Source organism: Amphibalanus amphitrite, unplaced genomic scaffold, assembly GCF_019059575.1.
Source record: "Amphibalanus amphitrite isolate SeventyFive unplaced genomic scaffold, NRLGWU_Aamphi_draft 000024F_arrow, whole genome shotgun sequence".
Taxonomy (NCBI): Eukaryota; Metazoa; Arthropoda; class Thecostraca; order Balanomorpha; family Balanidae; genus Amphibalanus; species Amphibalanus amphitrite.
In genome coordinates, this window is record NW_024881520.1 from 19,748 (window position 1) to 305,133 (window position 285,386).

Below are 285,386 nucleotides of genomic sequence, written 5' to 3' on the forward strand. Positions count from 1 at the left end.
GGACGCTTGTTGCACACTGGAAGTTATAATTGTGTGATATAATAAGAAAATGCCAGGTAAATAAATAATAATTTCTTATAGGTAACAGGCCGTTGTGTCGGTTGAAAGTGTAATTTGTGTGACTAAAAATTCGCGTTGCTATTCTACAGCAGTAAAGTCCACGTAGCGTGCTTTAACGTGCGTAATTGCACGTTTTCGGCATTACCCCAGCCAGCCATGCTTTCATTTGCAGGCCCATAACTTTTCAACGTGCCGTATAAATTTCAAATAGGCAGCACACTTATGCAAAGACATGCTGAAGATTACTTGACCGAATTGGCCAGACAAACGGTAGCATAATGAGTAAGAAATGCAGCGTCAAAGGCGCATGTAGTACAAGGAACGCGTACCTTGAAAACGCTCTTGGCGCCCTCACAGCCGAAGTATTCCGAATGACGACTCGTAACAAACATGCGATAATTGTAGTCACTTAAGCTTCAGAGCATCACTGACAGGTGGCATCCATGTCTTACGGTTTTCGAAATATCTCGAATTTCGGCTTTGCCCCAACTCCGGCATTGCCCCAACTTCCCCTAACTCGCGCAAAAAGCTGGTCGATCGCGGCGAACTTTTCAATACCCTCGAGTTGATCAATTTAACATACATATACCTACACAAAAACATTCATTACCCTGATCCGAATGACCTTTAACCTATGAACTGTATTCGGGGCCCATGATAAGCTTGGAAACATTTCCAAGCATTCTGGAATGATAAAAAAATGCCTACCCCGAAGCGCAAAATTTCAGGTCAATTTTGACCATGACCTTGAGCTTTACCTTCAAAACATAATCGGAAACCGATTCTTCAGAATGTCTCCTAACCTTATAAATACTGCAATGCACGCTAAGGTAGCGTATATAGTCACAGTGAGCTCACCCATTAACGCCCAGCGGTACCAAAAGGTACCAACGCACATTTTGGCTTGCTGCGTTGAGACCGTACGTTTTTTCGGCAGATAGGTTCTGTTATTGGATAATCGTCTCCTTTCCGGATATGCTGTTGGTAAAAATAACGTGCTGCTAAGAAGAACTTCGTGTGAGGTGCAGAAAAGCGAGGAGTGTTTTGGGGCGACACAGTCAATGGCTGACGTGGGGAGAAGGAAACGTTTGTATTTGCTTGTCTGTTAATATTTTTCTAGCCAAAGTGTGTTTACAATAAAGATGAAGAACTCGCAGCTGCAATTAAGCACAAAATCCGATGTTTGGTCATGAATCCTGGCGTTCCTAGGGACAGAATTATTGTTGGTACCTTTTGGTACCACTGGGCGTTAGGCTAAGCGTTTTTTTCGCAATTTCATGCGTGTGCGGTCTGTGCAGACGCGTAGCAATGCATTGCTCAACGGAGTGATGCGGACAAATTGCCATTTGGGGCGCCATCCCTCAAGGGGACGCTATCGCCTAAAGAAATTGGGTGCGTAAGAGGGGCGCCTATGAGGCCATAGGGGCCCCCATACGCAAAACAGGGGCGCCTATAAAGTTCATAGGGGCGCTTCAATGCAAATGAGGATGTCCATAGGAGCGACTTTGATGCCCATAGGAGCAATGCATGCGAAAGAGGAGCACCGTGAAGCCTCTGATGTCCATGAGGCCCATAGTATATGTAGGGGCACCAACATGCAAAAGGGGCGCCGCCATGCAAAAGGGGCGCCTATAAAGGTCAAAGTCGAACTTCCATACGAAAGCTTGGCCATTGCATCCCAAAGATGAACGCCCTTGAGGCCTATAGAAAGAGGTGCGCTTGTGAAGACCATAGGGGCGTCTCAGTGGGAACGAGGGGCGCCTGCTAGGTCTAAAGAGGCGCCCCTCTTTCGCCCACATGCGAAAGAGGGGCGAAAGAGGGCCTATTATCCCGCGCACCGACGGGGGTCTGCGCCAACTTAGTACCGACGGGGGGGGGCGGATGACCGCCCCCCCCTGAGATCTCGAGAACGAAGCAAGATAGCGACAAGCGGTAAACGGCATCGGATACGCACGGACAAGGTCTACAATTTTTACTAAGGTCATTTTCAGGTCAGGTCAAAGATGACGTCACAGGGGTCGAAAAAGTCAAAATGGCGGCGCTAGATATGGAGAGGGTTTTTCTCGAATAACTTTCGAAGTAGTCAAGATAGGAACAAACTAAGGGCATCATCGTGATCCTCTCGTCAATCCGCATCGAATGATATATATGTTGACCTCGAAAGGTCAAGGTCAAAGGATGACCTCAGGTCACGTGACCTCGAGGTCATCATGTATATCATTCGATGCGTCTTGACGAGCTGAACACAATGAGACCATCCGCGCGGCTGTATCTTGTTCCTGTAAGGAGTTATTGGCAAAAAACCTTTGGTGACCTTTGATGACGTCACATGACCTTACAGCTGCCCAACAGCAAAACAGACCTCAAGGTAGTGAAGGTTGATCGTATGTGAAGTCATGTATGGTATATGGGGCCATTCCGACCCGTTTTAGTGGTAAAAACAGGGAGTTGATTTTTCCCCCATTGACTTATAATGGGGAGGTCGCGAAATTGACCTGACCTTAGGTCACCGACATCAAAATTCCGAGATATACAAATTGTAGCTACTAATGACCTAATAACATCCTGCGACTTTCAAAGGCCTCCGACATCTACTGTAGCTCTGGCACGGTGACAAAGTTGCAAAAAAGTGACTTGAGGTTGGGTCATTCAAAGTGACCTGGTGACCTGACCTTAAAAGTTAGGAGGTTCAAACTTGCACACCATGTGTAAAATTGATGAGAGAATAGTCATACCAAATTTCGCGGCGCTACGCGCCGCGGTTTTCCCGCTATCCGCGAAAAACCTCAGGGGGGGGCGGATATCCGCCCCCCCCCGTCGGTGCGCGGGTTATGAAACCCATGGTGGCGTCTCTATGCGAAAAGGGTCGCCTGTGTAGGCTGAGAGTCGTTCGTGTAACGTTTCTCAGAGACGGTGTGCAGTTTACGGCGAATGAAATCTAAAAAGAGGTCGAAGAGGGAAGTGCCTTCGTCGCCCTCGCCGCTTGAAACTAGTGCATTCATTGCTGCCTGGTCATTCACCGCTGACGTGACGCATTGATGTTGGATAGGATGTTTGCCCTATAATCGCTGGTATTATTGCGGGTACCCCTGCGGAGCAGATATATGGTCAAGGCCCTAAATGAATATTGCTTGGGGGAGGGGAAGGGGCACGGTTTTGAGATCATCCTGTTGTTTAGGAAGGCTGTTGCTGTTATTCAGGAAGATGTGGGTAACGACGTCACATCCCAGTGCAGTTTGTGCGGTAGTACCTATACGGAGGAAATATTGATGCGGATTGTAGTGACAGATGAGTTCCTGCAGACCTGCTGCTTGGTACGTACACTTGATAATGCTGCATACGCCGCGACTGATGCAGACACTGGATTAGAGTAGGCTCCGCCATGAAGACGTATGCATTGTACTTACGTGGCTGTCACTAGAGTCATCTGTGGCAAGTGGCGCGTGGCGCTCTGCCCGGAGACGTACATGGAGAAGTATAACGGCTAGAGCCTAGAAACATGACGTGTTGACTGCTGTAACGTGTGCCTCAGCGCAAGCAGCACTGCACCATCCGGCTGAAGTCCATTTTGGAGATCTGGCTCGTTGGTTGCTGGATTAGATTTGGTAGGTATAGCGCGTGTCTTGCAGTGCATGAACTGTAACTACAGACTGTGCTGGATCTTGAACGATGGGCTACATGTATATTTTCATAATTTTGAGACATTTTAACACAGATTGTAGAGTGGGTGCTGGCAATAGCTTTAGGAAAACCGTTAGTTTTGTCATTTGTATAAATATATTTGTGCATCTTAGGAAAATAAACAACCCTACAAGCCGTGAAACTTGGGCTGCAAAATCGGAGTCGGGAGTCGGTCGGAGTCGATATGTCTAACTGAAGTCGGAGTCAGAGTCGGAGTCGATTGTGGAAGCCGGAGCTGGAGTTCGAGTCGCCGAAAATCCCGCGACTCCGCAGACATGCCAGGACTGCGGAGATGGAGTAGGAGTTAGAGTCGGTCGGAGTCGAGAATCATGCCTGGAGTCTGAGTCGGAGTCAGAGTTGAAATGTCAAAGTCTGAATTGGAGTCAGAGTCAGTCACTGAAAATCCATCGACTCCGCAGCCTTGCTTGAAACAGTACAGTTCTTCACTAGATTGACCCACCACCAGGTGAATAATAGCATTGACGTTTATGGCAATTATGCATAGCATGCAGTAATGACGTCATAATCAGACAACTTGATAAACATCAGCGGCGAGCGTTTGCCATAATGTTGCCGATCAGTATGTCGTCTAATATTCTAATTTTCACGAATGAGCTGCAAGGTCTTCTTGGCAAACATATCTTGTATGCTGCTAAAATGCATGTTTTTGCGAAAAAATGATGTCATTAACGCCCAGTGGTACCAAAAGGTACCACTTCAAAAAAGGATATTTCTAGATTTCGCACATTTACCAAACTCATATGGTACCCTTAGGGGACCATTACCTCTAAATCGGCAAATGGGCATTCGTGTGCGTTCGCTGGGGAATTACGGGCGTTAACCCGCGCCGTGCTGGGGGGGGGGGCGTTTTTACGCCCCCCCCCTCAGGTTTTTCGCGAATATCTCAAAAACGGCGGCGCGCAGCGCCGCCGTTTTTGGTACACGTGTTCCTACATCATTTCCGCACATGTTGTGAAAATTTCAGACCTAGGCCGTTCAAGGTCAGGTCACCAGGTCACGTCAAGTGACCTTACCTCAGAAAAAGTTCAAAGGCTCGCTATAGCTACACCGACTGAACGATCACTTTGAAACTTTCAGCGATTGATATGAGTAACAGTATGTATAAAATGTATATCTCGGATTTTTGATATCTGTGACCTAAGGTCAGGTCAATTTTGCGACCTCTCCATTATAAGTCAATGGGAGAAAATTGAAATGCGCCTCTTTTGGACGAATATCGTTCAAAACGCTCTCAAACATCGGTTCATAGGTAAACATGACACACTGAATAGGAAAAATGCACCTGTGACCCCTCTGTGTGCCCCTGAGGTCATCTCAGGTCATGAACGGTCGCCAGCAGTTTTTTGGCTATAACTTTTGATAGAGACGTGCTAGAGCGGTGAAAACACGTCAGATGTGTTCAGCTCGACGATACGGATCGACTGATATGCAACATGACCCTTTTCGGTCAGGTCATGACCTTGACCTGAGGTCAAATTTTCAAAATGACCTTTCAAGGTCAACGAATAGTTCATTCGACGCGTCTCGACGAGAGGAACATGATGCTGGCAAAAGTAATGTCATGGCGCTTATGAGTCAAAAGTTATTGACGAAAAAACGTTTTTCGTAAAAACGGCTATTTTTGGAGTTTTTGCCCTCTGGAGGCTAAACCGTTGACCTGAGGTCAAATCTGAGAACATTACTCAGAAAGGTCTGTAAAAGGGCTATCGAATGCGCTTTTCCGCGGCGCTGTAGCTCTATCGGTTCCCGAGATAGCCGTTGGCAGTTTCCAAAATGTTGAAATAGTCAACATTTTACCTTTGGTGACCTCTGGTGACCTGACCTTTGACCTGACCCAAAAAATGACCGAAGTGTTTTCGTCTTTATTTTTGACGCTCTTTCGATTGCCGCTTACCGCGTGTCGCTACGTGGCCCAGGAGCCGAGTTAGACGGGGGGGCGTGAAAACGCCCCCCCCCCCCCCCAGCACTCGGCGGAAAGTTCAGGCCACCAGCACGGCGCGGGTTAATGGGTTAAAAGATGTTCAACTAAGAGATGTCGGCATTCGTTTCAAACTTTTTTCTAGCCGCTAGCCACAATAAGCAAACAATAGACGCCACCATCTCGCACCATCTTACCTTTTCAACTAAGATGTACCTACTCTTCTTGAGCTGATGATGTATCAGCTTCCACTTGATTAGACAACTAAGCGACCTATCGCAAGAAACAATTCACAAACACGCTGTCGCGTTTTTTTTTAACAGGAAATCTTCATCGCCGTCAATTCCACTGCCACAAGTAAGCTTCACAGGCACCTCACACAGCCAATCCACAGCCGGGCGTGCGAAGAGTGCCAGCCAGCCGCCGCCACAACCACCACGCTCGCTGGCCCTGTCTGAACCCAGGCCGAGAGACGTAACGCTGTAACTGTGCCGCCGGCGGTGGTCGGCCGGCCGTTGACCTTTATCTCCGGAGAGGGCCTTGAAGTTCGGGCGCCGTCTATAGAGGACCGGCCACGACGGTGAGCACACGACAGCGTGACAGGGATGAGAGAGTTTTGTCGGATGATAGGAAAAGAAATATGCTGGTGGATGGTGCTGCCGCTGGCGCTGTTTATGGCTGTTGCCGGCGCTGTAAATGGATATAGGAAAGCCGACAATAGCCGTTTTCACGACGGCCATCTGGTACACATTTGGTGCACGTCTGGTGCAGATCAGGTGCAGATTTGGTCAAATCAGGTTCAGTGTGTCTCTTAGTAGCTATCAGCTAGGGTAACACTAATTGCTTATATGCCTGCTTTGTCGTAATATCAGAGAGCATCATCGATTAAAACACTGAAATTAATTCATAAAATGAAGATATTTGCTGTAAAAGAGATTAGGTGCAGATTTGGTCAAATCAGGTGCACTCGCCGGATAGCCCGTCGTGAAAACGGCTAATATTTAGATGAGCAGGAACAATGAAAAATGACCATGAAGCAGTCAATCAGACGCGTTCCCCACACACACGACCAACATGTGAGCTGTCTGTCCCGCCAATAATCATTTTACCTCTGAGTGAATAAACATGTACCTACATCGCACAATACTCGTATGTATGTGCATAGTAGCGGGGCATATGCATGGTATTACAATTTGTTTGAATACCTTCTGCTGTGCATAATCGGAGAGCAAGAATAGCTGCCAGTTTGTCCTGCTTCACTGACACGACTGAGTAAACGCTCATTTAACCCTCGAGTTGCTGGGGGCCGGGGCGTTAAACGCCCCCACTTTTTTCGCCGGGCCATAGCATAAAAACGGCGCGCTGCAGGCGCGCCAAATTTTAGGTACCTGTAGGGAATTGATTGAAGTTTATTGTGACAAAGTTTCAAAAAAATCGGTCGGAAATTTTTTCGAGATATCGAGGTTTTAGTGACGTCACGATTTCTGACTTTTCGACCAAAAACGGCATATGTTCAAAAAATCATATAAAATCACAAATCAGACATACAGACATGCCGTAAACGCCATTAGACTGCCAATACCATGAACAATCAAATGGCTATCTTCGATTATTGATTATCGCTCCGCATTTTCCAAAATCTGGAACTGAATCTTGGCATTTTCTCGTGACTACTTCACGACCATGATACCTGCATTTCTTAAATTGAACTTTTTTAGCCAAACACGTACACATATGATAAAATGAATGTTACCATCGTGTTCTACGCCCCAAATTACCCATAAAACATGTGTCACAGGCTGCGAATATCAGTTTTGATTTTCGAGGATATGTGCCTACCGGGTTGACCTGACCTTGACCCTGCTGACCTATGCTTGACTGACCCCTACATGAGCAGACACTCTTGTAGGCCTTATATGATGGATTGTGCACCATTTTGACAGAGTTTATGACGAGAGGCGCCCATTGCGAAGTCCTGAAGTCCACGCTACTGAAAGCCCGATTTCAGGTGTTTGACCTGACCTTGACCCGACCTGTGACCTCAAAATTCAACTTTAAAGTACTCATCTGAAGCGTCTCGTCGCGTTCTTTCGTTTGCCGCCTCGTGCGTTTCGCTGCGCCTATTGGTTCTCGAGTTATCGGCTGGGGGCGTTTAACGCCCCCCCCCCCCCAGCAAACGGTGGGTGGCGAAATACCCCAGCAACTGCCGGGTTAAAGCCGCTTGGGAACTTGCCTCCTGAATATAATATTTATTAGTGGTCAGTGCATGGCAGTGGCATCTCCGCATAATCAGCCGTTGAGTCTGGAGTGGGCACCGGACAGATTTTTTTCCGGTGGTTGGGTTACGCTGTCTGTTTCGTGCAAACCTGCTCGCTCAATTTTGTTGAATCATTCCGCCATCGTTCCGATTTTGCCCATTAAGTTGTAGATATTGTCATGAGCTTAGGAAATTCATAATTTAGAACATGCTTTAGTTCTTCTAAATCGTTCTGATGCCAAAATCCAGAAACAAATTGCCCGAGATCTTTCACAGAAAACCACAGTGAGCGCACCACGAGATCTTTCATGCATCACCAAACTGCTACTTCTTGTGATACTTTGAAATATGGCACCATAGATGGGTTTCTAAATTTAGTATTAAGGTAAACTTGAATACAGCGTAATGCTTAAAAGTTGTAAGATGCATATGTATCTATTAATATATATATATAACTGTTCTTCAGGTAGTTACGAGAAAGCATTAATGGAGTACGTAATATACCAAGCGGACGACAGTAATGCTTATCTGATCTGATCTGATCGACAGTAATGCTTATCTGCTTATCTGATTATCTGAAATGGTCCGATGGTTCCATAAGAGCTAGTGTTAAAAAAAAAAAACTGGACGTGATCACAGAAAACCAGACACTGCAAATCGTAGCAAGTGTTTCTTGAAGGTGAAAATTAGTTACATGTCGGTGATGTGTTGACGAAAATCGATTACATATACCTCAGGATTAATCATTAAATGTGTATGTAAAACAAAAAATAAGGTATGTGGAGACAATGATCGAGCCATCTGCTGCGAAAAAATCAGTCAAACAAAAAAAGATTATCCGTATACTAAAACTGAATGGTGTCGGTGTATTCATAATCCCAGAATACAATAAAAAAGTGTGTATACTCTGTGATCCCAATGGCCTTTCGATAAAGTGAAAGAGCGGAGCTGTGATCACATCTCACCTGAGACCGTCATCCTTGTGATTAGATCTCAGATCCACTATCTCATATCCACACCATGCACATCCAACAATCTGCATACAGGAAAAAGGAGCCCATGAAAATGCCATAGCATTCAGCTGCAGCGTAGGTGTTTACCGATTACACACGTCTTCGTGACCTACACCACCGACATGATATCCAGCCACGCTAGTTGGTCGCAGCTGCCTGTAGGTGACGCCGTACACTTCACATAGATGGCAGCACGACTGCCTCAGTCTCCCCATGTGATCAGCGAGAAGGTGGAAGACCTGACTGGTTTTGTGATCGCTGTGAAATGGCTAGGCAAGTAGGCAGATAGGATATGGTTAAAAAAAATCCCTCAGTTCCTCTTGTGTTTACGATGCAGCATATCATACAGTGACCAGGCAATCATAGGTGAGGGCTCGGAGAAAGCGATCGATAACTCGCTGAACGATCTTATTGCAATTTGTCGGCTGATTTGACATCATTTCAAGTGTATGGCCAACGGATGGCAATAATAGCTCGAAAATACGGTTTGTGTACTTTTCCTTCTAACAACATATAACAGTGACACTGAGCATGCACCTATGTTGCAGAATACAGAATGCAGATGGAATTTGTTGTTATTTCATAACCGTTTCTTGCGACCAATATCTACGAAAGTGCAAATAAAGGTAAGGTAGGTGCTTGACCCTAGTTTACCCATAAGTAACGCAAAAAGTTTTTGCGTTACTTATGCCACAATTCATTGTTCGTTTATGGCTTATGTAAAGATCTTTTGTCTGATTCTTACGCATTACATTTATTGCATGAAATTGACAACACATAGAAAACGATTGGCGAATAGTATCGAAGGATCTAAATAACAATAGCGGTAGACGGCACCACCATTCCGACTTCCAATAATGCGAATCGCTTATGAAACAATTTGTATTATACCACGCATTTTTCATGCTAGTTGACCTAATAAATAATTTGTATACCAAAGCTTTTGCGACATCTTTATGGTATTGTATGCTCTCGTCAAGTCCCTACAAATGAACTATAATTTGACCCTAAAATTAACACTAAATACTTTTGAGCTTATAGTGGGAAAGAGCCCTTAGTCGGTGACGTATACGCGCCCAATCTGTTAAAACATCCATGCAAAATAAAACGTCAAAACAGCACCTAATTAGTCAGTTGGTACAGAGCCGCATGTATACATTACACAATGAACAGTTTTTTTTTTAACAAAAGAAGGCTAGCTGTAAACCCGTGGCTTAGGTACCTATACCCAGGAGAAGTCACCCATCGGCATTTCCGACGGAGTGCGAAAGCCAGCTAAAAACGTGTCCTTGTGATTAGGACCGCTGAGGTCGTGCTCACGCTTACCGGTACGCGACAAAGGCCGATGTCACGGCACAGCCCTCAATGAACGCTGACGCCCAGCTTACATTTGGCAATGGTCACGAAACAAAATGTCTACCCAGGAAAGCTATTAGCTAGTTGTCTGGTTTCCAGTTTTGTTTGTGGTCCGTCGCATGCCTCCTGCCGTAGCCCTGCGTCTCATTCATGTGGTTTGTTCTGCTTCTTCTGAGCTGTGGCCCGTCTTGTCTTCTGTGGTCTGTCCTATATAAATATGCCTCATGTGTTCTACTTCTGTCCGTTATATACATATGTGGTCTGTCTGTGTCTCCTGTGCAGGTCCGACCCGTGTAGTCCGTCCCGGCGCTCACCATCTCTCCTGTGGTCCGTCCGTCCCCAACCTCTCTCCAATCGTCACGTTCTGGTTCCCGGGGCACGGCGCCAGGTGCTGTAGCCGGCATCTCTGCCACGCGGATGTCAGTTCAATGGTGCGTGAGCAAGCTCCTTCCACGTGGCGCGGGTATACGGGTTTAGACGCTCATCAGTGCAAGCTCACCGAGCATTGCTGACGATCCTGAGAGGAATAACATGTTGCTTATATAATGATGCTATCTTGTACATTGCAGTGGCACACTCATTGATTCCCTGATCAAGGAATAAGGCGGTCACTAATAATGTAATGTGATGTGCGCCAGGCTGACCAGAACAAAGAGGGACCAGAAAGGCATTGCAAATTTGATATATTTCTTACAACATGCGGACCGAGTTGCAAGTAATAAGATGGCAATTGTTGTCAAAGTGGGACAACTTTTTTAATCAATGACTTTCAGATGGCTGAAGAAGTCAGGAGCCTGCCTGCAGCTCAGAAACAGAAAACAAGCGTGACTGAGCCAAAAACCGACTGCTACAAAATAAATCATTTGTGAGTTATATAAGCTATGCGGTGTGAGCACTGTGGTAGCTCTTTTTAAGGTCGTGCTTTGTCAGCTACATTTATGAAAGGTGCTTAGCTGTAGGATTACTGCTTATGTCGTAGCAGTAGCAGCTAAACCAGCATTTACATACGTACGATATTGATTATCTGTTCGTCACATTGTCCATCGAAAGTCGAAAGTGTGTTCGTGTTCAGCTTCACATCCGATAGCATCCATTCCCATATCCGGTGTCGTGTGTACGTGGCTTCCCCTACCTTTGCGTGTGTGGCGAACTGAGGCTCGCCCGAAGACGGCCACCCGCCGCCTGCGAATGCGGCCGGCTACTGCTCTCTCCCCTCCCTCCCCTCCTCTGCCGAGCTCTGCTGACAAAGGACAGAGGGGCCGACGATGACCCTGCGTTTACCGACCCCCAGCGGCCAGCACATAGACCGTGACCGCGTCCTCCGCGACCGACTCGCACTGAGGGGCACACTAGAGAACGCAGAAGGAACAGGGAAACAGCGCAGATTGCCAAATGCGGCACAACATTTGTTCAAGTTATATCAATCATAATGGAATGTAGTGCAGAGAAAAACGTGAGATAACTCTTGGTAAATGTGGCTGCGTGATACAGCAATTTTGTGAGTCGAATTATCAAAGATGTTTCAAATACCCTAACTACATACCTTTTACTATTCGTCCACTTCACCCGGCATTGTTCACCTTTTCCCTTGAATGTTGTTAATCTTCACAAAGAGAAAATAGCTTTACGAACCTTCTGTCATCCCAGACAATTGAGCGGATTTTAGAGCAAATCTCGTCAAAATGATCTCCGCTGGCTGTGAGATTTCACTGACCTGAAATTTGTGTGTGAAGCAATAAAACTGCGCTTCTGATGAGTCCAGCTTCAGATTAAGTCATAAAATAAATGTGATCCGGAAAAGCGAAAGCAGGAGAATGGGTTGTTCGTTAGATGAAGGCGGAGAAACCCAATGATACTCTGCCAGAGATGTTTGATATCGGTGCAGGGAGTCTGCTTTTTCTGATTGTTTTGTCCACAGGGCGCCTCAGTAAACTGATGCTTCGATACAAAAATCCAGGGGCAGGCACGATTGCATTGTTTGCTTTTTTAGCTTCAGCACTCAATGCTATTATCAGAATCCACGGGAGGGTGCAGTAGGCTGAGATGTTATAAACATGGAGCGGCCATCCAACGTTGGGATGATACAATTTGGATAAGGTATAAATGTTGTCGCCTTATCAAATCTTCGCGGTTTTGAACTAATCGTGTTTATTTTGATACTACGCAGGGTAATATACATTACATATTTTTCATTGAACATTCCCCTTATATTGTCTTCTCCTCTCACTTCATCTCTCTCTCTCTCTCTCACTCTCTTCCTCTCTCTCACTCTCACTCTCTCTCTCTCTCTTTCTCTCTCTCTCTCTCTCTCTCTCTCTCTCTCTCTCTCTCTCTCTCTCTCTCTCTCTCTCTCTCTCTCTCTCTCTCTCTCTCTCTCTCTCTCTCTCTCTCTCTCTCTCTCTCTCTCTCTCTCTCTCTCTCTCTCTCTCTCTCTCTCCCTCCCTCCTTCCTCTCCTTCACATGTAATTCATTGTCCTGGAGGAGCCCGGATATGCTCCAGTTTTCCTCTGACAAGGGGTGTGTAAGTGCGCTCTTCTGCGTCTCCCGTCGTCCGCGGCGGAAGGGGCTCACTCACTCCGACAGACGCCGTTATTCGACGGGTGGTTGGCTCCAATTTACCGGGGACCCCGGGAGGCGTCGCTCTCCCCAGCAGCCATTGTCCCTCGGCCATTCATCGTTCTGTCCTTCTCAGTGAGGCAGGTGACACATAGTTCCCAGAGCACTGCTGTACTGGATATCCGGGATGGGGATTGTGGGTCTGGGTTGTGCAGGACACGATCAGTACAGCTGGGAACAGGCGATCCAACACTTGAACCGCGAAAATGGCTGTCAAACAGGGGGCTGTTACTAGGCTATAGCTGATTCTGCGGCAACTGATTTGTGCTGTCCTTTGATAAGCTTCGTCGTACATGCATAGCTACACCGTCGACACTCGAAGCGATATTTTATCTTATTTTGCTGAAAAATATATGATTTACCGGCAAATTACACAAGGGAAGCGTTAAAAGGGTTATGGTTCAAATGACTGCGTTCCTTTTAATTGGATCAAGTTGTATCTTACTGGCTGCCTCACACAAGACTTTATCTTCACTATGTTGATTGTTCAGAGAGCTTAGTTTTCCATGGGCAATGCAATTATTTTTTCCAAGTTGGTTGCATAATGAAAGCTTGTGATCAAGCAATTTTGATTACCTACTTCAAACACAGTCGAGCGTTCTATCATTGGATCATGGTTCCATTAACTATTATTTAATGAAGCGCTATCTTGCTTTCCATCACCTTCGTGGTTAAGTTAATTGCATGACATTCAGAATTTTACCTCATCTAGAACGCTACATTCGTCGTGATTTGTTTGCAGCTCAATGAATACACGACTGTATAACCGCAGTAGTGAATCATGCAGCCTAATTGGCACACTTCTAAATCATGTATCGACTCATGACTGGACTGCCGGCAACACACTCACAGGAGAAATGGGGAGAGCGGAGAAACCATCAATGTATTGAAAGTTGAATCATTTTATAAAGAAACAATTTAGCTTTTGATTATTTCTTGGCGTGTCGATGAATCTCGCACAAATCATACCATAAGAATACAATATTCATATGAAGCTTAACCCTATTCCTGGCGGGCTCCGCCGGGACAAGAAACTGGCGGGGGGGGGCCGATTCGGCCCCCCCCTGAGATCTCGAGAACGAAGCAAGATAGCGACAAACAGTAAACGGCATCGGATACGCACGGTCAAGATCTACAATTTTTACAAAGGTCATTTTCAGGTCAGGTCAAAGATGACGTCACAGGGGTCGAAAAAGTCAAAATGGCGGCGCTAGATATGGAGAGAGTTTTTCTCGAATAACTTTCGAATTAGTGAAGATAGGAACAAACTAAGGGCATCATCGTGATCCTCTCGTCAATCCGCATCGAATGATATATATGTTGACCTCGCAAGGTCAAGGTCAAAGGTTGACCTCAGGTCACGTGACCTCGAGGTCATCATGTATATCATTCGATGCGTCTTGCCGAGCTGAACACAATGAGACCATCCACGCGTCTGTATCTTGTTCCTGTACGGAGTTATTGGCCAAAAACCTTTGGTGACCTTTGATGACGTCACATGACCTCACAGCTGCCCAACAGCAAAACAGACCTCAAGGTAGTGAAGGTTGATCGTATATGAAGTCATGTATGGTATATGGGGCCATTCCAACCCGTTTTAGTGGTAAAAACAGGGAGTTGATTTTTCCCCCATTGACTTATAATGGGGAGGTCGCGAAACTGACCTGACCTTAGGTCACCGATATCAAAATTCCGAGATATACAAATTGCACATACTGGTACCCTAACTAAAGCCTGAAGAGAAGAAATTGATTGGTCAAAAACTCTAGCTCTGGCGTGATTGCAAACTTTTCTGAGGTAGGGTCACCAAACCACCTCTGGTGACCTGACCTGAGGTCAGATCAACTCAAAATTTTCAGACATGTTGCGTAGAAGCCTTTTAGGAAAATTCAGAAAATGTGAGCTTCCTAGCTCAACGCGTTTGGGAGAAATAACCAAAAAACCTCAGGGGGGGCTCCTGAGGCCCCCCCCCGCCAGGAATAGGGTTAATAGAAACTTTGCAGTTTGCATCAGAAAATATCATGCCTTCGTTCTGAAGCCATGCCTTGAAAGAAGCCATGACTACAAATTCAACCCTCAGGAGGCACCGTTTACATGGATGCATTTGTTCTCTGTTCGAACGCAGCTGCCGGAAAAGCACAAGCTGCCAGCGCAGATGTTATTCCCCAAAACACCCACTCTTAGTAGGACAATTCTGACGCAAAATGCTATCACCAACCACAACATTTCATTGCATCGTTTACTTCGGTTTTCATTGGGCTTTGAGATGGAGATGGGCGTATCGCCAACCATTACGCTGCTGTACCGGCTCTTTCGATCTACCCTCGTTGCCGCGAGTCTCAAATTATCAGAGAGCGTTGTCCCCTCGCCCACTGGTCGAGCTGCGCGCGTCAGTGACCGCGTGCGCCACTTTTCGTCTACCTGCGTCAGCCGTGCGCAGCGGCCTTTGTTTTGGCCAGGCGATGATCGTCTAATCCTGTCAGCAGCAGCTGGACCATCAAACGGTAGAGACGAAGGAAGAGTGACACTGAAACTGGCCAATTAGGGTCACCCCCACGCCGCCCGTCGAGGGCTGAAAGCCGACAACAGTGAGTAGGTCAGAGGCGAGAATCAAATTAGAACAATCACAGCTCGACACTTCAGGCAACCCAGACCCGGACCTAGCACGCTTATACGAGGGTGACCGCTGGTCCTGTCGCACTGGCTATTTGTCAGTGTTTCAGGTCAGGACGCGAGATCTTGGGCGGCTGGACACAGTGCGGGGCGGCAGACAGACCTACCAAAACTGTGGCATTGTGCCCCAACGACTGACATTTTTACCGTTTTTGGGCTCGTGACTGTCCAGTCTTCTGTGGGGTGAGAACTGATGATATGGAAAGATGAAGGTGGATATGGGGAGACAATGAACCATTGGATGGTGAGGTTTTTGCGGCGGTCGATCGAGCACGAGCAGCTTTGAGCTTACCCACCTGTGGACTTACCCCAGCACGTAACACATGCATTTGATGGTGACCTGTTTTCGAAATGCACCCAGTAAAAATATTGTCATTGTGTTGCAGTAGGACATTGCTCATCTGACCATGATGCCGGTTATAAAATCATATTGCATTATTTACGTGGCGTATTTGTTGCATAAAAATGTTCCTACTCCTGAAACATTGCCTCGAGGCTTGAAAAACATTCCTGAGTATATGAAATATATTATAAACTTTAAATGAATCTTATAGAGACCCATGAAGCAACAAGTGCCTTGGCAACAAATATGTGTAAAAATGCGCAAGCCAGCACATCTCTCTCACAGATCCACCATGAGAGCTGCAGGGGTGAACGCAGACAGTCACTGTTGCACAGTGACGAAACGTTGCAAAACCATAAGCACTAACTATTTAACACAAAAGTGTCGGAGCATTTTAACGGATTAGCTTCTTGTGACCATCAGCGTGCAGCCGCAGTGCAGCTGCAGGTGGTCGTGTAATGCTCATAGGAGCTTATACTTTTACCATTACTTTTACAGGACAGCAAGTGTCAGTAATTCTACTGCCCCTCTCGCAACGCCGACAGGCGAGCAATATTATGGGTCCTGCTTATTGCTAGCTTTGGCGGGCAGATGGTAATAATTCTTTTCAGCATTTCCCAACGGATCGATAACACGATTGAACACTTCTGCAACCTGTCAGCTTCGCTCCTGGCCTTCGGTGAAGACGCGCTTCACTCTGGCCCCCTGACATGTCTCAGTCCTTTCCCTCTGCCATGCACATTGCACATTGCACATTGTATTGCACAGAGTGGAGCTGGGAGCCACTGGCCTAGCGGCAGGATCACCAGTGGCCCGGGTGGGGGTAGGTGTGGGGGTTTTAGGATGGGGATTAGGACAGCCCTGAGCCACAGGTACAGAGGCGGCTGGATTAATCGCAATCGAAACCTCATTTTACCCTCGAGTTGACAGAGTACAGACCCACACTTGGTCATTATTGACAATGCCTTACTTTTGTGGACCCTGAGAACAGAACAATATGATTGGCTTTGGAAACTACCAGTGAAGCATGAAGTAGGTATCACAACTTATATCAAATACCAGCCCCGCCATGCCTAATGCAGCCAGCTATCTAATAACCAATCACTCTCACTCTCACATCGTGCATTCAGACCTACTTTGATAACTAAACCCCACTCAGCCAGGCGCGTAACCACAAGTCTGAAGTTACTGGGGACCACATGGAGGGCCGTGAAGACCAAACATTAAGTTTCAGGATCAGTCTTCGCCCGATTGGGGGGGGGGGAGAGGGTGGGAGACGTTTTTGGCCACGCCTGCCAGTTGTTTGCGCTTTAAGGAAAACCGCGGCGCGCACCGCCGCGAAACTTGGTATAGCTTATGATACCTCATTTTCGCATCGTGTGTGAAAATTTGGACACCAGGTCACCTAAGGTCAGGTCAACAGGTCAAGTAAAGTAACCATGCCTCTCTAAAAACTTTGTGACTCTGCCATTCCTACAGTTTACATCTCAGAAGTTTGAAACTCGAGCTTTTGCATGAGGAAATCAGTATGAACAATTCGTATGCCTTTAAGTTTTCACCTCGGTGACCTAATGTCAGGTCAGTTTTGCGACTTCTCCATTATAAGTCGTTGGGAGAAAATTGAAATGCTCTTCTTTTGGCCGAAAACAAATTCAAACACCGCGACACAGGTAAACATGATACACTGAACTGGAAAATTGCACCAGTAACCCCTTTAATTCCCCAATTCCCCTGAGGTCATCTCAGGTCAGAAACATCCAACAGTTTTTTACCATACTTTAGGTATAAACATGCTAGGGCACTGAAAACACCATGGATGTGTTCAGCTCAACAATACCAATCGAATGGCATGCAACGTGACCTTTTCCGTGACCTTGACTAGGGATCAAATTTTCCAGTTGACCTTTTCAGGTCAACTTATAGACGCGTCTCGACGACTGACGAGACAAACGCGATGACGGTCAAACCAGCGTCATACAAGTTTTGAGTCAAAAGTTTTTATACAAAAACCTTTTTCGCAAAAACGCCAACCTGGAAGCCAAACCGTTGACCTCAGGTCAAATCTGAGAACATTACTCAGAAAGGCCTTTGAAAGAGCTATCGAATGCACTTTCCCGCAGGCAGCACTGCATCTCTATTGGTTCCTGACTCATGCGCCGATTTGTAAAAAGCTGTTGAAATTGAGGACAAAAGTTTGTGAAAGTTTTACCTTTGGTGACCTCCAGTGACCTCAGCGATGACCTGATCAAAAATGACATCGATAATTTTTTAAAGATACTGTAGCGAGCTATCTGTTGCTTTTTACCGCATCTTTCTAGCTTGCTTACTTTCCGAGATAATCTGATGTGGCCAAAAAGTTGACCCACCATGGCGAAGTTGACTGAAAGGCCCACCCGGACGCTGGCTAAACAAAACATCCGTAGTGTTGTCTTTCGTTGACTACATAGGTATTACTATTCACGTCGCTTTAGAGACAATATTTGGCTATTTAAGCAAATTGAGGAGTTCGTCGGTGTTACTGGGGACGGTCCCCAGTAACCCAAAAGTTACTGGGGACCGGTCCCCAGTGTCCCCAGTGGTGGTTACGCGCCTGCACTCAGCCAAAACAGGCCGGCCACTGCTTACTCCATATCACCCCATCCCTCTTCCCTCCAATGGAGGCGACACAGATCTGTTTACTACCATCTCGATACGCTTGACTAGCACGATATCACCGGGTCCAGACCTTGAGCTATTCCCGGTCGGACGCGGGGAAAAGCTGGCCCCCGCACGACCAGAGAGCGAGAGTGAGCCCGGGCTGACTTTCGAGCGGCGGTGGGCCGGGCGGGCGCAGCGCACAAACATGGTTCGGGGGCGGGGTGGGCCGGCCGCCCCGACTGGGCACCGTTTCACTCTCAGTGATTAGCACCCGGTGCTGTGTGTGAGTGTATGTAGGTAGGGGGAGGGTGAATGGAGATTGGGAAGATGCAAGGAGCACTTCATTAGGGAAAGGGAGATAATGGACTGACCGAGGAGCTCTAACGATCAGACAGCAGGCGTACAAAGGTCTGATAATCATAAATTTGTAGCTTAGCTTCCCTTTGCTCCACAATTGAGGACGGGAATACAGCGGTGTTAGTGCTCCCGGATACCATGTAAAGGCGAACACAATGTCTGGTCATATGATCAGCGATCAAGCTCCAGGACCATAGACATCTCTGAAATGTATATTAGAGACGATTATGCATAGCCTCCACATTCCACAATGACATAGGTAGTCTCGACATTCGACTATAACGTATGATACGATTATGCCCCTTTGAAATGTCTCATTCCTCTGGGTATAAACGTGCCGTACCTGTCGTCTAGCTACGCATTATATGGTTTGATCGACCACCAGCTCCGTCATGAAGCACTAACATTCCATCAAGCCACAAAGTCCATGAGTCACAAGGCCTCGGTGTGCCTCGGCGGCATGAAATGAGCCACTTCCGCCATTTTATATATCTGTGGGAGACTACCATACGGGGTGGGACGAGGAGGGTCTGTACCGAGCAGCGTGGAGCGGACATAGAGAGCCCTGCCCTGCCCTCGGGCGACAGGTAGTAAAGTTTGCACCGCGGAGGACAGGCTACATGTGGAGCCCTCCCTCTGACGACTCCTTGCATCGTGTTTGACAGTGCGGTGGTGACCTCAGCGAATCATATTTCACAGGAAATCCACTCAGTTTCATCTGGCGTTAGCGATTTGCCCACGCTCGAGTACGTTTGCAGTTCGCATGCTCTTTGATTTCAATCAACAGTAAATATCATGACTGAAACATACAAATGCCTAACTCAGAGGTGAAAATCTTGCTACTCGCCTGCATGCGTAGGTGACAGACACAGGAATAAAGAAACAGCTTCGACTAAGAGGTTACAAATAGTAAGGCCTGATTTTTTGCGGCATTCAATCTTCTTTATTCACCAAGCTTCACTGTCGATTTGCCCGATGGCTGTCGGCACACACCTGTATCTCACCGTCTGAGGTCTGAACACTGCGGGGCGTGGCGGCGGCGTGGCCGACGTGGCCGAGATACCTCGGGCACTTCCCACAGCGACGGTCTCGTACCCACCCGATTCTACTGCGTCGGACAGCGCCTCGGACACTCGGACATCGCACACACAATGGCGGCATTGTGTCCGAACGCGACGCGGACGCGCTCTCAGGCACGAGCACCGCTGGGCCATAACCCCTGGCCGCGCGTGCGGCTAGAAACCCGGCGCGTCATCCCTAATCGAGGTAATTCATAATGGGGCGGTGTTGCGTCGGGAGGGGTGTGGGTGGCCCCCCGTGGTGTGGTGTCATTGTGACGCGATTTCTATGGGAGAAAAGGTGACAGAGTGGGTGCGCGTGGGACCCGTCTTGTTTGAGATGAGCGAGAGTGACGACTCGTCAGGTGCCGTTTTAGAGAGCGCCTCAAAATATCCAGCTGCAAGTGACATTACGTGGCATAAGTGATCACTGATCTCTCCTTTTGTTGGGAAGTGTCAAGGAGCACACCTTTTCAACATTAACGATAATCGTCGTGATATTCTTATATTTTCATAATATATTTCAGTCTCTGTTTGTTTGTTTTTTTTTTATTGAAAGGGCCAGTTCTGAAACATTTTGTTCTGAAATCAACCTATTTCTAGTAAGCTTATTGCTACACTACACAACTTCGCTTTTGAATGAACAAAGTATCTTTGTAGCACATAGGTATATATGTTATCGGAGCGCTTTTTTGTTTATTTAAATGCATGCTCTTTTTACTATTGCCGGTAACATAGGACTTTTCGTTCATATGACAACAAGCACGTCCTCAGCACCTAATGTATGCAGCTGCTGATGGATGGGGAAATTACCGTCGTACTGGCTCGTGTCTCACATAACCTGCACCCACGGCTCGTGCTGCCCGCGGCCCAACAGACAAAACTGATCTCTCTGCGTGGGAGCCTACGAGATGCCTATTATCGATAGGCAAGTGAGATTTCCCTCACGAGATTAGTGGCGAGGGGCATTTTAATTATAATCGTATTATGCATGCTCGATCCAAAGCCAGAAGCGAAAGTGCACTCGCTGATCGGTTGAAAGGAAGCGTGACATAAGTGGGCACCGAATTAGTTTTGTGACTAGCAGTGGCAGCCAAAGGCATTGTTGCGAAGATGAGTTGGGAGGCGATTTGCATTTGTAGGTACTCGGTTAGGGATTTGCTCTGCATTCAATCTCTGTGCATTATTTGAATTAGTAGAACTCTTGCAGCATCATTTCGGGATTTCAGATGACATGTTCTCGGATAAACGTCTTAAGTAACTTGTCAGGTTTGACAGTCAGCCATGAAATCCGCATTCCGACAAGGTCGTTCGAACGACCTTGCCGAGCGTTATCTCTGGAATAATCGGCCTCAACTCTCGTGAGCGTGAACGGGATCAGTCACAGGTCGTCCACCTCATTACCAAAAGACTCATATAGGAGTCAATTTTTCAGAGCCGTAGATCGGTCTTTCAGAGTAAAAGGAGTACGTACAGGTCTCGCGGGTTTTAACGGTAGGTTTTGCACCTAGAAAATTTAGTGTACTTCAGGCTATATCTTCGTCGTCTTAAGCTTTTAAGTGTTGAAGATGCGATCGACTTGTTGGGTAACAAGCCGGCCATGATCGTGTAAAATGGCTTCATCGTAGATCGATTAGTTTCTGAGATATAAGCGGAAATGTAAAAGTGCAAAACCTACCGCTTAATCTCGCGAGACCTGTACCTATAGCTCTAACCAGTTTTGCCATGCGTTTCGTCACCCCTCTGTCAAGTTGACCATGTGACTCCAGAGTCCAATCACGCCATCTTTTATCATATCGCTGAATCCCTTGTGGTGCCATTTTGTCTCTTAACTTTTCACACAAGATAACATGACGAACTGTTCCACAGTCAAATGTAATGCCAGAGCATCCCTCAATAAGTCGCCAGTTCTGGCCAGCCAGCGCAGTCCTCAATAACCAGCCGCGTTATATGTCGCCAGATGTGGCGATGGGAACGCGGCCTTAAAAGGAAGGCACGCGGCTCGCTCGCGAACAATGGCCGATTATTGGCAGGCTGGTCGTCCAATGTGGGCCGTTACACGCACCATTGATTTCTAAATTACCGCCTTGTCTCTGCTGGCTCGGATCGATGGGTGAGACAGATCGTAGAAGTGGGACTGCGTCGGCCGAACGGTGTCGTCTCGGCGCTCGGAGTGCCCGAGTAACGAACACCTTCGCGCATGGTTTATCGTTCCTTTATGGCCGAGCTCAGCCCGGTTGTTCCTGACCATCTCGCTGGTTGGGTCTGTGATGTAGCTTTCCAGAGCCTTGGCTGTCACGTCACACGTGAGGGCGCCTGTTCGGGAGCTCATTGCTCACACAGTTCACACCAACTAGTGACCTCGGCTCGTCCGTCTGTCAAACTTTCTCCCACAAACGGTTAACTCCGCGGCAAACGTGTGCGACAAACACGCAGATAAATCGCCCTCACTCGATCCTCTTCTGAGAGTGGAGACCGGCAGGCGTCAACTGGAAGTTACTCAACGCGGGCATGTCTCGCAGGCCGGCCCGTGAGCTATCGTGTTGCCCAATATTAGAGCCTAGTAAGCTGGTTAGCTTGCTACCCCTGTCCTGCTTTCGTCATCATTTGACACCGGGGTGGCCAGTAAACTTGAGTGATGCTAGCGCGGTCATGTAGAAGGTAAACCTCGCAACAGGGATCTGAGTACTTGCATGCATGCTCTAAGGTTTATTAACAGGCTTAAACACACCGCTGTGCGTGTGCTAGCTTTCTAAAAAAAAAAACGTGTAAGAATATCGCCGCGTAGTATGGAGGCGACATTGATTTGTTTCGCAGTGGGGGAGGAACGCGCTATGTGTGTCACTAGGCACAGAAGCTTGTGTGGTCTTCTCGCCTGAGTTGGTCGGTATGCCCTACCGCGGGAAGCACGGCATACACCAGTGCCAGTCATCCCCGCAATGCATTACATGCCGCGTAGAGACGTGTGAAACCTGTCGGGAATTGTTCGACAAGCTCTGTAAGCCAAGTCATGCATGCTGATAAAGTTTTAGATGTCAGGATAATGCACCGGATTTGTTTTCTCCCTGCCGTTTGCTGCGGCGGTGGCCGATGGCTTTCACCAGTGTTTGATGGCGCACGAGCTACAAGGAATTCTATTCCTGCGTGATCACTGAGCTTTCAAGCTATACATGAGCTTACAGTAGGTGTAGTTTTTTGAAAGTGCATGCAAGCGTGGGCCTGTCATATTTGATACAACTACATACATGGATGTATACGAAGCTGCCATAAATATTATTCCAAACTAGGCAGTGGGAAGTTTCGCCGGCGCTAAAAAAAAACTCGGCGCCCTTCCATTCTATTCCATTCTCGGCAGTCTCGGCAAGACCCTCCCATTCTCGGCTCTATTTCGTGTGTGCTTCCCCACGGGGACAGGATGTGGCTGAAACCAGAGAACAGCTCTCCGTGGTTTCCTGGTCCGGACAGGATGTAACTGAAACCAGAGCACGACACTGCGGTCCGCGGTCTGTCGGGGTGGGGGGTGGTTTCATGTTCGCGCCTCGCGGTGCCGGTGTATGGTGGCTGAGAAGAACTGATGACGCCTCAGCTCTGTTTGATGGAGTCACGTCAGCAATGTAGAATGTTAGCATTTAGCAAGGGACAGATTGAAAGCAAGTATGACTTGTTTTCAAGCCACATCTCCAATGTGACTTGTGACCCCAATGTCACTCCAACGTGACTCCAATTAAATGTCAAAACTAAAAACGATGTTACGCACCTAGTTGTCCTGCAAATTTCCAAACACAATTATCTATGAGTCACATGGAAGAGAAATATTACGAGGAAGAACAGACATTAAGAACCAGCATATGCCCTGAAATGAGTATCAGAGCCGAAAGAAAAATCCGTTATTACTGCTATAATATGCCATTCTGTCGATAAATCTCAGCTCGTTTACGAGAGACCAATACCCTTCTGTTAGCCAAGGTCGCTGAACTCCAATAACAATGAAATCACGAGCCAGATCCAACGACCATAAAACGATGACACTGACACTGACAAAGCTAAATTGGCGGTACTCGAATGTCTAGCTGAAAATGAATGTGACATGGTCGCCACTCGCATGCCGGATTTAAAGATCCAATCCCAGCGCGGCTAATTAATAACGGGTTAAATGCCAGGCCTGGACTCGACGCCTGCCGTGAATTTTAGGTGTCCAGCAGAGTCACCGTCTTCCGAATGGCCGGATGACCTTCGTCAAGGTTGTTGCCTTTATGGTGACTCTTTATTACCCTATACAGGAGGCATGCACGTTGCCAAAACGAGTTTCTCCTGCCCTGGCAATAAACGCTAACTCTGCTCCTTAACCCGCGCCCCGTAGGGCTACCGGCGGACCCTACCACCCGTAGGGGGGGGGGGGGGGGGCGTTTCGGCCCCCCCTAAGATCTCGGAAAGTTACCGTCCGATTTTCAAAATTTAAACGGCGTTCGATAGCCCCACCCGGGAACTACCTTGTGACCAAATTTCATTGACCTAGGTCAAACCGATGACGTCACAGGTCAGGTCAAAGGTCAGATTTTCACTGTTCACAGGCATTTCAAGAAATGTGTTGTGAAATCGAGTAAATTGGTAATTTATTGATAACCATTGATGGTACATTGTTCGTCAAACACATACTTTGCTATCTGAGGTCACTGATACCAGGTCAGGTCACAGCGAGGTCAGATCACCGGGGGTCACAATATGAAAGTGTCATGTGATACATGTTTTATGGTCCATTTTACATGAAAAATGCGATTATGTGGGTTGGGCAGCCTTTGGGGCCAGCCTAGGTCACGTTTTGGTGAAGGTCAGGTCAAGGTCAGGTCAAATTAGGTCAAATTTCAAAGTTGATATTTTTGCATAAAATGGGTATCGATTCGATGCAGCTCGTCACGGGGAGTCTAATGGTGGTCTTTGTTTTGCTCTACGAGGTCTAGAATTGCCAAAACTTGAGTTTGAAAATTTGACGTCATCATTTTTGAACAGTTTTTCCGCTATAACTTGGCCAAAAAACGAGGTATCGATCTGAAATTTGGTATGTAGATAGAAGACGGTAATTGCTATCACATATATTCCGGGTTTTTTTCGAAACTCAAAAAACTTTTTGGATTTTTTGGCTAATATATAAAAAAAAATGCTTTTTTGATTTTTGGGGGTCAAAACTCCAAAATTTCAAAAATCCGAGATAGCAGTTTTGTAACCCTGTCAATTCTACACCTTTTATGTCTTGATCATTTTTCTGTATCTTCTAAGCTGTAGGCGTGACAGGTCTTCTCGCGAAGGTCTTTTTTCGGTCGAAAATGACAGAATATGACGTCACTCTGACGTCATTTGTGGCCAACCTATCATAGCCTCTGGAAAAATTTTTGGTCACAATGTGTAAAATTGATGCCCGGAGGGGTCCTGAAAGTTTGGTGGCGATATCTCCAGCCGTTTAGGAGATATCGACCGAAAAGGACAGGGGGGCCGTTTCGGCCCCCCCCCCTACGGGGCGCGGGTTAAAAGCGTCCTCTTGGTCTGATACAAGGTCTCAAGCTTTCACAGGATGCAAGATTAATTGGCGAAGTTCATGAAATGCTTGACACTTTCGGTGTCCAATAGTAATTTACTGAAAGGGATGCTCACAAACAGCATCCAATTGATAATAAATCGCAGCCAATGCTTATTTATCTATTTCACATCTCGAAAATAGTCATTATAAAATTGGTTATTTCATATTCATTTGATAGGTACCTACCTATATTTTCACAGTTTTTATTGTTTGATATTTGTAAGGAGTAACACATTGCTATCTGTATAGCAAAATTGAATAACTTTCCTCGATTTTTTTCCACGGAGGGACTGAAGCTAATTCTGGAAGTTAAGGAACATCACAAGTCTGTTTGCTGATGAACACTCCGAATCATTTCGGTTTCTTTGTTTCTCTTGTTCTCATCCCATTTTATAGTCCATTGTGTGGTTCTTCCATCTTTTGCCGAGACATGCATTGCAAGTCGTGAACCTTGCTAGCCCCCCCCCCCCCTGACCCCACTCTTCACGAAACCCATCGCCTCTGTTCCTGATCGCATGTCACCCCCTCCCTTCGTCCCCCCCCCCGGTCTCCTGTGAGCCAGCTGACGGCTGTCGGGCCGTGACGTCAGCAGGTCGGCCGGCTCAGCTGACGGCCGCGCCGCGTGACGTCAAACCGGCCGTCAGTCGGTTAGCGGCCGTGCCGGCGTTCGGGTCTCCGGGGGCGCGCGTGACGATCTGGGGCGTGCCTGTGACTGTGACTGACGAGTGTGACGGGATCGGAGACGAGCGCGAGCCCAGGGAGTGCCGAGCGGAGCTGGATATCGCATTACAGGTGAGTTACCTGACTCGGGGAAAATACTATGGATGATCTAGCGGTCTTGAAGGGAATTATCAGCCTCAGCCTGTCGGTTTATTGGACTGTTCTTCAGTCTAAGAAATATTGAAGCGATTTACCAGAAAGTATTCTTTTAGTTTTCCAATCATGTCCTCAAATGAAAAGATACCAACACACTTCCAAGCCGAGCGCCAAATGGCCGTCGTTTCGTAGAGTTGGTGGGTGATTTGTTGATTACCAGTTCCGAGCCTTAGCTGGCTCTGCAAAAGTGAGCTAAACGGAGACCATTCGAAGCACCCGATTTGGATTGAAACGAAACTGTGATGAAAAGAAGAGCGATCTGACTTGCGACGCTTTTTTGTGATTCTACATTTAACCCTATTAGTGGCAGGCTCCTGGCTACCCCATATTAGTGGCAGGGGGGGGGGGCTGTTTACGACCCCCCCTTGATATCTCGAGATCTAACCGGTCGATTTTCAAAATTCAAACGGCATTCGATTTGGCTCAACGAGATCTACATTTCTAAAAAAAAATAAAAGTAAAAAATGTCAATAGAGGGGTAGAGGGGGGTAAAAACGGGCAAATTGCAGATACATTTTAGACTGTTTATCACGGCCAGGTTTCTGAACCAATCTTAACGCAACTTTTGCCGATCGATAGAGAATGAACCAGGAATTCACATGGATCCTAAAAATATGCATTTTCAAAAATCATAGGCGGATACAGATCATTGAGATTGGGGGTACACAAAAAGTATAGTAAATAAGGTTTTTGTTGGTACTGTTTCTAAAAAGGGTGGCAATGGTCTTGTTATGTTACAATTTTCTTATGAGAGAACGACTAAAATTGTATTGGTCTTGCATAGGCGGTGTCAGGGCACCTATGTTGGGAGGTAAAAAATAACCCCCCTTTTTGGACGCCTGGATCCGCCTATTATAGCAAAAACGTGTCAAAAGAGGATGCACAATAACTTTGTATATGTTATCACATGATACCTTTCATTCACTGTTCGTAAAACTGGTGCAGCATCGTGATCTTCGCCCAAATGACTCGCTTCACGAATAGGACCCCCAATTCCCAGTGCTCTGGAGCCGCCCCTGGTAAGGTTATGAACTTGAAATTTTCAGGGAATGTGCTTAATTTAGTTTTAGGAAAAGTCAGAAAATTTCAGCATCGTAGCTTCAGCGGTTTCGGAGATATTCCCGAAAAACCTGAGGGGTGGATAAAAACAACCCCCCCCCCCCTGCCACTAATAGGGTTAACCTATATCTATGGATGTTAACTGAAAATTCATTTTTTGAGTTGTTACGCAAAACCTGAAAGGATAAAAATACGAATATTTTGTATGTGGCAATTTTATATGTGAATAATATTTATTCAATTACTGCGTGTTTTCTTAATTGTAGGGTATTCTTTGACGGCATGTTTTAGATTCCTTTGAATGAGATGTCAAGATTCATTGTTATTTAGAATATTAACTATACTACCTATCATATTATTTCAGGAATGCTCTTGCAAAGAAAACCCCTACTTTTTCCCCATAAATATGTTTTCACTCCGAACGAACGCCTTCTGAAGGATTCAAAAGCAAAAGGTAAAATAACGGCGTTTGTTATCATCGTAGGCATCAATTTCAGCTATATTATTCGGCTAAGCTAACCTTACTGATGTCCTTCTTTGATAATATGTTTTGGAAAGTCCATTGTCAATAGTTTCCCTTTCACAAAACATCGCATGACTTGTTTTTGTGTCCTCATTTGAAAGTTTCAGTTGTGCGATGATCACGGAATACACTACACTGTAAACCAAATTGACAAGTCTTGTGTAATATAACCAATCATCTCTTGGTATGTTTACCAACTGATACTTTTCAAACAAGCCGTTGTCTGGTGCATTGCTTGTCAGATGACAACTACGAGTCAATAGTTACTATGCACACCAACTTCTCAGTATCCAGACCAACTCTACATTTGTTTCAACGTTTGTTTCTTAACCAGTTTTGGAAACTTGTTGCCGCATGGTTATTTAACCGGCGCACAGTGGCCCTTTTTCAGAATTAGCACGCATAAATTCAAAATATTTTTTTTCTTCTTTTGAGTAACAAGCAGTCTAATCGTGTGCAAAACATTCCAAACTATCCGATGGTGCCATTTTTACCTCCTAAAAAATAATTATCTTTGGTTAAACTGACCGCAAAATCGAAGTTTGTCGAGAGGCGCGCGGACACCACCGGCGGACCCTAAAAAGTAGGGTGAGATGAACATCAATTTGTAAGGCTTTCGGTGAGAAAATATTAAAAATTAGTGGCATGGCTGTGAAGCTGAGTTTACGTAGAAGCCCTAGAAACCACAATTTTCATTGTATAAACTTAAATAGACCACTTTTGCCGAATATTGTGGACACAATAACAGGACAATTATTAACTGGAGATGGCGGCATACATATGAAGCTTTATGTTAAGTAACACACTCTGGGACATATCGTATTATACATCGTTCGAATCGCCGATCTCTTCTGACCATGTCCACCAAAGGGCATCGCGCCATTTTGCGCCATTTTGCTTCTACGGTGAATAACGTGAGCCAGTTCAGTCCGCGAGCGGCTGTGGCTCCTATTCGATACGACTAAGCTCATTGACCTGGCTCGAAGCTGGTGTCACCTGGTGGGCGCCTAAATGTGGCTTGACTTTTGCCATAAGATGTGCTTATTGAAATGTCATATAGGCATAACGCTGTGCTCAAGAAAAACTGTCCGATTTCTTGTCGCGTTTGATGTCCAAGCCGCACAAGTCCCGTGGTCGGCTTAAGATCTAACGTCAAAAGCGCCTATGTGTTTGTATTGTTCGCGTCGCGCTGACCTTAGTTGCTGCCCGGCCGGGGCCGATTAACGGTGGCTGGCAACAGCTGCAGATGCGGTCACGTGACGCCCTGAGGCGTCCTGGCGGTCAGTGCAGCGCGGTCGGCTGGCGGGCTCGCCACACTTGCGTTCGGAGCGGCCTGGGCCGGCGGGCGAGCCGTGCGAACGTGCGCCAAATCTTGGGCCGAGCGGCCTGTCGCTGTTGGGCCGAATCTCCTTGGGCAGTTCGTTTCTTTTCTTGTCTTTGCATTGGCAGGGAATACGTCCTTGATCACGTGGTGATGTCTTGCACCACTTTCAGGTAATGTGGGAATTAATGCGTGCTAATTCTGAAAAAGGGCCACTGTGCGGCGCCTAACTTGTACTGGTCAGCTGGTCAGCATACACATGGTCAGCTGCGCCCGTGACGTCAGACTTGGCGGACCAATCAGCGGTCGCCGTCCGGCCCCGGCGCGGCGGTTTCAAACCGTTCAAACCAGCAGTTGTCGCGCGGCCGCCGTGCAGCATGGATCAGCGACGAGGGCTGTTCCAGTATTTGTGCAGTAAAAAGTGAAATCTGTGAACTGTGGTGTTCGTGCTGTGAGTGAGGCCCGCTCTGGCCTGCGGGACGCACTAATCGTGCCTATACCCGCGGTCGAGACGCCTCCCTTCCCCTGCGCGCGCAATGTAAGTGGGCCAGACCTTTGCATGCACATGTGAGCAGATGTTTTGCGGTCGGTGTTTTTTTTTTATATATAAATACATTTATTTGCCTTTAATTCAACTCTTTGTATTTTTAACTTAACTGATGGACATATATGGGCTGTAAAAGCTAATCTGGTTGGCGATCATGCTTTATTCGAATTATCTGCGTGATCGTGCAACTGCCATGATTGTTATGGTCAATGTGGAAATATTCGTCATACGGGCATGTTATACTTCTGGCTTGATGCGATGCACAAAACCATGTTCTTCCACATACGCAGCAGTTCTTGCTTCAAAGACTTATATGCTGACGGTGCACGATAGGTATACCTTATACCTCATCCATTTACCACATCCATTCGAAAATATGCACTTGGAATTGTCTCCAGTCAATAGTAATAATTACATACCTACTACAGGGTGGGGCAGCATAATCGGGAATGCTTTTTGGGCTCTGGTCATGAGTAGGCATGGCATTATTTTGATAAATTATATCATGGCAATGAAACGCCCAAAAGTTGTGCATCATCTGACATGACTACATCCATGAGCATGCAACTTCCTGGAAAAGAGCAGCAAAATAGTTCGACGGTGCTCCAAGTGCTTTGCGCGCGCCCATAGACACTAATGTTAAACGAGTAAAACAATAACATTTTGTTTAAAACAATGCCATTCCACGTAAAGGTTGCTGGACAGATCAACGTGTTATCACGGACGATAAGGATTGTGTGGGGATACTTAGGACAAAAAGTTAACGTAATCGTCGTAAAATAACTCTTAGCAGAGGACATACAAGATGACTCACTTGAATATAAGGAAGAAGCTCTTGAGCATATTAAAAAGAAACAATGTTCAAAACTTCAGCGACCAAAAATCTTATCACCGACTGGAATACGATAAAAAAGAATGGCATGCCATATAGGGGATTGTATCGAGAATATTGCAGCGGTCATGCAAAGTAAACATCCTGTTGAGGTGATGGACCTATGGGTGGTCTTCAAGGGAGGTGCACGTGGTGCACCCTACTTCATCGAGCCCGGATAAAACGAGCACCTCTGGTAAATACATCCACACTCTGGCAGACTCACGTGGAGTCGTCGGAAGAGAGGATCACTGACGGTCCAGATCACGTCTTACGAGGACTCTGTCCGTGCTGGTACTGCAGTGAGGACGACATGTTATTGTGTAGGGCACCTCCACCTGAGATGAACCAAAAACTTCTGGTCCTTCAACTCCGCCGATTTAAATCCGACCAAATTCTTTATATGGAGCGTTTTTTGGTAGAAGTTTAATGAACAACTTATCATCAGTAAAAACGGTCTTCAGTGCAAGGTACGAAGCTGATGGGCGATCATGGACAAGCAGGAGGTTGCACGTGCATGCGCGTGCTTTTGGACCCGCCTTGAGAAGGTCATCGGCGCGAAGGGCGGTCAAATAGGATGAGGGATAGGTAAAAGGTGACCGATTGATGGGATGTTGTTAAAATAGTGCTTGGAGCTATATTTTTAAATTCATGACCAAATAATCCCGTTTGATATTTATTCCCGATTATGCTGCCCCACCCTGTACGTGATGTAGGTACGTGACCGTAATAAATACTAATGATTCCAGAAACTTCCGAATGGATGTGGTGTATGCATTCATCGATTATATAACCCATCAGTATTTCGTTTCTTGTCAGCGCAAGCCTTTGAGCAATAACTGATGCCAGTCATGATTTTGTGCACCACTTCCAGCCAAAAAATGACCTGTCCGTATAGAAAATATTTCCTGAATCAGTATCGTGGCAATTGAAAACGAACGCGAATCGTAAGTTCTTAAGGTTATCAACGCAAACAAAGCGATTGTAAGGAAGAACAAGTTCGAACTGAGCGTTAGTACACTTACTTGTTGACAATTTGTAAACTAGCAATGCCCAGTCAAAGGCTAGTTCATCAACAAACCAGGGGTTGTTGAACCGACAAGGAAACGGCTATGCCTATCCAGAAGTTGGTAGGTTCACAAGGCCCAGACTAGTACTCAACAAGGTGACGCCTATGCGAATTGGAACCAAACTTGTAGACAAACTGTTAGTTTGTTGGCCAACACGCCTGGGGTTGGTGAATCGACAAGGTGACGCCTATGCGAATTGGAACCAAACTTGTAGACAAACTGTTAGTTTGTTGGCCAACAAGCCTGGGGCTGGTGAATCGACAAGGTGACGCCTATGCGAATTGGAACCAAACTTGTAGACAAACTGTTAGTTTGTTAGCCAACAAGCCTGGGGCTGGTGAATCGACAAGGTGACGCCTATGCGAATTGGAACCAAACTTGTAACAAGGAGCCAACTTGTAGATTTGGTTTACAGTGTAGTCAAACCAGTTCATGGCCTCGTATGTAACCATTAAAAATCATCCACCATTCATCAGAACAATGACCTATCTTTGCTGTCCAGTGTCACGCACTGTCCAAAGCTAGGACCCTCTCTTTCCCACGGTCTCCTCCAAAGCTGCACGACGGCCACAACGCCTCTCATCTCCACAAATCTCCAGCACCTCTGCAATGAACCGACCCTCGGATCAGAGTAGCGCTCTGCAACACAGCACCCTACTGCATTCCATCAGCAGCCGTGGGAGGTTCCCTAGCGAATCCCTCTCACGAGCGGCCCACTGTGCTGCAATGAGACTGTGACGAGCTCATGGCGCCGACCGTGGGACCGCCACCGTGCTGCGCTCACCCCCTCCGGTCAGCCGGCCCGGTGATTGCACACTTAGCCGGCTGATTGATGTGCTGGTAGTTCACTGTAGAATGTCGTATCAGTGGACAACGGGACACTGGCCTGCAATGGGCCGAGCGCAGAGACACGGTGCAAGAGCAGCCCCGGGGCAAAAACGGACCAACCAAATAGCAGTGGTTTGGCCAGGTGTTAGATGACATGGCAGAAGGTGATGGATTGTATCATCGTGTCTCTGGCATGCTAACTGGTGCGACTTCTAAGCTGAAGGCAGAATAGGACTATATGTACATCGTGCCAAATTGGCAGTGACACATTATGGTGACCTGATAGGTTGGTTATCTTGTTCCACTTTATACTCGCGGCATTATCCAAGCATATCACAGCACGTCTGTCCCATATTCGTGCTGAATCTCTTTATTTTTCGTGTTCCCACCTGACCTGTGCTCGAAACTATTCCTATCAGCTCCGATCTTTTGGCTAGACGTCAGTCGTCGGTGACTCGGTTTACCTGTTTCCCCCATTCCACCCCATCCCCATGTTCCTGTTTCCTTTACTCCTTTTTCCGTGTTCCTGTTCCCTCATTCCCTCCCTCCTCATTGCCCCTATAATGTGTTCCATCGCTGCTCGGTCGAACCCTTCGATCGGTGGGCCAAACCCACAGTGGTTACCGTTACTGGCGCGCTGAGTGGCGACCGGGTAGTGGCAGCGCCGCTCGGACCGTTACCGGCTCACGACTGGCGCAGTGTCGACGGACGGTCGGCACTGCAGCCGACAGACGGGTCTAGTCACTGTCGCTGAACTGCAGAGTATGTAATGCAGACTGCGGACTTCAGACTACAGACTACAGACTACAGACTACAGAGTTCAGACTACAGACCACAGAGCGGGTAGCGCCAGTGCAACCGACCGTCGAGTACAGTCACTGTCGCTTGACTGCAGAGTATAGACTGCAGACTAAAGACCAAAGACTACAGACTACAGACTACAGACTACAAACTTCAGACTACAGACTGCATACTGAAGACTACTTAGCGGGTAGCGCCAGTGCAACCGACAATCGAGTACAGTCACTGCTGCTGGCCTGCAGACTACAGACTCCAGACTACAGACTGCAGACTAAACAGTGGGCAGCGGGAGTGTCGCTGACAACCAAGGAGTGACACGCGGTTTTGAGACTGATAGCGGAGCGGGTCATCCCGCCTTGAATGCGCCGGAAGGGTGCAGTGTACGGTACAGTTTAGGCGACTTATGCCGCTCCCCGCGGATGTCCATTACCCGCGCAGCGCGCTTTGGATGTTTGGTCTCCCCGCACTAGGTGCAGCTTGGCACGGCTGTAAAATGCTGCAGTTTTGACGCCCACGCGGTATGCTCGACCTGATACGATGCCTGACGACTGGGGCTTACCGAAAAGGTCTGTGGAGACTGCATCCAGTGTTTGGAATTCATGTGTGAGTTTTACTGATGGTAGCTATTCTAAGTCAACCCCTTATTTTGCTTGTTTTTGAATGAAGTAAAATAATTGAAAACGGGCACTAATAAAAAGGGTGGTCACTCATCATTATGTCCCACAAAAGTTTGCATACAATAATTCAGACAGCGTCACTTCTCAATGAGCCCCGCCCGAGCTTGCCACACTGGTTCCTTATACGTGCTGGGTGTGTCACGACTCACAAGCAACGCTGGTGCTCCATACACGGACCGGCACGTGCAGGGTGCTGTATTCAGGGGCCTCTGCTCTCTGATAGATAAGGCTGCACCGACCCAGTTTGTCGAACGATCTGACAGAGACACGTTGATCATCCAGAATTCTGTTAGATATCGCAAATCTCGTAAACCAATACGTCTGTTTCCTACATCAGTGCATCGCTCACATCAAATGTGCAGCAAAAGAAATACAAAAGTCAAAATCAGGGAAAGCGTACTTCCTGACCCATCTCATCTACAGTGCATTCACGTGTCTGTCTGTTATTTTTACCCGATTGACGCACGGTCCCTGTCATAAAGTCATTGACGTCAGAACGCCCTATGACGTCAGAGCGTTTCCGTTCGATGTCCTGCCATTAGAAGTGACCATGAGGTGGGCAGAAAGTCGCCCGCGGCTTCCAACACCGCTCTGCTCGGCTAGGATGACCTTCAGTCCTAGCGCAGTCATTCACACGGTCTGGCGACGCCGCGAGGGGAAGCATGGGCCCCACCTGGCCTCCAGGAAGGGAGGTTTTATTGACACCGACTCATTCGATAGCCTGGCACTACCTGGCACCTGGCGGAACCGGTAGGGTGAGAGACCCTGGGCACAGGGCTTGACGATGGTCGGGCGGTGGATAAGGAACAGCTCTCTGGGCTCCAGTTGAATCCGTGCTGGGTAGCCTGGTGCCACGTAAATTAAACTCATTAGTTGGTGACCTCCAAACGACCGACATCGAGGTAGCCTCGTGTGCAGCTTCCTCTGTACAGCCGAGTGTAAATACATGCCACACACAAAACTGCGGCTGCACAGAGCGGTATACTTTGAGAGTTGTCTAAGGCTTTCTACACACAGCACGAATGATGCAGCCCGGCTGGTTGTTGAGGTGAATTGATCTTGCTCCGTCCGGTCAGACCCGTTATAAGAGGCCTGAATTGTGGTCATGCGGTGCGGACAATCCAGCTCGTTTGACCCATGACTGGCGCGGTACAGTCCATCATCTAGGAGTGACCTGTGATTTGCGAGGGTCGCTCAATGACTCTATTGTGGCTTTCGTCATAAGTAGAACAGCATTATCTTCATTAAATAAAACAGGAATGGACTATGTTTCACAGGTCTGACATGAGACATAACGAGACCATACCTATAAGTTTCTTTGCATAGTAAATTATTCAGTGAAATATTTGTAGTTCAGTCATTATTTTTGACAAATCCGTTCTACGTGCACTATGTGATTCTTCAAATTACAGCGGCTGCTGCCGCGCCTGACACAGAACAGACACCCGGTCTGTGTTTTGTGCAGTCACGGTGGTTGGGTCAGCTGCCCACGTCGACACTCATGGTCAACCACAAAACCTTGACACAGCTCAGTTTTAGGACAGGCCTGACCGGGCTTCAGACGTGCTAACTGCCGAATCTTACTGAGTGCAGCTGCAGTGAGCTGAACTTGGAAACAGACCACTCCGGTTGTTTCCAGGTTGAAAGCATGTTTAAGTCATGCTCTCATTCATCATGCTTTAACGGTTAACAGCGACCTGCATACCGGCAACAGCAACAACTGCCGACCTGCAGCGGCCTGAACTCTGCATGCCGGCAACTACTGTTCTTGCTGCCACCAGCCTGAACTTCTAAAAAGCATCACCTCAAACAATGTGCCCAGTTCTCCTGCTTATGCTGACAATGGTGCTGCTGTAATCGTCAGGATCTGTGCTCAGCTCATATGTATGAGGGCAGCTCGTGACTCGGGGCGGCGGTGTCGATCTCCAGGTGACCCGACCTCGATCCTGTCTGACGACAACACCCTCGACGACCCCATTGGACTATCACGTGCCTCGCCGGGGGTGGGTGGGGGTTACTAAATCATGTGAGCGCTATGCTCATGATAGTTGATTGGCTAAGTCCTGCAGCCGCCTGAACTATCTTTGCGGCTTTGAGAAGTTGTGCTGAACTGAAGTATCACCACAAAACCAAGTCTTAGCGCAAGGGCAATTCCTGCAAAGCATTTTACCAAACTAATGAAAAATCGAGAGTGAGATGTTATTGCAGCCACAGCCTCGGTGATTTTTTATTTACGAAGAATGCGATGAGCGTGGTTTAGAGATCGTTGCAGTCATTGTTTTCTGGCAACCGCAGCTGCAGCGTTTTTTTTTCAGCTCATGACAATGGCATGGCAGCGCTGAAGGATGCCAGGCCGAGCAGTGCGTGGCAGATGAAGTTAATTATATCTCGGTGAAAAGATTTACTTTCGCTGCAGCTGTTCAGTGTGCTGCGTAGTGCGCTTCATCGCTTCACTTGTCATGACTTCATACACTTCTTCGTGTGATTCCTCTTGAGATGGTGTTTCTCACAGTCAATCAAAGAGGCTTTACGCAATGGCCTTAACAAGCAGCATATGGTCAGGCGTTGAGATCTTCAAACAGCCTATTAGACGTACGTATACATATCTGTGCGTACTTTGTAGTAGTTCATTGTCCGCCTTTCAAGCTCACTGCCCCTCTCTTCTGTTCATCGGATTTCCCGGTGCTGACCGGTGAGCCCTCCATCTTATTTCCTGTTTGTCATTGGAAAACAAAAGAAGAGCATGTGTTTCGTGCTTCTGAAGCTCGTCTGTATATTAGAGAGATAAGCAATCTACAACGGTACTCAGCTTACGTTTCAGACCATCACACTCTCCCGGCAGCCATGGTGTGTCGTTTCGGGAACTAGCGACCCGCGGCCGGGCGCCGCTGAGAGGTGTCCGCCATAGGGTTTTGGGGCTATTTTTTCACGTTTCGGTCTGAATCGTGAAAAGTACTGGTCGTAGCAAATATGTTCCCTGGTTTCTGAATTTTCAGCCCACGTGGAATGCGATAGGACAAGAGTCATTTTCGTACTGACAAAACTGTGCCCGCGTTTTTTGGTCAAAGTAAAAATGTTCAGCAGCTTTTAACACGTGGGCCGCCGCAAAACAGGGTACACCGGAGGACTTACGATTCGATATCTCCTAAGCCATTATAGATAGCAAATATGTTCCCTGGATCTATGTAGATAATACTTTAGAGAACACTTCAGGCCAAAAATTGTTTCTCGACAACTTACACCCAGCCCGCGTTTTTGGCTTAAATGCAATGCAACACGGCAGCCGACCTTTAGGGCTCAGTTAGCGAGTTCATTTTTTAGCGAGCACTTCGAGCATTTCAGCGTTCGATGAAATGACATATTTTTTCAACGCAGTCGTTACTTCATTTGCATCTAAACGCGACCTATATGATAATGTGCCGGTATCGTCACACTAGAAGGTGTAATTCATCGTAATTTATAGGGCTAATTATCGGCGCACAGCAGCAGACGGACACCGACTGCCCCACCATCTAAAGGCAGTTTGGCGAAGCAGTATCGTGAATCACAGCCGCGAGATGCCCCTAGCGTAGAACACCGTCTGTTTGCCCAGTTTAAATACGTGATGTTTGCCCTCTGTCAACCCCTCAGTCATGGCGCTGGGGTCGCGGATGAATGGGCGACCGCCCGCCGCGCGGGGAGGGGGCTGCTCCCCTGACCCGGACCACACCCGGACCACCACGGCATGGGGACGGTCCCGCACTCGCGTGCCTCACGTCGCCGCCTCACACCGATCAATTACGCTGGTTTTGAGGAACCGCCCATTGTGATGGTGGGTGATCCAACTCACACCTAGCCAGAACCCCACTGAGGGGGTGTCACCCGTGTCAGCTGGCTCAGATCCATGATATCCCCATACCGAAAGCGACGTTCCAAAGAGCAATATGCCTTTAAGTTTAGTGGGTATTATTGATGTTTAATTCGAGAATGTATGCATGCATGTAAGCACATACCTACATGATGTGTTTAAGTACCTGCTCCAACTGTACAACTTTGGCCTCTCAGCTCGAGGAATAACCTTTTTTACTTTAACCCGCGCACCGACGGGGGTCTGCGCCAACTTAGTACCGACGGGGGGGGGGGCGGATGACCACCCCCCCCCCCTGAGATCTCGAGAACGAAGCAAGATAGCGACAAGCGGTAAACGGCATCGGATACGCACGGTCAAGATCTACAATTTTTACTAAGGTCATTTTCAGGTCAGGTCAAAGATGACGTCACAGGGGTCGAAAAAGTCAAAATGGCGGCGCTAAATATGGAGAGAGTTTTTCTCGAATAACTTTCGAATTAGTCAAGATAGGAACAAACTAAGGGCATCATCGTGATCCTCTCGTCAATCCGCATCGAATGATATATATGTTGACCTCGAAAGGTCAAGGTCAAAGGTTGACCTCAGGTCACGTGACCTCGAGGTCATCATGTATATCATTCGATGTGTCTTGACGAGCTGAACACAATGAGACCATCCACGCGTCTGTATCTTGTTCCTGTACGGAGTTATTGGCCAAAAACCTTTGGTGACCTTTGATGACGTCACATGACCTCACAGCTGCCCAACAGCAAAACAGACCTCAAGGTAGTGAAGGTTGATCGTATATGAAGTCATGTATGGTATATGGGGCCATTCCGACCCGTTTTAGTGGTAAAAACAGGGAGTTGATTTTTCCCCCATTGACTTATAATGGGGAGGTCGCGAAATTGACCTGACCTTAGGTCACCGATATCAAAATTCCGAGATATACAAATTGTAGCTACTAATGACCTAATAACACCCTGCGACTTTCAAAGGCCTCCGACATCTACTGTAGCTCTGGCACGGTGACAAAGTTGCAAAAAAGTGACTTGAGGTTGGGTCATTCAAAGTGACCTGGTGACCTGACCTTGAAAGGTAGGAGGTTCAAACTTGCACACCATGTGTAAAATTGATAAGGGAATAGTCATACCAAATTTCGCGGCGCTACGCGCCGCGGTTTTCCCGATATTCGCGAAAAACCTCAGGGGGGGGCGGATATCCGCCCCCCCGTCGGTGCGCGGGTTAAAGACAGCTTTTTAGTGACTAAACACTCGCACTTATACATATAGCGGGGTCGAACGAACCCCCTCCCGTTTTTTCGCCAATAATTCGCGCAAAAAGTGGCCGATCGCGACGAAACTTTCAGTACCCTCAAGTTAATCAATTTTACACATACTCTTAAAATTTAATGGCCCTGACCTCAATAACCTTTGACCTGTGGTCTGATTCTCGAGACCATGTTCGACCGGAATCGTAATTGGCGTATGTCGGCTGAGGCTCACATTATCCGCGCAATTTCCAATCTTTTTTGGTGTGGGTTTCAAGGTCTCGTGAAGGTCAGGTCAAGGTCATTGACCTTTGATGACCTTGCTTCACTATTTCGAGTTTTGCATGTTTCTAGGGTAGTTTCTGGAGTTGATTTCGAATTCCCATTTGGAGATTTATGAAGTACCTAGTTTTGGTGCCCTTGTATGCTACGAAGCTGTCAATAGTGGTCAACACCTGCTATGGATGGCCGGCAGGTAACCTACTGGTTGACCTGACCTGACCTGACCCGACCTGGCCTAAATACATTAAGACATCAAAGGTATGTGATCAAAGCTAACATAAACTACGTGTTCAGCACCCCGCAAAATCCCTTTTTCAACCTCACTTTACGAACTTCCAGCAAGTCCCGATTTTTCCGATTTTTGGGTCATTGACCTGACCTGGAAGGTCAACCAGTGACATAAATAAGACCATAAAATTGGGTATCATCGGCTTACTTTCGTCGCGGGCAACGCGCTCGTTTTTTTCTGCGAAGCTCTAGCTCCATCACAGGCCAAACGGCAAGGAGAGTCCAACGGACCCCCCCCCCCCCCATATACGTTAGACGCTGGCAAACACGAAAACGGGCGAGGGTTGAAACGAAGGAGAAATATACGAGCGAACGAACCGCGCAAGCGAAGCGAAATCTTTTTAACCCTTGCCAGCACAGGCCATTTTGCGTCCTTCGACGGCACACGACCCCCCGACCCCCCTCGCGTTTCGCCCCTGATCGAGCTAGAGCTTCGCGAAAAAAAACGAGCGTGTTGCCCGTGACGAGAGGAAGCCGATGATCCCAATTTTAGGGTCCTAGGTCATCGGTTGACCTTCCAGGTCAGGTTAATGACCCAAAAGTCGGGAAAATCGGGACCTGTTAGAAAGTCGTAAAGCGTGGCTGCTACGAGGGTTTTCGGGGTGCTGATTACGAATATCATGTTAGTTTTGATCACAGATGATGTCTTCATGCATTTAGGCCAGGTCGGGTCAGGTCAGGTCAGGTCAACAAGTAAGGGTATTCGTAGTAGGTAGGTGGCAACCGCCTCTGACAGCTTCGTACCATCTTACGAAGGTGCCAAAACTACTTCGTAAATGTTCATATGGTTGCTATTAAATTCGAATTCAGTTCCATCCAAAACTGTCCTAGAAACATGTTAAACTCGAAAAAGTGAACCGAGGTCATCAAAGGTCAATGACCTGACCTGACCTTCCGGTGACATTGACACCCACCCTAATGCATGGGAGCAACATCATGTCCCATGTTTGAACGCCTAAAACCACGAAAAGACTGCAAACGCGCGGCTAATGCGAGCCGACATACGCCGAATCGCGATTCCGGCCAAAAATGGTTTTGAAAAGTAGGTCACAGGTCAAAGGTCATTAAGGTCAGGGTCATGAAAATTTGAGGGGAGGTGTAACATTGATTAACGCGAGAGTACTGAAAGTTTCGTCGCGATCGGCCGCTTTTTACGCGAGTTATTCGCGAAAAACCTTAGTGGATGGTTGCATACACCCCCCCCCCCCCCCTCCTTGTGGCGGCGTCCGTCGAGGGTTAAGCAGTCGAAAAAAGCACTTTTGGACAACTGACATGCGCAAGAGACGTGGAAGAACAGTAAAAACAGCTGCAATGCGTTCAGTTTTACATTAGGCAATCGATTGGGATGCCACATGAGTTTTACCGGTCAGGTCATGAGCTCGACCTTAAAAAATGTTCATCTTTGGAGGTCAAATTACACACCATTCTACACCATTGGACGAGAGAGACATGATGCTAGCAGAGCTGATTGTTTTTAATGCCTATGTACCCACAACAATGACAACAATGCACCGCTGGGCTACGCTTCGCTTGCGTTCCAGGACCGTAGTGACGTCACAGGAAGGGACGCGGGCGGACCGCTGATGACCCGCCCGCTGTCAAAGGGCGGGCTGGGTTTGACGGGCGCACAATAGCGGCCGCGCGCGTGTTCCTGAAAGCGATAGCGAAGGCACGGGCGCCGGAAGGGTTGGACGCTTTGACCCTCTCCCAGACCTCCCGCTGTTACTGCCAAGGTTACTGCTACTGAGGAGGAAAATAAGTGACGGTGGTATTCACACAGGCTTTTCACTAATTTCTGAGGTTTCACACGTGAAGTCAATAATTCTCGTCTCCTACATAGAGATACTTGCACGAACACTAAGGTAACCGGCCTGTTAGCTTGAAACGCCGCCAGGGAAAAACATACTGCTCCATGGTATAATCTCTTCCACGTGTGACCGGTCTGGAGCCTTTTCGCATTAGATCGATGCGTGTTTTTATCGATATAGGATCTCCATCGATCTTAGAATTTGCGATCTGAATGATGGGGTGGAGCAAGATTAGAATGGGTCTGAGGCCAGGACAGTAGAATCGGAGTTGAACCCAGAGTCACCAAAATCTTACTAACTCCGACTCCGGAGTAGAATCGACATCGCTAACTGAATGGCTCAAAGTTATACCCGAAGCGGAAGCCAGTCTGCCGAAAAATAGCCGTTTTCACGACGGGCTTTCTGGCGAGTGGACTTATATGGCAGTGTATCATGGGCTGGGCTAGGTCACGGGCTGGGCTGGGCCCTCAAATATAAATAATCGATGGGCTGTGGTGAGTGTGGATGGGCTGGGACAAGGACTGTAAAGGAGGTTCGCGGCTGAGCTAAAAACAAAAACTAGCTTATTACTGCGCAAGACTAAAAAAACGAATGAAAGCATATATGTGCAATGTGCATTGTGCATGCTGCTCCCAAAAGATTGTTTCTTTGCGCCTATTGGTGACATATGTAATACCTGTTTGGTGTCCATGATCCATTCATTTTTGACGGGCTAGTCCGGGCTGGACGGGCTAGACCGGGCTGGGCTTCAACAATTTTACTATGCATGGGTTCGCGCTGGGCCGGGCTGTCAACCCATGGGCCTGGGTCGGGCTGGACTGGGATTTTGCGGCCCGTGGCGAACACTGTTATATGGACTAAATCTACAAAAATCTCTTTAACAGCAAATATGTTCATATCATGACTTTATTTTAGTGTTTTAACCCTATTCCTGGCGGGCTCCGCCGGGACAAGAAACTGGCGCGGGGGGGGGGCCGATTCGGCCCCCCTTCAGATCACAAAAACTACACATCGCAGCGACAAACGGCGAACAGCGTTTGATAGGTCGTTTAAAGATCTACAACTTTTACATTAACTATTCTCAGGTCAGGTCAATATTGAGGTCACCAGAGGTCATCAACGATAAAATGTTTTGGAATTAGTTACCTATATAACTTTTAAACTAAGAAACATAGAGACATAAAACCAATACATTTTTGTTGCTCTCGCCGAGGCGATGCGAAATAAGTATGTGATGACCTTCACAGGTCAATTTGAAATTTGACCTGAGGTCAAGGTCAGGTCATTCATCAATGAGGTTGTGGGGTATGGTCATGCTGCATACCAAACGACGCGCCTTGACCAGGCGAGCAGTTTGGTACCACTTACAAGTCTTTAGCACCATCATGTCGTGATTTATTGACAGAAAAACGATTTATGACGCCACATGACCTCAGATGACCTTTGCCGGTGCCCCTGTCAATTAGCGGCACCAGGATTATCACCGATGAGATCATCTTCCATAATACTGAAAGAAGTGGGTGGTTTTGACTCGTTTACACGAAACAGGAGGCGTTTCAATATTTTCCCATAGGCTTGCAACGTAAAGGTCACGAGTCTGGCCTGGCCTCAGGTCACAGATATGAAAATTCTGAGATATACAAATTGCACATACTGGTACCCTAACTTAAGCCTGAAGAGAAGAAATTGATCGGTCAAAAACTCTAGCTCTGGCGTGGTTGCAAACTTTTATGAGGTAGGGTCACCAAACCGCCTCTAGTGACCTGACCTGAGGTCAGATCAACTCAAAATTTTCAGAAATGTTGCGTAAAAGCCTTTTAGGAAAAGTCAGAAAATTTGAGCTTCCTAGCTCAAAGCGTTTGGGAGAAATAACCAAAAAACCTCAGGGGGGCTCCTGAGCCCCCCGCCAGGAATAGGGTTAACCCGCGCCCCGCTGGAGGGGGGGGGGGGTAGAATCTGCCCCCTCCAGTTTTTCGCCAATAACTTCTAAACACGGTACGCCAGCGACGTCAAACTTTCAGCACCTTATCAAACATCAATTTGACACGTTCCCTGAAAATTTGAGCGAAATCCGTCGGAAAAATTGAGAAATTGACGTTTTAGTGACATTATATTCGCCATTTTCGCCTCAAAAACCGCAAAATTTCAAACGCCGCCAACATCTTCATTTTTAAAGGAATCAAGACGTAACAAAAAGGTTATACGTGATTCTACTTTGTCTATCAAATGACTATCTCGGTTTTTTGAAAATTTCGGATTTTGGCCCAATTTTTTCCAAAAAGCTGACTTTTTGGGAAAATAATTACAAAATCCAAAAATTTGAGTGCATCAAAAAAAACGGAATATATGTCAGAGAAGTGGTCTATGTGCACCTACATACCAATTTTTAGAAAAATCGGTTCATAAATGTGGGAGTTATTCAAAATTTTATGACGTCACGAAACACACAATTTTTGAAAAAAAATGTTTTTTTTAAAGTTCTAGACCTCGTACGGAAGCAAAAATAGCACCATTCGATTTGCCGTGAAAAACTGCATCAGATAGACACCTTTTTAGACCTAAACAACCAACTTCAAAATTTGACCTCACTTGACCTGACCTTGACCTGACCTCGACCTGAAATTCATCCAGAGGTGGTCCATATCACTTATTGAGTGTGCCTATTGAATTCTATGAGTAAAATGACCCATAAACATGTGTCGCACATGCCCTTTTCTATATTTTGTTTTTGGTGACCTGACCTGACCTCACCTTGACCTTGACCTTTGAATGACATTGTATGCAACAAATATTGTCTTCGTAGTCTAAGAACACGTTTTGGGCAATCAGTCTCAGTCCATTCTTCGGCAACTACGTTGCAAGGCCGATACTGTAAAAACTTGCATTTTGTACCCCTGACCTGACCTTGACCTGACCTCTGACCTACTTAAGCCAAAAAATTTGGGCTCTTAAGATCCGCCTTGTTGAGAGCTTTCGATTGCCGTTTTCCCCGCCTTTCTTCAGGGGTAGTTGGATGGACCCGCGTCCCGCCCCCTCGGTTTTTCGCAAATAATCTCGCTCAAAAAGCGGACGATCGCGACGAAACTTTCAGTACCTAAGAGTTGATCAATTTTACACATACTCTTTTTCTTTCATGAACTTGACCCAAATGACCTTTGACCCCTGGCCTTTTTCTCGAGACCATGTTTGACCGAAATCGCGATTCAGCGTACCTATGTCAGATCATATTATCCGCGCGTTTCCAGTCTTTTTTGTGTTGTAAACGTCCAAACATGTCAAATGATGTTCGTCCCATGCGGCATGCATTACGGTGGGTGCCAAGGTCACGTAAAGGTCAGGTAAGGGTCATTGATCTTTGAGGACCTTGATTCACTGTTTCGAGTTTTACATGTTCCTGGCATCCGTTTGAACATTTACTTAGTAGTTACGAGCGAGCGAGCGCAGCGAGCGAAGTGAGTTTTTTCAATATAACGGAAAAATCTCAGTATGAGCGGCCCAGCCCGGCCCGGCCCGGCCTGTAACGCTTTTGAGAGGCTTATATCTCAGCAACCGCTAGACCGATTGGCTTGCGGTCTTTCTTTTTTTTTTTTGCTGGGTAGCCCCATCCCTTCTACCCCGTAATTGACTACTTTTGATACATCTCAGTGACCGTCGTGGCACGTGCCACGTGAAAAGTCAAGGGTGTTCAAGCTGTCTTGCAAAAGTAGTGATTTTGAGAGGCTCGTATCTCAGCAGCCGCTTGGGCGATTGTCTTGCGGTAATTTTTGTAGGGTAGCTGCATCCCTTCTACCAAAGGTCGGATACTCTTGATCTATGTGAGTGACCCCCACTGCACGTGCAAAATACAAAAAGAAGAGGTGCCAAATTTGTTCCCATTTGCATTCCCAATTTGCAGGATCTAGTATCCATTTTGAGTCTCACAACTTGTATATCTCGGATTTTTCCTAAAGGTCATATGAGGTCAGGTCATTTTCGTGACCCCACCATCATAAGTCAATGGGGAAAAATGAAAACTGCTATTCTGGCGCCGGGAACGATCTCCAACTATCTCAAGCACAGAATCGTGCTTTGATGCACTCCTTGCACGGTAACATGCGTCAGTTTTGCAATGTTGCCTTGCGCGACGTCATTTATGACGTCATTAGGGTCATATTAGTTTTTCGTCAATAAGTCCCGATCAATTTGAGCTAGCGAGTCGGGAAAGCAACAAATGGACTCAGGAAAACCTGCCGAATCGAATGATATGCGATATGACCTACTTCGACCAATGTCGTGACCTGGGGGCGCTGACCTGACCGTGACCTGAGGTCAACACCTTAAGTTGACCTCACCGAAACAAAAAGTATACCATTCGACGCGCCTGAGCGAGCGCGAACACGATGCTGCCAAAATCGCGACTCTGCGGCCGGTTTTTGATAAGTTATTCACCAAAAAACGGAACCGTACCTTGGGGCACTTGACGGTTTCTCATCAATATATTATTCATTCTGAGGGATTACATATTTTTGTTAGTCTACGACAACTGCCAATAGGAATCCGCGCGTCTGAATCTTTTGTCATTTTTCTTCTGATCGTCGACATATTTAACGATATTTATCAGCGTGTTGGGGTGGGCCATCACCGGCCATGTAATAAAATGAATACTGTGTAGGAAGGGGTACCTAATGATAAAAATGTTGCCCTCTGTGACGCCACTGTAGCTCTCGGGCGAACAGTACAGTATGGCCACAGAGAAAGTCACTCAAAACCCCCTGCCAGACCAACACCATCCATATGATATTCAGGTCGACGGCGAAATAAAATTGACCGGGTAGGTACATCGTTGATGTCCTCGATAGCATGCAACTCGGCATCAATCTGCCTCAGGGGCCAGGGCAGCCACCAGGTCCGGGGTCTCGACGTCCTCAGCTCCCCTGACGCAGGCTAAAATAGTGGATGAGCGTTTGGCTAGAAGGGGGCGGATAAGCTCAACTGTCAAGTTAACCCGCGCCGTGCTGATGGTTATAGTTTTCCTGTATGTTTGATGCAGTCTTGCAATGCAATCCAGCCATCCAAGAAACTTTGCGCGAGACGTTTTCTTGGATGGTTTTCTTGGATAGCTTGATTTCACCGAGGGCTTCTGTTTTAAAGAAAATTTGTAAGCTTTGCTGAACTGTTAAGTAATTAGAACTGCCAGTATTTCAGTATTTAACGTGTAGTTAATGTTACTGTATTTTATTTATGCATATTTCGGCCTTTTTTAAGCAAATAGCGAACGATATTAAGAAACATACAGGAAATAATAGATATCTAGGACTCCAAGGCCGTATAAGTTTTAGGACTCTACCATGACGAAATCTAGTAATCTTGTTCTATCTTGTATGTTCTAGTAATCTTGGACGAAATATTTCTATCTCGAGTTTTCAAAGAATTTCATGCACTCGGCCAAGGCCTCGTGCATGAAATCCTTTGAAAACTCTCGATAGAAATATTTCGTTTTCGCGGTATCGTCCAAGAATGTATATTCCGTGTCGTGCTGAAGGGGAGGGGGCGTTTTCACACGTCTAACTCGGCTCCTGGGCCACGTGGTGACACGCGGTAAGTGGCATTCAAAGCAGCGTCAAAAATAATGAAGAAAATGGTTCATCGTTTTTTAAGTCAGGTGAAAGGTCAAGTCGCCAAAGGTCAAATTTTGCCTATTTCAACATTTTTTCTTCAAAAAGCGGCGCATAACTCGGGAACCAATTGAGCTACCCGACTCAAGAACCAATAGACGCAGCAAAACGGACGATGAGGCAAACGAAAGAACGCGACGAGACACTTACGATGAGCACCTGAAAGTTGAATTCAAGTTCAAGGTCACAGGTCGGGTCAAGGTCAGATCAAACACATGAAATTGGGCTTTCAGTAGCATGGGCCCAAAACACCTCTGGTGACCTGACCTTTGACCTGACCGAAAAAGTGACCTAAGTACAAATTTCGCCATTATTCCTTACGCTTTTTTCGAACGTCGCTTTCCCCGTATCGCTACATGGCCCAGGAGCCGAGCTAAAAGGAGGGTGTTCAAACTCCCCCGCCCACCAGCAGGGCGTGTACCTAATTCCAGGACCCCCAGCGGGGTGTGGGTTATGAAATGCATGCATCATGGTCGTGAAGTAGTCACAAGACATTGCCAAGATTCCATTCAAGATTTTGGAAACCGTAGAACCAGTATAACGCCTTTTGGGGCGACTAACGGAGTGAGCGAGAGGATGACCCTTGCACGTGCGAAATTTCGAGGGGGTACCTCCAGCTGACTTGTGCACGGCACCCTACTAACCGGTCTCTAGCGATGTGCCAAATTTGAGCACAATCGGCCCAGCCGTTCTCGAGATCTGGAAGCGGCACCCTGCACGTGCGCACGTGCAAAATGGGTCCCAACTGACTTGTGCACGGCACCCTACTAACCGGTCCCTATCTGTGTACCAAATTTGAGCGCAATCGGTCGAGCCGTTCTCGAGATCTGGAAACGACCCCTGCACGTGCGCACGTGCAGCAGCACCCCAATTCTGGCACATGGATGTGCATTGCCTAGTGGGTGCCTACCTACATGCCAACTTTCAGCGCAATCGGCCAAGTAGTTACCGAGATATTGCAACAATTACAAAAGTGACACCTCTTCGTTTTGCATGTGGCACGTGCATAAGGGGTCACCCACATGCATCGGGAATAGTGCAATACTTGGTAGAAGGAATGAAGCTACCCTACAAAAATTACCGCATGTAAATCGGTCAAGTGGTTGCTGAGATATAAGCCTCGCAAAAGCGTGACCACGGCCGGCCGGCCGGCCGGCCGCTCATACTCAGAAATTTCCGTTAATCTAAGGAAAGACTACGCTCGCTTCGCTCGCTCCGTAATCAAAAATCGAAGATGGCAGATGGCAATTTCATTGTTCATGGTAGGTATTGGCAGTCCAATGATGTTTACGGCATGTCTGTATGTCTATTCTGTGATTTTATACCCATGATTTTTTTTTTAACATGTGTCGTTTTTTGTCGAAAACTCAAATCATGACGTCACTAAAAGCTCGATATCTTAAAAAATTGGACCGATTTTTTGGAAACTTTGTCACAATAAATTTCTACAAATTCCCTACATGTACCTACCTACACAAAATTTGGCACAAAAAAAAACATCGTCCCTATGCTAAAATTCTGCACCAGCAACATTCCAAGTGTTCGTGCTTACAAACGAGCCAATTGTCTATATGGACTCTCAGCTGCTCCCGGGTCATGCGCAGCGCCTCGCCGACTGAGCGTAGCCAGCCAGGCTGAGGCGACAAGCCAGCCCGTCACCGCAAGAACGGCGCTGCCTCCCTCCCCCTTCTCCCGACTCCGTCCCCCGACCGGCGCGGCATTCCTCAGGCCACAATAGTGACTCCCCTCCCTCAGCTGACCCGTCCTCAGGTGCGGTGTACACTGGACAAATACCTCTGCGGGGCTGACGGGGTCCATGTTTGAACAAGGGATTAAGGGAAGCCTTCAAACATCTCAGACGGAGTTTTCGCCGAAACTACCAGCTAGCGCCATCCACTGGTGAACGGCGGTACTAAACTTCATTCGCTAGTTCCCGAAACGACACACCATGTGTTACACATGACTGACTTCACTGGCTAGATGGCCATAGTCTGGAGCGAAATGCATGTCATTGACCATGCGATGGATGAAACCATCGACCGAAAAACCAGACAGAGCATTTACAACCACCGGCCTAACCCTAAGCAAAATATTCTCTATAGCCATGGACCACAGCATAAGCAAGATAAAATGATATTGAATCCGACAGAAATGTCATCTAGAACCAGCCAGCACACTGACCAGCGCCCGTAGACCAGACCAAGGGACCAGACCATCAGTCAGACCACATGCCAGACCATCGACCAGACCCGCATCGAGCCGAGGCGGGGCCAGCGACCTGTGTCGCGGACCGGACCGACAGGTGGTCTTCCTCGCTACCGCTGCACGGTAGGCTGCACACCCAGCCAACAAAGTCACCGCGGTGTCCACTGAAATCTGGACCGGTCCCAGTGACGACGTCGAGCGACTGCGTGGACAGAGAGACTCAAGGAAAGCGAAAATAAGGAAGGTGTATCCATACATCAATGAAGAATATGTAAAATACCCTTAAATCAAAGGGTTACTTTGGTTTACTTGGTTGCGAGAAAGTGTCATGTGTGGGCAGGAACTTTCAAACATTATCAAAGTAAACAAGGCGATTAAAATGCTGGAAGTCTAGAATCACATGTAATCACAAAACTTGTCCTTTTGTAGCTACATTCCAACTCTGTCCCAAAACTGAAAATAATATGAAATGTCATCTCGCATTTGTCTTCGGCCGGCCTTCTTTTAGATGACAGCGCCAGTCCACGCTTGTTTACATCAGAAAACACCGTCTTATCGACATTCCAACGCCCACCTATCAGATGGGATGACATCAGAGTCCTATCTGCTGACATCACTAGAGTCTGCAGTCACTGGGGTCAATGAGAGGGAGTGACGCATCACACCACATCACATTAACATCACCAGCACATCACATCACATTACATCACATCACGCCACCGACATCAGTACACACCAGTGTGCGGTCGTCAGCCGCGCATGTGTCATGTTCCCGGACCTACCGTCCCCTGTCGGAGGGTGTGAGGGTCGCGTGGGACGCATGATTCACCTGAAAACCGGTCCTACTGCCACCCCAGAGCTGACCGGCGTCGCGGGCAGCCAGACATGTAAACAAGGGAGCCGCCGAGCCGTCGGCGCTCGAGAGCAGGTAGAGACACGCAGCCGGCTGGTGCCCTGAAGGTCGGTGATGGGAGCTGGATGCTCGGCGAGAGGGTGTGAATGCGTTTAGTATGGCATATTTCGTGCTAAAATAGAGTCCTGAACAATGAACATGCATTGTACCTACCGGCTAAGAAGTAGGTACTCGAAATGATTTTTGCCGGTGCAGCGCATAGGCGCACCACTTTCTGACAATGCGGGTTCCGCTAAGCCTCAATTCGGATTGGTGTTATTTGCCTATGCTCCGCTGCAGTCTTCTAGTAAACCGCCTGAATACTATGCCGTCCCGCAATGCACTTCTCCATATTTGGTGCTAGCGTTATGTGCGAGACTGCAGTCTCCATCCGCCGCCCAATTGGCCCGATGCCACACGTGGTGCTACTGCCATGTGGTGCGTCGCAGTCTCCGCCTGGCACGATCCGATGACGGCATTGTGGCTTATACAATAACGACCTCCGTCCTCCAGTGAAGAAATTGTCGTGATAATGTAATGCAGTTGAGTATCTCTTTGCTAGCTATCTGATAACCTCACTGCATATAATGCACTGTTGGCCAGCTTTTAAGCATAACTTCACTTTCCACACAGTGTTTCTTTTTTACATTCGTCGTTAGAGTGGTCCAACCGAAAACGGATGAAAGTAAACGCTACTATAAAACTTTGAAACTCCTTTGTATGTAGTTTCACGAACAATGAATCAAAACCACCGCCATTTGCAATGCAAAGGTAGCGTCAGGTGCACATAATAGCCTCTTCTGCTGTGGAAAGCCCTCGTGGAAAATCTCTTTAAACCCACCCTAGATCATCAGCTTGACCGCAGATGTTTTCAGCCTTACTTGACAGTGACACACACCGTATAATACGCTCTCAATATCACTCTCCTCAAAAATGTCCACCGAGACGCCAGCTGTTGGCACAACTGCCGCTCTCCTCTATCTATGCTGGGAGTTTCTCCACTCGCTGACGTATGCGCGGACGTTTGCAGAACGGTCCACCCGCTGTGCGCCGCCCGCGCGGTGCGTGGGGCGGGGCGGGGCGGGGATGGGGAGGGGCGGGTGGGGACCGGTATTGTGCGAGAAAGCGGGCCGCCAGTGCGTGCGGCGTGGACGGCGAGGGTGTGTGGATCTAACCCAGTTGTGGTCGCCGTGTAGGCTCCACCGCAAACTGCCGGCGTCCAGTGGAAGCATGGCGGATCGACGAGCATCACAAATAGCTGAAAAACCGCGAGACCGAATTAGGCAGACCTCAGCAGACCAGAATGACAAATTGGCACACTACCCCAGAGGCGATAAACCGCATCCGACCACGCCAGACTAAAGCCTAAATATCGCAGTGGTCTCGGAATTCGTCAGACCAAAGCTAGCCTCAAGCAACACTTACGGGCTCAACGAATTTCCTCTAAAACACTCAGTTTGGAGCCGTCACGGATGCGTTATGCTGTTTTATAATAAAACCCGATGTAGGTTAAAAGAGTCTACAGCACTGCCTTTTTATCTTAATGATCATTGAGTTTTACAAAATGATTGACTACCGATGCAGAGACTGTTATCAGTTATTACCTTTCGAACTAATTTATGATTCGACATAATCGGCATACCCCAGAAACAGTATCATATAATCCAAGCATCAGTGGTATGAGGGACATCTCAGCCTGTTGATCTGAATCTTAAATGGAATGTCATATGACACAACTGCATAGCACGAATATCATTTAATCGGGTCACTCGATGACAATCGGTCTCTTTAATAGCCTACGTCGCAGACAAAGCTTGCCCAGTACCATCTGCAGAGGCACGTACCCCACCCTACTATAGATCACGCCCAGCGGACAGCGTGTGCCGGACTCCGGCCCCAGCCCCGACCTCGTCCCTACAGATCAGGTCACGCCTGAGCTGGTGCGGGCCGTGTCCCACGCGTCCCTGACACGGGACCAGGCCGTCACTCCCCCGCCCCGCTGCTGGACAAAACAGGGCCACTGCCACGGTCTTTTGGTAGTCCGGCGCCGCCCACAGCGTCGACCAGCGTACTGCAGTTCCCACAGCTGGCCGCGGGCGGTCACCCGAGGCGGCACAGCGGCACAGCAGCGCACTGCTGGCCGCTACTCGGCCCGAATGACCACCGTGATGACGACACCGATCTCACGTCACCACCTCACCGCCGCCGCCGCCCGCGCGGCTCCGTGCAGTCACGGGCAGCGTGACCTCACGCGCTCCAGAGTTTCAGTGCACGATACCGTGAGCTGTCGCACCGTGATGTGTTATGACGCCATCGCGCCGCAATGGTGCCTGGTGTTACAGAGCTTTGTGCGTGATTCAGTGGTGGTGCCAGACGGGGGAACGGAAGAATTTCCCCCAGACACACCAGGGCAGGCCCTATCGCCTGAAATATCAGTCAGCCCCTGTCCCGGATTTGGTTTGACTACGCCTTTGTATCAAGCTCAGGTTTGGGCCCTATACCTGATTCGAAGGTATTTGCTCTACCTATAACAAGATGACCTTTGCTGTAAAATTACGACTTTGTGCTGTAAGCCTCGCCGTCTCCTTTCCAGTTCCCTGTTTCTGTCTCCGGAACAAAGTCTTGTCTCGTGTCCCAGATATATGGCCACAATGTGTTAGCCCTGACCCTTTCCTGCTCGCCACCCGATCCACTCTAACCTCGTCACGCGACTGGGCAAACCCGTCACGAACCAGGCTGCTGCTAGACCGGGAGTGCTACTGTGCCAACCCTTCCATGTTCCGCCAATCTGTGACAGTGCAGCTCGACAGCCGAGCGGTCGCCCTTGGCCGCGCCGGCCTCGGAAGGAGGCACGTGCTTCCTGACTCCACCCTAAATGAACCGTTACAGCCGACACGGTTTGTTGTGGAACTAATTCGGGGAGTGACTTTCTGCTAGGTGTTTGTGCTGGTGTTTTTGGTGAGTTCCTGAGCTTGCAGGGTTGGTGTTGGCGAGGACAGGAAGTTGCAAATGTAAAATTAGCGAATGGCATGGGGATATTAGGGCAAACGGTCTACATATGTTGCATTACATTCCTTGGCAATACATAAAATGTACATCAAACTAGACATCTATTTCCTTCGAAAAAAAAAAAATCTTCCTCCTAGGTCGCAACTAACTATTTTGTCCTTTCACCTTTAGCAGCGGGTGGCGGCAGGGACCGCTCTGTCATGACCACCTGACTATTCTGACATTCATCCGTCCACTGAGCCGTCCCAATGCGTCACAGTCGATCCCATCCACCCTCCGCGCCGGCCGCCGTGCCAGGCGGAGACGGTGATCGGCCGGCGGGGCTGCGGGGCGGCCCAGCGACCCACTGCCAGAGTCCCCGGTCACGGGCGTACCGCGCAGCTGCTCGACCACCACATCAGTATTCCGACCCGGGGAGGGAGGGAGGCGGGGCGGGGCGCCCGCCGAACCAGCACCGTTAGTCGGCGCGCGCTGTCGAGCCGCCGCCGAGGCGTCAGCAAAGAGCCCCGCGCTACCGCGATCGGCGAGCCGTGGATAACCGGACGAAAATGGCGGCACGTGGGAGGGCCACTGCCGACTGGTCCGCGATTCGGAACTGGTAGGCGTCAAAAGGCTGGCTTATAGCTGGTGGCAGCCGATTTAGAGCCGGTTTTGGCTAGATATTTCAGTGCCTTTGAAAAAAAATTATTTACGTTGCATTTTTCGAAGAAAAAAATCTTGTATATCCTTTGCTGTGTAAACAAATCTGACCAACAATTACAATTACAGTTACAATTACAGCCATTATCGTGGATTTGAATTTTTCAAAATCGCAAGTTGAGGTGACAATACATGATGATTGCTTTCATTTCTTTTCCCTACTTTTGCAGTCGTCGATCCAAATCGTGATGTTGACCAGCTTTCTCGATTGCATTCGTTTTCGCCGAATTTCACAAAGCAGACCTCCGCCCCGGCGGGGTGTGGTAAGCTCGTGAGCCTCGTTGTCGTATTTCGATCACGCCCGGCACGCCGGACCAAACCACGGTGATCCTGGGCTGGCAGTGCCGGTCGGCCCATCACGAAGTCACGCACGCCTCGTGCTGCTCTGCCCCGGCGAAATCGGCACACAGGAAGTGTCCCGCTGTCTCCCAAAACGCACCGCTCGGTCAGGATGTGACGGGCAATGTCCCACGGCACGATGCCGCCCATGAGTGACATATCCGCCTGCCCGCCGCGCCCGCCGCTAGAGAGGCCGGCCACGGCGGTGACCGCAATGGGCCCCAATGGGCGTCGGACTGCCTTCGGGGCAGCTCAAGTGGCCCCGGCAGGCCGACGAAAACACTGTGACGTGCTTGTGGCCAAGACAAATAGGGTCACTGGATTGGAGCCGGCGCGCCGGCCGCCACGCAGACGTCACCGTGAGGACCGGCAAACAAAGAAAAAGCAGGCCGTCACGACGGATCCGGGAGGGAGCAGCTAGGGCGGCGCGGTCACGGCGTTGAGTGGCGCGAGTTTCGGTGTTTGTGGGGCGTTTTGTGAGGCGGACTTGATGACTTTGCATCCGAGCTACCAATGGAAAATCTCGTTTGATGGATGCTCTTTGGTCTCCACTCCAGACAGTTAGTTTTTATGATAATGGCTAAGTCAGCGATGAAAGGTTGTGTTTATGGTGATTGGTCGGAAGCTAACAGCCTGAATCGATTGGAGGGAACATGCATAATCAAGTCATCTTTATTTACCTTTATCAAGTTTCCCGTTAGTGACTGAGACTTCCGAGGTGAAACGCAACGCTCAGGGCTTAATCAAACCGATAGGCGGCTATCACGGACCGGTCGAAAGCCGCAGCATTAGCCTGGCAGTTAAATTCTACCGAAAGGAAAATCGATTGAATCAACAGCGCCGTTTGCCTCAGCTTACGAAGGCGGGGCAAATTGTTTGCTGCGCAGTGGTCATGGTGACATCATACGGCTTTCTTATAACACCAAAACGCCGTTTTGCAGCTTACCTTCACCCACCTATTTGGCTACTGCAGCAATACGCTAAGTTGTGGAAAGAAACATGATGCCATGGCCATGTTTCTTACCCCTAATGTCACGTAGTAGCCCTGACGAAGAAACGGCTATGGTGAGGGTAGAGCCTGTTCACTACGAACCAGCGGGGGCGGCTCCATGAGAGAGCCGGCTGGCGGGGGCGGGGGCGGGAGCGGGGGCGGGGGCGGGGGCGGGGGCGGCACGCTGACCTCGACGACGTCAGATCGTGTCGTGCCATCCGGCGCCTGTCACCGTCTCCCTCCCTTCGCCTCCGTCCCAGGGACACGCTGCAGAAAGCCTGCATGGCGGCAGGGCGCTCCCCGGCCCCGAGCTCCACGGCAACTCTTTAGAAAAGCAACGTGCATGAGCGGAACAAACAGCACTGCAGACGGTGCACATAATGCAACCCAAACCGACATGGCGGACTTGGAGCGCACTTGTAATTACCGGCAGGAGATTCCTCGCACGTTTTAACTTGTTTTCTGCAGCTTTTGCCGGTGAATGACTTAGAACTACACATGTCATGTGTGCAATGTGTTACAAGCCTTGACGCGCATGACCTTTGCATTCCACACAACAAAACATCCTCTCATGCGTCACAACTAAACTCACTCAGTACCAAACAAACAAAAATAGTACACATCACCTGAATGCGGCCAGCTCGCTCCAGAGGCCGATTGTGGCCGCTCTATCCGGTAAAGTCGCCATCTAAAGCCGGTCGGTCTGGCCCGACGGAGCCGGTTCTACCTGTCCAATGTCCGTCTTAGTCGTGTTCGGCCTGGTCACTGGCTCGAGCTGTGCGGTCGGCCTCGTTCCGTTCCGTGACTCTCTGCACGCATCGCCGTGGCAGAGCTTTGGATCTCTGAGAGACGAGCTTCCCGGAGATTGGAGCTGGGAAGAGAGGGTGAACGAGAAACTGGATACGAAGGCAGAATTATTCAGCCTGGAAATACTGAGTCGAGGCAGGAGATGTAAAAAGCATGTGCTCGGGACTGGAACAAGTCGATAGCGTGACATCACCGCAACCGCAGACTCGTCATTGGTATTATGTGGCATCCCACTCTGTAAAACCGGCCACCGCAAGCACCGCACGAAGAGATGTGCCATAAACCTAAACAGAAAAGCCGCGGTGTCTTCAATGACCGCGGTTTTTCACTTCGACAAAACAGGCAGGCCGGTAGGTAGGCAGGCTGAACAAGGGAATGTGTTGTCACCACAGGGTCTTTGCGAGGGGTTACATCATTGTAACAATAGTACCATCACCACTACACTGACTGCGTAACACTGCAGAACAATGCCAATACGAGTGGCGACCGCAACCGAGTAGGTCCGCCATAAAGAGAGAATGCAACTCCACATAAGACAGAAATTTTACATTCAGCGCGGTAGTATGGCCTGTGACTGCAACTCGGTGTTGGGTAACAACACTAGTTAGAGGAGTGCAAGCTCGAGCTGCAGAGAAGCATCAGAGCAAAATGATGTCCAGCGTTTTGCAATGCAAGTTATCAATTACATCTTTTCTTTTCTAGTTTTGAGGGCACATTCGTCTTCGTTTGACATTGCTGTTTCATACCGGTTATTTTTCCTAAATGAATCAGCCTCATCCTAAAGCCTTCCCCAGTCCCTGTCAACCTTTCCTCCACCTTTGCTTCCGCCTCAGCCCTCACACCAGAATCACTCAGTGTCATCAAAATAAGTGATTTATAACGTCTCGAAATCCCCACGCGTCTCACCATATAGCCTCATCCTCAGCTTCACTCTAACATAATTCTAGTTTAGCTCCAGTTTTCGTCCACCGTCGTTGAACCCACACTGCGCGGGACACCTCCGAGTGCTCTCCTCGGGCTCATTACCGATGGAAGTTGCGGCTTTCGGTCGCGCACACTCGTAAACAGACAATAGCTTTCTCTGCAGGTTTGGTGAGCGCCGTTGGCCGCGGAGTCACCGACCCCCACCCCGCGCCGGTCGGTTTCTCCCGATGTGGCCGTGGGTGCGCGCCTTCAGTCCTATCTCGAGCGCAGCGCAGACGCCACTCGCAGACGATTTCGATCATTTGGAGCGCTGCTGGAAACTAGCGCTGCTTTGCAGAGGATTTGGAATTATGGACGAGGGGAACGACCTTCAGACGCCAGAGACCACAGTCCGGTGACATTCACAGCCGTGGAAGGTCAAATGGCGTGAGCAGCTGCGAGGAGGTGACGGTGACTTGCTCCGGTGGATAGCGTCTCGATTCTGCGCTTGGCTGATAGGAAGAGCGTCGCCCTCGCACTAGCCAGTCACTCGACCGTGTCCGTGTGAGGCCCGAGGGCCCGGGAGACTTCACGCTTTCCTACTGGCCTCTGATTGAAGCGGCCAGCGGCGGTCGGTGGCAGCCACCGTAACCGGGAGGTCAGCGGAAAGATGAGCCGGTCGACGGAGCCCGCAGACTTTCACCGAAAATCAGCGGCTGCAGATCAGGCGGCTGATTTGAGAGCATCTGGTTGACGTTCAGGTAGACAGGTTTCGGCGTAACATCACTGATATATTGTGAATTTCGGTTCCAAATATTCAACGCTCCAGATTATGGAAATGCTTGCATGGTATTGACTCAGCAGCATTAGATATATATTTCTCCGTTCATTCAATGAAACAAACAGTCTCTGGTCAACGACGCAAACCGAGGGGCGACAATGATATGTGCCCCGTGTGCGCATGTCAGTCCCCTATCGAGCGGCTCGGGAAAGGCAGCTCGCCCCTGTCCTTGGTCACCGGACCAAGCGGGAAAATTCCTCCACCGCAACCCACGGCCGATGTCGGATGGCCGCGAGCTCCGTTATGTGAGGGCCAGAGCCATTGGTGATCGGACAGATCCCCGGTGCACCGTGCTGGCGATGCGACATTGCCCGGTGCACCGCGCTGTCGCAGTGCGACATATGACAGCAACTGGCCGTGGCGCCCCTCTGAGCGAGTCTGTGGCCCCGAACGGTGTCGGTCTCGGGTATCGCTGGTGGAACTGGGCTACCGCGGTCAAGGTGGACGGTGGCCGCTCTGTTTTTGTTGCAACTGACTGTTGCAATATGGCGACTTATGAGACCTGCTTGGCTAATGAGATTGCATTACCGTGGCCTGTCTCCACACGGTCAGTTTTGTAATCTGTCACGCTAAGCGGTCGGTTAGGAAGAGTGGTGTGTGGACTCCACTCCGATCCCATGAGTACGGGATCTGATCCTCTGACCCATGAAGTTCAACAGGATTAAATGTGGAGTAACTGAAAGTCGGCAGACGTGATGTCCGGCAGTATTATCAGTCAGGCGCAGATCAAGAGCAGTTACCGCTTTGCTTCCTTGTTTTTGCGAAACAATGAGCTGCTTGCGCAGTGATAATTCTGTATATACGTTGCAGCTGCTGCCAAAGCTTGAAACTTTTCAAAACAAAAAAGGTATACTACGTAAGTATATAGGAAACCGGTATTGCGACAAATATCATTTTCTTGCTCCTATTTAGTCCCAAAAATGTGTATTGTGTCCAGCGGCCAGCAATTTTGCCCAAACCTCCACACCACCACTTCGCCATTCTCTCGTCCCAAGTGTGAGCACTCTCACCCTAGGTGTGAGTGTGCTGCAACCGCGACCACCGGCGCGGAAACCGCGACCATCGCCGCAGCTCAACACACGGCGGTGACGAAAAACCCGACCCTCTGGACGCATTGTCCGCAGCCCAAAAACGCTCGGATTACCACAGTGGTTCTGCTTAGGTACTGCTGTGACCGAGGCTATCACAAGGGTGACGAACTTCGCCCACCTAACGATGCGCATATGCATAAAGAGTATGTTTCTTAACCTTCGCCCCAGTGGGGGGGGGGGCATATGTTACCACCCTGTCGCGTTTTTTCGTATAAATAAAAAACCGCGGCGCGTAGCGCCGCGCCGCTTGGGATAGCTTTTGGTATATCAATTTTGGACAATGTGTGAAATTTTTGACCCCAGGTCATATCAGGTCAGATCACCAGGTCAAGTTAACTGACCAAGCCTAAAAAGAAGTTTGCAATCATGTCCAGCCTGCAGTGTTTGTCAGAGAAGTTTTAAACTTGGTGGATTACATAATGTTATGGGTGCCTACAATTTGTATATCTCGGATTTTTTATATGCGTGACCTAAGGTCAGGTCGGTGGCGTGACCTTTCCATTATAAGTCAATGGAGAAAAACGAAAATGCCTCTAGATCCGTGTGTACGCATAGGAACAGTTCAAATATTTCAGGATAACAATGATTTGGACCATCCGTGACGACCAAGGTGTCTTTTTTGCTGATAGCCTCTTGAAAGGTCATCCGAGGTCATTTGAGGCTACAAACAGTTTTTTTGCCAATAACTCTCGATTGGAAAAAGATAGAACGCTGGGGTTGGCCTCATTGTGTTTGTCATGCCGAGACGCATCGACTGATATGCAACATGACCTTTTCCGGTCAGGTCATGACTTTGACCTGAGGTCAAATTTTGAAGTTGACCTTTCAGGGTCAAATTATAGTTCATTCGACGCGTCTCGGCGAGAGGAACACGATTCTGGCATTAGAATGACCTAGCTTTTTTTAGTCAAAAGTTATTGCCGAAAAACACTTTTCTTAAAAACAGCTATTTTTGGAGTTTTTGCCCTCTGGAGGCTAAACCGTTGACCTGTCATTTTTTATGATGACCTTATCAAAAGAAGAGTTCAAAAGCTATCGATTGCTTTTCCCAGCGTTTTTCTAGCTATCATAGTTTCTGAGATAATGTCATGTTTTCTGAAAAATATAATGACAATTCGCAAATTTTGACCTTTGATGACCTCTGGTGACCCCAATATTGCTCTAAGATGAAAAATGACCGAAATACTTTCAAACGCACGCATCAAGAGCTATCGACTGCTTTTTACCGCGTCTTTCTAGCCCTCTTAGTTTTTTAGTTAGAGGTGGGTGGTAACATATGCCCCCCCCCCCCCACTAGGGCGAAGTTGGCGGAGACCGCCACTGGGGCGCGGGTTAATTAACCTTCGCCCCAGTGGGGGGGGGGGGGCATATGTTACCAACCTGTCGCGTTTTTTGCGTGTAAATAAAAAACCGCGGCGCGTAGCGCCGCGCCACTTGGGGTAGCTTTTGGTACATCAATTTTGGACAATGTGTGAAATTTTTGACCCCAGGTCATGTCAGGTCAGGTCACCAGGTCAAGTTAACTGACCAAGCCTAAAATGAAGTTTGCAATCATGTCCAGCCTGCAGTGTTTGTCAGAAAGGTTTTAAACTTGGTGGATTGCATGCTGTTATGGGCGCCTACAATTTGTATATCTCGGATTTTTTATATCCGTGACCTAAGGTCAGGTCAGTGGCGTGACCTTTCCATTACAAGTCAATGGAGAAAAATGAAAATGCCTCTAAATCCGTGTGTACGCATCGGAACAGTCCAAATATTTCAGAATCACAATGGTTTAGTCCACTCGTGATGACCAAGGTGTCATTTTTGCTGATAGCCTCTAGACAGGTCATCCGAGGTCACTTGAGGCTACAAACAGTTTTTTGCCAATAACTCGCGATTGGAAAGAGATAGAACGCTGGGCATGGTCTCATTGTGTTTGTCTTGTTGAGACGCATCGACTGATATGCAACATGACCTTTTCCGGTAAGGTCATGACCTTGACCTGAGGTCAAATTTTCAAGTTGACCTTTCAAGGTCAAATTATAGTTCATTCGACGCGTCTCGGCGAGGGGAACACGATTCTGGCAATAGAAATGTCGTGGCTTTTTGTAGTCGAAAGTTATTGCCGAAAAACACTTTTCGAAAAAACAGCTATTTTTGGAGTTTTTGCCCTCTGCAGGCTAAACCGTTGACCTGAGGTCAATATTGATAATGACCGTTTCGAAAGAAGAGTTCAAAAGCTATCGTTTGCTCTTCCATACGTTTTTCTAGCTACCATAGTTCCTGAGATAGCGGCATGTTTTCTGAAAAATATAATGACAATTGGCAAATTTTGACCTTTGATGACCTCTGGTGACCCCAATATTGCTCTTAGGTGAAAAATGATCGAAATACTTTCAAACGTACGCATTGAGAGCTATCGACTGCTTTTTACCGCGTCTTCCTAGCCCTCTTTGTTTTTGAGTTAGAGGTGGGTGGTAACATATGCCCCCCCTCACTAGGGCGAAGTTGGCTGAGACCGCCACTGGGGCGCGGGTTAAGAGCTTTACGAGTTAAAACGGCCTTCAGACTGTTACCAAAACATTTTTAAGAAGCATTCTTCCTGTGAGACCACTGTGATAACACTGCCACTTAACTCCACGCTTCTGGCAGTGAGAAGAAGGGTTTTTGTGTGCGGCTTTTAGGGTGCGTTCGTCTGGAACGTGGCAACACAGAGGCGCGATGCGTTCGGCACGCGACACGAGGACGCGTCCTTGACCCAGCGATCATCCGTAAACATTGACGGCTTTGACGGACCGTCACCCGAAACCGACACAATGAAAGGCCGCCACAGTTCGTGGATGACGCCCGAATTATGGAACAGACGCACATGACGTTCCATGGATTATAAATTGAATTTATATTTTCAAAGGTATGCGCTGAAGGTTAGCAGAGCTGTTGAGAAGAAATACATAAAATTTAGCATACCGAAGACTATTTGACTTGTCAATGCCACGGTCACGGTGCGAAATTGGATGCATTGTCAAATGAGAATAATTAGAATTTTGTCATTTATTTGTCATTTGTCATAACATTTGGTTAAAATGTCATGAACTCATATACGAGACATAAGCATTGTAAGTAAGGTAATGCCCGACTGTTGCTATGACCGACTGGCTTGTGAGTTGTGACACATCTCGCTAAGGCTGATCTAAACATCAGTTGCTTAGACCACCACCATTGCTACATCGAGATAAATCAGTAAAGTAGCCTTAGCGCCACGGCACTAAACGTCAACATTATGGGATTTACCTTGATCCATGAAGTTGCACCACAGGCGACATGAACCTACAAACCTCTCACGATTGTAGTAAAGACGTCATCATGCGTTGCATGACTACTGATTTCTTACACTTCTCATGGCATTATGGGATCCCTTTTCACTTCGGAAAATTTGAGCACAGCATAATGTCCACTCAAAATAAAGTCCTCACTCAACCCCGCTGACCCTGCTGTGTTGTTACAACGATCGCTGGTCCGATGACCTAACCTGACCTGACCTGCCCCCTCTCGGTGACCTGAACTGTGCTCCTTACTGACCCGGTGTGCCCCCGGTGTGCCTCCAGGATGACCGCTGGCCCGGTGACCTGACCCGCCCCCTGTCGCCCGCCCCTGCTGACCCGGGGTGCCCTGTTGTGCCCCCAGGATGACGGCTGGCCCGGTGACCTGACCTGACCCGCCCCTCTCGCCCGCCCCTACTGACCCAGTGACCCCCGCTGTGCCCCCAGGATGACCGCTGGCCCGGTGACCTGACCTGACCGACCCGCCCCGGTCCGCCGCCGTCCGGTCATGATGCTAATGGACGGCGGCCAGCCGCGCCGCGGCGGCCCCCGCCTCTACCAGTACCTGCCTGCCGAGGGGGCCGTGTACGCGGTGCCGAGCATCGCGCCCCACCCGGCTCACCACCTGGCGCCGCCCCTGCTGCCGCCCAAGGTGAGATACCTGAAACCGCCACTGCTGTCCTCCAGGAAAGGTGTGCCTGGATCTGCCACCGGTCACCCGGAGTGAGGAAGAACACGCTGCCTTTGTTATAGATGTCCTTTAGCAGAAACTTAGCTTTATAAAAATTTGCCAATTCGTGAGGGCTGCCTGAATTACAAATCCTGTGACTGATGTAAGCATCAAAGGACAAGTGATCGGAAGGGATTATCCGATACATCCCACCCGTCTCTTCTGTCAAAATGTCGCTCAACCCACATTTTTAGCCTGAGTGTTTGAGCCTAATGGGAGCTTGGACCGTAAAATATTTCAAGATTACATGCTCTGTCGGTTGACAGACTAGCAAAAGGCACGACCGCCACCACCCACCTCCGTGTATCCTCCACCCTGTTCAAATTACCAAACGGCACCTCTCTTTGTGAGCTGCTCTCTTCTCTCCGGACGTGGGGTCACGCCTTCATGCCCCAGCCGCACCCCTGAGGACATGCCTGGAGCCGCCTCTGGCCTGCCAAGGTGAGCCCAGCACGGTTCGGTAAGGAGGCATTCATCCGATGGAGGTCATACAGGAGCACAGCAGAGTCGCAAGTCACACCGGTGAGGCCAGCCGCCAGTGACAGATCCGGAACACCAGAGGTGTGCTCCGTGTCGGCTTCATGGGCCGTGGAACGATGTGGGTTCACGATCAGTGAACCAGATAGAAGTTCATGACTCGTGGAATCCTGTGGCCTCTGTTTCGGCTCCGTGACGCTATCACTGTCGATGCATAACCAAACATGGCACTTACACCCGGTAGTTCATAACAACTAAAATTATTTCAGCAGCAGTCTAGGCGTCAGCTCATGCTCGAACAGGTCATTCGGTTCCACGTTTGGTGTCAAGCACACACCCAAAGCGGGCAGGTCCGCCAATATTCGCGCTGCTTTCTAGCACGCTGCGCCGCCAACCTCATTCAGGCTGTTTGTTCTGCGCGGACAAGGAGCGCCGTTTGCCCGGCCGCCTCGGCTGGCTCTGTGAGCACTGAGCTCCCATGGCCTGAGGCGGCGGCGCTCTCCAGTTCGGTAATGTTCGGCTCTCGTGATGACCGGCCGCCGTTTGGGCCACCGCCCGCGGCGGGGGCATCCATCGCTGGCCAGGTGCTGGGGTGGGGGAGACGGGATGCCAGAGCAGTGAGCACCACCTGCTGCTGCCTTAGGACTGAAACAGACTCTTTCCGCAGTCAGGAAATCGCATGCGAGAGCCTATTCAAATACATGGAAGCACGCTCGCATCAATCGCACGCACCTCCCGGATGCGATTGATGCGGAAGAATTATAATGTATTTGAATAGGCTCTCGCATGCGATTTCCTGAACGCGGAAAGAGTCTGTTTCAGCCTTTATAGTGGACGGTATGGTGGTGGCCTGTGTCTGGTAGACTGACGTGTGCCGGAGGCATGGTAGACGACTGCTGAGGTGTAGATGTTGGTGCTGGGTCTAATGAAATTCACATCCGGTCATGTTATATCTCAATGAGAAATTTCACTGTTGAAATTTGATAAACAAGACATGAATCTGTGTTAAATTCGATCCGGTTCGATTTTTCACACTTTTCAGAACTAATTTCGATGATTGATCTTCCGAAGACGCATTTCCTTCCAGCTGTTTTCGCTTTCTACGAACGATCTTCTGATAAAATCGTCGAATCTGTGAAGCTTCACTTCAGCCCGTCCTCAAGCTTCGGGCTGAAGCTGAAGCTTGAAGAGGCGTCCAGCCTCTCCTCGTCGCTCATTGCTGGGCGTCGCCACCTTTCGCGAGCTCAGCACAGTCCCTAACCCTCCCGGCGACCCTCCCGAGTCCCGACCTCAGGCGCACCCGCCTCCACCCACCCCATCAGCGGATGAATCTCCGAGGTGCAGGCACACCCGCGCTGACACCCATCGCTCAGCAACCACTGCTGCACGGCGCACCCACACGCCGGGTTAGGGTCCGGTGCTTGCAAAGGGTGCTGCCCGGCCTGGCACGTCCCTCAGTATCTCATTCCACCTCTTTTCACGTCACTCTCACCTCATCTCAAACAGACACAGTTGGAGCACAACCCTTGTATGTAGGCCTGAGCCATTTCAGGGACCAGTGAAGCCTACGACATTGTGATGACTGTTGAGCAATGGGTACTCAGCCAGAAGTATACATTTTCATTGTTCACATGTCCTGCGTTCTCACGTACACCTAACCCGTGCATATTACCCACACACTGGTCAGCTGTCTCTCACACAACTCATGTGACCAGCGTGTGAAGACGCATGCCTGACCGAGTGAAGTCGCCACGTACCAGTTGGTGGTTCCCATACCTCCACCACAGTCTGAAGGGGTTAGCCTCGTTCGATGTGTGGGCCGTCATAAGTGCTGTTTTTCGTTCACCTGCTAAAATGGAACGTCTGGCGACACTTGCGGGGTGATAAGTGATAAGACAGAGTCTCGAGACTGACGTCTACAAGTGGCTACGAGCGTTTTTAGCCAGGCGACAGTCACAATACAAGACACAAGAAGACCTTGGGCTGCTCTTTTCTCTGGGCGGCGCTGAAAAGCTGTCCAGGAGAGTGTAGCTAAACAGCATTTACTCCAGGCGAGTTTGTTGTAACGTGTCAAACGAAGGAAGAAAACGTAAAACGACACCGCTTCCATGGGCGGGGGCTGTCTCGACTAGCGACAGCGGTCCGTCGACCGCTGGCCGGCAGTGTGGGTTTTGCGGCTGTCCCGACGGGCTGGCTGGGACTGTGCGCCGGGCACAGCGATAGCTGACCTCTGACCAGTCTCGGCGGGCGGCGAGGGCGGCGCCCACGAGGCGAAACTGGCGCTCGCCCGCGCCGCAGCTTTCCCGACCAGCGCCGAGACCCAGGTCTCACTTTCAGACGCGTCGGCTCCGAGCCGCGAGCCCCGGCTGAGCGTGATTATATTTGCGCGAGGAGAATGTCAGGGAGACGTAGTCTGAAGGGAGACAGCTTTCTCACCCGTCAACTAAGTTTCTAGCTACTTCTCCATCAGTCAAACAGACATAAGAAACGACTGGTGTCACCTTTTGGTGATCAGCCCGCCCGAGCTGGTGACTCCTGCGGCGCATTGGCGTGGAAGGTCAAACGCGACGGTTCTCCTCCACCAGATGACATTCTCGCGTGAGAATATCTGTAATGATGCCGTTCTCTCGGTTCGGCGATACCGGCACTCCCCTCACGAGACGTCACAAGGTCGTCTCTGAGGCAGTACCACCCGGAACCCCACAGGGGGAGGTGCGCCAGCGATCACTACCCCTGCGCCGAACTCATCGCGGCCGATAAATATACTGTATTCAGGGAGTTAATATTCCCCAGGCCATAACAGGTAGTAAGTGAGGCTCGGAGGTCTGTATAATGAGATAGACGCACCTGATCAAATACAGCATGTTGGAGTATTCCCCGTTGGTATCAAATCCACGTGTTAACTCATGCTCTTGTTCATTGCTCCTGTTCTTTGTTTACGAATAAGGGACTGCAGACTGAATAATAATTGTACATTATCATAAAGGTATGTACATATTGGTCTTTTAAACATAAGGTCATCTGTAGCCGTTCCTTTTATGTATCGTCGTTATTATATAAAACCTGACAAAATTGTATGATAAGGTATGTATCAGTTGTTGTTTGTTGTAAGCTTTATTTTTCGCAATTGATTTATTATCTCGCCTAAGCTCCGGGCATTGTCCGATCCCAGTTAAATACATGCATCAGGCATTATGACGGAAGCCTGAATTCCGTTATACCGGAGAGCTACACCAAATTGAAAATTAGCCCATCAATAATTATCATTTTCTATCCCAAGTGGTCAGATAGCCACCAAATACATCATTTCTGTAATTGTCTGAATGCGCACATTTTAGTGTGCCGTCCCTTGAGGACCCGTACTGAAATAATTTGTCTTCTAGGATGCCTACGGTAGGGTCATACATCATATCTCCCGGGTGCTCAGTTCATATAAGGCCCCAGGACGTAGAGACTTGTCGATGGCTTCGTGGGAAGTGTAACGTGCTTTGCAGGTAGACAAAACGTGTTTGCATGTTTCGTATAATTCATTGAGTAGAACGCACTAAACGTAGCCGAACAATGAAAAGAAGTTCAAGATAAAGCAACTGTAATTATCTATACCTACCCACCTGAAAGTGTTCCAAAGCTACAAAGTGATGGGCATTGTGCATTTCTTCTTCACTTATAGACACCGAAGAGCCAACCATTGTTGTCTGCTGAGTGCTGCCAGGATGCTAATTGCATTGACAAATTACCCCGAAGTGTCAGTGATCAAATTACCTCACTGATGCATGAGAATTTCAGTCTCTTTACACGATCGTCCGTAGAAGCGATTTTAAACGGTCCCACAGATAAGTCTTTGATATTCTTCAGAACAAACCACCAAGGAAGTGATGAAAGTTTTCATTTTCTTTGCAATCAGAAACCCAATCAACGATATCTCTTTTTATCGATGTTTTAAGTTCGTCCAGAGTTTGATCGTGGTCGTTTTCTCCACAACACACAGCCAAAAGTCAGCGGGAAGGGCTGTCAAAGCCAGCCGTCTCATTCGAAGCTTCCCCTGAGAACCTATCAAAAAAGGCCACCAGCGGCGCCTGACCGCGCCGACCGTCGCCACAGTTGCGCCACCAGACGCCGCCGAGTCGTTGAACCGAGGCGGCGCGCTGCGGCGTAGAGTGGCTCATGGTCACGCACACTGCGGCCAAATCGGCTCACAAAGCCCGATCGGCGACGGTGCGACGAATGTGGCGCGGTCGCGGCGGTCGCATGACGCTGTGAGACGATAGCGGTTCACCGGAACGACGACACGGCTTGAGGAGCGGCCGTGTACTGGACATAATTTGCCAGACTGCCGATAGCCGACAGAGTTTGACAGACCAATGCGAACCCGATGTCGTTTGACAAACGTAGATTCAAATTTCAACATGGTTCGTTTGACGTGCGTCCAGCATACTTCGACGGAACAATTTCGAACCAGGCCCGACACAGTTACGCGAACATGCATCAAACCAAAGATGTCGATGTAATCCCACCAGCGGTTCTTATCACACAATGTGCATCTTTTCCACCTGTGCAGCGCCTTGTCGGTGGTGCGTACCATCAGACGCAACACCGTGCGGAACCGGCGGCCCCACGCGCTGCCCACCGACGCGGTACGGCGCGGGCATCGCTCGTGCCGGCCCGGGCCGCGCTGCCGCGCCGGGCGGTCGGGCCGGTCCAGCGGGCAGCCACCGGCGACCTACATCCCACCGTCTGACCCACACCGGAGAAACGCCGGCCGGTTTCCTCCCAGAAATGGGCTGAGCTGTCGCACCGCGTGGCGCACACGCGGCACACAGTGCGCACACACACAGAGACAGACACGGGCGGAAAGCGAGGCAGGGTATCGTTACATCCGCCGTGCCGTCATTAAAGACCGGCGGTGTGACAGCTGCCTCTGATGTTTCCTGCTCGTGCGTGCCGTGTAATCGTGAGCAGGGAAATGACCTGAAAGCACGGGCAATAACGAAATGGTGTTCATGTCGTTCCCGCGAAGCTCAAGTGCTTGAGTAAGTGGCAGCAATAGGTGGGTTGCCACGGGCTCATGTGAACAGTAAATAGTAATCACACGAGTGGTGACTATTCGCTGTTGCTTGAAATAGTCTTGCCGTAATCCGGGGCGTGGGTAGTTACCGAATCAAACAATGCTGGCAACATGATTCCAGAATCCAGGCTTCCCTGCTCTTGCAATTTCAAACCTCCTGATATATTTTCATAAATAAGAACGCATCCCGAAGTGGTATTCACGTAACAGTATTCACATAATTGCTGTTTATAAAGCCAGCCAGCGCATTACATGAGATGTCTCTGGTCAAATAAATCGAGCCCTGCGCTAAACGTTTTGCGTTATCATAACACTCCGTTTCTTGGTCTGCCCGCAGGAGAAGAAGAAATCGCTCTCCGACTGGCTAAAGTTCGGCAAGAAGAGTCGGTCGGATGACCGCCAGCTGCGCGAGCTGGTCCGCTCGCCGCCGGTCTCCGAGTACCAGGAGCCGACACCGGCCACCGCCTCGGCGCTGGCCCGCTCGATGCGTTACGCCGAGGCGTGGCTGGCCGACCAGCCGCGACGGCCTCCCTCCCAGTTCGCTGCGCCCGTGGCCAGGCCTTACGGCACGGTGGCGGCCCGGATGCCGCCGCGTCGACCCACGGCACGAGCCGCCTTCGACGCACCTCCGCCGCCCGGGGCGTTGGTTTACCCATGGGAGACATACGCTCCGGCCGAGTACGCCGTGCCCGTGGTGGCCACGCCGGTCGATGACCCTCCTCCTCTGCCACCCGGCGTGTGCAACTGCAAAAAGTCGCTCATGGAGAGCGTCCGCGGTAGGAAGAAGACGTCGTGTAAGCGCTGTGGCGCCGAGAAGCTGACGGTGCGCCAGGTAAAGGCTCGCTCACGAGCTGCCGCCTCACCGTCGCAGTATCAGGACCCGTACGTGGCCGTGCGGAGGTCCAGACTGGGAGCGTCTGACGGCGATCTCTACGAACGGCCCCGCTCGCAGAGCCACGAGCGTCCCCCGGCGCCTTCTCCCGGCGAGTACGCCATTCCGCGTGTGGACGGCCGACTCCGTGCCGGCTACACGAGAGCTGTGGACGCCGGCTGGCCGCAGCCGGTTGGGTACGCGCCGGGAGCGGTGGCCTACCAGGCCTCGTGGGCGGCGCCGCCGATGCCGCCCAGCGAGAGCCTCGACAACAACTACCTGGCCCGGGAGAGCTCGGCGCATACGGCGCAGAAGAGACGAGCCCTGCTGCAGGTGCCCTGTCCGGCGCCGCCTCCGCCGCCTTCCAAGGCACAGGTGCCGCAGACACTCACCACCTTCCTCCCCGAGCCGCCGCGGCCGAAGGAGAAGCAGAAGGAGACGAAGAGCAAGGAGAAGGAGTCGGAGAGCGGCGGCGTGTCGCCCGACTCTGGTTCTTCGTCTCTCTCGGAGGATGAGTGGAGCGCAGAGGAGTCCACCACGCCGCCCAAGCGGGAGACGAAGTCGAAGGATGATGACTTCAGACTGGGTCCCAGTGCGCGGGGAACGAGCGCGCTGAGGCTGTCTCCAGCCGGCGTCGAGCCGATCCGATTCCCACAGACGGTCGGAGGCTCCAGGCTCGCCAAACTCTCCCTGGCTGGATCGTCCAGTGTGAGGATCACTCAGAGGGAGCGGAAAATGGCGACTGCGCCTCTGCCTCCGGCCGAAGTCCCACCGCTACCAACCGAGCCGCCGCCACCGCCACCACCTTCTCAACCACCACCCCCGCCCTCTCAGCCACCACCAAAACAGTCGATACCGGCCGCTCCGCCGCCGCCACCTGCACCGTCCGTTCCCGCTCCGACCTCGACAATACCACCTCCTCCTCCTCCCCCACCGCCTCCACCCCCGCCGCCACAGACAGGCGGCATCCAGCCTCTGAAGCCACCGAGAAGGAAGAAGGCCGCTGCAGAGGAGCAGACGGAAACGGAGCCGGACGCGGAGCCAGGGACGGCGACGGCAAAGAAGCTGGAGGTCCAGCAAGGAGCGCCGCAGCCCATAATCTCCATGAGCGATATTCTTCAGGTGAGAAGCAGAATGATAACTCACAGGTCACCAGTAAAAATGAGTATCACAGGACTAAAGTAAAGGGTAGATTTTCCGCCGATAAAATTCGGCTAAGATTCCTGACATTATGGTTTGCAAGGAATGTTTTAACTCAGGGTTGGATCTAAAGGTAGGTACCTAATAGTGCGTGCCAGTGTAGACACTGTTAAAGTCAGATAGCTTCTGGATTCATTAAAGATGCACGTTCCTCACTAAGCCGTCTGTTTATCCAGGTGAAGTCCATCTTGAAGAAGACGCCGGCGGCCGACTCTTCCTCCGGCACTTCGGGCACCGACACCGGCTCCGAATGTGGCGCGGTGGTGCCTACTCTGGCGCAGCTGAAGCAGCAGCGCCAGAAACGTGTCCACTTCCGCTCACACGACAGCCTCTCCGGCGACAAGAAAGGATCCTCCGGCGATAAAAAGGCGTCTGACAAGATCGAGGACCCAGACGACAAGCAGCACGATATCGTCGCCGCCATCACCGACGCCTACGATCGTGTAAACCGGACTCAGCACGACGCTGATGGTGAAATGACGTCATCAAAGGAGGAGCGGACAAAGGATGCGACCGCGAGCGGACCGGAGGGTGACGTCAAAATGACGTCATCTGGAGCCGGCGCCGGCGAGGTGACCGTGAGCGGCTCCACGGTAGCCATCGAGATCGGCGAGAATGGCCAGTGGCGAACAACAAACGTCAGCATCGCGACAGGTGAGTCCATTTGGGGGAGAAAGGGGAGGGGGTTTATCGCTGCGGGATGAGACGCTCTGTTCAACTGTCGTTCCATCTGCATTATCCGTGGTCACCGCTGTCATCAGAGACATACGAGCGGTGAAAGGTTTGAGCAGGGTTCGCGGCCGATTAGCAGCAGCACCGCACCGGCAGTCAAGGTCCGCATTGCGGTTTTCAATCCAAAAGAGGATCCGTCCGTTAGTGCGACTTCGATAGCAGCTTGTTCACAGGAGCTTATTGATCATATCTGACTGAGTTTAAAACTCAAATGTTTTATCTAAAATTGCTACTGCACAGATCCCATGCTTATTGGCAATAACGCATTTTGAATGGATGTTGACGGCTAGTCTTTCCAAGGCTTGACCAGATAAGTAGTTAGCGAGGAAAATCTAAGCGTCTAATTGTAACGCGGCCTTATAATCCAAGTTTTAAAGTGAAGTCAATTGTTCTTTCAAATGGAATAAATATGGACTACGGAATGGTAGCGTCCTTCCGAATACAAGGACTATGGAAGCGCTAGTGAAATGCAAGCACAAGCACAATGGCATAATAGGTATATACCTACCTATCAACTACATTTGTCACAGCACGGTTTGCTTGCAGAAGCCTTGGCCCATATTGCGTATCCGGCTTACACTTATCTTCTGTTCAATAAATCAGAAGGGATGATCTCTATGAATAATGCATTCATAATGTCTTCTGAGCTCTGTTGATGGTCATAATCACATACTTAGCACGAGCTGCCCATCACACACAAAAGTGAAACATCCAACAAAACAGCGTAATAGCGCATTTTAGTGGAAAATTGTTCCTATTCCCGTCAATAACCGCTGGTAAAAGCACTCATCCGGTCTTTAACAGCGGGTCTATGTTACATCCTCCGCCGAGCCGCGGAAGAGGCTTTCTCGCCCCCGCCGATGAGTCTGGTCTCGTCTCGGTCGTTATTCTTCCGGCCGCTGAGCGGATGACCTCTGACTTTCATTCTCTCCACCAATATTCGCGACAGTGAAGCCGGCCCGTCGAGGCATGGCGGCATTAGCGGCACAACCCGGTCAGCCGCGCCGGAATTGTCTCATGTCTGACTACCGTGGGAGCCGCCGGTGAATCACCGTGAGAAATCCCGAGAGACAGAATCCGACTCGGACTGTCGATCGTACCATAATGCGCTTCAGCTGTTGTGTCCGGTAGCTACCGACGTGCCCGTGGCCATACCAGAGGCAGCCGTGATGTCTGTGTCGGCTTTCCCCGATAGCCATTTAGTGGGGTCGGCTTAGACCGGGCCACCGGAACTGGAACGTCTTGGCTAGTTTTGTATTCGTGAGGCTGGAATCGGACCCGTCGATGGCTCGAAGCAGGCGAAAATGAGGGCAAATTGGCTGCATTGTCCGAGGGTGGAGCCAATCTTCGTATAATATCGTGTCAAATGGCGAGTGTCTTTGAGTCATTTCCGACATAGTAAACGGCATTTCCGTCGGCTTTCATTTAAACTCAATTTTGTTTGGCGGTTAACTGCCAGATTGCCTTTGTTTCCGACGGCCGAAATAATGTTCTTTGTCTTTTAAATGTGATGGAGCGCTGATTCCGGCAGGCATGGAACTGACTGTGATTTACAGCCGACGATAAATCGATTCCGGACAAGGTGTTAGAGTGGTGGTTTTGTGGTGACTGGTGGCATTATAGCAACAACAAACAAACTATGCTACGTACATAATACATATGCCATCTGGTCTGATCCGACAGCCTCTCTACTTCATCCATTAGACCAACTTTCTGTAAACAAGTAGCATTCATCAACGCACAGTCTGTGCAGCATAAGTTACAGGTCTCGCCTCTTTCAAGGAGCTCTCGTTCTCATATTCCCTCACAGCCCGGTACCCCCCCCCCCCCCCGCCGCCACTGATATGCCCCGCGGACCGGTCTACCGTGGGTGTGGTCCCGAGCTCGGCGTAAACACGTCAGGGCGCTCAGCAGTGGAGAAAGGCGTCAGCCGACCCTGCACTGACCTCGGAGTATCTACCTGGCACCTGCCTCGCCCCCGTCGGATCAATCCCCCCCCCCCCCCGGGCGGGCGACCTTGGGGACGGGGAGGGGCTGGGGCTGCCCGCTCGCTCCTGCAATGGCGGTGTTTAGTAGGGGTAAGATAGACGTGCAATGGACAATGGATAAGATAGTGGGAGCCGGAGAAGAAAGGGGAAAAGATGTTGGCGTACGTGAGGAAGACGTTGATAACGACATTAGTGGTTTACAGCAGAGTGGAACAGAAAAAGTGGGGTTTTAAAGTGATTTAGACTATATGCACTTCCAAAAGATAAAAGCTCGAGGATAAGTTTGTAAACTAAAGAAATATAAAACTGGGTGCATAGGTGCTCAACGTCGTCAAAAATCATCGAAGCTCAACAATCTAAGAGCAAGGTGTAGCGCCTCAACTCATTTGTTTTTTGGGCGTTGTCGAGCTTTGAAGGCTAGAAGGCTAGAGCTGTGTGATCACGACCAAGCATCATTACCATGACCAAGCATGATAGATTTAGATACGTGTTTTATAACCATAAGGTATTCGCCCCGTTTGTTGGGGACAGTGCAATTACAGACCATTATCAATGTTTGTTTAGGTGCACCTCGCCTCTAATCCGGTACACTCGATACAGTCATCCTCCCTTCTGCCTTTGTGTTTCATTTCTCCAGCTGTCACCAACGACTATCATCCACACTCACGACGCACTGTGTGCTGACATCCATGGCTAATTTTATCGATTCTGGAGAGTCAAACTACGAATTATTCAGACGCATCTCTCCGCGTGAAATTGTTAATGCCAGCCAACGGCGTGAGATGCGCCCTTGTCTAAGCCACCGAGCATGTCACTCTTCGGCACTCCCAGACAGGGGAATGATGGCAAGAAACGTGACGGTACTCCTGTCTCTGACTGTCCATTGGCAACCACGCTTCTCAACGTGAGGGAGGGGAGCTAGTCGCTGCAGTTTGCGACTGGTCGTGCCACGGGTTATCAGTGGGAATCGCGACTCCAAAGGTGGCGCAGATCTCATAGGAGTGGTGTGGCAATCGCCCCACCCTGACGGGGTCAAAGGTCAGATGAAACGTGGTCCGACCAGCCAGGAGAGAGGGGATACAGAGAGCGAAGGAGCTGGGAGGGAATGCGAATCGCTGCAAGGGCGTAGTAGTGAACCATCAATTTTATCTGGGTACAATGTTTTTCTCATCGAAAAACATCATGCATATCGATGACAACGAGAAACTTGATCGTTATCCAAAGGCGGAGGTGAAACCCCTATGTTGTTTCTTACATCCATGGCTTGAATGGAAAGTGGTTGAAGCTGGACAGCGTATGTACACACACAGCCTGCCTGTAAAGGGTGGTGGGAGGGGGGGGGGGGGGCTGCAAACAGGGTCCGGATTCCGGTGCTTGGTCCAGCTATGGACCATGGGAGGAGAGGCGGGCGAAGGAGAGACACCAAGACCGGATTGTAAACAGCACAGCGGGTGGACCATGCCGGAGACCACTGAACCATCCGGTCTGTGCGGAGACAGAAGTGGTCCACGGTATAGTCCCAGACCGGTCAGCACATCCGGTCCGTCCCGTCTCAGCCCGTCTGGTCGGCCGGCCGGCCGGTCTGTTCGATTCTCCGCAGCGCCATTCAGCCAGGAAACGGGCGGCATGTGCGCTCAATGGCGGCACGCGGAGGTAAAGGTCGCTTCACATGGTGCTCACGACTTTCTCGGTTCCGGTCCCGCCGTCGGGCCACTCGCTGACAGGAAACCGGCGCAGAAAGTGGCCGACGGAGGCGAGTTTTTACCTCCCCGTTTTGGAGGGGGCCCGGCCGGTGACGCTGTCACCGCGGCTTTCATTGATCGTGCACGGATAAGGGGACCAACGATCAGCCGATAGTCTGGATCGGCTTCAGTAAGCTGTGCGCGATCTTCGGTTACGTCAGTATCCGTATACAGAGCGCCAGTTCATAGGGATCATAGGGTTTTCGTGAGAAACAACCATATAACACCAAACGAGCTATGGTTCCGAATTCAATGCTGACACGGCGAACATTATCGATCCCTTCATCATACATACTGTGACCTGCAGCTGCAGCCACTGACACCTCAGTACCGACGTCAAGCCCCCTAAATAGGTGACTGGAGGCGCAGTATCGCCGCCATAACACCGTCGGCGTGCCGTGTGGGCGCGGCTCCTATACCCGGCGACCTTGGTTTTTACACGGTCCCGCATGCCTCCCGTGATGGCGTCCTGAGATGCAGTCAGGCCGGAACTACAGGGGAGCGGGCGGGGTTAGGATTGTGGGTTTAACCTTTGAATAGATCATCTCAAATAGTTTCACAGCCGGCCTAAACCTCATGGAAGAAATTATTGGGATCGTTTCTCAGTTATCCGTGCATTATGATCCACATTTTTTGTCGAGTTGCTTCTTGACCTTTTCGCCAATTAAAAATACTGAATATGAAATGGCACAAAATGGTAAGATTCATGCCAAAACGCGGCTGTTTGCAAAAATACCTACGTTGAACGTGGAATGCAAAAACGGTCCATGCTTTGGATCTCTCGCGAATAATCGGCCATGCACGCTCATTGGCGGCTCATATGGCGGCGAACTGGCATCGTCCACCTGCTTTGCTCCTCTACCTTTGTTCAGACATCAAACCCGTGTGACGGAGCTGCGGGTGATTATAATTCTGCCGGTGTCTTTGTGAGCCGCCGTCAGCCCAACTGGCACGCAGGGAAACCATTCCGAAAGCCTTGCACGTGACTAATGAAGTTTGACGGCTCGCGGAGCTGTCACGAGAGGCTCGCTATCGATATTGAACGGAGCTCAGCGTTTTTTGACTCTCGAGCTTGAGAAACTTGCAATACTTTTAGGTACTTCTTTGCATGCCGGTAGCGATGTAGATATGGTTTGCCAATTATAAAGTTCCCGGAGGCCACTCCGCGATAACTGTAAAAACGCACCGCAAAACTGATCGTAAATGACGTTACCGGTACACCCAAATGATTAAGTGCCGATTCAATGACAAGCGCCGGGCCTAGTTGGTTTATAAAATGTCACTCATCCTTTGCCCTGTATCGCAAAAAGAAGGAAAATATGATATCCGATATTACAAAATGTAGGCAGGGTAGGCGGACGTACAACATCGAAATAATCGTCTTGCCTTACTGGCAGTTCAGATTGATTGCCAAAATACAACCCATCGTTGCCTTTCTTGTCCTGCACTGCAGGCAGCGTTGAGAAACAGTCATGCAACGTTTATCAATCGTTCTGTTTACCTTCACATTTAGACAGACAGATAAACGTTATATGCCTGGTTCCGCTTTTAATTAATTGTCGTATTTGCTGAAGCCGCAACCAATCAATGACTCGAGATCCCCATAACAAGCCCCACCCAAACTCACGGCCACAATGACAGCTGATGCGGGATTTAACCCCGACATCCACCGGCCGTGACCGCCCGTGTTTACAGTTCGTTCGCTCGTTAGCAGCCGTGTTCAGCCGACACTTTGCCCTCATCTCCACGCCGATCGATGGCCTGTCATTGGTCATCGTGAGAGCTGCAGACAGCTGGTGTCACGAGCAGAACAGGCTCGGGCGGGGCGGGGTCAGACGGGGTCAGACCGGGTCACCGCCAGAGGTCACCGACGGACACAGCGGGGCGCCGGGCGATCACCGTCAGGTCACTTGGGGGTCGCCGGCAGGTCACCCGTCGACCTGAGCGAGAATCACCACTGGGAGGCCCTCAGAATGGGGTCTGAATGCCTTCGGCATTGATTTGGAGTGCCCTCAGATTCATTGTGGGTGACCTCAGTCTGGACCACCATGGATCGGATGATGTCACATCAAAGCCATACCCCATATTCGATCGGTGATGCATCACTGACATCAACAAAAGAACGCGGGATGAGATAGACGCCTGGGTCGACGTTAGGTCGTGATGCTTCCAGCCGGCGTGCGGCGCGTAAAGATGATGATGTGTGGGTGTGAGGAAGGGAACAAGGGGAGAGTGAGAGCGCCCACGCGTCGCGCATAGCCACGATGTCTGATTGGTGCGCCCGCTGGGATGTAGCGGAGAAAGTGACAAACTGTTGTGACCAGTTGTGTGCCGCGGAGAGCGGGGCAAACAACACGAATCCCATCTTCCCTCCGGGAGATAGTCTGGGCACGAACAGAGCTGAGTCAACGAGCATGTGTTGTGAATGCACGAGACTGGTCATTTGTCAGTTGTTTCTCTACATTATCCAATACCCATGAACGGGATATCAACTGGTTCAAAGGAGTTGGTCGATTTGAGCGCTATTAGCTACAAATGAGCCGGATTTAAGCAGCATACAAAGCTCCAAGACATAACAGTGCCTTGTTTATCGACTTCCTTCCTCCACTTAGCCATCGAATATACGGGATTTCCGTTCGACGAAGCTTACCCTGGCCGGTTTTGTTGCATTGTGTGTCCGGCACACACATTGTACTTCCGGCAACATGCGATTCGACAATGATATCATATTTAAGCCCCAAAGCACATGCTTACACAGGCCAGAGCGTACAAGACTAGCCTGCTATCTAAGATATGTTTTCTTCAGCCATGGCTAATCCTTGTCTCATGAAGCAGAGTCGCACCGACTAGAACTGACCAAAATAGCACAGTCCCACATTCCAAAAGCTGCCAACATTCAGGCATTTGTGTCGGTCACAAATGTGGCCTAAGTGCGGTCGAGAACGCTGACCAAACGGCGTCCCCGTCTCGACTCTAGGCACCCATGTTCTGTTCTGTTATTCAATCCCCTTATGCCGAGCCCTGCTGATTCTGGTGGTCACATGGTGCGGGAGGAAGGGGGATGGAGATGCTATGGCGTTCATGCCTCTATTATTCCGCCCCTATTACAGTGCACGGAAAGACTGGGATACTCGACCGTCGAATGTCGATTGCCTTCCAGTTAGCGTCCCCAAGACAGTTCCTCCTACATCTCGTTTAGCAGCGGCCCATCTGGCAGTGTGCTGACCCCTGTTTTGTCCGTCTGTCCCCAGATACTGAAGAGACAGTGCTGTCGCCGGCCGGGTCGCCCATCTCCAACAAGGCGCTGCTCTTCAACGACACCATGCGTCTGCACATGCCGGTGCCGCGGCCGTCAGTGCAGGACGTGTTCTCTCCTCCTTCCTCCGACGGTGGCGCCAGGCGCTCCAGCATCGGCAAGTCCAACTCGTTCAGGACCCATCTGGGGAGGCCGCGCGAGCCGCCGCCACCGCCTCCCGAGAAGCCGTCCCCGCCGCCAGCTGGGGAGGCGGCAGAACCTGCTCCAGTCCCGGAGACCTCCGCTCTAGCCTCGTCTCCATCCGCTGCTCCGATCAGAGAGCAGCCGAAGATGGAGCTCCGAGGCACGCCTTCGACAGAGACAGCGCAAAAGGCTTCAGCACCTTCCTCGTCTAGCAAAGCAGCCAACAGCCGCACGAGCACTGTGCCGACAGCGGCCAAGACGAAGACGACCACGACGAATAGAGCGGCATCCAAGATACCCACCAAGTCGCCGTCGAAGTCTCCTTTGAAGTCTTCGTCGCCATACGCGGCGCCAGTCCCTGTCACACCGTCGAGGCCGCTGAACGCCGCGCCGAGGGCCCGTCCGGCTTCTCTGTCGACGTTCAGTCCCAACGCGCCGCTAACTGTCAGCGGACCGATCACAGAGCTGGACCTGGGCCGGCGACGGTCCCAGGCAGCGGCTCGAGGTCGGCCGAGCCCGCCAGCACGAGCCGGACTGGCAGTGGCCATCCCGCAGGTGCCTGTCTCCGGCAGCGGTGACAGCAGCGGCGGCAGCAGCGCCGACAGCGGCCGGGGAGACAGCCGTGCTGGCAGTAGGGACAGTAGCACGGCTCGCGTGCCGCCCCTGCACGCGCCACAGCCGGGCACGGAGTCCGACCGCGTCTCCGTGTCGTCAGAAGGCAGTGACACCCCTCCTCCGCTGCCGAGCAGCGCCCCGCCGCCTCTGCCGAGCTCGGCACCGCCGCCGCTGCTGCACACCAGCACATCCCTTCCCTCGTTCCACACCAGTGTGTCACTACCGACCCTGCGCGGCGACTCACCTCCGCCGCTGCCCTCCAGCTCTCCTCCGCCTCTCGACGATGAGACGTCGAGCCCAGCTCCCTCGCCAGTCTCCTCGTCATCCTCGCCGTCAACGCCGATCGTCTCTGCCGAGACGCGGCTCCAGCGCGTCTTGGACTCCATCGCCGCCGAGGCGCGCGCCGTTCCGCGTACCCCCTCGGAGGCAGCTCCTCCTCGCAGCTACTGCTCTGTCGACGCCATGATTGAGTGGCGCACTGACGAGCCAGAACCTGACCACATCTACGAGGAGATCCCGGAGCGTCGCCAGCGGCCGCGGCTGCGCGCGCTGCTGCAGACAGTGACCGGCTCTCCGGCGCTGCCGGCGCGCCGGACGTCCATGTTCGGTGGTGCGTCACGAGCGGAGATCCTCAGCTACTTGCAGACGGCCCGAGAGCGGCAGCTGGCCTCGGAGCCGGAGACGGAGTACGGATGGGACTGGAGCGGGCCGACCAGCTCCACCAGTGACACGTCAGAGGAGGGACGGCCCGGCTCGGCAAAGGTGAGAACGACCGGCTCGGACTAAACAGATTGGAGTGGGGTGTGACATTGGGGGAGGAAGCACAGCATCTGGGCGGAACCACATTAGTTGCTTTGCAAAATTTTGAGAAAACTTTCGGAGAAACTCAGAAATTAATTTAAATAGCTATTACTTTCATTCAAGAACGAATGGATAAACTGTCAAATTTTGACGGATTAATATACCTTTAAATCGGAATGTTTTTGCGTAGCCTCGATTTTGGGAGGGGCCTAAGTACCTGATAAGATGATAAGATTCTGATATGGTGTCAAGACTTCAGACACGTGGTGGTAATTTGATCCCGCTCGAGGCGAATTCACCGTGATTTAGGCCGGATTTAGCCTCACGGTGCCGTACGCCTCCGTGACACCCAATCCCTGGACCGGGACAAGTGGATGCAAAGCGCCTCAGATGGGCACATTGGTAATTGGAGCCTGCCGAGGGAGGGTCGAACCTTGAATATGAATGAAACTGTCGGATAATAATAATCGCCTGATGGCTATCAAGGATATTCACACGTCATATTACTTCAGTCGCCGAGAACCACCTTCTATTAAAGTAGAGGGGCGAGGTAAACTGACTCCATGTTCACTAACGTAAACCATCTGTAGCTTATTCCAAGCGCGTTTAACGAGAGGTCGAAGCTCTGGAAACGCCTGCCGCGATGTGGAGGCCCGCCATTGACCTTTGATCCGTCACACCCCGGCCAGGGCACGCCTCCGCTTGTTATACGAGTGCGTTCACCCGCCCTTCGTGGCTGCTGTGACAGGAGAATACAGCATCCGTGTTATCTCTGCCCGCTGCGGGCCTCTGACCAGGATTAGGAGTGCAGCACACAAATCGACTCGTCGCCGCTGACCCCAAATTGTAGCGGTGAGCCGCCGCGTCATTTCGTGACATGTGGTCGTGTCTCGTGGTTTTGTGATGTATGTGACGGCGACCTGCCCGACTTTGCCAGGCTCTAATGCGGTGCTTACTGTTTCTTAGGAAGCGTGTGCCACTGTTCGACTTTCGTAATGGTTCGGTATGCGATTTGGACATTCGTGTCGGGCATTTCAACCACAGGTATATTGAACTTCCCGACTTGTAAAAGTTGAATGATCATCTCTTCGAATCCGACACCGAAATAAGCCAAAACAGTATCGACCCCACGTTAACAAAAGCTCAATTTCATCGATCCCCACAACATCTCTCGTCTGTCACTGAGCCCGCGGCCGACCTGCAATGACCCCTGATGACCCCTGACCTCCCGCACAGATGGGCCGCAGCCTATCCGCCGAGGTGGAACGGACGGATTCCGGCGTCGGCTCGGAGACCAGCAAGGGCACCGTCCAGCTGGGGGACCACGACTGTGACGACTGCCTGCAGCCGGTGCCCACTCAGGTCTCAGATAGGTCAGTGCTGAGTGCACAGTGCATACCCGAATGCGTGTGCGAAACTGTGGATACCTACATGTGCATATTGTGTGATGCATAATTCATATATGCAATTGCAACTCTGCATGTAGCTCATCAAAGCCTTCAGCGCCTTCGCTACACAGTTGCTTTTCTGTCTACCCGCACCTGTACCTACCTACCGCTATGCACCTGCGGTGGTTCATACGATTTCCATTCATGAAATGAGATTTCATACTTTCAACAATCTTGAACGATTTCCATTTATTCGGGAATTCCACTCTCCCTCCCTCCATCCCTCTTATCTCTCTCTCTCTCTCTCTCTCTCTCTCTCTCTCTCTCTCTCTCTCTCTCTCTCTCTCTCTCTCTCTCTCTCTCTCTCTCTCTCTCTCTCTCTCTCTCTCTCTCTCTCTCTCCTCCCTCTCTCCTCCCTCTCTCCTCCCTCTCCCTCTCCCTCTCCCTCTCCCTCTCCCTCTCCCTCTCCCTCTCTCTCTCTCTCTCTCTCTCTCTCTCTCTCTCTCTCTCTCTCTCTCTCTCTCTCTCTCTCTCTCGGCCGGTCCTCGGAAGCGGGCGTGGGAACCGACCACGGATCCAGTCCACCGCGACTTTGTTCGACCCGTGGCCCGCTCCGTGGACTGGCCACAGACCAATTACCGATAATGGAGCCAGCAAATTGAGCCGCCCGGCCGCGCCGGTCCTGGCTGGAACGGCCGGTATCAGCGGTCATAGAGGCTACTCCAGGCTGGGACGTTCCGCACGATAGGCCTCAAAGCTCGGCAAAGCCACGGTGGCCGCCTCTGTCCACCGTTCTTGTGGAGCATGACTATTACGGAACGTGTTACGTAGCACTTCGTGTCTGAATGCAGTGGCTGGACGCGCGAAGGCACTCGCCACGCGTCGGGCCGGTCCCGTTCGACTGCGGCGGTGATGGTTTCGGGGTGAGAGGTCACCACGCCGCTGGGTGTCATTGCAACGGTGTGCTTGTGTCGCAAGGTGACAGAGTTCAGCTCACGGCTCGGTCAGTTCACATGTCCGACTTTGAAAATAGGACGCAAACGAGGGCTGAGGTGGTCTTTGCAAAACAAGTGTCGGGGCTAATATGTAGAAGTCGTTGTCACACATAGCTAGCAATGTTGATGGATAGAGAGTGCGACGGTGCATGCTGCTCCATTAGAGCTCATAGCCAACATTGTGCAATGCGCGCTACGCACCGAGCAATCAGGCAATTTGATTCCTACTCGGCTCATGCCTCTAGCGTCCCTCCTTCAGCCATCTCGTTTACACTCAAACATATAACGCCAACCAAGCCGTTCGACTCGACTCGTGAACTCATGACCCCGATGTCCGCCCCTTCCCTAACCTCCCTCCTCTCAGTTCACCACAGTAAGCCGAAGCGCGTCTCCAGATCCGTTTAAAATGCACCAGAGCTCGCCCAGAAACGGCGATTAGCCGCGAAATTACACACCCTCCACCGATTGGGGTCATCACGGGTTATTCCGGGAGGAGGGCAAAAACGGCAGATCGGCAGCTACCGTGGTGCGGCTGAGAGCGTGATGAGTCCTCCGCGGATCCACAGGCGTGAGGCCAGGGAATTAGTGTCGTCTTTAATTGAGCAGGATGAACATTTTGTGGTGGACTCTAACGCAGCGTAATAAGCATGCATGTCTAATTGCCAATTTCGTGACATGATAATATCATCGAGGTTTTAATTCTGCTGCCATGAACAGGGGCGCGGGAACTACTTTCCGACTGGGGGGGCACACCATAATAGAGATCAACCTAGGGTACCCCCAAATCTAGTTTTCTCACCGGTTTTAGGCCACTTGTTTTTCATCCCTCGGCTTTTTCAACAAAAAAGAAAAACATTTGCAAAAAAATGTGGTATTCCGTCTCAAAGCTGTGGGGGCACCGCCCCCACGGCCCCAGAGTTGGGGGGGCAAGCTGCCCCCACTGCCCCCCCGGCTCCCGCGCCTATGGCCATGAAACTTTTGCAGAGATAGAGAAGTCATTTCATATGCTATTACTGCTAGGCGTGACACTGCGTGCCAAACTTTTTTATGAATGCATATTGGAATATTTTCTCCGATCTGACCTCGGTGACCCTTCTCGACAGCGGTGAGCTGTTTGACCCGTCCGTCTGCGGAAAATGTGAGAAGAAGCGCCAGGAGCGGAAGGAGATTCTCACGGAGATCGTGGAGACGGAGCTCAAGTACGGGCGCGACCTGCGCGTGATGCTCGAGGAGTTCTACCGGCCCATGCTGGTGGCCGGACTGCTCACCCACGAACAGCTCTCACAGGTGAGGAGGGCGAAATCTCTCAGATTAGCCAACGGTTCTCACAGGCAAGCGGCGGCCGGAGGACTCTTACAGAAAACCAGACTTTGAAAGATACCAAAGAAACCTCGACATCTCAGGGTCTTTCAGGGATCAGTTCTGGGTCCCACGGGCTTACAGTTCAGCGGGTCTTGGGATATCGTAGGTCAGAAACTCACATAGGGCAGTGGCTAAACTATCAAAGGTACATCCCTGGCTCTTACAGCCTGCTAGTTTCAGGACGTCAAAGGTCGATATCCGACACTAGTCCTCCAGGAGACCTTGATTCTCTAACGAACAACCCTTTCACACGGTAGATAATTGTGGTCGGCTCCCAGAGAACGACAATAGGCGGGCGAATGTGAAGAATACAATTACAGACACGCCACATTAAAATGTCGGCGTGAGGGTAAAGAGGCGATTTCTATGTCTAGCTGGCCCCGCCCCTGGCACCTGGCTCGTGGTTTTTTAGCGTGATGACACAGGCACGCATGCCGGCCAAAGAGCCCGCGAAATTCTCCACAGGATTCGGCCTCGGCTTTGAACGCTTATAGAACAAGGTCGGTATTTTCAGGTAAAGCTGATTATGTGTCGTTCCATTCTTTGGAACATTTTTGTTAATCACTTAATACGTGTCTAGTGCAATGGGTTATCCCTTATCAACATGGCCCATAAAATTTGGGTGATAGGTGTTAGGGCGTTCCAACATTTAACAATACAAAATCCAGGAAGATTCGGTAGGATAAACCTAATTTGGAAGGCTGAGGCCAATCTCCTGTGGTACAAAAGCTGGTCATAAAATGTTCGTTGCATGTCACTTACTACCAAGCTACACTGAAAACTTCTATTTCCGAGCCTACCTGCGGTCTGAACAATGACCCAACAGCCAGAAACAGCAATTACAACATGTTGTACAACGTACAACGTATGTCATGTATGACATACGTTATTACGTGGAAAGTCAATGACCTGTTTATAGTTACACACAAGGAACTTGTAAATTCGTTACAATCGCTATATTTTTAGGCGCCGAGGATAGGAATAGGCGCCAAATCCTGCATAAAAGGGCAATCAATTGTGGATATTTGAAAATAGGCGACCCGTGAGTCGTGACTACCCATTCGTGATCCCGGCGCCGCACTCAGTGAGGATATTAAAGCATTGTTATTCCGAGCCAATTGCAGTGCGGATAGTGATACCGATATTTGCATCGCTTCATCGATGTTTATCATTCAGTACCAAAACGCACAATGGCAGTTTGAAGTACATTTAGCTGGCCATTGTTTGTGTTTTTTGTTTTTGAAGCAGACCGTCCCATTGAAGAGACCCGTTTCCTCCCCGTTGTGGCCGTTACAGCCGTCTGACCGGTTGATTTCTTTTGTCGGTCAGATCTTCCTCAATGTTGAGGAGCTACTGGAGGTGAGCCGTCAGCTGACAGCCCGGCTCAAAGACGCCCTCGAGACGGCGCTCAACGTCGGCGACGACGACCTTCTGAGCGTCAGCATCGGCGACGCGTTTCTGGACGGGCTGGACAACACGCTGCGCGCCTTCGAGACCTACTGCACTAAACAGGTGGGCGAACCGGGCGGTACCTACACGGCGGTCCAGACGGGATCTGCATTGGCAGCATGGAGAAAGAAGGGTTAATATGAAAAGTAGGCGAGTGCCTATATTGAGTGTTTTTAAGAATGATTTCGAATTATGTTCATTTTATAATGTTTTTCAGCAGCAATGCATGAATGTGGGCCAAACTTATCAGGCTCATGTAGTGCCCTAATGAAATTGGATATGCTCGCAAGCCGGTCAGTGTAGCAACTATCAAGAGCAGGGCAGGGCAGGAGCGGGGCAGGCGGGGGCGACGCCAGCCCAACTTCCGATATTGAACCATCCAGCAGATCCCGTCTGCATGAGCAGCAATGGCCAGGGCTAACCAGTGCGTGTCGATGGCCTGCCCACCGCTGACCACAAACTGTGCCGGTGCGTGCATGCGGTGATACCGCCGCCGGCCGGGCTCCTTCCTTAGCGGGCAGCGGGTCCGAGGGCGCGGCAGACCGGTGGGACCGGTCCAACACCCGTTCGGACACCGCCGTACGCCACTAGCCGGCGTGGGAGGGGCGGTCCGGCGGTTCACAACTGGAGCGCACGCTGGACCGGAGCGGTGGAATGGTGGGGAGTGGAGCTGGGGATGGTCTGGGTGGTTAATTGGAGAGGAGTTGGTGGTAAATATGAATGCAAAAGAAATCTGGCAATACAATGATAGCCTTTACGTTGGGTGAATCGTATACCTACTGTGGCTTGTAGTGCTAAAAATTCCGGCATAAGCGAGAATGAGTCGTGTACCCAGACACACTCAGCCCTCAGATGCTAAAGTCAGGAATGTTAGACAACTGACAAGGTGCCCAAGGGACGTGTTGGCAAAAACAGTGGCGTAGCACCGTTCAATAGAAGTCGAGTGGCTTGTTAGCTCATCCAAAAGAAGGTCATTTTATGAGGAAGGCATTTTAGGCCTGCACCGAAAGTCCATTTTATTAACTATCTGCAGTTTTATGCCGTGCATATTTGCCGTTTCACTTTTAATGCGGATTGCGTGTTCTCATAATGTACTGGCATCTTCACGACGGGTTTTGCTTAGCTAAGCCAAACTTGTCATGCCTTTTGTTTTTCTGGCCAACTTCATGATATTGTCCGATAAGTGCCATTCGAAGAAGCTTATCGCTAGAGCTTAACAGTGACCTCGATCGAAGACATGTTTTTATGAGAGGTCGACGAGGCATTCAAAAAGTTAATTGAGTGAAGTGGGCGCGATATCTGCAGCGGGTCCGGTGCGGTGTTTTAAATCACACCCCAACCAGTTTAATGAGACACCCGGTCCAGCTATCCAGTTACTATGGCGCTGGTGCCGCATAACTCAATCTCAATGCATGCAAGTTGCGATTGGGATTGTAACTATACTGGAGCCCGGTTGTTAGGTGACTAAAGATTGACAAACACGGCTGAGTCCTTGAGGACTCATCAACTGTTCTTTCTAACCAGCATGCACCAAAGATCCGCAATTAAAGACATAAATCCCGTTATCAAAATAAGTCGTTGGACGAGTCAGAAGCTGGCGTCACGCACGAATAGGCCTTGGATGAAAACACGACTGTGATGATGATGGTACGAGTTTAAGGACGCATCGGGGATAAAGACCATTTGGCGTGAAAACAGACTGTCTAAGAATGCATTCGAGTGCCACGAGAACTTCTGCTAAACTGACGCTCCCTCGTCTCGACAGGGTGCCGCCTCTCTGCTTCTCGCCAGCCTGGAGAAGGAGCGAGAGCTGCTGCGCGTCTTCCTCAAGGTCTCCCAGATGGAGAACAGCCTCCTGCGGCGAATGAACCTCAGCTCGTTCCTAATGGTGAGTCCCTGTCTCAATCACGACAGGATGGTGGCTGCCAGAAATGGGCGCATGGACTGCGTCAAACTGTGGGACGGGTTAGATTGGATGTCCGATGTAAATCAGTTGGAAATAGGATACTGCTTCCCACAGAAGATGGTCTCATTTTGTCGTTTTTCTTTAGGAAGCCACACGCAAAATGCCTCGCGACTGGAATTGACCCAGCCATGCATGAACCAATCTAAAGCGGAGCCTCTCTATTAGTTCGCCCTGCCTCGATGAGAACAGTTCCCATGCTCCGTCCATCCAGCTGCACTCTGACGCCGTATACCCTGTTTGTGTGTGTTTCTGCAGGTGCCCATCCAGCGGGTGACCAAGTACCCCCTGCTGCTGTCTCGGCTGCGTAACGTCACCCCTGCCAGTCACGAGAGCAGTGGCCCGCTGGCTGAGGCCCAGGAGAGGATCGAACTTCACCTGGAGCATATGAACGCCGTGAGTACGGTACCGAGCACCGAGGGGTAACGACAAAATAGGGTACCGATTGTCCAGCCAATTAGTGACAGTTAGGAGCAGCCCGGCAATGTAGGTACAACGGTGAAACGACGGCCTATTTGAGAATGCTGAAGCAGCGAGATAGTTGGGAATGTGATCTTGATTTGATCTATGAGTCAGTGAATGTAATTTGAAACGAGTTGGTTTGTGGATGGAGAATTTTGATGACAAATGCACGAAGCCCCGTATTGATTTCCGTGCTCGATAAGATGGTCATACTCCAAACTGTAAAAACGACCACGGGCAGGCCCAAGTCAGCTACCCAAAACCGCAAGCGGGAAGTTTGGAGAATGCCGCTGCGGCTTATGAAAGCTCGGTGGAGCGACCTTTGAAGGGCTAATAAATCACAAACCTCTGACCTTTATTCTACATCCTTTCACAAACTACTCCGCGGTCAACAAGCCAACCGCACTCTTCCGAGCGGCCGGAGCGAAACTGACCGCAAACACTGCCGTCGGTTGAGAGGAAGACGCCAGTTCCGGCTAGGTCCGAATAGCCCAACCATTAGGCACCTATTCTCCAGTCTCTTGACGTAGTCTGACAAATAATCACGATATTTCATCCATGACAAGACGAGCCATAGCGACAAAACTCAGCTGTGATTTACGAGTCTGTGCGCCCGGGCCGACATGTCATTTCCGGTTCGCCAGGCGGGGCGATACCGCCCACTTCAAGGTCAGAAGGAAGTGGCGCCATTTTACACATGGCGCGACACGGAGCGTCCATGTGGTGACTACTATGCATTTCAGACCCCCTGGAACAGTCCTTTTTGGCTCTTTCTCGTTACCTATACGCTTGCTTTCAACCAAACTTTGACACAATGAGTTTCAAGGGCCTACCTAATTTTTACTAATATGGTCTTTTAACAAATTGTCAAGATGAAAGGCACTTGTCATTGACTTGTAATGGCAAAAATTGATCGGAAAACTCTGCGCCGTGGTAGAGGCTAGCACGGCGTAGCAGCGTCAGCTATTGCGCCGCGGCTAAGCTCCGCCCACTGCGCCGCGACACCGAGACCGGTCATTCGCCTCTCGGGGTCGGGGCGGTGCGGAGCTCTGGCGGACTGGAACAAGACGCACGCTAACGCAGGTATCCTTGCGTGAATGTGTCGCATCTCGCGCGGAGAGAACGAGGATGAAGAATGCAATGCAATGCAGATCGGTGCATGTATAAAGCGATAAGCACTCCTTTCAACTACAGAGTAAGCTCCAGAATGTTATTGCCTACAAAATTAAAAGAATCTTACTTTCAATAATTTACAACGAGCTTCTCCGCTGCCCTGTTTTCCTACAGGCTATGGTGCATTTAAGGAGCAACGAAACAGAATCTACTGGATTGTCTTTAGATACGTATTTGCTATGGAATGTGACATTCAACGGCCTTATTTGAGGATATACACATATGAACTTGCATTTCCTTTTTTTTAAGTAAAATTGTGTTATTTTTTGGTGTAAAAATATTTAATTTTCCATAATAGTTCCACAATGCTTTGAGGATATCGTTGATAGATCTTAGGGCTGAAAAACATTAAAACAGAGAAAGATGTCTTTCGTCTACCGTTTTTGCCTCGGGTCTCCTGTCTCTGCCCTAGCGTTTATGCACATTGTTTGCTGTCCACTAGCCACCGTCTACCGTTAGTCTCATTGTCACTTTGTCTCATCTTCCTTTTTCTTTCTCCCTCCGTCCTTATTTGTCGTAGAACACCTTAATAATACAAGTTCATGACGTGCAAGTGCTCCACTCCGCTGCGCTGCGCTGCGCGCGCGGCCCGCACGCCGGCCGGCCAGACTGCGACTGCCGCCATGACCCGAGGCTGGACCGCAAGTGGGCGGAGCCAAGCCGCAGTGACGACCAATCAGAGGGGAGACAGCGCCCAGCCTGTGCCAGCCTCTAAGCAGGGCTCTGACGACCTTAACATTATCAGTCAATGACAAGTGCCTTAATTTTTTAATTTTTGTTAATAGACCATTTTGATAAAAATTAGGTAGGGCTCTCAAACTACCAATGCCAAAATTTGGTTAAGATCAAACGCATATACAACGAGAAATAGCCGAAAAGGACTGTTCCACAGGTTCTGAAATACATAATAGTGACCATGTGGGGGTGTTCAAGACAACTCATTCGTGTGATAATTAGTGTGCGGTGTATGCGTACAGCTCGTTTGTCAATGGCTCTGCCTTCGCTCTGCGTTGCCTTGCTGTAACCGTCTCACGCCTAGCTGTATCGCTGGCGCTTCCCGGGTCGGCACTGGCTGCAGTGACCTGACCTGACCCGCTCTTTGTGTCGGCCAGACGGCGAAGGAGAGCGGCGGCTCGCGCATCTGGCGCCGGATCTCCATGATGGGAGCCAGTACCACACCCATGAAGCGGAGTGTCTCCGAACAGGACATTACCACACTACGGCTGAGGAAGGTGAGGACAAAGCACCGGGATCTATTGATTCAGTTCAGCGATACAATAACAGCGATCCTGCTAAGCATTGGTCCATGACATGTTTTTGAGCTGCCGCTATGGAAGATTGATGGAGTGTAGTTATGGCACGTAGCCGCCGGTTGCCACCCCTCCCGATGTTGTCTGTCGGCTAGATTAGCCCCGACAGTTTGGTTCGCTGTGTGCTCGCCATCCCTCCGATCGAGCAGTTTTTTTTTCTGACCACTTGCCTCGGGCCTTTGAGTCAAGTCTACATAAGTGAAGTTAACCCTCTCGGACCACTCAGCCCATTGACCCGTCTATTCACCGTTCTCTTATTTCACTCTTTAGTGCCCTGAGTTCACTCTTCGACCTCCCTCCCCACCTGCAGTTCGGTCTGGAGGTTCTCGACTGGGCAGCTGAGGACTCCACCGTGGCCCTGGAGGGCCGCCTCCTCTACACCCTGCCCGCCGAGAACAACTGGACTCGCCGCGGCCGGTTCTCAGTCCGTATGACCGCCGTACACGCCCTGCTAGTGACCAGAGGCGGCGGCGGCGCGGCCGACTGGACTGGCCACCTAGCGGCCGGCGAGCGAACCCTGTTCCCGCGCACCGGCCGCCTGCAGCAGGGGGCGCTGCTGCTGGTCAAGGACAGGTCCGCCAGCAGGATGGCACTCGTCAGGGTGAGTGACATGGGTTGTTGGAGGGGAGGGTGCAAAAGCTTCAGGACAGGGTCAGGGACGGCATCAGGAAGACAGATGTCAGTGGAAAGCTGAGCAGGGCGGGATTTCAGTTCAGGGCCCATCGACTGAGTTCTACCAGAAGAGGATGCAACAGCGCCTTGCCAGTTGCCATAGCCGGTCACATGCAGAGGTGATCTTTGATCGCCGACCAGCCCTATGTAACACTGATTGACACTGCGTCGCTCAGATCAAAGCTCATCGCTGAAGCCAAAAGGCCACGTAACCAGCTTCAGAGGTTCGTCTTGGATTTACTGACGTGGTTCCATTCTTTGTCCACAGGAGCCGCTGTTTCTGGACAAGTGCATCGTCTGCACGGATCCCGAGGTCCGCGAGTGCTTCGAGATCCACGAGCACACGACCAAAGAATCACTCATTGTCAAGGTGGGTACTGAGCAGGCCTCCAACGATGCGGCATTGAGCTATGGCGTCCCGCGTCAGAGCAGGCCACTCGCGGTAATCCTATACGGCGCGACGGTCTTCCCAGTCTTATCCAGTAAAATACAGCTCGATACGATCATGGATCAACGTATAGGCATCCATGGATGATGGATCAGTGTTATCATAAAGGTGTTAACTGTCAGCCAGGTCTTCTAAGAAGTTACCTCGCCGAACGCCAGCTTGTGCTGATCTGACGTTCTGCCCCCAGTCCCATCCTCCAGCAGCCAGTCATGACACCCTCGACTTTGCCCCCAGGCGGAGGACGGCGATCGAACCGATCTGTGGCTCCGCCACCTGCAGTACCTCGCGCAGCGGCTCGGCACCTGGCGAAAACGCCGCAACGGCCTGGCCAACATCATGATCGGCCTGTCCGAGATGTAGGTGCTGCCACCTACACACGCGGCCGACGTATGGTGCTGCCATCTGTGATAGTCTGCGGACGTGCGGTTGCTGCGCCCCGCAGATCGCTGTGCGATGCCTGTTCCAGCTGTGACCTTTGAATGAACGAACTATTGCCCCCTGGAGGGGCTGCTGTATATCGAAACTTGTACTCGTGAGTGTGTGAATGTGCCCTAAGCGTAGTCGAGAGGCTAATACCAGACGTGGCCGATTTTGTGTATCTGAGGCCATTTCTACTCGGCATGTATAGCTACATGTGCTAATATACAAACAACCGAACTCCTAGTTTGTTTTTAAAGAGCGGAATGTGGCAAGGAGATTGTTCATATATCACAAGAAACGGTAAAACCGAGACAATCGATCTCCAATTCACTGGAAGCAATTTGCCGCGGTCTGATTCACATGAAGGGAAAATTACCCCTGATTGGTGGACGACGGACGTATTTCCTCATCAGATGACAGAATAGGATTTGCCGCTAAATCACTTCAATTTGAACTATGGGTGCAATTTACTGCCAGCTTTCTTGCAAGCAGTTTGTGAGGAAAACAAGATGCTGATTTTGAGCGATGCATTGGTAACAGGCGCAGAACTCAAAAGCATATTACCAGAGGGATGTGCAATAAATCAGACTTTGCATTGGGCCGACGGATGGTCTCGACTCCAAATACACCTGTTGCGGTGCAGTTTAACTAGGGTTAGTTCAATAACATTGACAATACTAAGATGAAGCAACCCAGGTAAAACCAATAAATCAGCTGCTGCATATACAAAAAAGTGGATGTAACGAAGCTGCTGCAGAGGTGAAGTGTGAACGGTGAAATGAGATCACAAACGCCCCTAAGATCAGCCATGAAGGCAGAGCGACATATCCCCGCTCCAATATTATAATCAAGTGTTGCAATATAAGTGTTATAACTTTATAAGTGTTGAACTAACTACACCTGTAGTGTAGCACTGTAGTGCAACGCCTTTTTTTAATCGACGAGCCGCGAGTGTGTGTCAGATAGCTGTGGGTATTGCGAGTGCGTACGTGTAAATCGAGACCGCAGCTGGATGGAATGGGCCACCCATACTGACAAAACCTTTATCGAAGCATCGAATCCGTCAAAGACAGAAATAAATACGGTGTATATAAAACTTGCACCGAGTTCAACGATGTGACACCACCTAACAAATAATGCCTCAGCAATGCCTCAGATTCCCATGTAGCAATTCCTGACCTCGGATTCCCCCTGTTTCCCGTCTCACTACGTCCAGGCATTCCGTCTGCCCCAGTCCACCCACCTTCTCTGAGCCATACCCCAAAAAGAGATAGGTACTGACTGTTCACCATTGTATTGATTTACTTAGCGGCGGGCTTTTTGGCGACCTTCTTGCCACCCTTCTTGGTTTTCGTCTTCTCAAGCTTGTTCTTCTTGGCCTGCAACAGAGGAGCCCGGGGTCAGTAACAATATTCAGCGCAGCCACTGGTGTCAATACGACGCCGACAGACAAACGCAGCGCCCGTAGGACGAACGCAGAGAAGGCAATTGAGAGGGAAAGGCAGGCACAGAACAGTGGCACGTTCTGCCATTTGGGACAATGCGGCAAGCAGGAAAGAAATGGTAGAATGGTGCAGCTTTTCCAAGTTCAATGAGCAGGTTCAGTGCGCGAGCAGTTTCACGCCATTCAGGATGGATGTGCGTCCCAGCTGATTATTTAAAACATTGACATTACGATTTTGTCACTCGAATGTGTAACTCGCTAAGTTGTTGCGATTCGTCCCGCCCCTACCGATTACCGGGAAGGGATTGCCAAAATGGAAACGGCGAACAAGTCGCTCAAAACATGACTCAATGCAAAATTGAACCAAGACAGAAAACAGAGTTTAGTTTAAACCGTTTTCGGGTACGGTTATACCGCAACTTCTCTGAGTGGAAGACGCACGCATCCTGATATTCACGCCCCAGCCCCAGCACGGATAAAGAAAAAATGCCAAAAGAGTAACGTTAAACGCTATGCTTGGAGCGCTGTAAAGAAAATCACTAATTTTGAGCATTTACCTCCATTTTGAACAAAAAAAAAAAAAAAACAAGAAACGAGCCGCAAGAAGTGAACCACAAGCTCCTTAGGTAAACAAAAACAAATGAGCTTAACTGCTTAGAACATGCCACCTCTTCACACACAAACGGACACCAACCCCACCCATCGCTCCCCTCACGTACCTGAATCTTCAGCTTGGAGACGGCTCCGCGGATGATGGCCGTGCGCGCCTTGCGCAGCTTCCACAGCTTGAAGCGCTCGAAGTCTGTGAGGCTCTCGGTGCGCTGTTTGGCGCGCAGGTTGCGGCACCAGCGGGTGGCCTCCCAGGTGGAGGAGATGTTACGCGACACCCACTGCTCGCGCACCATGGCCGTGCTGGCCGTGTGCGGGATGCGGATCCGCAGGTTGGTGATGTGCACGTTCTTCAGGTTGACCACCTGGCGGCGCACAGCCGTGCAGGGTCCGTCCACCAGAACCTGTACAACAGCAGAGCGGGAACACAGTCAACGATTTACCACCTCACGGCCAACAGCTGTACACTGCTTAGTGCCTGTCTACCAGAACATGTGACCCAGAGGGCACAGATAGTCAGTCACTGTATTGGACAATGGACACACTGCGACCAGGTAGACATCACATTAGACACATTCAGGAGGTGCAGCTTGATGAAACCCTCAAAACTGTAAATGTCAATTAGAAGAAATCTGCTGCCTAATGAAACTGTCACTGGATGGGCATAAATAATAAAACCTGAAAACTACAGTGGCTGGTGTCATTCATGAGTTAAATTATATGACTACTGTAACAGTAATATATTTAAGCTGTCAAAAATTTATACACGGTTTATGTTCATATTCAGGCATTCCATTCTGTCTTTTATGTGCTCTATCACTTTTTTAATACACCTCATTGTTATCAATTGATGATACCAAGCATGAATGCCTATGAGAGGCTCTGTAGTCACCAGTGTTCCGTTTTTCAGAATTTTGGGTGGAAAATCACACCTAATGGAGATATTTTCATCCCAAAAATCAGATAAAGTGACACTATGTCATCTTTGGAAAATGTTTCATGCATTCAAACAGCCAGTTTACATATCACTTGGCAATCGATGCGTCCACATACTTTTCTTTTAGATCCTGTCAAAACCCTGACATGAAATTCTGCTTCATCAAATGGCATAAAAGGGCGTTACGCCCTTCTGCGAGAATACCTACTATTGGTATTTACTTCTTTTTTTTTCTCATCCTAGGAATTTTCTTTCTTCATCGTCACACCCAACCAAAATCCAATTTTAGAACACTGGTAGTCACTTAAATTTTTACACACTTCTGACATCACATTATAAACTTCTTGTTTGGCAAATTCACTGGGGGTTTTCTTAAAAGTGTTAACTGCTCATGTTGCCATAACTTGGATCAGGTGTGAGGAAATTCAGACCACAATCTCAACACAACACCAAGTTGAAAAAATGCATATACCACAATCCTTCTTCACCCAGGTGAAGAAGCCAACCAATGATGTTGGTTGGCTTCACAACCAACCAATGATGAAGCCACCAATCATTGGTGGCTTCACAACCAATGATCTTAAAACATATCTCAAAATTGGGTAGGTATTGTGTACAATTACTCTGCTGACCATCAAGCTTTCCTTATTGATATAAATCAGAAGTGATGAATGCCCAGTCTGCAAAGTATGGCAATTTCGACGAGATCTCGTCGATGCGGGCTTGTTCGCCTGGTGTGGATTTGGTGCGGTGTAGATATGTCAATCAGATACCAACTTCTTGGTATACCGATAGGTACCAAATCAATACCAACTTGGTATTTGGTATTTCAATCCTAATATGTTTGTTATTTTGTTGGTATCATCATAGAGATCTTATATACATCTCTATATGTATATAAGTATCTGTATGTATCTGTATATAAGTATCTCTATATGTATCTGTATATAAGATCTCTATGGGTATCATGAACCTTCACTAATGTATAAGAGGCTAAGAAACAGCCAAAAAGTCGGCATTTCCCTCATTTTCCCAAGTTGGTTTGGTTTCGGTATTGCCCCACGGGTTTGGTTGACATTTGGTTTGGTACCTATCGGTATTCCGATTGTTCACTAACTGAAGCACTAGTGCGGTGCGATGCGGATTTAGCTTAGTGACAAAGATGACCGAGATCAGACGAGATAAGAAAAAAAACATGGCTGGAGCTTCGACATGACACGGTAGAGTGAGATAGATGAGCACGGCCGGACGATGGGAGGGCTAGGTCACCGCTCCGCCGCTTCAAGCAGTCAAATGCGAGCTTCAAGCAGTCAAAAGCGAATGATTTATCATGTATGTTTGATGCACCTAAAAGGTTTGGCTTGGCCGGCTTGTCACTCGGTGTTGGGCGAGATGCACATGGCTGATGGCAGGCCTTGAGGACCACCACTTTGCCGTGGCTTAATAGTTTAATCTGCTGTGAATGATTTTTTTTTTTGCTCCAGTTGTGTGGTGGGTACTTCTCTTTCAGTATCCATACCACTGAGAGAGCAGCCTTGTGGCTCATATCAATAACTGAGGTCAGTGCGGCTTTCAACTGGTCAAAACTGGTTTTGCCTGTCCCGTAGCTCAGTTGGTAGAGGTTGGTATAGCATTGGAATCCCAGTAGTGAGAGCCCCGGTTCGAGACACTCGGTCCGGCGCTTGATATTTGAGACTCCTGACGGGGATGGTCTGCGGTTGGTGGGAGCAGCCGCAGCCAGCTGAAGTCAATTGAGTGGGACAGGCCATGTCCAGCTTTGAATGGGACGTTAGGGGTCTACACGGTAGGGGTCGGGTCGGGGTCTACGCAACAAGCTCTGCTTAGCGTGGGCTCCAGCTCTGTCAATCCGTCCATTCAAACATTCGAGCTAAATTTATAATGAAAAAACTGGTCACTTTTCAGTTTGGTGCAGTTTTTTGCACTCAGCCGAATTTGGTGTGGTTTTCCCAGCTGTTTGAAACTTTGAAGGATTGGTATGGGTTTTAAACTTGGGCCAGTGCGCCTCATCGATCTGCAAGCCATACTTTGCAGTATGGGTGAATGCCAGTACACTCTCAACCAGACATAGGTATAATCAGGACACATACTTGGCAAACTTAATTGACATAACACACAAGGACCAATAAAAGCTAAAACTCACAATAATTAGCTGGAATGGAAATGACATAAAGACCAAGCACTAAGCAGCCACTCACAATTCTGTACTTCACATAAGCAAGAAATAATCCCTGTAAAGTCCCTGTTTCGTTGAAGACAGATTAAATCATACCCATCACAAGTAATCGTAAGATGTCAGCCTGCCATCAATTCAGCCATGTACGCAGAAGTGTGACACCTACTTTAGGACTAACAACACTTGACAACTACCAACCAACTTACCCTGTTCTGGTCGATGATGTTAACAACAGCACATATCTTGCCCTGAAGCGGGCCTGATGCCATGTAGACCACACGGCCCACTTGGATAAACTTGGTGAACCCCTGAAAAACAGCACAAACATCAGCACAAATTTAACACAAATCAATGCATCAACAAATTTGAATTTGAAAATTTGAGGCAGCTTGAGTTGAACCTAAGGTACCTAATGAGCAGGATTCTCACTGCTTTTTGGTAATTGTTGTACATAAAGCGAATCAAACTGAATAGAGCAACCATGAGACCATACCACATGAACATGAATGACTTGTAATAGGACAAAATAATGGAATTAGAACATAAATAGCCCTACCATGGTCACGAACGGGAAGAAGAGGATTCTGGACGGCGCTGCCTATTTTCAAAACATTGAAAATATACAAGGGAATGTAGCAGAGAGAAAGATGTCAGTCAGAAGACAAAACTGCAATATAAATTAAGAAACATATTTTTTCAGTTTTCACACAAATTTTAGATCAAAACATTGTCAAAATAATACAAAAAGTAAAGTAGAATTATTAAAGTAAATATCCTCAACTAGAAAAAGTACTAAAATATGGTGTATTTTACGTACGGCATCAATGGCGCAGCTAATTCGATTGCACTTCTCATTCCCAAACATTACCATACTGTCGATTCTAGCCTACCGTAACACAGATTTTAACCCTTATGTGCATTTGTAATTCGTGTAATTCGATGGTAGGTAGTGCAAGGGCTAGTGCTTGGGCTAGTGCTCTAAAATAAAAAAGAAAGCATTTTGACAGCTTTATGTCAATGCTCCCTCATCCTCTTTCCAATTCAGAATTCCCCTCTTTTCTTAAAGGAAAGGGACCGTGTATATCACACCACGGTGAGATTTACACAATACCGGCCATTTGTGTAAATCACACCCACCCCGGTGTGATATACACAAAATCTACTACGTAGTGTAAATCACACCCGGGTGAGGAATACACAGAGAGGGCAGCTGTGTGTATATCTCACCACGATGTGACGTCATAGCAACGCTGAACGTCCATTGGTCAGAGCAGTGACTCTGCTCGCCCATTGGTCAGATCAGACTAAGCACTACGAATATTCCGGCGGGATTCCGGGCGTCCTCTCTCTCGGAATCAGCCGACCGCCTGGCCTAGTGGTGAAGGTGCTTGCACCATGATACGAATGTTGCGGGTTCGAGTCCCGTCGGTGCGGGCGCTTTTTCCCGCATTTTCGCTTTTCCTTGGTAGCGGTGGGTTCGCTGCCGACCGACAAGTTTAAAAGCACCAATACAATATGGAAAGCGACGTCTGAATGCTTGTGGCGAAGTGGTGCAGTGCCGAAGGCAATGCCTTAGGAGAGATTACAGGCAATGGTAAGTCAAATATTTTTAGGTTAAGTGGTTGTGTATCTGGCTTCAGGCCGAAGGCCTGAAGCCTGATGCACAACCACTTAACCTAAAAATATTTGACTTACCATTGCTTGCAATCTCTTCATGCGAGTACCTTCTTCCTCATCCACGGGTAGGCAAAAATCAGTAGGTCAGGTTAGGTTAGGTTAGGTTAGGTTAGGTTAGGTTAGGTTAGGTTAGGTTAGGTTAGGTTAGGTTAGGTTAGGTTAGGTTAGGTTAGGTTAGGTCAGGTCAGGTCAGGTCAGGTCAGGTCTAAGGTTTGGTTAAGTGTCTTGTTACCGTGCCTACTGTGTAAATCTCACCCAGGTGCTGCGTGGTTTGACACCCAGGTGTGATTTACCCACTACCGAGCACACAGTGTATATCACACCCTGGTGAGATTTACACATTGGCTAGGCCTACTGTGTAAATCACACCCAGGTGCTGCGTGGTTTGACACCCAGGTGTGATTTACACACTAGGAGCACATTGTGTATATCACACCACGGTGTGATTTACGCATTTGCCGGGCCTACTGTGTAAATCACACCCAGGTGCTGCGTGGTCTGACACCCGGGTGTGATTTACACACTAGGAGCACATTGTGTATATCACACCCCGGTGTGATTTACGCATTGCCGGCCCACTGTGTAAATCACACTCCGCGTGGTGTGATATACACAGGAGTAGTGTATTGTGTAAATCACACCCGGGTGAGGTTTACACTACAGTGCGATGCATTATGTAAATCTCACCGTGGTGTGATATACACGCGTCCTAAAGGAAATAGTTCACTTTTAACATGGGGTTTTGAGCTGGAATAGCAGTTTCGTAGCTTGAGCTGAGACTAGCACAAATCAGGAGCTTTTACGGCTCAACGATCACCATAGACGAAGATATTCCATTTCTCGTTCCGAAAAGAGTGCCTTGTAGAGGAATGCGTGCCTTGCACAGGAATGTAGCCACGTCATCGTCAGCCAATCAGCGTGCTGCTTACAGCCAATGCAGTATGCGTAGGTTTGAGCTACGCAATATGATTGGTCAATGCGTAATAAGCTTCCGCGTCAAAAATTATTTTACACAGAATATAGTTCGTCCTATATTAAAATATAGAAAATAATTGTTTTTACAAAAAGGTTTTATTTTATTTCATGATTATTTTGAGCATAAAAAATCATAAATCAATAGCAAAATACTGATTTCAGGAAAGTGGACTGTTTCCTTTAATGTACTTACCAGTTCAAACATCAATTTTAGGACAAAGGGTGAATAATGAGGCTGGTTTTGGTGAGGTTGTGTTATTCAGTCTGTTAGCAGGGTGCTGCTTACTAGCTTTTTTAATTATAATGGGTAAAATGAATGTGGCCTGAGTGGTTTGCCAATCAGAGTTAAACCAAGAACAAGAAAGACCATTGAGGCAATGATAGACCAAAATTTGCTAGTAAGAGTAGTAAAGAACTTCCAAATTACAAACATCACAGGTACATCAACATGGAAAAGCTGACAGCATGCTGATAAAATCTGATGCATTCAGATCAGCACTGAGGAGGTTAGACAGGATCAGGCCTATTTCATTGACCTATGTCTCTTGCACACTCACTGGACTGAGCCGTTAAACTTTGAAGCTACAGCAACTCCGGAGAGGTGCTGAAAGAATTACACTCTGACCCTGTGGATTGGTGCTGTAATGGTAGCTGACTTTTCCATTCCCAGCTTCCACCCATGCCCTTATTGGAGTGTTCTGTGCCCACTGCCCTGTTTTTGTAACTGAAGACAATTTTACAGAATGGCAATTTGGTTATTTTGCTTCATGCTATAAACCCAGTTTAATTGTTATTTAGAAAAATCAAGATGGCATTGTTGCAGGTAAGTGTCTATGAAACATTACAGGTATTTTGAAATGCTGCCTTTTCATAATTCACTTTTTAGATGAAGTCACAGTTTTGGATAATAAAAGATGCTCAATATTTTTTCTGAATATGGGCTGAAATACTAAATAGTTGCAATAATTAGTGCATATGAATATACACAGGAACCTAATAAGATCATGTGTGCTGGTCAGATTTGTGTGCTCTGTGATTTGTTTGTTTTTATCTATTTATTTATTTATTTATTTACTTATTTATTTATTCATTCATTTATGTTGTTACTTGCTTGCGAAATGTTGGGCTATTTAGGTATGTGCACTGCAGTTATATATTTGCTTGTTTTGTTTCCAGTGGAGGAAATTCAACTTTTTTGAAGTCACCAAGGATGTGGACAAAGGCGCTCTTAATGAAGCTCTACAAGTACGTACTAATCATAACCTGCTGCCAGGGCTGCGGAGTCGATGGATTTTCGGCGACTCCGACTCCGACTCCGACTCCGGCTTTCAAAAACCAGCTCCGACTCCGACTCCGACTCCGGGCAGAATTGTCGACTCCGACCGACTCCAACTCCCGACTCCGACTCCGCAGACCTAGCAGAACTGCGGAGTCGACAGATTTTCGGTGACTCCGACTCCGACTCCGGCTCTGGTTTCTAAAATCGACTCCGACTCCGACTCCGGTCACAACTGTCGACTCCGACCGACTCCGACTCCGACTCCGCAGCCCTGCCTGCTGCACCCACTTTTGGACCTCAGCCAACCTCGCCATGGGGGCGGAGCTGGGGTAGGGGTGGGGTGTTTTTTACCACATTTGATTGCCAATAAAGTAAGAGATGGAAAAACACAGAAAAAGCAATAAATATCTCTAAATGAATGCATAATTTAAAAATTATACCTACTGGTCATTTTTATCAGGTCAGTACTGAATATGTCACTGAACTCTGAAGGTCATGTAAGATCATGTTTTTGCATTTTTCGGGTCACCACAGGCAACAAAGACAAATGTTCCCAACCCTGACGTTCTTAGACGAATTGACTCATATCTCGTGAACTAACAGAGCTTCAGCATTGCAGAAATCGCATTCTTTGCCTTATTAACCCTCGCCGGCACAGGCCATTTTGCATCCTTCGACGGCACAAGGGGGGGGGGGTTGGTACGACCCCCCCTCGCGTTTGGCCCCTGATCGAGTTAGAGCTTCGCGGAAAAAACGAGCGTGTTGCCCGTCACGAGACGAAGCCGATGATATCCAATTTTAAGGTCCTAGGTCATCGGGTGACCTTCCAGGTCAGGTCAATGACCCGAAAACCGGGAAAATCGGGACCTGTTAGAAAGTCGTAAAGTGTGGCTGTTATGTGGTTTTCCGGGGTGCTGATCACGAATATCGTGTTAGTTTTGATCAGACATGATGTCTTGAAGCATTTAGACCAGGTTGGGTCAGGTCAGGTCAGGTCAACCGGTAGGGGTTGTGACGGGTATTCGTAATACGTGTCAACCGCCTCTGACAGCTTCGTAACATGTTACGAAGGCACCAAAACTACTTCGTAAATGTTCAAATGGTTGCTAAATTCGAATTCAGCTCCAAAAACTAGCCTAGAAACATGTAAAACTCGAAAAAGTGAACCGAGGTCACCCGAGGTCACCAAAGGTCAATGACCTGACCTGACCTCCAGGTGACCTTGACACCCACCCTAATGTATGGAAGCAACATCAAATCACATGTTTGAACGTTTGAAACCACGAAAAGCTTGCAAACGCGCGGCTAATGCGAGCCGACATACGCCGAATCGCGATTCCGACCAAACATGGTCTCGGAAAAGAGGTCACAGGTCAAAGGTCATTTGGGTCAGGGTCATGAAATTTTCAGGGAAGGTGTAAAATTGATCAATGCGAGGGTACTGAAAGTTTCGTCGCGATCGGCCGCGTTTTACGCGAGTTATTCGCGAAAAACCTTAGGGGGGGTTGCATCAACCCCCCCCCCCTGTGCCGGCGAGGGTTAAAGCTCTTTTCAAATGTGCCCTCATATTTGACAGTTTCATCTCATTTCAATCATCTGACCTCCAGAGGGCAACAATAATGAAACTGGCATTTGTGCGGATGATGTTTTTATGCAATAACGTGACAAAGCTTACATGATATTGAATAGATTTTGACATGCTTCATGAACCGTGATTCTCTCGTGGATTTATTCTCTCGTGATTCTCCGAATGTTTTACAACTTAGCCTTGAAAGGTGAACCTTGGGAAGGCACGCCGTTTGACTCCCCGCCCCTCGCGTCCAGTCGGCGGATGTGGTGTGCACGGGCAGCGGCCGCGGCTGTCTGGTGCTGGGGGACAGCCGCGGCCTGGTTCACTTTGTCAGTCGACAACTGGAGGTGCTCTCCCACCGACTGTTTGAAGCTCGCGTGTCGCAGCTGGCGCAGCTCAAGTTCAGCCCTGTTCTGGCTGCTGCTGGGGTGAGTAGACACAGATGAGATTAGTGAAATTTCGTGGCCCAGGCGGTAAACGACATTGAAGAGCATAAATGTGTCATTGTATCAGTTTTCAGACCAAGTGCCGACATAACTTACGTGAAGGACGTGTTTATCTAGCGGATGTAGGTATTCGTGATCGGGAGAGATACGTTTGTCCACACAGCTGATTCGCTATCGTTTATGAAGCAGTTTGAGGGGTTGCGGTAAACGAGTATCCTTTTCTCTTTGCCTTTAACCCACTTCTTAATGCCGACAAAATATAACCAAGGCACCATAAAAATGTGACTGTTTTCCTCTTTCATTATTATCGTACCAGGAGGACGAGATCGGAGTGTCTTCGATCAAAGTGTTCGGCCTGGAGCAGCTAGATGGTGGCGGCGCGCCGCGCCTGCTGCGACAACTAAAGCTTCCTCCAGCCGCCGCCGACGGCGGCACCGCCGTCACCTGTTTGTCTGTGCACGAGAATCTATTCATGGCGGCCGGCTTTGCTGACGGAAGGGTCATCTTGTGGAGAGGTGAGTGCTATGTGTTCTAGTTCGTGCTAGTCTCGTGCGCCTTTTCGCTATGTCTTGTTTTGTGGTTGTGAGGTTGATCTTACCTTATTACAAAAAACATTTCGATGCTGTTTATGTGTGTGGCCGTTTGACGACCCCAAGCTACGTGTCTCATATGATGACTCAACAATAATCATACGCTGTTAGCCCTAACCGACTGACCTGGTCCTCCCAGGTGACCTGACCCGGGAGCGGGCCGGCAAGCCCCAGGTTCTTCACTCGGGCTCGGCTCCCGTCACCGGACTCGGCTTCAGAAGCACCGGCAAGACGAGTCACTTGTTCGTGGCCACCGCCCAGGAGGTGTGCTGCTACAACGTCACGTTCAAGGACAAGGAGAACCAGGTGGGTCCTGGGCGGTCAACGTGCTCATTGTCCGTGGCCGTTGGAGACTGCAGGCTCATGATTGCCGATATTTACATTAGTTGTGATGTAAGAACAATTACGGTTGTGATGATCGCGTGTCTTATATTGAAATGCAACTCCATATGATTCAATTTTGTGTAAAAAGTGAGTATCACGAATTTTCAGTTATCCTCATCGATGGCAACATCAATTGCTACAATTGTTATCACTCAACTCATTGTACGGACAATCGCCTAGCAGTGCCCGTGCCCAGCACTGTGTGTCTGGTCCACCCCGCCCCTATGACGCTGACCCCTCCCCTCCGGGCCTGTCCCCCAGATCCGTCTGGACGAGACTGGGTGCGCTCCGCACTGTGCTGTGATGTCTGAGGGCACCTCTGAACCGCAGTTCACAGTGGGAAAACCAGACGCCATATACTGCTACAGCCCCAACGAGCGTGGCGCGTGTTTTGTGTTTGAGGGAGAGAAGCGGCTGCTGCACTGGTTCAAGGGCTATCTGGTGGTACTCGGGGCTGAGAAGGTCACGGCAGCGGGCGGAGGAGCGTGAGTAGGGAAGGGGTGTGTTTTGGGAGAAAGGATGTGGTTTAGGAGCTTGTGTGAGAGGATGGGGAGCCTTGATATGGGGAGAGAAGGGAAGATGGTTGAGATTTGCGGCTGGGACTACACCAAGGCAACTTCTGCTTCACTTTCAAGAGATGGGGCAATACAGCTGGCTAAAGATTTATTTACGCTACAATTAATTGCACTACAATTAATTGCAGATTATGCACACTTGTGATTCTTGCGTTTCGCATTATTGTTTGCAAAGATGTTATCGAACCATTGGTGACTCATTTGTAAGACCAGCATCCTAGATCATCAACGATCATCACACCACTGCACAGTGGCCCTTTTTCAGAATTAGCACGCATTAATTCCCACATTACCTGAAAGTGGTGCAAGACATCACCACGTGATCAAGGAAGTATTCCCTCCAATGCAAAGAGAAGAAAAGAAACGTACTGCCCAAGGAGATTCGGCCCAACAGCGACAGGCCGCTCGGCCCAAGATTTGGCGCACGTTCGCACGGCTCGCCCGCCGGCCCAGGCCGCTCCGAACGCGAGTGTGGCGAGCCCGCCAGCCGACCGCGCTGCACTTGCACTGACCGCCAGGACGACCCAGGGCGTCACGTGACCGCATCTACAGCTGTTGCCAGCCACCGTTAGTCGGCCCCGGCCGGGCAGCAACTAAGGTCAGCGCGACGCGAACAATACAAACACATAGGCGCTTTTGACGTTAGATCTTAAGCCGATCACGGGACTTGTGCGGCTTGGACATCAAACGCGACAAGAAATCGGACAGTTTTTCTTGGGCACAACGTTATGCCTACATGACATTTCAATTAGCACATCTTATGGCAAAAGTCAAGCCACATTTAGGCGCACACCAGGTGACACCAGCTTCGAGCCAGGTCAATGAGCTTAGTCGTATCGAACAGGAGCCACAGCCGCTCGCGGACTGAACTGGCTCACGTTATCCACCGTAGAAGCAAAATGGCGCAAAATGGCGCGATGCCCTTTGGTGGACATGGTCAGAAGAGATCGGCGATTCGAACGATGTATAATACGACATGTTCCAGAGTGTGCTACTTAACATAAAGCTTCATATGTATGCCGTCATCTCCAGTTAATAATTTGTCCTGTTATTGTGTCCACAATATTCGGCAAAAGTGGTCTATTTAAGTTTATACAATGAAAATAGTGGTTTCTAGGGCTTTTACGTAAACTCAGCTTCACAGCCATGCCACTAATTTTTAATATTTTCTCATCGAAAGTCTTGCAAATTGATGTTCATCTCACCCTACTTTTTGGGGTCCGCCGGTGGTGTCCGCGCGCCTTTCGACAAACTTCGATTTTGTGGTCAGTTTTACCAAAGGTAATTATTTTTTAGGAGATAAAAATGGCACCATCGGATAGTTTGGAATGTTTTGCACACGATAAGACTGCTTTTTACTCAAAAGAAGAGAAAAAATATTTTGAATTTATGCGTGCTAATTCTGAAAAAGGGCCACTGTGCACTGTCGCTGTCACAAGCCACACGCAGTCACGAAGAATTATCTCTACCTTCCCCTCACCTCTCACCCTCCTCCCTCAGAGAGGCTACCTCGACCGAGCGGCACGTTCTGACCGTGTACGACGTGGCCAACAAGTACGTGGCGCTGCACGTGCCGCTGCGGGACGTACAGCACGTAGTCAGCGACTGGGGCCAGCTGTTTGTGGTGACCTCTCAGAGGAAGCTGCACGCGCTGCGCGAGCTGGACACACAGGCCAAGCTGCAGGTGCTCTTCAAGAAGAACCTCTACGACATGGCTATCAAGTAGGTGGACGCTGGAGTCTGGACAGTGGACGGGCACTGGGTGGGCGCACGTGAAGCTCAGAATCGGGATGGGTGAATGTGGGACGGGTATACTTTGAATCTGGGGGGGGGGGGGGTCTTTTTGTTACATGTGACTCAGTTCATTGGGTTATGGTGATGACATATAGGAAATTAATGTGAGTTACACTCAACTAAAATATCCCGCATTAAAAGACGGAATCAGGGAGTGTCCACTGTCCAGCCAAAACTCACATAATAAAAAATTAATAGCCACTTGTACAGAGTCACGTACACCACAGATTCCGTTGTCACCTCTCATCACATGACTCACCCGGCCCACAGACTGGCTCAGTCTCAGCAGTACGACGCTGACGGACTGATGAACATATTCAAAGAGTACGGCGACTACCTGCACGGAAAAGGAGACTATAGCGGGGCTGTGCAGCAGTACATCAAAACCATAGGCAAACTGATACCGTCCTATGTCATCAGGAAGGTGGGCAACATTCGCGCTCCTAAGTTAATGTTTATTTTCTGCCGCTTACGATATGACAGCGCCCCCTTTGGCCATTTCTTTCTTTTTCTTACATGGGCGGTTTTCTTCCTACTGTCCCGTCTCACTTGTCTCATCCATCTCGTTCAGCTAACCCGTTTCATCTACCTCACCCGGTTCGCACAATTCGCCCACCTCATACATATATTCCGTGTGCTCCGTCTCACTCAATGTCTTACTCATCTGACCCTGACCCGTCTCTGGCCTCCAGTACCTGGACACTCAGCGTATCAGCGACCTGACTGTGTATCTGGAGGCACTGCACCACGGCGGTCACGGCAGTGCCGACCACACCACGCTGCTCATCAACTGCTACACCAAGCTGAGGCTCACCGAGCAGCTCGACCAGTTCATACAGGTACGAGCCGGTATACAGGGTGTCCGGAAAGTCCTGGCGCTTCTTTTGGACGCCGTGTAACGCGCGCTGTGATTATTGGACATTCAGCCAATCATCACAGACATGACCCCTCGTTGATTGCTCAGCCAGAGGTCGTGTAAATATGACCTTGAAATCGTTTTCAGTGATGGGTAGATGGGCGAAGATGCGCCTTGTCGCTGAATGCCTGCGCGCGGCGGCCGGGTGCGACTTGAACGAGGCTCGAGCTGCAGCGCGATGCGGCGTTTTTCGATGAATGGTTTAGCAGGTAAAGGTTTATTTCGACTCGGGAATTCCTTAGAAAATATCCTCAGACCGTTTCGAACGCGATATGGGAACGGAGCAGCATTTCAGCGCGGCAATCGAAGAAAGTGCGGGGGTCTGATGGACAAAAATGTCCCATCATCTTCGTCAATGTCGAATAAATGAATAACAGGCTGGCCCACGAGGGGTTCCTGGACAGCCACATCAACCCGAGGGTCAAGACGACATGCCCTAAGGGTCACTTCGCATTTCAACAGCACAGAGCACCCTCCAACAACGCCGCTGCCATTCAAGCTAAACTGACAGAGGAGCTTGCCGGGCCAGATCACCGTGGCGAAATGAGATCAGGCCGCCTTATTCTCCTAACCTGACCCGCTCGACTAAGGCGTGCTACGCGTTTTGTAGAACAGGATCTAGGCCATTTCTCACCCCAACCTGGAGTCGCTGAAGACTAGCATCATGACAGCATGGGAGGACCTGGAAATGCCCCGCATCGTCAAAACCCGCAGACGCTTCCTCCCCTACGTCGAGGCCGTCGTCGGCGCCGACGATGGTTACATTGAATGAGTACGTAGCGGAAGCATGTGGCTTGGTGTCCCTGGTCATTGTTTTGATCCATTGATTAGTATCTATGAACCAATGGCATTTGTTTTAGAAAATGTTGAAAAGCGCCAGAACTATCCGGACACCCTGTATACAGCTGGTAGTAGCCGTTGGTCGCTGGCACACTGATCACTGGATCAATATGGTATTGATTGTTTTAATGATGATGTGTATAGCTGAATGCGCTCTCTTTTGACCGCTGACTGCTCCGTTCTCACTGCTCTCCCGGTTATTACCAGGGATCGGTTATACTTGCAATTTGACCGCTCCTTTCTGACCGCCCTGTTCCTTCACCTCTTAATATTCTGACTAATCCATTCTGACCAATTTTATCGACCACTCCACTCTGACCCTCCCGCTTCCCATTATGTCCGGTAGGGCGAGGGCGACGCGGTGGAGTACGACGTCGCCACGGCGGTGCGCGTCTGCCGCAGCTCGGGATATCACGAGCAGGCGCTGCTGATCGCCGACAGACACCGACAGGTGGACGTGGTGGTCTCCATACTGACAGAGGACCTCGGGGACCCCGGCCGGGCGCTGCAGTACATCAGCAAACTGCCGCATGAACAGGTGAGGGCCCTGAGGGGTGAGGGGTAACCTGGAGGTAATGTTGTAAGATGGGCAATTAACCCGCGCCCTGCTGGGGGTCCTGGATTTCCACGCCCTGCTGGGGGGGGGGTGTTTGAACACCCCCCCCCCTTGTAACTCGGCTCCTGGGCCACGTAGCGATACGCGGAAGGCGGCGTTCGAAAGAGCGTAAAAATAATGACGAAATCACTTCGGTCAATTTTTTGGTCAGGTCAAAGGTCAGGTCACCAGAGGTCATTGAAGGCAAAATTTCGCCGATTTCCAGGTCGAATGTCGAAAATTTCCAAGAAGCCAACGCATAACTCGGGAACCAATAGAGCTACAGCGCCGCGGAAAAGCGCATTCGATAGCCCTGTTAACGCCCTTTCTGAGTAATTCTCTCAGATTTGACCTAACGTCAACGGTTTTGCCTGCAGGGGGCAAAAACTGCAAAAATAGCCGATTTTTTGGAAAACAGTTTTTCTGCAATAACTTTTGACCCAAGCCTTGTACGAGCTTACTTTTACCGGCATCGTGTTCCTCTCGTCAAGACGCATCGAATGAACTATAATTTGACCTTGAAAGGTCAACTTGAAAATTTGACCTCAGGTCAAGGTCATGACCTGACCGGAAAGGGCCATGTTGCATATCAGTCGATCCGTATCGTCGAGCTGAACATATCTAAGGCGTTTTCATCGCTCTAGCATGCCTCTATCAAAAGTTATTTGCGAAAAACTGTTAGATACCATTCGTGACCTAAGATGACCTCAGGGCATAAACAAGGGTCACGGACACCATTTTCAAGTTCAGTGTGTCTAAACCACTTGTAATTCGGTGTTTGGGAGTGTTTATAATGTCTTTCATCCAAAAGAGGCGCATTTCAATTTTCTCCCATTGACTTATAATGGGGAGGTCGCAAAATTGACCTGACCTTAGGTCATCGATATCAAAATTCTGAGATATACATGTTGTACATGCTATTACTCTTAGCAATCGCTGAAAGTTTCAAAGCGATCGGTCACTCGGTGTAGCTATGACAGACATTGAAAGTTTTTATGAGGTGAGGTCACTTCAAGTGACCTGGTGACCTGACCTTGAATGACCTTAGTCTGAAATTTTCACAACATGTGTAGAATTGATGTATGATAAGGTGTACCAAAAACGGCGGCGCTCCGCGCCGCCGTTTTTGAGATATTTGCGAAAAACCACAAGGGGGGGGGGTGTTCAAACACCCCCCCCCAGCAGGGCGCGGGTTAACCCGCGAGTTGCTGGGGGGGGGGGGCGTTAAACGCCCCCACTTTTTTCACCGGGCCATAGCATAAAAACGGCGCGCCGCAGGCGCGCCAAATTTTGGGTACCTGTAGGGAATTGATTGAAGTTTATTGTGACAAAGTTTCAAAAAATCGGTCGGAAAATTTTTGAGATATCGAGGTTTTAGTGACGTCATGATTTTTGAATTTTCGACCAAAAACGGCGTATGTTCAAAAAAGTCATATAAAATCACAGAATAGACATACAGACATGCCGTAAACGCCATTAGACTGCCAATACCATGAACAATCAAATGGCTATCTTCGATTATTGATTACACTGATCAACAGCCAAAAATGTACAGAGAGGTGAGCATTCGTTTCTACCTAATTCGAGGCCGCTGATTCCAAATCTGGTCACCGTTTTGCCTCATCGGGCTCAGTTTTTTGTCTGGCACATACTGATGCCTTAAATTCTCACTTTTTATGCATTGTTGTTGGCCTATTGTAGATATCCTTAGATCTAGATATATATCTTTTTAATCCATATTTACCACAGCCAGGCAACACAGATTAGCAGCTTTTGTAATTTAGCCGCACAGGTTTTGTTATGGACCTCCTCAAAGTGGCTGGCGTAAACTCTCCACATATATAGCAAAATCGGTCGGGGTCGTTCAGGCACTTGCGGCGCTCCATCAAGCGGCTGTTTCAAAGAATCGGTTTCTGCGAGGCTGAAAGAGAAAGTTACACTTAACTGACGGCAGTAAAAGAACATTTCAAATATCAAGATAATTCATAATCATATGCATTCTCAGTGTCGTGTCGACGGTGACGTGCGGACGGCTCACCGGGTCTCCATATTTGTGTTTAAAGGGTGATGTAAATCTGCCGTGTCTTACCCCAAGTGTGCTGTATAGCATCGATTAACATTCAAGAAATTAACAGCCATAAGATATCACCAATATCTTGATTGTCGAAAGTAAATTGGATCACTAGCCATGTAATATATAGACAGAATAATATTCTGTTCGCTGCTACCCTCGGTAGCTCGGCTCTCGCACGCGGACCCGCACACGCCAGCGTCAGGCTTCCGACTGTATTAACAAACCGGGCGGGCGGCACTCAGCATATGGCAGCATCATGTGGCAACACTTTGCCTTCATAATGGAACACCTCCCCCCGGGTTAACAAACCTATTTGCAACAAGCCATGATACAATAAATAAACATCTCCTCCTGGGATATCTGACTGACACGCGCAAATCCACTAAATATCTACGAGCATCTTCGCGCGTATCTAATACAGTCCAAACTAGATCACTCATAGCTTGTGCACGGTCCCCACCGTACCTGTAACCTGACCGGCTCGCGACGGTTACGACCACTGCGACGAATCGGCGGATCAGCTCTCGGCGACCGACGCGCGGTCTCCGTCACCGTCACCGCGCTGTCTCCGTCACCGTCACCCCACTCCGGCGCTCGGCGAGTATCAGCAGCCGGCGTTCTTGGTGGCTGTCGATGTGGCTGTCGACGTGGCGGCTGTCGTGACGTCATAGCCGATGACGTTGACTGCTCTGCTTCTGTCGCGGCCGTCGGCGTCCCAGCGGCCGCTCCTGCCAGAGCCGCGGTGGGATCCTGTGCTGGAACCTCCAGCGCCGCGCGCGCCGGCCCGCCGCTGGCGGTGACGAGCGGGCGCAGCGGGCGCAGGAAACGTCTGTTGCGCCAGTATATGCGCCCGGATGGCGTGCGCACCAGGAAACTGCGTCGCTCCTTGCTGATGCCACTGATGATGCCTGTGCAGTCCCACAGGCCCGTGCGGTGATCTTGCATCAGCACATGCTGTCCCAGCTGTAGAGGGCAATGCGAGCGCGCAGATGAGTTGTAGCGCTCCGCCTCCTTGCGTCTCTGTTCCGTGACTTGTCTGTCGACCTCATCGGCACGTTCCAGCCAGCATTTGGCGAACGAACGCTGATGAGCCGGAATCCTCGATCTCAGCGGGTGACCGAGGAGAATCTGAGCCGGCGATCTCCCGTCCGCTCTTGGAGCGTTCCGCAGCTCCAGTAGTCCCTCGGCGAAGGCGTCTGTGTCGAGATCGCCTCCGACAGTCACCTTCTTGACCAGCCGTTTGACAGCTTTTACTGCCGCCTCCGCATGTCCGTTGGCCTGTGGATAGTGAGGTGACGAGAACTGCTGACGAACACCCCACTTGTCCAGGAATTCCCGGGTCTTCTTCGCCGCGAACTGAGGTCCACCGTCAGTGAGTAGTAGGCACGGAACTCCGGTAGACGCGAAGGCCTTGCGCAGACTGGTAGTCAGTTGATGGGCTGACGCCGATCTTCCCATGTGGCACACCCACGGCCACCCGGAGAGTCTGTCTACATACACCAGGTATGTGTGTGCTGCGTACTCGAAGAAATCGGCTGACACGACTTCAAAGACTCTAGTCGGTTGATGTAGCTGTATAATCGGTTCTTTCTGCTGTCTGGGCAGATGTAGCTGGCACTCCTTGCAGCTCTTCACCATGTTCGAGATGTCGTTGTCGATACCTGGCCAGTACACCACTTGTCTGGCTCGTCTTTTGGTCCTGTCTTCTCCTTGATGACTAGCATGCAGTCTCTCTAGAACGTTACGGCGGAGGCTGCTGGGTACGACAACTCGCTGCCCACAAATGACGATATTGTTGTCCACTGCTAGCCGATCGCGCATGTTCCAGTAGGGATGAAGAAGTGGCTGCAACTGCGACTTGTGCTCAGGGAAGCCGTCCAGCACAGCTGCCCTCAGCTCCAGCAACTCCGGATCCCGCTCCGTAGCTGACCGCACCGCTGTCAATGTCGCATCTTCGAACGGTGAGACGTCCGTCCCGTCCACTTCGACACTGGTTATCGCGCGGATGACCTCAGAGCTGTGTGAAGTCAGCTCACGTTCCTCCTTCTTGTCGTCCTCAGAAGGCGCCTCTACAGGGTACCTTGACAGAGCGTCTGGTATAGCGTGAAGCTTCCCCTGGCGCCAGACTGCCACGAAGTTGTAGGGCGCAAGACTTGCTCGAAGTCGCTGAAGACGTGGGTTGGCGATGTCCTGCAGACTCTTCGTGTTGAGAATCGGTATGAGGGGCCTGTGATCTGTGGCAACCTCGAACTGTTGCATGCCTTGCAAGTAGGTGTTGTACTTCCTGGCAGCCCACAGGATGGCCAGCATCTCGACCTCGATGACAGCGTATCGGGTTTCAGTGTCTGTCAAAAACCTGGATCCGCACTGAATCAGATGCCACCTTCCATCCTCGTCTTGCTGCCGCAGACTGAAGCCCAATCCCTTCAGCCGCGCCGCATCTGTCTCCAGGACCGTCCTCCTCTTCGGGTCGAAGAAGCTCAGGACTGGTGGCCTGACCAGTGCTTCCTTCACGTCGTGGAATGCCTTCATGTGCACTTCTGTCCACAGCCATGTGTTCTTGGGACTCAGAAGCTGGCGCAGCGGTTCAGCAGCTTTGGCTACCTCTGGTGAAAAGGAGCCCATCTGATGCACCAGACCTAGAAAGGACCTTAGGTCTGTGACGTTCTCCGGCCGTGGGAAGTCAGAGACGGCTGCCGTCTTCTTCCTGTCTGGTCTGTACCCCTCAGCGGAGATACTGAAGCCGCAGAAGTTCACCGACTCCGCTGCGAAGGTGCACTTGCTCGTGTTCAGCGTTATCCCGTTCTCATCGCACCGCTTCAGGATATCCCACACATGCTTGAGATGCTCTTCATAACTGGCGTCCCAGGCTAGGACGTCGTCCACGACTTTGCATGTGCGCGGCACGTCCCCCAGCACCTGGTCTCCTCTCTGGTTGTAGATGTCGCTACTGGACACCAGCCCCATGGCCGCTCGTCGGTACCGAAAACGCCCCCATGGCGTTATGAACGTGGTGAGGTCCTGATCCTCCTGCCGAATGGGAACTTGGTGATATCCAGCTTTCGCGTCCAGTTTCGTGAAGAAACGAGCGTCTGCATCGATCGACGCCACCGCGTCATGTGCGGTTCTCACTGGATGAACCGGCCGCTTTACGAACTTGTTGAGTTTCGTAAAGTCGACTGTCAACCTGCAGCCCGCCACTGAACAGTCTTCCGAGACCTTCGGCACCGGCACAAGTGGGTGGCACCAGAGAGTTGGATGGTTGACAGGCTCGATTACTCCCTTCTGGACCAGCTCGTCCAGCTGAGCTCGTACTTCTTCGCGCCAGGCGAATGGTATAGCGCGGGGAGTGCGCACAGCGAACGGCACAGCATCTTCGGTTAGCTCTATTTTCATGAGCCCGCCGGACATCTCTCGCAGAGGAGCTGACGTGTCGAACACACGAGGGAAGGCGGACTTCATCTCGCTGAAGTGAGCTTGCCTCTCGCTCAGCGTTGGAATACCGCGCGACGCTGATCCGGCCGTCTTCGGGATCCATCTCGGAGGAGTCATTCTCTTCACCGGGTGTTCTTGGACTGGTTTCTCGACGCTCAGCCCCGACGAAGCAGGCGCCGAAGCCGATGCACCTCTTGTCGGCGGATGATCTTCCGTTCGTCTGTATTCATGTTCACCATCTGTTACATCATCATCTTCATCATCTTGCTGACCTCCTGTCTTCACAGACTGAATCTGTTGCGGGTAATTCTTTGGAAGAATTCCCAGACGGATGCTGTCATGCCACGACAGTAACGGACCGTTCAGCATCTTGATGACCGCAGCTTCGACAGTGTGACTAATGCAACCCAGCTGAAGGGTGATGCTGCATGTTCCCAGGCATTGCATCTCGCTGTTGTCCGCGCTGAGAAGCTTGCTTGTCACCGGTTTCAGGTCGCTTCTTCTGACGCCCATCTTCTCGGCGTATCGGAGTGATACAGCAGACGTCTCAGCTCCAGTGTCCGGCGTCCAGTACGTGGGTATGGCACCACCTCCATCCGGCCGATGGAGCTGCAGCTGGACCCGAGGAGAACACTGAGCTGCTATGCCCCTGACTCGGATGTCGGTGACATGCCTGGCCTTCCGCGATGGCGCCGGCGTCGAATCCTGCTCGACTTGAACGAGCGACTGAACATGATGACGTCGCTGATGGCTCTCTGGGCGTTCCCGACGGTTTCGGCTGGCGCTCCTCTTCCGCCTCTGGAGTTCATCAGGCTGGGCGCGACAGACAGCTGAGAAGTGGTCTCGCCCGTGGCACCGGTGGCACGTGCGACCGACCGCCGGGCACGTCTGCCCGTCCCGATGGGCTGCCATGCCGCAGCGAGTGCACTTCCCGCTTGCCGCTGGTCTACTCCGGTCCGTCCGGTCCTGTCCGCTCCGCTGGTCGTCTGACCGCTGAGACCGCTTGTTCTGCTGATAGCGGGACATCCTGGCTAGTGATGACGTCACTGCTCCCTGGATAGCTGACGTGCTAGCGTTAGCGTTCTCACACGCTCGGCAGATGTCAGCTGCTGATTGTAACGTCAACTCGGGTGACTCGAGCATCCGGCGACGGGCGTTATCATCCCGAACCCCGACCACCAGTCGATCTCGCAGCCTATCGTCCATGCAGGAAGCGCAGAAATCACAGAAGGATGCTGTCTCCTTCAGAGCACATAAGAATTCGTCGAACGTCTCGCCGGGCTGCTGTGTTCTTGTGTTAAAATCCCGACGATCGATTATAACGTTACGTTGCCGTCGCAGATGCTCCTGCATCTTCGTGATGATGTCGTCTACAGTGGCGTTTGACGACAGAGGCAGGGCGAACCTGATGACTCGAGCCCAATCGTCGTCCATGAGAGCTAACAGAGCAGCTCGCTGTTCCGCTGCCGGGTGTTCATCTAGGCCCACTAGTAGACGGTAGCCATCAAATTTGCTGCGCCACGAGTCGAACTCCTTCAGAGAAGCTGACGAAACGAGCCGCGGCGCCGGCGTCGCCGCCGCTGGCAACCGCGACCGCGGTCTCGCCTCTGCTCCTTGCCCACGGTCACCCGAGCTCCCGGCCGCGGCCTCCCCGCCAGCTGGGCCGCGCGGCTCTTGCCCCCGACCTGGGGCGGGGTCGCTCGGGTCACCGACCGCTGCTGGCACGCCGCCAGCCGGCACGCCGCCAGCTGGGGCGGTCAAGGTCACCGCTGCACACTGGTCGGAAACGCCCTCACGAGAGGCCACGGGCGATTCCGGAGTTTCGGATTATTTTTTATATAGATCGATTTGAAATTGATCAAATTATTATACTTAGGCCAAAAAAACTAATCCGGGTGACCAAAAATAGCTGTAATCAGCCTCCGAAGATGGGGTATCCCAGAACTCGGAAACTGACGCGGAGCAAGAGGTTTCTTGAGCCGGATATTCAGAGTCTTATTGCTGATAGACACCAAAGTGAAATCCCACATATTATGCATCAAAATGTTCGTTATGAAGTTGCCGACTGGTCAGTGCAAAATTTTTGGTATACTTTTTCCCTAACTAAGATGTACTATAGCTTTTTTATGAAGGCTCTCCTACAGTGATTCTGGAATATAACTGCAAAGTTTAGGTAAGGAAACAACAGGTAGTCCCATCTAGTTCCACTCTGATTTTTTGTGAGATGAAGTAGGATTTAAATCTATACCAGGGCAACATAAAAGCTAACTGCGCATATTTGCGCAAAATGTGCAGGAGCCGCTCTTCCTACCCAACTACCGCCCGCCCCGCCCCAGTTTCGGCTCGGCCGCCGCGCCCGGCTTACGCTGACCTGTGTGGCCTGCACGCATACATGCGTAGTTGACTGGTCATTAAAAACAGATGCGCTTGAGTTTATGAATTTTGTGAAAAGCGCGTTTTATGTATGCATGCATTTATGTATGCATTGACATCAAAAGCCTTCCACATATTGCGTGGCGATTACGGCTTGCATTTAGAGAGCCTTGCTATTGACAACCATCACTCGGCTGAAGAAAGTGGAAATTGAAACCTTCGTGAATATAAGACGCTGCAAATATAGGACACCTGTCACTGACGTCGGATTACCTTGGGCCGTCTTTTTACATTAGATCACAATTCCGGTATTTAACCCTGGCCGGACCGATTGGTTTTCTACATTGACCGGGGAGGGTTGGTACAACTCCCTCGCCGTTTCGCCTCTAATTGAGCTAGAGCCTCGCGGAAAAAAAACAAGCTTGTGTGCCGTTATAAGACGCAAAAATTAGGTACTACCCGATTTTAAGGTCTTAGGTCAGCCAGTGACCTCTTAGGTCAGGTAAGTGCCACAAGGCACGGGCTCGGTTTTAGGTTAATTACTTTGCCAAAAATGGTCGCACTGCCGCGATTTTGGCATAATCGTGTTTGTCTAGCTCAGGTGCGTTGAATGCTATACTTGGTGTTCGGGTGAAGTCAACTTAACCCTCGCCGGCACAGGCCATTTTGCGTCCTTCGACGGCACAAGGGGGAGGGGTGGTACGACCCCCCTCGCGTTTGGCCCCTGATCGAGCTAGAGCCTCGCGGAAAAAACGAGCGTGTTGCCCGTCACGAGAGGAAGCCGATGATACCCAATTTCAAGGTCCTAGGTCATCGGGTGACCTTCCAGGTCAGGTCAATGACCCGAAAACCGGGAAAATCGGGACCTGTTAGAAAGTTGTAAATTGTGGCTGCTATGTGGTTTTCCGGGGTGCTGACCACGAATATCGTATTAGTTTTGATCAGAGATGATGTCTTTAAGCATTTAGACCACGTCGGGTCAGGTCAGGTCAGGTCAACCGGTAGGGGTTGTGACGGGTATTCGTAATACGTGTCAACCGCCTCTGACAGCTTCGTAACATTATACGAAGGCGCCAAAACTACTTCGTAAATGTTCAAATGGTTGCTAAATTAGAATTCAGCTAAAAAAACTAGCCTAGAAACATGTAAAACTCGAAAAAGTGAACCGAGGTCACCCGAGGTCACCAAAGGTCAATGACCTGACCTTCAGGTGACCTTGACACCCATCCTAATGTATGGGAGCAACATCAAATCACATGTTTGAACGTTTGAAACCACGAAAAGCTTGCAAACGCGCGGCTAATGCGAGCCGACATACGCCGAATCGCGATTTCGGCCAAACATGGTCACGGAAAAGAGGTCACAGGTCAAAGGTCATTGGGGTCAGGGTCATGAAATTTTCAGGGTAGGTGTAAAATTGATCAATGCGAGGGTACTGAAAGTTTTGTTCGCGATCGGCCGCTTTTTACGCGAGTTATTCGCGAAAAACCTTAGGGGGGTTGCATCATCAACCTCGGGTCAAGGTCAGGTCGAGCCCCTCAGGTCACGAAAATGGTTGAAGGAGGTCATATCGCATATCATTCGATTCGGCAGGTCTTCCTGAGTCCAATGGTGGCTTTCCCGACTCTCTAGCTCCATCTGATCAGGAGTTATTGACGAAAAACTTACATGGCCTTAGTGACGTCATAAATGACGTCACGCAAAGTCAACAATGCTAAAGTCAAGCACTGGACCTTGCAAGGAGTGCATGAAACCACTCCCGGTGCCCGAATAGCAGCTCCCAATTTCCCTTGTTGACTTAAAGTGGTGCTGTAGCCATACTGGCTACACCAGCCAGATTGGTGACCCCGCGTTCTACGCACTATGGGATCGCTATCCCCTCGTGTTCCCAGACACACCGACACTGGCCTGCACCCTGAGCTATCTCCTCCAGCTCTCTTTGTGTAGGAAGGAAGTGGCGGATGGTGTGTCTCCACGAGGATCCTTTTTTGTGCTGTTGGAAGTGGATAACGCCGACTACTACTGCTGCACTACGATCCAGCTACTTCATCGGCTCACCTTACCGTCCGGCTACCTCTGCAGCTGCACCGCAGCACCTGCCGATCGCCGTGTCGCCGTCGCCGCCACCGATCTTCCCGACCATTGCTCTCGGCAGCCATGGACCAGAAGACCCAGCCTGCCGGCGCCGGTGCAGCCGCCGGCACCGGTGCAGCCGCCGGCGCCGGTGCAGCCGCCGCCGCCGCCTCGCATGCCGCTGCTGCTGCTGCTGCCGCTGCCGCCCAACCGGACTACCTCCGCGTGGCGACCGCGCCACGCAGCCACGTCGCGCCGCCGCGCTTCTTCGAGGAGGACCCCGTGATCTGGCTCGTCCAGCTCGACCTCTTCTTCTCTCAGGCAGCTGTGGACGATGAGCTCAGCCGCTTCCGGATCGCCGCTACTCTCCTTCCTGGCCACCTCCTGCGCGACTTCACCGACATCCTCCGCAACCCTCCTCCAGACCGACCTTACACCATCCTTTCCGACGCCATCCGTCAGCGGTTCGGCAAATCAGTCGAACAGCGTCTTCGCTGCCTGCTCTCTGGCCAACAACTCGGCGACAGGCGTCCTTCCCAATTCCTTCGGCATCTCCTGGACCTTGCTGAAGCTGAAGGCTCACAAGATTCCCCGCTCATCCGCCAGATCTTCCTCAATGCTCTTCCGCCTCGGACTCAGCCCTTCCTCCAGTGCCTGCCGCCTGGAACGGACCTTGCGACCATCGCTAGCACTGCCGACCGACTTCTGGAGCTTCCGCAGCAGTCGGACGTCGCTGCACCTACCTCAGGCCTTCTCGCCGCGGTATCGACTTCTGCGCCTGCTGCAGCCTCACCTGCTGCTCCTGCAGGACCCTTCCACCTCCAAGACCTGATGAGCCAGCTGCTGACTGGTATCACGGCCCTCACAGCATCAGTCGCCACACTGGTGGACGAGACGCGCCGCCGAGAGAGGTCTGCATCCCGTGCCCCCGGCCGCGCTCGCCACCGTCCACCACGCGACCTGTCTGCTGCTGCCCGGTCACCCAGCCCTGCAACCAACACGTCTACCGGCGCTGGTGCTTCCTACTGCTGGTACCACCACAAGTTCGGTACCAACGCGCGCTCATGTCAGTCACCGTGCTCATGGTCTGCAACCGCAACTCAGACTTCGGGAAACCAGCAGTAGGACAGGTGACACAGACGTCTGCACCTGCCCTGCTCAACTCTGACGTCCCTCCAGCCAGCGGCCTTCTGAGACTCAAGGACAACAACACTGGCATCACCTTCCTCATCGACACTGGAGCCGAGTACAGTGTTCTTCCAGCGACACCCACCGATCGTGCTCGCGGAACCAACGGACTGGATCTGCAAGCAGCCAACAACAGCAGCATCCAGACCTATGGTCAGCGCATGCTCACGCTTTCTCTCGGCCTCAGAAGAGATTTCAACTGGATCTTCATCATCGCGGACGTCTCCCATCCTCTCCTAGGAGCCGACTTCCTCTCCTCGTATGATCTCCTCGTCGACACCAAGAGAGGCCGTCTCATCGACCACCTAACTGAGTTGTCTTCACCTGCTTCCCACTCTTCAGTGCCATCCACCGGACTGACAGCCGTCGTCGGAACCGACAACCCAGCATTCCTTACCCTCCTTCGAGAATTCCCCAGCCTCACCCAGCCGTCACATCATCCGGAGCCACAGCACTCAGTACGACATCACATCGAGACTACCGGCCCTCCGGTCTTCTGCCGCCCACGCCGTCTGGATCCAGCTCGACTCGCCACTGCCAAGGCAGAGTTCCAGCGCCTTCTCAGTCTCGGAGTCATCCGACCCAGCAGCAGTCGGTATGCATCACCGCTGCACATGGTGCCCAAGTCGTCTGGAGATTGGAGACCCTGTGGGGATTACCGTGCACTGAACCGCATCACAGTGCCTGACCGGTACCCACTACCACATCTCCACGACTTCACTGCCTGCCTCGCTGGGACATCGATCTACTCTCGGCTCGACCTCGTCAGGGCCTTCAACCAGATACCGATGGCCCCAGAAGACATCGCCAAGACAGCGATCACAACGCCCTTCGGCGCCTTCGAGTTCCTCCGTATGCCGTACGGTCTCCGGAACTGCGCTCAGACCTTCCAAAGGTTCATGGATCACATCCTCCGTGGCCTGGACTTCGCCTTCGTCTATGTAGACGACATCCTCATCGCCAGCAGCAGCATCTCGGAACATCTCACACACCTCCGAGAGGTCTTCAGCCGTCTTTCCCGCAACGGTGTGCTCCTCAACCCATCGAAGTGCGCCTTCGGCATGGAAAGCATCTCCTACCTCGGCCACCAGATCTCCAGCGGAGGCATCACTCCTCTCGACGATCGAGTCAGTGCGATCAAGAACTTCGACCGTCCAGAGTCCAAGAAGAGCCTCAAGAAGTTCCTGGGGATGATCAACTTCTACCATCGCTTCATCCCACACGCTGCTGCTCTTCTGGCACCTCTCCACGGCCTGACTGCCTCAGACGACCGAGCTGCTTCAATCACGTGGACCTCAGAGGCAGACGCCGCCTTCTCTGCAGCCAAAGCCGCCCTCGCTGACGTCACCCAGCTCGCTCATCCCGTCAAAGATGCAGCTCTGAGCCTCAGCACTGACGCCAGCAGCACGGCAGCCGGCGCCGTGCTCCACCAGCGAGTTGGTGGTTCTCTTCAGCCTCTCGCCTTCTTCTCGCGCAAGTTCACGCCCACCCAACGCCGCTACAGCACCTTTGGACGGGAATTGCTCGCCATGTACCTCGCCGTGCGACATTTCCTGCCCTATCTGGAAGGACGCGACTTCGAGATCCTCACGGACCACAAGCCGCTCGTCTTTGCTCTCAAGGCCAACGGCAACGCCAACCATTCTCTCCGTGAACAACGTCACATGGACCTGATTCTGCAGCACACCAGCAAGATCGGACATGTTCCTGGACACCTCAACCCGGTAGCTGACGCCATCTCACGGATCAGCTCAGTGTCTGCTCCAGCTCCTGCCGCAGCTACACCCTCACCCGGCCTTCTGAGCTTGGCCGACATCGCCCTACACCAAGCCAACGATCCTGACCTGCCGAAGCTGCAACAATCCTCATCTCTGGTCATCCGTGACTTCCCAGTCCCTGATCATCCGCATCTACGTCTCTGGTGCGACACCTCAACGGCCACACCTAGACCTGTAGTCCCAGCCAGACTCCGCCCTTCCATCATCAGGAGCTTCCACGACTTGTCTCATCCTGGCATCAACGCTACGCGTCATCTCATCTCATCGAGGTTCATCTGGCCCCACATCAACGCGGACATCCGTGCCTTCGTCCGGAGCTGCCAGCACTGCCAGCGTGCCAAGATCCAGCGCCACACGAAGCCACCCATGGGCAGCTTCCAGCCACCTGACTCTCGCTTCCTGCACATCCACATCGACCTTGTCGGACCACTTCCTCCGTCCCATGGCAACTCCTATCTCCTGACTGTCGTCGACCGCTTCACCCGATGGCCCGAGGCAATTCCTCTGCCCACCATGGACGCCGTCACGGTGGCTCGGCATCTCGTCAGCGGCTGGATCGCCCGCTTCGGAGTACCCGAACTCATCACCACCGACAGAGGATCCCAGTTCGAGTCCCGCCTCTGGACAGAAATCTCCAAGCTTCTCGGCACCTCTCGGATCCGGACCTGTGCCTACCACCCAGAAGCAAACGGGATGGTAGAGCGCTTCCACCGCCAACTGAAGTCAGCTCTGCGGACCGATGACGACGCCGTCTCCTGGTCGGATCGACTTCCTCTGGTGCTACTCGGAGTGCGCACGACCCTCAAGGAGGATCTCGGATGCACCGCTGCAGACCTAGTCTATGGTTGCAGTCTCCGACTTCCTGGTGACTTCCTCTCCCCCATGTCGTCGGACACTTCTTCTGATCCGGCTTCCCTAGCCTCTCGTCTCCGTGCCGCCATGTCGGAGCTCCGTCCAACTCCTCCTCGTCCTGGCTCCCGCCAAATCTTTATCTCTCAAGACATGCAAACCTGCTCCCACGTCTTCATCCGACGCGATTCGCATCGCTCTCCTTTCCAATACGTCTATGACGGTCCTTATAGTGTCCTATCCCGCGACCAGCACACCGTCACCATCGACCGTCTCGGGCGACGCGACACCGTCACCCTGGCTCGGTGTAAACCGGCCTTCACGGACAACATGCCTGCCGCAACGCCGCCTGCAGCACCGGACGTCCTGGTGAACGACACGCCTACTACAGCGACAGACAGCTCGGTGGACCGCCCGCCTGCTGCATCGCCTGCACCCAGCCGCTCAGGTGCCCCCGGCGCACACTGGTCGGAAACGCCCTCACGAGAGGCCACGGGCGATTCCGGAGTTTCGGATTATTTTTTATATAGATCGATTTGAAATTGATCAAATTATTATACTTAGGCCAAAAAAACTAATCCGGGTGACCAAAAATAGCTGTAATCAGCCTCCGAAGATGGGGTATCCCAGAACTCGGAAACTGACGCGGAGCAAGAGGTTTCTTGAGCCGGATATTCAGAGTCTTATTGCTGATAGACACCAAAGTGAAATCCCACATATTATGCATCAAAATGTTCGTTATGAAGTTGCCGACTGGTCAGTGCAAAATTTTTGGTATACTTTTTCCCTAACTAAGATGTACTATAGCTTTTTTATGAAGGCTCTCCTACAGTGATTCTGGAATATAACTGCAAAGTTTAGGTAAGGAAACAACAGGTAGTCCCATCTAGTTCCACTCTGATTTTTTGTGAGATGAAGTAGGATTTAAATCTATACCAGGGCAACATAAAAGCTAACTGCGCATATTTGCGCAAAATGTGCAGGAGCCGCTCTTCCTACCCAACTACCGCCCGCCCCGCCCCAGTTTCGGCTCGGCCGCCGCGCCCGGCTTACGCTGACCTGTGTGGCCTGCACGCATACATGCGTAGTTGACTGGTCATTAAAAACAGATGCGCTTGAGTTTATGAATTTTGTGAAAAGCGCGTTTTATGTATGCATGCATTTATGTATGCATTGACATCAAAAGCCTTCCACATATTGCGTGGCGATTACGGCTTGCATTTAGAGAGCCTTGCTATTGACAACCATCACTCGGCTGAAGAAAGTGGAAATTGAAACCTTCGTGAATATAAGACGCTGCAAATATAGGACACCTGTCACTGACGTCGGATTACCTTGGGCCGTCTTTTTACATTAGATCACAATTCCGGTATTTAACCCTGGCCGGACCGATTGGTTTTCTACATTGACCGGGGAGGGTTGGTACAACTCCCTCGCCGTTTCGCCTCTAATTGAGCTAGAGCCTCGCGGAAAAAAACAAGCTTGTGTGCCGTTATAAGACGCAAAAATTAGGTACTACCCGATTTTAAGGTCTTAGGTCAGCCAGTGACCTCTTAGGTCAGGTAAGTGCCACAAGGCACGGGCTCGGTTTTAGGTTAATTACTTTGCCAAAAATGGTCGCACTGCCGCGATTTTGGCATAATCGTGTTTGTCTAGCTCAGGTGCGTTGAATGCTATACTTGGTGTTCGGGTGAAGTCAACTTAACCCTCGCCGGCACAGGCCATTTTGCGTCCTTCGACGGCACAAGGGGGAGGGGTGGTACGACCCCCCTCGCGTTTGGCCCCTGATCGAGCTAGAGCCTCGCGGAAAAAACGAGCGTGTTGCCCGTCACGAGAGGAAGCCGATGATACCCAATTTCAAGGTCCTAGGTCATCGGGTGACCTTCCAGGTCAGGTCAATGACCCGAAAACCGGGAAAATCGGGACCTGTTAGAAAGTTGTAAATTGTGGCTGCTATGTGGTTTTCCGGGGTGCTGACCACGAATATCGTATTAGTTTTGATCAGAGATGATGTCTTTAAGCATTTAGACCACGTCGGGTCAGGTCAGGTCAGGTCAACCGGTAGGGGTTGTGACGGGTATTCGTAATACGTGTCAACCGCCTCTGACAGCTTCGTAACATTATACGAAGGCGCCAAAACTACTTCGTAAATGTTCAAATGGTTGCTAAATTAGAATTCAGCTAAAAAAACTAGCCTAGAAACATGTAAAACTCGAAAAAGTGAACCGAGGTCACCCGAGGTCACCAAAGGTCAATGACCTGACCTTCAGGTGACCTTGACACCCATCCTAATGTATGGGAGCAACATCAAATCACATGTTTGAACGTTTGAAACCACGAAAAGCTTGCAAACGCGCGGCTAATGCGAGCCGACATACGCCGAATCGCGATTTCGGCCAAACATGGTCACGGAAAAGAGGTCACAGGTCAAAGGTCATTGGGGTCAGGGTCATGAAATTTTCAGGGTAGGTGTAAAATTGATCAATGCGAGGGTACTGAAAGTTTTGTTCGCGATCGGCCGCTTTTTACGCGAGTTATTCGCGAAAAACCTTAGGGGGGTTGCATCATCAACCTCGGGTCAAGGTCAGGTCGAGCCCCTCAGGTCACGAAAATGGTTGAAGGAGGTCATATCGCATATCATTCGATTCGGCAGGTCTTCCTGAGTCCAATGGTGGCTTTCCCGACTCTCTAGCTCCATCTGATCAGGAGTTATTGACGAAAAACTTACATGGCCTTAGTGACGTCATAAATGACGTCACGCAAAGTCAACAATGCTAAAGTCAAGCACTGGACCTTGCAAGGAGTGCATGAAACCACTCCCGGTGCCCGAATAGCAGCTCCCAATTTCCCTTGTTGACTTAAAGTGGTGCTGTAGCCATACTGGCTACACCAGCCAGATTGGTGACCCCGCGTTCTACGCACTATGGGATCGCTATCCCCTCGTGTTCCCAGACACACCGACACTGGCCTGCACCCTGAGCTATCTCCTCCAGCTCTCTTTGTGTAGGAAGGAAGTGGCGGATGGTGTGTCTCCACGAGGATCCTTTTTTGTGCTGTTGGAAGTGGATAACGCCGACTACTACTGCTGCACTACGATCCAGCTACTTCATCGGCTCACCTTACCGTCCGGCTACCTCTGCAGCTGCACCGCAGCACCTGCCGATCGCCGTGTCGCCGTCGCCGCCACCGATCTTCCCGACCATTGCTCTCGGCAGCCATGGACCAGAAGACCCAGCCTGCCGGCGCCGGTGCAGCCGCCGGCACCGGTGCAGCCGCCGGCGCCGGTGCAGCCGCCGCCGCCGCCTCGCATGCCGCTGCTGCTGCTGCTGCCGCTGCCGCCCAACCGGACTACCTCCGCGTGGCGACCGCGCCACGCAGCCACGTCGCGCCGCCGCGCTTCTTCGAGGAGGACCCCGTGATCTGGCTCGTCCAGCTCGACCTCTTCTTCTCTCAGGCAGCTGTGGACGATGAGCTCAGCCGCTTCCGGATCGCCGCTACTCTCCTTCCTGGCCACCTCCTGCGCGACTTCACCGACATCCTCCGCAACCCTCCTCCAGACCGACCTTACACCATCCTTTCCGACGCCATCCGTCAGCGGTTCGGCAAATCAGTCGAACAGCGTCTTCGCTGCCTGCTCTCTGGCCAACAACTCGGCGACAGGCGTCCTTCCCAATTCCTTCGGCATCTCCTGGACCTTGCTGAAGCTGAAGGCTCACAAGATTCCCCGCTCATCCGCCAGATCTTCCTCAATGCTCTTCCGCCTCGGACTCAGCCCTTCCTCCAGTGCCTGCCGCCTGGAACGGACCTTGCGACCATCGCTAGCACTGCCGACCGACTTCTGGAGCTTCCGCAGCAGTCGGACGTCGCTGCACCTACCTCAGGCCTTCTCGCCGCGGTATCGACTTCTGCGCCTGCTGCAGCCTCACCTGCTGCTCCTGCAGGACCCTTCCACCTCCAAGACCTGATGAGCCAGCTGCTGACTGGTATCACGGCCCTCACAGCATCAGTCGCCACACTGGTGGACGAGACGCGCCGCCGAGAGAGGTCTGCATCCCGTGCCCCCGGCCGCGCTCGCCACCGTCCACCACGCGACCTGTCTGCTGCTGCCCGGTCACCCAGCCCTGCAACCAACACGTCTACCGGCGCTGGTGCTTCCTACTGCTGGTACCACCACAAGTTCGGTACCAACGCGCGCTCATGTCAGTCACCGTGCTCATGGTCTGCAACCGCAACTCAGACTTCGGGAAACCAGCAGTAGGACAGGTGACACAGACGTCTGCACCTGCCCTGCTCAACTCTGACGTCCCTCCAGCCAGCGGCCTTCTGAGACTCAAGGACAACAACACTGGCATCACCTTCCTCATCGACACTGGAGCCGAGTACAGTGTTCTTCCAGCGACACCCACCGATCGTGCTCGCGGAACCAACGGACTGGATCTGCAAGCAGCCAACAACAGCAGCATCCAGACCTATGGTCAGCGCATGCTCACGCTTTCTCTCGGCCTCAGAAGAGATTTCAACTGGATCTTCATCATCGCGGACGTCTCCCATCCTCTCCTAGGAGCCGACTTCCTCTCCTCGTATGATCTCCTCGTCGACACCAAGAGAGGCCGTCTCATCGACCACCTAACTGAGTTGTCTTCACCTGCTTCCCACTCTTCAGTGCCATCCACCGGACTGACAGCCGTCGTCGGAACCGACAACCCAGCATTCCTTACCCTCCTTCGAGAATTCCCCAGCCTCACCCAGCCGTCACATCATCCGGAGCCACAGCACTCAGTACGACATCACATCGAGACTACCGGCCCTCCGGTCTTCTGCCGCCCACGCCGTCTGGATCCAGCTCGACTCGCCACTGCCAAGGCAGAGTTCCAGCGCCTTCTCAGTCTCGGAGTCATCCGACCCAGCAGCAGTCGGTATGCATCACCGCTGCACATGGTGCCCAAGTCGTCTGGAGATTGGAGACCCTGTGGTGATTACCGTGCACTGAACCGCATCACAGTGCCTGACCGGTACCCACTACCACATCTCCACGACTTCACTGCCTGCCTCGCTGGGACATCGATCTACTCTCGGCTCGACCTCGTCAGGGCCTTCAACCAGATACCGATGGCCCCAGAAGACATCGCCAAGACAGCGATCACAACGCCCTTCGGCGCCTTCGAGTTCCTCCGTATGCCGTACGGTCTCCGGAACTGCGCTCAGACCTTCCAAAGGTTCATGGATCACATCCTCCGTGGCCTGGACTTCGCCTTCGTCTATGTAGACGACATCCTCATCGCCAGCAGCAGCATCTCGGAACATCTCACACACCTCCGAGAGGTCTTCAGCCGTCTTTCCCGCAACGGTGTGCTCCTCAACCCATCGAAGTGCGCCTTCGGCATGGAAAGCATCTCCTACCTCGGCCACCAGATCTCCAGCGGAGGCATCACTCCTCTCGACGATCGAGTCAGTGCGATCAAGAACTTCGACCGTCCAGAGTCCAAGAAGAGCCTCAAGAAGTTCCTGGGGATGATCAACTTCTACCATCGCTTCATCCCACACGCTGCTGCTCTTCTGGCACCTCTCCACGGCCTGACTGCCTCAGACGACCGAGCTGCTTCAATCACGTGGACCTCAGAGGCAGACGCCGCCTTCTCTGCAGCCAAAGCCGCCCTCGCTGACGTCACCCAGCTCGCTCATCCCGTCAAAGATGCAGCTCTGAGCCTCAGCACTGACGCCAGCAGCACGGCAGCCGGCGCCGTGCTCCACCAGCGAGTTGGTGGTTCTCTTCAGCCTCTCGCCTTCTTCTCGCGCAAGTTCACGCCCACCCAACGCCGCTACAGCACCTTTGGACGGGAATTGCTCGCCATGTACCTCGCCGTGCGACATTTCCTGCCCTATCTGGAAGGACGCGACTTCGAGATCCTCACGGACCACAAGCCGCTCGTCTTTGCTCTCAAGGCCAACGGCAACGCCAACCATTCTCTCCGTGAACAACGTCACATGGACCTGATTCTGCAGCACACCAGCAAGATCGGACATGTTCCTGGACACCTCAACCCGGTAGCTGACGCCATCTCACGGATCAGCTCAGTGTCTGCTCCAGCTCCTGCCGCAGCTACACCCTCACCCGGCCTTCTGAGCTTGGCCGACATCGCCCTACACCAAGCCAACGATCCTGACCTGCCGAAGCTGCAACAATCCTCATCTCTGGTCATCCGTGACTTCCCAGTCCCTGATCATCCGCATCTACGTCTCTGGTGCGACACCTCAACGGCCACACCTAGACCTGTAGTCCCAGCCAGACTCCGCCCTTCCATCATCAGGAGCTTCCACGACTTGTCTCATCCTGGCATCAACGCTACGCGTCATCTCATCTCATCGAGGTTCATCTGGCCCCACATCAACGCGGACATCCGTGCCTTCGTCCGGAGCTGCCAGCACTGCCAGCGTGCCAAGATCCAGCGCCACACGAAGCCACCCATGGGCAGCTTCCAGCCACCTGACTCTCGCTTCCTGCACATCCACATCGACCTTGTCGGACCACTTCCTCCGTCCCATGGCAACTCCTATCTCCTGACTGTCGTCGACCGCTTCACCCGATGGCCCGAGGCAATTCCTCTGCCCACCATGGACGCCGTCACGGTGGCTCGGCATCTCGTCAGCGGCTGGATCGCCCGCTTCGGAGTACCCGAACTCATCACCACCGACAGAGGATCCCAGTTCGAGTCCCGCCTCTGGACAGAAATCTCCAAGCTTCTCGGCACCTCTCGGATCCGGACCTGTGCCTACCACCCAGAAGCAAACGGGATGGTAGAGCGCTTCCACCGCCAACTGAAGTCAGCTCTGCGGACCGATGACGACGCCGTCTCCTGGTCGGATCGACTTCCTCTGGTGCTACTCGGAGTGCGCACGACCCTCAAGGAGGATCTCGGATGCACCGCTGCAGACCTAGTCTATGGTTGCAGTCTCCGACTTCCTGGTGACTTCCTCTCCCCCATGTCGTCGGACACTTCTTCTGATCCGGCTTCCCTAGCCTCTCGTCTCCGTGCCGCCATGTCGGAGCTCCGTCCAACTCCTCCTCGTCCTGGCTCCCGCCAAATCTTTATCTCTCAAGACATGCAAACCTGCTCCCACGTCTTCATCCGACGCGATTCGCATCGCTCTCCTTTCCAATACGTCTATGACGGTCCTTATAGTGTCCTATCCCGCGACCAGCACACCGTCACCATCGACCGTCTCGGGCGACGCGACACCGTCACCCTGGCTCGGTGTAAACCGGCCTTCACGGACAACATGCCTGCCGCAACGCCGCCTGCAGCACCGGACGTCCTGGTGAACGACACGCCTACTACAGCGACAGACAGCTCGGTGGACCGCCCGCCTGCTGCATCGCCTGCACCCAGCCGCTCAGGTGCCCCCGGCGGCTCTCGCCCGGCTCGCCGCGTGCCGCCGGACCCGCCGCCTGCTTCGCCGCCCCCTCTCCGCCGTTCGTCGCGTACTCGCCGCCAAACTTCTTTTTATGGTGTTTAACTAGGGCGGGGGAGTGATGTAGCCATGTACTTCTGCCGGTCACCGCTAGGCCCATGTACTTCTGCCGGTCGCCGCTAGATGCTGTGAACCGCGAGTTACAGTTTTGTTAATAGGTGTCGCTTTTACCAGTCTCTAAATTGCTAAAGCCTTCGATTAAGTTGTGCGTCCCCCTTTTAACGTTCCGTTCGCTTAAACTGCTGTATTGTTTGGACAACTGCATTGGCTATGTGTATATTAAAACCCATATGTATTCGTTTATTACACTCGATGTTCTCGCCAACATGTGTGCAATACTAGATAGCTAAGTTCGTATGTAAAACTATATATGTCTCGATTTTGTGGCGAAATACAAGAGATATCTGTATGTTACAGTGTTTCTACTGGCTACACCAGCCAGAGTGCTAGATCCTGTATTATACTCAATTATGACGTCATAACTTAACAGATTCACGTCATATATTTAGTGCTTGACATCCAAATGATAGCTTACATATGACAGAGAAGGTATGCAAAGTTTTATGAAGTTTGCTTCACTAGTTGTGGAATAACAAGCAAAAAACTTTTGCGGAAAGGCCGCTGGCCTCTCGCTGGAGCGTTTCCGACCAGTGTGCGCTGGGGCGAGCCGCGGCGGCGCGCCCAGGCCAGCGCCGGGACCGGCTGCAGCGGCCGCCGGGCTGCCGCCATCCAGCCGATGATGTGATCCCGTAGACATCTGCTCCAGCAGGGCGACGACTCGGTCTTCTCGGCGCTGTGATGCCTCCATCTGTCGGCAGACGAGATCGAGAAGCGTCTGAAACTCTGCCGGCTTCCGATCCTCGCGGTCACCGTCCGACGCGTCACCATTATCACTCATGGCTACGACGAGCCGTCACACAAACGATCGAAACGCACAAAATTCACTGGTGTGAGCGCACAGTTCTACACTTCACACCGACCGCGCCATATTCTGTTCGCTGCTACCCTCGGTAGCTCGGCTCTCGCACGCGGACCCGCACACGCCAGCGTCAGGCTTCCGACTGTATTAACAAACCGGGCGGGCGGCACTCAGCATATGGCAGCATCATGTGGCAACACTTTGCCTTCATAATGGAACAAATAACAAGCTGAGTACATGCACCTAAGAAAAGGACGCAAACATACTGTAATACCAAAACCTAGCACGATACCCCATTTCTAGTGCCAGATTCGTATTTTGCACCCTAAATTACCCCAGACACAGAGTTTTTTCCTTCGGAGTCCCCGGCAATGTCATATAAAGGAAGAGTGAAATGTTGAAAATAGCCATTCAGAGCAGATACACAGACATACTGGATCTCAAAAACCTGGCCTGATACGCCATTTCTGATGCCAGATTCGTGTTCAGCGTCACAAATTACCACAAAAATGGGTATTCTGCTTTCTGTACTATGACAAAAGTCAAATTTTGTTGTTCAGTGTTATCGTTCCGCATTTTCCAAAATCTTGAACTGAATCTTGACAATTTCTCGTGACTACTTCACGACTATGATACATGCATTTATTAAATTAAACTTTTTTAGCCAAACACGTACACATATGATAAAATGAATGTCACCATCGTGTTCTACGCCCCAAATTACCCATAAAACATGTGTCACGGGCAGCGAATATCAGTTTTGATTTTCGGGGATATGTGCCTACCCGGTTGACCTGACCTTGACCCTGACCTATGCTTGACTGACCCCTACATGGAGCTGACACTCTTGTAGGCGGGGCATTCCACGATAGATCGTACCACTTTTTTCCAAGTTGACACCCTCATCTCTCGGAATTTGACGAGAATTGGTCTCAGGGGTAATCAGGGGCTCTGAATCCACCTGTAACAATTTCAGGCTTATCAGATAAGTATTTTTTGAGTTATGGTGTATAACATTTTTTGGATCTTGCTTTGCAGCGCTAAGTTTGGCGGGCTGTAACTCTAAGACGGATTATTCAAATGCCAAATGTTATATAACATTGAACCTGCAATGAAACAGAGATTAATATGTATTTTTGAAATTTCGAAAAATAGGTACGCTATTTTTGATATATGACATATCGAGTTTTCTTTCATTTGTATTTTTTGGACTTTGGGACCAAATTTTTTTGAATTTTTATTTCTTTAAAGAAATAGTTGGCTCATTGTTAAGAAGCATGCAAAAAATTAGGAAGGTGTTCTTTCTATAAATGTATTTATTTTACGTCACGATAACGGTTTCGAATAGTGATTTCGGGAGGGGAGCTTACAAATGGCGTGGTAAAGCTGCCTACTATGCATTTCAGACCCCATGAGACCCTGTTTTTTGGCGATAATTTATTTAATATTTGTCCAATTTGCTTCAAATTTTCACAAAGGACATTTCAGCTCAAGCGCCAATTTTCGTCAATATGGTCTCTTAACAAAATATTAAATTTAAGGGTACTTGTCGTTGCCTCGTAATGTTAAAATCGGCTCCGTAAATCCGTCAGTGGAGTAGAGGCTATCCGTGCGTACGCATGACGTCACAAACACGTGACCATTAAGCTCCGCCCTCCCGGTGGACGGGGCGGTGACCTTGGCCGGTCAGTCGGCTGCGTGGAGCGGGCGGCGGTGGATGCTGCACCGGGGCGGCTCGCATGGAGCGTAGCTGCCGTGCAGTTGTTGCAGCCGTAACTTCATCGAATGAGCAAAAAAAAAAAGCGCGCATAAGTAACGCACTAGCTGAAGCCCTTGACTTTGTATTTATCACAAATGTACGTACTTCCTGTTCAGTCACAAAAATATAAATTCCACACAAGATTCGGGGCTTGTGAAAAACGCACATAAAAGACGCTGTTGATTTCAAGTGGTTGCGTAAAATTATGTATCAGGTCAGACTACGTCCAAATTACAACAAACAAAATGTGTTTCTTAATTCTACACCTTTTATGTCGGAACATTTTTATGTTTCTAGAGCTCTGTAGGCCTGACAGCTCTTCCTGCGAAACCTTTCCCGTATAGTGCTGACAGTTCCCGTATGGTGCTCAACGTCCGCCTGCCACATTCCTATTTCTTTTTGTGCACGTCTTAACAAATAACAATATAACACATACAGCGATAAAGGACAATTCGACCACACGACACATCACGCTTCTGCTCCAGCCGGCGCCCCGCACCGCTTTACGAATCACGAATACGGTCGTCTCGCTGGAGTGACGCCCCAGGCAATCGGCCGCGCCCGCGACATTTAAGCCCTTGTTACACTGCCGAATTTTGGTACACGAATGTGCACGAATATGCAAGTCATCCTATATCGCGGATCGATTCGGGATCTTTCTTCCACGGTCTTGGCATTTCGCAGACCAGTCGGTGCCCACCGCGCGACTTTTACGGTTCGTCACGACCGCCACGAATATTTCATGAAAAATGAAAATTTCGTGGCCGTTCGCCGAACTTATAATAAACGAACATGATCGCCAAACACTCGCCGAGTCACCGCCGACATGTCGCTACGTGCGCCGACTTGTTGCCAAGGTATCGCCGACTATTCGCAACAGATTCGCCATTCATTCGCGATGTTCGCCGAATCATGGATCAGCTTCGACCCGCGCACGATTAGGGGGGCCCCCCACCCGTTGTCTGCAAATCGGGCTCTGTCGGCGAACCGTTCGCCTCTGTCGGTGAACTGTTCGCCGATTTCCTACACGACGTGATTCGGCGACAGGGTCGTGGCCAAAATTCGGCAGTGTAACACGGCCTTAAGTCTTAATTCTACTTTGTTGCTTTCTGCGCCTTCCTCAGAAACATTTATTGAAGCTGCCAAATACTCGTATATCAATATTTTTGGGTCATGTGAAGGCTTACGCATGATCTCACAGGTAATCGGGTATAGTGACCTGACCCAGCCTGACGATCAGATAGGTGCAACTCCGGCGTAAATAAGTGCCCAGAGTCCAAGACTTCATCTATCTTTTCTCTTACGGCCGGTTCGGTCCTATAATATAATTGATCCTACTCTGATTCTGAGGCCAGTTTTACCAACAGAAAAATGGCCGCCTGCCGGAAATTTTCACCTAAGGACCGCTTCATATACGGAGCGTAAACGCGATGGGCACGTAATCAGATAGGTTTTGCTTTTTACGCTCCGTATCTGAAGCAGTCTCCGCAAAAAAAAAAATCGGCAGGCGGCTATTGTTCTGTTGGTAAAACTGGGCTCTGATCATTATGAATATTATGAGCTGGTTCGACGTTAAAATACCAAAATATGGAGAAGAGGACACCACTGCCCTCGAACGGATAATTTTTGGGCTTTCGTCCCGAAACAACTTTGGCCAGCTCCATTGTCTCCAGTATGCGGTCCTGATGCGACCTCTCCGCGGTGCTGACGCCGACTGCCCATCGCGGCCACGGCTAGTGGGCGGAGTTAAGCTGGGCCCGGCGTAACGTGATTGGCCAGCGCTCCTATCCAATCCGGTGCGGCAGCGAGCGAGCCTCTATCCGGGTGCAAAAACTGATTAACATTACGAGCCAACGACAAGTGCTCTAAATTTTGATATTTTGTTAAGAGACCATATTGACAAAAATTGGCGCTTGAGCTGAAATGCCGTATGCCAAAATTTCAAGCTGATTGGACAAAAATTGGAGAAATTATCGCCGAAAAACAGGGTCTCATGGGGTCTGAAATGCATAGTAGTGACATCACGGGTTACTGAAATTTCAATTCAAGTCTGAGTCATCTGAAAAAAAAGTGAAAAGAGGGTTCATTCAACCCTCTTTCCTATAAGCGCGAGGGTGAAAAAGGCTGTTTGGTTCTGACATTGTTTTGGACGCCAATGACCATAGCTGTCCGAGATGAAAGTTACAGGACGCATACATGGTGTCCTCCAGAGGTCTCACAACTTGTATATCTGGGAATTTTTCAAGGTTACATGAGGTCAGGTCGGTCACGTGACATCACTGTTATAAATCAATGGGGAAATATAAAAACTGTTATTTTGGCGCCGAGAAGGATCTAAAACTATCCCACGTACATCGTATCGTGATTTCATGCACTCCTTGCAAAGTCCAATGCTTTACTTTTGCATTGTTAACCTTGCGTGACGTCATTTATGACGTCACTAGGGTCGTACGAGTTTTTCGTCAATAACTCCCGATCAAATCGAGCTAGAGAGTCGGGAAAGCCACCAATGGACTCGGGAAGACCTTCCGAATCGAATGATATGCCATATGATACCCTTTGCCCAGCTTCGTGACCTGAGGGGCTCTGACCTGACCTTGACCCGAGGTCAACTACTTAAGTTGACCTCACCCTAGCAAAAAGTATACCATTCGATGCACCTGAGCTAGGCGAACACAATGATGCCAAAATCGCGGCTCTGCGGCCATTTTTTGCGAAGTTATTTATTAAAAACCGAACCCGTAACTTCAGTCACGTGACCTGACCTCAGACGCTACCGGTTAACCTGAGACCTTAAAATCGGGTACCAATCGCTGCGACTTGTAACGGCACACACGCTCGTGTTTTCCGCGAGGCTCTAGCTCTATTAGAAGCGAAACGGCGTGCTGGGGTCGTATCAACCCCTCCGAAACCCATTTTGTTTGCGGGAAAATGAGGAACTTATAGAAAGAACACCTTTCTAATTTTTTGCATGTCGATTTGCAATGACATGAAGATCATTTTGAAAAAAATAAAAATGTGAAAAATTTTGGTCCCAAAAGTCATTAGAGGCAAATGAAAAAAGATTAAGGTTTTTGCTCAAAAATGAAATTTTTTCTTTGGAATTTTTAAATAGTAATATTAATTTCTGATTCATCGCAAGCTTAGTGTTGTTTACTTTTTGTTGGTTGCTTAACCCGTTCTTGAGTTATAGGCCATCAAACTCACCGTTACATACCGAAGTTAAAAAAATGTAATGCAATATAACTCAAAAAGTTTTGATCTGAGAAGTCTGATATTTTGCCAGTTGTCTTTGGGGCCTATGATTACCCCTAGGACCGATTTTCATTAAAATCTGAGAGATGAGGGTGACGGGCCTGGTACGATCTATCGTGGAATGCCCCAGGCCTTATACGATGGATTGTGCACCATTTTGACAGAGTTTATGACGAGAGGCGCCCATTGCGAAGTCCTGAAGTCCATGCTACTGAAAGGCCGATTTCAGGTGTTTGACCTGACCTTGACCCGACCTGTGACCTCAAAACTCAACTTTAAAGTACTCATCTGAAGCGTCTCGTCGCGCTCTTTCGTTTGCCGCCTCGTGCGTTTCGCTGCGCCTATTGGTTCTCGAGTTATCGGCTGGGGGCGTTTAACGCCCCCCCCCCCCCCCAGCAAACGGTGGGTGGCGAAATACCCCAGCAACTGCCGGGTTAATGAAGCTTGGATTATAAAGAATATTAGCGAAAAGCTGTGAATTTCGCTGCACTTCGTTCATGAGCCATTGCTTAACTAGGTAGTGAAGTCTCACCTTGAAAGGAAATAAATGACTTGACGGAAGTCTTCAGAAAATTCACATATTCTGATGTAGACAAAAAAGTAATAATAATATGGGCGCAAAATGACCTCGCAGTCGGCGCGCCCCTAACCACCAACAAACAAAAAATAATGATAGGCATTTCCATCAAATGCGATGTTTCCAATACCAGTCCATCATGATTCTAGTTTGTCACTGGATTTGTAATCCATCCCACCGGTTACCAGCACAACTTTGTGTGGTCACTGTTTCCATATATAGCATCCTACCTTTGTGTTTGTTTTTCAGTGCGAGGCGGCGATTCTGCGTCACGGTGCCGCCCTTCTGAAGGTGAAACCCACAGACACCGTGGAACTGCTGAAGAAACTCAGCTGCGCCGTGAGTGTGAACCCTCAGACGGCAAGTCAGTTATGCCCCAGCTAAAAGCTATTGATCTTTGTGCTGTTACTTCTCGTATGACTCTCAGTTTGCTTGTACTCGCAGGCAAGCTCCTTAGTGCGGTGTTTTCATCAAAACTGTAAGTTGACAATTGACTATCCAATGCCCATACTTGACTGCAAGCCCATGACTACCCGTCCCCGCCCGACTAATATCGTCTGACCGCCCCTGTCTGCCCCGTCCTCAGCCCAAGTCGGGCGCTGACGCCGACTCGGAGCGTTCGGTGCCCATTCAGCAGTATCTGGACCTGTTCGTAGCGGCTCCGTCCGCCCAGGCCTCTTTCCTGCAACACCTGATGGAGGTGAGAGCACGGGCGTCTTTCAGATGTATATTGACAACTATGAGGGCTGACGAAACCGAATATACACAGAATGTACAAACTTCGGCGGTTCTGTGACGCTAGTCGGGACAGGCTTCACACTGTTTCTATGATGGCCCATGAACCATGTCTTCCAGACATGGCTCATTTCATTTCCTGCCCTAAATTAACCCGACCGTCGTTGTTCGCGCCCCCAATTTCCTCTTTGCACCGCTCTCCCCATACTCTGCCGCCCCCTGACCCCGTGCCTTCGCGGCTCCTCTCCGCTGCTCTCCCGCACTCCTGACCTCTCCCTCTGACCTACAGGTGCGCCCAGCGGCGCTCGACTCCGATGCTCTACTAGCACTGCTCGAGGTGTACCTTCCCCGCTCCGAAGAGCAGCAGGATCCAGGCGACGACTGGACGCCGCCGGGAGGCTTCGGCGGCGATGGTGGCGCCTCTAGCGGTGGTGGTGGCGCAACCGGTGGCACAGACACCAGCGCCCCTGTCGGCGACACGGAGAAGGCGCTGCGTGTGCTCGACTGTGTGCGACTGAAGGACGTGCCGCTCGCACTGCGGGTCTGTCAGGACCACGGCTTCCAGCAGGGGGTCGCCAAGCTGTACGAGCGATACGGAATGTGAGTTTTAGACGAACAGCAGTGTTCTGCTGCTTCTACGCTCCTTGGAAGAGAGCCATTTTAATTTCAGGCTGTTCCTCGATCTACTGCTTTTACGACTCATAGTAAGACCACTCCCGAGTTGTTTTTCCATTTGAGCCATAGCTACCGATTGAGCTTTGGAAAGTATCCAAAACGCTCCCACAACAGTAACCCAGGTTATGCCTCATCGCGTACCTCAGTTTCATGAGCTGACTAGTTATGCCTTACACCCTCTCACCCCCTTCTCCGTTCTACAGGCACTCGCACATCCTGCACACGCAGCTGGAGGCTGCCGACTACCCGGCCGCCCTGGAGACGTGCCGACGGTTCGGCGGCGAGCAGCCGCTCCTCTGGCTGGACGCTCTCAGGGCGCTGACCAAGCTGCTCAACCCGCCGTCAGAGGTCATCACCGTGGTCCTGGATAACATAGGTGAGAGGGGATGGAGAGAGAAGGGGAAGGCTTAGAAGGAAGGGGGGTGAAGTAGGAATCGGAAATGAGAGGAGGGGAGTGGAAGGAATGGAGGGGCAAGTGATTTTATTGGAAGGATAAATGTGGTGGAGGGCCGATTAGATAAGAGGATTTAGTGGGACGTATGATCGTTTGAATATTTTAGTGCAAATACGGGGCAAATGCAAAAGCGGTTGGGTGTGTACTGGGTTTATATACTTATTTGTGAGATTATGACCATGCTAGAAACGACGAACAGCTTATTTTTGGAGTATAGGTTCTGGTGATCTTAGTAGGGCAGCTGTATTGAAGAAGCTACGTTACGAGCTTTCATGTTAGGTTGAAGTCACTGGCATGTGTTAATGTTCAGGTCGCGTCAGAATCAGAACCACCCACCACCCTCGTCTATTTCAGAGAAGGGTAAGGTGGCGCCCAGTCTGGAGGTGGTGGAAATCCTGGTCGAGTCGCCCACCCTGGAACTGGGCGCCGTGCGCGACTACATGATGCGCGTGCTCACGGCCGATCAAGAGGCTATTGATGAGCACACAGCGGCCGCCCAGAAGTTCGCCGAGGAGGCCGAGTCCATCCGAAAGGAGATCGAGACCGAGGAGAATAGGTGGGTTGGGGAGTGACTCCCTAAACGGTGGGACGGTGTGCATTCTCTGCGATAGTTTATTGGTAATTATATGACATACAAGCTACAGTTGCCTACACTTATTGTTGCTCTGTTGTGATGAAGACAGATAGACAATTATCGTTGAAGAGGAGCCTGCTTGCAGCTGTTGCTGAAAATGAATGTAGAAGAAAATTAGAAGGAGTTTTGCTATTTATTCTTTTCAGTTGGTGATTTTTTACTCTCTCAGGTCAATCAGTAACCTTCAGTTTCCGTTTTCTTTTTTTCGGTAGGTAACTCATGCCTATCTGATGTCTGTGTTTCAGCGCTATGGTGTTCCAGCGCACCATTTGCTCGGCATGCAGTCAGCCGCTGGAGCTGCCGTCGGTGCACTTTTTCTGTCCGCACTCGTTCCACCAGCACTGCTTCCAGAGCTACGCCGAGGGAGACGACTCGTGTCCCCTGTGTCTGACGGAACAGACCGAGCTGAGGCGGCAGACTAGCAGTCAGGTAAGGGGGAATATACTGACACACAGTAGCTGAAGTAAATGACCTGTCCAGAAGTTATATTTAAAGGTGTTGGCTGTTGACACTTGACATGCGTATCAAATTATTTCGATAGTGATTTTCTTATGTCTGCAACTTATTCCATCTCCATGTAAATTCTTGTGCTGATCCGTCTGTGTACTTTCTTTATAATACACAAGGCCCCCAAACGTCCCCAGAAAGCTCACCAACCCTCCCCCAGAATCAGAATCAGAATATATTTCATGACAAGTCCACTCAATCATGGTTTTTCATCGCCATACGTCAATTATTAATCGCTCTGTCCACCAGCCGACTGAATCCACGGAGGGAGCCGACATGGAGGAGCTGTACAGCGAGCTGCGAGCGGCCGACGACAAGTTCAGCGTGCTGTCCGACTTCTTCGGCCGCGGGGTGTTCTCAGAGGCCGAGCGGCCGGCCGATGGCAGTCAGCAGGCAGCCGCCGCGCCGCCGCCGCCGCAGGCCCAGCCCCCTCAGAGTGAGTGTTAGGGCTTAGGGGAAAGAGGAACGGTGGTGGGGTGAGGGACAGAGGGTGGGAGGTCGTACATGAATGATTGCTGGTGCATCTCCGTCATAAGGCTAGTTAACCGCCTCTTTGAGATGTAGTTACATCTCCACAGTGTAGTGAATAGCCTCAGCTCTGTCGTAACAGTGAGCCACCATTCATAGTCTCCTCCACAACTGGTTACACCGACTCGACCCCAGTTTTCCCTGAACTGCTTGGCATCCATCTATGCTCTACTCGCTCCCCCCCCCCCCCCCCGCCGCCGCTCTGACCTCATCCTCCCCTATTCTCCCTCCGTTCAGACGTGAACAGTTGGAGTCAGCCCCGGACGCTCTAACCTCTCATCTCCTACCCCTCTCTTCGTTCAGATGTGAGCAGTTACCTGGCGTCGGCTCCGGCCGCGGAGCCGGTGGGGGCAGCGGCAGAGGCGCGGCTAAGACTGCAGGACCGGGCAGCGGCCGCCTCGGCGGGACCATTCGGTGAGTGGCGCCGGGATATCGGGCAAGGGGCAGTGATAAGGGTTATGAGGGGTACTTTTGGTTTTGGGGCTGCTTAGTGATATGTCGGTTGTGGGGTGCAAAGACACTGAACGATGGGGTGGCGTTTGTGTTGCTGGGTGAGTGGGTGGTGCAATGGTGCCAAGAGTAGGGGTTCCAACGGACGATGGGCACTGGCAGGTGCACCAGGGATGCTGGGCTATTGGACGGTAGCGTGAAAGGTTGGACTCATTCCCATCAGTAAAACACAGAGGGGTATGAGGATTCAGAGAGCTGCAGTCACCGGAAGCCTAAGAATCACTAAAAGTAAATGAATGGTAGTCATCATTGTAAGGGTATGGCTGCACGGATGTTTTCATTTGAGAATGATGTGGAATCACCGCGGATGTATAGATTGACGAGTTTATTTATACTTTCGTGGCGGGCGTAACTGATACGGAAGAATAACGTTCTAACCAGGGGGTACATCGCTTGAAAGTCACGGTTTTCTGATAGTTTCATTGTCCTATTTATTTATGTATTAACCGCATATTGCTGCCATTGATCGTTTTCACTGGTATCCACGAAACATAGATTGATATAATTTAGCTAAAGTATTGTCCGTAACCGGAGCTGTTTGCTGCGATGTTGTTTGACGGTGTGCTGTGCTGCTGCCCGGTACCAGGTGGAGAGTCGGAGGCGCGTGTCCGGACCGCAGAGCGCCGCTCCGAGCAGGCTGCCACGGTGTCCGAGGGCCGGCTGAGGGCGTCTCAGACCAGCCAGGTGGCGCCGAGTGTGGCTGAGGGGCGCCTCAGGGCGTCCCAGCCGAGCCAGGTGGCGCCTAGCGTCTCCGAGGGACGTCTCCGCGCCGCTCAGGTCAGTCAGGTCAGCTCGGCTGTCCCTGAGGCCCGCGTCAGAGCAGCCGAGGGGCGCTACCCGCATACAGTGGCGCCGCAGCCGGCCGAAGATAGAACCAGAGCTTTGGTCCGGCGACCAGAGATGGCAGTGCAGGCGGCGGCAGCGAAACCCGTCGCACCGAATCCGTTTGAAGAGGGCCCGAATCCGTTCGATGACGATGATGACGCACACAATCCATTCAATGAAAAGCCGTCAGATTCCAACAACCCGTTTGCGGATGACATGGATGAGTACGACAAAAGTCTAAATCCGTTCGAGGAGTGAAGTGTGAACCATTCCCAGTGTAATCGAGCGGGTCGTTTTACTGAATGAACCGTGGCTTATCATGCGTGCAAATCCGGTATATTTATCGTCCACTGGTAGCCTTGCGAATGAATTGCGTAATTATGTACTCGTTTGTGATTAGTTTTAGAGCACCCTGCGTCAATAATGTATGTGAGGGCCGTTCCTTTCGTGCATGGCTCTGCGCTGCTAAGAATCGGACCGTGGCACATTTGTATCCACCACTCAGAATGACACACTCTGTATTCCCGGGCTATCATGTGTTACATACGGGGACCGGATGTCAGGACGTCAGACCGGAGGCACATGTTTTGGTTACTCGGCTCTGAGTTCCCTTCTGGCCGTCCTCTGCCTCAGAGCTCCCCGCCTTGTGTAGCTGGGCGCCCACTGTGCCTAGTCTGCCGGGTCGGTAGCGTGGAGGGAGGGGGAGGGGAGGGTCCCCAGACGAAGGCTCTATGACTGGGCGGCAGGACTAGTCGTTCGTGATGGCGGCAGGAGCCCTGCGATCGCCCAGGATCCGCTCTGGTTTCGATAAGCCGCCGGCTGTGGTAGTGTTATTATTTAGCGGTCTGTATCGTGTGTTTATCAATGTCAGCGAAATGTATTGTATGAAATATAGCATTGCTTTTCATTTAACTTATCCTTTCGGTAATGGGGAATACGCTTTTCAAATATTTTTAGGGTAGGGGAGAGTGGGGCAAAGCGGCCACCCGGGGCAAAGCAGCCACCCATCGTTTTAGCCCTTCATAGCTGGCGTCAGTTCAAATTTATGGTTTCCAATTATGCTTCTCTTCACGGTCGTTCGAATGAGCCAGACCGGGGTTTCAGGCCCATCACCATTGTTCTGCGAAACACGGAAAAGCATTTCTTGCCAGGTTACCAACTATGTTTACAATTTTTAAATGTTATGTTATTCCACAACCGTTTGGAATTTTTATAAGCGTTCTTGTCCGTGCATTGCATGGTTATCGTACATGTATTCTACCAATTTTAATGTCTTTTACCCCACCAATAGCTAAGCTGGAATATTTTTGTCTCGGACGGTATGCGCGGGGCAAAGTGGCCGGGGCAAAGTGGCCACCCCCCAATTGGCCATAAGTTGCTTCCATCTGGATAAAAAACATTATTGATCTTCAAATGTGTCGTCATGCATTCATCTTGGCCACTTTTCAGTTGCATGAGTTACCAAATAATGCAATTAAATGTTTATTTTCATGAAAATCCTTTCTTTGTTTACCTACAGGTGGAAGATGATAAAGTAAACATCCATCCTCGCTTAACCTTATCACCATCAAATACCCTAGTCGTACACGAGGCAACTATTTTGTTTCTCATATCGGGACTTGAGAAAACGCCGGTGGCCGCTTTGCCCCAGGGTATGGGGCAAAGTGGCCAATATGCATAGGTTTAAAGTTTTGTCAATATCTTTCATATGTGAACGCCTTTGGAAATAAAACGCAGTTGAAATAAAAGGCAACTTAATAGGGATCACATTGGTATAGAAAGAATCTTTCCAAGTTTAAAAATCAAGCGTTGGCATCGTGAGAAGCGTTAGGGTGGCCGCTTTGCCCCACTCTCCCCTATCTATGATTCGAATGCAGTGGAGAAAAGGGTACCTACATTTATGTAATGTGGACACTTAACCTGTTTCAACATTCGAGTTCTGCGCTTGCTTTCTATAATGCATATTTACTATTTTGGAATTTATTTTCACTTTGGTCGACACATTTCCTAATCGCACTTATTATTTTGGTTGCACGTCAGCGTGTATTTCAAGCATCGGACCTCCGGGCGCGCAGCATTTGAGGTTGATTTGATTTTAATCTCAAAATGGCGCCCGTCTGTACATATAAAAGGCTGCAGTTCCCCCTTCGACAAAGAGCTTCATAGTAGCATACCACTTAAAAGCTAAATATGTCTGAATATAAATGGTTGTTAAGGTTCTAGGATGTGATCATTGATAACGCAACATGCACGGTACATATTTAACAACAGGTGAACAAGTAATCTCAGCTGTACTCTAGTGGAGAAGACATTAACTCACATTCTTACTGCACTTCGTAGTGGCATTTCACTGGGTCTCTCGGCATTTACTCGACAAAGATCATTCTGCCGCAGTCATTTCCTACATACGTCCAATATGGTGTAATGTCAAACCAGAGCCAACCCAGGCTAATCGCTTTGGAGTCGCCCGCCCAGTTAGGTGATGAGATTCATTCATTCCAGACATTCGTTTCGCCCAGTATGATAAAGCATTGTCACGAGCACACATTCACCCGCACACGTCATATATCTCTCAGTTGGTATGTAAAATAGTTTGCGCAGCTGGGTCGTGCAAAACTTCGATCAACGCACTAAATAGTCTCGGCCTGCTCCGGCACACACTACAAGTAAAGATAACTCGCTGCCAATCCTCTACCAGTGGTATTTACTCCAGAGCCGCTCTGCTCGTGTGGGTCGTGCCCTCTTGGTGAGTTTGTGGCGGTACGGGTCGATCGTGGCAGTATAGCGATATCATAGGAGCCACCGCAGAAACGGGTTAATGATGTCCACAGCGAGCACAAATTGTCCTCACGCCCGTACACCGGTGATCGCCAGCTTTCACGGTGTTCTCATGAAGTACGACGATAGAGCCCGCTCAATCCATTTACGGACCCTGGTGAGCCAGCCGGCTGGCTCCACAATCCCGCACCCCACCGGAGCCGGCGCTGTGGCTGATGCTCAGCGCTTGTCCCTGCGCCTATAGCGCCGCACGCACCTGCGACGACTCAACGAGTCCAGCTCACTTTCTCCGCAGAGTCCATCTCCTCTCTCAGAGTCCAGCTCCGCTCGGCGCGGAGATTCCAGCTCCTGACGTCTCACTCCTCAGGGCCCGTCCATCACCACATCCATCCCCACCGGGGACGATGACACTTCCAGCACGCCATCGGCCCGCATCATGCCCTCGGGCAGACCCGCCTCGCCGGCGAACGACTCCACTCCCTCCAGACCGAGCCCCAGGCCGGCCTCGTACCGCCCCAGGCCGAGCTTGGGGTCCAGCTCGGAATTGAGCTCTGAACCGGAACCCTCGGGCTCCAGGGCGGCATCAGCACCACGCTGCTGCAGCTCTCCAGGCGTGATGAAGGGGAACGACTCGATGAAGAGCACGTTGCCGAGATTGTAGACGTGCTCGTGACGTGGCAGCAGTCGCACGCCGTTGATGAACGTCCCCTCTGTCGGCGGGGAGAGATGGACAGGTCACTTCAGGTCTCAGGATGGTCGTGAACTTACGTAATACGTTTGTTCAAGCTGCGAAGGCGGACTCGTGGGACAGCTACAGGTCATGACTTATAATTTATCAAATACAACCAGTCAACTAGTTATCTTTTCTGAGGAAAGAGCTATTGCTTAAGTTTTGGCTCTTTGTTCCATGTCTTGTTATAAATGAAACCTGATCTTTTAATCAACTAAACCTTACATATTTTTTATTCTCGCTCAGTTCCTCATTAGGGTGGCACTAAAACGGGGCTAAAATTTCGTTTTGAGAATTTTCAACGGGACGGGCAGCCAATCTGTTCTACCACCCGAGAAAACGTTGCGTGTAAAATATTTTTGGAAAGTATGTTTATTTAGAGGTAGCTCAACCAGGTCAAATTTCACATTTTTGTGAAAAACAGAACATTGCCGAAATTTTAATTTCCACACGTATTTCTGATGTTCACAATGACATTGGACGTTGCCAAGACTTTATTGAAACGTTTCAGCACCTAAAGCTCAGATATATAGGTACATATGAGGTACATACTTCTTTTGAAGGTATGCATAACTTACTGCATAACTCAATGAAAAGAGAAAGCGGCATCATCCGAAATCAGTCAACACTTCTACACATCATTCGTCGGCTAGTCTTGCGTACTTAGAAGTTACGATCGCCTTGCGTATGTCAGAATGCTTGCGTCTTTGCTCCTCGACGACCTACAAGAGGAGCTGCTGTTAGTCTTTATCCTTCGTGGGGGTCAGATCGATTTCCTGGCCATCAACAAAATGCCTCGCTCCGCGAAGTCGTAGAGGCATGAAGAGACCTCATGTAGCGCATGGCGGCGTTGTAGAATGGCTTGACCTCCCAAAGAATCGGATCCTTCAAGAGGAAGTCGTGTCCATACCGAGGATGCTGAAGAAGCTTGTGAAGCCAGTTGTGGTATGACGAAGTCTGCGGTGGACTTGCTAGAGATTGAAACTATAGTAAGTTCAACGTGGGCTCGACGGGGGGGGAGGGGTCTTCGGCCCTCTCCTTCTCTCGTAAAGATGCAGCCATCTCACGTTTAGTAGCAGCGATCGTAATCTTCATTATAAGGTGAGGGCGACCAGCCTCTCATTTAGATACCAAAGGTGACGGCTGAAGGCAATGCCTGTCGCCTTGGACACCAATTCGATCACCAATTCGTCAAATTCGTACTCCAGGAGGGACTTGAGGAAGTCGAGATCTTGCGCTGGTGCAGACGCCAGAAGCGGTGCATTGAATCGAGCCGAAAACTACGTTGTTACCACAAAGCTCACGATTCGCTGGAGGCTCTTCTTAGACGTAGTGAGCCGGTATTGTGCTCGGAAGAGGTGAAGCTTCATAGCGTAAATGGCATTGGTCAACCAGCACACACGGAGCATATCGGGGCGAGCGATCTTCCTACCTCGTTTCGGAGCACCATCGAGGACAGTGATGCCAGCTCCAGCATCTCACGGTTGTCGCGTGAGTGCTGGCGGTCAAGAATATACGTCGGAACTGTGCAAGAGCATCACGCGGGTTGTGGAGGTGGGACATGTCACAGGTTTTGAAGGTTTATGGCTTCGTTCCATCTAATTCTAGACGCCCACTTTTTATGGAAGTGCTAAAACAAAACAACGTCCGGGCCGCTGGACGGGCCGAGGCAGGCTGAAAATGTCTTTATAGAACAAACTCGTCAATGTCGTGGCAAGTCAGGTGGAGCAAGTCCTCCTCGAGCCGCTGCTCGATGATCGTGCAGGCTCCTGCATTGAGACCGGTGTTCGATGCACTTGTGTCAAAAACTGAGCGCTTTCACTCAATCCTTCAACTCTCACTCATCGAGGGATTCTAGAACAGCGTTCGCTGCGGCCTGTCAATTTGAGCCTGACTAGCGAAAAAATGTTCTGAAATGGCTTAGCAAAACACAACTTATCTTTTTGCACGTGCACGTCTTCTCCCTGACATCACGAAGACACGGAGACCTGCCCTGTGGCCGTACACTGGCAGTGTCCCCCTGCGCATCAGTAACCGGGGATACATCAGCAGAGTAAATGCGTATTACAAACGGATCACAATACTCAGCAAAGAAAAACCATTCCTGATACGCATTTATTTGCTCATGTAACCCCGGTAAGTGCTAGCAGTCTCGTGACCCTTCCCAACCATTGTGATACGAGAGAAGAGCTGAAGCTGCACGCCTGGCAGCGGGCTACCGTCAGCGAACAAAATAAGCTTAACTACGCTTAACGGCCATTAGTTAAATTACGCATTGCGTCACAGCGCGTTTGCGGCGAGAAACACTGTGGTTATGGAACAAATAGGAAGGCATCTATCATTCATTTAAACGTGTTATGGCTCAAATATGACAATGCTTGGAAAGGCGCGACACACATCTGAATCCCCGTTCACAATATACGTTTTGTCAATATGTACCAAGTATGACCCCATTGAGCTACCTCTAATTATAAATATTTCTTGATAAAATTTCATACAGATCATTTTTTCGTGAGGTAGAACAATATGCCTACCCGTCCCGGTCGAAATTAAAAAAGTCGAAATTAAGTGCCACCCTATTCCTCATCCCCGCCTTACCGTCGGTGACGGCAACCTCGATGGTCTGTCCGCCGAGCGTGGTGGCCGTGAAGCCGTCCTTGAGGTCGTGAAGGTACAGCCGCTGCCGGATCAGGTGTGAGAGCAGTGTCCGGTCGCGCAGAGCTCCGTCCGTCAGCAGAGGGTCCGGCTGGCCCGGTCCGCCCAGCGCTCTGGACACGGCCGCGTCATCCAGCGCCAGGAACGTGTACTTGTCTGTCGAAGAAGATGGAGATTAGGTGTGAGCAAGATAACTGGGTGTGAGGGGATGCTTCGCACTGGAGCGCATCGCATATTATTGGCACTATTTTATCAAGATATCAGGGGAAGAGGAGATGGTGTTTGGACTCCGCGTGACTGTTTGTCATCGCGACTCTTGTGATTTTTGCCAGACACTGGCATGCTCACTGCCGACGTGTAATACTTAGCAAAAGTCGCTTCAACAATATCAAAGCCGTGGCTGAAAACCCACTAACAAACCAAAGAAAATTGGTGGCCTTGAGCTTTAAAAACTAACGTCCAGCACCCTCCCCCTCCCCCTTACACACACACATCCACATCCGCACACACATGCACACAAACACGATCCTCCAACTCACAGTCGTTGGAGACGTTCATGGCGATGTCGTCGAAGCTGCTGTAGATGTACTCGACGAACTTGCTGTAGGTGGACGTGCTGCTGTTGTCCCGGTGGGTCAGCTTGCTGATCAGGTGCGCCAGGAACATCGCCTCGCCGGCCATACCTGTGGAGATGGTCACCGATATAAGTTTGGTAATGCTGTCAGCAAACACCTTACTAGTTCCCAGTGGCATTCTAATGACGGACTTTGGAATCGTCGCTTCACTCGCATCACTTGTGCTTGGTTCTGAAACTCCTGACCGTGACTACTTTCGTAGAGTTGCTATAAATTAGTTGTCCCCCCCCCCCCCCCCACTCCACCATCTTGCACCCTGCGCCAGCCAGCGCTAGGCCCTCGCTTCCTTTGTATACGCCACAGTCCACAGTACACAACCACCTAACACCCTCTGCCTTATGCACCCACCTGCGAGCACGGGCGCGGTCTCCTTATCGCGATGACTCAGACGCAGTTCGGCGATGATGTCGTAGTCGACAAACAGCAGCTCGTCCAGGAACAGGATGTTTCCGTGTGAGATGGGCGTGTCGCCGAGGAACAGTGGCTTTCCGTTCACAGACGTGCTCTCTGGGGAGACGTGCGCGCCAGTGTTAGTGAAGCCAAGCCAATGGGGATACAGAGCAATTGGTTACTCTGTAATTTAGGCTAAACGACGCCAACGCCGTGGTTTGCGGTGCTGAGGCGATTTAACATGTCAGTGATAAAGGGCGTTGAGCTCATACCTATCCGCTGCGCTATCACAGCTAAATCAGTTACAACTACATACCAATTTGCTGATGTGGTCCCCAAAATTCCCCAGCATTTATACGTACTTAGAATCAACGGGCAAACTAATTGAATAACAAGGATACTTATGATTCCGGTATCCGCTTTTCTGTGCATCATTTTCCCCTGACGCCCCGCGGCCGTATTCCTAGTCAGTTCGCTGAGGCTGAAGGAGCTCTCTGAGCGTCAGACTGCAATGACGATTGGCAGGTAATGTGTCATATTTCCTCCGCCGTACCTGGGCCCACTTTGAAGACGAGCTCCTTTCCTCCCATGGTGGAGACCTTCATGCCGTTGGTGATGTCCTTGCTGGTGAGCTTGCCCTTGACGAAGTGGTTGAGGATGGTCTCGCGGGTGAAGCTAGTCACCAGGAACGGGTTGAAGCCCCAGTCGATGGGGTAGAACCTCTGGAAGGCCTCGTTGACCGGCAGGAACAGTGTGTACTCCTCGTCTGTAGAACAGATGGGTTTCGTTGTTAAGCTGTATGCCAAGATCAGTCATGAGCCAGCATTTCTTAGTTCAAAACGCTCACAACTGCTAAATCTCATGGCGCACATGATGACACGAAAAGTGCACGGTAAATATCACACGGAGCGTTGAGCAATGTAGGCTGATAAGGCTTATAATGCGATCCTGCTTGGCGTAATCGGTTAAATCCCTTCACAGAAAATGCCGCTTTGAGGCAGTCGTCTAACGGCTTTTCAAGGCAAAGACTTCAGATCCATGCCGACAAGATGAGACGTCCCAAGACGCCTTACGCCGCCAAACGCCTTAGAGAAGGTGAAGTCCATGAGCCAGCTGGAATCAGCCTAAATGTGCGCCCAGTCCGTGGTGTTAGTGGTGAGAGTGAGACCAATGCAGAAAGCAAACCGAATTAGGTACTCTGAGCTGAAAAGGCCTCTGACAGGCCATAGTGATCAGTCCTACCTTATATCGGATTCGCCGCTCGCAGCAAATATTGTAGCTGAGTTGGTAGGCGTACAAGTGTATCATGGACTGATCCCTACTTTGCAGGCATTTTGACAGACGCCTACCTAAATTATCAAAAGAAAGTAAGCTATCGGGTCACTACCTGGGTTGTTTGAATATCGAACACAAATCACCCAGTCACACCGACTCACCTTTCTCGAAGAGTCCGGTGATGTTGGACTCGTAGAAGAAGCCTTGGAATTCGCCGACGCCCGCTTTGAGCAGGCTGAGCGCGTCCTCCACCGCCTCCAGGAAGGAGTCCTTGCCGGCCGGCGGGATCTTCACCCTCTGGCTGCCGGCGGTGAACTCATTCTGAATCGGATCGCTCTCGATCGGCGGCCCGAACTCTGGCTCTCCGAGGTCACCGACCTCGTTCAGCAGCGGCAGAACAGCCGTCTCACTGCCGGCCAGGTCAGCCGCCTCGCTGGCGGTCAAATCGCCCGCTTCGCTGCCACTGCCCTCTATGATCGTCTCGGCAAACTGTGGTTCGTCGGCCGGCTGGTAGGTGTCTGGCAACGGGATGTAGTCGTCGGTGCGCACGATGCTGGCGTTGGTGATCTCCAAGATGTCGCCAATTATCTCCGTGTTGTTGACGTACAGAGTGCCTGTGGAAAGATGATAAGGTTGTGACGTGGTTCGTGGCCGTGGTAACTGGCAAGATTTTGCTTCGACTGCAATAGACGTCAATGTGTCACTGTCATCGAAATCCTTGAAAAACTGCCTTGTGGTAGGTTCAATATATTTTGTCTGTTTCATTGATGACGTGTTTCTACTTCCATTCTAGCCGTTATATTTGCACAACCGGTTTGGCGTCGTATGCTTTGAACGTTCAATTACCATGCCTACGCTGTCCGAAGTTAAAAACTTTGTCACCAGATGGCTCTAGCATCGTACGCCTGAAGGTATGCTGTACCGCAAGACTTCCGGTACTGCCTTTTGTCACGCTTTGAAATTGAGACCGGCTCATGGCCCACAAGGCGGTCGAGTCACGGGTTTGCCGTGCTCTCGATTTTGAAATGCGACATGAACCGGCGCAAGGGGGAATTAGTATCGGCCTCAAAGCCTCATGATCCGAGCAGAACTCGAGCTAAGACCCGGCTTCACCATAAATCGTAGAAAGCACTGGCAACAAACAATGGCGGTGTTGTGTAACCGCACCCAACCCGCCGAGTTCTCGGGTTGGCTGCTAACGCCCGCGGTAGGCCCGCCGTCACTTTACGTCCGGCCGGCACGGCCGCACGTGTTGATGACCTGTGTGTCGTGACGTTGGTCGTGACGTCAGCGTCGCGTCACGTCATGCGACCGTGACCCGAGTGCGGCGCCGTGCCAGGCTGCGCGCCGGACGGTGGCTCGAGAAGTGCTACCGAGCCGGCGGCGACGACCGCACCCGGACGTCGGCTATTCAGGCCGGGTCTCAGCGAGTCGTGCCGGGCTGAGACCGAACGGTGCTCAACTGGATCGAATGGGACGAACGGAACGGGACCAAGTGAGGCCGAGCTGAGAAAGACGACACCGGGCTGGGCGAGATGGGACGGAACTAGACGAGGCGGGACGGAGCTGAATCGAACGAGACTGCTGAGAAAGAAGACACCGATTTAAGAGGACGAGAAGGAACTGAGCTGGCTGGGCTTGAACTTAGCGCCGGACGAAACCGAACTTGACTGTGCACTGTGCAGTGTGCATTGTCTAGCGATGCCAAACCGCGCAAGTTTGATGGAATTTGATGGAAAATCCGGGGCTGGGGGGTGGCCTGTGCGAAGTCATGTACATATGTCCACACATTGAGCCTAGGCGTTTTATCAGCGGCTTATTTTTCTCACAAGCAATTGCTGGTGGATTTGTAACGGGACAACCCCATGGAACTCCATTACCTACTCTTTTTGCTCCATTCTATTATAGTTACTCTGGGAATGAAATAAACACCGTTGAATCGAGGGACATACCCAGCTCGACTTAAGTAGGGTCTCACTTTGGTCACATCAATACCCTTTTGTTGGTGTCACTGACTGAGGGACATACCCATCGTGTTTTCTTGGGGAAACGCCAGACCCCGGGATTAGATGTGATCGAGGAAGGTGCTGGACGGAAGCGCAACTCGTTAGTTTTCATGGACTTGTGCTGTTGACAATGGCGCCGTGCATATCGCGTGTTTCGTTATGGCGTAACAAGTAAACTGGTAGTTGCATGGCAACGTGGATATTTGTTGAATTAATGCTGGATACATGCATTGTTGATGTCACTTCGCGTCATTTGTCCGTGCAGCCAGCTTTGATTGAATAACCCACAGCGAAACACAAACATCACAGGAAAATCACCCAATGCCTTCACAATTTAATTGCCGGTCTGGTAGATCTTCGGAACCACATCGTCCTGTAGCCAGAACTGCTGTTCCATTTTCCCGAGTTTTTCGCGGTGGAATGCGATATGTGGCCGTGAGTCACAGGCGGGGAACGACAGGTAAAGACGTCTGAACTTCGACATCCATCAACTGACCGGTTTGGCTTCCCGAAACACGATGGCAAATGATTAATGCTGACGTCAGCAACAGGTCATGAAGGTTACCGGTAGTAAAAAAGCTAATCTCCGGAAATCCGATGGAAGGACTGGTCAACCGAGATTTGGATAACTGGATAAACTGGCTAATGAGGCGTGTGAAAATGGTCGAACCACCTGACTCCTGGTACTTGGCTGACCGGGCCAACACTTTGTTCAACGTGAGTCACTTCCTTGACATTTCCCACTGTTGAATATGGAAGTCGATGTTGTGACCTTTAGGTATGTGTTTTAGCTGATGGTCAGATAAAATTAGATACCCATTTAAAACCAGAGTTACTAATGAAGCAGCTTCTTACTTCTTAGGGATTGGATAAAAAGTGCCACGAATGTCTTCTAAGATGATATTTGATTAGTGCGACGATGGCAAACATTATGGTTAAGCACGAACATTAGATGCTAAAAAAGCATATACACCGCATCCAGTGGGAGGACGCTTTGCATAAAAAATACATTATCATGCAGCTACCTGACGCCATGAAAATTAAAACCTATCGTGGAGCAGATTCTGCCCCACACTCGGCCTCGGCCGTCACCGGGCCGGTCCTGCCCGGTGGTATAACACCATTACGCTGCACGTGCAGTGTGCACACCTGACACGGTGTCGCCGTCGTGTAGTCCTGTCACTAAACCAGAGCACACCGCGCTATAACCGGTCCTCCCACCTTACCAGTCGACTTTCGGTGACAGCTGGGGCAGCGGTAACGGGTCCAGGTGCCATTCCGACCTCCTAAACCGCCGCGTCGGGCCGGCCAGCTCACTGCCTGTTGCTCCTTGAGCTTAGCTAGCGTGAGCCACATTTCACCCCACGGTGGATGTTTTTCTACCTATCCTCATGCATAATCAAGGACTGGGTTATATAACACTTAGCATGCCTAGGCCATTCAGCTGGCACGATCCGTGCTCAGTAATCAGATTTGGAGGTCCACTCGTGTTTCGTTTGTCCTCACCGCGACCCGGACCTCCAAGTCCAACTCGATGGTGCAGTGGGTCTAAAGAAGGTGGAGACTTGACCCCGGCCCGCGCCCGTAACCCGCTGCGTGTGTGACCGTGACGACATAGAGGGTTGAGTGATCCACTCCAGACCTGACAGTCTCCGAAGGCGCCGAGGTCGACTCTGGCCCGAAATTCCCGATTGTACGTGCTGAGGCGCAAAGAGGCGTCGCAAGAGCTGGGACAGGTCAGACAACATTATGATGCTGATATTTCCAAAGAAAGCGTGGGTGAGTGAATCCCCGATATAAAGATCAAGTGGCACGAGTGCGAATTGCGAACCGTTGCATTGTAGCAGGACCAGCTAAGGGAACACCTAAATGTGGGGGGGGGGGGGAACACCGCCACTCTGCACCTGTCAGTGAAAGTATGAACTGGAAATGAAAACAGCCACCATTTCTTATCAAGCGCACGTGCTGGTAAGCGTTGCCTAAGATAAGTTTCGATGTTTTAGTGTTATTAAAGTTCGCTTTGGGCCTATATCTGTCGCACATCCAAAATGGTCAGGGATGTCAGGTTTGTTAGACATGTTCCCTCATTTTGGCGAAAAGCTTAGGATAGGTAGGGTGCCCCCCCCCCCCGCTTCTCTTATCAGTGATACAGTTCACTGTTCAGAATCTGTCAAACGTTATGATACAGTTCCTAATCCGTCAAACGTTACAAAACAGTTAAAGAAAACGTCAAACGTTACTGCTGCATGAGGATATCAGCTACAAGTCGCCAATGATTATAAATATGTAAGTCCGAAGTTGTTAATTGTGTTACATGGCCAACATATGGTATTTGAGCAAGTGCCTATTCAGGCCTCCGAATAGACCAGACATGGTGCATTCCATTGCAGTTCAATGCAGTCCCTGTCCAATGGCACATAAACACAGACAGAACTTCGCATACCGGCTGGTGGGGCTCCGTCCGGCTCGAGCGCCGCAGCTGTGGGCCAGCCGGACATCGAAACACACCGGAAATAAAACTCGCGGCGAAGACGGGCCACTGAATGGCGCTCCTTCTTTGTTCGGGTGGGTGCAGGATGTTGTCACGGTCTTTAGGAAGCGGCATTCCTTCACGCAAAGTGGGTCTGTGCGCCGCCGTTCCGGCTGGCCCGGTGGAGGGCGCGCCGCGACCATCGGCGCAGGTGGAGGTTCCTGGCCCATGGAATACTGTAGTCAGCGGACTGCAGTAGCGGATGGCTGCGGGAATGAAGGCCAGTCGGGGCGAGAAAGATATTAAAACTGTTTCTTTGCTACGTTTATCCGCATTTGTAAAATGGAATTAAATGGAGCTATATAGCACATACGTTATATTTGGTTTTCAACCTAAGTCCAGTCATTCAGTGATCACGAGTCTCACTTCCGTCGTTGCTGGAACAAAGATTATCGTACTGGAAATTCCTTCGGACGTGCATTAATGCTTGCACGATTACGCAGGTGTGGTGTTGTGCCTAATACCTATCCACCTTGACAGCCATTTTCTCAAAGCAGCGGCTTTGATAACCGTAATGAAATGATATTTGTTTCTGTTTCTTGGAAACTGCACTAAATACGTGGTGATAATAATTAGATTACCAACTGATAAGTATTTCTTATCACCAACTGATAAGCATTTCTTATCAACGCTTGAAAAAGTAATCAAGATTGAAAGACGAAAACAATGTTGTTAAACTTTCAATATAACTACGAAGTTTACACGATGTTTGTGGATGGGGCAAAAGTCGATGTAAGTGCTGTAAAGCCACGGCAAAGTGTTGAGGCGATAGGCAGCCGAGGCTGGGCTATATGGGGATGTGAGGTGCGCAGAGTCGGAGGACATGGGTCAGTCGTGTGGGTCGGCCTTCCACGGAATTTAACCACCCGCGGCCCCTCTCGCCCGGCTTCGGTATACAAACGGAGCATGACCGGCGTCTCTTTGGGACCGGACCAGGCCTGATCCAGACCACATGGTCCCCGGGGACCGTGGGAAAATCAACAGACCCTCACGGGTGCAGGGATGGTGGTAGTGCGAGGTGTAATGGGCATTTGGAAAGACCGGGTATCGTGAATTTGCCTCATTTCAATTACAATGGGTCTAGCCAGAAGGATACTTTATCGGTAACTGTTAGGTAGCCTAAAACAGTGCGACAATCACTAATCAACCGTCTCTTCGATCGCTTATTAACACCAAGAGGAAAGGTGCTTGAACCAGGATATAATTACGAACGGCCAAATCAAGCGAACGGGCACCCTGCAATGTGAATAGAACCTAAGAATTCACATGGCGAGGCGATACCCAGTCTGAAAGGGAAATGAAACCATCATGCTCTGTCCCAGGACTGCCAGCATACCTAAGCATCGCCGAATGTTAAACAACCCTTTTAAATATTTAAATGACTGGCCTTGGCACAGATACCGCCCGCCTCACACATGGAGCTCTGACGGGCTCCATGTGATGGGCTTCCCTGTCCTGTCTGTACTTTAAGATTGGAAGACATGGCGACGTCTGCTTGTGGGACAGGAGTCAGGTTGCACTATGGATGACTGAACTTGGGCTGTCCATGGGATGGCCTTTACGGTCGATGATCAATAAATGACTGGAAATTGATAAAGATCGATGACATCAGCAATGACTCAGAGATCCCCGATGAGTGGTGGTTTCCTAGAGTCATGAGCTCTGTTAGCTCTGTGATACGAATATCTTCTGATCGCTAGGGTCAAACCTACGGAGTTTTGTTTTAGCACTGAGCTCTAGCGATGTCTGGTGAACGACGCGGCGATGCAGCCCAGCGTTGTACGCTTGTTTATTCTGGTCAGATTTGTGAACCATTGTGAACTCGGGTGAGTTCTAGTAAAACCTGGCGAGATCTGGTGAACTCATTAGTATTGTAAACGTTTATGAGGCCTAGGAGCTCTGGTAATGTTTGTTGAGTCTGGCGAGCACTGCCGCTTTTTAGCCTGTTGAGCAGCAGTCTTGTTACGGTGGTCTGCCCTCTGTCGGCCCCGCCCGCTTCTTGCAGGGACCCGGCTGGCCCAAAGCACTGGCTACAGCGCGTGCCACGTGGTGTGCCAGATATCTCCGGATATTGTGCCAGCGGATTTCCAACTAATCGGTAGAAGCAGCAGGTCAGAAGGTGGTCAATAGCCGGTCGATGCACCCATTCAGATCAATGAGACTGAATCAATGGCTGTCGGATAATTATTAATATTAGATGCTTTGTTAGACTTCGGGCAGCTTCCGTTCAATAAACGTCCACTTATACACTGTGTGGCTGTGGTCGTTGTGACAGGCTTATTCAAAGGTCGAAACGCTAGTTTATTACACTCAAGTAGCAGCCCGGAGCGGTTTAAATTGCCACTAAATTACAAGGGAAAGTGAATATGCGATCGATGCCACGCGACTTAACTGCAGGGTCGCGCGGCGCCCGGTTAGGAAATCTCTCCAGTACTAACAAACTATATACCTGACTCGGCGCTCTGTCAGCCCAGATCTGGTGCAGACGGCCCTGGGTCGCGTGGCGGGGCAGATGGCCGTTCGAAGTGGTTACGATGGGGCCCGAATGAGTGGCATTCCAGCGCGTCGGGGCTGCAGTATTGGGTCACCGACCGGCACCGAGTGCACGGATGTGGGTCAGTCTTGGATGACCCGGCCGAACGGCGGCGAGGAATGCCGTTATAGATCGACGCACGAACACGGCTGATTGGTGTGACTAGCAAATCGGGTGTCATGGCGGATGTGGTGATTAGTGGAGTTAACGATTGTCTTTTGGAAGGTCATTACGTTTGATGATTGGACATCGACAAATATTGGTGACATCAGCGATAGGAGTTATCATTTTTGCAATGCATTTTTGTGGGAATGCGTCTAATATTGATGAACTCTGCTAAGAATAGGCACAGCTATAGTAAATGCATTTCACAAATTGATGACATTGTGTCCGAATATCGGCAAATATCCACATGCCCATCGAATTCCAATGGCATTACTCAGCTCGGCCTTGAAGGTCGCTGCTGACGCGCAGTCCCAGGGATCAACTCATCCATTCCCCCAGCCACCCACACACGACAGCGATGACACAGCGCCGCACGGCCCGTGCCTGGAGAGCGTTGGAGGCCAGTACGGGACGCCGGTCGGGAGCCCTCGTCTCTGGGCCAGTGGGACAACTGTGGCTGGCGCGCCGCACGAGTCATGCTGCCTCCCTTCCTCCCGGCGGCGGGCTGACACGGGTTCTGGGAAGCATCGGCTCGGCACGTGGCGCAGAGGGGAGAGGTTCTGCAGAGTGCAGGTACCGCCTGTGCTGAGTTTGATCCATTGCAGGGCAGCAATGGAAATGAAACTGAGCAAAAAGCAGGACAGTTTTGCAGCAAAATACGAAATTATTGAACATCTGACAATGCCTGCACGAGCAGTTCCACAGAGCCTTGCAAGTTGCATCAGAGCTGGTGCTCTACATTCTGCAATGCCATGAGTCACGGATGCCTCGCGTGACTTTTCCATAACGCTAAGACTCGAAATTCCCAGATGTCTCAGATGTGCCGAAGCGGTACTGTGATCTTATATTAAATTATCAAAGGGAGCGTGACCAAAAATTGCTCATCAAATAAGCAGTTGTTTATGCTTGCACGCAAATAACCGACATTGTAGGAATCACGATGTAAATCTAATCTGATATTTATCTTTAGTATTAAGTTATCTGATTAAATTTAGGTTGGCGGTAACCGTTTATTTGAAGTGTGATAGATAATGTTCTAAGGCTGCTCTTGATGTCGTCCGCGAATGTAAAAGCTTTTATAGAGAAGCTCTATCACAACCATGACGGCTGAGACAGCGAAATGAAGGCCTCAACTGTCACAGCATTACATTGAAAACTCAATTTAGGTAGGTACTGTGTGCTGTCAAGTTGACAACCTGGGCGTTTTTCCTGATAACCTTCCTTGGCTAAACTTGGACAATGATATACGATCATTTTTCATCCTTCTGAGCCAGACACTGATGCGGCTGTCACTAATGCGCGTGTAAGTCTCACTCTGCCGGGCCTTGAACTGTACTCCAGGCCGCCCTTCTATATGTACTTCAGCTGCTTAGTAATCCACTGATCCCATGTTTCCTGGTCGCCAATTCCACGAACGCAGCTCGACACCCTGCCAAAACAGCCATCTGCCCCGTGGTCACCGCCACAGGTGGGCTGCCGCGGTGACGGACGATGGACGTCATCGCGCCGAACGGATCTAACCACTTCCGGCGGACGGCGACAGCATTGCTTTTTGCAGAAACACGATTTGTCGCCAGCTGGCGATCAACACTGGCTCATCCGCACCCTCATGTGCTTAGTCTTGTCTTTAATAACAGGCCGACTGGTGCAACTTTGGCCGCACAGCCAGGGACTGAAGTCACGAGTGGTTGTGTCTGACCTCACCCCCTTTTCGTGGCGTAAGTGCGGGACAGAGGCCACGGGAGCAGGTCTTTGTCTGATGTGGCCGCGGTGCGGTTAGGCGCATCCGGTCACATCAGACAGTTTCCTGTCTGTCGAGAAGGCACTATAGTGATGACTCCCTGAGTTACTTACGCCACGTCTCCCGACAAAGAGCACGCTTCAGCCCTCAGCCAAATGCCGCCGCATCCCTCCCACGGACCGCTTCTTGTACTGCACCCTTCCTTTCGCGAAGCCTTGTTTGTAAGCTTTGTCCGTCCACGAAGCATTAAGCCCACTGACTGACTACTGAGCTCATATTCCACCGTGTTGCGGTTGGAAGCTTTGGACTCTATGACTAAAAGAACCTTTGTGCGGGTTTACTTCTTGTTCACGACATGGTTTTCTGAATTGATCTCAAAATAAAGCCAATCAATATATCCAACATCTCTAAACGAAATTAAAAAGAAAACTGTCACACGCCAAAGTTTGGGATTTGTACACACCAATACGATTCGCGTGTCAGCCGATATCAGTGGAAAATATTATTTTGATACTAACTAGTGGCAAGTTCACCGTCTATACTATAACAACACCATCACCCCGCCAATGTCCATCAAAACACTCCCCTCTAACATTCCCCCCTTCCCCACCTCCATCCCATTCAGCTCCCCCTCGGCACTGACCGTTGCGGTTGGCGAAGACAGCATGCGTCCCGAGCAGGGTGGGCACGCTGAAGGTGCCACCGTCGGGCAGCTGCTTCAGGCGCTCCTCGGTCACCACCTCTCCCAGTAGGATGTGGTTGCGCAGCACGGTCACAATGTGACTCCGGTCCGAAAAGCCGGGCGTCAGCTTCACGCGCTCGAAGGCGGCGTTACTGGGAGCCAGCACGGTGTATACGTCCTCTGCAAAGGAGACACATCGGTTCCTTAGTGGCCTGCATTGAAAACATTATCTGTGGAGCAGATATCAGTCACTTGGCGGTGTGTATCGTTAACCCGCGCCCCGTTGGGCTCTGCCGAGCAACGCGCCCCGTTGGGGGGGGGCCATTTTGCCCCCCCCCCCCTAAGATCTCGAGAACCACGCAACGTAGCGACAAGCGGCAAACGGTGTTGGATAGCCCTATCAGGGAACTACCTTGTGACCCAATTTTATTGACCTAGGTCAAACCGATGACGTCACAGGTCAGGTCAAAGGTCCAATTTTCACCGTTTACAGGCATTTCAAGAAATGCGTTGTAAAATCGAGTAAAATGCATTTCATTGAAAATCATCAATGGGGAAATGTTCTTCAAACACATATTTTGCTAGTTGAGGTCACTGATACCAGGTCAGGTCACTGAGGTCAGGTCACTGGGGGGTCACAATATGAAAGTGTCGTGTGATACATGTTTTATGGTTCATTTTACATGACAAATGCGATTATGTGGGTCAGGCAGCCTTTGGGGCCAGCTTAGGTCACGTTTTGGTCAAGGTCAGGTCAAGGTCAGGTCAAGGTCAGGTCAAATTAGGTCAAATTTCAAAGTTGATATTTTTGCATAAAATGGGTATCGAATCGATGCAGCTCGTCACGGAGTGTTCAATGGTGGTCTTTGTTTTGCCGTACGAGGTCTAGAATCGCTAAAAAGTGAGTTCAAAAATTTGACGTCATCATTTTTGAACAGTTTTTTCGCTATAACTTGGCCAAAAAACGAGATATCGATCTGAAATTTGGTATGTATATAGAAGAGCGCAGGTACTATCACATATATTCCGGTTTTTTCGAAATTCGGAAAAATTTTGGATTTTTTTTTAGTTTTTCTAAAAAAAAATCAATTTTTTGAAAATTTTTGGGTCAAAAACCCAAAATTTTGAAAATCCGAGATAGCAGTTTTGTAGCGCCGCTTTTTGTCTATTAGACCATATAAAGAACTTTGAAATTGCTTGATAACTGTAGATTTGGTGAGCGTTTCAAGATTGCATGTTTTTTGCTCATTTTTGCTCGAACATGACCTCAGTTTGACCTCAATAACTCCTGACCTAAGGTGACCTAAGACTTGAAATTTGGTGTGAAGGTGTCAAATTGATGCCCGGAAAGGTACAGAAAATTTGGCGGCGCTGCGCGCCGCCGTTTTCTTGCTATTCAGGAAAAACCACAGGGGGGGTAGGGTGGCACTTAAAAATAAATTTTTGATTTTTAATGCGTGCGGGTGGTTTTCCGGTTCCATTCCCGTAAAAAATAAGGGAGGCAAATTTTTATGGGAAAATATTGATATTTAGAGGTCGCGAATCAAGGTAAAAATTGAGATTTTGGTAGCATATTTCAATATCATTAAAATCGCTTCTGAGTTTCCTATTACGCTATAATCGGATGATAATAAGGCATTTCTTAGTCATTTTCATATTGTTTATTGATATTCCATGCAGCTTCGGCCACGCCAGAACGCTGGTATATGTACTCCACTACTCCAGTTCCTCCTCTTTAGTAGATTATTGGCGCCTCATTGGAGGGAGGGGTATCATGGGCAACGGGCACCCAGATCACTTTGTGTGTAGCCTGGTTAGCAATTGCAGTCGATCTTCGGGTGTCAGGTTAGCGTTTTCTGTGATCTTTTCAACGATATGGAGGAAGAACTGGCGCTAATCTTTGTCTTCCATGAGTGCCAGTCCTACATCAGCGCCATACCGCGCCTGGTGAAGTCATTCACCACCCGCAGCTCCCGGACTACACGAGCTGCGGTTTGGTAGCCGCTGTCCTCCCAGTGGCCTTGGTCATTGATGATGAGCCCCGCGTCCAGGTCGTGTATCCTTGAGAGCTTTTTGAACGATGGTGTGAGGAAGCTCGCCAACGTCTCGGTCGCGAGAGCGGCGTTCATAGTGTCCACTAAGGACTTACGGGGCGGGTCCCCTCTCCTACAAGTCTATTGCCCGCACCATGTCTTGATTGAGCCCGAGGGTCGGGGTCTAAAAGCTCCAGAGTCACCAGCCGATCACTCAATTACTACAGGTGACGGCCGAAGACCGGGACTGTCGCCTTCGACAGCTCCTTGTCGGGGTAGGTGCAGAACGAGTTCACGAAGGTCAGGTCCAGAGCCGGCGCAGTGGCAGTAGAGTCCCAGACCAGGCGGCGGCGGCGGCGGCGAACTTGCAGGCAACGAACAGCGCACAGCGTCTGATGACCTGGGCCTCGGCCGCCGTCAGCCGGAGCCGCTCCCTGAAGAGGAAGGCATCCACGGTACGGATGGTCTTTGCCATCCACCTAACTCAGTGGAGTACTCTGAGGCGGAGAAACGGATGCCGTGCTTGGAACTCCACCGAGAGCAGTTACGCAGAGCTCCAGAAGTTTTCGGTAGTCTTCCCGGAGCTAGGCATAGTCCAGCGATGGAAGCGATGGAAGCTTACCAGCAGCTTGTCCCACTCCGAAACGTCGTCGACGGCGAACGCCACCGGTGTGATCCTGTCAATGAAGCATGAACTCCCATCCGCCTTTGAACCTCTTAAACAGCCGGATGTAGAGGCCGCTCGAGATTCTACGGCAGGTGGAGAAGGCCTTCTCTAGGACCAGCTCTTACACGTGGTGCCGGCAGGCCAGCTGGAGGACGGGCCGATCCAGCTTCTGCTCGATAAGGGCAAGGCCCTAAATGATAAGGGCTAAAGTACCGTTCACCAGCATGCTGTTCGCCGTCGTGGCGTCGAAGCAAAAGGCCGCAGTTCCGCTTCTCCAGTTCCTAGCCTCCCAGCGCTGTGAGCATGGCCTCCTGTGCTTGGATGGAGGGGAGTTTGGGAACGGCGAGGAGCTTGGCCACCCTAATCCCCCCCCCCCCCATCACCAGGACCTAGAATCGGTCGACGCTCCTTCTCTCGCGGTTCAGGATTCGCGGTTCAGCCGGAGTCGTATCAGAAGTTCCGTGCCGCAGTTGATAACAGGCTCACGTGTTCTTCACACATTACGGTTGGGCAGTTTGGCCCGGTCGAGGCCAGTTCACTGTTGGGGACGTCCGCTCGCCCGCATGCGCTTGGGAGTGTGAGTCGACGTTTCTCTCTCATGGTCGCCATCGTCAAAGACGTTCCCTCCGTGTGCGCGCCGCAACGGCCGGGTAAGTCTGTTGCTGGCACTGGCACTATGTAGAGTCGGAAGAAGCGCCCACGGAAGAACATCCCGAAAGCACAATAAACCAGCGCAGCTCATTGCCCACTCTCGCCTCTGCTTTCCCCCGCCGGCGATAGGCTGGCTCCAACTTCTTCACATTCTCTTTGACAGAAAAGGAGCATGTCTCAAGAACCGATAGAACTGTGGGGCTCGTCCTCCCTTTGGAACAGGAGAGACCGTTCACTCCTCACACTCATAAGAGGATATGACCTCCACTGTGAGAGAGAAGGCACCGGTCGCAGGCCAAAAACAGGCCTGACATGGGTAAAACAGCCCAGATCAGACCTGTCTTGGCGTGACCTGGACTGGCTACGATCGACCGGAAGTGATGGGATAAGCAATTGTTATACAAATAAAGGTCAAAATACGTCGGATATGACGCTTAATGACCACATATGTCATTCCAAATAGGTTTAAAGTAGTTTCCAAAAAGTTGATTTTTTTCCCCAAAACTGCCAACTTTGACCTCAATTCGCGACCCCTAAATATCAATATTTTTCAAAATTATTTTGCACACATTATTTTTTACGGGAATGGAACCAGAAAACTACCCGCACGCCTAAAAATCGGATAACATAAAATTCACCCTATTGCTAAGTGCCACCCTAAGGGGGGGCCAAAATGGCCCCCCCCCCAACGGGGCGAGGGTTAACATTTTCATTTCTCTGGGACAGACATTGGTCACTTAGTGATCTGAAGTCAGTTTACAGCACCCTTGCCTTTCGAGTGGGCTGACATTGGTCACTGAATACCATGGGGAGTTACATAAGTGTTTTTGGAGCGACATGGGGTAAGAACACTGGTGTGCAGGGGTGGAGATCTGTCAAAATTTCAGGGGGGGGTCCAGGCCGGGCAGATGGAGGCGGGCTGGATTTAGTACCATTGACTTATGTACATAGCAGTAATTCGTTTTCAGGGGGTCCTGACCCCCCCCCCCCGACCCCCCCCCCCCCAGTGGCGGCGCCACGAATTTTCGCCAGTGGGGGCAAGATTGAGGTGACCTGACTGTTCTCTGATACGCCGATCTGCAAAATCCATGAGCATCGCGGGCCTGGAAGGGGGGGGGCGTTTTCGCCTCCCCCTGGCGAATATTTCCGATACCTTACGAACGCTTAGGGATAGAAAGACGGAACTTGCTGTACTTTATCTTATCCCCCATTAATTTGACATCTTTTGAAGCAAAAAAAATTGGACTTAGCCTCCTTGATAACGTCTCATCGGTCTCAGGGCCGATTTTTCTAGACTCCTGCACGGCAAACTTCGGCGTCACAGACGTGAACTTCAACCAGATGCCCAAAATAGAGTTTTAGAGATAAAGACAAATTACGAGCACGGTTGTGTAGCATTTGACCTAGAAAAAGTACTTAGTCAGGTCAACGACCCTGAGCTGGGACTTTAGTTTTTCGTAAATAACTTCAGCAAAAATGGTCCTAGAGCTACGGCAGTGGCACTTTCGCATTCGTCTTGTCGAGACGCGTCGAATGACATACATGTAAATTGTTTGGAAAAGGTCAAGTTTTATGTTGACCTCATGTGACCTCGAATGACCTTTGGTTGACTTTTACACATGAAAGGTTGTTTGGGATGATTTCGTAGCCACTGGTCACGATTCTGGCATCCATTTTGCTCTAAGCATTCATTTAGAGCATCAGGATGGCAAAACATGTCTTAGTTATTATGCCCGAGTTGAATAAGTGAAATAGTTTCTAGCAATGATACTCTTGTGACTTTGACCCGCTCTGTACCAGCCTGGTATCGTAAGCTTAAGCACAAATAGGGGTCCGCTAAGCTCCAAAACATTTCAAAACATTTCGGAATTTAGTAGGTATACAAGGTATAAGAAAAAATGCAAAGTTTGTGGTCAGTTTTGCGCATGACCGTGACCTTGAATTTGAGTGTTATGCACATCATCGGAATCCGAATCCCCAGACTCTCTTTCGTTTACCATCCATTTTAGCCGGTTTTATACACCATGCCGTCCTCTGGAACACGTACTTTGATACCACTACAAAGTGCCGGTTTTTGCCTTTGGCCTTGACTTCTGACCTTGAAAATTGACCTGAGGTAAAAGAAAGTTTAGGTGCTTTAGATAGAATCTTCTCGTAGTCAGTACCTAGTTCTCTCTTTCCCGTATATGTGCGATTCTCCCACACACGATTGATTGATACCTATACCAGAATAAGCTCCATTAGGGCGACCCACATACATTTCCAGATAACCCGAACATACATACCTATCACATTTTGTCTGAGCTCAGTCTCAGTCTAAGGGTTCCCAAAAAGAGGGTGATCTCTTCTCTGGCCGACTTTTGACAAACTGCCTCTCAACCTCCTCGAGGTCAAGCTCGAGGGGCGAGGGCAGCCTTCTGGTGAATGAAGATGAGTAGGAGAATGAGTGGGAGTAGGAGACATGCGACAGACGGTCCGAGAACGAACGTTCTGCTGATGCACTTGATACGGGGACCGTCAAAAACAGGCGTAGGGGAAGGAGGGTGAATTGCGCCACCTTAAGCAAAAACGCTAATTGTAAGAAAACCACTTGAGATGTAAGCATGCACTGGTAACCATTTTAAAGAGGAACTCTTTGGCTACGATTTAAGAGCCTCCCGATCAATTAAGAATGTTTCATTTGCTTCTGACAGCTGCTTATTCAGAAACATGCAAAAGGGCGCATTTACCAACAACTGCTGTAAATTGCGCCAGGGGGATGGCGCAATTAGAATCCAATTGCGCCCTATCCTTTAACATGGCTAAGCAAAGGAGACGGAATGCATACACTCCGGCATTCTATGTCATTGTGGCTTACTTGAACATGTATTATATGAATCAAGCTCGATACATAATAAATATAGATATAAATTGCGATGTTTTTTACGCAGGTAAATAACTTCACTTGTGTCCGGTATGCTTGTGAAGTGGAACGAAAACGTTTGATGTAACCGACTAGATATATATGAACGTATGCGCCTAGACGGTTATATTTTCAATCGTTTCTCTCAAAATTAATATTTTTTATTGCTTCAAAAACTTTTTTGACATCAGTTTTTACTTTGTATCATAGCTGTCACCTCTCACGCCTGTGTCCATGCTAAAAATGCCGTATTTTGCCAATTACACCGCAAGTTCATAGCCCAAATGGCAGCTACATTATAAGTTCGATAAGAGAAATAATTTTTGGACTGACGATGGCGGGTTGCTCCCCTGCCTGACATAAAACTCCTTCTTTATTGCAATCAGTTAATGATGCATTCATACTGTCGTGATACAATAGCTACACCATTATTCTATTTGCGCCCCCCTGGCGCAATTGCCATGGGCGCAATTAAAATTGAGGTACTTTTTAATAAAAGCGTAGAAGTTACCATAAAGATGCTGAAGGATGTTTACTGTTTCAGTGAAATATAATGAAAAAAGGATTTTTCTTTCCTAATATCACCCTCAAAATCACACATGTATCGCCTATTTTTATAGCCAACGGTTCGAAATGCTGCAAAAAAGTTAAGAAAAGGCCGTAATATCTTTGATGGCGTAATGAGCCTCGCTGATTGGCTTCATCGGAGAGCTTGGGCCATTAAAGGAACTATCCAGTGGTGAAAATAATGTTTTCGAAAACAAAATGCTTAACATGCCATTGAATTCGTGGGAATGTGGGCGGGCGCAATTGGTTAGGAGGGCGCAATACACCCACTTTCCCCTACTATTATAACCGCCTATCATGAATGTTGCACCGGTCTTCTGTTCCCTTGTCAACATCAGCCAAATTTTGTGGGGGCAAAAACATAGTCTTGCCCCCACGGCCTCCTGCCAGTGGGGGCAGTCTGCCCCCACTGCCCCCACGGTGGCGCCGCCCTTGCCCCCCCCCCCCCCCCCGAGATCTCCACCTCTGCTGGTGTGACAGGCGGTAAGAAGTTTCGAGGGTTTCGGTGACAATGCTATATGCATAAATGATAATTCTTTCGGGTTGCGTGTCAAGGTGTGCGTGATTATGACGAAAGCTGACGTCCACGCATGCCACCACTCTCAGCCTGGTGGGAGGCTTGAGCAAACGCTTCCATGAAAATGGCGATCCACCGGAATCAGCTGATTCATTCTTCAAGGGGGAATATCTCTGCATCATTCAATGAATGTTCCATGGCACCGCGTACAATCCACACCTGAAGCCTAGCTGCCTATCAATTAATCAAGTGCTATAAGTTTTGTGTCATATTCCTAAAACACAGCGACGCATTCTGACTAACGCCTTCGTCGAATGTTGTCTGTTAATCAAAACCTGAACGGCCCCACCGGAACAAAACATCCCCAGGCAAGCAGTATGACGTCAGAGATGCCAGTGACAGACCGGCTCCAATGAACCACGGGGGCCGTTTCGCGGAAAGTATCCCCATCAATAACAACAGGCCGCTGGCGCTGTGGTGGACCGTTGTCTGAGTGTGTTTCCACGAAGTTTCAGAACGCGTCAGGCTTCGGGCTCCCATGGTGTGAACGTCGCCAATTTTCACCGAATGTATCGACCGCTACCTGTTTGCGTATGTCATTGTATGCGTGTGAGGAGTCTCGTATGTTGGAGTGTTTTTGGTTCAATTCTTTGTGATCGCAGTTTCTTAATTTATCTAGAGATCCTAGCTCAAATCAACGTTCTTGATGAAAGTCACAAGAGATTTCGTTTTATAAAACGAATTTATTTTTATTGTAAATAGTGTGAAAGTAAGGGGCACCGGTGAAACAAACCAGCGATTCGGCCACTGTGCGACGCTTTCTTCCTGCACAATCTCGCAGTTTAACGCCAGTATTTTGCATAAAATAGTCCACACGCTGGGAAGCGTAAATGTGGACGCAGTTCACCATGGCGAATCCCTTTCTCTGAGCTTAACGCACTGTGGAGATACCAGAGAGAGTGTTAATTAATTTCTGAAACCGCAGCTGTTGCAGTGAACGCCGAATGGTTGTGATGACTAATTTCACTGCGAACTCCTGCAGCACAGTGGCAGTGTTTCCTGAAATGACGCACAGCTCATAGGTCACGCCATGACCTTGGCGGTTGTTTATTTCCGATTCGTGTATGTCTCGTCAGCAGGCTGAGCTGCGAGTGCCTCTTTCTAGCCTGCATAGTGGTGAAACCAGCGCCTGAGTGAGCTGAAGCAGCTTGATCTGACATGCCTGCGAGGTGTGTGACGTAGTTCTCGCCAAGCCTATCTATTGTTAAGCTTCAAAACGTCTGGAATTGCTGGAACTGTTCATTAAATTTTACCTTGCAGGAAGGCTCTCGGTTGGGGTGCCAATCAATTTGATTTACGTAACAAGAATGCCGTAATCACTTAAAGAATGTCGTTTGACGCGTGTCGATGTGGTTATTTTTAAAATGCTTCACATATTTAGCACTTTTTGCTGATATTGCTGCAGTTCTCGGGCAATTTCGAGGGGAGCGCCGTTTTCTTAGGCTGCGTAATTTAACATGTTTATTGTTTATGCTCCTTTCTCGTCGCACGAGTGAATAGTGATGCCTAATAGGTAAATAAGAGTGAACGGATGGATGAATTATAACTTGTATGCTCCTTGCACACTTCGAAGGACCATTTTATACAACTAAAAATTGAACAGTGCGTATCAGATGATAAATGAGAGGTTAAATTTTTCTATTGTAGGTGAATGATGACTAATTCTTAACATATTGAAATTTCAAAGAAATAATTATTTGCAATTGAAAGTGCCAATTTGGCTTGAAGGTATTTCAATTCGTCATATATTGCATACTGCATAGTAGTGCGCTTACCATTTTTAAAAAGATGCATATTTATCTTTGACAAAACGCTACAACTGAGAAGACTTTGAAGCATTATTCTGTAAAAACATACTCTGAATTATGTATGTTGCGTTCCAAATGAATTGTATAATCTTAAAGCAACTTTGAATTAAAAATTTTATTATTGTCATTTTCAAAAATGTTGCTCCATAAAATAGCGCACATAAAATCCATCTCTTTGCCACTTGCCGTAAATCTGGCCAAGCCGTTTTATTTTTGCCGACTATCCGGCCAGTCGGCGAACTGGTCTGCGCACACGAGGGCTGACATCGCCCATCGCCCTTTACGCCACCCGCTCGCTACGGCGCGGCTCGGCGGAGCGAGCGGGTGGCCGCGGCACAGCAGTGGCCGTGGGTAGAGCCTGCTTTAGGAATGTCCCCGCTCGTCCGAGCGGGCCGCGGTCAAACTTTCCTGTTGTCGTACGATGGGCGACGTCAAATATGGTGCAGCACAGCCGGCCGTCCGGCCCTCCTCGGTCAGATTTGGGCACGACGAGCAGGAAAAAGACGAGTTTTTTTGTTCGATCATTACCGTCGGAAATTGTGCAGTGTTTCATGCTAGACTGAATGTCAGCAATCTAGACAAAAGTACTAAGTATGGATAGGGGGAAGTGAATGTGCATGTACTTGTGGTCATGCAGTGTTGTTTCAGCATTCGCAACACAGAAGTGATGTTACGTTGAAGAAAAATGGCGGCCCTTATTCAGCTAAGTCTGATATTTTTATACCGGTTACATAAATTATTTACTTGACGTTTACGCTACCGTTTGTAAAAATGGAGCAATACTTGCACTCATTTGTTGCGTATAAAACGGGCGATAACCACACCTAACAGCACCCATGGAATGACGGACGTTTTCAACTTTTTCTCGGCAACGTTAAATCGGACATTTTATAGGTTATTATGCACCATCAAAATTTATGTCCGAGGAATGTTAGGACCCAGAGGGCAATTTTAAAACCTAAATAAACCTATGATTCAAAAGGAATCTGCATAACAGAACTAACAATGCCTTGGCAAGAAAAGTACACACAATTATAACTTAAAATCTGTAGTCACCAGCTCACACACGCTTTCGGGTCGAAGCCTGAATTCGTCACAACTGACAATTTCAATAACGAAACTGTGGGGCTCTTGAATGCACTCACTATTGAAAAAAAATGCACTTGATCCACTCAGAATCGGGAATCCCAATCCACCCAGTCGCCCAACATCCCAGCAATACTCACTGGACACCTCGACGTTATCGCTGAGCGCGAAGATGTACCACAGCGAGAAGAACTTGTCGACTCCCCAGTCGGCCAGCATCTGGCCGGGGATGCTGGCAGTGTCGGGCAGCACCAGGTCGGGCGGCAGGCGGTGCTCGGCCTGCAGAGCCGGCAGCGCTCCGGCGCCGACAGACAGCACAGCCAGGACCCCGGACAGCGGCAGCGACACCCACATTGTGGCAGCGACGGACGACGACTGGCGCCCGGCGCCGGCCGACGGTCTTTTATAGCCGCGGACGGCGGCCGACGGCACGGCGGGAGCGGCCGATACATGGGGCTGGAGAGGATGGATTGGAGGTGGGAGGCGATGGAGGAGACGAAAAGGATGGAAAAGGAACGAAAGGCAATGTTTCTGTGAATGTGGTATACATGGTTGGACTGACCACTATAATATATATACCCACCAATCAATTGTACACATCAAGGAGGGGAGTCGTTTTAAAGTCGTTTTAACGTTCTATTCCCACTCGGCTTCTGGGCCACGTAGCGACACGCGATAAGCGGCGTTCGAAAGAGCGCCAAAGCTCACGAAGATGGATATAAGATATTTCAGTCATTTTTAGGCACCTCATGTCAAAGGTCAGGTTATGAGAGGTCACAAAAGTCAAAGCTTTCTTACTTTGACATTCTCGGACAAGTCCGCTCATAGCTCGTAAATCCGCGAGATTCTAGTTCCGACGGGGATCGAAGGGCTGAGGGAGGGAGGGGTGCCAGTAGGCAGTAGACGTAGGTATGAAAAGGGAGCCTTACCTTCTTCTGTTCTCTCCGAAGGGAGCCTTACCTTCTTATGAGCATGTCATTTTGGGTCCCTTGTCGTAAATACAGATTCAAACATTCCCAGCCTTTTTGCTTGGTTGTTGCACATCGATATATCATCGGCTCGGTGGTATATTAGTCCAATTACTAGCATAATTCTACATACCCCATACTAGTATAATTTTGCATACTAGTATAAATAAACTTTACGTGCTTGTCCATGGCATACCTACCAGTGACGACTGCACTTTTACATCTCTTGTTGTTCGTGAGATCCGGCTCGTAAGTCGTAGGATACTTTTGTCAAAAATCCAAACGTACAGATATGTGACATGTTCAATGTAGGTATTTGGCAGAGGGAAGCCTTGATCAATTTTTCACAGCACGAGGCATCCAATAGCTACCTGTGTTTGGTTTTCCATGTTCAGCATGAAACATCTCAGCCACATTTTTCACTGTTTTGCGGTCTCTAACGCTTTGCGTGGTTGAGGATCTCACGAAGAACACTAACTACCTGCACTGGATTTTTTGCCACCGGCAAACCGTTCGCAATTGGGATAGCTGAGAGTCCAGCTGTGTTATCATTAGTGTTCTTCAAAAATCGTGTAATTATCTCAACATCGCTGAAATATCCTTGTTCGACGTTGCTTTTTAGGGATTTCCGACGACTTTAATCGCGGATCTGTGTGTGAGGTTTTTCCCATTTTATGACCTTCGGAATCTATATCAATGCTCTCCCACTATATCCAGCCGTGGCATGTCGGGTCGCAACGCCAACAATTTCGCTCGGAGTTGACAAAGATGCCTGCTTTCAGGTGTCACGATAGAGCAATCTAGGCGCAGTTTTGAGCGTTTACTGTAGCCATTCGAGTGTCCCGTTAGCTAAGCAACATGAGCATAATGGTAAATCGTGGAGAGAAAGAGCGTTTATTGACGTCATTAGAGTCAGAAGCCGCTGATCGTGGGGCAGATTCCAATCGATTCCTGGCGCGGATATCCGTTAGAACGCTAAGCTCTATATTGTGACCTTCGTCATTACCTATACCTAGCGGTCTGATGTTCATAAACTCAGTCATTGGGAAAATACTGTCATAGCCTGGTCATGGCTTATATGACAGTTGTTAATCCCGATTAATCGCGCTGCATTAGTGCCATCCGCGTCCACACTTGACGTTGTCGAAGGCGAAGCAATTTGCAATGGTATGCCTCGCTCGTCTGGTAAAGGCAGGCCTATGTGCTTATTATACCATACCTACACATAAACGGTAGGTATGTGTTTTATTGAGGTAGCATAAGATGTCACCATCTTTGACCATCTCGATGTCGCATTGAGCGTTCTTCACTTGCCAAAAATTGTCTCTTTCTACCACGGATGTCTTTCCCCGCCTACCAAAGTTCCTCATCAATAGTTTTTTTGTATCTTCCGGTCTCCAATCTCTCCGCCAATATGTATAGTTATCCCCTTATCCTTCGTTATGTCTCCATCTGTCTCCTACCATTCCCTTTCAGCCTGCTACCGTTGTCTCATTTTATCTTCGTTTCCGATCGCTGTCTCCCTTGTCTGCTACTGTTGTACAATGAACAACGTACATGTACAATGTACAACATGTCCCGCTGTTTGTCTATCTGCCACCGTCGTTTGGTAAAGCAGTATGGACAAGTGTCATGCGAGCAGTGTGTCACTGTATTTCACCTATAGCCTAACGTGCTCGGCGGCTACCGGTTGTCTGCTACCGATGGGCGATGCCGGCTACCGATGTCGGCTACTCGCACTGCCACTGTCTCATTGTGCTCACTCCGTGACGGTGCCGCCGTAACGGACACTCCGTGACGGTGCTGACTGCTGGGTCGGTGTCGGGGCTGTCACAAAGCCTCACTAGCGTCCAGAGCCTACCGAGCATCATAGAGAGTCGCGCCTACCAGGGTGCCCGAGTCACCAAACATGGCGGCGGGCGTCACAGAGCGTCACAGAGCGTCACAGGGAGCCCTGGAGCGGCGCTGATGGCGCCCGCGTGACGCCCCGGTATGCGCATCACCTGCACGCGCCGTCACGAACCACTAGCGTGACGCCCGTGTGTCGTGACTGTGACGGAAGACACTTCTGAGGGCATGACTCCGAGCTGGCGTCCGGAGCCGAGGAGCTTGGATGGGAGGTTGGGAATAAGCGCTCTTTGTTGAGAAGACGGCGGATAGATGCCTAAAGCACATGCTTATGTAATGCGGTGGGTAGTTCGGCAATCGGCATTGTTTTGATGTAGACAAATACTGGTTTTGGACACAGAATATCGACTGGGCGTATTTCGTATTTAGTTGACATACGCAAAAGTTCTTTCGATAAAACTTCATACAAGTACTTAATTATACCTATGCGAGATAAAGTGAGGTATACGGAAGCTATGTAACTTCTATAAATGTGTAAAGCTCGCATATAACGATTTATGACGATTTTTTATTCAATACTCCGGCAGATGAGACAGAGACCTGCCATAGCTCCATGTATAGGCTGGGACGGTATGAGGTCAACCGACCGACGTTGCAGTTCTAGTACTGGACTGAAGTGGTGGCAGAGCAATGCATGATCGGCAGCCTTCACAGAGTTTGTCTGAATGGTGTCTTCGACATTCCAAAGCGCCGTAAGTACCTAATGGAACCTAGGTACACAGCGGTATGCGGGTTGCAGACGGGGTCAATGGCGGCGACCAATGCAATGGTTGACATGCTATTTGCTAACGGTGCTTAATTGCTTTAGCGGTGATGAGAAACAATCGTCTCTGGGTGAGACGAAAATAGCGAAACAAGGTGTCTTAAAATAAACGTGTTTTCAGCCGGTACCCGTGAGGTTGCTTCGTTTATTAGTAAACCGTCCGATCGGGCAATGCCGGATAAGCAGGAGAGCATAGATGCCAAAGTAAACGTTTTAATGTGACCACGCCAAAGCCGAGGTCGGCCAGTCCCAATCACTGGCACTCGGACTGCTACCACCAATGGGCGATATTTCCGTCAGAAATCTCTTGCTCGTATAGGTATCTAGCGCTGGAACGACTCGAGCCCCGCGTCGTACAATTTAGCTACGCTGGACGAACTTGCGTGTGTCTATGTGATGCAGCCTGAGTGCAGGTTAAATGTGTTAACCCGCGACCTGGTGGGGGGGCTATTTTTTGCCCCCTCCAGACTTTTCGATATATCTCCAGAACCGCTGCGCCGATCGTCACCAAACTTTCAGTACCCTCCCGGACATCAATTTTACACATTGTGACCAAAAATTTTTCCAAAGGCTATGATAGGTTGGCCGGAAATGACGTCAGAGTGACGTCATGTTCTGCCGTTTTCGACCCAAAAAAGGGTTTCGCGGGAAGAGCTGTCAGGCCTACAGCTTTGCAAATACAGAAAAATGATAAGGACATAAAAGCTGTAGAATTGACAGGGCTACAAAACTGCTATCTCGGATTTTTGAAATTTTTGGATTTTGACCCCCAAAAATCAAAAAATAATTTTTTTTGGATATATTAGCCGAAAAATCCAAAAAGTTTTTGGAATTTCGCAAAAACCGGAATATATGTGATAGTCCTTACCGCCTTCCATCCACATACCAAATTTAAGATTGATACCTCTTTTTTTGGCGAAGTTACAGCGAAAAAACTTCAAAATTGATGACGTCAAATTTTCAAACTCAATTTTTAGCAATTCTAGACCCCGTAGCGCAAAACAAAGACCACCATTAGACTCCCCGTGACGAGCTGCATCGAATCAATACCCATTTTATGCAAAACCAGCAACTTTAAAATTTGACCTTTTTTGGCCTGACCTTGACCTGACCTTGACCTGAACTTCACCAGAAAGTGACCTAAGCCGTACCTGATAGTCTTATAACCAACACCATTGAGTTGGAAATGAAAAATTGGCCATAAAACATGCATCACACAACCTAAGTAAAGTTGGGCTCATGTGACCTGACCTCTGTGACCCTTGGTGACCTGACCTGTGACCTGACCTGGTATAGTCAGTGACCTCTAATAGCAACATATCTACCAGGCAACTGACGCCCTATCGCTGATTTTCGACAAAATGCGTTTTCCTCGGTGTTATATAGCGCATTCCCTAGAAGACCCGTGAACGGTGAAACATTTCATCTTTGACCTGACCTGTGACGTCATCGGTGACCCCGAGGTCAATGAAATTTGGTTTCCTTCGACAAATTTGACAGGCCTTTCGAACGCCGTTTGAATTTTGCGGATCCGTCCAGTAGTTTCGGAGATACGAGGGGGGGGGGCAAAAAATAGCCCCCCCCCCCACCAGGGCGCGTTATAAACAGACCCCACCAGGGCGTGGGTTAACTGTTAGGTACTACGCGAGTTTTGTTTCAGTAACCTATCTAATCTGCTCAATCTGCTTAACATTCCATTCATGGTCAATCTTTAATCGGCTAACCTCATAAATAACTATCTACCTTACATCGTTGACTGCATAATAGTGGCGACCTCGTCATTGACTGCAGCGCCGGGATGACATAATACGCCGATGGACCCGAGCGGACCGGGTGTATTCAGCTCCGGCCATGGCTATCTGTGTTCCTCCGATCTGAACAGCCTTTCTCGGAACGGACGTGACCCGTACCGGCCAGCGCTGAACAGTAGCATTGCTGCCGAGCCCTCGTGCATACAGATGCCACCATCACAACGGGTGTGTTCAGTGCAAGGAGTGTACCCTGAGTAACTTAGTAGCGCGTGTCGAGTGCTGGCCTGTGACCATCAAGCACGGCAACACCTTCAGATCTCTAAGATGTGACATCATGAACAGGCTGGCTTTTAAATCGTGACTCATGTCCTCAGTGCAGATCGAAACAAGTCACGGAGCCCTGTCGATAGTTGACTGCATAAAGCCAGCCTGACTACAGCTCTAAGCCATTTGCATCAATCCGGCCTGTTACGCTGCGAACCTGATGACCCCTAATCCTTTCCAGAGGCCCATCTGCTAGTCAACACCTCCTATGTCACCGATCAACACCGCTTACTGCAGGCGCATGACCACCCGACAGTTGACACGATGAAGACAATCTACGTCAAAACTCGCTCCTATCTCTACTTATATTACCTATACCATTATAAACAAATGCTGCCGATCCATTGCAATAAAGAAGGAAGAGATTTAGAGCTGTCCGTCACCATTTATCCCTCCCCTATGATATCACTGCCTTGTGTGTTAGGGAGAGACTCTTTACACCAAAAGCCTCGCCTGGCGAGTGTCAACTGTGGGTATCAGTATCGGTGTCGCATCAGCCCGGGACCGGCTGCGTCGCTGGGGTCAGTCTCGTAGCTCTGACCGTCCCAGCTGCCGCCGGAAGGGGCGAGCCACTCCGGCCCGGGCCAGCACTGCCGAAATGGCTATCGGCCGCACGGGGCAGGCTTACACTGAGGTCACTGGACGACAGAGGGTTCGGTGACGTTGGAGTGGTCAGAGGTGGGAGCGGCACAACCAGCGACGGGGACGGAATGTGTGACCTCTGGGCGTGAACCAGGGGAATAAGGGTGGAGCTCAAGGGTAAGGGGATATGCAGTCCGGCTCATTTTCGAAAGAATGCTCGGCGCATAGCCTAAGTTTTCTGTTAAATGATAGACAATACTCAATATTCAATTCAATATTATCTTACTCTTTTAAATGATGGGCAACTTTATGGGTCTTTTTACCGAGTCTTTAACCCTCGCCCGCACATGGGGGGGGGGGGGGGGGTGGTTGCCACCCCCCAGGTAGTCTTTCTGCTCTGCACTCAACATTTTTAAAGCTAGAGGGCTGATTTTTCGTATAGCTGCTCCTCTATCCTTTCTTGATGTCCACTGAAAATTTCAAGTTTCTGTGGTTTTTGGTTTCGGAGATATGACCTTGTTTTTCAGGTCATGTCATGACCCAAATGGCCAATTCTCAACATCTTGCGTTGGCTATGGGCCTTGTGAGCTTTTGACACCTTGATTTCGGCTTTTTTTGCCAGTCTTACCTCTCACCTATCATGGAACATGTTGTTCGACGATGTACAGATGTCAAGGTCAAGGTCAAGGTCAACCTAGGTCATCTAGGATAATTGCGTTTTAGGCAAGCGGAATTTACTTTTTGTGAATTTTTTTGACTGCATTTTAGGTAAAAGCTTCTCAGATCATGATTTCATGTAATATGGACACATAAACAATCGGTGCACACATCAGTATACACACAGACACACACAGACATACAAACACATATAATTGACCTTGACCTAACTTGACCTGAAATGACCTCAGCAACAAAAACCTGGTCGGGTAGTGTGACAAAGAGGTTCTAGCTGGCTTGGCACCAGAAAACGGCATCGTCATCGGTTTATGATAAGCAGTGCACTTGATATCCAACGGTGACCCAAAACAGCAACATTTTTTACTTTGACCTGACCTGGAAGGTCAATGACTGACCTGAGAAGGTAAAACTGGGTATCATTGGATTCGTCTCTTCCCAAAGAATCTTTTTGGTCTTTACCGCTAAGCTCTATCTCCAACAGGAACGAAATGGCGCGGGGGGTGGCAACCCCCCCCCCCCCCATGTGCGTTCTAGGATGGGAAAATGGCATGTGCGGGCGAGGGTTAACGGTCATGTCAAGAGAGAGATGGTCTTGTTTTTTTTTCATGACATCGTATGGTGGTGACATCATCCTGACCTAACGCGAAAATGGGATCTGCTGGAAACTTCACGTATACCTGCAGTCGCAGGCCATATACCCGATTCAGGTGCAACTTTTTTGCCTTTTATTTTTGAAGCTCATAAGCTTCATTTTGCACCATCAAACCGATCTCTTTAGAGATCAATCAGTATTCGGGCTTCCGACCTGCTCGGTTACCGACCTTTCCACTGTGCGCGCTGCGCTCACATACCAGACTGGCGTCTGTCCGACGGGCTATTTTGTACCGCTGCCGGCCACATATTTTGTCCCGGATCTCTAGCTGAGGTCACGAGATGCAATTAAGAGTCATCAGCCATCACGTCAGCATGGACGGACTGCAGGGATCACCTCTGGCGCAGATAGGCAGTCTCGGCGCAGTGCCAAACCACTTCATCGATCAGGGTACCTTCCGGCGTGTAATTTGGTGAGATCACCAGATGGGCATTCCGAACGGCATTTGTAACTCATTGCAGGGCTTATATAAGTACTGGGCAGCCCTTCATCAACACGACAGGTAAGGTAGCTGTGACAAATTCATCACGGAATATCGCTCAGATCACGTTACGGGAGGCATCTTGCGCAAAACCATGTATCCTGGTCCGCATTCCAAGCTGCACTACGAAACGTAGTGTGTTACTCTTGTTACAAATTACTAGCACTCCGAAGGTACTCAACAGGCCTCACGACGAAGCCACGTTGGATTCCATGGTAGCGCTCGTATTCCAAACCTCCATCCATCTCGGCAAGTTCGGGAGGCGTGTCAAAGCACTTGAAATGATTGTTGTGAATTGTGATTCCGGCGGAAACAAGACAGCTTAGACGACCTAGCAAGCACGAAGACGTTCAATTATAAGATCCGAAGTATGCTAAATGCGGTAAACGATCTAACATTTGTTATTTGCCAAGTCGGTCGCCCAATCCAGTCTCAAGCGATCACAGCGGATCGGTACAGATGTGAACGTCTGTATAATGTGTGAGAACTACGAGTATCCCTACGGGAGCGGGGCGCACAAATCCGGTCGGGAACGGGTGCCCGTTCAACAGGGGACAGCCTCATCGCCACACTTCATGAATCCCAAATGGCCTGATGAGACGACAATGTCCTTACTCCCAGATCGGCCCACATCCGAGTCCGGTACCTACTCTGAGAACTGAGACTATCGTACCTATCCTGGCCGGATGGGAGGATGAACAAAATGTTTTGGCATTCGCATGTCCGGTAAGGTCACCACTCACCATGATATATTCGCCCAATGTAAATATGAGTTTTTACGAAGGGCTGAAGGACTGAAAAAACGACATTCAGTACACAACCATTTTTAAACATGTCATTACATTTGCCCATTGACGTTTACCTATAATGTTACGGATTATGGGTAAATCATTCCTTATAGAAAGTAGGATGAATTTGTAATACCACTAACATCAATCAATAAACATTTCATGAAGCCCAAGAAACCCAGACTGACACCATCACTCAGGGCCCTGTTTTGACCAGCCACCATGGAACACCCAAGAACAGCGGTTCGCAGCCGGTGAAACCCAGTCGAGCCGTGCTCGGCCGGCGGCACGGCCGTGCTCGAGCGCGTGCGACCACGAGCGCCGTTCCCGGTCGTAGATCCTCGAACGGAAATAATCGCTCGGGCCCAGCGGTGTGACCGGTATGCTAAGCGATCGGCCGGCGGCCGGGTAACGCCCATTTCCGGGCCGCGTCCGGCCGACCCTCCGAGGGGCCCTGCATGTCACCGGACGGTGTCCACGCGCCGGCAGTGGCGCGGATCTGCATTGATGAGCCCGCACCCTGCCGACGAGAGCAACGGCTTCCGCCGGTACCGATGGAAGAAGATGGGATTCGGTGTAGGAGATTTCGGCGATAAGAGTTCGGTCCTGTCTGCCTTTGAGCGAACTGAGACCGGAGATATCAACACAAGAGTGAAAGGTTATACAAGTTCAAGAAACGTTTGAGGCGTCAGTCCAATATTCTTCCCGTCATCTCGATAACTATTAAAGAACTAATAGTTATATTTTAGCCTTTTAGAGCTTCTCCGAACAACAGGCCACCGGCATTGCACAATCGTCGGTCTATACAAACACACAACCCCATTACCCAGCCCGCAAATCGTGTGGAGCCGTGCTCTTCGGCGGGAAGCCCGGGTGCAGGTCTCACATTGGCGTGACCGGCACCACCACCCAGCCTGCCGGTAGCCGTTTCACCAAACGACTGGAGAAACCGTCACCCGAGAGCTTCACACCGAATACCTGCTCGAAACACCGTCAACCCACGCCCGGGGCTGTTCCACGGAGCTGCCGACGAATGCCGGAGATTTTGGATGACGTCATAGGCCCAATGGGTTCATCCCATAGGTTTACTGCATAGTTTACTGAGTTCAGCAGAAGAGTCCGAGCGCCGCTGGCTCTCAGCAGCCGCTGACAGGATTAGGGAGAATAGGGAGTCGTTATTGCGGTGCTCTCGAGGCCTTCAGAGGTCACATGAGAATGCCAACGAACGTAAAAACGGTCAGACATTCCAGACATAGTGAAGTCAGCTGGCGGCCGAACCGAGGGTTACCCTGTTTACATCAGCTGGAGCTGCTAAGATGATGACTTGATGAGTAATTATACCAAACTTCCCGCAGGGATTATAATCGGTTTGTCATATTTCGAGACAAAATGGCTCAAAGAAATCATTCTACTTCAACAAGATGCCCAATGCCCATGGTTTATGTTTGATAAAATTGTGCTCAAGTCGCAGGTTTGCACTGAATCGTGCTCAGAGCGCCTCGTGATAAATAAGTGACAACAAGTGCCATTGAGAAACTAGTTTTGTCGCAATGACCCAGACATGTACCCTTTCAAAATCCTATCGTTTCCGAACTCATCGAGCGCTAAATCTGTCTTCTGAGCTACGCGATCAATAGCTCCCAAACCCTCTCAATCAATAACGAAGCCAATGAAGCACATTCCTTGCCGCGGACTCTGTCAGTTTCCACTCTAGCTTTAGCAGGCACTAACCAAAGTCAGACTTGGTTCGCCCGATACCAGTATCACGATTGGATCGCGAACGTTCTCCATTCAGTCCTAATGACACGATGGCGTGTTGGAAAATCGATGAACCGAGGTCACGAGAGCCGTAAATTATCGAGGTCGGGTGTCGGAACGTCACAACTGAGCCAGAATAAGTCCAAACTGTGTGCATAAATAAGACAGGTGGGATGTAATTTGGGAGAAAACGATACTAAAATAAACCATGTTTCAAGGAATAGCCTTACCCGCTGACAGCATGTTAGTATAGGGGAGAACGGGGCGATTTGGCCGCCTTTTTGTAAAAACGATATTTTGAGAAAACCAGTGCGCGTTTGGTCGATTTTTCCATGGAGGGGTGTGGGGCGTTCAATTGTTGTTCTGGCTTATTACTTGCATCATGCCGGGACATCTCGTTTCGGTGGTAATTAACCGTTCTTTCAAATACTGCACGGCGGCCAAATGACCCCGGTACCGGGGTCATTTGGCCGGGGGAGTGGGGTCATTTGGCCGGGCATGTGATTCAGAGATATACCTATTATAGAGCTGAGACAACCTGAAATATTGACGCCCAAGATTGTGCTTAACTCATGAATTCTGGATTGACTCGACGCATGACTGATGTGACGATTCAGATGCCCCAATGCTGACACAAATGATGAGCATCGTGACTCATCGTTGATTCGCCTGAAATCCTTAATTTTTTAAAGGACTAGGCTTACGCTCGATTCATTTGAATCAGTGCAAGTGAGGAGCCACATTTGATTTACGAGCTTACGACTCATGAGTTGAGCACTGCCCAGTGATAACAACAGCCAACTGTAATGGCTGCCAAATCGTAGATTGCTTTAGACAATCGCACTGCAAAAATTCCTTTGTGCACGAGTTGTTTGTTCGTAAACACGAAATAAAAACGATTCCAGCAGGCCCCGTCTTCGACCCAGCACTTCAGATCACATCCAATGTAAAATACGGTCCCGACGACATGGACACATGTCCAGTCATCACTGCGCTTCACTGTTTTTCACCTTTGCGCCCCTGTTTCTTCGACGGTCCAGCTCCCGACGTTCGATGGTTCGACGGTCCAGCTTGTGGACCCCGCTGTTTGCTCCTCGCCATACGTGCCTGTTGCTCGTCATCCAAAGCCGTCCGCTCCGGGCTGTTAGTCATGATTTTAGAACGCCCTTTCTTCCAACCGGCTTTTCGAACGTTGATGCGCAGCTGCGGAAGTGGTCGGATGGACTCCATGGGCTTCCGACTGGAGCACAGCCGCGGCACTCGGCAGGCGGCTGGAGCACGGCAGCGGCAGGCAGCTGGAGCACGGCCGGCCCCGGGGCTGGCGGCTGGAGCACAGCCGCGGCAGGCGGCTGGAGCACGGCCGGGGCCGCGGCGTGCTGATCTGCCGTCGCTGGGGCGACAACTGGTGCGAAGACCGCCGTCGGCACAGTCTTCGTCGTTGAAGATATCCTGGTATAGCAGGGATATCCCGGCCGCTTCGAATCTCTTAAAACCCTCGCCCGCACATGCCATTTTCCCATCCTAGAACGCACATGGGGGGGGGGGGGTGGTTGCCACCCCCCCCCGCGCCATTTCGTTCCTGTTGGAGATAGAGCTTAGCGGTAAAGACCAAAAAGATTCTTTGGGAAGAGACGAATCCAATGATACCCAGTTTTACCTTCTCAGGTCAGTCATTGACCTTCCAGGTCAGGTCAAACTAAAAAATGTTGCTATTTTGGGTCACCGTTGGTTATCAAGTGCGCTGCTTACCATATACCGATGACGATGCTGTTTTCTGGTGCCAGGCCAGCTAGAACCTCTTTGTCACACTACCCGACCAGATTTTTGCGGCTGAGGTCATGTCAGGTCAAGTTAGGTCAAGGTCAATTATATGTGTTTGTATGTCTGTGTGTGTCTGTGTGTATACTGATGTGTGCACCGATTGTTTTTGTGTCCATATTACATGAAATCATGATCTGAGAAGCTTTTACCAAAAATGCAGTCAAAAAACTTCACAAAAAGTAATTTCCGCTTACCTAAAACGCAATTATCTTAGATGACCTAGGTTGACCTTGACCTTGACCTTGACATCTGTACATCGTCGAACAACATGTTCCATGATAGTTGGGAGGTAAGACTGGCAAAAAAAGCCGAAATCAAGGTGTCAAAAGCTCACAAGGCCCATAGCCAGCGCAGGATGTTGAGAATTGGCCATTTGGGTCATGACATGACCTGAAAAACAAGGTCATATCTCCGAAACCAAAAATCACAGAAACTTGAAATTTTCAGTGGACATCAAGAAAGGATAGAGGAGCAGCTATACGAAAAATCAGCCTTCTAGCTCTAAAAATGTTGAGTGCAGAGCAGAAAGACTACCTGGGGGGGGGGGTGGCAACCACCCCCCCCCCCCCCATGTGCGGGCGAGGGTTAACCCGCGGATGTTCTTCCGCTTGAAGGTGGCGTCTTAGGCACGACGAAAAATCGCCGCCACCGGTAGAGGTCGATGTGACATCACGGGTTCGCCATCTGCCGCCGGGTGCCGAAAGCCAATCAGCGGACACCTTGGTTAGGTCGTCCCTTGCATTTAGACTGCGCCGCATTACCACCCTCAGTGGCAGAACTTAGCCAGCGCAGCGCGTCGCTCGAAGACTAGGCAAAAAATCAACTGAGTCGCTGGGCGGCCAATTCGCCCCGTATGGGGCGGCCAATTTACCCCAATATGACATTTTTAGGAAAAGGGGTCCACAGACAAGCAAAAATTGTTACTTAAAGGTAGTGTGCCAGCTTTCCTGGACCGTATGGAGTTAATGGCCCAGATAAGGAGAACCGGATTTTTAGAACTTATCCATACCTTCAAAACTCATGGAAACGTCTAAAATTCTTCAAATTTTGAGTACCCCAGTGCGAAATTCGCCCCGACGGGTTGTCGGTCGTACCCCAACCACATTTCACACCACTATGAACAATAAATGCACACACTGAAATCGCTATCACCGATAGGTTCATCCAATCAAGTTTCGATAAACTCGTTCATCATCATCTCCTGCGGTTTCGAACACGCCTGTTAGGTGGTGCGGTAGACCGCGCCCAAAGCCAGGGCCCCGGTAACGTGAGGTAGCCGAGTCTGGGCAGCGTGCGCTGACCCAAGCCGGGGCCGCGCGTCCTCCCGGTGTCATGTGATAGCCCGGGGCTGCCCGCGGGGATGCGGTAGACCGCGCCCAAAGCCGCGACCCCGGCTTGGGTCAGCGCACGCTGCCCCGACTCGGCTATCTCACGTTACCGGGGCCCTGGCTTTGGGCGCGGCTTCTGCTCATACTTTGTGGTGCGGTGGTGGTGCGTCGGGCCGCACGCTCTGACTTCGGCCAAGAAAAATGCGTCAGCTGATCATTGTCATTTCTGCCACTTTCATGTGGTGAGATGGGGTCATAACTTGAGAGACGGCTGTTTCATATCAATTATTTTATATAAAATAATATTTCAAACCATAAATTAATGTTTGACAGCCAAATTAAAGAAACAATACCAATACAGGCTTACAGTTTAAATTCGACATTGTGTTGTCTACGATTAGACAGCTGATAACTCATTCCCGTACGTCGTAACTCGTAACTCTATAATGACCTTTGCTTATTGTCACATGTGCGCCGCATTCGGGATTGTTGCCGACCGGCCTGTTTGCAGGTCAGCCCACTACAGTTGTTATACATATCGAAAAACCGATAAACTTTTAGGCGAAAAAAGCACTATTTTAGGCCCATTTTTGATTTTTTTGCGATATTATGTAAAAACAGAAGCTTCTTATCCTAGGAAAAATAAAATGGGAAATCATTCGAAGGTGGCACACTACCTTTAAACTTGCAAAAGGGTCAGACAGCTCCCTGAATCACCAGATTGTTCTACCAATAAAGTTAAAATTTTGATGTCACCCAAATAAGGGACACTATGCAACTTTTCGTAAAGAAGAAAAAGTTACGTTTTTTAGCCAAAATTCAAATATCGTTGGCTTTACAAAAAACTGGGCGTCGTCGAGTTTCCTTAGTTTCTTTCCAAAGTAGTTCTTATGACGGCGGATGGCGCCATATTCAAAAATAATCGCTCGGGACCGTCAAAACGCGTAGACATGGGGCGGCCAAAGTGACACGGGCGGCCAAATGACCCCGCTCTCCCCTAATCGCGTGTTTACCCTTTCCAACATACGTGAAAGACCGCGTATAACAGACTTTCTCGTTATTGAAGCAATGTCTGAGTCTGGTCATGTTATGATAAACATCTGACATTCTCTCGCTCGACTCGCGTCTTATGATTTACATCCTCGTACCGAGCCATCCCTGGAACTGGACGCAGTCCCTGCCGCGCCGACCGTCCGAGCCAGTCTGCAAAAACGGTTCCTTTTCTCTCTCCCAGTCTCACATATTTCTCTCTCCCACTCTCACATATTTTACAGTCACTGCCGACCGCTGTACAGAACGGTATGCACAGACCCCGGGGCTCACCACCGACAAAAACCGAGCACCAAGCTGAGCTACGATACCGGCCGATCAAGCATCGCCCTCCAGTCGCGGCCCCTGACCGTGCTGAGGTCACCCGAGGTCACCGGGGGTCACTGGAGGTCAGCGGGGGTAAAGGCTCGCCGCTCAATACTTGGTGGTGTCTCGGTACTTGCCGCCATCGCCCAGTTTGAAGAGCACGGAGTCACCCATGGACGGGTTAAAACCGAACCGGTACTTCTGTCCGGGCGCCGTCTGCAAAACACGAGGAACATGCGTTACGATAGGATGGACGGATCTACAGTTAGGTTGATACCAAGTGCAGATCATAAAAAATATACTGCGAAGTGCGATCGCTGAGCAGAAAGGGCCAGGGAATAGTGAAGCGCAAATAAAGTGACCTCTTATCACTTATGGCCAATCTGGCCACTAACTCACATGGCATTAATATTCACCCCGCATAGGTACACATCCTATCACAGAGATCATTGCCACCGGATACGTTCCGGAAATGGATGGGCAGAGCATACGACACGGACAATACCCAGAACACTGACGAATCACAGCATTGCTGCATCTCATGTTCGTCGTGCATATCAACAGTAAACACAAACCTGTTCCAATGCACTACCGAGAAGAGCAGGCTACGCATCCATTACATACAACTCTTCTCTATCCGCCCAAAAGCTGTCCATTTCGCTTACACTACACCTGCACGAGCACGTCACAAAACCGTTTACATTGTACAATCGACACATATGGCTATACTCAGTGCTAAATCGGCGGAAAATGAAAACCCCACGAAAACTTCTTAAACCCATACCGGGCTTATCAACCATCAAACAAGCATCTCGGAATAGCAACGCTTAGTCTGAAGCGACCACAAACGGTGTTTTAACCGCACGGGCCCGAGCTCCTTCCGTATGCGGCGCGAGCAGCGATGACCGAACACCCATGTCCACTGATAGGGATCGGGTATTCAGCAGCGGAGACCCACCCAGCACGGGGACTCTGACAGCAGGCAGGTGCTACTGAGGTGCAGCTCGACAGGGTCAGTGGTGAGCCCAGGGAACGGCGTCACCAGCCGGAGATTATGCAAAGTGATGGCACGCGTCACCCGTGACGGCGTGACCCTCGACCCGCGGTGGGAACTGGGAGGGTTGGTGGTTCTCAGTCTGCCTCTCGGAAGGGCGACACCACTGGCCGGGCAGTAAGTTCACGGGACTTATCAATTTCCAGTCGTAATGCGACGAAATAGCGAGAACAGATGGACTGACTACAGGCTAGATGAATATTTTCCGCATTAGACTGGAGCGCAGCTGGCTGTTCGATCACTGTGCCTGCTTCAGAATCAGGGCTATTGTCCGCACATTTTCAGCGTAATTTCCCAAATAAGCTGTCACCCCAACGAAAACACTACTTGAGCTGTTATTGAATCACCGACGGAAGCTTGTGAGGTAGACCTAAAGCTCTGAAACAATAACCAGGAAACAACACAAATTCCTTTACCTGTAAAACTATTGCACCACTTGTCAGTAGTAGAATGCATTAACAGAAAAGAACCCGGTAGTCGTAGCCTGGAAAGCAGGAAGCTCGAGCCGAAAACTAAAACACCGCTCTGTTGCGCAGCAGCTGGCGCAGACCTGCCGCTTACCTCGTGGTAGAGCTCGTAGAAGACCTTCATGTCCTCCTGTTCGGCCATCAGCTCAGGTACGTCGAACCGGGGCACCAGCATGTTATGCATCAGGTGATCCTTGTAGTTGGTGTACCTGCAGATGGTGGAAATAGTTTAACGACGCGGCCAAAGATACATACGTCAACCACTAACCAGTAACACAGCCCATAATAATGTCAATGCCTTAACAAGTAACGGGCTCCCTCGCTCAGCTTATCAATTTTCTTCTTGAACCTTGTTTCCGTTGGACGGACCGTCAACGTTTCATCATTAATTTTGCTTCTTGTGTTCCAGTGAGGTTACATGGTTATTTGATCAAATCATACCTAAACAAGCGTAAAAGGTAGCTTCTAATGAAACCTCATCTAAGTAATCTCCTTGCGATCCCTCTCCTGCACTCACTGTGTGCGGCAGGCGTCCCACTCGTCGTCCGATTTGCGGTTCCAGTCGGACATCTTGTCCGTCTGGAAGCCGTACTGCTCAAAGTTGAGCTTCTCAATGTCATCCACCATGTGTTCGACGATAGTCTCCTGGCTGACGTCGTAGGTCAGCACCTCAGAGTGTTCACTGATGCTCTTGAGCCAGCTTTCCTTGTAGGTGGCCTCTAGTGACTGGAGGAACTGATCGGTCAGCGCTGGAGAGCCCACCTCGTTCGGTCGCGCCCGCGCCTGGAACGGGGAGCAAAGCGTCAGAGAAGGATGTGGAACAGGGCAAGAGGGGTCAGAGAGTAAGGTAAGAGAATGTAAGGTAAGAGTAAGGTATGTAAGGTAAGAGAAGGCGTCAGAGACGGACGTGGAATGAGCAAGAAACATCAGCTGAACGTGAAAGTCGGCAGCATTACGGACAAGCAGCGCCACCTGTGTTGAGTATTTTGAGACTTTTTATGGACGATCCCAGACAACTGGAACTTATCACAAGGACTTCTCCAAAACCTTTTCTCGTAACTGTGACTGTCCAAAATACCCACAAACATGACCTCTTTCTCTATAGTATAGTGACTTACAGCATTCAAGTATACTCTCATACTTCTCGACGACTCATGCCCGCTTTAGCCGATCCCAAACCGCCCCCTTGCCCACCTTGATCCTCTTCTGGACCTCGGCGACCGGGATGTCCAGGTAGACGACCAGATGCGGCCTCTGGAGGAACGGCATACACTGCTGGGCGATCTCCCGGTACACGCTCCGTACTGGAGGGCACAGAGAGAATACAGGCGTGAACGGGGGTTGGGCGAGTGAGGTCAGAGCCACGGAGTACAGGGGAAAAAGCGATCGGGAAATACGGCCGGTGCCAGCTCAATATCCAGTTAATAAGTTGATGGTCAAAAGGAACACACGAATCAACGGGTTGAGCTGGATAAATGCAACAGCGAAGGAGGCGTCCGGTATCTGTTTAAAGCAAAAAATAACATTTAAGAGTTTGCAAAACAGTTTGGCAGCATATCTGACATAAGTCTCACCTCCCCTGCTGACGAAGCCAGCGTTACACATGGCCTCCATGTAGACAAAGTCGCTGAGCACGCACTTGTTCATCACTACGCCCTGGCCTGGAAACACAGACACACATACACATTTTGTCATATGATCCTAACATACTATTTATTACGCAGGTCACATCGGTCACAGTGCATAAATCTGGCTTAGTATGATAGTCAGGGATGGCAATGACCTGCAGTCACAGACAGGCGACAGTGGTACTCTCGTTATAGATCCGGTAAAGTCGTTAAAGTACGAGCTGATTTTGGCTTTTCAGACACGTTTACTACGAGACGTTTGACATCTTCTGTGATATGCAATCATATTGCATATCAAAATGTTCCGGAGGCAACAATATATCGACGTGGAATAACTTCCGACGAATGGAAAACCTAATCGAGTTAGAAAGGCAAAAAAGATTGATGACAGGCGTGCTTATACAAATCAGACCCTGGTTACGTCCCCAATTTTCCGTCCACGAATTCGCCACTCACCGGTATTCATTAGATGGGCCAACGCGTCAATATACTGCGACAATTTGAACTCGAACCAGTTAATCTGGAACGAGCCCATACGGCTATCGTACGGGTTCTTGAGGAAGTCGTCGATCTGCAGCAGCTTCAACTTGTGCGGCAGCTTGTCGTTCAGCTGCCGCAGGTCGTAGCCGTAGTCGTTGATGTAGACGAGGTCTCCGGACGCCGCCGGCATGTACTGCATCTCGAACTCCTCCGCCAGCGCGCGCGCCACCACCTCCTTGCCGGCCGCCGGGGGGCCTTCTACCACGATCAGCCGGGTGTTCTCGTCCCAGCGGCTGCGCGTCGTGTCGAAGAACGACTTGAGTCCGCGGTACGGTCGCTCCTTGTACGGCCACGGCTCCTTGATCCAGCTCTTGGGCCCGCCGCGCATCGTCTTACCGGAGATGAGGGCGGCCTGGACGGCGGGCAGGCCGGCAGCGGCGGACGACAGCGGCAGCGGCTGCACGCGACAGCAGCGCGCCACGGCCGCCAGGCAGTGCAACGCCATGGCACCCAGCGACCGGTCACAGTCCGAGGGGAGAGACGAGACTGGTCCTCTGATGGGGAGAGAAAAACAGTTGTAACAGGAGCATGAGTTGAGACTGGTTGTCACCTGATGGTGAGAGAAAACAGAGAAAACAGAAAACCCAGCAGGAGAGAGAGAGAGAGAGAGAGAGAGAGAGAGAGAGAGAGAGAGAGAGAAGAGAGAGAGAGAGAGAGAGAGAGAGAGAGAGAGAGAGAGAGAGAGAGAGAGAGAGAGAGAGAGAGAGAGAGAGAGAGAGAGAGAGAGAGAGAGAGAGAGAGAGAGAGAGAGAGAGAGAGAGAGAGAGAGAGAGAGAGAGAGAGAGAGAGAGAGAGAGAGAGAGAGAGAGAGAGAGAGAGAGGAGAGAGAGAGAGAGAGAGAGAGAGAGAGAGAGAGAGAGAGAGAGAGAGAGAGAGAGAGAGAGAGAGAGAGAGAGAGAGAGAGAGAGAGAGAGAGAGAGAGAGAGAGAGAGAGAGAGAGAGAGAGAGAGAGAGAGAGAGAGAGAGAGAGAGAGAGAGAGAGAGAGAGAGAGAGAGAGAGAGAGAGAGAGAGAGAGAGAGAGAGAGAGAGAGAGAGAGAGAGAGAGAGAGAGAGAGAGAGAGAGAGAGAGAGAGAGAGAGAGAGAGAGAGAGAGAGAGAGAGAGAGAGAGAGAGAGAGAGAGAGAGAGAGAGAGAGAGAGAGAGAGAGAGAGAGAGAGAGAGAGAGAGAGAGGAGAGAGAGAGAGAGAGAGAGAGAGAGAGAGAGAGAGAGAGAGAGAGAGAGAGAGAGAGAGAGAGAGAGAGAGAGAGAGAGAGAGAGAGAGAGAGAGAGAGAGAGAGAGAGAGAGAGAGAGAGAGAGAGAGAGAGAGAGAGAGAGAGAGAGAGAGAGAGAGAGAGAGAGAGAGAGAGAGAGAGAGAGAGAGAGAGGAGAGAGAGAGAGAGAGAGAGAGAGAGAGAGAGAGAGAGAGAGAGAGAGAGAGAGAGAGAGAGAGAGAGAGAGAGAGAGAGAGAGAGAGAGAGAGAGAGAGAGAGAGAGAGAGAGAGAGAGAGAGAGAGAGAGAGAGAGAGAGAGAGAGAGAGAGAGAGAGAGAGAGAGAGACTTATATTGAATCATTATTATAAAAATTTGGACTATGAATAGATACATCAATAAGTGAATGAATGAATAAGAATGAATGAATGAATGAATGAATGAATGAATGAATGAAGGAATGCAATGATTGAATGCAATGAATTATAGGAAGATGAATTTTCAAGTCAAAGTAATTTAATTTAGAATTAATGAATGCATGAAGCAGGGCCTCCTCTAAGGATTTTTCACTGGGTGGGCAGAATTTTCGCTACTCCCTTGCCCAAGGGCGAATCCAGCCACTGTTTTGGGGTTCAACAATTTCAAAACCTGTTACCGGGGGGGGGGGGGGGCGAGGGTGAGGCGAAATAAGCAGTGCCGTTATTGGAAATAAGATGAAAGTTTGCAAAGTTAACGTTTGTCGTATGTTTTATGGTTAGCGATGCTCGAGCGATTCGTTCCAAAGTTACATGTACAGCCCTCCGCAAACTGCGTGGTAGGTATTCTTATTTAGTATTCTTGCTATTTTGACAATGTACCAGTTTTTGTGACCTTGTGACCTGGCCTCGGGTCACTGGAACCTAAAACTCCAAGGCCAAGTGACAAACAGATGCTCCAAGTCGTGTCTTAACCCTATTCCTGGCGGGGGGGGGGGCCTCAGGAGCCCCCCCCCCCTGAGGTTTTTTGGTTATTTCTCCCAAACGCTTTGAGCTAGGAAGCTCAAATTTTCTGACTTTTACTAAAAGGCTTTTACGCAACATTTCTGAAAATTTTGAGTTGATCTGACCTCAGGTCAGGTCACCAGAGGCGGTTTGGTGACCCTACCTCAGAAAAGTTTGCAATCACGCCAGAGCTAGAGTTTTTGACCGATCAATTTCTTCTCTTCAGGCTTTAGTAAGGGTACCAGTATGTGCAATTTGTATATCTCAGAATTTTCATATCTGTGACCTGAGGTCAGGCCAGACTCGTGACCTTTACATTGCAAGCCTATGGGAAAATATTGAAACGCCTCCTGCTTCGTGTAAACGAGTCAAAACCACCCAATTCTTTCAGTATTATGGAAGATTATCTCATCGGTGATGATCCTGGTGCCGCTAATTGACAGGGGCACCGGCAAAGGTCATCTGAGGTCATGTGACGTCATAAATCGTTTTTCTGTAAATAAATCATGACATGATGGTGCTAAAGACTTGTAAGTGGTACCAAACTGCTCGCCTGGTCAAGGCGCGTCGTTTGGTATGCAGCATGACCATACCCCACAACCTCATTGATGAATGACCTGACCTTGACCTCAGGTCAAATTTCAAATTGACCTGTGAAGGTCGTCACATACTTATATTTCGCATGGCCTCGGCGAGAGCAACAAAAAATGTATTGGTTTTATGTCTCTATGTTTCTTAGTTTAAAAGTTATATAGGTAACTAATTCCAAAACATTTTATCGTTGATGACCTCTGGTGACCTCAATATTGACCTGACCTGAAAATGTTTTTTGTAAAAGTTGTAGATCTTTAAACGACCTATCAAACGCCGTTCGCCGTTTGTCGCTGCGATGTGTAGTTTTTGAGATCTGAAGGGGGGGCCGAATCGGCCCCCCCCCCCCCCGCCAGTTCCTTGTCCCGGCGGAGCCCGCCAGGAATAGGGTTAAATTTGGTAGCGCTACGTGCTATAGAACTCACGCTATCAACGAAAAACTCTGGCACTCGGTTGCCGCTAAGCTAGTCCAATTTTCCCCTGACCTTGTACGGGGTTTGTGACCTGGTGACCTGACCTGATAAGACTAGAGATCTGAAATTTTCAGGACAAGTGCCAAAAGGTTGCCCCAGAGGGTATGCCAAATTTGAGCGCCGCCGTTTTTACGTTATTTGTGAAAAACCTTGTCCTTAGGGGGTGCATCAATCCCCTCACCGGGCGAGGGCTAACTAACATAATACATTGTAGTAAAGGCTACCCGAACCGGTAATGATTCTTGCTTATTTGTTTAGCTCAGCCGTATTTAGAGATTTAGCTGGCTTTGTCCATGAATTACAATATCGGCAGGGGCGTAGCCAAGGGAAAGGGGCCACGGGGGCAATGGCCCCCTCTTTTGAGCGCAAAACGCGCCATGGGGAGCCCCTCAGGCCCCGGGATATTTTTTTCAAACACTGGATAAAACGTCTTTTACTCGGAAGAAAATTGATATCGAAGTTTCATTTCTGTGGCCCTCTGATGACCCAATGGGCACCTGCACTCATCCGATGACCCCCGGTTTCCTGGGGCCCTGGTCGCTTGGGGGCTAGTCGCATGGGGGCCTGGTCGCCTGGCCCCTGCCCCCTGGTCGCCTGGAAGAACGCTTGTCACCTGCAGTGGCATAGCCAAGGAGGGGGCCAAAGGGACCATGCCCCCCCCCCCTGGAAGCCAGGGGTCCTTATTCTATAGGGGCCCCTGGCTGACACAGTGGGCCCTTGGCGACGCAAAAGCCCCTGCGGCAGATCCTTTGACACAGCTGAGTAGTTATACTTTGGCCAAGAGAGCCCCAATTTTAGAGCTTTGGGGCCCTATTGAAACCAGGGGGTCAGTTGGATGGGATGGGTCCAACTTGGGTCCAACGGTGTGTAAACAGAATCAATGCGTTCAGACTGTTGGTCTGACCCTATATCGGTTTGAGGGAGCTCGGATCGGATCCACTGTCGTTCTGAGGGGCCCCTATCGGTTTGAGGAAGCCCTTAAATGCCCTGAACGGGTCCTTAGTTTGTCTGAGAGAGCCCTCCGTCGGCATCACTGGGCCTCTGCAAGTGCAAGGAGGGCTTTTGTCGGTCTTAGTGGCCCTTGGCGGCTTATATGACCCTCAGACGGCTTACGAGGCTCTCATGCGCTGTTGGGGCCTGTGACGGTCTGAAGAACCCTCATCCGACTTACGGGCCCTCAGACCGCCCTCAAAACCGACTGGCGACTCTATGAAGCTATTCGTGGGCCTATCTAACTGGGCCCATGGACTGCTTACCCCCTCAGTTCTAATATGTTTTGTTAATAAATATTGTTCTATTTATTTGGACCCCCTAAAAAAAATATTGGATCCAACCAGATGGCTTTTTGGATTTTGAGGGGGTTATTTTGGGCCCCTGTGCGTTTGACCTCCTCCTTGAGGAAATTCTGACTACGCCCCTGAATATCGGGCAACCAGAAAACTTTTTTTTGACCTTCAAACAGCATCCAGTTTGCTTAAGACCAGAAAGGTAGTACCGGACGTCCGGCCGGACCAGAATTTTTGCATTTGCTTCTGGGTGGGCAAATCGACGCCACTGGGTGGGCAATTGTGGTGACTGGGTGGGCATTTGCCCACCCAGTGGGTATGTTAGAGGAGGCCCTGGCATGAAGTGATTGAATAAAAGCAAAATACATCAGTACATCAACATCAATGAAGAATATCGCTTATTATAATTTGGTTCATGAAAAAAAAACAATTCTAATGAATTCCCCCTCAATGTTTTGGAGAAGGTAAAGAAGATAAAGCCAGGGCCAGCATTTCAGTTGGGCAAACTAGACCTTTGGAATCAAAATATGGAGGCATCAAAAGATTGATTCCTTTTGGGCATAAATGCAGACCATTTCTAACTTACCAATCACATAAAAATAAGAGAGTGTTTCAAGAAGGAGCATGCCTGATCTTGAACAGAAATGCTTGAACTATCTCCTAAGCAAAATAATATTGCTCCTATCATAACAATTTGAATTCTATAGGTAGTGAAAGGCAATCAAGGAATTGATTCACTTTAAACAGATAATCATAATATTGATTCCCCATCAGCTGGCTAATCATTATTTTGATTCACAGGTAATGTTAACAGATAGGCAACAATGACTTGCAAGAATACAGCACTTATCTTGCTATTATTCTCATTTAGTGGTATCCTCAGCACCACAACTGATACCTATAGCATTGTCGTACTTGACCTTCACTACATTTGATAACAATTCACAATTTTTAAATGTCAAGAATACAAAAACTGAAGCAACAGGTAAAAACCATATAAATAATATAAAAACACTACAACAATGATAATTAGGGGTTTAAAAATTTTATTTTGTCATTTTACACAAATACTGATTGGTTAGTATGTGATTCATGATACAAAAATAACATACAGTGTGATTTCCTCAAAACAGCTTTTACGTGATGGACAGTGGCTCTGTCTTTTTCCCATTCACAAGGCCAAAGGGACAATTTCTTAGCTTTGAGGTAACACTTTTTGCAAACCTACCACATTTTTCTACCTTTTAAAAGAAAAATCTCACCGTCATGGGCCTTTTTTCAACCGTAACGATTCATTTGAAGTCAAAAGCGTACCCAAATGAATCAAAAAATTGATTCCATGCCCATATTTGGTCATGGCTCCTCCCACCAAAATCAAATTATTGATGCCTCCATATTTTGATTCCAAAATTCTAGTTTGCCCAACTGATTTGTAAACAAACTCTTACAACTTTCAACACATACAACTTTCCAATCAGAACCAAAAGTGAAAGCATGAGGCACGACACGCACCAAATAACAACGAAAACACTCCAAATCGCACCTAAAGTCTCTCACACTTGCCTTCAAAAGACTTCAAGGCCCGGGTATTAGAGGGGGTCAATAGACGCAGGGGGGTACGCTCCGGATGTAACGGAAGTTAGGCTGTTTAGCATTATGAAAAATGGTGACAGACGTTTGTGGAGGATTGTCGACGAACTCTTGTTCCGTGAGCAGTACTTACACGCTAGCGGAAAATTCACCAATCAGCGCTCGGCGGTACTCGACGCTGATTGGTCCGACGCTCGTGACGAAATTGCGGGGGACCGCAGTTATTCTCTATGGACCCGAATAGGCTTTTGGATTTCGGAGGGGTTTCTTTAAAATTATATGCTGTTTCGAGCTGTTTTCGAGTTGAAATATATTTCTTATGACTGTTACCTATATAATGGCACCATAAAATCATGATTTTGATAAATATTACCGATGAAATATCGGCCGAAAAGACATGCTGTCATGGTACGGACTGCCCTGCGGCTGATGTGGGGTCCCTAATGCCAGCGTATGGTAATAATGGGGTGACGAAGGGTTATTGGAGACTCTTAGAGCCCCATCAGCATTCAGCATAGGGTCATCAGAGGCCGGGAACGTCCATCAGGGGTCTGAGTAGGCCTGTCATAGGGGCATATATGACACATCATGGCCCATGGGTCAATGTAGATCCATGGGGCCGTTGAAGGGCCATCATTGTTCAGCGTGGGCTCGCAATTACCTCTGATGGGCATATGCCGTGCCCCGATGGACTAACGCTGGCCCCTGATGAACCATCACCAGCCCCTGATAGGTCTACAAAGCCCACTGCTGGGTCTAAATTGGTCACTGATATGCCCAATTGGGCCACTGAGAAACCCGTACAACATCCCCTGACTGCACCTGCTGGACCAGTGCCGTCCTCTCATGGGCCCACCACAGCTCTTGAATGACCTTTTCAAGTCCCTTGAAGTGCCTTTATTGGCCTAAATGGCCCCTGATTGGCTTATGTGGTCCCTATTGGTCCTATATGGCCCCCCATGAGCCCTCAACGTCCCTAGACGGCCTTACATTATATGTCACTGGGCCCTGTTGGGTCAGCACCGGCCCCTGATAGGCTTGCACTGGACCCACCGGGCCTATACCGACCCATGAAGGGCCTATGTCGAGCCCTCATGGGCTTCCGATGACCACACGCCGGCATGTGTGGCCCCATCAGCAGTGGTCCGTCTATCCCATGTACTTACGGTCTTTTTGGTCGATGTGACACCGGTAGTATATAGAAATGTTATGATTAAATGTCGTTATTACACAGTCAAAAGTCACAGAAAGAATATCCAAGCTCAAAAATGGCCTCAAACCCAACAAAAACTGGTATAAATCCCCTTCAAAAGCCGTAAGTCTATTAAACGCCATAGGGGAATAGCTGCAGTCCCCCGCAATTTCGTCACGAGCATCGGGCCAATCAGCGTTGAGTATTGCCGAACGCCGATTGGTCGATTTCCGCTAGCCTGTAAATGCTGCTTGCGGATATAGTTTTGAACAAAAGAGGGTCGCGGCTACTAATTATCGCTTGTCACCACTTTTTCGTCGGGAGCGTTCTACCTGGTTTATATAGCCTTGAATAGACGTAATCGAAATCTCGCCATTAGTACATGGAGTGCATTGACCTAAAAAAGACGAGGTCAATGATGGAGTGTCCCTTTGAAGAAGAAGAAGAAAATATAAATTTTTCTTTTAGGTCACCGTTTATTCATATTAGTAACATATATAGCACTGGATTGGTTAAAACCGCTTGTAAATATCATTTCTGGAAAAGTTTGATAAGTCATTATCTGACTAATTCAAATTCATTCGGATCATTTTTGGATAATATCAGCTGACTCTGTAATCAGCTGAAAATGTTTCAGGAAACCCTGTCGAGTTCTCTTTACGCTGATTGGATAATGGCAAAAGGGTCATATCCTGCGCAGCTGCTTCATAAATGACGCTCAAAATTTTCATCGGTCTCTGCGCCATTTTTTGCCGCCGTCCCGTGATCTCTTTTTCGACCGCTCGCTGCGGAGTTTGCGAGCTTTTTTTAGACCAATTTTATAGGTATGTATGCTTTATTTTTTTTATGTTCCTGCTTGATCATCAATTCTGTCAAATGATAGTTTCGGTCAATGCTTTATGATTTTTACCTTCTCTTGGTTTATCTATGAATTATGATAGAATAATGCCGATTCTGCTTTACAGAAGTATATCAATATTTCTCTTTATATAACATGTTTAAAAGATATGTTTTTATTCAGTTAACCTAGTATTTCAATTTTGCGTAGAAATGAGGCATGTACCTATCTTTTGTTGAAAAGGGTTGGGTATCAATCAGTAAAGCTGGCGGCACCGTCACCGCCAACCGGTAAATGTGTAGATGAAGTTAGAGATAATCTATCCTGACCTAACCTTACCTACTAACCTACAACCTACCAGCCGACACACCTAAAACCTACCAACCTACAACCTAACCTACCTACCTACTGCCAACGGTGACACCAGCTTTACTGATGCCAAGAGTTGTAGTCTGAGTGCGCAGTGACCGGGCTCTTGTATCCTGGGCACTGTTCGGTCACAGTATTTTATCAGCAGGCTGTGAGCATGCTGCTGTTTCTTGGCTCCTCATTGGTCGAATTCATGTGGTGTATTCATTCGACCAATGAGAGGCCAAGAAGTGCCAGCAATAACTTCCTATATGGGAAAACTGAAAGCATGCTGATATAAAAACAGTGACCGAACAGATATCTGAACCTTGTGAAACCCCAAAATGTTTGTCAAGTTCAGTAGCTCATGATTAAGGGAGCAGTCTACTTTTCAAGATGCTATTTTGGAATGATACGGCATCAAAGCTATCTTTTCTAGTTACAAGAAAGATTATAAGTCCCACCTGCTAATTCAAAGAATAATTGCTTGATTAGTGACTTGAAGTTCCTTCAAGCCTGCCTATGGAGATGCACATTGTGTGTGAGTAAATCATTTCAATCAGATTCTCATCTTTGTAGTGTGGAGGTAGGAAGTAAGGCCAAAATTGCCAGTACCTGCCAAAAATTTGTAATTATTGGCTACATGTTTTTTTTTTAGCTGAGTCAAGAATGTTGAATCAGTGCTAGAAAATGAATCATTTTGGCCACTGCTGATATGAGACGATTTTTGAAGGAAGTCAACCAAATGCAATGTTGTTCTCAGTTTCATGTATGGGTTCAGTTGGTAGTCTTCATAGGTGTCACCAAGGATGGAAAGTGTATAAACTAACTGTTACAATGTTTCAACTCACAGAAAAAAAAGAACTGCATGACCTCTATAACATGAAAAGTCATGTATGTTTTAGTTTTAAAACCTTATTTCAATTTTGCAGGACTTCAAAGCTCAACTACTTTTTGAAATTTGCAATATAATGTTACAAGAAGGAGATTACTAGCTGGATGATGATCATTGATCTTACTTAGAAGGCATAATATTAAGTGCATTATTAACACCCTCTTTGTAACAAAGCTTTGTTGTTTTGGTACATGGGCTGTTTTCCTTACCTTTTAGTTTATGGTTTCATAATTTACACCATTTTTGTGTGGACTTACATGCATGTCTGATAAGCCCTACTCTTGAAATTGCATCCTGTTTTCCATGACTTACTTAGGTACCTACAGTCCCACAGTTCTGCATCCAGAGTCCATTCATATTCTGTATATATCTGTATCTTTATTTCTCAGTCAACTATCACTTTCCAGTGCAAATCATGCATGATATGTAATCTGTCTTAAATTTTTACTTTTCTAGAAACATGACCTTATAATAATGTATAAACATGAGCACGCATCACTACACACACATTCAGCATTTACCATAAGCTCACAAATGGAACACTGCAATTACCTATCTCTTCATTCATAAATGAAGAGTTACCCATTGGGTCGCTTCAAATGATCCCCAATTCCAGTATACAGCTTGTGGAGCATTCATCACCAGACTGTCATCTTTGCCACTGCCAGAGGCAACAGCTGACCTTTGTCCTGGCCCAGTGTGCCCTATCGCCGGACCCGTCCAGCCGGCCTGCCGTGTGTGACCGCGGCGGGCCGGCCGGGGGCCGTGGTCAGAGCAGCCAGCTCCACAGGCTGGCACAGCTGGGACTGACGCGCCGGATCAGTCCGAACACCAGGCCGCCGCCGTACTCGCTGACGGCTCTGTACGCGATCAGGATGAGTGCCGCATTGGCCACGGCCAGGGCGGCCAGGATGTACAGACACGAGGTGATGAGACGGTGGTTCTGCTCCTGCAGACGTGCCGAACGCTCCACCAGTCGCTGGCGCGCGCACACCCGGTCCATCAAACACTCCAGCTGCCGGGGAAAATGGGCGGCGGATGGGTCACTAGGCACTCGGATGATAGCTCGAGAAAAACAATTTGATGTTAAAGTACAGGCAGCTGGCACTGCTGCCAACAGTTGGTTTTAGCCGTGAATGAAATTGATAGCAGAGCTGACGTCTCTGAAGATTAGTTACACAATACGCATCCAATTGTAATATTGGTCGCCATGTCGATAGCAAGGCTTATTGCAGCTGTGCTGTCTAATTTGAACCACATGGCGCCAAACCGCCGCAAATGGCTCTTGAGCGGAGTTGAAACGATCAATACTTTCGCCATGAACCGGCGCCACTGCCAGCGGCTATGTGCAGGGGGCGGGGCGGCGGATGGCGACAAACCTTGTCGGCCAGGCAGCGCAGTGGCAGGCCGGAGGAGGGGACGTCGGCGCAGGCGCGCGCCGGTGCCGGCTCGGCGTCCAGCACGCAGCGCAGACGGTGCTCGAACCGCTGCTCCTGCGGCACGCACTGTGAGCACATGATAGTCAGCAATCAGCTGATGCTTTGCGACGATCAAAGAGTGCACAAAATGCTGTGTTCAGGATCAATCAACTTATTTTATCGATAAGTAAAATCAGTCCTTCTTTATTTCTGGTTGAAGAATAGAGTTGCTGCTGGGTGGTTCGGACTATTTTACTGTCGCATCGTTTACGCTTGTCATCCTGCATTGAAGTAATTTCGAAATCGCATGGGAGAAGGCTTTGCTACTAGTCTCTTCAAACATTGATTCGTTATCGATTACTCAGCTGGCGCCGAAACCCCATCCGTTTCCCAAGTATCCGTCACAATCACGAACGAAGTCTCACCTTCCATAGCCGGCAGAGCTCCTTTTGACAGACATTCTCTCTCTGAACGGGTGTAGCGACCACGAGGAACTTGTCGCATAGCACGTGACGCGGTGAGACGCCCTCGCAGAGTGCCACCTCGACCGTTATCGAGCAGCCGCAGGCAATCACTCCGCAGCTGGGACGCACGCGAAACTTCTCCGGCGATGTTGTCTTGATCTGTGTGCAGGAGGAGTGAGGAGAGGAGGATTGACGGGAGGGAGGAGGGCGCTGTTGTCGGCAGTGGTGTGTGAGCATTGAGCACGCATTGCGCAATACTCTCAGACGCCAAATAGCGGCTGAGGATCGAGGATTTGGGATCGATAGATACGACGCTGCGATAGGTCGAATTATTAGATGAGTGGAGCTCGAGTCTCGAGCACATAAGGCATGGTGTTAAAACAACCAAAATATACAGACATGAGCGTAATAGCTGCAGAGAGTTGTGTTTATCATTGATATTCGGACGGTGGGTGTCCTGTTACGTAACGTCAGCAGTGTCCAGAAATAGCTGACAGACACGGCACGCGCTGCGGGGGAAGGGGAGGGGAAGGGATGAGCCCTGAGAGCACCAGCTACTCTCCTCACTTGGCAGTGGTTGCCTCGGTGAAAAGACAGGGTTAGGCTGGCAATTCACCCGCTCCTCACTTATTAGCTTCTTACCTTGAATGCCACCGGACATCGATGTGTGTTTGTGATGGTGAACGGAGCTCGAGAGCGCGGCGCGTCGCATTTGAACCGAACCTCGCCGTACGGACACACGGAGATCAGGTCGACTGTAACAGAGCCATGTTTTAGACCGCGATGGTATAACGACACTAAATTGAAGCATCGATTTCGGCCAGTACTACATGCATTCTATACTTCTTTATTCACAATTGCTTTATTTTATCGTTTTTGTGCAATCTGCTCTAAATGGAAATTTTTGCTGATTATCTACTTATAGTTTTGGCAAGCTACAAAGGAACAAACGTATTGTAACTTTTGCATGTTGATTTTAGAACATAGGAAAGCCTGAACTTGACCAAATACCAGCTAAAATGATAAGAAATGCGCAAAGGGGCAAAACCGAGGGCAAAACAAAGGGCAAAACCGATACTGAGAAACAAACATAACAAATGGCCGTTATAACAGATCCAGGGACTGATACCAGAATTAATGCCCTGTAATAAGTGGTTTAACATTTAACAATTGGTTTGCCAAATATTTGAAGTATTTTTTTACACTTGTAGAACTTACCTAATTGAGACGAGCCGCATACCATTGTCCTTTACTGTATTACCCCGTTGATCGTGTTTTGTTTCGGTTTCATTTCGTTGTCTATTCGTTCAACGTGCGTCGCGTGTCATCTGCACGTTGCAGGCCCAGCACATATCACATAGTTTCATCAGCTTGATAGTTGTTTTTACATGATTCTGATATAGAATTGTTTAAGGAATAAAATGATTGAGTCTTGGATAGGTATTCTATTTGCCGAATGCAAAATATTTATTTTACCAAGCGAGAACATGTTAAAAACGGGTCATGCCAGTGCAAAATATCAACAAAATCAACAAAATTGATCGTTTCTCGTAAATTAACGCGCGCGTGATATTTGAATAAGGGCACCTCACTATACTTGCTTATCTATCACTATACTATCTATCACTATACTTGCTTATGCTCCCTTGCCTATAGCCCCAAGGAACATTATGAACATTGTGACTTTTAATTTCAGTAGCAAAGACAAAAACATTTTCCCTCATGGTGCCGGTGGCCCGTTTTTGTCGTGCGCCATCTGGGCTCCATACCTATCCCTGTTTTCTCAGTGTTCACCTCTGTGACGGAGACCGTCTGACCTGACCTCCCCGTTCCCCGGCAGCAATGGCGACTGTGACCGGCACCCTTCTGCGCCGCTGCTCGCGGCTCTCAGCGGCAGCCGCTCCGCTGAGCACCAGCGCGCGCGCCCTGGGCGGCGGCGGCCTGCCCACCGTGGTCGAGAGGCACGGCAACCGCATGGTAATCGGGTACGGCTTCAACGGCGAGCCCAACTACATTGACCGCGTCGACTACCCGATCCCGGCCGTCCGCTTCAAGGAGGACAACGCTCAGATCAAGGTGTGTGGGAAGGATAGCAGATGGCACTGGGCGGACGAGATTCTGGAGAGAATTGTCTGACACTCGTAATATCGCAGTTGCGGGAAGAGGAGGCTAGCGAGTCGGCTGAATGGTGTTTGTTTAGCTGTGATGACGGTGCAGATGCTCGTAAACCGTGTTTGCTTTGGCTTTGTGTTTACAATGAATGCCCTTATTCTGTGACGTTGCTCTTCCATGGGGTCAGGCGGGTTCGTTCGTCGGCCTCAGTAGTTTGTATGAGACGTATCTTGCATTTTTCTTTTTCACCTAGCTATTACCGTTATCCACTTCAACCGTTCCTGACCATACCATTTTCTATCTCACTCGTCTCTAGTCATTCATTTCTGATACAGAAACCACTCAAAGCTCCTGGCCATCTCTTCGTACTGTGCTGCGCTCGCCTCTTCTTACCCCATGCCGCTGTCGACAGGTCCTGCGTGAGAAGGAGCGCGGTGACTGGAAGAAGCTGACCAAGGAGGAGGTGCAGGAGCTGTACCGCGCCACCTTCTGTCGCTCCTTCGCCGAGATGCAGGCGCCCACCGGCGAGTGGAAGCTGGTGCTGGGCGGCACCATGCTCGCCTGCTCCATCGCCGTCTGGATCTACCTCTTCATGAAGGTGTTCGGTAAGTGATTGGCGAAACGTCGATGGATAACGCTGAGAGCGCCGGTGGACGTTGTTGGGCGTTTATCTAACATTGAGGAATCTGCAGTTGAGGGCAACATATCAGCGCGTCGGCTACCCGTATCTAATGCCGGAACTCGGATCTCTCACTTTTTAGCTATAGTCAGTTAGTTAATAAAGAATGGGAGGAATATCGTTTATCTAGCTTCTACTTTGTCAAGCCCTCCAGTCATTCTCCCCAGTTATTACCTGCCTAAACCCATTGTGCGGTTGTTCACACTCGCTGACCAAGGCTTTTCTCGCCCCAGTGTACGAGAAGCTGCCGGACACCATCACCAACCCGGAGAAGGTGGAGGCGCAGGTGCAGCGCATGATCGACCTCCGGATGAACCCCGTCCAGGGCATCGCCTCCGAGTGGGACTACGAGAAGGGACAGTGGAAGAACTAATCGCCCCGCTCCGAATGGAAAATAGAGACGTGTGCGCGACGATTTTCGCGCTCCGAGTGCGTGGGAGGATGAGTGTCTATATCTGGACGTGATCATGTCAAAGAGGAACGCGGGTAATGCTGTCCCCATTTAATAGATTCTACCTCCTGGACCACTGGTGTTTGTTGGGGGCTGACTGGTGATGATGGCTGATGCCGTCGAGGGTGAAGAGCATGCCGAGGACGCGTGCAGAGGAAACTGATGGAATTTCCCGTAAACTGTTCGGGCATCATACTTTGGTATCGTTCACTTCAGCAGGACAAAAAAGAAAATGCAAGATGGGTTTCACGACATACTATTTACCGATGAATCAGATGCACACACATTGGCCATTGCAAAGCATAACAGTCGTTCACTGGTCGCACTAATGCATTCGCACACGCCGGCATCACAGCGGTACAAAAATCCCTTTCACAAACGCTGACAAGATATTCAGAGTTGATGTTTGGAGCCGATCAAATATCGGCTTTGCTTTGGGGACACTGGTAGACGGATGGCCTTCTTCGATTTCCGTCGCAATCTCGTAGCCATGTAGTCGCATCTACCAACTCGGGTTTCCGTATTCCTCACCAGTCATTCACGCACGGCCCCCACAACGGATCATATGCTGAGCCTGTCCTCGTGATTGCCGCGTATGCGTTTATCCCGTCGCACTCTGTCCATGTCGACGTCCGGATACTGTTCTCTGAGCATGTCCAGATCCAGGTCGGGGAACCGCCTCAGTAGACCGACCACGTGTCGGTGGCGTCGTCTGTCGGAAAACATAGGAAACATGGTCACTAACTACTTCAGGAAAGACATGTCAGAGAGTTGGAGCGGTAATCTAAATGGAACGAATGGGTTCTCCGAAACTGTAGTAAACGGCTCAAAATACTATCACTACTAGATACTGCATTTGAGCCATTATTCCTCGTATTTCTCACACCATGCGGACATCTAAATACGGTAAAAATACGATTTACTAGCAGCTAGGTCATTGTCATGGATAAAAAACAAAACAAACGACCAAAAATATCGACAATGGCGGACTAACAACATCGATATGTTCTTTTCTGCTATGGCTGCGTAGCGACCAGCACTGACCGTGTCTCTCTGTTGCGTTCCGTTTTCTCCTGTTCGTGCTTCAGTTTGAGGAAGTTGGCCACGTCGGGACTGGCGTAGGGCCGCGCCGGTCGGACTCTATTCGAGTCCGTCTCCGGTTCGACGTGCTCCGTCAGCGGGCGGTCTACCATGACGCCTGGAGAAATAGGGAGGTGGAGGTGGAGGTCTGTCTACGGTCGACATATGTACATCGCCACTGGCATTTAGTTGGATACATAATCACGGGTTAGTGTTTGATAACGCGGTATCGATAGTGACCCAACTATAAGAATACTGCAACGGGAGAATTTTCGTTGACCACAAAGCATAACAAATATGACAAAAGATCTGCATATAGCCGCAGCTCGACCTCTACTCTATAGCATATTTCACAAAGTCTGCCCGTGTCCCCTCTCATCTCACCGAACTGGTTCCTCTCCCGTCGAACGGGCCGACATCCGTCCTCTGCCGAAGACACCTCCAGCTGCCAGTAGGCCTTGTTGCGCTCCTTCACCACCTGCTCCAGGTTCTTCATACTCTCTTCAACCTGCCGCGATTCGCACAGAATGAATTTCGTGTATATAATGCACTCCAGGAGTCTGGTGAGGAACACAACTATTTCTGATCGCAAGTAATCGGGGTGTGTGCCGTAATACCCGTCGGATGAATGCTAGATTAAAATTCTGCCTCTCGGACACGTCAATCATGCTCTTTTATCTGGTCGATGGCTCGTAATATCGAACCGGGTATTCATGTCGCCGCCGGTGGCCGTACCTTATCTATGCGCTCTGGACTGGGAAAGAGCTCCTTCTCCGTCTTCTCGTAATAGTGTTCGGTGGTGAGGAGCATGTTTCTCTCCTTAAGCAGGACGTACCTAAAACAAATGAGACGATTTCGAATGAGCCAGAGCACTTCACAGCGCTGGTCAAATGCGTCGTCTTGGATTCATAAGCACAAAATCGTACTCTGACGTGACACATAGGTGGTCGAAAAGTTATAAAATGCTGTTAACAATGACACATCTAGCAAATAAATGAAAAATGTGTAATGGATCACCAGAGCTTATGCAGATCTTGGTTGCTCTTGAGTCGAAGTTCTTCTGCCTTCCATGCTCTGCCGACGCGGACCTCGTCAGCTCCCCAGTTTTTCTCGTCGTCAAAGAACTCCATCAGGCCATATCTGCTACATGATGTTTGAAACAGCCTGAAAACATATGGTAAAAAAATCATGGCTCATCAATACAGCGTAGTATTGATGATTGATTGATACAGAGTACTCATCATCATTTTCACTTGAAAGTGAAAGCTATGCTAAAAGATTATATCATCAATCATCATCATATCATTTTAAACAATGTGAAAAATCTGTGACCACTTTGAAAATACCACTTATCCACTAGCAGCCAAGCATCATGAGCAAACAAAATGTAGTTCAAAATTGTCTAGTTTGGACTCATGATGTTTTTTTTCATAAATTTAGTCCGAACCTTTTGATGGGAAGGATTCACAAGGACAGAGCCACCGCTAAGCGTAGCTTGTTGCAGTGACCCTGCCCTCTACCCTCCGATCGCGCAATTCCAGTTATATGGCAGAATTTAGAGTCCAAAGTTTAACGTGCGCACATAGCCGCGCACGGCCGGTCCCCTCACTGACTTCACCTGGCTACGGCCTGCCACCAACCGCAACCATACCTGTCAGGAGGCCCATAAATGTCAAGCGCCCGTCGCGCTTCGAACCCGGACTGTTGTAACCGGGAACGCGTGCTCTCACCACGCGGAGTCCAACGCTCTACCAACTGAGCTACGGGACCGGCTATGTTATGTTATGTTAAAAGCAGAACTGACAACTCACCTGTTCAAGATAGCTAAGCTGGGACTTTTTAGTGGCAGACTTCCTTTTATCAGAACCATTTTGCTGGGCGAGAGGCATGTCGGAACACTTGATGCGAGCCTTAAACCATGGCTAAGAAATGAGTACAAGGACATACTTAGCTTGTTTAAATCAGAACTTCACAGTTCACCATGTCAAGTATGAGTAGGCAATGATGCTTCTAATTGCCTGCAATAGAGGTAAGGGTTATTCAGATGTTATCAAGTACACCACAAACAAAAAGACTAGAGGATAGTTACAGTCAGCCAGTTGCCCACTTGTGAAAAAAACTTCCTTCTGCAATGATGAAACACAAATATTGTCCGATAGGTACTGATTTTACCAGTATTTGTATCATGTTCCTTTCATTGCTGATTGAGGTGCGAGAAATGAATGGTACCTATTATTGGTAAAACAGATATCACACGAGCAGGCACGTAGACATGCTAGGACAAGAACTTGGGCCTCGGGAACATAATTCAGTTTAAAGCTCATTAAGCATACTTGATGTAAAATATGGTCTGAAGTAAATGTAAAAAAAAAATTATTTGCATTTCATTTTTAGTATAATTGCTAAACTGCGTACAATCAAGAAGTGATCTATTGCGTCCCACTCCCAGCCCTCCCTTAGTCTACAAACGTTTTGTAGTGACCACAAAGCAGTCAACCAAAGAAAGGCAGCTCTTATGGACTTATAAGTGCACCGATAATAAACTTTAAATAAGCTACAAATGCACCCACCTAGCTATTCAGCCCAAATGCGAAACAATTACTAATTGTCTTTTGTGCGCCGAAAAGCTAATCCAACTTTTGTTCACCAAACAGAGTAGGTGGAACCTGGTGGAACCTAGCGGTAAACTTTTCAAACTGAATATTTAATTTTTACGGGATACTTAAATTAGCTATTTTATGAGTCAATTAATTTTATTATCATTCAAAATTGGATAAAAAAAATTGTTATCAAAACAAATCTAAAAAAAAGGCTAAACAGGAATCCTTTTTTGTGGAAGTCATCCGACCATTGGAGAGTCGCCTTCCTAACTACGCTCAACCCTCGGATCGTCGCCCGTCGGATCGTTTTGATTGTAAGCACACGCGCGGCATCTTGGCTCGAAATTTCCGGTAAAGTATGATCAGTATGATATTGATATTGCTGGAATTTTTGCTTTGTGCGAGGTTGTTGCGTAAGGTTATCATGTTATATTCATGCAATAGCTTACTACGTGACTAATAAATATCAATTATCATGTTTACTACCCCTCTTATGGCCTTTGATAAAAAACAGATGTCATGTCCATATTGATATGCACTATTTTTTTTACTGTTTCTTTGAATGATATCATGCTTTTAATTTTGCATAACTATTACATTGTCAGCAGTGCAGTCAGCATTGACTTAGGCTTGGAGAGGTTTTAATCAATGCGTTAAAATTGTGTGGTTACACAGCAGTTAAGCAAGTCAGCTGGCAAACGATATTAGAGGCCTGCTACAGATCTAGGGCAGTGTTATACTTTTGTTAAGTGAGTTGTTTAAATATCATCAGTAAAATGGCTTTGGGCTTTGTGGCTGGATTTTGTTTTTTGCATTTTTGATGAGGCAGAAATGCAAATTTTCAGTGGGACAAGGAGTTGTAAGGGCTCTTTCTTGGCTGCATCATCCTAATAGGCATTTAGCCAATAATTCTTATTGCTTTGGAATTCATAAGCTACCCAGCCAATAAACCATTGCAGACAATTTTTTAAAAAGAAGTTATCCAGTCCATTTCATCATTAGGCATTTCATGTTCTGATGTATCACAGTAGCACCTATGAATCACTTGCACTAGAGAAATAACTCAGGCATAAATCAAGGTGGTTTTCAAAATGCAAATGCATAGGCAAACTTTAATAGCCTGAGCCTGGGTATGTATTAGTTGATGTTTGTGCTGTTTGATTGCCTGGCAGATTTGGAGATAAGAGCCATTTGTGATAAGGAATTTAAAAGAAGCCCAAGTAGAAGTAAAAATTAAGATCACAGATGAAAATGCACAACAGGCACCATGGAAATTACAAAATACCATTAGAAGATAAAGTGATGAAATAAGCCAAAATATCACAATAATGAATACATTCCAGAATATGTTTGATAATTGATATAATATTTTCAGGCTTTTGTGAAAAAAATCAATCTCATCTTGAAAATGAGCCAGGAGTCTCAACAAAGAGCTTTTGATTAATAAACAGAATCAACACAATATGTTTTATCTGAATGGGACCTCAGGAAGTCAGCCCAGCATCAGTCAGCTTCAGATTGACTAGATAGCTCGTTTCTGCCAATTTCAGAGAGTCTGCTGGGATGCCATCGACTCGGGAGCGCCGGCGCAGTCCAGAGTCACCGCATCGCCGCCGGCGGCCCTCGGGCAGCGAGGACCGACGCCGGAAGCGTTCCAGCAGCGACGACCGACGCCGCAAGCAGTCTAGCGGTAGCGACCGTCGCCGGCGTCCTTCCAGCGGCAGCGACCGTCGCGCGCGTCCTTCCAGTGGCAGCGACCGTCGCCGAAGGCTCTCCAGTAGCGGCATCTGGCGCCGGGACAGCAGAACCACCCCAGACCATAACACCAGCTGGCACTGGAAGCGCGGACAGAGGAGCGAGTCGGGCACGCCGCCGGAGCGCGGTCGTCAGACGAGCATGGACCGGCGCCGCTGGGAGACCGCCCGCAGTGAGGCGTCTCGCAGGTCCACTCTGGGCCAGAGCAGTGAGGACGGCAGGGCGGAGCGAGGGGACGGCAGACGACGCGTGGATAGACGGGGACGGCAGGAGCGCAGCGATCGACGTGCGGCACGGCGAGGACAGAGCAGCGACTCTGACGAGGACAGTGAAAAAGATCGCAGGAAAGAGGCAAGAAAATTACCTCGCGGAAGAAGGCATGATAGTAGCAGTGATTCAGAGGCGCAGGTGAAAAGGAAGAAAAAGAATGCAGAAAAGCGCCGTGGTGGTGGTTCCGACTCGTCGAGTGACGATTCAGATGACAGTGATGCTCGCGGTAAAGTTGCAAAAGCTAAGCCCAAAAAGAAACAGTCCAGTGACAGCTCCGACTCCGAGGACTCAGACGATCCTGGAAAAGCGAAGAAAGGAAGCGCTGCTCAGAAAAAGCGCAAAGAAAGGCACGCCTCAAGCTCTGAGGATAGTTCTTCGTCGGAAGACGAAAAACGTAAAAGCAAGAAGAAGACCCAAAAGTCCTCGGGAAAGAAAGCAGAAAGCAAACGAAAGAGTAGATCTAAATCAAAACAAAAGACTCAAACTACCGACTCTGATGATTCTTCAGATGCGGTCTCGAAAACCAAAGATAAGAAATCCACACACAAGCGCAGACGCAAGGGACGTGACGAAACTGAGAGCTCGAGTGACGAAGAGAGCCCAGAAAGACCCAAGGGTAAGACCGAGAAGAAGAAACGCCGTCGCAAATCCAGCGACGCTGATTCAGATTCTTCAGAAAGTGACGATGGTAAAACCTCTAAATCTAACGCCCAAAAGAAGCCTGCCAAGGGACGCCATGATACTGACAGCAGCTCTTCAGACGACGAACGACCCAAAACGAAACCCTCTGAGAAACCGAGCAAACCTGCGGCACGAGCGAAAGCCAGCAGCAGTGATGATAGCGACTCGGATGCCTCTCCACAACCAAGGTCCTCGGCGCGCAGGGAGACCGGCTCTGGCGGACGGTCTGGTGGCACGGGTGACCGAATTCGTGGCCGAGAGGACAGCCTCAGGCGCCGTGAGCCGGAGTCGCAGCGGCGTCAGGACGCGAATCGAGATGGTGAGCGACAGCGCGAGAGGGAGAGAGAAAGGGAGAGGGAGACTGAGAGACAGAGGAGGGACAATCCCGGCAGAGAAGATCGCCGCAGGGATAGAGACGGACTGGATAGAACAGATCGATCGGGCGATCGAGACCGAAGGACTGATCGAGATGGACCAGGTGATCGAGGCAGAAGAGACGGAAATGCGAGAGACAGAGAAGATCGACGGGACAAAGATGAACAGAGTAGGAAGGAAGAGCGAGATAGAAGTAGTGGACGAGAAAGAAACGAACGGGAGAGAAGAGAGCAGCGAGACAGAAATGAGCGGGAACGAATGAATGAACGTGATAAGAGGGTCGATCGGGACAGAAACGACCGGGAGAGAAGTGACAGAAGGGAAGTAGAAAGGAAAGAAGAAAGAGACAGAAAGGAACAGGAAAGGAAGGACGAGCAAAACAGGAGGGATGCCCGAAACCGAGAAGAGCGAGACAGAAGGGCGCGCAACACAGGTGACCGGAACAGGGATGATTCGCGTGACAGGAGAACCGAGAGAGACGACAGGAGAGGCCAGAAGGACAGAAGAAGCGAATCTGGCGAGCGTGAACGGGGCAGAGTCGATTCTCGAGACAGAGCGCAGCGCAGCGAGCGAGACAGAGGGTCGGATAATCGGGACAGAGGCTCGGAGAACCGGGACAGAGGATCCGGAGCGGGTCGAAGAGACGGTCCCGCCTCACATCGGGAGGAGAGTCCAAGGAACAGAGGTGGCAGGCCACTCGATCGGGACAGCAGTGGGGAGAGAGCTGAGCACGCTAGGAGGGAGAGTGAGGAGGGGCGTGCGGACGCTCCAGCAGTGGCGGAGCGGACAGCGGCAGTAGGAGAGGCTGAGGAAAGGAGCGCTCACCGAGAGTCAGACTCGGAGTCTGACTCTGACTCGGACGGAGAGAAGTCGCGTCCGACGGCGGCGGCCAAACGGCGACATGACTCCAGTGACGAGGTGAGAGGTGATAGCTGGGCCACAATGTTATGACCCTTTGGTGTGAGCTAACCTGATGTGTACTAATTTTATTCAGCATTACACCGATCACTTTGCTGTGTAAGTGTTTGCTCTCATTTTGCATGATCACTGTCTTTATTTCGCGCACGATTTGTGCTAAAATAAAAAAGTTATTTCATTGGGATATTCACTATTCAGTCTGTTGTGATTATGATTTATTCTTGTCAGTACCCATAACCCTATTGCTGCCTTTCATCACCTTCATAAGTGCACTGCACAATGCACATTTGTGATAATCTTGATGTCTGCTTCCCCAGTCCTCCGATTCCGAAGAAGAAGGCTCAAAGAAGCCGTTGGTTTCTCGCGCACAGGCAAAGAGTGACTCATCTGAATCAGAAGAGGAGCGGCCGACCAAAGTCGGCCGGTCCTCGAAGAAGAGCGAATCTTCTGAATCGGAAGAGGAGCGACCGACCAAAGCTGTTCAGTCCAGTGTCAGGCGCGCGGAGCCTGCCAAACAAGGTAAGATATCAACTGCAGATGCTACACGACGTGTTGTCTACCGAATACACGTATCGAATTGTAATTTATTTAGCTATCCTATAAAAGTTTTATCGTGAAATGTGTTTTATCTCACGTTTTTCGTGATGGCACCCCACACCGCTTTTAATGTGGAATATGACGGTAGCCTCCATCTCCTTATATTGTGAGGTATGCCATTAGGTAGCTAATCTGAAGGAAATTCTCCAATTTCAGATTCTGCCTCTTCGGATTCAGAAGCTGAGGAGCAGCGAACCGTGCAGTCTGTGGTGCGACGCGAGGCCTCTCCGGAGCCTAGGGACGAAGGAGAGGTCGAAGAGGGGGAGGAGGGGGAGTCGAGGACCGTTCGCTCGACAGTTCGGCGCCCGGACTCTCCGGAGCAGCCTGAGCAGAGCCCGGACAGCTCCGAGGCCCATCAGGGCACCAAGAGGGCTCACCCAGCCCCCACCGGTGATGACTCGGCGACTCCAGCGACAGCTAAGCGTACTCGCCACGACTCTGAGAGCTCCAGCGAGTCAGGCGAGCTGACCGATGACTCTGAGTCGGGAGTCGCCGTCGCCAGCGCCGTGGAACTGCGGAAGGCGAGGGAGGAGATCGGAGACATCGATGACGAGGATGCTGGCGAGCCAGCGACCGGCGGTGGTTCGCGTCCGGAACAGGACAGACAGGCCGAGCCCCGACAGCAGGACGCCCGGGAGTGGATCGGGCGGCCACAGCCAGTGGGCGATCGCTACTGGCGGGCAGAGTCTCCCCCTCCCGAGCGCCGCTCTCCCAACAGAAGAGACCGACGCGGCGACCGGTCACCGCCCGGCCGGGACGGGGACGGCAGGGCGCCGCGACGGGACCGCTCGCCCCGGGACCGGCCTGACAGAGACGCCAGGAGTCCGGAGCCGAGCCCTCCGCCCAAACCGTCCACCAAGCCGGACGACTCGCTGATGACGAGGACGGGCGGCGCTTACATCCCGCCGGCCCGGCTGAGGATGATGCAGGCGCAAATCACCGATAAGACCAGGTGTGCTAGAGCGGATGAAACAAATGAGCTTGCATTGCAAAGAGGAGGAGCCTAGAATGCATAGGAGTTGAAACGTATTATGTAGATGATTTGCCACCCGAGGGATTTAACTAACTTGAATATCCTTTGCTCACTATGGCTACCTAATTTTAAAGGGCTTATCTCAAATCGCTCCTTATTTTTGATGCGCTTGTAATTCAGGAGCTGTTATTTTCTCCGCGTTTACCATTCATTGAAAGATGAACACCTCCGTGTGTGTGAATAAACCTCATCACTTATCCATTTTCTCCGCCCTACCTTCAGCGCTGCGTTCCAGCGTCTGGCCTGGGAGGCGCTCAAAAAGTCCATCAACGGTCTCATCAACAAGGTGAACGTGTCCAACATTGGTATCATCGTGCGGGAGCTGTTTGCGGAGAACGTGGTGCGCGGCCGCGGCCTGCTGTGCCGCGCCATCCAACAGGCCCAGACTGCCTCACCTACCTTCACGCACGTTTACGCCGCACTGGTGGCCATCATCAATGCGAAGGTGAGCGAGCGGATGTTTTTACAGGCGCACAGTGTATACCCACCTGCCGTGGCTCTTTGGTGGGTGGGTGTGAGAGATTCTGCAGTGTGTGCGGTAGAGTATCTGTGCGTGTACTAGCCTAGTGGGTAATGTGTGACTCATTTGCGCGGGCGGCTTCATCTATGGAGGAAAGGCAGTTGTTGTCATGCTACTTAGTAAAGTGGTGGGATTAGTCTCTATCGCTTTTATGATCTTGTTTAGTTCGCGCTTTACTTTTTTTGTATTAATGTCGACAACAATTATCACCAAGATGCTTGCAAAATGATATCGGTGATGAGTCTCTCCCCCATCTTGGTGTCGCGCCAAGATGGGGGAGTCCCCTAAACCCGACTGTCTAAGCTAACTGTCCAGCTGAACTGCCCCATCCATCATCTGACAGCGCTCTGTGGCGGTGTGCAGTTTCCACAGATCGGCGAGCTGCTGCTGCACCGGCTCATCCTACAGTTCAAGCGGGGTTTCAAGCGCAACGACAAGACGCTCTGCATGTCGGCGACCAGGTTCACCGCCCATCTGATCAACCAGCAGGTGGTGAGTTCCCAGGGATAGAGGGCAAAGCTGTCGGTGGTGGTAAGGCTATTGGTCGAGTAGAAACAATTAGGCACATGGGCGTTAGAATGTAAAAACAAAAACGTTTACTTTCTTGGATTGCTGGAGGCTGCTGTGCGGCAAAATGCTCGCTGAGAATCCGACGAAATTTATGTGATGGATACTTGGCCATTTGATTCATCGATGAAAACCATCTTCACCATGCCTGCTGAAGTATAGGAAACACTTGATTTTACCTCTTTTAGGCTTAGTTAGTGTGCCTGGTTTTCTAGCGAAGCTCACAAATTATTTTACCCTGTGTAGCAGTATCAGGTTTTCTGTGAATTGTTGTCTTACAGCTACCTTGGCGATCTTTGTTCGCGCACTCAGCCCCCCCCCCCCCGCCCTTCTGCCGTTCAGGCGCACGAGGTGCTGGCGCTGGAGGTGCTGACGCTGCTGCTGGAGACGCCGACCGACGACTCGGTGGAGGTGGCCATCTCCTTCCTCCAGGAGGTCGGCCAGAAGCTGACCGAGCTCTCCCCTCGCGGTATCAGCGCCATCTTTGAGCGGCTCCGGCACATCCTACACGAGGCCCAGCTGGACAAACGTGTGCAGTATATGATTGAGGTGCTGTTTGCGGTGAGGAAGGATGGCTTCAAGGCACACCCGGCGCTGCTGGAGGAGTTGGACCTTGTGGAGGAGGAGGAGCAGTTCACCCACCTGGTCACACTGGATGAGGTCACCAACGCCCAGGACATGCTCAGTGAGTGGCCGTTTGAGGGAGGGAGAGGGATGGAGAGAGCAGCTGCAGAAGCGGGTGGGATGGTGGTGATAGAATTTATTAGATGGGATGGTCGTATTTATGCTGTCTTATTGTACTGTCCAACTTGTTAGCAGGGTGTGTGTGGTTTTCATCGATATTGTCATAATCATAGGTAACATGAATTTATGCTGTCTATATCGTAATATATTAGTCTTTAAGATGCACTCAGGGTTCGATATATTTCTTCCTCTCCTCCCATCTCGGTGGACCTGACATCCCCCCCCCCTCCCCCACAGACGTCTTCAAGCTGGACACGGAGTATGAGGCCAACGAGGAGAAGTACGCCACCATCAAGAAGCAGCTGCTGGACGACTCTGACGACTCGGAGGAGGGCAGCGGCTCGGAGGACGAGAGTGGGTCCGGGGCAGACAGCGCCGACGAGCACGGTAGGCGGATGGGCGCGGGCTGGGGGGGGGGGGGGGTACCGTTAGGATGGGGTTGGACATGGCTGAGGTGTTGAGTGTAGGAGGGCCGTGTGAATGGGTATCTTTCTGATGGTGTGTGGTCGTTTTGTCGGGATGTCCAGTCACTGGAACGGATTTTATTTTCGAGAGGGAATTTTGGAAACGGTCCTGCCTACTAAGGGATGTTGTATCCGTAGTTTCACATCTTCCCGTAGGTATTTAGGTGTAAATCGTAGTGGTTGCACTAATTTGTCCCTAAATCTCCTCACTCAGTTCTGAACCAGCATGTTTCATTTTGCCATTATGTCTTATCCCTCTCCCTCCCCTCCTTCCCCTCTCTCCGACAGACGACACCGCGCCAATCATCGACAACACGGAGACCAACATGTTGGCTCTGCGGCGCACCATCTACCTCACCATCAAGTCCAGTCTGGACTTTGAGGAGACGGCCCACAAGCTGCTCAAGCTGAACCTGAAGCCGGGACAGGAGGTCGAGTTGTGCCACATGGTGCTCGACTGCTGCGCCCAGGAGAGGACATACGAGAAGTTCTTTGGTCTCCTGGCCCAGGTTGGTTGGGTATTAGCTGTTTGGCTTGGAAAAACAGCCCGGGCTAAGAGTTTGAATCAGTGCCAGTCTAATTGCAGACAAGTAAAGTTAAATCTTCTAGCCGTTGTGTTATTCAAGTCTTTTAATATTCAAGCCTTTTTGGTCAAATAACCCGCGTTTGTAATCAAATAGCCTATGTTTGTGCCTTGTGGTTATCGGAACTATCTGCGCTATCCGGTCGGTTCTGGTCTGCAACTGTCATCCAGATAGCTTCTCATCGCTTTTGTGTCGTGTTGTGTCGTGTACCCTGTCTCAACCCTTCCCGCCTCCCGCAGCGTTTCTGCATGATCAACCGCAAGTACCAGGACCCGTTCGAGCAGATATTCCGCGATACCTACGACACAGTCCACAAGCTGGAGACGAGCAAGCTGCGCAACGTCGCCTGCCTGTTCAGTCATCTGCTCTACACAGACGCCATATCGTGGGGTGTGCTGGCGCACGTCCGTCTGAATGAAGAGGATACGACCAGTAGTAGCCGTATCTTCATCAAGATTCTGTTCCAGGAGCTGTCCGAGTACATGGGACTGCCGCGACTCAATGAGAGGATTAAGGATCCGTAAGTCTGCATCGGGTAGGGATAGAGGTGGGGATGGGAGCGAGGTAGGAGTGGGGTGCGGATGCGGGAATGATCGTGTCCTCTTGGCGACTGTGATGCTATATGGGATGCTTTACCCTGAATGACGTTCTATCGGATTTCATTCAGTCATTTTGGAAGTTTGGCTCTTACCTCTAAAAAAGTATGCAGCTGTGAAGATCGTCTATCATTGTGATAACTGGTAGCTCATATGAACCGTAACCTTTATTGGCACTGTCTGTCTTCAGGACTCTGGCAGAGGCGTTTGAGGGCATCTTTCCCCGCGACGATCCGAAGAACACCCGCTTCTCCATCAACTTCTTCACGTCCATCGGTCTGGGAGGCATCACGTAAGTTCGATCAATTTCTTCAAATCCTCAGTTTGGGGTACACGTGCGTCTCGAGCCGTTTGTGCCGTAACCAAAACTACGACCTTGTACGCGACTCAATGCTGCAGTCGTTTTGCCTTTTTTACCTTCCTCGAGATTTGTCTTTCCCGAAGGCCCTCAGTTGAGACAATCTAAATGACCTCTCCCTCCGGACACTCTCAGGGATGATCTCCGCGAGCATCTGAAGGCGCAGCCTAAACCTACGGCCGTGGTGGCGCCCATTGTAAAGGACGGCGAGGAGGGCAGCTCCAGCAGCTCCAGCTCCAGCTCCGAGAGCAGCTCCAGCTCAGAGTCCAGCTCCGACTCGGGTAAGAGTGCTGCTACTGGGCGGGCTGCTGCGGCCTGGTGTTGGGGACCTGACCCCACATAGTAGTTTTTGCCTTTGCATGGCAGAGGTTCTCATGAGGGCGAATTGAAGCCGTCACGGCAATGTGTAGAACGGGTGGACCGCTATGTACGGTCTAGAATTTGCTGCTTGTTGTCAAACAAATGTTTTTGTTAGTTTCTGGCGCTTTGCCTCTATTTCTGTATTTGCTTTTTTCTTACAGTACCCAGTTAAAATGTGTTGTCCCATTCTGCTATCTCGTGTGACTGCTTTGTCGGTCTTCTTGGTTAGTTACGTAGGATTATATTTGCGGAACTTCAGTGTCATAAAGAGCCCTCCATCGCTATGATTATTTTATTATTGCGATTTATATTCACCTCGCGCCCTGACCTCGGCCGTTCCCTGCTCCACAGACTCAAGCGACTCCGACAGCGAGGCGGAGCGGCGCAAGAGAAAGCGAAAGAAGAAGCGGAAGAGCAAGTCGTCCCGCAAATCAGACAAGCGCAGCAAACGGAGGAAGACGGCATCGTCCAAGTCTGAGCGAGGTGAGGCTTCGTCCTCGCGAGGACACGAGCAGTCTTCCTCTCGCCGTCGCGAAGAGTCCTCGACCTCACGTCGTCACGAGCGGCGAGAAAAGTCCTCATCTTCCTCTCGAAGGCGATAGTCCCTCCGAAGAGGAATGGTGAGTGTGTGGAACGTAAGGTGTCGGTTTGTGAACGTGTTTTCCGTCGACTGTCTGACGATGGTTGTTGAAGACGTGCAGTGTGTGTCACTGGCAACATGTGGCTCCATGTTTTGTACATTCTAGCTAGGAGAGATGTGGTTTTCAGTTTTGCAACGTTGCTTTCTGGCTGGGCCAGATGTCTGCTTCAAGATTTACACAGAAAGGCTCCACATTCATCTCGTTTTCTTTTTACTGCGTAGTTTTTGATGGCGTTTTGGACAATATCGGTGAAGAAAGGTTTGTGAATATCATCTTTTACACAAACTACTGCTGACCTTTTCTGCACCAATTCACCAAGCTGCCTTTCACCAGCTGATTCAAATTCAAAACGTATATTGCCCGTGCCACCATCGTTCAATCAAACTGTTAGGATTGCTGAATGCTAACTGCATGACAGGGATAAAACCTGTCTCTACCCGTAGACCAGCGCGATTGAGCAGTAGAGGGACGAACAGTCGCTCTTGCTGGGGTGCGGGGAGTAGCCCGAGTGTCTGGCACATTTTGTGCGTGTAGATGTGCGTCCGTGTCGTATGATGCAGGCTGTGTCGCTCGTCGGTGTTCCCAGATGTGTCATGTGTCATCACAGCTGACTGGAAGCGTGCCAGTTGTACTTACGGTGTTGGCCGTCCTGAGTATGTTGAGCCACCATTCGAAGGGGTCGGAACCCCTAACATGTTAAACCCCGCTGGAAACGACCTGCGTATTTGCTCATCCACACCGTCTTATAAATAAACCCATGGCTCAACGTATTTGTGTTTTCTCTTTCGTACTCTTTCGTACACACTCTCGTAGTGTGGTTCCCTTCTATTCGTGTTTGAACGTTGAACCGTTTTCGGTTACAGGCTCAATTTCCAAAATCACGGCTATATTCCTGGCTGCTTCTCGAGTATGGGTAGGGAGCGCCCAAAGCAATGATGTGGCCTTGAGTCAGTACGTGCACGACCGACAGTCTGGCTGCTCATGAACGCAAAGTCGTTGCACAACAGAATCTGATTCAAATTCAATAAAACATATATTTACCCATAAAACACTGCTCACGTACTTAAAAAGTGAATGACACATAAGACTCGGCGATCATAAATATGCCAATGCCACCAGTCATACTGGGGTTCATAAATGCGAGAAAATCAGCCGAGCATCCGCTGCTTGCGAGAATAAAGCCAAGCTCTAGCAGTTTGAGCTGTGTATGTCTGTGACGTCTCAGACATATTCTGACTCAAACCCTGCCTCTTATACGTCAGAGACACGCCTGCTCAGAGTTGCGGCACTGTTCTGGGTCTGACAGCGATCATCGTCCGATTCGTCAGTAGCACAATAGCCCGAATCACTGTTATCAGTGCGCTGCCCTCCACCCTCACAAATTACCGATGTGCCAGTCACACGCCCTGCAGACTTCGTGTCGTTGCTCATTTCCGGAGTGACGTGATTTCTCGAGTTTAGGGTGACGTCACCTCTTGCCTCCTGGGTGACATCGCTGTCATCTTGGTCCAGATTTTCGTGGTGCTCTTCAGCAATAGTCTCGCAGCGCCGGTGCTTGTGGTGGTGATGGTGATGACGGTGATGTCCGTGACGATGGTGCGATCTGGTGCCCAGAGCCGCTGCCGGCACGCGCAGAATGCCCGGCAGTGGCGCCACCTTTACTGCATCCGGTGGCGCTGCTGACGGCGCCGCGTCCGGCCGCGCGTGCGCCGCGGTCCGCTCGTCGAGTCGGGTCAGTGCCGCGTTGTACCCTCGCAGACTGTGTTGAACCACCTCGTGGTGCAACTCCAGATCGGCAAACAGCTCCAGCAGCGCCTGCCGATGGTCGAACATCGTACCGCTGGAGGGCGGCTCCATTTCAGTGACGTCGTTATCGGACATGGTGCGGTACACACCCGGTCCAGAGCCGTCGGAAGAGCTGCTAACCTCTGGGAAAAAAACACCAAGCGCTGTCAGTGCTTATTCGAGTTTGATCCTACTGGCAAACATTTGAACTTATGTCGCGTACTTGACGATTTTATGTAAAATCGTAACACTAATGCCTACAGGTACGGTCCAGTGTCCTGAGCTTCTATTTTGTTACTGATTCGCAACGTCAGGGCTTTGAAATAGAGTAGGTACTAACCTTCCTCGCAGCTCCATATCCGGTCGAAGCGGAACAACTTGTGTCGGAGAGCCTTCCCCAGCCTTCGAAGTCCCCTCTTCACCCGGTGCCACCATCTGGCGGTGCAGTCAGTCTCCTTGTGGAAGAACAACAGCATGCCGACCAGCAGAAACAGGAACAGGAAGATGCCCAGAATCTTGGAGATCAAAATACCTGGAATGGGTACAACGGATGACCTAATGAACACAGAACGCAATCGTCCCTTAAAACGGGAAACCAGATGTCTCGGACGTTAAAACCGATACTTTATGCAACAAAGCTACTTTTGAAATATGTTCAGCAAGTGTTCGGCTCGTTTGCTGATGGACCGACCTTCCTCGGAGGTCTCGACGCTGGGCGCTCGGATCAGGTGGCGCTGCTGGGTCAGTTGGAGCCGGGCCTCGGCCGTCAGCCGCTCCAGCAGCGCCAGCTCGCGGCGACGCTCCTCGTAGCTGACAGACGGAGACGGAACTGCAGAGAGCAGGTTTAAGGTCACCAATCGTGTAAGGTGTGTCTAGGGCACTGAAAACAATCGTCCTTTCTTCCATCTCCCATTCTATAAGTTGCGTTTGCTCCTCCCGCCTCCGAGAAACAAACGCCACGAGCCAGCTCTCAATGTGACTGTAAACACATAAAGCTGACTTAACCCTCGCATGTGTGCGGCGTTTTCCAGCTTCTAATGTGTAGGGGGGGGGAGGGTCGGTTGGACCCCCCTTGCCGTTTGGCCCCTGATCGAGCTAGAGCTTCGCGGAAAAAAACGAGCGTGTTGCCCGTGACGAGAGGAAGCCGATGCTACCCAATTTTAAGGTCCTAGGTCATTGGTTGACCTTCCAAGTCAGGTCAATGACCCAAAGCCGGGAAAATCGGGACCTATTAGAAAGTCGTAAAGTGTGGCTTCTAAGGGGTTTTTCGGGGTGCTGATCACGAATATCGTGTTAGTTTTGATCACAGATGATGTCTTTAAGCATTTAGACCAGGTCGGGTCAGGTCAGGTCAGGTCAATCAGTAGGCGTCGTGACGGGTATTCGTAGTACGTGTCAACCGCCTCTGACAGCTTCGTAACATGTTACGAAGGCACCAAAACTACTTCGTAAATGTTCAAATGGTTGCTAAATTCGAATTCAGCTCCAAAAACTAGCCTAGAAACATGTAAAACTCGAAAAAGTGAACCGAGGTCACCCGAGGTCACCAAAGGTCAATGACCTGACCTGACCTTCAGGTGACCTTGACACCCACCCTAATGCATGGGAGCAACATCAAATCACATGTTTGAACGTTTGAAACCACGAAAAGCTTGCAAACGCGCGGCTAATGCGAGCCGACGTACGTACGTGTACGCCGAATCGCGATTCCGGCCAAACATGGTCTCGGAAAAGAGGTCACAGGTCAAAGGTCATTTGGGTCAGGGTCATGAAATTTGCAGGGTAGGTGTCAAATTGATCAATGCGAAGGTACTGAAAGTTTCGTCGCGATCGGCCGCTTTTTACGCGAGTTATTCGCGAAAAACCATGGGGGGGTCCATCCGACCCCCCCCCCCTACACATGCGAGGGTTAATGCGGTGCAGGTTTGCAACCATTTCAAATTTTAGAATAAAAAATGCGTGTCCATGCGAGTGTGGTGATACAGCGATGTTGGTGTCCTAAACCACGATTAATTTATTACGGTAGCCGTAATTGCCTCCGGAATAAGTTCACTTGCTTCTGGTGAGGTATCGATTCTTTGATGTCCATGGACACTTTAATTCCGGCGCGGATGGCGTTGAACGTTTAATTATACATATTAATATTTACTCGTCACTACCGCAAGAAAATGCTCCTTGCTACTACAGGTAGATCTCCATTACGAGCAGAGCGAGTAATTGAACTTACTCATCATTGAAGACGGGCGCAACACTTTGTAATTACACTTTCAGCTCACACGATCTCAAAATCAGCAGCACACACACGGTCTTCTGTTCCCGGGTCTCAAAGCGCACGCTCTTCACCTCACCGCCCTGCGACCTTGACCCGGGCCAGCTGACGAGCGACTGCAGCCGCCCGGTCACAGGCATACGGTTCGGCCCGTGGTTACCCCCCCCCCCCCTTCCTCCTTCCCCGGGCTCTGTGTTCTCATCAGAGCCATTGGGTCCAACAGCGTTCGATGTTCATTTGCCCAAGTCTGATGACTGAGCCGCTCTCTAACTTCGAATACAGACCTGAAGACTCTGGCAAGTGTGAGGCAGCTTAGCGACACTCTGATGAAAAGAAGTAAAAGAACTTTTTTCATTCTTCGAAAAGCAGCTCCATATGAGAAGTGTGACGTTTCATCACGAACATAGGCGGCGGAACGGGGAGGGCACCGGGGCACCGTGCCCCCCTTTAATTTTGGCATAATTATAACATGAGCCCTATGGGCGTTGCATGGAAAGAATGGGACCAAACGTCGGCAGTGCCCCCCCCCCCCCCCCTCCTTAATTGAAGGTGTTCCGCCGCTACTGATCACGAACAGCGCGCTTGGTCTCATTTACTGGTGGAACGGTGACCTGACAATGAATGATGGTAAATCACTGAAAAATCGGGCTTTGGTTTTAATGGCGAAAAACTAAAAACGCTCATAGGGCACACGTTTGTCCTGTCGAGACAGTCGAATGATGGAAGGTAGATGCTTTTTGTTTGGAAAAGGTCAAGGCCAATTGGTTGGCCTAAAGTGACCCCAGATGACCTTGGACGACCTCGACACATGATGGGTTCGTAAGCGTTGAGTGCAAATTTAGCATTCATTTTATTCTAATCATTTGTCTTGAGGATCAGTAAAGCTACACTACACATACCTACATAACATCAATAAACACTAATAACCTATCACGTTTGACGGTGAGGAGGGAGAAAACTTCAGATTACAAGAAAAACTATATCCGCCGATCCTGACCTCGCTTATGACATCATAGTAGTTAGGTGACCTGACCTGAAAAGAAAGCAAATTTTAATGTCTATGTCCGAAAGATGATCGGAAAATTAGGTGTGCCAAGTTTTGGTTCTATTTGGTGACGTGTTCGGGACGTTATAAGAAAAAGTTTAGGAACGTTTTTAACAAATCATCTCCATGATGCGTAACGAAACTCAGGTGTGCATTACGCAACTGTTGACCGAACATTGCATTTCACCAACTGGTGAACAAGTGAACTGACCGACCAGGCATTGCATTTCACCAACTGGTGAACAAGTGAACTGACCGACCAGGCTGAAACGCAGCCATGACGTCATCTACTACGGTATGACGTCACCGTCTGGGCGGTCGACGCTAGACTGCGAGCGGCGTCTGCCAGCGGCGGCGGGCGGGCGGCGGCGGCAGCGGCAGCGGCGGCAGCAGTGCCGGTTCGACGGTGGACCGGGAACGGTCGGGGAGTGGGGGCGAGACGACGGCACGCGACTCGAGCTCCCGGCATCCAAGATCCAACTGGATAATCGCCATGATGGTGAGCGCTGTAGTGTAGTTTCCCTTTGCACCTGATCCGCCCGTAAATATCGAATTGTTTTCACATGGTAGTCTTCACGCCTGTATCGAAATAAGCAATACAGAAGAATCCGCTTAATTAATAAATTTTCGGATGATACCTAAATTCAGCCGCTTATTGTGGCCACTTGAGCTGTTCACGGATTTCTCCATAGAAGCATAACTGACTCCGGTTAATAAAGCCACCGCCGCCGCGTCACCAATGTGGATTCAACTGTATTTAAAGAAGATAATTATTTTAAACAATAAAACCTGTTCTGAATAAAAAGTCATGAACTCACAAAAGTGTTATTATGGAAAAAGAATATACCAACTTCAGTGAAGTTTGCATTACCTAATCATTTTTCGTTGCATAGAGCATTTTTCGTTCGTTAATTCTTCGATCGTTGGCAGATTTTGATTTCCGTTTTCACCGTCTTTCTTTACGACTATCCGTTTGGAAATAAGACGGGCAGAACCAGCCTTCAGACGAGCGCGTTCGGCTGAATACCCCAGCGGCGCGCGGGTTACGTTACCGATCAACCTTATTGCATTGCCGTGTCAGCGATCATGCATCCATTTCAGAGACGTTATAGATTTCCTCGTCTGAAAGAACGCCGTGGGAAGATAACCACACGGTCCGGAAGTTTGTCTGATGCCAGAGCTATCCTCACATGCGACTCGACCATTTCCGTTTCTTTCCTAGGCACGTGGTGTACAAACCTATGACAATTTGGCTATAATACGAGGCAAATGGAAAAGCGCGCTTTGTGTTCCATCCCAATTATCATGTGTAAGAAATATAGGTATATGTATGAATGTAAAAAGAATTTAGGTAAAAATGATGCAAATGAAGAGGCAGACAAATGAAAATGCAAAATATATTACCTACAAAAGGACACAAAATGCATCAACCAGACTTCTTTTGATTATACCTTTGAGGCCGATTAGCTGTCGTTATCCCGCACCGTAGACAGTGTCCATTGCTTCACGTGCAAAGAGAGAAAATTATCAGATGTCGTTTAACTGATTTGTTAAATGTCTAGTGACGATTAACAACTGTTAAACGTCTATATAGTAGACATTTCTGCCATTTTACCGTCTCGTTATTTTCACCAGTATGCGCTGGGAAACGCAATGAAACATCATTTTCCTTTTCTTTTTTAGTTCTATTTTTGACTTCATCTTCAATGTACCCGTCAATTTCAGACCGATCACATTGTTTGGACCGTTTTTCAAAGCTTCATCTGTCTCTGCTTCTCGTTGTCTCTGGCTCTGCTGAAATATGTCTTATTTTTATATAAAATGTAATTTTCACCTTTAAGCTCCCGAAAGATATCGGCAGTTCGGGATAAAATTATTAAACCGCTCGTAGGTAGAAAAATCTTTTAAACGTCGAGCCGATAGGCGAGACGTTTAAAAGATTTGTTCTACCTACTCGCGGTTTAATATATAATAGCTGTATTTCAAACAGAGACTTTCTTTTTCGTCCATTTTCGTAATTTCTTTGAGTCGGTTTGGCGCCTCTCACTACCTGTGGAATCCCTGCAAAAAAATTATATGTTCTAGGCATAACGGGTTGCATTGTAATGCCCAACGTTCGGCCAGACAAGGTCGTCCTTAGCTTCTTCTCATCAAAATGGCAAATTTAGTAACATTTCAACTAATCCTGGTTATAATTGAGCTATAAATCAGCTTTCATTTACCATCAACAAGCTATTCAACCATAAACAGTGTTTGTAATTAAATGATTAAACACGGTTCGCATGCAGCTAAATGCGAATATTTGCGCGGATCGTTTAGCTGGAATCCAGAGCACTGCGGTAGGGCCAGAGTGCGGCCACACACGACAATTTTGGTGACGAGCTGCGGCATAAATGACATCTCATTAGCGTCACTCAGCCAAAGAGCAACAATTTATGCAGTGTAATTTGCCCTTAACTGCCCGCCATTAGAGCAGTTGCATGCATTATTTCACTGCAGAGATATGCGTCTGCTCTCGTCATTGTTTTCTCCTTTACAAACTTTCTTTCCGTTGGATTTCATGTAGTATGCGATTGCGGTGACGTGCATGCAGTGGCCCCTGATTCGTCTACCAGGCTGTTCTCTGTTACATATGTCCTCTCCAATTCGTTCTGACATGGAAAATTTTAGTTTTGCTGGATAGTTTTTACGGGCTTCATTGCTGTTGGCGACTTAACCCTCGCCGGACCTATTGGTTTTCTACATACGCGCCGGCCGAGGGGGGGGGGGGGCGGGTACGACCCCCTCGCCGTTTCGCCCCTGGTGGAGCTAGCGCGTCGCGGAAAAAACGAGCGTGTGCGCCGTTACGAGACGCAGAGATTGGTACCCGATTTTAAGGTCCTAGGTCAACCGATGACCTCTGAGGTCAGGTCAAGTGCCCCAAGGTACGGTTCAGTTTTTGGTGAATAACTTCGCAAAAAACGGCCGCAGAGCGCCGATTTTGGCAGCATCGTGTTCGCCTCGCTCAGGCGCGTCGAATGATATACTTTTTGTCCGGGTCAGGTCAACTTGGGGTGTTGACCTCAGGTCAAGGTCAGGTCAGCACCCCCAGGTCACGAAGTTGGTCGAAAGAGGTCATGTCGCATATCATTCGATTCGGCAGGCCTTCCTGAGTCCATTGGTGGCTTTCCCGAATCGCTAGCTTAATTTGATCAAGAGTTATTGACGAAAAACTAATATGACCTTGATGACGTCATAAATGACGTCACGAAAGGTCAACATTGCGAAAGTGACGCATCTAACCTTGCAAGGAGTGCATCAAATCACGATTCTTTGTGCTTGAGATAGTTGGAGATCGTTCCCGGCGCCAGAATAGCAGTTTTCATTTTTCCCCATTGACTTATAACGGTGAGGTCACGAAAATGACCTGACCTCATATGACCTTTAGGAAAAATCCGAGATACACAAGTTGTGGAACTCATAATGGATACTAGATCCTGCAAGTTTCATTTCCCTGTGACATTTCCTCTTGCAGTGAGGGCGTTGCGAAGTTGCGACATCTGAAGACCGTGCAGAGGTTCACTTATGACGTCATAGGTCAGTGACCTGACCTGACCCAAAAATGCGGTTGGTGTCAAAAGATCCGGCTTGGATCAAAGGTCAGGTATGCCAAGTTTCAGCTCTCTATCGCCAGCGTGTTCGGAGCTATCGCGAAAAAACCCTATGGGGGGGGGGCGGCACCCGCCCCCCCCCCCTCGGCCGGCGAGGGTTAAAATGTTTTGAAACGATCTACACACTACTCACAAATGAAACGTTAAATTTTACCAAGTACCTATCCTTGTTCAGCGCAGATCATTATTCCTCTCCCAGTTGTGATTTCATTTTCATTCTCTCGAAATTAATTGTCATTCCCTCGAAATTGCGCCTCATTGGCATACCCCTTGGGGCCAATAGGCCGGTTCCGTACTGTTGGTCCCCGCCACCAGGAGAACGTATAATAACTAGTCAGTCGTTATGTAGGGCGTATATACAATGTCCATATTCAGACTCACAGTCCACACGGTGTTCCGCCTTCTCTTTCACCGTCACCGTCTACCGTTAGCCGTCTACCGTCTACCATTAACCGTCTACCGTCTACCGCTAGCCGTCTACCGTCCACCGTTAGCCGTCTATCGTGCACCGTCTTCATCAGCAACTTCATTCCTATTTACTTCTTTTTCTCTCTCGCCCCCTGGCAACCGTAAGCAATACCCGGGAGCCGCGTCATGGGTCAGGTAACTCCGACCTACTGACAAGCCGACCATCGGGACCCCTCCCCAAGGCACTACCCCTAGCCCCCGCCACCTCTCCCTCCTCTACCGACCTCTCCCCTCTCCCACGGCTTCTGGCACTCAGCGCCAGGCCCGAGCAGTATCGTCTCAAGAATTTGGCGGAAGTCGGCAGTCAAACGGAGGGTGGCGAGACATGGTCCCCGGCGGTAAAAATAGACGGTCAAGGGCTGAGCAGAGTTGGACGCAGCCGTCCGTCGAAATTTGGCGCTTGCTTCTTCCTGCTTCTATATTTGTCACCAGCCATGGTAGGTAGCCGGTATGATTGATAAGGTATACATTTAGGGACGGTTTTTATAACAAAATGTGAGTTACTCCAGAAGGTATACACGAGGAAATGAATGTGCATTGTGCATCAAAAATGGATTACTTGTTGACCATCGGATGCGAGTTTGTCTATACTGAACATTTGGATACGTTGGTTGTATATTTTTATATGACTTATAACAAACGGAGAGCAGTTAGGTTTTTAGGTCCCCACCTTTCACCGGTAGCATTAGACATTAGTAGAGTTACAGTTGAAATAATTCAATGATTTTTTATCAAACGTGTAAGGTGAGAAGTAAAGCTCCTTCGAGCTCCATTCTAAGTGGTTTCCAATAGTTTCTACTTGAAAAGCTGCGAGTTCCAGGTATTGCAGTGGAGTTAAACTTCAATTCTATACCTAAGTTCCAAATCAATAGAGGGCCACTGAATTGCTCCTTACAGACGGATGTTTGGATGCATCTCAAGAGGCTGACTTTCAGAGCCAGTTACATTCGAACATTGATGCTCGACGGCGTACGTTTGATAAACATGATCCGGCGGTTGATTAGAAATGGAAATTGTCACACTTAAGCCGGCCACCCTCCTCCGATTCTCCTTCAATTCCATTTGCAGTACGAGACGTTCTTGGCGAGAAGAAGCTTCCAAAGTCATCATCTTCACAGCGCCTTCAGTTATGCCAATGTGACGTTCATATCGCACTCAACTGCGGATTGGTTTTCGGTCGTATCTATCAGCGTCGAGTTGGGCTCGATCAATGAAACCGATAAACATGCATGCGGTTCCAAATAGGTTCCGGGTGAGGGAAAAAGGTCCGTATGTGGTGAGCGTCGTGTCTCCTCCGCCACTTTCGAAGGACTAAAGCGTCTGTATCCAGGCCTGAGGTATTTGACTCTACATTCAAGACAAGCAACTAATGCTATAAGCAACTCCAAGCCACTGTAATGAATCGTCCAATTGCTGTCAATGAGGAGTTTTCAATGTTATCATAACAGCACCTGTCGATTAACTTTTAATCGACTTTTAGCAATGGCAGAATGCAGCCGCGTATCGAGGGAAAGTATCGCTGCTCAGACGAAGATCTAAACCCTGCTGCTGCACTTTGTATTATAATTACTTCCATCAATAACTGACAACAAGATAACAATCAGCGATGATATATGATAAGTGGCTTAGCAAATTGAAAGCGTTTGATACGTTTTGACATCTAACTATGCAACCGATGAAATGCAATGCATTCAGCATGCTTAGATGACAAGTGAAAACGGACACACACAGATAAGTGCTTGGCGGGCTTAGGACATGCAAGCATATGTATGTAGCAACTAGCAAGCAAAGCAAGCGTGTATCACTTCGCTTTGCAATATCTTTTTCCGTCCACGCATTTTCGGTACGACTTACCGGCGAGTACCGCCGAAAGCGATGAATTGGCGAACGCCATCAAAGCTCCAAGCCGCACACGAGATTAGTTCGTCGTCACCTTCATCTAACTTTACGAACAACTGGCCAAGTAAGCTTTTCTCGTCCTCGCTTCATCCTCTCATCTGTCCAGTCCTCTGGAAGTCACCAAAGTTTCTAGAACAAATAAATGGACGAAAGTGTAGCGTGCGTGTCGCGTTAGGCCGAATGCTGCAGTCTATAGAATTCGACGAGCGTATTTTATTACTTCACCCTTGTTGTAAAAAAGAAATTAAAATGCCAATGAAACGGTGGTTGGGCAATGAACACCGTAGCTTTAAAGGTAGACTGCCACCTTTTTTCCACAAAACGGTTTTCACTAGAGCTGAGCCACCCATGTCCCAGACTGAAGTCGGTTTTCCGAAATTCGAACCCGTTTGCGAGAAATCGGAGACCAAAGTTCAGTTTGATGCCATTTTTTTAGTCCAAGAAAACCGACATCTCTACTGTTTATCGATAACTTTGAAACATGAATTTTCTTATCTTTTGGTAAATATATGTGAAAACTTTGATTGTTTCGAGATCAGAGAAGAATTTTGGAGTGTCAAAATAAAAGTTAAACTTATATATTCAGTAGTTCATTTTTTCCAAAAAAGTGTGGGAAATGGTGTTTAACATGGGCCAGACCCATTCCAAATGAGCCATTATTTTTAAATGTTTTACGAACTTAAATGCAAAATAAATTAAACATGGCCAATTTCTTATGAAATCATATATTAGTAAATCATAAAATACCTTACTTTTTCAAATAAAATGTAATAATCTTATGACCTTGAAGTCTAGTGATGTGTAAACATTGTCGCTAGACATTAAAGGGACCCTCCCACCTTAACATTAGATTTGAGTTGAGATAGCCAAAATGGGGTCCCTGGCTCACAATTACCGGTTTCGGCACTCACAACATCGAGAAATACCTTAAATCGGAAATATTGAATTTCAAAATTGCAGCATTTTGATTCAGAGGGGCTAATGCTTAGGAATACCCCTCTGAATGTGTGACGTCAGCGCAGATATCTAACGATTTTTAAATGTTTGACTAAAACGTTTTGTAGCACGCGGTGGTATATGCTATTTGCGCGCAGCATCTGCCGCAAACGCCGCACTTCTAAAATAAAGTCGCTAGAAACAGCGGAGATCCAAAAAAAGTAAACAAAAGTAAAAGTCTAATATCTTGAAAACCGGTGAATATTTTTCGGTGAAATTTGGTAGATATTCGTTTTCGCTCTTTCTGAACCGAGCGACATCACTTTCATGCCAATTCATAAACTTTTTTGAAGGTGGGAGGGTCCCTTTAACCGATTGATAAATGTATGATAATCGACAATTTTTTTCGCGATTCACGTGATGATACTTTGTCAGGTGAATTCTAAAATTTTGTTTTGTCCAGGGAATAAATCATAGGCCGATCTGAGAAAACTTTTTGAAGGTGGCAGTCTTCCTTTAACACGCGCAGTGGAAGGGGGGGGGCGGATTTCGCCCACCCCTCCTGTTTTTCGCCAATAACTCGCGCCGCGAAGATAATATCAATGTGAAATTTTGGCTACTTGTCCAAAATTGAATTGCGGATCTTCTCGTGCAAGAAATAAGAAAATCGGTTCACAACGTTTCTAGTAATAGCGGTGTAAAGTCAAACATCCTGCCGCGGCGGCGGCGCGGCGGCGCGGCGGCCGGCGCTAGCCGTTACGCGCCGCCTGAATTGTAGACTGTGCCGGGGCGGGACGGTTCCGTCTTTACATCGCGCTCCTTACCGCTGATTATATTAGATTCGCGTCAAATTCGGTGAGAAGACTGAGAAATGTACAGGCAATCATATGGTCAAAGAATTTTGAAAATCGGCCGGAAACAATTTGAGTTATGAGTGTGTAAACACAAAATTGTGATTGCCGCGTTTCCCGCGTCCGCCGATCCCGCTTCAGCCGGCAACATCTTACCCTTAGCAGGCTTCTAACTGCCATATTTATTGTTGGATTATCTAGAAATTCACCATACATACTCCCAAATGTTCGATCTTTCGTATAGTGAAAGAAAAAAGAAATTCGGCTGGTAACTTTTTGAGTTATCGGCGTGTAAACGCAAAAAAGTCGCTAATATGGCAGATTTGACCACATTTGACCTCATTTGACCTTGAAGATATTGACCTAGGGTCATGAAATTCACACACAACAGAGTTCCCCATGGCCTTCACCTACCCTCCAAATTTCGTCTTTCTAGCTCCAGTGGGAGCTGAGATCTTAGGGGGGGCGACATCCGCCCCCCCCCCCCTTCCACTGGGCGTAGTACTCGCAACCCTTCCACTGCGCGGGTTAAATGAGGTAGTAGCGTAATGAATTATTATTAGAGTGATAATTTTTTAGTGGCGTTTGTCATTTTTATTTCATAGGTAATAATAAAAAATATAGTCTACCCCAAAAGGTTTAAAATTAGCAGGGCTACACTAAAAACTTCTAAATGATATTTTTGACAATTTTGGACCTTGTCGCTCAAAAATGAAAGTAATTAATTTTGAAATATTTTCAAAGTTGTAAGACGGAACATAGTCATAGTTCTATGATTTCCGATAACATGCCTTTTACTCGATGTTATGACATATTTCTTAGGAGGCCTGTAAACGGTCAAAGGGGCTACCTTTGATTTGACCTTTGATTGCCTTTGATTTGATTTTGATGTGACCCGTGTCCTCATCGGTTGCACCTAGGTCAACAAAATTTGATCACATGGTAGTGTCCCAGTGCAGTGGGGCTATCGAACGCCGTTTGAGTTTTGAAAATCGTCTGGACACTTTTCGAGATATTAGGGGGGGGGGGGCGAGACTCCCCCCACGAGTGGCATGGTCCGGGAATACTCCTACGGGGCGCGAGTTAATTCAATTATCGAAGCTTAGCGTCGGGTATGTGTCGCTTCACAGTTTCGATAGTCTAGTCATACTTCACACTTCGCGAAGCATGGAACTGGCGAAGCCTCAGCATTTTAAGGGAAAATTCGACTATTTTCTACTCACTTCCGAGGGAAAAATGACGCCTTACTGATGCACCACATGTGCTGATCACTGAAAAGATTTTCTCTACTGGCAACAAGGAAGGAAAATGCAGTTCTTTGCACGCTCAAGGCAAACGTAAATCAACCATGGAGGTTAGAACCACCTCTTGACCACGCTCACAAACCTTCTGTCATCTTTAGACAGCCCTGTTCCTTGGTGGCGACCGAATCGATACCGGCATCTTGTTGTGCCGCGGAGTTGTGCGGCGTCAATGTATTTTCTTCTGGCCACGAAGGCACCGGTTACTTACGCCCCAGTTGGCGGAGAAGCACCGGGATCTCGTTCGACTCCCCAGCACCAACAAAGGAGGTTACGTTGTCAGCTATAGTTCATAGAAACCAGATGCCGGTTGTGGAAAGTGAGGTCCAAAATCGGGGATGGACCAAAATCAAAATCGATTTTGTACGGGGATGGACCAAAACCGGTGACAGGTATAGATAATAAAGACATACATTCTTATACAGAGAAAATGATAAAAGACTGTAATTTGTTCACGATGAAATGCAGTAAATGTTGAAAGCATGTCAAATTTGTTTTTACTATAGTAAAAACAAATTTGACATGCTTTGTATACAAAGGTATTGCCTGTTTTGCCGAAACGTGCCTAGATGTAGGATTCGTCGTCGACATGACTGTAGGTAGGTAAGTACCCTGGCACTGATCCATTCCAACAGCGAAAATCTGTTTTCGCTGGCTTCTGGCTTCTGCGCTGCGACAAAATTGCCGACAAATGCTGGCAATTTTCAACAAAAAAGGCTTCTGCGACAAAATTGCCGACAAATGCTGGCAATTTTCAACAAAATTAGGTGGTGCCCTCGCTTATAGCGTTTGCTGTAACCCAACTTTCATGCCTGAAGAGCTCAACACTTCCACCGAGGCTGGCGGTGCTCCCGCTAGACTCCGGCAGTCTATAACGCGAACTGTTTGCCTACGTTCCTCTCTGAATACCAAATGCTGCTCGATGGGGTGCCAAAAGCAAAGCTCTGTCAATAGCGCAGACCAGCGCAGAATGGGCTTAATCCTGCAGCCACTCGTGGCGAAATGCGGACGACATTTGCATTCGAAAGCTTCAGTATGCGATTGAAATGTGGTCTTGAGTTGCGATTGAGATGGAAAGTGTTTTGTTGACAGGGCTGATAGAGCTGTGTTACGCTTCGTAGCCCACGCAACCATGTATGATGAACATGACGTTTGAAGTCATAAGATAACGTACTTCATAAATTGTCATGATATACCATATACATATTTGTATTTTGTCATAGATATATTATTGTCATAGTTTGCCAAATTCATAAATTGGTTCCCTGTGTACGTTTGTGCCTCCGAACTAGCATGATTGTCAGAAACGTTTTGTGCAATAAGTAAGTGTTGATAATTATTCTTCTATTTTCCAGAGCTTACCGCGGCGCCTCGCGGCGCTCCTGTGGCTGCTCTTCTCTCTGGCTGCCGCCAGGGATCAGCCTCGGCTCTCCACGCAGGAGCTGGACGCGCTGGAGAACATGTGTGACTTACAGTCCCTCTCGGACACCACGTACTGCTACTGCGACCACCTGACGCGTGACGACGCCACCATCAGCAACTGCTGGGTGTACGGCGACACCAGGCCGAACAGCACCCTCTGGGACACGTTCCATCATCAGAAGCGTCTCCACCGTCTCACCGTCAACCTGCGCGGCGACGGCAGCCTGGACTTTGTGCCGTCGCGCATCCTCTCCTATACACCCCAGCTGTGGATGTTTGAGATCAAGAACGCGAACATTACGCGGGTGGTCAGCGAGGCGTTCACAGAGTCGGAAAGCGTCGCAGAGTTGAGACTCACCAGTAACGGGATAGTGCGCCTTGAAAAGCACGCATTCAACAGCCTGACGAACCTCACTCGTCTCAACCTCGGCAAGAACAAGATTACGGCTCTAGGGCGACATGTGTTCAAAAACTTACCTAAGCTGAAGCTGCTCTTCATGGACCGGAACGAGATCGCCAAGATTCGCAGTGGTGCGTTCGTCGGACTAGACGTGCTCCAAGTTCTAGAGCTCTACGACAACAGGCTCGACCACCTATCTCACGGAACTTTCCGTGGACTGAAAAAGCTGGAGAGACTTGACCTGCACCGTAACCTCATCGAGACGATCGAGGACCGCACCTTCAGCACATTACCGAGCCTGAGAGAGCTAGACTTGGAGGGGAACAGGATCAAATACATCAGCGAGAAGGGCTTTAGTGGCCTGAAGAATCTGATGCGTCTGAACTTGCACGACAATAAGCTGCTGAGCATTCTGCCGGGTACTTTTGTGGAGACGCCTGAACTGTTCTTCCTGGATCTGCGTCAGAATGTGTTGGACACACTGGAGGAAAAGACATTTTCGCCCATCATGGACAACCTGAAGAACATCACGATGTACCTCTTCGTCCGAGGTAAGTGCCATGCCTCGGTTGTCCACAAATGTGTAAAGTTGCAAAATTAAAAAGTCAATGGAGGCCATCAGAAGTTAAGTATCGTGACCTGACCTTCACGAGTCCTTGACACCCTGACTCACCATAGTCCATGGTACTTACAAAAACATCACTTTCACGTGTTGGTGCGTTTCTTGATGAAAAACGCTCAAGATGGTGGGCGCCGACGTGCCTCGGATCGCTTCCCGTCCTGAAAAGGATTTCAGGTTCGATAAAAAAATAGTCATCTGGTTGATACTTCAATATTTCCTAATCGTAACAGAAAACACAAACGCCAACATTCAAAGTAGAAATGATCACCTGTCTTTCCTTAACCCGCGCGGGGCTGGGGTCTCCAGCCGAACGCGCGGGGCTGGGGGGGGGGGGTAAATTTTACCCCCCTGTTATCTCCCGAACTAATGGTCCGATTTGGAAAATTTAAACGCCAATCGAAAGATCTCATCACGAACAACTAAAAACATGTACTTAATTTTAAGTTTGAGGCCAAAGTCAAGGTCAGGTTAAGGGTACAAATTGCAAGTTCCTACAGTATCGGCCTTGCACCGTAGTTGCCGAAGAATGGAGTCATGGACTGAGACTGATCGCCCAAAACGTGTTCTTAGGCTACCAAGACAATATTCGTTGCATACAATATCATTCAGAGGTCAAGGTCAAGGTCAGGTCAGGTCAGGTCAGGTCACCAAAAACAAAATATAGAAAAGGGCATGTGCGACACATGTTGTATGGGTCATTTTACTCATAGAATTCAATAGGCACACTCAATAAGTGATATGGACCACCTCTGGATGAATTTCAGGTCGAGGTCAGGTCAAGGTCAGGTAAAGTGAAGTCAAATTTTGAAGTTGGTTGTTAAGGCCTAAAAAGTTGTCTATCTGATCCAGTTTTTCACGGAGAATCGAATGGTGCTATTTTGGTTTCCGTACGAGGTCTAGAACTTCCAAAAAAGTCATTTTTCCAAAATTTTTGTGTGTCGTGACGTCATACAATTTTGAATAACTCCCACATTTTTGAACCGATTCTTCTAAAACTTGGTATATAGGTGCACATAGACCACTTCTCTGACATATATTCCGGTCTTTTCGATACACTCAAAATTTTGGATTTTATAGTTATTTTCCCAAAAAAGTCAGTTTTTTGGAAAAAATTGGGTCAAAATCCAACATTAAAAAAACGAGATAGCCATTTGATAGACAAAGTAGAATTACGTATATCCTTTTTTTGTTACGTCTTGATTCCTTTAACCCTATTAGTGGCAGGCTCCTGGCTACCCCATATTAGTGGCAGGGGGGGGGGGCTGTTTACGACCCCCCCTTGATATCTCGAGATCTAACCGGCCGATTTTCAAAATTCAAACGGCATTCGATTTGGCTCAACGAGATCTACATTTCTAAAAAAAAAAAAAAAAATTAAAAAATGTCAATAGGGGGGGTAGAGGGGGGTAAAAACGGGCAAATTGCAGATACATTTTAGACTGTTTATCACGGCCAGGTTTCTGAACCAATCTTAACGCAACTTTTGCCGATCGATAGAGAATGAACCAGGAATTCACATGGATCCTAAAAATATGCATTTTCAAAAATCATAGGCGGATACAGATCATTGAGATTGGGGTTACACAAAAAGTATAGTAAATAAGGTTTTTGTTGGTACTGTTTCTAAAAAGGGTGGCAATGGTCTTGTTATGTTACAATTTTCTTATGAGAGAACGACTAAAATTGTATTGGTCATGCATAGGTGGTGTCAGGGCACCTATGTTGGGAGGTAAAAAATAACCCCCCTTTTTGGACGCCTGGATCCGCCTATTATAGCAAAAACGTGTCAAAAGAGGATGCACAATAACTTTGTATATGTTATCACATGAAACCTTTCATTCACTGTTCGTAAAACTGGTGCAGCATCGTGATCTTCGCCCAAATGACTCACTTCACGAATAAGACCCCCCAATTCCCAGTGCTCTGGAGCCGCCCCTGGTAAAGTTATGAACTTGAAATTTTCAGGGAATGTGCCCAATTTAGTTTTAGGAAAAGTCAGAAAATTTCAGCATCGTAGCTTCAGCGGTTTCGGAGATATTCGCGAAAAACCTGAGGGGTGGATAAAAACAACCCCCCTGCCACTAATAGGGTTAAAAATGAAGATGTTAGCGGCGTTTGAACTTTTGCCGTTTTTTGAGGCGAAAATGGCGAACATGACGTCACTAAAACGTCAATTTCTCAAAAAGTTTCCGACGGATTTCGCTCAAATTTTCAGGGAACGTGTCGAATTGATGTAAGAAAAGGTACTGAACGTTTGGCGGCGCTGCGCGCCGCCGTTTCTGAGATATTGCAAAACTTCGCGAGGGGGGTAAAATTTACCCCCCCAGCCCCGCGCGGGTTAAGAAATCCTCATCTATTCGTGTTTAATTCCCAGTGGAAATTAATTTTCCTCAATCTTTTGTTTAGAAACAACGAGTACCGTTCACGCTGAATCGCTTCAACGTTTAAACTGGCACGGTTTGCTGAGAATAGACGTGAAAATCTCAAGCAGGAAATGGGGTTATTAATTTCCCTCGGTTACTTTCTATATCTGGACATGGATCACAGTTGTTTGTTGCGATCTTGTTTACGCAATTGATATTTACAGGAAATTTATTGCCGTTTTTCGTTAAATACGCCAACAGATGTGCGTGCCAAACTCTAGGATTGTCAGCACCTCCCTCATTTGTAACTCCCTCGCCTCACCTCGTCCTGTCAACCACCCTGACCTTCCTCCGCCCACTATCCTCCGCTCATCTGTCCTCAAACGCTGCATCTCTCCACCTCCCATCTATCCCCCCTCCCCCCCCCCCCGCTCACCGCTCACCGCTCAACACCATCCCCGACAGCGAGTTGGCCGTTCAGTTCTCGGCACCGGTACAGCTTCTGACGGTAGTGTCGAGAGAATACGGTCCCAGAGCGCTCTGATCACACACAGATGGCACCGACGGCCGACGGCTGGCCCCGCTCCGTCGGCGGCGACGGCCGCCGGTTCCGACGTCGAGGAGTCGGCTCCGACGCGGGGCGGCTCGAGTGGCGTCGGATATTCTAAAAGTTGAACTGGCGCGGGTTGGCTTACTGAAAACAGTGCGTGGAGTAAGAATCAAATGGGACGTATTCGTTTTGCTTGCCTCACCTTCCTTTGCGAAACGTTGCAATAACCTTATTATATATAGTTTATACAATTAAAAGCAAAAAGTAGTTGACATATAAATTTAGGTACAATTGGTCTTCCTTTTTATTTCATTGACAACGGTTTCTGAAGCAAGTCTCCTCTAACCATAATCATATTGATCCCATTATACATACCCATGGAATGTACAGGGTGTTGCAGGTAAATTGGGACTAAGTTCATGACCTTACAAAAAATTTGCTATGCGGAGGAACATCATGGAAATTTGACACAATATAATTTCAACAATTGTTTTTCATTTGATATTGAAATTTTAATCCTAACATATCGCGCGTATCGCGCAGTCATGGAGCAGCGTCGGAGGGAAACGATTGGTGAGTTAGTTCGCGCCGGACAGAGTGCGAAGGACATAATAAGTTTAACTGGGTACCCAAAGTCTACCGTGTACCGAACTATCGCGACCGTAGGAGCTGGAGGGGATGTCGCTCGACGTCCTCACACACCTCGCAGTGACCGAAAACGGACACCAACATTCCTGAGCGGCTTGAAACGCTCGATTCAGGCCAAACCGAGGACCTCGATGAACAAGCTTGCGCGTGCCCGTCACGTGAGCAAGAGCACCATCAGCAGAGCCGTGAGAGAGGACCTCGGGATGAAGTCGTTTACCAGAAAACGACGAAGCCTCCTGACCGAACCAGCAAGGGCGATGCGAAGGGAGAGGGCACCGAAGGTCCTCAATCTCCTCAAGCACCTCGGGAGTGACGTCAGGGTATTTGTCGATGAGAAAAAGTTCATCGTAGAAGAGGTCGCCAACCGCCGGAACTCGCGGGCTATCGCCTACAGCGCTGATGAAGTGGCTCCCGTGATGAAAGGCAAAAATCCGGCATCAGTGATGGTATTCGGGGTCGTCGCAAGTGATGGCCGCATAATGCCGCCCCATTTCATACCTGCTGGTGTGATGATCGACACTGACGCGTATTTGACCATCCTGAAGGAGTCTCTCATCCCCTGGATGATGAAATACTATGACCTGAGCAAAGTCATGCTGGTGCAAGACTCCGCCCCAGCACATGCTTCCCAGAGGGTGCAAGATTTCCTGAGCCAGAGGATCCCCCTTTATGTACCCAAGGACATATGGCCCTCCAACTCGCCTGACTTGAATCCATGCGACTTCTGGATGTGGGGCGTGGTAGAACAAAAGTCCAACTCGACCACTCATGCCAACGTTTCTGACCTGAAGAAGGCCATCAGGAAGGCAGTCAGCACCATTGACCAGGACGAGGCCCGGCGCGCGTGCTCCGCTTTCCGGCGCCGTCTCGAGAGGGTGCGGGACGCCGACGGCGGTCACATCGAGTGACAAGGCTGTGCGTACATGACACAATACACGTGCGAAGTTTCAACTTTCTATGTTTTCATTCACCGTATTAATAGCATGTTGAAATTAGGTTTGAAAATTCCCAATTTACCTGCAACACCCTGTATAACGCTAAAGGTTCTAAAAAATCCTGTTAAAGTATTGAGTAGGTACACAGCAGAATTTAGTCCATGCCTATCATCCGTCAAGCCGGCGCGGCATGTGGCTGCAGGGGCTGCGAATCGTATCTGCCGTCCAGCGCTGTTCGCTTTGCAACAAATCACCCTGCGGGACAGGACGGTCCTGTGGCTAGGACAGAAATGGACCAATGATGCCTCCACCCTGCCCCATATCAACTTCCGGCGGATAGAAGACACGTGCCTTAGTGAGCTGTTTCGGTCGTTAGAGGGAGGGGAGCGAAAAAGGAGAGGTCTCCAGGGGGCGTTTTCGGGTATACTGACGCCATAGCGTGGGACAGCCTAGTGAGTTAGCGAGCTGTTACGCCGAATGGAATGAGGGCCACGCACACGTGCTAGGGAGGTCGAGTGAGTGAATGAAGTAGTAGAACTGACACAGCTGAGCCAGTAACCGTATGTCTGGTCCTGTCACGGTATAGATAAAGACTTTGTCAAGGCGGCCCATCCTTGACCGAGTCAGTCTATCGGGTCTTGACTCGTGACGGCTTAGAGTCAGACCTTGTCGCGATGGTCCGATGACTCCAGTCCTCATCATGACTGAGTCGGGATACACCGACTGAGTCAAAGGTGGACTGTTTATATACCTGACCCACGAAACGAGTTGTGTTTACCTGGGCTTCAAGAACTGCCATGAGTCAGTGGATGGTGCCCTATGATGAATTGCTGTAAACCTGGTTGCTTTTGCTCTGATGAGTGTATCAGCTTCATCATCATAAGCTCATAATGTAGAAGATATGTCCCAGCCGGCTCCGTTGTTCTTCCGTATAATTGTTGTGTAAACAAGATTCATAAATTAGTTAATCTTTTAGTGTATTTCCAATGGAACACTGAGCACTGAGCAGTTTTAGATACATCAGAATGTTTTATAAACGACGTCGTAACAATTTTACTTTGCGAAACTTGGGAAGGCTAAGACTTATGGAGCAAACACGTCTTAAAGGGCTTTTGCTTTAGAAATGTACTGGTATTGAACGACTTCTTGAACTTGATTAGTCAGTGCGTATATAGGAATAACTTTCCTTTGAGAGACGATTTTTTGGCCTCGAATAAATCAGCTGGAGCGGGCAAAACTTTTCTCAAGTGCACAACACACACGTTCGTATGGAAACTTTGATCCGCCTAGCACTTAAACTTTGGATAGAATAGCGTAATAGCAGCCACTATTCGTCAATATAGTTGCAGATCAGTGGAGATGAAAGATATTGCTTGCGCCATTCGCCGCGATCCCCTGCAGGCTGCAACCAAGTTTAGACTGCTCAGCTCGCTCAGTCTTGGCTCGTTCCCTCCCTGTTACGCCCTGCTACCAAGCTCTTTTGATTCCTTGCTCACTACTGCTGCTCTGACTGTCGTTATGGTCCCTGCTGCTCTCGGCCAGGCCAGCTCCCGGCTCGCCCGTTCGGTTCCTGACTCGATCTGTTGCCTCGTCCATTCTCCGTGCGCTTGCTTGGTTCTTGAATTACGGTCATAGGTGGCACGCCACAGAAGTTTTTGGCTCGCCAGCTGGGTCCCTGACTTGTCCAGCTGGCTCGCTCTCTCAGCCCCCAACTCTCCCAGCTTCCTCCCCCGGCCGGCTCTGCAGCTCGTCGCTTCATGGCTCCGTTTGCCTGCCGCCAGTCCGCCCGTTCCTAATGGCAGAGAGAGTCGCTCAGTGTCCACCCAGGGATATATCGGATGGTACGGCCGACGCTGGTGTTTTTGTTGGCAGTCTAGCTCGCCGCCCCGCAAGCTGCTGATGTCTCGGACTTCCGACCGCAGTGTAAAAATGACACCCATTGACGTGGTAATAGTGGCCATTTGTTGACCCACTGAAGAGCTTTGTCGCGTGGACGGCAGTTCGGATTTTTTGCATGGGCAGCATTTTGGAAATTTTTGTTCTGCAATTGAACGGGATGACTAGTAAGCGGCTAAGGAATTAATTGCACTTGCCTAATGTGTGGGTCAGAAATGATTATAAAAGAAAAGGTTTGACCTTAGTAGGGGAGAGTGGGGAAAGATGCCCAGGGTTTTACTATGTCAGATTTTATTCGAAAATGACGATCGGAAAGCAAAAACTTGGAGTTTCAACGGAAGCCGACATCATTTTTCTCCAAAAATATCACACTTTCGTGCCTGAAATATGATAACTTTTTTTGCTATTAAGCATTTCCCTGAAGAAGTGAAAGGGGGCATCTTACCCCACAGGGTGGGAAAGACGCCCCCCTGGCGTTGGGTAAGATGCCCCCTGCACTATAGGGGAAGTTGGGGCAATGCCGGAGTTGGGGCAAAGCCGAAATTCGAGATATTTCTAAAACCGTAGGACATGGATGCCACGTCTCAGTGATGCTCTGAAGCTTAAGTGACTACAATTATCGCATGTTTGTTACGAGTTGTCATTTGGAATACTTCGGCTGTGAGGGCGCCAAAAGCGTTTTCAAGGTACTTGTACTACATGCGCCTTTGAAGCTGCATTTCTTACTCATTATGCTACCGTTTGTCTGGCCAATTCGGTCAAGTAATCTTCAGCATGTCTTTGCATAAGTGTGCTGCCTATTTGAAATTTATACAGCACGTTTAAAAGTTATGGGCCTGCAAATGAAAGTATGGCTGGCTGGGGTAATGCCGAAAACGTGCAATTACGCACGTTAAAGCACGCTACGTGGACTTTACTGCTGTAGAATAGCAACGCGTATTTTTAGTCAAACAAATTACACTTTCAGCCGGCAAAACTGCCTGTTACCTATAGGAATGATTTACCTAGCATTTTTTTATTATATCACACAATTATAACTTCCAGTGTGCACCAAGCGTCCTCAAGCTCTTAAAACGCGTGTCAGCTTTGATGAATTTTGGATAAAGTTTGAGATAAATTGGCAAAACATCAATGTCGGCATTCCTCGTAGATCATTTATCCCATTTTCGGCTTTCCCCGCAGTCCGGGGCAACGCCGAAAAAGTCAGTTCTTTGATATTTTTAGTTTTTGCGCTTAACCCGGCCGGGCCCGGGGGGTAATCCCAACCACCGCAGCCCGGGGGGGGGCGTTTTTCGCCCCCTCCTGTCTAACTCCGTAAATAAGGGAGCTACGAAAACAAAAGCGATACCAAACGAAAGGTCCTTACGAGACGATTCTAATGCACCTAAAATTTTTGACCTCAGGTCAATTTTCAAGGTCAGAGGACAAGGTCAAAGGCCAAAACCGGCACATGTAAGCCTTCTAGAGGACGGCAGGCTGCATCAAACCGGCAAAATTGGGTGTCAAACGAAAGAAGAGAATCTGAGGATTCTGAAAATGTGCTCCAAATCAAAGGTCAAGGTCAAGGTCACGCTCAAAATTGACCTCAAACTTGTCACTTTTTCGCACATCTTGCGTGCTAACTTCCAAGATGTTTTGAAATGTTTTGAGGCTTATCAGTTCCCTATTTGTGGTTCATCTTACGATACAAGGCTGCTCAAAGGTCAAGGTCACAGAAGAGTATCCCTGCTAGAGGCTATTTCACTGATTCAAGTTAGTAATAATAAATAAGACAATTTTGCCATCCGGAAGCTCTAAATGAAGGCTTAGAGGAAAATAGATGCCAGATTCGTGATCAGCGGGTACAAATCCATCATAAACGACCTTTCATGTGTCAAGGTCAACCAGAGGTCATTCGAGGTCACATGAGGTCAATATGAAACTTGACATTTTCCGAACAAAATATATATCATTCGACGCGGCTTGACAAGGCGAATGCGATGGTACCACTGCCGTAGCTCTAGGACCATTTTTGTCGAAGCTATTTGCGAAAAACTAAAACCACATTTCGAGGTCGTTGACCTGACCTCTGACCTCAGGTCACCAAAACTATTTTTCTATTTTTCTCTAGGTCAAACGCTACACAGCCGTGCTCGTAATTTGTCTTTATCTCTAAAACTCTATTTTTAGCAGCTATTTGAAGTTTGCGTCTGTGACGCCGATTTTTGCCGTGCAGGGGTCTAGAAAAATGGACCTTGTGACGTCATCAAGGGGGCTAGGTCCAAATTTTTTACTTCAGAAGATGTCAAATTGATGGGAGAAAAGGTACTGAAAGTTTCGCCTTCCTATCCCTAAGCGTTCGGGAGTTATCGCAAATATTCGCCAGGGGGGGGGGGCGAAAAACGCCCCCCCCCCCGGGCCCGCGAGGGTTAACGGTATGCGAATTCATCAAATGCGCCTGGTATGTTTGAAAGACAAAAGACTAGCCTCTCGAATGACGCCAACAAGAATAGCTTATGTTGTCTACCTTGCGTGCTACGGGCGTCAGAAAAAAAAAGTATTCGGCGTTCCCCCAACTTCCCCTAAGTGACATAAATGGGCACGTGAATCGCCTGAACGAATCAGCAGTCCCTTCGAGCCTGCAGTAGACACCAAACGTCATCGTAAGGGCCCTCAAAAGTAGTCGTAAGGGGCTTCAGAGGTCATCGTTAGGGCCATCATAGTCCATCGCGGCCAAACAAGCCTCCGTGGTGGCATTCGGAGACCACTGTGTGGCCCTTATAGGTCTTCATGATGCTTGAGGGCCCTCGAGCCCATCGTGGGGACCTCAGATGCCAGCGCGGCCCGTGGAGCCAACGTGGGAGCCCTCAAAGGATGTCGTGAGGGGCCCTGGAGCCAATAATGGGGCCCACAGAGGCCGTCGTGAGGGCTCTCAGAGTCAGATGCCGCCCAAAAAGTCGCTGTAAGGGCCGGGAGACCGGCATGGGAGCACCCGACCGTACTGGACTCTCAATAGTCCCAGATCGGCTTTTGTCTCTAATCACAAGTATGTAATAAATGATTTGACGGGATGCTTGAAGGACAGCCTACGAATTTAGGGGGGGCGTCTTTCCCCATCAGGACAGGGGGCATCTTACCCCAAGGTACCGAAGTAACATTAAATCAGTACAATTTGTTAGCCATAAAACTACACCTTGAAACAAACTGTTTGGGACACAGTACACGCATGTTAATGTATCACGACTATAGCAAGGGACGCAAAAATTATCTACCTTCTTTGATATTTACAATGTTTTGACACCAAAATATTTTTTGAAAGCAGCAAATAAAAAACATGCAATCACCAGCCAGCCGTTGCCCAACTGAGCTTCGCAAATTTTTGTGCAGTTAACAAGGCAGGCTTCCGCTTAACGCTAAGAACATTAATTTCCAGGTTCGATTCTTTGTTTCGCCGCTAGAGGGGGTGGGGCGTCTTTCCCACCCTGGGCATCTTACCCCACTCTCCCCTACTACATCGAATTTCCACCATATAAGATGATGCAGCTTATGTCTGCAATGCCTATAGGTAAGCACCATAGTAAAACAGCGACCAACGTTTGCTTTCCATCTGCAAGTTATATCTGGTTCAAAATCGCACTGTTTTGACACAATGGTTTGAAAGTTCAGTTGTCTCCATGCTCGGCTAGTTGCAGGGTCGGTTCACGGTTGAAGCTCGTCAAGACACAAGTCTACAAATGTTTCACCGCTCACCACCACTGTGTGAGTCTGACTGGACTGTTGACTTCACGTCTGCTCCAGCTCAGGCAACACCTGTAACATCACATGTTTGACAGGACCGTATCACCCCTGGCGAGTGCCGGCTGGTCGGTTCATGACTCATTGACCGTGATATACCTGCACGCAGCGGTGCCTGCAGTCGCTGTCAGCCGTGAGCTGCAGTCTCGTGTGTCAAGGTCACGTCGATGTCAGCCCGCGGGTCAAGCGGGTCACCTGTGAGTCAGCTCCCTCGGGCACCGCTGGTGCGCGGTGCAAAACAGCTCCGATCGGATCAAGCTGGTGTTGCCATCAGTTGAGCCGCCGGGCGGTCACCCCGCCGCCCCGCCCCCGCCCCCGCCCGGTGCCGACAGGCCGCTGCACTGCTGCAGCCGGACAGACACCAATGGGCTTCAACTCTCCCCGGAACGGGGCTCGGCGGCTTGTGTATCACCGAGGTGTCTGTGGGGACCCGGTGGTTTAGAGCCGGCCCAGTAGGATCCAACAGATGAAATGTGTTTGTTGTGAAAGCGTTTCAAGGTGTCCCCTATCAACACGCTATCCTTCAGGATACAAACGAGGACCGCGTATTGTAGGAGAGCTCTTTCAAATTGAAGAACATTACAGGATTCCCCTGTACGGATGATCGTGACGCTTTATATTTGAGATCTTGTCTAGTGACTGCTCAACCTTGTCGTGTAGAAAGGTTAGCGCTGACGCAAACATCTGTAGAAATGACGCCTAAGCAGTCGGACAGTGATGACCTTTGCAGGTCAGAGAGATGATACAGATACGATATTATTCACGCCGTGTCAGCCGGCAGCCACAGCGCCACGAGTGACCGGGCAGAATGCAGGATCAACTGAGTGACGCGTACATTTAGAAGCGGGAAACTCTGATTCTCAGGGCGACTGCGACAGAGGCTCTCATTTTTTACGTCTCTTTCCGCATTCAGTGACGCATTTTACTTTACACGGAAATTTAACGTGATTCTTGGCCCACGAGCCAAAAGAAACACTTTCAGGACAAGGGACGAAGATAAATACTCATCGACGCCTCGGTTTCCAGCACACACTCCGAGGCAGTCGATAGAGCTGGCGATTGGTGGCCGGGGCTGGAAATGCTAAAATATTCGCCACCGACACGGCCGATAGCCCCCGAGCTGACTGCGCCTCGCCAGCAAAGGCCGAGTTACATCCCGAAGATGCTGCTTTATATTGGCTTAGGGTATATTTCGGCAAGTTACGGCTTGTAATGGAGTGTCGACTGCCAAGAAAAAGAAAGATATTGATCGGTCCTCCTCGGCATTATTACGCCAGTGGCATCAGAATTTGGAATATTCGTTTACAGATACCATAGATACAGATACCTACCAATGTGCAGTAAGCAAGACTGTATACCCATGTATGTACGCTTTTACCCGTCAAAGGACATTGTCTAATCACTTCTAATGTGTGATTTTCTGAGTTGGTATTAATCTTCGCTGCTTAATCGTACATTGTAATTTGTATATTCCTCCGCTGGTGTCGCCGACAAACTGTCGTTCGGAGTTCTTTTCTGGTTGGATGTGGACTGTATTTTATTCGGTGAGTTTGTGCGACATTCGTAGCCCGCCCGCCTGCTATGTGAGCTCCTGGGTTTTTGATATTCGGCGATTTACAGTTGTAGATAGACGTGAAGATTTCTCGTAGAGGATTTATTGAAGTATACGCGAAGCAAGAAGCGGAAGCAGTTGTGAAGAAAACCGGTAGATGAAACACGCAGACACGGAGCACAATTCACATTCACTGTACAAATCTGAAGCACTGACACTGCCCCGCCGGGCGCGGCTGCGCGCAGGAGAGTCGGTCTGCGCGCGTGCTTCTGTACTCTGTCCCCGCTCAGCCGGGCGAGGCGTCGAGCGGGGCAGATCAGTCCGTGCGCACAGCGCGACGGTCGAAGTGAGACTCTGCCGGGGTCGTACGTGACCCACATTTTATACGCAATGCTTAAGACGTGTGCAAAACGAGTGCGAACTTGCACTGCAGCGGGGAGGTGGCTGAAGGCGCCAGCTTGGCGGCCTACGTGCCTTAAAACGACGTGTCTTTAATTCATATCTCGGTCTCGGTGGCGGCCGCGGCGCTGCTGCGTCTCGGCAGCGTCGGCGGCACGCGTACCGACCGCTGGCCGCGTCTGCTCGCGGCCCCGCCCTGCACAATGCCTCACAACTCATCCTGAGTCTGGACAGGGTGACGGCGGTGCGGCGGCGGGACGGCTGCAACGAGCGGCGGCGGCGCCGCGGTGGCACGGCGGCCGGCCGGCTATCACGGCGGCACAGCGGTAGCGCGAGCTGGTCCGAACACTTTCGTCGGTGACATCACTCCACCCCCGTGTTTGACCACAGGGAGAACACAAAATGACACGATCACCGACAAAGATGTACAAACAAGTACGATTTACACGCCTAAATCGAATAAACTACCAAACACAAACGGCCGTTATGCGCGAGTTACGAGGCTCATATTCACAAAGCAAAACACGGATGAATAGTGAGTGCGTCGGTAAGCACGTACACGCACAACAGCCTTCCTTACTTTAACTGGTTCAGGGGCGAGGGCTCGACAGTCCACAGCCAGCCAGCATCATTTCTTGTTTGCGTTCTGTCGGCTAATGAGATGGCTGAGGGGGCGACGGGGCAAGTTCCAGAAGCGCCACCTTCGTGGCAGGCCGGGTATACGTACCACCTGCTGCCGTCTTGAGCTGTACGGCGCGGACTCGGCCGTCAGACCCCGGGAACACTTGCAGCACGCGCGCCAGCGGCCAGTGACCTCGGGGCGTGTCAGATTCTGCTAGCAGCACCACGTCGCCGACTGCTAGGTTCCGTTGGTCAGCTTGCCATTTTCTCCTGTGGATCAGGGTATGGAGGTACTCCCTTTTCCATCTTCGCCAGAGATGGTCCGTCAGTGCTTGAACGTACCTCCATCTTTTTTTGGAGTGCAGATCCTGGCTGCTGAAGACTCCAGGGGGAAGACAACGGCTTCCCCTCCCCAGGAGATAATGGTTCGGCGTGAGAGCTGTCAGGTCTCTCACATCGTCTGTGACGTGTGTCAGCGGTCTACTGTTGATCATGCTCTCTATTTCGCAGAAGACAGTTGACAGCACCTCGTCTGTTGTCACCTCGCCGCCGAGCACGACCGATAGCGCTCTCTTGACTGCGCCGATCATTCTTTCCCATATGCCGCCCATGTGGCTCGCGGCTGGTGGGTTGAAACACCATTCGATCTGCTGCTGGCTCAGCTCGTCAGAGATCTTCTGCTGGTTCCACTGTGTTAGTGCCTCTCGGAGTTCACGTTCCCCGCTTTTCAGGTTTGTTCCGTTGTCGGAGAAAACCTTCTTTGGACGACCTCGGCGTGCCACGAACCGTCGGAAGGCCATCAGGAAGCTGTCAGTATCCAGGCTGTTGGACACTTCCAGATGAATGGCTCGCGTGGCCAGACACGTCACCAGCAGGCCGTACCTTTTTCCGTCTTGCGGAACCGCCTGACTGTTAGCGGCCCGAAATAGTCGATCCCCACGAAGCTGAACGGATGGGAGGTGTTTAACCGGTCAGCGGGAAGATCGGCCATTCTTGAAGGCTGAGGTCTCGCCCTTCTCTTGCGACAGATGGCGCAGTCGATAAGGACTCGTTTTACCTGCGAACGACCCCTCGGAATCCAGAATTTCTGGCGAACTTCATTCAGGGTGTGTTCTGCGCCGGCGTGCATGAGCTGACGGTGCGTTTCGTAGATGATCATCCTCGCCACATCAGAACCTGCTGGGAGTAGAATGGGATGGCGAGTGTCTTCGTCCAGTGGGGCATTCTCTAATCGCCCCCCGACTCGTAAGATGCCATCAGCGTCCAGAATTGGTGACAGATCGGCGATGCCGCTCTTCTTGTTGAGCTGCTGACCCGCCTCTAACTGCTGCAGTTCGGTCCTGTAGGCCTCCGCCTGCACCATCTGGAGAATGGTCTTCTCCGCGTCATGGAGCTCTGACACGGTCATTGGGCCTAGGTTTCGCTGTCGCTTCTGCTCGCCTTTCAGCTTCGAGTTGCGGAGGAAGCGCAGGATCCAGGCCACCGTGCGCTTGTATTTTGTCCAAGACGAGAATTTGCTCGGTGTCGGCAGTGCTGCCTTTGGATCCCTCACCGTGACTGTGGCGAAGGCTCCAACTTTCACTTCTACGTCTTCTTCAGCCAGCCTCTGAACGTGAGGCTGCTCTGGCCACCCTTCTTCGTCGCCTCGGAGGAAGTCTGGGCCGGATAGCCAGAGAGGGTTGTCGGCGAGCTCCTTCACTGTCTCACCCCTGGAGCACAGATCGGCTGGGTTGAGTCGTCCTGGGCAGTGCCGCCACGGACCTATGTCTGACAGGTCGTGGATTTCTGCCACTCTGTTTGAGACGAATGTATGGAATCGTCTGCTCTCGTTGCTGATGTACTGCAGGACGACCCGGCTGTCGCTCCAGTAGGTGACCTTCTTGACTTGATCTGGTATCTCCTTTTGGAGCGCGTCCACCAAGCGCACTGCGAGCACTGCTGCCTGCAGCTCCAATCTGACGATCGACAGTCTCTTCAGCGGTGCAACTCGTGTCTTGCTCATGATGAACGAGCAGTGATGCGTGCTGTCTGGTGAGGTCGTACGGAGATAAGCGACTGCTCCGAACGCTCCCTCTGATGCGTCGCAGAAGACATGAAGCTGACGTGCTATTGTGTCACTTGATGTTGGACGGAGGCAGCGTGGGACACTGATGTTTCTCAGTGCTGGCAGTTCTTGGAGCCATTCTTCCCATTCTTTCTGCTCCTCACGATCCAGCTCGTCGTCCCAGTCCAGTTGCTTGGTCCAGAGCTGCTGCATGAACATTTTGGCTCTGATGACGAAGGGCGCGGCGATACCCAGAGGATCGAAGATCGACGCAGTCCTTTGGAGGACTCCCCGCTTTGTCATCGGGACGCTTGAGTCTCGGAATCTGAAGCTCAGACTGTCCTTTTCAGCATCCCAGACCACTCCCAAGGCACCTTGTGTGGGCAGCTCCGCTTCTGTGAGGTCTAGTTCCGGCTGTGCGCGTTTCTCTCGGGGAATGCTTTCCAGGACGCGCCGCGAGTTGCTTACCCACTTGGATAGATGGAAGCCGCCTCGGGAGAGTGTCTCTGTCACCTGCTTCGTCGTCTTCAACGCATCATCTTCATGTTCTTCTGATCGTAAGAAGTCGTCCATGTAGAAACTGTTCTTCACAGTTTCCACGGCCTTCTTTGGCAGCCCGCAGTCTTCTCCATGGTCCGCGACTGTTCTTTGGAGGACGTAGTTGGCAGACGCTGGAGACGATTTGGCGCCGAAGATGGTCACCTGCATCTCGTAGATGTCTGGTTCTCTAGTTTGATCCAGGTCGCGCCACAGGAAGCTGAGCGCAGGTCGGTCCTTCTCGATGACACGGACCTGGTGGTACATTTCTTGGATGTCTGCCACCATGCCGACTTTTTCTTCTCGGAAACGGAGCAGGACACCGGTGAGGTTCTTCAGCAGGTCTGGTCCGGTCAGGAGCTTGTCATTCAGCGATGTTCCGTACGATCTGGCTGCCGCATCGAAGACTATCCTGAAGCGGCCTGGCTTATTGGGATTAGTCACGGCATGGTGTGGTAGGAACCAGCGTCTGGGTAGCCGGAGCTGTGCCTCCTCCCTGGACAGCTTTCTGGCGTGGCCCTTTTTTACATATGCATCGATCGTGGCCTGGTAAGCTGCTGCTTTCTCTTGATCGTTTACCAGACGCCTCTCGGTGCCATGTAGTCTCTTTGTAGCCATCACCTTGCTGTCTGGAAACGGCGTGTCGTCATCAGTCTTCCAGAGGAGGCCAGTCTCGTAGCGGTTGCCGGTTAACTTGGTGGTTGTTGACTCTAGAAGCTCTTGCGCTCGACGGTCTTCTTTCGACTGTGACACTGACCTTTCATACTTGGCTTCGAAGGATTCAGTTGTCCACCAGTCCTTCAGCATGTTTTCCAGTTCCTCGTCAGCAGCGGAGCCTTTCTGGATGAACATCGCTCTTCTAGTTCGTCCATGTTTTCCAGGGTGCAGGTCGGACACAGCGCCAGTCAGGGTCCAACCAAAAGCAGTACGTACAGCTATCGGTTGGCCTGGTTGACCCACCCGGACCTCTTGCTGGATGACTGCTTCGCTGACGTTAGCTCCGAGCAACAGTTCCACCTGTCCATGGGAGCACTGAGGAATGTCCAAGTCCTTGATGTGACGCCACTTCTCCCGCTGCTTCTTGCAGACGTTCGGCATGGAGATGTCGAGAGATGGAACAGACCACGCCTCAGGCACGATGATTCTTCGAGTTTCCCCAGGGGCCACAGAGCTCAGCTCTAGCTTCACTCTAGTTGATGCTTGAGGTTTTCCAGTTCCTTCCACTGTCTGAAGACACAGCTGTTCGTCTTGTCCTGTGATTCCCAGTTGGTTCAGCACAGCTTCACTGCAGAAGGAAGATTCTGACCCTGAATCGAGAAGAGCATAGGTGTCACGGTGAGTTCCTGCCTTCTTTCCATGAATTCGAACTGGAACGATTTGTAGAAGAGTTCCGCCCGTCTTTCCGATGGAGGTAGATGCAGCCACCACACGTACCTCTTCTCCTTCTGCCGCTGAAGTTGTTTCATTGGCAGGCCGACTGGCTACGGCTCCCGAGCGGTCGGTGAGGGGCGTGGTTCGTTTGGTGCTGCCATGAATCAGCTGATTATGGCGTCTCTGGCACCCATTTACACCACAGAGCTTGGTGTTGTGACATTCTCTGGCGAGATGTCCCCTTTGCAGACACCAGAGGCACAGTCCCTTGTCGAATATTAGGTCGATTCTTCTTTCGACGTCCAGATTTTTGAACTCACGACACTGGTGCAGTCTGTGCTCACCACCGCACTTCGGACACGACGCATTCCCACCTGGTTTCTGTGCCGTTGATGGAGAGGCTGGTGACGAAGTTGCGGTAGCATGCGCTGCTCGCTTGGTCGTCTGGTCTCTGGTTCTCCCCCGTCTGTCACTCGGCATTTCAGCGGTTTGGCAGAGCGATGCAATTTGGACCTGCTTCAGCAGCCAAACGTCCAGGTCGATGAGTGATGGATGTCTTGGGTGGAGTTCGAGCACGTGTTTACCCCATTCACGCCGTAGATATTCTGGAAGTTTGGCCACCGTTCTTCGGAGATTCTCTGTGCTGTACAGGTCCGCCTCATATCCTTGGGCCTGCATGAGCGTGACCGCGCAGTGCAGGGCGGAATGGAAGTACTCTAACGATCGAACAATGTTCTTCTGAGGAGGTTCAGCCGAGAACACTTTCTCGAGGTGTACCTTAATCACATCCGTGCTTCGGCCGAAACGATCTTGTAGAGTTTTGAGAGCTTGTTGGTAGAGGTTGCCGTCAAATAACATGCCAGCGATGGCTTCTTGCGCTTGTCCCATCACTGACGCTTGCAGATGAGCCATTCTTTCCGCGTCGCTGAGCGATGGCTGGTCGTGCACGAGCGCTCGGAACAGTCCGATCCAGCGCGGCCACTCAGACGGCTTGCCTGAGAAGGTCGGCAGCTGGAGACGGGGAATGCTCTTAGTGAACGCGGATGTCGTAGGAGCCGGACGTGGTGCAGCTGTCGGTCGCAGCTGATCTATCCATGACGTCTGGCTTGTGGACATACCGGGACTGGGCGCCATTCGTGGAGGTTCTAGTTGCGGAGGTTCTTCTCTGATTTCGGTTAGAGGTTCTAGAGGTTCTCTGGGCGTAATGGAGATTGGCTCGGAGAAACGAAGTTGTGATCTGGAGCAGTTCGGCCTTTGAGAAACGCTTTTCTCGGTGATCGGTTCTCCCAGATTTTCATCCACAAAATCGTCTCGCCTGTCTGCATTGAGCTCGTCTTCCATTTCTTCCCTCAGGTCCGCCTCCAGTCGGGCAGCTTCAGCTTCATCTCTGGCTTTCTGAAGGTCTCTCTCGTATTGCAGTTCTTGTTCTTGTTGCCTTATCTTTTGTTCTTGTTCGCGCAGCTCTTGTTCTCGTGTCCTTTCTCTCTCCAGCTGGCGCACGCGTAACTCCTTCAGTTTGGATGATATCCTGGCTTCAGCTGATGCATGAGAGGCCGCCGAGCTGCCACTGACCTGTGACCTTGCTCGGCGAACGACGCTACGGGTCATGCGTGACACTGAGCGTCCCAAGCCGTCTTCAGGTTGCCCTCCTCCATCCTCGCTGAAGTCAGTCTGTCTCGTAGAGGTCAGCTGTAGTTCGTCTGTGGTGCTTGTCATGAAAGTATCGATTTTCTCCTCGATTCTCTCTTTCTCCGTACGAACTTCGTTTAAGTACTGAGCCTCATTTTCTTTTTCTTCCTCACTCTGCGTGTATCCAGAGATACATTCGTGAACGGCCATCAACGCTTGGAAAGCGCTGTCCATTTCTCTGCGGATATTTCCAAACTGGACGCGTGAGGCTCTATCTGTCACGAGAGCTTCAGCGCGCCGGAAAATCCTTGTGAGAGCCGCCCGATGACGACCTCTCACCTGTCTGAGGTGCCGCCACTCCCCGTTGGAGCATTGGCCTTCTCGTGGTTCCTCTTGGACTGTTGTCACTGCAGCTTGTCCTTGACCTGCAGCGGCTGGTTCAGCTGGTACTTCTTCCATGTCAGCGGTTTCTTCTTTGTCACTTTCACCCATTCGCTCTAGAGACGGGCTTGCTTCTCCACTTGCCATAGTTCAGGATCCGGCCCGGAGGACCAGCAAATGTCGCCGACAAACTGTCGTTCGGAGTTCTTTTCTGGTTGGATGTGGACTGTATTTTATTCGGTGAGTTTGTGCGACATTCGTAGCCCGCCCGCCTGCTATGTGAGCTCCTGGGTTTTTGATATTCGGCGATTTACAGTTGTAGATAGACGTGAAGATTTCCCGTAGAGGATTTATTGAAGTATACGCGAAGCAAGAAGCGGAAGCAGTTGTGAAGAAAACCGGTAGATGAAACACGCAGACACGGAGCACAATTCACATTCACTGTACAAATCTGAAGCACTGACACTGCCCCGCCGGGCGCGGCTGCGCGCAGGAGAGTCGGTCTGCGCGCGTGCTTCTGTACTCTGTCCCCGCTCAGCCGGGCGAGGCGTCGAGCGGGGCAGATCAGTCCGTGCGCACAGCGCGACGGTCGAAGTGAGACTCTGCCGGGGTCGTACGTGACCCACATTTTATACGCAATGCTTAAGACGTGTGCAAAACGAGTGCGAACTTGCACTGCAGCGGGGAGGTGGCTGAAGGCGCCAGCTTGGCGGCCTACGTGCCTTAAAACGACGTGTCTTTAATTCATATCTCGGTCTCGGTGGCGGCCGCGGCGCTGCTGCGTCTCGGCAGCGTCGGCGGCACGCGTACCGACCGCTGGCCGCGTCTGCTCGCGGCCCCGCCCTGCACAATGCCTCACAACTCATCCTGAGTCTGGACAGGGTGACGGCGGTGCGGCGGCGGGACGGCTGCAACGAGCGGCGGCGGCGCCGCGGTGGCACGGCGGCCGGCCGGCTATCACGGCGGCACAGCGGTAGCGCGAGCTGGTCCGAACACTTTCGTCGGTGACAGCTGGTTTGCTCTCGTTAATCTCGAGATCGCTCTTCCCGACTGCCTGGTAAAGGCGCCTCTGTGCAGCTGCTCAAGATTCAACTTCAGTGGTCTTCGGTGGCGTTCGAAGATGATATAATTTACTATTTGATTCTTAACTATATTTACCAGGCGATTGATGAGAACAGGGAAAAAATGCGTCTGCCATTTTGAGCATTTCTTGCAAGGAGCCCATTGGGCGTGCTTATCAGGAATCGCTATATACCTCCACCTACGATTATCCGTATGCTAATGCATTACATTACATGTCGCAGTGGGTTTATATGGCCATGGAAACAGTGTTTCTCTTGATCCAAGAACGACAGCGATTATTTATCGGCACATTATTGTGTATAAAGTAGGAATCTAAATAGCCACCAAAGACAATGTCTTCACTCGACGAGTGAATAATGGCCCTCATTGAATGAACCTGTAAACCACGCCCTTGAATGCGAGCGCCATGTGGATATGGGCGTATCAGTCACCCCAAATGGAAGGCTCAACAAGAGGCTTGGAACTGCTCATCCCTGATGGCAGCGCCGTACAAGGCGGCGGTCTCCTGAGTCCGGAACTTCTGAGCCGCCCGTCGGACCTCTGGAATGTTTATCCTTCACCCTCCTGATCCCTGAGATACCTTTCCCAACACTCAGCTGTTTCCTTTAGGTATAACTCCTGACCTGACTCAGTGTCCTGTAAATTTTCACCACCATCTTGTTTAGTGTCTCCCAGTTCCTAAACTGTCTCTCCGCCTCCTCCACTATACTATTCCTTGCCTTTTGATCTGTTTTCTAGACTCAATAATTGTTTCCAAATTCTATGAGCCTCTCCTTTGACCACCGAGTTTTTCATCTGACCTTTAAGCTATTCCCCCAGACACCTGAGCTGATCCTCTAACCCGTGAGCTACTCCTTCGACCTCTGAGCTGCTTCTCGGACCCCGCAGCCATCTCTCTCGCCGCCAGCCGCCGTGTGGCCGCGTCTCACCCTGCACAGACGCTCCGTTTGCATCACTCCTCCATTCATCAGCTGCCGGTCTATCGGCGGCCTGTGACCCGACCAATACATCACTCCACGTATGGTGCGCGCCGCGCGCGTCACTGCCCTCATCCTTTGGCCGACGGGGCGGGCTGGGCGCGATAGAATCGGGACCGTCACTCGCGCTGATCGCGACAGGCGTGCGTGCGCATACGATATAGCTGGAGGAAGGGGAATTGCACGCACGTTCTGCTCAGGGGAACAGCGATACAATAAACAATCGCCTTTTTTAGTGTAGGGAACTCGATGAAGGGCATTAAGCGTGCAAGAGTAATCGAAGGCTGCGGGTGAAATCAAGGCTGTGATGTGATTTGTGGGCTACTGCTAGCGTAAGCAGTCGTTATTACGATCCCTTTCCGGACTGCGAACATTTTCGTGCCTTGGCGTTTAGCTACCCTACCAGCTTGATTGATTTACCAATAGTAGTTTCAAAATCACATTTTTACGTTTTAATGACTCAATATCAATATAAGTAAGCACATGTGCTTCATTAGTTATAAAAATGTTGTGGGTTTACCATTATTTTGCTTGCCCTGTTGCGATGTTTTGGTAAAATCATCTTGTCGAATACTACGCCGATGTGGCGAGAGCTCAATTGTAAAATACACATTTCAGTCGCGGATCACCGGACCAGGAAGTGGCCAATCTCCTATCTAAACTGCATCTTCCCTCCGCACGAAACGGAGCGTCCTCTCAGAGGGCGACTTTGCGTGCAAATAATGGCCGCCATATCACGCCATCATCGCGACAATCGTGGCGCGGAGACGATCCGAACGACGCCGAGAAGTGGCGGTTGGTGCGCCACAATTGGCCCCGAGACGCCGCAAGTGTCGCCTTTGCAGGCTTTGCAGAGTGCAAGGCTACGCTGCAGTTACGGTGACATTTACGGGGTCAAAAGGTGCTGTTGCACTTCGTGAACCCATTGTGTTCTGGTTTATATCACATTTGGAATATACGAGTATGACAATCGAACTCCGCGGATTTACTTCGTAGGGTATTTGATTTATGCATTCACAATCAGAGAATGGCAGAAAAACTCGGCTCCGCTAAGGTTTTACAAAGTTACATCAAGCAGAGTCCCAGAGTGACCGGAACAGGTTCACCACCCACTTATCTTTCCTCTTTCATATACGCTTCGTATGAACTGAGCTTCAAATTGCCACACCGAGAGGAACGACTCATCTCCATTGCATCAGGCGTCTGATCGGTGTCCCATGAAGTACCTGAGCCCTGTCAACTGTCCTGTAAGTGACACTGCTTCACTCAGTCCGTCCTGCCACCTGTCACTTGTCCTCCGTTACGGGACCGACTCGATCGGACTGTCCCCTCGTGCGCTGGCGGTCCAGCTCCTTACGGTGCTGCTCTGAGCCCCGCCCCTCCTCCGTAGCCAGCTCACGTAGCTGCCGGCCGGCCCGGGGACTGATGCTGAATTATGTCGCTGCGGATCACATGAGGTCGCGTTTCACTTGGAGCTGCATGGCAGAGGCAGCTCAGCCACCCACAGCTGACGGACCAGTATGGTCCGATTTCATTAGCTTTGACGAACGGAGCTGGTCGGTGCGCAGCCGTCTAAAAAAGAAAGAAATCCATTTCTATGTAGCCATGGTCACTGGCCAGCAGTGGCCAATCCAAGCGTGCCAAGTCGTGCCTGTATTGCCCATAACGACATACCGCTTTGTGCACTACCCACTGAAATCTAAAACTCACTGGAGACAGGCACGTTTCAGCGGCGCGTGGGATGAAGAAAACCGCTGCCTACGACGGCGCTGCTGGACGCCCTTGGCCGACGTCAATGATTTATTGTACGCGGGGATTTCAGAGCAGTCGTTTATTATGCAGCTGCGCACAGGTGTGTCAAAGGTTGCTCATTGTTTTGAAAATTAAAATGAATTCCTCATTTGATTTTAAATGCTTTTAAAGTTCAGGTTATATAGCCTTGCAGATGTGTTCGACGATTTGATGCCTTGAAAGACAGACATGCAAGTCTTTGCTGACCATTGTCTTCTATTCACTGGAACTTAATCACCCAAGAGATCATATCATTCTGATTGCCCACTACACCTTGCTAAAGCAAGAATAAGAAAACTCGTGCTCCGTGCATTCTTTCCAACCACCCCTCCTTCCCGATAGCGTCTGCGAGTGCTGCACATGAGGTCTCTGAGTGACCGAGGTCACCCGATCTGCACACCGGAAACTGGGGGTCACCCCTCCCCTGCCCCTGGCTACCCCTGATATGATCAGCACGTGCCTGTAATACCCCTCCCCTCCCCTCTCCTCTCGGCGGTCGACCTCTGGGGGAGGGGTTCGAGCGAGAATGGGGGAGGGGAAGGGGGTAAACCATTCAGCTGGAACCGACGCTGATTTGCTACGCTGCGTTCTGACCACGCGGCCACCTGCAGGGTGTTACGTGACACGTAGTTGCGGAGCTTTGCGAGTCACCATGGCCACGGGCCAGGGCTCCCTCGATCGAAAACGCCACGCTTTATTTGGGAGGCTTTTGATGTCAATACATCATACAAAAAGGCAGAGGGCATAGGGCTTCAAGGAAGTTAGGTATAGGAGGGCTTATACGATAACAGTTTGTTCTGATATTTGTTAGTATGCGAGATTCTGAATGGGTGGCACCAGGGGGATAACACACCTTGACCTGTTTACATGTTGGCAATGTGTCTGGGCATCATTGCTGGCTGCAGCCAGCAGCTGCAAAGACTCATTGGCTGACTATGAGGTCGGCCGAGCCGGTTCCTCGGTAGTCTCTCCTTCAAGACTGCTCCGCACTGATCCATTGATTGAAAGCGGCGGCCGGCGTGATACTGTCACTTGACTCTGAAGTCTGAGGCCGATATGGCGCGGTGTTCGTTTAACCAGGGCGTGTATGACCTGCTGAGGGCGGCGTGATGCCGACTGAGAGCGGGGTGGTTGTGGTCCTTCGTCTGAGAGACGGCGTGGTGCAGCAGCGGTGACGTGATGTCACCAGCCGCGGTCACCACACCCGCTGTGTCCACTGTCCATGACTGATGAGAACAGGACGGCCAGCCGATTGGCCTTGGCGTCAATGCACATGGTGCCCATCACGCCTCCTGCCTGTGCAGGACAGCGTGCTGACCTTGACGACACAGACGCTGACGTTCGTCTTCAGTCGCGAGCAGGGTCACAACCGCTACCCTGGGCTGTGTTAGAGCGGAGAGAGTGAGTCTCAGTGGATCGCGGCCTATGTGAGGAGGGTGGGGAGGGGTGATGAGAGGGTCTCATCTGCAGTAGATAGGAGCTACATCCACTTCGTTCCAGGTCATGCACCACCAACCTTGAATCTAACAGACATTCACTGCCCAAACAAGTCCACCCCGTTCTGAATAGCCACCATTTATAGTCGTAATTGTAAAACAGACTCCTTTTATTTGGCCGATAACGGTACATGAATTTCAGCCCGGCAATTAGTGGAACACCTACAGCGTCGACAACCTCGATAGCGGAACATAAACACGAGATAACCTGCAGTTATAGACACGGCGGCTTCCGCCGGAGTATGTCCATATAAGGCCAGTCGTTCGCAGCTAGGCGCTGCCATTAGTGCGACATTGACCTAGTGGAGTGCGTCCGTCCTGACCGCGCGCTACACAGCTTGCATTTTATATTGGCCTGCAATCTGCAATCAGCCGCATGACAATATATCAGCAGCTGCGTTACTCGTTAGGTATTACAACTGAATGACGCGCCTCTGGGCGAATTCCACATCGGTCCTTGCTTTCACATCAGTAGATACTGCAATATGATGATCAGCGAACTGACAGCACTGAATAGCAAGCTAGTCAAAATGACAAAACCATTTCATATTCAGAATTTTACAATGTCATCACCGTAGACAGTGTCTGTCAGTGTCTTGCCGGCTTGTTTGATCGCATACTTGCGTTCGCAATAGTAGATAACCATCGCACTACGTGTGTGGTCGCTCGTGATAGTTTCATTGTAAAACCCTCACTACGCGTGTCAAACTACAAGCTACAGACATTACGGCATGCACGATCGGTGGCCAGCGCCGCGTGTGTGGTCACTGGGGTGCATCAGCCCTGCGTATCCCATGGTACGTGCCAAAGAATCCTCATTGCGACCGATCTCTGACCCTTAATTGTTTCTTTCCAATGCCAAATGCTGGTCCACTATCAAACACTCTCAACCAATTGCTGTCTGGACACCAGCGTTTGGTTCCTGACTGCCCCTTCCCCTTACACCGACCGCCATGGTCCCTACCTATTCTTTACTCTGTGCTGACTGTGACTCCACAAGCTGCAGACCCGTGACTGCTACCTCCCTACCGCCAACTGTCCCTCGACGCTGCCCATGACTGCTACCTCCCTACCGCCAGCTACTGGCCACGACTGCTACACTTCCCTCCCACCAACTGCCAGCCCCCGAATGAAGTCACGCGCCTTGTGTTTCCGCTGTGATGAGGTATTACACAGCCAATTGGTGTGCCATGGCGCGAGTCGCCGTCTGAGGCGGCCATTCTGTGGCGTCATTCAGCCCTGCAACGTGTCATCATCAGCGACGGAGACTTTTCTACGGACCGACAGCTGAATAGTGCGGCCAGAGTTACGACCGATGAAGCTGTAAAAGATACCATCGTAAAAAGGGCATTATATGCGACCATCGATGCACGTAAAAGTCGCCATCTTTGATGGCTGTGTGTTTTATTGAAGGTTGTGTATCAAGATGGTGGTGTTATTAAAGTATCATGACTGTATACGATGTGACAGAGTCTTTAACCATTATTTATTGCATGCCACCAACACGTGGAATCGTTGCTTGTGGTGATATTTTTATAACGTGCATTGGACGTGTAAAACGATTGTGCCGAACATCGGGTCAGTTCCCATGACAGGCTGCTTGACAGGACATTGTTGCCACCTGGCAACGCATTTGACTGGGACCTGAGGCCTGTACGTTTCTGTTCTTTCCTTTACCGGTACATCTTGTGTCTGATCTGTCGCTATGACTGTCTTCCTCCTGACCCTGTCCTGACCTTGTCCTGACCTTGATCTGAGATTGTCCTAACGATTTCCTGGCCCCTCCTGACTCAGTTATCCGGTTGCCGTTACATTTTCATTATCCCCTATTGAGTTTGTTCTCTCAGTTTTGCTCTCTTACTTTAAATTCTCGCCCTCCCCTGTCCTCTCCCGCTATTTCCTATTCTAACTCACCTGGGCCGTCTCTGATTTTTATACCGCCTTACCACGCCCATTTTCCTGCTCATGACCTCTCCTGCCCTGACCCAGTCCTGACCCCGTTCTGAGATACCCTGGCCGGGCGTTCTGCCGGTCCTGCCCGGTTCTGGCAGCAGCCACCCGGGCTGATTTGGCTCTCTGCACCTGCTGGCACCGGCGGGAGGTCGGGTGGGCGGGCTCGGCCCCGCCTCGGTCACGAGCAAGGTGGCGGGCTTGGCCAATGTGAGGTTTTGGCCTGACGATTTATGATTCACTCAGGTGCGCATCCGCCACATTGACCGCAACGACATCGAGGATGCTGAGAGTCTTCATTATACCTATTAGATTTAGGTACTGAAGAAGCCTGGGTATAGCGGAAAAGTATGGGAAACGTTTCTGTGAAGTGCTTCCTGATGCACATTTGCAATTGAAGTTAAAAGTGAGGCATACCTACTTACCTTGACTTGCCTGCTAATATTCCGGTGTTTGCATCAGTCAAACATCAATCAATGTACTGTTGCTGCCGCTGGGTGTGACTGCACAGTGCACTCTCACGAGCTAGGACTGACCACTTGGCGATGGGAGACAGGTAGGCGGTAAATGTTTATTGTCTACGTACCAGAGAGCTCGGTTTTAGATAAATAAAGCCCACTAAGGAGCAACATAATTTGAATCGGTGAAGGAAATGGAAGAGTGACGTTCCTTGCCATATCCTTTTTGCATATTTACCTTGTATGTTTTCGTTGAGGAGCTGCCTCTATACCAAACAAATAATTTGGCCCAAACCCGAGATCATACACTGCCGTTCAATGAACGAAGAGACCGTTTCGCTCGTAGGTATATGTAAGAGACCCAGTCAGTATTCAATTCACCGTGGAGCTAAATAGCCTATTTTGTTTGATTGAATGTGACAGGTTTAGCGAAATGTGTGAATATTTCAAATGAGCTCAGGCTTCTAGTCGATTTATCCAACGCGGTGTATCCGATACATGCTTTGCCTATTGATATGTTTAGATATTATTGTTATCGTTATGCTCATTTTGTGTTATGAATGACCGTAGGTATCACTTGGAGATATGACAAAGGTCTCTTATGTAACATTTATCACGGTAAAAGTCGCGATAAGTAACACCCATCACTAAGGACTAAAATACGGACGGCTATAACGCATCCACCATTGTCCCATTCCGGCAGCCACGCCCAGCACTGCTGTCTGGATTTATTTAGCGTTATCTGGTGACGTGTTTTCATGCCGGCTCTCTCATGAGATATGTCTGGGAACGCTGGCGGCTGTCCAGCGGCCAGCGTCTGACCGAGACATGGAATGGCGGCTGCGCGCCCGGCAGGGATATATGAGTGAGAGAGGTTGGAATGGTGGCTACTCGGGAGCCCAAGAGAACTTGGAATGGTGGATGCCTGCTTCCCAAGAGAGCTTGGAATGGCAACTGGCCTGCTTCCCAAGAGAGCTTGGAATGGCAGATGCCCGGGAGCTCAAGAAGGCTTGAAATGGCGGTTGCCTGGAAGATCAAGAGAGCTTGGAATGGTGACTGCCCAGCAGCAGTTGGATATATTTTAGAGAGAGAGAGAGAGAGAGAGAGAGAGAGAGAGAGAGAGAGAGAGAGAGAGAGAGAGAGAGAGAGAGAGAGAGAGAGGAGAGAGAGAGAGAGAGAGAGAGAGAGAGAGAGAGAGAGAGAGAGAGAGAGAGAGAGAGAGAGAGAGAGAGAGAGAGAGAGAGAGAGAGAGAGAGAAAATGGGATAAAAAATGTCCAGATACTTAATCAGAAAAGGACAATCAACCGGTGACCGACGAGAAACAGCTTGGTTATGGCAACGGTTGTCAATGGCCATCATACGTGGAAACGCGGCAGCAATCATAGGATCGACAACCCATTTTCCCATGAGTTCCGACACCGTTCAACATCAGGTACAATCATGGACCCCAGGACTACGGCAAACTCAAAAACGACAGACCCAAAATGGCACATGTTACAATCATGCCACCCCAGACCACATCCACTTGCCAACACATCAAGCCAACAATGCCATCACTGATATCACACAACCATCCTCAGCGCCTAGCATGAATTCTGACACAACACCATCACCCATCACTGCCGATAGCCACACTAATAGTCGCTCTCCACCATCTCCAGCAGTTGATAACCCCAGCATATCCGCTCGTTTAGCACGCTACCGTGAACTGTTCCAACAAATAAAATCAGAATTCAGGGTGCAAGGACTCGAGGTCGAGACTAGCCGCGACTATATGGACGATCCAGAGCTGGCTTACTACTTTACACGCGGGGCAAACTAATGTTCCTGCGTGCCAGCTGTGTTAAGCTGTCAATGTCTCTGCTTTTTTGTAAAGTGTCTGTAATTTAACCATGTTTGAAAGGACAATTAGAAGCAAAAAATGCTAGAGTTCTGCATTTTGCAAGCATGACACATAGGTTCAGGAAGGTAGGCATTGGAACGAGTGAAAAGTGTCTTCCTGAAGACCATCAACCTGCGGGCTGTCTTGTAGCTCTTTCCCTCTCTTCTCTTTTCCCTTGTCGACAAATGTTTATTGTTTGTTCACCACACTTGTGGTTGTGGCCACCGGCGGCTGTCCGCTTACGAAAACAAACCATGAGCCACTGTTTTCCCTTCTCGCTGCTGGTGATTCCAAATGAGCCACGCGAATCGCTTCTGCACTGCACAGAGCCATGTTGCCTTGTGTGGCTCTCCAAGCACGTCCGGTCTAATGCATGGGGCCGACTGACAGATACGCCATTTGTGTACGTACCTTTGTAATGTTACTGGGGGCTTTAGTTCGCACATTTCTCAATGCCCGGTTAGATATGGATTGTGTTAATTAAATGCTTAATCCATTGCAAAATGAATGCATGGTTGAATAACCGACGAACTCGATTCGAGCTAAAAGGTTGAGCCGCTGGGCTAGGATCTGTAAATATTTGCCTTAGAATGTGTTACTGATTTCCATCTGAATGCATATAAGATAAATGGCTGTGAATTGTTCACTCCAAAGGAGCAGCAGGTCCTTTATTATGTGACTGTCATTGGGCCGTCAATCCCATAGCATCGCTCGCAAAGTTCCGAAAGACAATGCCGCATCTTCTATATGTGCCGCGGGGCTGAGCCGGGGCTCGTGGTGGCAGCGGTGTGCTGGCTGGCGGCTCGCCAACCCATACGAATACGGACTCCTCTGGCAGCCAATTCCGGGTGCCGTGCTCATCCCGTGAATGGGCCAATGGCAGCACCTGCTCAGCTGACTCACCACCCTGTGACGTCACTGGTTGTCCCGGCCCGTTTAATCAGGGCACTAATAGCACTCGACGACGTGCGTTTCGCTGTTGACTTTCGCACTAATTCATGCAAAACTTGCTTGGTTAAGCAGCGAGTCGAGATAGCCTGTTGATGCTGGCAGCTGTGAAAATGGTAATATGGTGCTCCGGAGAGGAAATGGGCCCGTTTGCACCTGTGCTCTCATACCAACGTAATAGAGCATTGGATCTTATATGGACGGCGGACGCGAAACGAAGCTCTTTCATTAACATCTTTCGTTTTTTTTTATAGAAATATACCGCCACCAGTGATTAGAAGACCAAGAGTGATTCGTAAGCCTGACTCAAAATGCACCTTGCACAAAACGTTTACACATGTCCTGCAGAGGGGCTGACTCGACTCGGAACGCCTGCGGACATCACCATCCTTAACACTCAACATTTAATCTCCCGGTTTCCCTCCTCCCTCAGACAACGCGCTGCACTGCGACTGCCGGCTGGCGTGGCTGCTCGGTCTTCGCACCGCCACCGCCTCCACCCACGTCCAGGCGGCGCTGGACAACACCGTGTGTCACATGGAGGGCGACTCGCTGCCTGCCCGGCTGGAGACGGCCGTCACCGCCGACCCGCCTCTGGAGACGAGCACCCTGGGCATCGGGCCGCCGGTCCGCCTCGTGGACCTCAAGGTGGGCGCTGCGCCGCTCCGGAAACTGATGCAGCTTCAGGTGGGGCTGCCGCGGCGGCGCGAGGTTGTAGAGAAGGAGCATGGAGGGTGTGGTCAGTGGCTGGTGACCTAAGAAGTGTTGTAGGAGAGTGGTAGTGGGGTGGGTGAGGCTGCATGGCAAGCATGTGGGGTGGTGCTGTTTTAGTTACGGTTGAATGAACGTGCATATGTGGTTGTTGATGTGCACGTGAAGCGTAGCTAGAGTGCACCTGTAGTCATGTTAGCAGCATTCGACAGTACGATGGACATGCAAAGGAGGGTGCAAGGAGATTGGTCATCTGTGAGACAAGGAATGGCCTATAAAGCAAATATTCAATAAAAAAAAAAACAGGCATTGAAAGCCTTCCTCCTTATACTCCATTTTATGTACTTCCGTTGTTTAGATCAAACTTTTAAAGGCCAAGTCCACCCCATGTTATAAATTCCACACACATCATTAAGCGTTTAAAAAAGTGCAGCTGGCTGGCTAAGGAGCTACCTCATTAAAACCGCTCTTATTATACCTACTTCTTAACGAGCCCTTCCAGAACGAACCGTACGCGTACCAGTAACTCAACTGTATGCAAATGACTATTTCGTCGCCGAATACTTCTGAGCGGTTGCACAGAGATCGACGCTCAGCGTGATGGTTCAGGACTGCAACAATGCTCCCAGCTCATGAATGCTAATAGCCTATCGACTTGCACTTGGCATGCAACGATTGATCACTGACGGGCATCAAATGCACTGTGGAATTCCCCTCATTGTATATCCAGCTCTGAGAAGCCCGGAGTGCGGCCGTTTGGTTCTAGAGATACGAACAGTCTAAATCACTAGAAAACCTATTTTATTTTCATTTTGAAGGTATAAAATAAATGCTTATGTAAATGTTACAATTTACTTTCACCTAGTTGAATTTATTTTTATTAGCCAACTTCTCTGAGTTTTTGTATTGTTTTTTATTGTTTTTCTTTTGCTAGATTGAGCTGTTGAGCTCCCTTGAACCCTTCGGTAACCCTTCAGTGTCACTTCAGTGAACCCTTCAGTGTCACTAGTCAGTATGTGACTATATGACTATATGTGACTGTTATAGTGACAGTTATTTTTTAAACGTGAGTTGTATGCCTCTTCACTTAGCCACTGTTTATCTTGATGTATTGTTCTCGGAAAGCTTATTTAGGTCATTTTCTGTATTTAAGTCAAACGGCTGGTTTTGGCCTCCATTTGCATGGCACGAATGTTATTACGTTGTTGTGTGCTTGATATTTTCTGTATTTGTGCGCATATTGAAGCACAACTGCTGGTGACGTGCCTTATAGTACATTAAGCCTCAAAATAATCTTTAGAAACATATTTTCAACCAAAACAAACAAATCATCCGGCTATTTGTTTTAAGGACAAACTGACAAATTGTCGTGAGAGAAGCAAACCGTGTTCGTGCGGGCTTTTGGCAGGAATTCACGAATCAAAACACATACTAATGCCATCCCGCCACCGAGAGCGAAGTGTAGTCCCTACCCTAGTCCGGGTGACGAGCTGAGCAGCTGGAAAATCAACCACCGTGCCAAGATGACCTCACCGTATGATATCAGCCCCTGACCATGGCGTATCTGTGCTGACAGGTTCAGGAGCTGCCCTGCGACCGACCTCTGGCGGAGGATGCTATCAAGGGAGACCAACACTCAAAGAAGCCGACCACTCAGCAGCAGCATCAGAAGCATCACCACCGACAGAGGCAGCAGGAGTTGGAGCAGCAGCATCGTCAGAAGCAGCCGGACCCGCACCATCAGAAACAGCAGGACCAGGGGCAGCTGGATGGGGGCCAGCAGCGGCGGCTCAAGGCCGAGTCGCCTCCGCCAGCCGGAGCGTCCGTTCGCAGGGAGGATGCTCCGATGGCCCGGGGAGGGGCCGGTGTTGCAGCCTCCAGCGCCTGGGTTCTGTTGCTGACTTCACTCGCCGTGGCGACCGCGGCACGGTAGGCTGCCGACGACACTCAGACTGAGAATAGTCGTAACGCGGGTGAAGACGGTGATGAATGTGCGAAGAAGGGGAAGGGGGCTGCTTAGTGCGAAAAGAGCACTTCGTTGTCCATGAAGACGCGTGCATTGTACGAAACCTCAGACGTTGTAACATCACCAACTGATGGCCCTAAGAATGACATTTGACGCCATCACAGGACGCAGACACGTTGTGTGACGCTCCGTTTAGTGCGCGTTTAGTGCCAACCGGTTCGTGTCACAGCGATTGTTGTCAGCGATTACCGATTCCACCGCGGTGTTGGACGCTGGGCGGCAGGTAAGCTTGAAACATTGACAGTGGGACTGGGCATCAGTTGTGACCAGCGAGGTTGCTGGCAGGATCTTGTAAGACACTGAAAGACAGTCAGGGCCTTTACATCAGCGACAAGCGATGTTCCACAGAGGAGCCTGTGAGTCTCTGAAAGGCAGTGGCTGGAAGTTACTGACCAGCTTATAGAAGGACCCCGAAAGGCAGACTGAGCCTACAGGTCGCTGATTAATGAGATCGTTAACCAGTCTGTACAGACATTACTGGTGATCAGTCACTGGCCATACACTATATGTGAATCCCCCATGCGGACTCGGTCGTCTGTGTAGCATGCATCCCCATTGCCAGTCGACGGGCATTCGAATGAACGCAGGTCTTCTTCAGCCCACACTGTCGTGTAACGATGACCCCTTGATATGGATGAACGAACATGGGTGGTGTCCGGTCATGTTCAATTATGTCTGTGCCCATGTCTTCTACCACTGATATTCGTTTATGGCGAACCTCAGTGGTTATCTTCATGTACTTTGCTTGTGAGTGTGGTCAAATATTTGCCCTGTGTCGTATCTCTCTCCTTGGAACATCGTATCCGCTATATACGTGCTCCTCATTAGTCAAACTAATTGGCTCATTCGCATGATAACCGTGTATTCTTTGACAGCCGTGACAGCCACACTCGTACGCACAAACACACAACACGCACACACATCCCCGCTCACGTCTGCCACCATGGTGCTTCTGTGTTTTACGGTGCTCTCGCCTCTCAGAGTGGAAAGGTCCTCAACGCCCCGACGACTCATCGTCGACATACTCACGTCATCGCGGCTACTGACACCGCGAGGGGAGTCTCGAGCGTGTGATGAGGAGCGAGTGGCCGCACCGTCATAGCCGAGCAAACGACACGTAGATTGGGCCAATACTGCGTACCGTCTGGCCAGGTCTTGGCACTTGTTCAAACACTCTCCGGGGCGAGCGGGCCGGACGCGCCGTCCCGCCCTGTGCATATTTCATGGCGGTGCCTGTGATGGCGGACGGCGAGCGATGCGTGAAAAGGTCTGATATAGGAATACCTGTGTAGGCGGCGAATGCTGTCAAAGCTGCAGAGCGGGTTGCATACAGCCTCGTCGGTGCAGTTTGTGCTTTTACAGTATGTGGTAGGATGTGTTTTAGACTGTCCTATAACTAAACAATACAGCTGTTGGATAAATTGCATTACCGTGGAAAGCACCGTGTTGCTGCGTCTTGAAACTTGTACATTTGGTTTTCTGGATGGAATACGACATTCCTATTTACTGCCGGCACGCAGTTCTTTGATTGTGGATTGAGTTGTTAAGTCGAATGGTCCGTTCCTGTTTATAATTTTTCTTATCTTTAGTCGCTCTATTTTCCAATTATTTCCGAAAGATCGTGCATGTAGCTAGACCTCCGTTTGGTATCATACCTATCGTCTTTTACCCAATGCCTATTACTCTGCACTGGACTGACTACGTTATAGTAGTTCAAAGCGAGAAACTACATAGACGGATGTGTTTTGAATGCTTACTACTCAGGCATGCCTAACATCGATTCGCAGTAAACGGTCTCGGAAGAATAAATAATTCGCTCTATTTTGGCTTGCATTTTTACGAGTTTTTAAATGCGTCCCCTCCCCAACAGATACCTACAAAACAGCTGACTACCAAGCAGACAAACATTCGGTTACCGTTTTATTGAACATAATTTCCTAAATAGGTACATGCAATGACTCAAACAGGAGGTAGGTATCCAGTCGTCTCGTGCATGTATTGCTCTCGTCATTGTTTCCTTTTGAGCTCTTCGAAGCGTTGAATGTGATGACCGCCAAGAGATCAAGTTTGCATAGTTATGCCAGTCCCACCAGCTTTTCACTGATTTCCCACAATCTGGCAGCGTCGGCGTCCTTCCTCGCTGCTGGAGCCACCTCCTTCTCCTTGCAGTCGACGTAGTATTTTCCGCTCTCCGTTGCCGCCTTTGGTGACATCGCGCAGAATAGAGAGGTCTCGGCACCGGAGGCAGCGCTCTTGAAGAACGGCTTCAGGAAGACGAGGAAGCAGCGCTGCCAGGCGGGAGCGTTGGCCCAGATTGGCGTGCGCACCACCCCGGGGTGAACGGCGTAGACGGTCACCCCAGTGCTAGATAGGCGACGAGACAGCTCGCGCGCGAAAAGGAGATTCGCAAGTTTGCTCTGCGAATAGCTTTTCCACAAGCTGTAGCCACGGGTCAGCTGCAAATCGTCGAACTCTATGCGTCCTCTCTTGTGTGCAGCGGAAGAGAGAACAACCACGCGAGATGGCGTCGATGCCTTCAACTTGTTCAGGAGCAGCATCGTCAGCAGGAAGTGTCCCAAGTGGTTGACCCCAAACGTGGTCTCGAAGCCGTCCTGAGTCTCGGTCCTCTCGTCCAGCACCAGGCCGGCGTTGTTGATCAGCAGGTCGAGGCGCGCCTCCTCTCTGTTGATCCTCTCTGCGAAGGCGCGCACGGACGCCAGCGAGGCGAGGTCGAGCTGCATCACGTGCAGCGATCCGGCGGGCGGCGCGGCGCCGGCCGCCTGGCGCTCCAGCTGCGCGCGCGCCGCCTCGCCGCGGCTGACGGAGCGCACGGCGAGCAGCACGCGCGCGCCGCGCTCGTACAGGCCGCGCGCCGTCTCCAGGCCGATGCCGGCGTTGGCGCCGGTGACGATGGCCGTCTGTCCGTCGAGTCGGACGTCGGAGGGCACTCGGTGGCCGCCCATGATGAGCCGAGAGGCGACAGGGTTCACAGGACTCAACATAGTCTTGGACAGGCAGATGTCAGTCCGAAAGTAAAACGCCACACACTTCCTAAACATCTTTTCACGGAGCACGTCAGTGGGATGAAGCGTTTGACACAAGATGTGATGGCTCATCTAACTGCGACTCCTGAAGTACCTAGTACCTACACACTATATCCGATATCTGCGCGTGGTATGGTACTTGGTAGATAGCGGAGCTATCTTGCAAGGTCACGGTGACTCGAGAGTTTTTGGACGTAATGCAAGTTCGATGTTTTGTGTTTATCTGCTTTTCTGTGTTAGCTTTTTAATTAACTAAATAGCTGATGTTTCTGGGCAAGGTATTTATATAGTTGTATCGCCATGACACAAAGTCATCGATGTCAGTAAACAGATAAGATACGGACAATGGAAAGACCAGCGCTTCATCGATTTTAAAGATAGCTGGTTATCAGCTGCGCCGTTCAAAGTTCGTTTGTTCAGTCATGAAGCCACATGAGCCATCATTTGCGATACACTTAGTTCCTGACGCTTCATCTGAAACGTTCTCCGTGACAAAGTGACGAACATTTTCATTTTTCAAGGGTGCTGAATCTCAGTGGCATCTCACACGTGTCTCAAGACCAGTGTTGAGTCCCGCGAACCCTGTCGCCCCTCGGCTCATCATGGGCGGTCACCGAGTGCCCTCCGACGTCCGACTCGACGGACAGACGGCCATCGTCACCGGCGCCAACGCCGGCATCGGCCTGGAGACGGCGCGCGGCCTGTACGAGCGCGGCGCGCGCGTGCTGCTCGCCGTGCGCTCCGTCAGCCGCGGCGAGGCGGCGCGCGCGCAGCTGGAGCGCCAGGCGGCCGGCGCCGCGCCGCCCGCCGGATCGCTGCACGTGATGCAGCTCGACCTCGCCTCGCTGGCGTCCGTGCGCGCCTTCGCAGAAAGGATCAACAGAGAGGAGGCGCGCCTCGACCTGCTGATCAACAACGCCTGCCTAATACTGGCCGAGAGGAGCGAGACGCAGGACGGCTTCGAGACCACGTTTGGGGTCAACCACTTGGGACACTTCCTGCTGACGATGCTGCTGCTAGACAAGCTGAAGGCATCGGCGCCAGCGCGCGTGATCGTATTGTCTTCTGTTGCTCATGAGCGCGGTCAAATATTATTCGACGATCTCCAGCTTACTCGTGGCTATGAGCTCTGGAAAGCATACTCGCAGAGCAAGCTAGCAAATGTCCTATTCGCCCGCGAGCTGTCTCGTCGCTTGCATGGCACTGGGGTGACCGTCTACGCCGTTCACCCCGGGGTGGTGCGCACGCCAATCTGGGCCAACGCTCCCGCCTGGCAGCGCTGCTTCCTCGTCTTCCTGAAGCCGTTCTTTAAGAGCGCTGCCTCCGGTGCCGAGACTTCTCTGTTCTGCGCGATGTCACCAAAGGTGGCAACGGAGAGCGGAAAATACTACGTCGACTGCAAGGCGAAGGAGGTGGCTCCAGCAGCGAGGAAGGACGCCGACGCTGCCAGATTGTGGGAAATCAGTGAAAAGCTGGTGGGACTGACGAGTCAGTGAATATGGGGACACATAACTAAAAAAAATAGTGGCATTTTCATGGGTCCGCTCACTCCGCGGAAGCCTGAAACTATAGCATCAGGGTTAGTGACTCGAGAGCAGCAAACCTATGATTGTGATTGGTATGCACATTGCATTCATTATATGTACCTACCATGTCATTTGTCAGTGCGTTGGTATCAGTAGTTCTGATGTGTAGGCCTTCTAATATTTTTGTGGTAGCAGAAAATTGACATGTCATTTAATTGGCAAGGACAACATAAATATTTGAACTTAGTTACAAGATACAGGTACCTTATCGTTGATTAGGAGTTGAATGAAACCCAACAAAGCTCTGGGAGTCGGGAGAATATAGTTTTTTTTTTCATCGAAACATTTAGGTATAATAATGGAGACATTACTTTTCTGTTAAAATTGCGATTTGTTATTGCAATTTATTACCATATAAAGCGAATAAAACGATTGTTCGATTCCTTATCCACTGTCAAGAGATTATGACCCTACGAAGATCAAATTTTCGTTCGACTCAAAAAGCGAACATGCGATTGAGGGAAAGTATGAAAAGTTAACGATGACAATGACTACCCAAGCATCAGAATTCATCCAAAGAGCAAATGTGGCATAATCGTCATCTTCGATATTGTCATTCCGTTTCCTAAAAAAAAAACTCAAATTAAATAGGTAAGCGGGAGCTAGCGCACAGACATCAAAATGCTGCTTCAGTCGTATAGAGTAACTATAACAAACATTATACAAAATAGCTAACACACACATGACACACACAATGCGCATACCATGACACAGGAAAGAAATCAGGACACCGTTACTGAAGCTTAGCCGCTAAATCATCGTTGTCATCAATAGGAACTCAGATTTGTTTTTCAATAGAAAAACACAATTCTAACGAATATGTTTTGTAGTTTCTGTATGTATTTCCACACGGTCGCTCACCCACCACGGGCTATCGCCGACCTCACACTGCCGCGGCCCGCGGCTCCCGTCCACCGCTTGTCGCCGCCGGGGAGACACATGGCCGGCACATGGGCCCGCGTCGGCCGAGTCCGACCCCAGCCCCGTCCACCCAGCCCGGGTCCGGGCCAGACCGATACAGTTACACACCCCCCTGATCTACAAGATCACAAATCCATAATCAACACAAAAATGCACATAACATGACACAACATAACAAGGCGAGTACCTAATAATACACCGGTGTTCCATAGCGCTGTGCCGGGCGACTCTCCCGCTCGGTGCGCCGCAGGGTTCGTGGTGCAACGACTCCTGGTCCATCGTCATTGGAAGCATCATTAGCACGAGTGCATTCAGTGCGAGGCGTGACATCAGACATGACACTCACTACGGGGCCAGGACTAGAATCAGCATTATGTGGCTGCGCGGATACGAAAAGTGGCAGCTCATTTTCGGCACCCTCTGTGTCGTCAACCAAACAGTTATCGCTCACGTTGACGGTGCGGTGTCGCAGGTTTCTAACATGATGAGGGGTGCCATCAACTACTACTACCTGTGGAGAAACTACTGAGGACACGACACCAGGTTCAGACACGTCCGTGCATCGCGTGCCACGGCGCCTGACCCACACAGCGTCACCAGGGGCGAACTCGCCCGTCCCGCGCGGCGCCGCCGGCTCCGAGCCGTCCGATCCCTCGCGGCCATTCCCACGGCCGTCCGTTCCCTGGCTGCGCCCTTGACCGTCACTGTCACCGACCGGCAGCTGGCGACCAGCTGACCCGACACAGTCGCGCACTGTGTAGCGATAAATCCGACCGACGGGGGCATCACTGGCGCTGTCGCTGTCGCGGGGCGACACATTGTAAAGATGCACGGCCTCTGGGATTGAGCATTGCTTTCGAGCGGCAATAACCTTAACTGTCCGGTGATGCCGTTCAACAATACCGTTACCGCCCGGCTCGTATGCTGCTCGGAACCGCAAAACCACGCCCCATTTCGCCGCGAACGCCGCAAAATGTCGTCCACGAAACACAGTGTCATTATCACATAGAATCTCGCATGGCGCTCCACGTTCGCATAATATCGCTTCCAGATGCGACACAACATTTTCCGCGTCCGGCCGACGCAACTGCCGCCACAAACCGAAACGAGACGGACCGCAATCGATCACTGTCAGGTACGACTGATGCTGGTAGTGGGTGACGTCGATGGCCAGCCGTTGCCACGTCTCCGGTACCTCCAGCGATCCGTGACGCCAGGTGACCGGTGCCGGATCGATTGAGCGGCAGACATCACAGTGATGCACAACAGCACGCACCTGAGACCGAGTAATGGTAGGAGCGATGTCACGGCGGGCGAAATACCAGGTGCGGCGAATCCCTGGGTGACCGGCGCGCTCGTGCAGCTGAGCAATAGAGGCGTCCACTGTTGCCCCGGTCGCCACCGCCGCTTCTGTGCCGGCGGCCACCGCCGCGCCGACCACCGCGGTCGCACCCGTGTCGGCGGCCACAGCCGTGCCGACTGCCGCTTCCGTGTCGGCGGCCACCGCCGTGCCGACTGCCGCTCCCGTGTCGGCGGCCACCGCCGTGCCGACTGCCGCTCCCGTGTCGGCGGCCACCGCCGTGCCGGCTGCCGCTCCCGTGTCGGCGGCCACCGCCGTGCCGACTGCCGCGGGCCCTGATGCGTCATGCCTCAGCCACTCTTTCGGAACCCGTGTCAGGGCGTCTGCGCGATTTTCGTCTGACCTGACCAGGGTCACTGTCAGCACGAGACCCATTTCTTCCACCAGCTGGCGAATAAGGTCGACACGCCGCCGGATTAACATCTCGCCGTGTGCCTTAGTGCGGAGCCGAGCTCGCCCACTCAGAGCGTCGTCAATCCATCGATGGACTGTGGCAGAGTCAGTTCGCAGTTCAACAGTTCTCATCCCCCATGCGATGGCTAGGTTGATACCCTTCACAGCAGCATCCAGTTCAGCCATGTTTATGTGGGTAGAAGCAGCAGCTTCACGCCTCAGCCAGCAGGCATCCTCCACAGGGCCACCGTCTGCGGTCTCCAAAACAACGCCTGCGGCCAGCGAGCTGGCATCCGTCCACACCACGGCCGCGTCACCTGAGACACACCACACGCCGTGCGCCGGATCGTCACTGTTCACCCGTTCAGCCACATGATCGACCTGCGCCTGCAGCGTACGGTCCGCTGTCATGTCGTCCCAGCCGCGTGTCACAGCATTAGCACGGCGTTTGAGCCAGGCTGTAGCGGGACGCAGCCACCCACAGACCGGGAGGTGGGCCACCAGGCGACCGCACCAAGCAAACACGCTGCGGCGGGTCAGCGGGCTGGGCGGGGGGCCGACAGGGTTGTCTCGCTCCCAGTGCAGCTCGTCACGCAGTGGGCGAACTCGCAGTCCGAGCAGCCGCGCACCATCAGACACACGCTCAGGGGCCTTGCACTCGAGTCCATACCTGGCGAAATGACTGACAACCCGCTCCGCGCTCGCAATGTCCTCATCTACCAGCAAGTCATCCACATATGAGAGCACTGCACGCTGGATTTCAGGGTCCTGTGCCAGCACAGCACTGACGACCGCCTTCATGACTAGCGGCCCTAGGCTGAGTCCAAATCCTAGCCTCCCCAGATAGAAGCGCTGGCCACGAATCTCAACCGTTTGATACGGCCATAGACTTTCGTCGAGATGGATCTGAAGGTACGCCTTTTTGAGGTCAACGACCGCCACGTTTCTGCCGTGACGCCGCCACTTCCTCAGCTGATCGGCGCAGACATCTGCTTCAGCGGTGTGGGCGTTTAGGTGGCTGTTTAACTCCCGATAGTCCAGCACCGGCCTCACTTTCTCCTTATTCTTCTGTTGTACAGCCATCAGCGGTACGAGCCCTCGCGGTGGGCCGAGCCGCTGCTCGTCGTATGGCAGCAGCCAGCCGTTGCTGATCCATGTGTCCAGCTCCGTGTCAAATTCGTAGCGGGCGGACCGTGGCACGGAGTACTGGGGCACAGAGTTTTCCAGGCACTCAGGGCCAGAGTTGTCCGCCCACTTCCAAGCCACAGTCCACTTTCGCTCTGCCGAGTCGAACCGCACACTAAAGTCCGGCGCGTCAACTTCGAGTGGTGCACGGGCAGCGGCTCCACAGAAGCGGACTTGAGACGGTGACTGCACACTGACACCCCCCAGGCTAGAGATGCCAGACATGCCGATAATTAGTTCCACTCCCAGGGGCCGCTCGCTCACCACCAGCACACTCACTCGGGCCCGCTGCCCGGTCACAGTCACCACGTCAGCACTGCCCGAGCCAGTGCACTGAAACTCGTCACCGCTCATCGTCGTCACCGAGACAGGTCCGCGCTGCCATTGTTCGCAGAACGGTGCATAAATGATGTTATCGGTGCAGCCGGTGTCGATTAGCGCTCGACAGTCTCGCCCGTTGACTCGCAGTTGCACGACTGGCAGAGCGCCGCTCAGTGCTGCACGCGAGAGGACGCCGGCGCTGACTCGTCCTCTCCTCCGTCGTTTCCCGCAGCTCGGCGGGGGCATGAGAAGGACATATGGCCTATATCACCGCATGCCCAGCAGCGCCGCGGCCGGCTGGCCCGGCGCGACGGTCCCTCCTGCGCTGACAGCCGCTGACGGGAGAGGGCGGGGGCGAGGGGTGCCGGCCCGGCCGCCGCCGCCGCCGCCGCCGCCGCCGCCGCCGCCACGCGCTCGTCGCTGAGCACAGCTCTGGCGCGCGCCAGCACACTGGCAAGGTCGAGCCCTTCCGCTCTAGACCCAGCCCGCACCATCTGCCGAACAGACTCGGGCAGACCTGCTACAAAAGCGCAGGTCAGCGCACGCTCCGGTACGCCACCAAACAGCTGTGCCAGCCGCTGAAGGTCCGCCAGAAACACATCGGCTGACTCTCCACTGCGGAGTCTTCGGGTGGTGAAGGCCTCGTATGCTGCATGCTGATCAAGCGCAAAAGCCTGGTACAGGCCTGCGCGTATGGCCGCCAAACTGCCACGGCTTTCGTCCGGCAGCTGCGCCCACACGGCGAAGGCTCCGCCGGTCAACCGGAGTGGGATGATCGCTGCTGCATCCACTCCGCGGTGCTGGCAGAGCAGCTCCGCTCTGCCCAGCCATTCGACCACATCGCCGGTCCCATCGAATTCGGCGATCACACGCGCGTCGAATGCGACACTGGGCGCCACCACCACGGTCTGTCCACTCGAGTCCACTCCTTTCACGTCTACAGTCCCACTGCCGGTCTTGTTGGCCATTTTTCGCAATGCCGAAATAGCTTGTAGTTTCTGTATGTATTTCCACACGGTCGCTCACCCACCACGGGCTATCGCCGACCTCACACTGCCGCGGCCCGCGGCTCCCGTCCACCGCTTGTCGCCGCCGGGGAGACACATGGCCGGCACATGGGCCCGCGTCGGCCGAGTCCGACCCCAGCCCCGTCCACCCAGCCCGGGTCCGGGCCAGACCGATACAGTTACATGTTTTAAGTATTGACAACAAACCTTCGGTTACTGCGTAGGATGCATACGGCTTGCACTTGGTGGAGATGGAGAACCCGGGGAGAGCTGTGGCCAACGACATACCATTGGAACGCTGCCTATGAACAATCGAGTTTAGTTACCAGCCCATCGGAGAAGCGTTGCCAGCTTACTCAGCAGTTGCTATGTGGCTTGTTGATGTCACGCCGTGTGCAAACTTCAATATTTACCGCCAAGTGTTCTAAAGTTTGCACTATTCTTTCAGCATTATCAACACAATGGAACGACATCCGCGTCGAATGGGAAGTACCTATGTAAATGTAAGGAGATGCTTTTGGTCCGTTGGATTCCTTGGGCTTCCATACATCTGTGAGCATGAGAAAATTAGGATGTTTAGTTTAAACAAGAATATCAGAAGCAATGCGATATGCTATGCCTAACTAAAATGTAATCGAGCACATTCATCAAATTTCAGGATAATAAATAAGCCATATGAAACACGACTTCTCACTTTACACATGATTTTGATGTTGAACATTGTGCATGTAACCGTGACATGACCTCCACTGCCGCACATGACCCCTTATCAAAACGTCCGCCGCTTCCACTGCCGCTGCTCCCGACTCCCTTGCAGTGCACTGCCCACTCCCAAGGCCTGACCCGCGCTGCAGACTACGACATTCTACCCGACCGGAGCCGGTTAACTATCTGGGCTCAGGTGAGGCTGGCTCAATTTTCTGGCGCAAGGGCCGCCGCCGTCTCCATTGCAGTATGCCATGAGAGCCGTTGCAGTGTGCAATCTCCAGAGGCCATTGCACACTGGCTAATGGCGGCGGCGGACGCGGCGGAAACGGGCAAGAGGAGAGACATGGGGGAGAGCGACAGGGAGGAGAGGAGGGGACTGGGGGAGAGCGACAGGAAGGAGAGGAGGGGACCGGTGGAGAGCGACAGGGAAGAGTGAATTGGGCTGTGGAACAGACAGGGAGCCCGGCGCCCTGCACCATTTCCTACCTAATAATACTCGTGGCATCAACATTTTACATACTTCCCGCACTGCCACTGCAGAATAATCAACACACTTCACTTTTAACGGGCATCACAAATTGAATATCCTTCGCATGACGCTAGCGCCCATGCTCACAGCATTCCTTACATTTGCAGAATGGTCAATTCACGACACAATTATGCGCTATAAACAACAGCGCTCTACGTTAATCTATCTAAACCAGAATGCTTAAACTGTCGCGATCATTAACTGCAGTCTGCAGTCTGCAATCAGTCCCCTTGTTGACTGCTCTCATTCCCAACGCCCTACTCGGATCCTGGGAGTGACACGGTGTGTCAGCGAAGCTCCGGTGTCGGCTCCGGTGTCAGGTCACTCTCGCAGTCTCCGACGATAACGACGACGGTGCGGGGCCGCTCCGACGTTCCGTCTCGTCCGACTCAGCGTCGGTGGCGTCGGAAAGAACAACACGCGCTGATGGAGCGACCGACCGCGGACGGGACGGACCGAGCAGCGACAAACAATGGATGAGAATAGACCCGACCAACCGCGCCACCCACCGCTTGTTAAAGCTTTCTTAATTGTCATCCCGGCTAGCCGATAGTATACCTATAGCCAGGAAATCAGTCAGTGAGGTAAATACGGACGCATAGCGCAAAGATCACATCACCATTATACAGTGACTTTAAAGGGACCCTCCCACCTTCAAAAAAGTTAATGAATTGGCACGAAAGTGATGTCGCTCGGTTCAGAAAGAGCGAAAACGAATATCTACCAAATTTCATCGAAAAATATTCACCGGTTTTCAAGATATTAGACTTTTACTTTTGTTTACTTTTTGGGATCTCCGCTGTTCCTAGCGACTTTATTTGAAAGTGCGGCATTTGTTGCGCGCAAAGCAGCATATACCACCGCGTGCTACCAAACGTTTTAGTAAAATATTTAAAAATCGTTAGATCTCCGCTGACGTCACAAATTCTAAGGGGGCATACCAATGCACTAGCCCCTTAGAATCCGAAAACTGCAAGTTTGAAATTCCATATCTCCGAATTAAAGCATTTGTCGATGTTGTGAGTGCCCAAACCGGTATTTGCAGGCCATGGCCACCAATTTGGCTGTCTCAACTCAAAACTAATGTTAAGGTGGGAGTGTCCCTTTAAAGGGACCCTCCCACCTTCAAAAAAAGTTAATGAATTGGCACGAAAGTGATGTCGCTCGGTTCAGAAAGAGCGAAAACGAATATCTACCAAATTTCATCGAAAAATATTCACCGGTTTTCAAGATATTAGACTTTTACTTTTGTTTACTTTTTGGGATCTCCGCTGTTCCTAGCGACTTTATTTGAAAGTGCGGCATTTGTTGCGCGCAAAGCAGCATATACCACCGCGTGCTACCAAACGTTTTAGTAAAAGATTTAAAAATCGTTAGGGCTCCGCTGACGTCACAAATTCTAAGGGGGCATACCAATGCACTAGCCCCTTAGAATCCGAAAACTGCAAGTTTGAAATTCCATATCTCCGAATTAAAGCATTTGTCGATGTTGTGAGTGCCCAAACCGGTATTTGCAGGCCATGGCCACCAATTTGGCTATCTCAACTCAAAACTAATGTTAAGGTGGGAGTGTCCCTTTAAAGGGACCCTCCCACCTTAACATTAGATTTGAGTTGAGATAGCCAAAATGGGGTCCCTGGCTCACAATTACCGGTTTCGGCACTCACAACATCGAGAAATGCCTTAACCCTCGCCGGACCTATTGGTTTTCTACATACGCGCCGGCCGAGGGGGGGGGGGGGGGGCGGGTACGACCCCCCCCTCGCCGTTTCGCCCCTGGTGGAGCTAGCGCGTCGCGGAAAAAACGAGCGTGTGCGCCGTTACGAGACGCAGAGATTGGTACCCGATTTTAAGGTCCTAGGTCAACCGGTGACCTCTGAGGTCAGGTCAAGTGCCCCAGGGTACGGTTCAGTTTTTGGTGAATAACTTCGCAAAAAACGGCCGCAGAGCCGCGATTTTGGCAGCATCGTGCTCGCCTTGCTCAGGCGCGTCGAATGATATACTTTTTGTTCGGGTCAGGTCAACTTAGGGTGTTGACCTCAGGTCAAGGTCAGGTCAGCACCCCCAGGTCACGAAGCTGGTCGAAAGAGGTCATGTCGCATATCATTCGATTCGGCAGGTCTTCCTGAGTCCATTGGTGGCTTTCCCGACTCGCTAGCTCAATTTGATCGGGAGTTATTGACGAAAAACTAATATGACCTTGATGACGTCATAAATGACGTCACGGAAGGTCAACATTGCAAAAGTGACGCATCTAACCTTGCAAGGAGTGCATCAAATCACGATTCTGTGTGCTTGAGATAGTTGGAGATCGTTTCCGGCGCCAGAATAGCAGTTTGAATTTTTCCCCATTGACTTATAATGGTGAGGTCACGAAAATGACCTGACCTCATATGACCTTTAGGAAAAATCCGAGATATACAAGTTGTGAGACCCATAATGGATACTAGATCCTGCAAGTTTCATTTCCCTGTGACATCTCCTCTGGCAGTGAGGGCGTTGCGAAGTTGCGACATCTGAAGACCATGCAGAGGTTCACTTATGACGTCATAGGTCAGTGACCTGACCTGACCCAAAAATGCGGTTGGTGTCAAAAGATGCGGCTTGGATCAAAGGTCAGGTATGCCAAGTTTCAGCTCTCTATCGCCAGCGTGTTCGGAGCTATCGTGAAAAAAACCTATGGGGGGGGGGGCGGCACCCGCCCCCCCTCGGCCGGCGAGGGTTAAATCGGAAATATTGAATTTCAAAATTGCAGCATTTTGATTCAGAGGGGCTAATGCATAGGAATACCCCTATGAATGTGTGACGTCAGCGCAGATATCTGACGATTTTTAAATGTTTGACTAAAACGTTTTGTAGCACGCGGTGGCATATGCTGCTTTGAGCGCAACAAGTACCGCACTTTCAGCTACCAAACTATTGCTTCCAAATAAAGTCGCTAGGAACAGCGGAGATCCCAAAAAGTAAACAAAAGTAAAAGTCTAATATCTTGAAGACCGGTGAATATTTTTCGGTGAAACTTGGTTAGATATTCGTTTTCGCTCTTTCTGAACCGAGCGACATCACTTTCATGCCAATTCATAAACTTTTTTGAAGGTGGGAGGGTCCCTTTTACCCTCGCCGGCACAGGCCATTTTGCGTCCTTCGACGGCACAAGGGGGGGGGGGGGTGGTACGACCCCCCCTCGCGTTTGGCTCCTGATCGAGCTAGAGCTTCGCGGAAAAAAAGAGCGTGTTGCCCGTCACGAGACGAAGCCGATGATACCCAATTTTAAGGTCCTAGGTCATCGGGTGACCTTCCAGGTCAGGTCAATGACCCGAAAACCGGGAAAATCGGGACCTGTTAGAAAGTCGTAAAGTGTGGCTGCTATGAGGTTTTCCGGGGTGCTGATCACAAATAGCGTGTTAGTTTTGATCAGAGATGATGTTTTTAAGCATTTAGACCAGGTCGGGTCAGGTCAGGTCAGGTCAACCGGTAGGGGTTGTGACGGGTATTCGTAATACGTGTCAACCGCCTCTGGCAGCTTCGTAACATGTTACGAAGGCACCAAAACTACTTCGTAAATGTTCAAATGGTTGCGAAATTCGAATTCAGCTCCAAAAACTAGCCTAGAAACATATAAAACTCGAAAAAGTGAACCGAGGTCACCCGAGGTCACCAAAGGTCAATGACCTGACCTGACCTTCAGGTGACCTTGACACCCACCCTAATGTATGGGAGCAACATCAAATCAAATGTTTGAACGTTTGAAACCACGAAAAGCTTGCAAACGCGCGGCTAATGTGAGCCGACATACGCCGAATCGCGATTTCGGTCAAACATGGTCACGGAAAAGAGGTCACAGGTCAAAGGTCATTGGGGTCAGGGTCATGAGATTTTTAGGGAACGTGTAAAATTGATCAATGCGAGGGTACTGAAAGTTTCGCCGTTTATGAGCAGTTGGATTCGATGTTACTCCGTCTCCCTCCCAGGTGAGCCGACGGCGGGCGGTGGGGGGGGGGGGGGCAGTAGGCAGGAATCGAGACCTCTCGTCGGTTGAATTCTAAAGGCCGCCGTCCACTGCGACGGAATTCCGTCCGGAGTCCGTCCGGAATGTCGCCGCACGCTGGCCGCATCCGGTCCGGATGCGGTCCGGATGCGATCCGGATGCGGAGAGCTAATAAATGTTTCCTATCACTTATTACCAAATAAAATATTGCAAGTAACCAGCAGCGAATACTCTTGCCATTCTAAGGAAATAATTTTTACTTACTTCATGATGATCGAGTTCCAATTCTTCGTACAATTCACAATGTTTGCCTCCGATACGGCCCCAAACCACGTCTGTTCCGGACGTTCCGGATGCGTTTTCCGCAGAAAAGTTCAACGCGTCGGACATCACTCTTCCGTCTCCGTAGCAACCGCATCCGAAACGCATGCGGAGAGCTGACGGAAAATCAACAGCTGATTGCCGTTCGGATGCGGTCCGGACGGAGCGCACACGATTTCCGTACGGACCGGATGCGCCCATAGGGTTCTGTGTTAAATTCCGTACGGACCGCACGCGTTCCGCACAGTGGACGGCGGCCTTAAGAAGCACTTAAACTTCTGAAGTTTTGCTGAAATGTTTTATTTGAACTTATTGATATAAACGTTTATGAAAGTTACGGCGATTATTGGAGGTCAAATGGTACGAAAGTTTCCTCGAAATCATAAACCTGTAATAAGTATTCACTTTACGGTAGTTAGAGATACAGATAACAGAAGGTTGGGAAAGAGGACAGAACTCACAGGAACCACCAATTTTCCATGGAACAAGCAACCGACTTTCAGCTTAGCATGCACCAGGGTGGTGGACACTTTGCGCGTAACTAATGGGAGGTTTGGTTTTCGTCTTCGGAGGACACAAACCTCAAGAATATATGCTTCTAGTTCTATGGGAAACCTTAGGCATTATCTTTTGAGTTTTGAGCCCGTCTAAAATCTTCGGTCTGACATAGATTTATCAGCGATATCTTTCGTGTCAAAACACGGGATATTGAAAAAGGTTTTATAACTTCACCTGAAAAGGTCAATCCAAACTTTGAACTAAGGTCAAGCTTGTGACCTGACCGAAAAGTCATGCTGCAGGTAAGTCGATCCGCTTGCTCAGTTGAACAGATGCGTTGTGTGTGGATAGTTCTTCAATGTCTCTGATCTAACGTTATTGTCCATGCAACTGCTGATGACCTTCTAATGACCCAACACGACTTCAGAGGATGTGGATCACTGTCGCAATTACACCATCATCATTCATTAGCATTTTGCTACACGCTATCCAAAAAGTTAAGCATGCATTTGGTCTAAAATACGCGCAAGTTTGAGTTCCTTCTAGTAACAAGCATGGCAGATCCTTATGCCTGAGAAAATGATCCTTTTTACACACATCAGTTTTTTTCTCGACACCTTTCGAGTAACGAGAACCGAGTGACAACAAAGGAACCCGCCTGAGCCAGGTCGATAACAATTTATGACAGCCCTCGCAAGCACAGGTGCAAACTGCATGCGCAGTCTCGCATGCGAGAAAACACGAAAAATTTGGAGCAGTAGCTGCCATGGCCCGTCCCGTTTCTCTGGCGTCAATATCGACGCACCTGTCTTCACCAGAGCTCCACAGCGACCGCCGCGACATCTATGTAGCGATATCTGGTGTGCCTCCGGAATACTGCGGCACCGGGGTCGGGTCCAGCTCGGAGGGATGGTGTGTGGCGACATCTATGGGACATCTAGCACATGCGACCCTTGGCTGGTAAAGGTGAGAAGCTAACGAGTTATTTATTGTATTTTATTGAGATGCATTCAAAATGGATATACCCGTTTGGCATGCAGGAAGCGGGCGCAGACAATGATGCCCACAATATGTTGTGTTTGAGAATTAAATTCGCCAGCAAAATTTACGTGGTGCTTTTTCCGTTTCACCCAGTTGTTCATGACTAAAAGAATTGCACGACATATTGACAAAGAAGTGAATAGCAAATGAACGCGTCATTGTTGAGATATCGAATTGGTCATAGGTATTACGTTACCTATTTATGGCTATTTATTGTTGCATCTATTCACTGCGCCACTGATTATTTATTGTAATACAGTACCTATACCTACATACTATATAACCACGCTGATCTGAGCGACTCACGATTGGAGTAACGTCTTCAAACATCCCGCTTCCTTCAAATACGTCGCATGGTGCAAGCCTAACATTGGCAACACGCATGCGCGGGCGTCACTTCTCGAAATATATTGATGGGGCTCTAATGGTTTATTTTAGGATACCGTCCAAAGCCATTCTTACCACGTAGCGCTATAGGGCTCATGTTGAGATTCTGAAATTAGGAATTGGTAGGGCTCGGGATTTACCAAGCCTACAAAACGAAAGCCATGCACGCATGACATGCTGCACCATTCCGCTTACTCCCTACTGTGCAATTCAACCTTTTAAGAAAACTTGACCGATTTATATCCTGGAAAACTTCTCACCTATGCTCTACTACAAAATATGTTACATATTTTGCTCATTCATATTCCACACCCGTTCGCGACATGCGAACCAGCATTATTATTCATTTAATCCCGTTTGATATTTTGATCACGTCCCGCGGGCATTGTGTGAAAATGACAGCCTAAAGCGTGACTGGGAAAGCAAAATAGCGGCCGCCTCCGCCATCCCGTCGACCATTATGCAATCTCAACCTCCTCCTTTTAAATTTTTCTGTTTTCCTTCTCGTCTCTATCTGGTTCCCCTCTTTTTTTCTAATAGCCTGGTTTATCTCCCTTATTGCATTTCATCGTGCAAAGAAGTCAATATGGTTTTAAGGACCCTCTCACTGTGGGGCGACAGATTGGGGAGTTAAATGTCGATTTTTCAGTTATCACACAACTCCGCAAATACTCAGCGCGTCCATCGTGCGCCCCGGCTCGACGTAAACTGCGCTGTTTACCCCCGACTACGCCGGGCACCGCAGTTCCATTTGCTCTTCTCCACCCTGCCCTCGTTATCTGACCCCCTTGTTATCTGATCCCCCCCCCCCCCCCGATCCCCTCCCTTCACGCTCCCTCCCCGCCTCCCAGCTGGCTCAGTGTCTCCGTCGTCTCACCTCTGGGCCGCCTATCGCGATTCGACATCACGGTAATGCTTGATTTTTCCATTATCACGCTTATAAGTTTTTTCCTAATTGTCCTATCATCAATTTGTTTCTTTAAGGAAATCAAGCGTGCTAGCCGCAGAGAAAATTTGGTGAGAATTTCGGCGAAAAGTGTCGGCCTTCACCCCACCAGCCGTAGCTGTTTACCAAACGTCGCGTCATTATGTCGTAACCGCTATCCATAACACACTGTGTTGGGCGTCGCTGTGCGCCGGCATAATTTACGTCAGGCCTGAGCTGTAACACACGCCGAGCGTGTTTACAGTCGACCATCCCTCGTCCGGCGTCCCCTGTTTATGGCCGTTTATCGCCGTGTTATTGGGCAAACGAGACGACTTGTGGTCAAAATCCGGCCGCAGCCATTACGGCCGGTTCCTCCCCCTCTCTGGCTCGTCTGTCACCAGCCCCCCCCCCCAGTGCCCCCCCCCCCCCAGTGTCCGATCCTCAGTTTCCATTCTCTCCCCCCGAGCGTCGGCTCCCCACCTTGTGCTCTATGTACCCGGGAAAGCTTTCGCGCTCCCCTCTCGGCGACCGCAATAAAGTAGATAGGAAGTTTCCGGCAGGAAAGCGATGCTGTCGACTCCGACGCCAGCTGTGTGCCGACGCCGTGCCGGAAAGGTCCCGAATTTTCCGCTGGCTAGACTTGGTACGGGCGACGGACCACACACGGCACCACCCACCGTCCTTAGTCGCCGTCCCAACACTACCTTCACACCCCTGCGCTAGCCGTATTCAACCGAAAACGCCAGACAGCTACCGAGGAGCTATCGGAAATCTATGTATGTATCTGAACAGCAACTGTTGCCTAACGCAATTAAAACAGACGGCAGAGTGGAGCATTCGGCGTCAGTTTTCGTTTTCGATATGGGGCGTTGCGCGTGTGCCAACTTTGATGAGATTTCGGTGTCGACTGTCGGGTGACATGTAAGATGAGCTGGCTGGGACACGGTGGGGGGAGGGGTCAGAGGGACCGGGGGAGTATGTTGCCGCTTTTGGTGCTGGGTACGCCCACTGTGTTGAATGTCCGAGTCGCCCCGCGCGAGAGGCAGCCGGTCAGCGCATAGCACCGGCCATTTTGCGAGCACCAATAGTTTGAGGTAGCTGGGTGGCCGGTCATTCACAATCAGAGGCAACCACACTACCGGCATTTTGGAGCAGACATGTATAGTGAAGCGCTAACAGCAGTGTTCAAGAGAGCCGTCCGGCATTTTACATGGCATGATGAAACTATCATGTAGGAAGCCGTCTCACTGTCTCACCGTTCAGTATTCGTAGGCAGCCGACTCACTTTCCAAAGGCTCCCTCGCAGACCACAGACAGACTCCGTCTGTCATAGGCAGTTCATAGGCAGGAGTCTCAGTCAATTAGGCAGTGTTGTCACTGTCTTTCAAGCAGCTGCATAGACAGCGGTCTCGCAGATCATCATAGGCAGGCGGCTCACAGACCATAGGCAGCCTATAGAGCCCAGCCCCGCCACCAGGAGCTGTGCAGCTAGTCACCGT

General features: G+C 50.0%; 14 protein-coding genes across 26 annotated transcripts in view; 6 read left to right on the top strand and 8 right to left on the bottom strand.

Moving 5' to 3' along the window:
* The window catches only part of LOC122392627 (methyltransferase-like protein 24), a 9,643-nt gene extending 3,501 nt beyond the window's left edge, over positions 1-6,142 (bottom strand). Inside the window, exon 1 of the mRNA XM_043387697.1 lies at positions 5,878-6,142. The gene's annotated coding sequence lies outside the window, so the exon portion shown is untranslated. The remainder of the gene's footprint in view (positions 1-5,877) is intronic.
* Positions 6,143-26,201: 20,059 nt separating this feature from the next.
* LOC122393487 (nascent polypeptide-associated complex subunit alpha, muscle-specific form-like) lies at positions 26,202-91,888 on the top strand. The gene is made up of 14 exons (XM_043389538.1): positions 26,202-26,354; positions 62,793-62,997; positions 68,955-70,610; positions 70,865-71,342; positions 78,402-79,966; positions 81,242-81,378; positions 83,492-83,675; positions 85,080-85,262; positions 86,965-87,087; positions 87,421-87,558; positions 89,910-90,029; positions 90,418-90,708; positions 91,048-91,149; positions 91,462-91,888. Exons 2-14 carry the CDS (start codon positions 62,854-62,856, stop codon positions 91,585-91,587), a joined length of 5,247 nt encoding a protein of 1,748 aa, XP_043245473.1. The 5' UTR covers positions 26,202-26,354; positions 62,793-62,853; the 3' UTR covers positions 91,588-91,888.
* Positions 91,889-92,925: 1,037 nt separating this feature from the next.
* On the bottom strand, positions 92,926-97,619 carry LOC122392650 (60S ribosomal protein L14-like). The gene is made up of 4 exons (XM_043387745.1): positions 97,388-97,619; positions 97,038-97,139; positions 93,811-94,104; positions 92,926-93,026 (listed from the first exon to the last, which is right to left on the bottom strand). Exons 1-4 carry the CDS (start codon positions 97,388-97,390, stop codon positions 92,949-92,951), a joined length of 477 nt encoding a protein of 158 aa, XP_043243680.1. The 5' UTR covers positions 97,391-97,619; the 3' UTR covers positions 92,926-92,948.
* A 58-nt stretch (positions 97,620-97,677) lies between these two features.
* Positions 97,678-142,002, top strand: LOC122392657 (vacuolar protein sorting-associated protein 11 homolog). 2 transcript variants are annotated; one of them, XM_043387767.1, is made up of 20 exons: positions 97,678-97,773; positions 100,226-100,306; positions 100,660-100,728; positions 102,587-102,760; positions 103,095-103,293; positions 103,508-103,674; positions 104,014-104,237; positions 105,828-106,049; positions 106,392-106,545; positions 106,814-106,960; positions 108,224-108,415; positions 136,472-136,561; positions 136,809-136,922; positions 137,247-137,557; positions 137,836-138,008; positions 138,441-138,642; positions 138,966-139,149; positions 139,477-139,663; positions 140,059-140,169; positions 140,852-142,002. In XM_043387767.1, exons 2-20 carry the CDS (start codon positions 100,292-100,294, stop codon positions 141,346-141,348), a joined length of 3,432 nt encoding a protein of 1,143 aa, XP_043243702.1. In that variant the 5' UTR covers positions 97,678-97,773; positions 100,226-100,291; the 3' UTR covers positions 141,349-142,002. The 2 variants fall into 2 exon arrangements, with proteins under 2 accessions (XP_043243702.1, XP_043243693.1); XM_043387758.1 differs by having other exon boundaries at positions 97,754-97,777.
* A 1,050-nt stretch (positions 142,003-143,052) lies between these two features.
* Positions 143,053-169,879, bottom strand: LOC122392661. The gene is made up of 8 exons (XM_043387783.1): positions 169,642-169,879; positions 159,172-159,390; positions 149,715-150,167; positions 148,832-149,044; positions 148,237-148,395; positions 147,793-147,936; positions 147,197-147,409; positions 143,053-144,578 (listed from the first exon to the last, which is right to left on the bottom strand). The coding sequence occupies exons 1-8, from the start codon at positions 169,853-169,855 to the stop codon at positions 144,232-144,234; spliced, it is 1,962 nt and encodes a 653-aa protein (XP_043243718.1). The 5' UTR covers positions 169,856-169,879; the 3' UTR covers positions 143,053-144,231.
* A 14,643-nt stretch (positions 169,880-184,522) lies between these two features.
* Positions 184,523-194,554, bottom strand: LOC122392666 (NADH dehydrogenase [ubiquinone] 1 alpha subcomplex subunit 10, mitochondrial-like). Of its 4 annotated transcripts, none has more exons than XM_043387819.1 (7): positions 194,433-194,554; positions 188,265-188,842; positions 187,755-187,841; positions 187,375-187,484; positions 186,698-186,963; positions 186,275-186,389; positions 184,523-184,875 (listed from the first exon to the last, which is right to left on the bottom strand). In XM_043387819.1, the coding sequence occupies exons 2-7, from the start codon at positions 188,791-188,793 to the stop codon at positions 184,768-184,770; spliced, it is 1,215 nt and encodes a 404-aa protein (XP_043243754.1). In that variant the 5' UTR covers positions 188,794-188,842; positions 194,433-194,554; the 3' UTR covers positions 184,523-184,767. The 4 variants fall into 4 exon arrangements, with proteins under 4 accessions (XP_043243754.1, XP_043243746.1, XP_043243730.1 ...); XM_043387811.1 differs by having other exon boundaries at positions 194,413-194,500; XM_043387795.1 differs by having other exon boundaries at positions 194,427-194,448.
* A 1,763-nt stretch (positions 194,555-196,317) lies between these two features.
* LOC122392690 lies at positions 196,318-202,929 on the top strand. 3 transcript variants are annotated; one of them, XM_043387855.1, is made up of 4 exons: positions 196,318-196,475; positions 201,455-201,690; positions 202,139-202,331; positions 202,639-202,929. In XM_043387855.1, exons 2-4 carry the CDS (start codon positions 201,457-201,459, stop codon positions 202,776-202,778), a joined length of 567 nt encoding a protein of 188 aa, XP_043243790.1. In that variant the 5' UTR covers positions 196,318-196,475; positions 201,455-201,456; the 3' UTR covers positions 202,779-202,929. The 3 variants fall into 3 exon arrangements, with proteins under 3 accessions (XP_043243790.1, XP_043243800.1, XP_043243779.1); XM_043387865.1 differs by lacking the exon at positions 196,318-196,475 and adding an exon at positions 196,484-196,779; XM_043387844.1 differs by lacking the exon at positions 196,318-196,475 and adding an exon at positions 197,160-197,378.
* Positions 198,091-201,166, bottom strand: LOC122392681 (motile sperm domain-containing protein 2-like). Its single transcript, XM_043387832.1, has 5 exons — positions 200,833-201,166; positions 200,257-200,369; positions 199,576-199,773; positions 199,112-199,237; positions 198,091-198,747 (listed from the first exon to the last, which is right to left on the bottom strand). The coding sequence occupies exons 1-5, from the start codon at positions 200,855-200,857 to the stop codon at positions 198,502-198,504; spliced, it is 708 nt and encodes a 235-aa protein (XP_043243767.1). The 5' UTR covers positions 200,858-201,166; the 3' UTR covers positions 198,091-198,501.
* Positions 202,930-203,096: 167 nt separating the features above from the next.
* LOC122392698 (39S ribosomal protein L47, mitochondrial-like) lies at positions 203,097-206,562 on the bottom strand. Of its 3 annotated transcripts, none has more exons than XM_043387878.1 (7): positions 206,507-206,562; positions 205,748-205,954; positions 204,954-205,100; positions 204,672-204,771; positions 204,321-204,444; positions 203,901-204,054; positions 203,097-203,568 (listed from the first exon to the last, which is right to left on the bottom strand). In XM_043387878.1, the coding sequence occupies exons 2-7, from the start codon at positions 205,879-205,881 to the stop codon at positions 203,418-203,420; spliced, it is 810 nt and encodes a 269-aa protein (XP_043243813.1). In that variant the 5' UTR covers positions 205,882-205,954; positions 206,507-206,562; the 3' UTR covers positions 203,097-203,417. The 3 variants fall into 3 exon arrangements, with proteins under 3 accessions (XP_043243813.1, XP_043243832.1, XP_043243822.1); XM_043387897.1 differs by lacking the exon at positions 206,507-206,562 and adding an exon at positions 206,406-206,502; XM_043387887.1 differs by lacking the exon at positions 206,507-206,562 and adding an exon at positions 206,109-206,125.
* A 208-nt stretch (positions 206,563-206,770) lies between these two features.
* LOC122392709 (pre-mRNA-splicing factor CWC22 homolog) lies at positions 206,771-217,766 on the top strand. Of its 5 annotated transcripts, none has more exons than XM_043387938.1 (13): positions 206,771-206,850; positions 208,087-210,535; positions 210,853-211,054; positions 211,289-212,084; positions 212,388-212,610; positions 213,049-213,177; positions 213,595-213,937; positions 214,234-214,383; positions 214,749-214,969; positions 215,284-215,564; positions 215,831-215,932; positions 216,134-216,279; positions 216,710-217,766. In XM_043387938.1, exons 2-13 carry the CDS (start codon positions 208,100-208,102, stop codon positions 216,958-216,960), a joined length of 5,280 nt encoding a protein of 1,759 aa, XP_043243873.1. In that variant the 5' UTR covers positions 206,771-206,850; positions 208,087-208,099; the 3' UTR covers positions 216,961-217,766. The 5 variants fall into 5 exon arrangements, with proteins under 5 accessions (XP_043243873.1, XP_043243856.1, XP_043243883.1 ...); XM_043387921.1 differs by having other exon boundaries at positions 206,833-206,887; XM_043387948.1 differs by having other exon boundaries at positions 206,837-206,892.
* A 242-nt stretch (positions 217,767-218,008) lies between these two features.
* Positions 218,009-221,177, bottom strand: LOC122392729. The gene is made up of 4 exons (XM_043387961.1): positions 221,012-221,177; positions 219,476-219,613; positions 219,125-219,316; positions 218,009-218,927 (listed from the first exon to the last, which is right to left on the bottom strand). Exons 1-4 carry the CDS (start codon positions 221,016-221,018, stop codon positions 218,251-218,253), a joined length of 1,014 nt encoding a protein of 337 aa, XP_043243896.1. The 5' UTR covers positions 221,019-221,177; the 3' UTR covers positions 218,009-218,250.
* A 1,218-nt stretch (positions 221,178-222,395) lies between these two features.
* Positions 222,396-267,496, top strand: LOC122392737 (connectin-like). Its single transcript, XM_043387975.1, has 4 exons — positions 222,396-222,597; positions 232,559-233,576; positions 263,367-263,581; positions 265,221-267,496. The coding sequence occupies exons 1-4, from the start codon at positions 222,592-222,594 to the stop codon at positions 265,575-265,577; spliced, it is 1,596 nt and encodes a 531-aa protein (XP_043243910.1). The 5' UTR covers positions 222,396-222,591; the 3' UTR covers positions 265,578-267,496.
* Positions 267,497-267,609: 113 nt separating this feature from the next.
* LOC122392741 (retinol dehydrogenase 12-like) lies at positions 267,610-268,679 on the bottom strand. The gene has a single exon (XM_043387988.1). It carries the CDS (start codon positions 268,670-268,672, stop codon positions 267,746-267,748), a length of 927 nt encoding a protein of 308 aa, XP_043243923.1. The 5' UTR covers positions 268,673-268,679; the 3' UTR covers positions 267,610-267,745.
* A 479-nt stretch (positions 268,680-269,158) lies between these two features.
* Positions 269,159-270,681, top strand: LOC122392747 (retinol dehydrogenase 12-like). Its single transcript, XM_043388001.1, has one exon. It carries the CDS (start codon positions 269,317-269,319, stop codon positions 270,208-270,210), a length of 894 nt encoding a protein of 297 aa, XP_043243936.1. The 5' UTR covers positions 269,159-269,316; the 3' UTR covers positions 270,211-270,681.
* The last annotated feature ends 14,705 nt before the right edge of the window (positions 270,682-285,386 follow it).

Coding starts and splice junctions, on each gene's coding strand:
- LOC122393487 (XM_043389538.1), top strand. CDS start 62,854: ATGATGCTAATGGACGGCGGCCAGCCGCGCCGCGGCGGCCCCCGCCTC. Junction 62,998..68,954: donor CGCCCCTGCTGCCGCCCAAG/GTGAGATACCTG, acceptor GTCTGCCCGCAG/GAGAAGAAGAAATCGCTCTC. Junction 87,088..87,420: donor ACCTCAGCTCGTTCCTAATG/GTGAGTCCCTGT, acceptor GTGTTTCTGCAG/GTGCCCATCCAGCGGGTGAC.
- LOC122392650 (XM_043387745.1), bottom strand. Junction 94,105..97,037: donor ACATCATCGACCAGAACAGG/GTAAGTTGGTTG, acceptor GCTGTTGTACAG/GTTCTGGTGGACGGACCCTG. Junction 93,027..93,810: donor TCTCCAAGCTGAAGATTCAG/GTACGTGAGGGG, acceptor CCTCTGTTGCAG/GCCAAGAAGAACAAGCTTGA.
- LOC122392657 (XM_043387767.1), top strand. Junction 103,675..104,013: donor TCAAGGACAAGGAGAACCAG/GTGGGTCCTGGG, acceptor CCTGTCCCCCAG/ATCCGTCTGGACGAGACTGG. Junction 136,923..137,246: donor TCCTGCAACACCTGATGGAG/GTGAGAGCACGG, acceptor TCTGACCTACAG/GTGCGCCCAGCGGCGCTCGA.
- LOC122392661 (XM_043387783.1), bottom strand. CDS start 169,855: ATGTGGGTGTCGCTGCCGCTGTCCGGGGTCCTGGCTGTGCTGTCTGTC. Junction 147,937..148,236: donor GACCGCGCCCGTGCTCGCAG/GTGGGTGCATAA, acceptor CCATCTCCACAG/GTATGGCCGGCGAGGCGATG. Junction 144,579..147,196: donor CGAGGTTGCCGTCACCGACG/GTAAGGCGGGGA, acceptor CCCCGCCGACAG/AGGGGACGTTCATCAACGGC.
- LOC122392666 (XM_043387819.1), bottom strand. CDS start 188,793: ATGGCGTTGCACTGCCTGGCGGCCGTGGCGCGCTGCTGTCGCGTGCAG. Junction 186,964..187,374: donor AGGTCCAGAAGAGGATCAAG/GTGGGCAAGGGG, acceptor TCCCCGTTCCAG/GCGCGGGCGCGACCGAACGA. Junction 184,876..186,274: donor TCTACGAGCTCTACCACGAG/GTAAGCGGCAGG, acceptor CGTGTTTTGCAG/ACGGCGCCCGGACAGAAGTA.
- LOC122392690 (XM_043387844.1), top strand. Junction 201,691..202,138: donor AGGACAACGCTCAGATCAAG/GTGTGTGGGAAG, acceptor CGCTGTCGACAG/GTCCTGCGTGAGAAGGAGCG. Junction 202,332..202,638: donor CCTCTTCATGAAGGTGTTCG/GTAAGTGATTGG, acceptor TTCTCGCCCCAG/TGTACGAGAAGCTGCCGGAC.
- LOC122392681 (XM_043387832.1), bottom strand. CDS start 200,857: ATGGTATGCGGCTCGTCTCAATTAG. Junction 199,774..200,256: donor GATGTCCGGTGGCATTCAAG/GTAAGAAGCTAA, acceptor TCCTGCACACAG/ATCAAGACAACATCGCCGGA. Junction 199,238..199,575: donor AGCTCTGCCGGCTATGGAAG/GTGAGACTTCGT, acceptor ATGTGCTCACAG/TGCGTGCCGCAGGAGCAGCG.
- LOC122392698 (XM_043387878.1), bottom strand. CDS start 205,881: ATGTCCTTGTACTCATTTCTTAGCCATGGTTTAAGGCTCGCATCAAGT. Junction 205,101..205,747: donor AGCTTAGCTATCTTGAACAG/GTGAGTTGTCAG, acceptor ATATGTTTTCAG/GCTGTTTCAAACATCATGTA. Junction 203,569..203,900: donor GAACGCAACAGAGAGACACG/GTCAGTGCTGGT, acceptor GTTTTCCGACAG/ACGACGCCACCGACACGTGG.
- LOC122392709 (XM_043387938.1), top strand. CDS start 208,100: ATGCCATCGACTCGGGAGCGCCGGCGCAGTCCAGAGTCACCGCATCGC. Junction 213,178..213,594: donor ATCTGATCAACCAGCAGGTG/GTGAGTTCCCAG, acceptor TCTGCCGTTCAG/GCGCACGAGGTGCTGGCGCT. Junction 214,970..215,283: donor TCTTTGGTCTCCTGGCCCAG/GTTGGTTGGGTA, acceptor CGCCTCCCGCAG/CGTTTCTGCATGATCAACCG.
- LOC122392729 (XM_043387961.1), bottom strand. Junction 219,317..219,475: donor CGTCGAGACCTCCGAGGAAG/GTCGGTCCATCA, acceptor TACCCATTCCAG/GTATTTTGATCTCCAAGATT. Junction 218,928..219,124: donor GATATGGAGCTGCGAGGAAG/GTTAGTACCTAC, acceptor TTTTTTTCCCAG/AGGTTAGCAGCTCTTCCGAC.
- LOC122392737 (XM_043387975.1), top strand. Junction 233,577..263,366: donor GATGTACCTCTTCGTCCGAG/GTAAGTGCCATG, acceptor CTCCTCCCTCAG/ACAACGCGCTGCACTGCGAC. Junction 263,582..265,220: donor TCCGCCTCGTGGACCTCAAG/GTGGGCGCTGCG, acceptor CTGTGCTGACAG/GTTCAGGAGCTGCCCTGCGA.
- LOC122392741 (XM_043387988.1), bottom strand. CDS start 268,672: ATGTTGAGTCCTGTGAACCCTGTCGCCTCTCGGCTCATCATGGGCGGC.
- LOC122392747 (XM_043388001.1), top strand. CDS start 269,317: ATGGGCGGTCACCGAGTGCCCTCCGACGTCCGACTCGACGGACAGACG.